The 216,994-nt window shown below is 41.7% G+C and overlaps 4 protein-coding genes and 1 long non-coding RNA gene across 5 annotated transcripts; 1 reads left to right on the top strand and 4 right to left on the bottom strand.

Moving 5' to 3' along the window:
- Positions 1–6,818: 6,818 nt before the first annotated feature.
- lrrk1 (leucine-rich repeat kinase 1) lies at positions 6,819–122,717 on the bottom strand. The gene is given in 49 exon segments (XM_037747324.1): positions 6,819–9,432; positions 11,451–11,552; positions 13,096–13,402; positions 13,405–13,450; positions 13,452–13,525; positions 13,528–13,547; positions 15,830–15,896; positions 15,899–15,964; positions 15,967–16,015; positions 16,017–16,043; positions 16,251–16,412; positions 16,414–16,449; positions 20,749–20,795; positions 20,798–20,864; positions 22,781–22,792; positions 22,794–22,862; positions 22,864–22,900; positions 26,134–26,276; positions 27,747–27,941; positions 40,272–40,409; positions 40,654–40,793; positions 40,898–40,952; positions 40,954–41,102; positions 43,155–43,324; positions 47,083–47,371; positions 49,534–49,673; positions 50,462–50,631; positions 50,720–50,891; positions 51,624–51,721; positions 51,874–52,052; positions 53,454–53,613; positions 55,790–55,910; positions 56,041–56,213; positions 58,163–58,327; positions 60,782–60,996; positions 62,996–63,108; positions 64,746–64,875; positions 67,503–67,579; positions 69,512–69,624; positions 73,829–73,966; positions 77,679–77,842; positions 79,564–79,691; positions 84,856–85,082; positions 87,316–87,452; positions 90,310–90,489; positions 91,636–91,807; positions 96,188–96,378; positions 115,148–115,294; positions 122,487–122,717. Coding segments are annotated over 48 exon segments (6,078 nt in total). The 5' UTR covers positions 115,218–115,294; positions 122,487–122,717; the 3' UTR covers positions 6,819–9,254.
- Positions 19,294–20,103, bottom strand: LOC119474946. Its single transcript, XR_005203687.1, has 3 exons — positions 19,483–20,103; positions 19,374–19,439; positions 19,294–19,334 (listed from the first exon to the last, which is right to left on the bottom strand). It is a non-coding gene; the product is annotated as an uncharacterized LOC119474946 (long non-coding RNA).
- A 7,969-nt stretch (positions 122,718–130,686) lies between the features above and the next one.
- On the bottom strand, positions 130,687–164,717 carry aldh1a3 (aldehyde dehydrogenase 1 family, member A3). The gene is given in 14 exon segments (XM_037754843.1): positions 130,687–132,118; positions 132,219–132,293; positions 134,449–134,606; positions 137,175–137,339; positions 139,165–139,349; positions 141,651–141,753; positions 144,362–144,475; positions 146,429–146,547; positions 146,550–146,556; positions 153,668–153,729; positions 158,158–158,287; positions 163,592–163,732; positions 164,290–164,394; positions 164,562–164,717. Coding segments are annotated over 14 exon segments (1,533 nt in total). The 5' UTR covers positions 164,661–164,717; the 3' UTR covers positions 130,687–132,048.
- Positions 164,718–177,833: 13,116 nt separating this feature from the next.
- Positions 177,834–179,479, top strand: LOC119478989 (cleavage and polyadenylation specificity factor subunit 6-like). Its single transcript, XM_037754111.1, has 3 exons — positions 177,834–178,082; positions 178,358–178,519; positions 178,772–179,479. The coding sequence occupies exons 1-3, from the start codon at positions 177,834–177,836 to the stop codon at positions 179,477–179,479; spliced, it is 1,119 nt and encodes a 372-aa protein (XP_037610039.1).
- Positions 179,480–205,171: 25,692 nt separating this feature from the next.
- Positions 205,172–216,633, bottom strand: asb7 (ankyrin repeat and SOCS box containing 7). The gene is given in 6 exon segments (XM_037758093.1): positions 205,172–206,692; positions 210,967–211,353; positions 211,356–211,571; positions 212,734–212,945; positions 215,318–215,441; positions 216,353–216,633. Coding segments are annotated over 5 exon segments (993 nt in total). The 5' UTR covers positions 215,356–215,441; positions 216,353–216,633; the 3' UTR covers positions 205,172–206,552.
- Positions 216,634–216,994: the final 361 nt, after the last annotated feature.

Raw genomic sequence — 216,994 nt, 5'->3', positions numbered from 1 at the left:
TTGTGATTTGTGATTTTGGGCTATACAAATAAAATTGACATGACTTGACTACTCTTTCTATACTCCAACACATCACATTCTGACAACGCCAGAACTCCTCTCTCTAACTGTCACTCACGTTTCCACCGTAGTCTTCGGGCAACAAATCACATGACACAATAACAAACAGACCAGATCAAGCGAAAGGTAAAAAAAACGTTTTATTTCTCAGTGGGGTCCTTTCTATCATGTTGTCAGACACTTAGAATAACAATCTGAGCCTGTCAGTGGCTGAAACAAGCAGTTTTAGTGGACGTAATCTGACAGTGCCAGGTTGCCCCAAGTGATTACATTACAGCTTGTTTAGTTACAGCGTTCTCCCTAAATGCTAGACCACTTTCAAAAATTGTTGTCAATGTTGTTGTTAGACACAATAACATGGGAAAATAGGGTCCAGGCTGAAAAATACTGAAGTTACCCTTTAAGTAATGCAATCATACTCAGTATTCTTACTGTTTGTAAGAATCAGAAATGTCTTGTTAACAGCGACACCTGTGGCCGTTAAGTCAACGAAAGTCAGCGTCCTGTTGCTGGCGCTTGTGTTTGCTCTACAAAGACATGAACGAGCATCGCTCAAAACAGTGAGGAGACACATGTCAGCTAAAAGCACAATATCACTCTATATTTCAGCTGCTTGGCAGTAATGTTAGCTGACCAGACGAAGGTCTCTCCATGAATCAATGCTGATCCTAGTGTTGACTTTTCCTGCCTCAGCCTCCCGACCGCGGCCGGAGGGAACGGGGGAGACACCGGAGTTTTGGTCGGAGATGATAACGTTTCTCTCTGCGGAGCCCCGTCACTTCACAAGACACGGGAAACCTCTGTTGGTCTGGAGGAGCTGCAGCAGTTATTTCTGCACAAACGTCCACTGTACATTCACTAGATATTCTCAGAGCTAAACTAACTCTTCTGCAGTGTGGAGTGTGCACGCATGCACGTGGAGCGAAAGAGTGAGAACGAGCGCGGTGTGTGAGTGAAGGCAGGCAGAGGAGCAGAGGAGCAGAGTACAGCAGAGACTCCGGTCCTGGAGACCAAAGCTACGGTCTCCCCCGCGTCCTCCGACCGCGGCCAACACTGTTTAACAGACGGGCTTCACTAGATACAACCAAGAGGTTTTGGTGCTTCCATGTAGTTTGTGTTGGAGTCTGAGTCTGAACAGAGTAGCCACACGCGAGCGCGCATGGGACACCGACCAGCAATGATTTAAACGTGTAAGAAGTTACAAACAGTCCATTTAGAGTAATATTTCCTTAAATTGTTTAAGTAGAAACATGGTGACGCCACAGAAAAGGTTAAGAGATGAACATAATAACATTAGTATTCATATCCTCAGCACATAGGTTTTGGAGATGATTTGTCAAAACCAAAGAAAGGACAGGTGTCAAAACCACATATAGACCATGACCATCCATTAAAATGACATGGCAATGTGGCCAGTGTTTGGTCCGAGAGCTAGATACTATACCTCTGCAAAGTGTTGATGCAGCGCACAGGCAGACTGGCCCACCTTTGTATGGATGAACTCATACAACCAGTTTGAGTTGAGTTGTTTTACAGAGGAAAGGTAAAATCAGTATTTCACAAGAAAAAAGCAAAGTTTAGAGAAGTCAGAAGAAATAATATAACATTGGTTGTGTGGTATGAGCCCCTGATAATCCAGATCTGAATGTTGTCAAAGTCGTTACATGTTGAGCTGAATATCTGAATGCACTCAATATCTTTTCTTTTGGTTTTTAAATATACATAATCAAACAATCTGTACTGGTACACAAATGAGGGGAACACAAGGATGTCAGTTCAAAAGCAACTTAATCTTACAATAGTACACACTATAAAAATAAGGATAATGTAGAACAAATTATTAGCATATTTCAGAAATATTTCTGTTTTACTCCAGACTTTGTGTTTAATGGTTTACATTCTGTGGCTTTCCCGTCCTGAGAAGAAACAATGCAATTATAGATTCAATGATATTTAATATCAATATGAATTAAATTTCAATTTCTTTATATAACTTTAGCTGTTTAATAATAATAACACAAATATGGGGAATGATACATAGCTACCGCCATATAGGCGGTAGTTTTGGGTATGTTATCATTAGAAGACATTTTGAGTTTGGAAGTTATGAAACTCAGTGCGTGTTGTATCACATTTCAATTTTAATTTTTGCAGTGACTCTTAATGACGTTTTTCAGTGACTGTAGTGCTGGTGTCCTTTACTGTTAATTGACTGTTATACATGAAATCTCTCCTGGTTTTCACTTTAGAAGTCTTTACAGTAGAAACCTCATTGTTACTGTAATCTATAACAGCACTGAACAGCACTCTGTGGAACAATACCGTCAGTCCACATAAACCTGTCCCACCTCAGACTTCTCAAGTCCTCTATAAGTACAACGTTGTACCCCCATACACAGGATCATATAGACCTACAGTATGTTCCTGACTCTTTTCCATGTACCTGTTTGTTCAAAAGTCAAAACACCAATGTACCTGCAGTTATTTAGTTAGTACTCCAAACCTAAAATAAATGAACTATGTATATTTTGCCTTATTTCCTCTTTTTGTTATCGTCTGTCTCTCCAGTGTTGGTAAGCGTATCGTTGTTATAGTATAGTGTAGTAGTAGTATGACCCCCAAACCTCCAGCTTTGTGGCTCAGTAATGATCACCCTGCAATATTATTATTAATATAGGTTGTTATGTTAACCCCTTATTTGCCAACTTCACACCTTGTACCTACATGTATGTCCAGAGCAAGACATATCAACAAGTACTGGCTATTTACAGCCATGTAGTGCACTAATGAACTCCACATTTTCTACATTTATGTATGTCTTTGTTTTCTTTTATTTTTTGTGTTTTATTAGATTGTTTTCCACTGATTATTTCCCCTCTGCAGTCTGACTCTCCTCACTTCATCCAGACACACTTACCAAGCAGCAGATATCCTCTCTGTCTCACTGATATGGCTACAGCGGAACATGATGAAGGTAAGGAGTGACAACATTATACAGTATGGTTTGTAGACACATGCTACCGAGCCACCACTCTCTACACCGCATGTGAAAAGGAAGCTCTTGCATTATCATATCTTTTCACTTCCTGTTGTTTGGCTTGGTGAATGAGAAAACAGTGAAAAAGCTGACAGGCTGTTCAGATAGGTTTCCTCTCTGTGCATGTCTCACATGCATGATGTGGTTGGGAGGTGGGTCTGCAGCTTCATCATCATTCTGGTTTAGTCAGCTCATTTTTCCAGAGGTGTCTCAGTGCATGGTCAGTGTGGAAGGATTTGCCCTATTGAATCCTACTCCAAATCTCCAGGTCTGTTTGTATTGATTTAAAGGGACTGTTCGTAACTTCTTACACGCATAAATCAATCCGGGTCGGTGTCCCATGCATGCTCGCATGTGGCTATGCTGTTCAGACAAGACTCCAATACAAACTACACGGAAGCACCAAAACAGCGAAGTTGTATCTAGTGAAGCCCGTCTGTTAAACAGTGTTGGCCGCGGTCGGAGGACGCGGGGGAGACCGTAGCTTTGGTCTCCAGGGCCGGAGTCTCTGCTGTACTCTGCTCCTCTGCCTGCCTTTCACTCACACACCGCGCTCGTTCTCGCTCTCTCACTCCACTCTCACGTGCATGCACCACACTCCACACTGCAGAAGAGTTAGTTTAGCTCTGAGAATATCTAGTGAATGTACAGTGGACGTTTGTGCAGAAATAACTGCTGCAGCTCCTCCAGACCAACAGAGGTTTCCCGTGTCTTGTGAAGTGACGGGGCTCCGCAGAGAGAAACGTTATCGTCTCCGACCAAAACTCCGGTGTCTCCCCTGTTCCCTCCGGCCGCGGTCGGGAGGCTGAGGCAGGAAAAGCCAACACTAGGATCAGCATTGATTCATGGAGAGACCTTCGTCTGGTCAGCTAACATTACTGCCGAGTAGTTGAAATATAGAGTGATATTGTGCTTTTAGCTGACGTGTGTCACCTCACTGTTTTGAGCGATGCTCGTTCATGTCTATGTAGGGCGAGCACAAGCACGAGCAACAGGACGCTGACTTTCGTTGACTTAACGGCCACAGGTGTCGCTGTTAACAAGACATTTCTGATTCTTACAAACAGTCCCTTTAAAGGGAAATTCCACTGATTTACTAACGTTGTCATGAGGGTTATCTCAATTTGGGTTTGAAGACTACAAATCAGATAAAAAGAATGGCTGCTTTACAAACTGGAGGTATGACTTTGAAAGATATAGCCATACCAGGCAGGGTGGGTTTACTCCAATGAAAACATGCTAGTGGTTGTATTTGTTGTAGTGGTTGATTTTGACCTATCACTTTTTTAATTGAATGGAAATGCAGTACTAAAATTGCTGGAGTGCACCATTAATACTGCGTTTTTGTTTCAGTGGTTACATTTATAATTTGTAAAAATTCCATAAAAAAATTACATCACAGGCTGCTTTGCCACTAACTCAAGTACAAAACAACGTGCATTAACATGACTTCTGACACAGAACATGTCAATCATGAACATGACTGAACGGAGACGTATGATGAGAAAGTCATAGCATTGAACAGAAATAGTGACAGCAGCACTGCATCAAGGCAGCTTGTCAGAGAGATTAGCTATCAAGTCTTCTCTCTACTGCCCTCTTCTGTCTGATGGTCTGGGGGGAAAACCACAACTATGAACCATTGATCCATGTGACAAGTGACAAAAACGGGCTTTTGCTCAGTAACACAATACAGAGATATGTATATCCTGTCTGTGTTACAACTCCAGAAGGCCAGCAGTGATAAAGAATGAATGTTTCCTCCTGAGCAGAGCTGGTTCAGTGTGAGGAGCTGAGCGGCTGCCAGGCCAGGACTGCTGTGGTATTCTGTCCTGAGCAGAGGTTAAATGAGAGCACCAGAAAAACTGAGCATGATTTATTCATATCAGTCCAACAGAGGGCCAAGTCTTTTTAAATGACAAGAGCATCATTCATGATATTGTAGTGCCACCATGTTGGCTGCCAGAGTAAACTCCTAGCACCGAGCCCTGTCACCGAGGAGGGGCCAGGAGGGGCCAGGAGGGGTCAGGAGGGGTCAGGTATTTCCAAGAAAAATCTCTGTAGCCTCTTGTCTTTTCAGGATTCTGGATCATTTAGGGGTCTAAAATATTACAGCTAATGTTACAGCTGAGATGTTTTCCTCACAATGTGCGGTGCAGTGGTTAGCACTGTTGCCTCATAGCAAGAAGATATCTGGGTTCGGATCCTGTGCAGGGCACCTTTCTGTGTGGAGTTTGCATGTTCTCCCTGTGTTCTCCCCGCATGGGGTTCCTCCGGGTTCTCTGGTTTCCTCCCACAACCAAAACATGCATCCCAGGCAGAATTGGGGGGTTGCGTCAGGAAGGGCATCCTATGCCAAATCAAATATGTGGATCATATCTGCTGTGGCGACCCCTATTGGGAGCAGCCCGAAAGATGAACAACTATGTTTCCTCGCAATCAAATGGTCGTGTTTACATACTTTACTGTCTACTGACAGTAAAGTATGTAAACACGACTGTCTGTAGAAACCAGATCACTGTGAGAAATCCAATTAAGGAAAGAAACCAGTTTAAATAGCACAGTGTGTATGCAACTGATTAGCAAACAGATTGTGCAAATGCACACTGGAGCCTCAGCCCCTAATGATGTCATCAGGGTTAAGGCGTCAGTGTGCTTTGAACATAAAGTTCAGACACTGCCCCCTCATTCTGAGGGGGCAGTGTCTGAACAGTTAAACAATGACGACAGAGAGACCCAGCCTTTATATTAGCTTGGTCATGGACAACATTACAAGCTGGAGGTGTGGAATTTAAAAGTGTTTGGGCGTTTACCAGAGACTGTCTTTGGCATTAGTGCTCTGTTTATGTCTGTCTACACTGACAATGTTATCACCACCAAGCATGTTCAATGAATCCTATTTATATATTACGTGTAATGGTCTCGGAAGGCAACGAAAAGTTATCGACCATAGATGTTCTTCTCACGGCTTCTTTCATTAGGGGTTGCCACAACCACCAGTCTTCTGGTGTGGAAATCAAAATTTTATGATCCTGACCCTGCCAGACCGGGGATCGAACACAGGACCTTCTTACTGTGAGGCTACAGTGCTAACCACCACTGTACCCAAACTGGTTCTATCACGTCATCATGTAATCCCAACCACTCCATTACCAAGGTTCATCTTGGTTACAAGTGAGTAAGATGAGTTTGAAAGCTAGTCAGTGGATCCTTGAGTTAGAGTTTTCCTAAAGCTTGTATGTTCATCGTGGAGGGTGATGACTAACATATTTTGTGGTTTCGTTTGGAGGACTTGTAATACGCATTATGGGAATTGTAGAATCCTGTGCGACCCTTGCTAAGTACTGAAAGTCAGGATATATCACCATGTGCTGCTTAACTTTTTTTAAATGTATCTTTAAGCCCCCCCAAACTTCATACAAGTGAAATACTAACTGGGTTTGTGGTTACGTTAACATGTTGCTTTACATATCACATGACTGTTGTCAGTCAGCAGCAGGTCTAGCAGAAAGCTATGCCAAAGCTCTGAGCAGGAAGCAGCCTCTTATGTTTGTCATACCAAGCAGGAGCCTTGTTATCAGCTTCCTCCTCCCATCTGTCATCATCACTTCATCACAGGAGGCGTCTCTCCTTCTATCCCAGAGTGTGCAGTGCACGGATGCAGAAGGACAGATTTGTGAGTATTTCCATGTGTCTCAAAGAATAACTTTCAGACACGATGCAGAGTTATCATAAGAACTTTATTCAGTAATATATTGTACAGTGATTGTGTACACAACAACTTCTATTGCAATGCACTTTCATTATACATTCTGATAAATACATAACCTTTGCCTTACTATTCGGCTGTTATGAACAATATACAGGTCTTCACTGGCCACTGTCGGAACGCAAATGGGCCAAATTAAGACAACAAAAGTATTTGGTTGGAAAGATAAAATGGTTAAAAATATGTAAAACCATGTGGTTTCCTACAGTGGTTCTCAGCGTTTCATTGTAACCACACAATAAAGCCAACGCTTCACCCAAAGCCCTGCACTCAGTGGTGCCTGTGCTTTTAATCGTGCATGAATCTGCCGTGTCTGTAACCTGTGAGCTCCAGTGGTAACACTAGTCCTACGTGGATAGACCAGGGAGCAAGGAAAGAATAAAAGCATATACGTGCGTATGATACATTTTAGATCATTAGGTAACAGCCCTGAGGGCTGATGTCTGGCTATATAACTAGCCTATAGAGTGCTAAAGTCCCCCCCCCCCCCCCCCGTAGATAGCCTCTGCTCCACGGGCATCTGTAACTCAATGGTTTTCTTTCAGAAGAGATTCTGAAAAGCTGAAATCTTGGTGGTGTTTTCTGTCAATAGACTAACTAAAAAGACCAAAACAACAAAGAGATGCAAAACAGCTGCAAAGAGACACAAAGAGACTCACAACCACTATTGAAAGAAACACAAAATGACCACAAAGAGACAGAAAACAACTACAAAGAGACTCAAAATGACCACAAAGAGACAGAAAACAACTACAAAGAGACTCAAAATGACCACAAAGAAACACAAAGCAACTACATAGAGACTCAAAATGACCACAAAGAGACAGAAAACAACTAGAAAGAAAGGCATAACAACGATAGACAAAAATAACTGTAAAAATACCAAAACAACTACAAAGAGATGCAAAAAAGCTGCAAAGAGACACAAAGAGACTCACAACGACTATGAAAAGGGACACAAAATGACCACAAAGAGACAGAAAACAACTACAAAGAGACGCAAAATAACTACAAAAATAGGCTAAACAACTATAGAGTCTGTGTGTCTTTGGTAGGAGAGCTGGTGGGGCCTTTTGCATATCTGTGTCCAGGGGGCCCATTGTCTCAAAATCCACCCATGAAGGGATGACATCATTTGAACCAAGAGAAAAGTAATATACCCTAGCAAGCTATTGGCCCACTGTAAAGGTCTTATGGGAGCTGAAGTCCTACTGACTTCAGGTCCGGCTGAGTTGGTGACACCTGTGGTTAACTGGGTGTATTAATTAATAAATAGGAGTGTGAGTCTGTCAGAGAAACAACAGAATAACAACACCCGGTATGGTAGCTGTTTACTAACCCAGACACGCAGTCTGTTGTTTTAATAAAGAAGACTACAGAAGCTATGGCCAACAAAACTTTATTATTAAATAAATTAATGATGCCATGATGCAATACATAAACTACATTATGTAAAATGTGCACATGTACTGGCTTCTATCTTCCGCATCAGTACGTGCCGCATCATTTCCTGTGAATCCCGTGTGCATGTGAGGGATAACGTGAGCTCTGTGAAGGAAAGGCAGACCAGTAACAATGAAAACCCAAGAACATGTTTCAGATGATTCCTATTCTACTGAGGTACAGATGCCGGTGGAACAGAGTTGAGCGAGGAACACACTGCGGCGTCTGAAGCCAGAATGGAGTTTAATTTAAAAAAATAAAGTATTATGTTTTGATGGCAGAAGCTGGGAACCACTGGTCTGTTACATAACGTTGCACAGATGTTCTCTGACAACAATAGGAACTGTGGCTGGCATGCAGATTCATGTGGCACAGATAAAAGAGAGGAACAATGTGTTATGAGTCAGCGCCGCTGCCATCGACGACCTGCACACAGCTGTTTCTCCAACAGCAATTCATTTAAAAGAGTCAGTACTTGTCCCTTAAGAATGTCCCCGTCCATAAAGTTACAGATTGGAATAGTTAAATGAAGGGGACACTGAAATAGACGGAGAGAATAAACAATGGATTGCAGCAGCTGGAGTCAGACACAAACAGTCCACCACATCTTGAGCTGAATTCCAGTCATACCAGACTGGATGAAATATGAAATTAAAACCTCTGTGCAGAAGTAAAGTTTTGTTCTGGCAACTTTGATCTGTGACTCAGCTTTCAGGGCTGATTACAGATTTGTATTATTGGTACTGACGTATGAAGTGAGGGGACCAAACCGCTGTGCACAGCTGGAGGCTCAGCCCTCCTCCCCCCCCTCCTACGTTGCCCTGATGTCAGCATTTGGCGGCCCCCCCTGCTCCGAACACTTGCACTCTGTCGGCGTGTATTCCCCCCTTGGCTCGCCTGCCGTACAGAGCTGTGATTCTGCACCTCGCCGACGCAGCACAACGGCTACCTTCTTTTCCTAAAGCTGGTCTCCAAACGGCCGAGCTCCTCGTAAGACTGGTAGAAGACTTCGAGCTCTCGGCAGCCCCAGCCCCTCCAGACACACAGGCACCACTCCATGTTTTCCTTATGAAAGCCACATACAACTGTGTCCTTTGCCACTAGTGCTGCCTCCTCCAGGATCCTGAGAGAAAGAGAAGAGAGGGAGGAGAAGTGAGGGACACGAGACAGAGATCGATTTACGAGGGGAAAGAGAGGGATGCAGTGCAGGGAAGGAGCTGAAGTTGGTGGCGCATCTCTGTGCACTGTAATTAGCTCTTCCTAGAAGCTAGCAGGCAATTCTAGGAAGCGGTTCCCTGGAAAGCCACTGAGGATACTGAATGCACTGTTAGCACTGAAGTTACTATTTGTCTAAGTGCTGGTAAAGAACTAAATAAACCCTGTTGCACCGCTCTGCTCTAAAACGTCTACTCCACAAACTTTATTTTCTCCTGTAGAATGGATCAAAGAAGAAGAAGAAGAAGAAGAAGAAAAGGAACAAATACTTTGAAACTGTCTCTAATTTATGAAGGCTGTGACACAAAGCATTATGGGAGGTAGAAGAGCTTCTGGGTGTATCATGTATCATGCGGAACAACCATGAATTATCTTCTTCCATTGTTGTTTCATCTTCCTGAGGGGTGTCATTATCCTCTACTGATGTTAGTTCATGTTCTGTGATATACAGCCTCGTGGTTACAAGAACAGGTGAGGCCGTGCTCTGTGAAATCACTACGAGAGACCCGAACGGACACAATCAATAACAACTCAGGGTTTAATAGAGTTCTAATGGAGTGAAACGGTCCAATCAGAGGGCAGGCAGCATTGTGTTCCTGATTGAACAACACAACAGCAGCTCCGTGATGTAAATGAAGCCCTGCAGGCCTGACGACCTCTCCCCTTGACCTGAGCCATGACCCCCCTCAATGTGTTGCCTATGTTACAGGTGCACCATGCAATAACTGCTTATTAAGGGCCCTGTGTTGGGTGGCCCTTTTATTGCCTGTTGCTAAAAGGCCAGGCCCCTCAGTGGGAAGCTCACACAGAAGTCCTTTCTGCAAAGGACCAGCTGCTGCCTTCTTTGCAGAAATAATTACAGACTCGGCCGAGCACCATAAGTACATGATGACGGATCTCGCTAAGCTTTATTGAAAGCTGCATCAGTAGATTCATATATAGCTCTTTGGCCGGTGGTGAATGGTTTCAGGCAGAGCTGAAAATAGGCCTCCATGCAGGTGGAAGAAAAGCCAATTTAGAACTCACTGAGACCATTTAATGTTAGAAAGACCCGATTCAAATACAGAAATGAGATGAAGCCTATAAGCAAATCAAAGTTGTTAAATGATAAATAGATTTAGGGACATATTAAAGCAGATGCAAAATAACACATTTCTATTCAGAGAGGACCTGTGGCTGTATCTGTGTCTAGATGCTCTCTGTATGTCAGTGACTTGACATGTAGGATTGATATGTGAAAAGTGGTAGACCGGTTAGAAACTGTTTTGTGGAAAGCAGCTTCTTTGGCCAAATACTATATTCAAAAAGAGCTTTAAAGCCGGTAAAACAACACTTAAACTAAATGTGTATTATTATCAATATTTAAATAGTTGGGTCTTTAGTTCCGTGTGTTCTTTTAGAATATAATCTGCAGAAAAATACAGAGCATTGAGATACTGGTACAGCTCATCGGTCCTCTCTGTGGTGCTCCTGTGGATCACTGGTTCAGAGGGTGAAGCAACTTGTTTTGAGATTCTATTTACAAGCCCACTAACAAACCTGCAACTCGTGTTCTTTATGATCAACAAACTGCCTGTGACATCATGATATGTTTGTCTTTGAGGCTGCATTACTGATACAAGTCTTGGAAATGAATGTACAACTGTAGTTAAATGAACACTGACTACTACCATCCCTCATGCTATCATCTAGAAAATGTTAGTCCAATATGGCCCAATAAAGAGAGCAATGACATACCGGGGACAGAGTTTAAAAAAAGAAGATACATTGGAAGACAAGTATATGGCCCAATAATTAAATAGTTGATCTCATAATTGTTTTACTGATTCAAGAATATGTTGACAAAACAAAGGAAAAAGTTGCACGGCCTTAAATCCCACATCGTGTTTTGATGGAGGACTAGCTGTTAACAGGAAATGAGCTCACCCCAAAGAGGAACATCCAGGTGGACTGAGGACAGCAATGACACGCCCCCTCAGCTCATCACCATGTGACTGCACTTCAATGACCATCACATCACCTCCACGCCTGCCAAACAACCACACATACATATAAGACACATTTAGAGTGAACATAGTAGTGTAAAGCAGGTAATCTGGTGGACACATCTGAGCCGACACCTGATTCAAATGTTGTTAAATAATGATGTGAACTGTTAAAGCTAAAAATAACCTGCTACCAGGAAATATTCAAAAAGCGTTCAGTGATCGAGAGGGGGGTTATGATTTAAGGGGAAAAATTTAATTTCAAAACTCACAGTATTCGTACGTTTATTTATTTATTGGTTACTTAATATTTATTCTGTCTTAGTCTATCTTCCTATTTTTTTCTGTAAAGAATAATGCAAATTTGGTGGATATTTGATTTTGGGTATAAGAATAATTTATGCATGGTCGGATGCTGTGTATTGTATTTAAGTATATATATATCTATATTTATGTATATATGTGTGTTTGTGGAATGCAGTGTGCGCATGTAGTGCAACATGCAATGTATATATATATATATATATATACGTATGTATGTGTGTATGTATGTATTGCATGTTGTATTGCATGTGCATATTTTATATTATAAATTGTATATTATAAATAATAATATGCGCATATAAGAAAAGATAACAACTAGTCAATATGATTAAGTTAAATATGTAAGTAATGAATTGATATTGTGATTAAGTTATATTATAGTAACGAATTGGTATTCTGGATTGATAACAAATTTATAGTTTGATAAGGATAATTATATCAGCAATTAATTTATATTTCTGTATGACAGAGATAAAAGGTAATAATTATAGTTAGACAAATGTAGTAAATTTAATTAGAGTATATGTATGCTCAATAAGGAAGCTGGTTAATTATTAATGAATGACTTATGGAGAAGGGTGGGATTAAATACATTTGTACTTCTTCTCACTCCTTTTCGAATATCTAAATCAAGACATCAAGTGTTTGACAATTTTTTTTTTTCTCATGCTTTTCATTGTATGTAAATACTACTTCTTTCTGGCTGTCCACTTTTTGGTATGATCATTCTCTCTTTTTCTTATTTTTTTCTGTATTCTACATGTTCGAAATACATTTTGAATTGAGATGAAATTAAATAAAGTTAACTATAGTACGCAGGCTCCACTCTCAAACTATCAGGAACAATGACCTTAAAGATAGGGTCTTTACTCATAGATCTAGATCTTTACCAGCCTACACATTCCACAAGTTTTAATGGTGCAAGAATTCAGTAAATCAGATTTTGTGAATATGTTTTTTACACCGTCATGATGTGTACGATTATTCATGTATGTTCATTTATGTATATCTATGTGTATGTATTATTCCAGTTTGTTTTTTGTGCACTTATTTCACTGCTATGAACAGTATACTGTAACCCGTGTACAGTTACATGAAAGGTATGTATACTGTAACTTGGAACTAAGCTTTTATAATTTTGATATTACAATTAAAGATGGGCATGTTTAATACCTTTATTCGCCCTGTTCCTATTTAGACTGAATCAGATTCGTATTCAAATCGTTCTAGCTGGTGTCTTTGTGTGGTGCAGTGTTTTGTACCTGGGGATCCACAGAGTTCCGTTCACTGGCAGCACATTGAAGGCTCGCAGCTGAGGCGGTGTGGGGATCACGGTCTCTGCAGTGTCTCGATCACTGTCGGGGTTCGTGGACACCCGCTGGTCCTGGTCCCTGCCTGTCTCCACCCGGTCTGTAGGCGGTGGCATGCTGCTGCTGTGGCTGGCTAATGAGGCGAGGTCTGCGGTGCTGGAACGGTCCGACCCCAGCGGCTCCAGGGAGCAATTGGATGATATGGAGCAGTAGTCTGTCAGTGAATCCTGGTGCTGAATGATCTGAGTACCCGCTTCTCACTGTAGATCAGTGTCACTTCTCCATTAGCCCATTCCAGCTTCTCTTCTCCGGTCTGCGGTCTTGAGTTCAGTGGTCGTCACCATGGAAACCCCTGCAGGACGCTGCACAGGGAAGACGTCCGAAGAGGATTGCTGTCTCCGCAGCTGAAACCATGAATTAACATGAACAGCCGCTCAAATCATAACAGTTCTGTTTCAACTTGGCATTGAGCAGCTTTCCTCTCCATAGCGGTGAGTATCAGACAGGTTAACATCGCATATACAGTATGTGACATCATTGTTGTTAGTGTGCAACCTTCTCATTAGCTAACCAACCTGAAGTAACAGAGGTATAATATTGCCTCATATACTCATGGACGTGGGAGGTCAGAGACTGTTCTGCTTTGCTCAGCAGCTAAAGTTAACATCACTCCCTGTCAGCTTATCTTATACAGCTCAGTATCACACACAGTGGCCTAATGGGCCTCACAGACCCACATCAGGAGGTTTCCAAACTCAGCCCAACTCTCCAGGAAGACCAAACTTCCGTAACATGATTCCCCTCCATGGACAGCTAAGGAGCTGAAGATAGAGAGGAAAATCTAAAATTTTTAGGAATTAATAAGTCCAAACCAGTTTTATAATACGCAAATATTAGTATATTAAGTGTAACATGTATCAGTTCCTCAAACTCCAGAAACTATTTACTCTAACTGCTGAAAGTTTTTTTCTCTGCTGCTAAAATTAGGATTTTCTGGCACAGTTACCTAGCAAAGATGGCAACGAAGCAGGCCTCGAATCATCCCTTTAGATAGAAAGTAGATGTCACATACATTGCCTCCATGTTTCCCTGCAGTCGATGGTTTTAGAACATTATTCATTAACAGTGTGGTACTCCCTGTGCTTTACAGGGGGATGCTTCCTTCGCCTCATTGTCACAGAGATGGTAAGCTGGGGTGTTCATTATCCCGGCCCGTTCTGAATTTCTCGGACCATTATTGATAGTGATATTTGAGATTGATATCGATATATAGACCAAATAAAATATGCTTTTTCGCTTTCTTGCTGAGAGTTAGATAAGAACATTGATATCACTCTCATGTCTGTACGGTAAATATGAAGGGACTGTCCATTGTTCCCACGGCCTATTATTCTGAAACCCCAATAATCAGAAAAATACATGCATAATGCATAATTATTCATGTGATGTTCGTTGCATGGAGTGTGTGTGTGTTTGGAACGACGCCCTTCGGAACAAAAGGCATTTGTTTAACGGGGTTGTCGGACAAATAAGCTTTTGGTCCAAACGGAATTTTTTTTTTACCGTGAATTGACCTGCAGTTAAGTGTCAAATTTACGTCACAAATTGATATGGGGCACACTTAATTGTAGAATAAGAATCATATATTTTTCATTCTAAAATATCTGCACAGTATCCCAATACACATATGCTTTTAAATACACAGCAATTAAAAATGTAAACCTGACTGTTACTATTTACTGTAGTAATCATCACTTTAATTGTCACTAAAGAAAATTAAAGAACCATGCACCCAGAAATCAATTTATTAAAAAGTGCAAGACAGCCAATCTGAATGTATAGTATAAATAGTATTGCCACCATATGGAGGCTGTTATGTCACTTATAATCCAACTGGTAGACAACTTAAAGGTCCCATATCGTGCTCATTTTCAGGTTCATACTTGTATTTTGTGTTTCTACTAGAACATGTTTACATGCTGTAATGTTAAAAAAAAACACATTATTTTCCTCATACTGTCTGTCTGAATATACTTGTCTTTGTCTGAAACGCTCCGTTTTTGTGCATTTTGACGTAATTGCAACAGAATTGCGTTGCTAGGAAACAGTTTGGGTCCATGTTTACTTCCTTTCAGCTGATGTTATTAACATACACTGTAACAGGAAATAAACTGTGACACATTTAGAATGTTTACATTTAAAAAACCGTATAATGGTCTAAATATTGTATATTTGTGACATCACAAATAGACAGAAATCCTAACAGCTTGTTTCAAACGCAACAATTTCTGAATATGGGCTGTGTGTGTGTCTCCGTATATTGAGCATTTTGATAGTTTAACAATATTTATACAGCACTTAAACCTGCTTTATAATATAAAAGACATGAAAATCTCACTTTTTACAATATGGGACCTTTAAATTAAAAAAAAAAAGCTAATTATCTATGTTGTGCTATAAAATGAATGACCTAGCTGGGGTTATTTGATTGAGATTTTCAGCATTTGTTATATGAAGAAAGTTCACATCAGTCATCGTCAGCACAAAAGATATCTACCGCATATTTTTGTACTTAGACGGATGTGTTTATAGACAACTGCTCCTTGAAACGTTCACTATCCCAAATCCTACACCTGATGATGATGAAACCTCCCTGTGCAGTCCTGTACATTAAAGCTCCACTCACCAGTACTTGGCACAGAGCTGGAAGGAGGCAGCATGGTAGAGCAGCAGGGTGTTGATGTGGTCATCCAGGTCCAGACTGCCTCCTCTCCCCATAGACTGAAGCTGGTTGTCATGGATACAATGGAGGATGGCGGTTGTAGGGCTCCAGCCTTCGAACTGCCTGAAGACTCAGACAGTCAATGACCAGCAACGCCCGGACCATTGGAGAACCATAACTGATAAACACCACGGACAGGGACAGGGACAGGGACAGGGACAGGGACAGGGACAGGGACAGGGACAGGGACAGGGACAGGGACAGGGACAGGGACAGGGGACAGGGACAGGGACAACAGTGAGGATGGAGTGTTAGCTCAATGTCCATAATGTAAAGACATGGCTTACCTTCTTAATGACTTATCAAACATGACATATCTGCTCACCTGAGAGCCACTGCTGACTAGTGCCATGCTCCTGACTGGGTAGGGTCTCTGCCTGGGATCCGAGTCCTTCAGAGCAAACACTGTCTTGTTGAGGGTGTGTGAACACAGGTAGGATTCCCCCTCCAGAGGAAGGTCCTCCACCAAGCTGTACACTGCCACCAGGGCCGTCAGACATTCCCGCAAACACTCTGGCCAGGCTCTTAATAGGTGGAGGAACATTTACATTTTAATAATCATCTTACAGCCCGGACACACCAGGAACGTCAGCAGCGCATGGCGGCTGCGTTACCTGTTGTTTTTTATTTCGGCGTCCGTGTTAACAGGTTAGAGCATCCACACTGCCCGGGTTAGACGCGCGTCTCAGCTGCGTCTCTTCTAGAGAATAGAGGTCTCGCCTCTTTTTGGCGCGTGCCGTGCGCGTCTCACAGCAGCAACAGACAGTGAAAGTGATCTATTGACTGTATATTAACATCATATCAGCTACATTAATACAGTTTCGATGTCCTATCTGTAGAATATGTCACGGACAGTGAGGTGATCTATTGACTGTATATTTACATCATACCAGCAAGATTACTAGAGTTTCGATATCTATCTGTAGAATATGTTACGGAGATGAAAAGAAAGTAAAGACTTCTTTTAAATCAACACTTCCTGCTTTCATTTTCAAAATAAAAGCCCTCAAGCGTTTTTTCTGTGGACAGAATTCCTTCATTTGTTAACACAAGGCTTTTATTCCTGAAATATGTGCCGGAGAGTGTTCTAGAACATGCAGTGACTTGGAGAGCTCCATGAATGAATATAGTACGGAGTTTTAATTGTGGATTACTACTATTATTTTACAAATTACCACACGTTTCTTAACCTTTCTCTGTCTAAAATAAATATAAATGATTATTTAAAATAAAATGAAATGGCCATTAAAAGGCAAACTCTATGTAGAAAGAAAGGGCTGACAGCAGCAGCTGCAGCAGCAGAAACACAGCAGACACGCAGCTGAAATGCAGCTGGTGTGAACGCCCGACACGGGAATCACGCAACCACCACGCCACGCCAGCCGCCACGTGCTCCTGACGTTCCCTTTTGCAAGTAAAAGTTTTTGTGTCCCATCGTCTACATGTTGTTTCAGAGTCCCCCCCCACGCCTCCGTCGACAGCACCACCCTCGCAACACCTGGATTCTACTAGCTACACTTCAAAAGGTACCCGAGGTACAGAGCAGTGAGTATAGGGGTAATGGACAGCAGGTCAGAGGGGGAACAGCAAGTACAGATCATAAATGAATGTTTCCCACAAAGCATTGTTTGGTGCCTGACACTCACAGTCATGCTACTGACAGTGAGATGTTTTAGGGCAATTATGAGTGGCAGGTAAGCTATTAGAACACTGTTATTATTGACTGTACTAAACTGTGGACATCCCACCTGCCAATGTCTCCATGCCTTCACTTTAATGAAGACTAATGTCATAAAAAGGAATTCATCAGAGACTGGAACACATATTCATGTTCAATTCAACTCCATCTAAGCCCTTTTCAGACATGGACTGTGTAACATTATTGGCTTTGTCTATTTGGAAGTGATGACTTTTCGTTTCTTGACTCAGACATGAGCAGCACGGAAAGAACCACTGCTCGGTGATATTTGTCGCCTGGTGAGTCACTGCTGGAGAACAGAGGTGAGTTGGAAAGTAACTATATGAGGGAAGAAGAGTGTTTCTTTCACTGATTTTAAAATTGACTTTCTGGTTAATCCTTGATTAGTGACAATTGTGAGCATGAGGGAATCATTTATTAGAGAATTCTGCTTGCCCATTTTCTTTCTTTTTTTCTGACAATGCACTAGATGTTTAGGTTGGAATTCTCATTTGCTTACATGTGTGTAAAGGCATGTTGCTGGATACTCATTTATTCCTCCATGCAGCTGGCATGAATGAAACCGAACACATAGGGGGGGGAGTGCCCCCGCGCTTCAGGGAAAGCATCTTAGTTTTGCCCATTACTAACATTTTCTCTCCATCTCCTCTAACAGTTTAGCCTAATCAGCGTTGGCATTAGGGTCGGGCCTTGGGGGTCCAGGCCCGTCCAAAAAGGTCACTGTGCCCTTTCAGCTGAATTCTCTCCTGACAAAACAACTAAACCGGAAATAACAGCTATGCTATAAGTAAAATGAAGTCATACAGTTTGGTAATGGAAGGACTTAACACTGCAATGCAAAAATAAAGCACAAAACAGTGATAGTTTTTGCATTTAGGAAAACAATACGAGTGTCCTAACTTGGCCGCGAGCAACACGGCGCTGCCAGCTTGGCAGGACGTCTTATCTGAACTTTTGTCGGACACCTTGTTCTATTTTTCCTGTCATTCAAATTGAGAGGAACGGCTGATTAGTTTAGATAAAATGAGCCGAGAAAACCGGGTCAGTTGTCCTGGATGTAAATGAAGATATTAACTCTTGATTATTGACACCTTTAGCACAAGCATTGACGCTCGCAGCTACATAAGTAGCATTCATTAGTGAAACTTTATTACGAGCTACCTGTCAAGAAAATATAACAGCCACCTCACTAATGGTTCAAATAAAACACAACACCACAGCACAAAGAGACAACTATGGAAAAACCTGGGAAATAGGACCGTCACGACAAATATTTCAGTACGAAGCCTCGTTTTGATCCGCTGTTTGTCATTTGTGTGCTTTTTTTAAATCCAGCTAAATAGAAAAAAATTAGAGAAAGTAGGCCTTCAACCGAGTGCATTAACGCGCAAGAGAGTAAAAAGCATCCTGTGCTCCTCTCACATCGCTACTTCTACCTGTTTGGATTATTCTGTCAGTTTGTGAATAAACAATGGACTATGTTACACTACGCAGGCTGAGCAGGGACAACAACTGGTGAGTGAAACATCCACATTTAGTCTTATTAACTTTAATTGTAGTTATGAAGAAATCAGTCAGACTGTTAGATTAATGTGTTGTTTAACTCCCTGTTTACTGGATCTCAGCATACCTGTCTGTGGGCGTATTTTGACATCTGGCACGAGCTAGAACGCACGGCAGGCCTGAGGAGTTACCTGTAGCCTACAGTACCTCCTCAATTTCACTACTGAGGAGTTATATGTAGCCTACAGTACCTCCACATTTCACTACAGAAACCATAATAAGGCCTGAGGAGTTATCTCTAGCCTACAGTACCTCCTCATTTCACTACTGAGGAGTTATCTGTAGCCTACAGTACCTCCACATTTCACTACAGAAACCATAATAAGGTGGCAGCTGGCTGGAGAAGATCGCTAGATAACACCCTACTTGCTCTTGGCTATATCGTATGTTATTTCCAGTAAATATCACAATATAAAACGTGTGTTTTCTGATTAAAAGTAGGCTACAAACGTAGGAAGATAACAAGTACTACTAACCCATCTTTTAAGTGGTTAGTCTCCAGCTGCAGTCTGATCTGGAGCTCATAGCTGACATGTACGTGGTTATGTTTACATGACGTAAACAGAAGTGCAGATTTAACGGATTCACTGTGGACAGAGAGCGTCAGATGGCGCGATGCCAGCGCGATATTCGGACGCTCACGTCCAGTTAGGACACGATGTTAGTTTATAATCTCTTCTTGTGGACATACCAGCATGTGTATGTGTCCGTAGCGAGCCTGTGCGCATAAGTGACAGTATGTAAACACCTCTGTCAGTTAATTTCTTTCATGAAACATGATAATGTTGAATATACACGTAATAAAGGCTGTATGAGGTGAAAAAAATGCCTCCCCTGTCAAAGCTGATTGCCCGTCCGCCCCTAACACTCTGGAGCAGACCCTGAGCCTATTAGCAACATTTTCTCTTCCATCTCTCTAATAGTTTAACCTATAGTAAACATTTTCTCTCCATCTCTTCTAATAGTTTAGCGTGAGCTGTGAGCTCACCGCAGCAGCAGCCGTTATTACTATGGTTAGCAGAAGGCTATGCTAAACTATTAGCAACATTTTCTCTCCATCTGTGAAACGCTTGCAGATATTGTTAGCTCGCTATAGCCACGAATCAGTTTGTCATCTCAATTGTATGTGAAATTGATTTTGCACCCAACAACACAGCAAGATGACATTTCTGATGTGTATATTTCTCTACTATTCTGAGATGATTCGTGTTTGCCTCCAGTCTTTCTTTTGATTTGCCTCCAGCTAATTTGTGACATAATCATGACGTCGGCACGAAGAAAAGTGTCTATGAGGATTTGTAATATCATGTGTAGACATTAAGGGTTTCCTTGTGTCATGTAGGGGAGGCAGATACCGATACCCGATACTGGCATCGGTATCGGTGGCTGGGTCGATGCAGTACTGTACCAAGATCTTCTGATATCAGATTTGTGTTGAAAATGAAACATACACACAGTCCTGATGCAATGATGAACGTGTGTGTGTGTGTGTGTTGTGCGTGTGTGTGTGCGTGTGTGTGTGTGTGTGTGTGTGTGTGTGGTGTTGAGACATGAGCTGAACCTGTTCTCTTGCTGGAACAGGGAACAGGCAGGTGATGATGGCTGGACGGAGAACTGTTTCTGGGGCTGACTGAGCGGACACATGTCCTTCAGACTGTAGATGAAAACCGCTTGCTCCTATCACACAAACACACACATACAAATATTATACAATAATGAAAAAACACATTTTGCGTAAACTCCAGAAATACATCGTTATTATTACACATAATGCTTCTCAAGGTTCCTTTCAAGACTTGGGAGATGTTCAGAGATGATATTAGTCTCATGTCTGTGTGTTATGAATTGGAGCTGGAGTCACATATGGTTAGCCTAGGGAAAACAGCTAGCTTGGCTTTGTGCATAATTTAAAAAAAAATCAGCTACCAACTGCTTCTAAAATTCACTTATTAAAGGTCCCATATTGTAAAAAGTGACATTTTCATGGCTTTTATGTTATAAAGCAGGTTCAAGTTCTATATTAATACTATGAAAGTATTGAAATGCTTAATCCACAGAGATACACACAGCCCGTATTTCAGAAAACATGAGCTTTTGAAAACAAGCCGTCAGGAGTTTCTGTCCATTTGTGATGTCACAAATCACAATATTTAGACCATTTCAAAGTTTTTAAATGTAAACAATCTAAGATGGGTCCCAGTTTATTTCCTGTTGCAGTGGATGTGAATGACATCGCTGACAGGAAGTACACAGGGACCCAAGCTGTTGCTAGCAACGCAATTCCTTTGCAATTGAAATGTACTATAAACGGAGTGTTTCAGGACAGAGGGCAAATACAGGTATATTCAAGCAGACAGCATGAGGAAAAAAAAGTTTTTTTTAAACATTAAAATATGTAAACATGTTCTAGTAGAAACCCCAAATACAAGTATGAACCTGAAAATGAGCATGATATGTCACGTTTAACCACGCTGTACTCGTTTGTTTATCTTAATAACACTTGAATCAAGTTGATGTACCTTCATGATCCACACTGTTGAAAGCACTTATTGTGAGTCGCTTTGGATAAGCGTCCGCTAAATGAACGTGATATAATGTAATATTTAAGTCATCTGAACATACACGATGAGTGTAAGCCATCACATGAGTTGACATGATAGCCTTTCAATCTCATACACAGCACCAGTCTGTGCTCTATTTACTCTGTCCCCTTCTCCCTCAGAACCTTTTCATAAAACCTTTATGTTACAAAGAAAAACAACAACTCTCCAAAGAAGTTTAAAAATATCAGATTACTACATAGCCAACAGACGGCGTTCAGAGCGCTCACTGCTCCAGCGTGTTAGAGCATTAATGTCCTAATGTCGCTGCCAACTGTAAAAAAATACAGTGCGGGTAGCTTTTCGACAGTTCATAGAACAAATGAGTGCCATACTCCTTAGACAATTAGAAAAATCCAAAGAGTCAATTTGCCAACATGAATTCTGCAAGGTTCCTGGGAAGCTGCACTATTGTGGCTCATACCTAACTTTGGGAGAAAGAGTTGCAAAACACCACTAGAGCTTTGATTTTCTGCCTGAACCCAATTGGGCCCGACCAGGCTGTATTCTCAAAATTGTCCTGGTTTGATTCAGGCCGGGTTTGCACCAACTTCCCAGTGTTTTTTGTTTGTTTTTAATGCAGACCTTATAGTCTGTGTAATGTCTTGAATGATCTATAGGCTGTGTTGGTATCAAACCATTATAACTAATACAAAATGTTGAGAATAAAACAAAACATCAGAATTAGGGGGTCATTTGGTCACATACTGTACAATCTCTGTTTAATATAAAATGGCAATGACATATGATATATATTTTTGGGCTGTGCTGAACATTCAGTATGATTAAGTGCTGTCGGAGACAGTGGAAATTGAGGTTTTTAAATTGGGCTCAGGCTGTTCTAAAGCTGCCAGCTCTAAACGCCAGGTGTAGTGGCCAGGTCATCTTACATACTGATCTGAAAAACTGAAACAAAGTACTGTGCAGAAATAACATGTTTGCATGAAAATGGTGAATTTCAAGTGGTGTTGGCTGAGGTGGTGCGTACTGTACCTCAGTGGCCATACCACAGAATGTTACCCATCTTCATCTGACAGCTGATCCTGGCTGCCTGCACAGACATTCTCTTCACCTCCAACCTGGCCCTTCTCCACATTCACCACACTGTAGCTCCTACACAACACACAAGTACACAAGGCAGAAGATTTAAGGGTTTAAGCATGGATGTTAAAAATAAAGCAGAATATTAAAGCTGTCTGCCACACTCCCATTCTCCTCAACCTGCCTGTCTCAGCTCAACCATCCCCCCCTCCCTTGGTTCCTACAATAAAGCCTTCATCTGCATTTGGGTCCACCTGCACCACTCACAACAGCAGGGCTGTAATCCCCAGTAAACAGAGTAGAAGTGAGTAGAAGTTGTTAACCGGACACAAATAAGACGCCCTGGCCATCTAACCATCTACGAGAGGAGAATGGAATTTGTTCAACTGGGCAAGTTTTTAATTATTCTTTTACGTAAGCTAGTATTGGGCAATGTTTCATGTTGTCAGGAGACAAAGACAAGCATTCTGAGAAGTCTGCGAAGACCAAAACAGCGGAACCAGCTGATCAATCATGTGAGATAAAGCTGAAGTAGGGCGAGATTGGAGCAAATGTGATTAAGAAAAGTTTTATTTTATGAAACGGTCCGCTATAATCCTGACAGTAGTAATATGAAACAGGTAACCTGAAAAAAAAATCATGTTCCTCTATGTCCTCCGGTGCTCCTAACGGCATCTGATAGATTTCACAGACCGGAGGAAAACAAGCAGTAAGAGCTGATCTGAGGTCTGCTGTCCATCTGCTGTCTATGAGAGCCGGCTTGTCAATCACTCGCAAAACTCCGACCAAACTGTCAAACTAGTCAGCGCTGATCAAATATGAATCAATATTCTGTTACGTTAATGCCTATTTCTCTCCTCAGATGTTCTCAGAATCATCTTGTAGTGCAACGGTTTTAGCTGTAGAATGGAGAAAGTTTGTGACGCCGCCGCCATTGTGAAATCTGGTGAAGGAACGCCAAGTTTCGGTCACATGACCGGAGCACAGCCAATAGGAACAATCTCTCAATGAAATGACCTGTGATTGGTCAAAAGTCTCCCGTCACAGGCTGGATTTTCTAAAGCCTGAAAACAGAGCCATGAGGAGGAGCAGAAGTCTAGTTTTCTCTCAGAACACTTGAATTACAATATGCTGGAAGGTTATTATAATGACGTTTGCCCATGATGCCAAACACATATACTGCCTACTGAAGCTTTAAATGTTTCGCTATTGCAGAACTTATTCTGCAAAAGGCATTTCCATAATCATTTAGCGCACAAAACTCTTTTCAACAAAGGTAAGAAACCACCTCAGTGAGCGTAAACTTTTAACAATCAAGGAAACTTCCTTGAATTTTGCCATTTCATAAAGCTTTTCAATGCAATACTTCAAAAATGTGCATGAAATATGTGAATGGAAACACGGCTAATGAAAAATAGTTTTCTCTTCTTCTTCCACCTCTTTCACTTTGCTGACCGTTTGCAAACAGGTAAATGGACCGGGCGCGCCCTCATTTAGTTAAGGAGTGTGGCTAGACCAGCTTAGTGTGGATGGAAGGCCAAAAACTAAAAGAAGAATGACTTCTATCTGCGTTAGTATGGACATTGTTTAAATGACTGGAGGTCATTTAAACAACTGCCTCCCAGAGCCAGTTCCCAGAGTCCTGAGGTCTAGTGGAGGGGCAGTGGGAAGTCGGGGGAGGGGAGCTAGACAAGGTCTCATCAAGTGAAGGGGTTAACGGCAGGAAGAAGTCTACGGGAGTCAGCAGCAGGTAATTAACCCACCTGTATGAAGGGATGAAAGCTGCTTTTATTGGACAGAGATTACCTGGAATCCTGCTGCCACAACACGAAAACAATAGAGCTGTTAGATCAGACCCACGGGAGTCAGGATTACTGTGGGCTGTATAAGCATCTAAGGGCGCGTTTCACACCAGCCTTTGTTTAGTCCCGGTTGAACCGAAACCCTGGAGCGTTTACCCCCTTGTGTGGTTCGTTTGGGTTGGTGTGAACGCAGGAATTGATCCCTGGTGTGGACCAAACACACCACTCCCTGGTCTGCTGCCTCGAAGGGGTGGTCTCGGGTCCGCTGTCAAGTGAACTCTGGAGGCGTTCATTTCTGGTGTGAACACCATTCAAACCAATCACAGGAAACGTACCATTTAATGCCTCATTTTATGGGTTAAAATAACGTTTTCTTTTTCTGTTTTGGTTGCCGGTGGCTATTAGCGCGTTTGCTGGCAATTTGTCGAGTGGTAGGGGGACAAACCTGGACTCACGACGAAGTGAGATGCCTCCTTAACATATGGGCTGAAGATGATGACAGTGTCTTCCTCAAAACGCCTGCATTAAAGGTCCCATATCGTGTTCATTTTCAAGTTCATACTTGTATTTTGTGTTTCTACTAGAACATGTTTACATGCTGTAATGTTAAAAAAACAACTTTATTTTCCTCATACTGTCTGCCTGAATATACCTGTATATACCCTCTGTCTGAAACACTCCGTTTTAGTGCATTTCAACGGAACAGTTTGGGTCCATGTTTACTTCCTGTCAGCTGATGACATTCACATCCACTGCAATCAGGAATAAACTGGGACACATTTAGAATGTTTACGTTTAAAACCGTGTAATGGTCTAAATATTGTATATTTGTGACATCACAAATGGACAGAAATCCTGACGGCTTGTTTCAAACGCACAATTTCTGAATACGGCTGTGTGTATTTCTCTATATATTGAGCACTTTGATACTTTCACAGTATTTTTTAAAGCACTTAAACCTGCTTTATCATATAAAAGACATGAAAATCTCACTTTACAATATGGGACCTTTAACAGCATTTTGAGAATGCAGGACTGTGGGCTTTGACTCATGCCCACATACTGTATTTATCAAATCAATCACATAGCAGTTTCCCTCACCTTTTTAATATGATACATTATTGTTGTCAGGGTGAAGAAAGACCTGCAGAGACACTTATTTTCTACAGAAATCTTAGATAATGACAACGTGGATCTCACTCAATAGATCAAATCAGATTTTTAATAAAACTACAATATCAGTTTACATCAGAGGGCTGGCCCTCAGAATCTGGACCAATCAAGGCATTTTCTCTCTTTCTGTCCATTTCAGTGACATTTATTCATCGAAAGTGCCGTGGTTCGATGCAAATACTATATAGTAATAATTCATAATAGTTATCATGTAGTTTAAATGTGTGCAGAACACTCAAAGTAGGACAGGTTACTGAAGAGAAAAAAAACAAAACAAGAAATGTATGACTGAGAAGAATGTTATGAGCAGACTAAAAAGTTGAGACAAACCTGTTGTCCTTGTCTCCGTTCCAGAACACAGCGCTGTGTCCCTGCAGGAAGAGCTGCGAGTGGCTGTCACAGGACAACATATACCTGAGGCAGGGGAAGCTGGGCTCCTGCATCTGCCTCACACACAGCGTGGCCACCGGCCTCTGCACACACACACACACACACACACACACACACACACACACACACACACACACACACACACACACACACACAGACACAGAGACACAGAGGGTACAGTAACTGCTGATGTTTTCTGAAGACAAGAACTTATATCATTACACTTAATCACCACTCACTGCTTCCTGCTCAGTCAAACCTTTGGAGCTGCAGTGCAACTGGTTCAGCAACAATTGCACCACTACTTGATAAAACTGAAACATTATTGTGCCTTAACTTAACTTAACTTATGGGGTCAGTCTGTTTTTGTCTGTTGTCTAGTTTATTAGGGATGCACAGATACCACTTTTTTTTCAGACCGAGTACAAGTATTTACATTTGGGTACTCGCCGATACCGAGTACCGATACGAGTACTTCTCTGTGCCAAAAGACCCTCGTTAACAGCCAGCTGGAGGGTGTGAAAGACACACGGCAGGCTGGGGAGTCCCGCATACGAGGCGGTGCACCGCGACCGGCTCAAGGTCGGCTTGGAAAGGCTCGGGGCGAAGGTGGCTCGCGGCCGCAGCTTTACAGCGCTCCCCGCCCAGACCTCGCCGCACCGTGGACAAAGGGCTCGCCCGCCGGGGAGAGATGGGGCTCTCGGTGCGACTGTCGACCGGTCCGCCCCAACCGCGTCGTGCTGCGGCCAACCTTTCCCGTCTTATAACACGGACCAAGGAGTCTAACGCACGCACGAGTCAGAGGGTGCAAGCAAAACCCTCTTGCGCAATGAAAGTGAGGGCCGGCGTGCGCACCACCGGCCCGTCTCGCCCGCACCACCGGCCCGTCTCGCCCGCACCGTCGGGGAGGTGGAGCGTGAGGAACTGAAAGATGGTGACGAGAGGTTAACGTCACGCTGCTGTAAAGTGGTATCGGTGCCGTTGTATCGGAGCCGTTTTGTGAGTACGAGTACATGAGCACAGTATCGGACCCGATACCCGATACTGCTATCGGTATCAGTGCATCCCTATAGTTTATATTATATTTTATGTATTTCTAGGATTATTTTACCAGTTTTCTCACAATTTGGAATGTTAAGTTCCTTTTGCATGGCAGTCCTTGTGTTATCTGCTAATACTGTTGTACTGCTGTTGCCAGTCACTTTTTTTTTTTACCTGCCATTGAGGAGCTACACTGGGAGGGTGTATTGCATATAAGTTTCACAATGTCCCATTTGACAAGGGCATGATCTCTCACAGGCTTCCCACCCGCAAACATGAACAGTTTTGTTCTGACCCTAACCCCAACCCTGGGTTTTTTGTGATGGTGGATCAGACTTTTCCAGTTTGTTTGTTAATGTCTTTTCATGGGTCTCTAGCTCTACCACGACCCTAACCACACCGTGAGAAGTACAGTGAATCAGTCGATTTCCTTACAAAGCAGAGCAAACTGGGAAACTTGTGTGTTTTTGTTCAATCACTGTGTCCGCCAAATAAAATAGTGTGAGGCTCACCTTCTCGGGCTTGGTGTCCCAGCATTCAGTCAGCAAACTCTGGAGGCAGCAGAACTGAACTTTCTCTGGACTGCCCAGCACCGGCCGAATGCCTTTGGAGAGCTTCTTTGCTATCTGAAGCTGGTGGTGTCCAAGCACTGGCCTCCGCCCCGACAGCAGCTCATACAGCACCATACCATAGGAGAACATGTCCACCTTTAGGTGCGGATGATGAGAGAAAAAACAAGGAACATCAAGGTCAGGTTCTTCTCTTAAAAATCCGTCGGCCTGCTGGCGGGCCCTGCCACTATTCTGTCTTTCAGGGGCTGTAGTGGCTCAGTTTTAGAGCTAGTGTGAAGATACATACCGTATGAAACTAGATGACTTAAGGAATCCATTGGTACCGACAATGTCATGTTAGCTTGTCAGGAAGGAGGCTAAATGCTCCAAAGTTAAGCTGAATTTTGGCAAGGAAAAACTGGCATGACCATTTTCAAAGGGGTCCCTTGACCTCTGACCTCAAGAAATGTGAATGTAAATGGGTTCTATGGGTACCCACGAGTCTCCCCTTTACAGACATGCCCACTTTATGATATATCACATGCAGGTTTTTGGCAAAGAAACGTGCAGTATTTTGCATGCAGCATACATGTGTTATTTTAACCTATTCTAAAAATGTGTAATTGAATATTTCTGCATACTGGGGGTCCCTAAAACAGTCTTGGAATCGCACAATTGGGTATCACTGTAAAGCTGAGACTGTGTGGATTCAATGATGCACCATTGTATCATGACTACAAAACCTGACTTCACTGTATAAAATGACCTGTGTGACCTCTAGGATAATCACCAGCCTCATGAAACTTTACAGCCACAAACTAGAGACCTAGAGCATTCAGAGGATGGATGGATCAAATAGAGACCTAGAGCATTCAGAGGATGGATGGATCAGACTAGAGACCTAGAGCATTCAGAGTATGGATGGATCAGACTAGAGACCTAGAGCATATCCAGAGGATGGATGTTCAAACTAGAGACCTAGAGCATTCAGAGGATGGATGGATCAGACTAGAGACCTAGAGCATGTCAGAGGATGGATAGATCAAACTAGAGGACCTAGAGCATTCAGAGAATGGATGGATCAAACTAGAGACCTAGAGGCATTCAGAGGATGGATGTTCAAACTAGAGACTAGAGCATTCAGAGGATGGATGGATCAGACTAGAGACCTAGAGCATTCAGAGAATGGATGGATCAAACTAGAGACCTAGAGCATTCAGAGAATGGATGTTCAAACTAGAGACCTAGAGCATTCAGAGGATGGATGGATCAGACTGAGACCTAGAGCATTCAGAGGATGATGGATCAAACTAGAGACCTAGAGCATTCAGAGAATGGATGGATCAAACTAGAGACCTAGAGCATTCAGAGGATGATGGATCAAACTAGAGACCTAGAGCATTCAGAAGATGGATGGATCAAACTAGAGACCTAGAGCATTCAGAGGATGGATGGATCAAACTAGATACCTAGAGCATTCAGAGGATGGATGGATCAGACTAGAGACCTAGAGCATTCAAGGATGGATGGATCAAACTAGAGACCTAGGAGCATTCAGAAGATGGATGGATCAACTAGAGACCTAGAGCATTCAGAGGATGGATGGATCAAACTAGATACCTAGAGCATTCAGAGGATGGATGGATCAGACTAGAGACCTAGAGCATTCAGAGGATGGATGGATCAGACGGGAGAACCTAGAGCAATCAGAGAATGGATGACTTTCTTAGGTTTCTGCAGAAATATCCAAATGTCAAAAATGTTTGATTGACCATGGCCTTGGTGTCTTAATGTGGTATGTTGGAGGGATTTTTGATCATTTTTTATCAATTCTCGAGTCGTAAAAAATGGTTAAATTTTGACACACAGTGCTGAGCTGCATCTCAAATTTATCTTCAGGTTCCCGGCTTTCAGATGATGTACACCACTTCTACTGTTAACCTACTATCTCTCCCTAAATATCCCTTGCCCCCCCCACCCTACCCCTCTAAATAGGGGGCAGAATGGTAAGTAATAAGACTTCCAATCAGCCTTGGATTTAAATGAGAATGTGGCTGGTTATGTAATACATGTCAGGAATGTAGATGAAATGGATAGTAAGACAAAGATGAAACTGAAATGAGAAAACAATAACATGCAATAATAGTAAGTCATGAGGCCAGAATTTTTTTTTGAAGTTTAAACTATAATCCTTCATTAAGCAGCAGGGGGCTATGGGTGAGGAGGGGAATGATTGCTTGACTTTTACTGATAATGACAATGGAGGACACCGATTGACCGATACACCACAGCAACACAAATCTGGCTTATCCTGGTCTCCTCGTATCTTCTGGAGCTTATTCATCTTATACACTCAGGGCTCAAAGTGCCTTGTTTTTCCCTCTTGTTTGCAATTGACTCCAAATAGTACATTTGTTCATTAAAGGGACTGTTTGTAACTTCTTACACGTATAAATCATTCCGGGTCGGTGTCCTTGCGCACTCGCGTGTGGGCTACACTGTTCAGACTCAGACTGCAACACAACTACAGTGAAGCACCAAAAACCTCTTGGTTGTATTTAGTGAAGCCCGTCTGTTAAACCGTGTTGGCCGCGGTCGGAGGACCGGGGGAGACCGTAGCTTTGGTCTCTAGGACCAGAGTCTCTGCTGTACTCTGCTCCTCTGCTTGCCTTCACTCACACACCGCGCTCGTTCTCACTCTTTCGTTCCACTCTCACGTGCATGCGCGCACACTCCACACTGCAGAAGAGTTAGTTTAGCTCTGAGAATATATAGTGAATGTACAGTGACGTTTGTGCAGAAATAACTGCTGCAGCTCCTCCAGACCAACAGAGGTTTCCCGTGTCTTGTGAAGTGACGGGGCTCCGCAGAGAGAAACGTTATCGTCTCAGACCAAAACTCCGGTGTCTCCCCTGTTCCCTCCGGCCGCGGTCGGGAGGCTGAGGCAGGAAAAAGCCAACACTAGGATCAGCATTGATTCATGAGAGACCTTCGTCTGGTCAGCTAACATTACTGCCAAGCAGCTGAAATATAGAGTGATATGGTGCTTTTAGCTGACGTGTGTCGCCTCACTGATTTGAGCGATGCTCATTCATGTCTATGTAGAGCGAGCACAAGCGCGAGCAACAGGACGCTGACTTTCGTTGACTTAACGGCCACAGGTGTTGGTGTTAACAAGACATTTCTGATTCTTACAACAGTCCCTTTAAGGATGATTAAAAAAACTCAAAACTTTAATTTTTTTGTTTATAAAGTAAAGACAACTCCAGGTTCTCCCTTCCCCCCTTCTTTCTCATTCATGTTATCCTTGAAACCCATATCTGAGGACTAAAATACCTGAGTGGATTCCTGCTCTGAGTGGTCCACAGATAGTGATTGGGGGACTCAGCCCCTGTGGCACTTCCAGAATAACTGCAGAGGCAAACAGTTGTGCAATGCCAAAAGCACTGAACTACTTCTGTGGTGACATCACTTGGTAGCGACTCCAGATATACTCGAGGACTGTGGTATGCTATGGCGTCACGACGGCTATGGAAAACTCTGGCATAGTCATATAAGGAAGTCCTCCTGACCTCGATCTGACTAGTCTAGCACCTTCTCACTCTTCATTATGTCAACAGTTTTTATCCTCGCTGGAAAGACAAAGAGACTTGATCCTCTCATCCTTGTTAGTGCCACGTAGAACCTCGTTCAGACAGCTACATTTTGTGTTAATATTGGAGGTATTTATGTGGCATGATAAGTTGTATTATATACAGCCGGGTAACAAATGAATGGAGAAAGCTGAATAGTGGAGTGGACTAATGACTAATAGCTAAACACTGAATGGTTTTGAGGAGTATGAAAGTGGCCTTCACAGTAACGACCAATGATAAGACCAACAAACTGAATGCATCACTCAAACCAGACAAACTCTTCCTTAAAAGGGACTGTTTGTAACTTCTAACACGTATAAATAAATCCGGGTCGGTGTCCCATGCGCGCTCGCGTGTGGCTACGCTGTTCAGACTCAGACTCCAACACAAACTACAGTGAAGCACTAATACCTCTTGGTTGTATCTAGTGAAGCCGTCTGTTAAACAGTGTTGGCCGCGGTCGGAGGACGCGGGGGGAGACCGTAGCTTTTGGTCTCCAGGGCCGGAGTCTCTGCTCCTCTGCTCCTCTGCCTGCCTTCACTCACACACCGTGCTCCTTCTCACTCTTTCGCTCCACTTTCAAGTGCATGCGCGCTCACTCCACACTGCAGAAGAGTTAGTTTAGCTCTGAGAATATCTAGTGAATGTACAGTGGACGTTTGTGCAGAAATAACTGCTGCAGCTCCTCCAGACCAACGAGGTTTCCCGGTGTCTTGTGAAGTGACGGGGCTCTGCAGAGAGAAAACGTTATCGTCTCCGAACAAAACTCCGGCGTCTCCCTGTTCCCTCCTGCCGCGGTCGGGAGGCTGAGGCAGGAAAAGCCAACACTAGGATTCAGCATTGATTCATGGGAGACCTTTCGTGCTCAGCTAACAATTACTGCCAAGCAGCTGAAATATAGAGTGCTATTGTGCTTTTAGCTGACGTGTGTCGCCTCACTGTTTTGAGCGATGCTCGTTCATGTCTATGTAGAGCGAGCACAAGCGCGAGCAACAGGACGCTGACTTTTGTTGACTTAACGGCCACAGGTGTTTCTGTTAACAAGACATTTCTAATTCTTACAAACAGTCCCTTTAACCAGATAGCAAATAACAAATCACCTTGACCCAACGATTTCCCCTCTGAATTCTGGTATCTACTTTCCCCACTATCCTACAGAATGACATTACAAATAAACAATACAACTTGACACAGCTGCTATATCAGTGCTACTGAAAAGAAATAAAGACCCTACACTGCTCCATCCAGTTATTGGCCGTTATTTTCGCTGAACAGACTTGAAAACTATTACTAAACTGTAGGCAAGATGAGGAGGCTTCTGAGATCTTACACCTCTAGCGGTGGAATGAATGGAGGAGGCTCGGGGTCAAAAGTACAGAATCGTAAATCTTTCAGAGGTGGGATCAAAATAAGTCAGAATCGCTGAGTTTGCAAGAAAATAATGAGTTTTTGGGCATTCTGCCCACCGAGGGTAAAGAACATGAAGGAGAATTGTGAATGAAGCTCATGGTATATAAGGAGGACTGGTTTGTCATGTAGGTCAGTCCTCCTTTCGAACCGACGACTCGTGTTTGTTTTTGGTGACAGAAAATAAACGCTTTGCATCCAGATCTGTTGACGTTCTCTCAACCAATTTTGAACCTGATTTTTGGAGAACTCCAATAGTTTTAATTATTATAACGATAAAAGTGCTGAAGGAGGATGCCCTATCTTTTGCTGGCCCAAGGTCGGGGCATTTTTCTTCAACAATTTACTAACCCAGACTGTTGGGAGTTGTTCTGGTTTAATTATCCTCGGTCTCCTTTTTTTCAGGTTCTGGAAGGTTTGCCTTGGTGTTTGTTTCAGGTTGGGTCCAAAAAGTTTGGACTTGATTTGTCTAACTCAGACCTGTAGCCACAGTGCCATTTTAGCCAATCATGAGTACAAACATGTGATCAGCATCAAGGCCAATCAAGAGGAGTGCTGATCATTGTTTTGACTTTCATATTGTCTGTTTTCATAATTAGAGCAAACTGTTGTTCCTAAACAGAGATACATTCATGCATCATCTATTAACATATCAACCTCCTAGTGTAGCTATCTGGATAACAATTAACTGCCCAAGATGGCGGATGGCTGCCTCAGTGTGTTAGTGCACTTTGAGTTCTATCATTTTTTTAATTCAGTGTTTTGCTACAGTACCCAGAGCTCTGTCACCAGAGAAGGCAGCATAACGTTACCACGGCGTCTCTAGACTCTTTCACGCCATGTCACATGTGCTCAGCCTGAACCTGCACTCAATCTGTGAGAGAACGGGGCGCCACAATGGCGGACCTGCCAATTCTTGCTGTTCTCTGGCGAATGCCAATGGAGCTGCACGGTGCTGGCTGTGAGCACAGGTCCCACTAGAGGACATCGGGCCCTCATGCCAACCTCATGGAGTCCAAAGCCTTGGGCCAAGAGGTTATGTTTTTCACCAGCGTTGCTTTGTTTTGTTTGTCTGTTTGTCTGTCTGTCCTTCTGTTATCAGGATTGCTCCAAAAGTTCGTGAATGATTTGAACTAATTTTTTTGGAGGGGTGGGGTGTGGCACAATGAACAATCCATTAGATTTTGGTGGCGATCCGGATCATGATCTGGATTCAGGAATGTTTTTAAGGATTCCGATAAGCCAGAGCATTAAGACCACAGGGTATAACACATGCACAGTGTAACGCAGGTATCCGTGGATCGGGGTTACACCTGGATCGGGGTTACACCTGGATTGTGGTTTGCATCTGCTGCCTGCTTGACTCCCACTACTACCATCATTGTTATCAGCCTTTTTATTATTAGTAGTATTGACTTCTGTTATTAGTCCTACTTGTATTAGTTATTACAGCTGCTGTGCTAATTATTGTGGTTGCTGTACATTTTCCTGGGCCACAGCGCATTCCAATGATCTGGGTGGGATCTCTTGTTGGGTCTCTAAACTATAAAGTAGAGTCTAGACCTGCTCTATATAAAAAGCGCCTTGAGATAACTTCTGTTATGGATATAACGCTATATAAAAATAAATTGAATTTAATTAACTGATGACGCGTTGATGACGCGTGACCCAGCTTCCTTCCTTCTGAGAGCAGAGAGATACGTGTGTGGATGTGTGGCGAGGCTGGCTGTCAGCGGTGAGAAAAAACAAAGCGGTAGCTGACGGGATGAGAGACAACGTAGTGTAACAAGGCTGCTGAATGAGAGAGGCATCCGCCGATACGTTACACGGAAACACACCGTGTTAATAACAAGCCACCTCACGGTACCGCCAGCTGTGAGCTAGGATCTGTTTTTAAAGTCAGGCACCTTGGCGGAGGTCTGCGCTCTCCCAGTGCCATTCTAGTTGTTCTATGTGTACACTATCGCCTGTACACTGAATCTGTATTACATTCTTTTGTTTAATAAAAAAAATTAAAGTAATGATAAGAAGTAACAACTAGTGTAAAATAATATGATGTTGTGGGTTGGTTTTCCTCCTGTCCTCCACAATTTTTGGAGTCACCAGCCGCCAGTGGTCCATGCTCTGGCTTGCCAGACCCTAACCCAGGGGTCAGCAACCTTTACTATCAAAAGAGCCATTTTAGGCAAAACAAAAAGTCTGTCTGGAGCCGCAAAACATTTGAGCATTGTGATGAAGGTAACCACAGTTTATAGTCAAAGTATATAGTATATAAGTCTAATGCAGTGAGGGCCAAAGTGGCAAATGTACTACGGAGTATTAGGGCCACATTGAGGGAAAAAACATCTGAGATTTACAGAATAAAGTCATAATATTACGAGAAAAAAGTCATAACTTTACGACTTTTTTCATGTAAACTTACGACTTTATACTCGTAATATTATGACTTTATTCTCGTAATCTCAGATTTTATTTTTTTTTCCTCAATGTGGCCCTAATGTGGCCCTAATGTGGCCCCCTTTGAAGCCTGACAAGATGGCGAAGAGAGACAATCCAGCTGCCGTGCAAAGTCAATTATTATGTTATGCACCAAATCAAGACAAATTCCTTTTATGTGCAAACCTACTTGCAATTAGCTGTTTCTGATTGTGAACAGGATTAAACATGAATTAGTCAAAGCAGGTTTGAAGAATGTGGCCCTGGTGGTACGGGCAGTGCAGACTATTCTGTCATTTATCTATTCTTTTTACCTAATAGACTAAATGAAGTATTAAACACTGTGTATACACATCTCCATACCACACTCTTCATTCATTCATTACATTCCAACTCCACATCCATGTTTTACTTCTTAATCTTGTCACTCAGTAGTGTTGATATCATCCAAGCTTATTAACAAATGGCTTGTAACAGCTTCCTAATAGTGTTACTGTACAGTGTCCAAATCCTCAACCGCCAAACACTTGCACATGTTCCATTTCTTGCCAAGATTCTCGCAGCTGGTAAATAAGTTAACAGCCACGAAGAAGCTGCTTTTCATTTATTTTCCTATTACACTCTTCATTCCTTTCCCGCCTCGCCCCGTCATTTATTCTCTCTGCAGCCGTGTCTGCATCTTATTAGAATAGTTAAACCTCATCAAAAAGTGAAGTAACGGCCAGGAGAGGAGAATGGTGTTTGATTGGCTGAACTTAGTGGATTCTGTGGGAGAGGGGCTGATGAACAGAGGTGGATGCTTACAGATAGTTTTCCTCTGCTCTTTGAAAGCTCTTCCTCTCCAGAGGCAGGGGTCGGTAAAACAGTAAGCCCTAGTAAAGCTAGCCTCCCTGGGGAGAAGAGAGGCCTAGGCCAGCCATTTCAGACCAACTGCTGTGGTCTGATGGGAAGTCAGCAGAGAGAACACGTACTGGCTGAATTCAAATACCATTTACTAAAACACACTCTAGTTATCAGTCAAGAAGGCCCAGAGCAAAATCAATGACCTGTCTTACAGTTTATATGCACAATAATATGACTTTTTTGGCTGGAACCGCAGAAGGCCAGTCCTATACGCAAAAGTCTGTCAGTGACTGAGTGATGAAGTTACAGGACTGGTCGGCCGACTGTTGGAGTTTCCTCATTGGTCGTTGCTCTTTCAAAATGAAAAGGCGGAGAACAGTTCTGTGTTTTCTGGGGAGCGTGTCAGCGGTTCAATGTATCATTACATAGAGCTGTTGTTGTGCATGTGCTGTTGTTTATGTTCGTTTAAGTTACGTTACGTTGTGCTTCGTATTGTGTTTCCGTGCATTCACTCCAAGCTCGAAGAACATTTTCGCCTCGCTTTCCTCCAGAAATAACCACTGCTGCTGCTTTGTACATGTTGAGTAAGTCCCAGATATGTCAGAAAACCAAAACGCCGTTGTGTCTGTGTTCATACGTCCCCGGCGGCGAGCTGTAGTTACATTACTGTATCTGTATCTATCAGCCACACGTCGCTACTGCCCAAAACCCCCACGACAAGCAAACAACCTTTAAAATCCTTGTTTTCTGAACGGAGTTCGGATCGATCAAAGCCAGGCTATGCTAACATTGTAGCTACTCAACATAACGTCATCTAGTTATAAATACGGCAGCGACGTCGTTGTAAACGGATCAAAAGTGTGCCGAAATAACTACATAATGATGCTGATTAGTAAAACGTCTGAATTCATGCTTTATCGGGTCTGTCTGCAAGACGACAAGCAAACAACTTTTAAAATGCTTGTATTCTGAATGGAGTTCGGATCGATCAGTTCCAGGCTATGCTAACATTGTAGCTACTCCATTAACATTCCATCTAGGAATAAATACGGCAGCAACAACGTCAGTGATGACAGCAGGAATATCTCAACGCTGATAAACTTCTGCTGTTTGTCATGCTAATACCTTTCACCTTGTATAAAATGTATAATATAATGACTAGTAAATGTTATCATTTACTATAACTGAATGTCATTTGCTTCATTATAAGTTGTCCTTTCAATCAAATATTAAGATATAAGTGGAAAAAAAACTGTTCATAAAACATTATAGACATGACCACTGACTACTTGTGTAACAAAAATTAATCAACAATTTTGTTAATCCATTAATCCAAAATCATTTAAGTTCCTCTGTTTATATCATTGTAAACTGGATTATCTTTGGATTTTGGACTGTTGGTTGGCCAAAATAATGTCTCCTTGGCCAATTGTAAAAGTGTAATTCACCATTTTTCTAGCTCTTTTCTAGACTGATGGTCCCAGCCCTTTAATGGTATTAACTGGGATGTGTTTTGTAAAGTATCAAAAACTGTCAAGTACTGAAAGCTAGCACAGAATGTCTGTTCCGATTTGTCTTTGCACAGATACTGTATATCCTTATTTCAAATCAACGGTTTGCTGATTTGAGGACTATTCCTAAGGAAAAGTTATTATATGGCTGCTTGTGTTCGGCAAGTTTTAACCTTGACACCTTTGGCTTGTGTGTTAAATTAAAAAAAAAAGTTTTGTAGAAAATCCTGTTTATTTTCTACAAAGTAAGGTAATGTTTTTGGTATTTTCATATGGTTTTTGTGTGGATGCAGATGTAGTCACTATACAGCCATGGTAAAAACCTGCATGCATCTTATGGCTTTAAAGCAAACATATGGTCCATATCAGACAGCAAAGCAACACGCTGCAGAGAGGAAGTAGCCAGTCAAAACAATCAGCTTGCTAACTGTAAACCCTCTGAGTGACAAGTCAAATAAATAAGTGAGGCAGGGGCAGGCTCGGTCATTCCTAATACCTTCCGCTCAAACATGAGACCACGAATCAACACACCAGAGTCCAGATCCATTTCTCCTGCAGTGTAGGACTCCCACATGCTGTGTGCAGACATTGCACTTTGTGAATCAAACTAATTTCCCCACTTAAGTGACCTCGCCATTATTAATTCAACATGTGTCCTAATGTTAGGATCGAGTGCCTCTATAAAAACTTTCATAAGTGATGGAGAAGAAAGAAAAAGGGATCATATAGAGTACAGTACAGAGCGGCAGGATGGTGGGATCCAAATGATTCTATTTGGAATGCAGGACCATGAGAGGCACCTCCTGTAGGACAGGGTCATTATTAACACCGTCACCAGTATGAAACACAGGGTGTTCGTTGTCTCAACCATGGTCCTTTACTGGAACACATGACTTCCAGTAAATATGAAGACTTAAAGCTTAAAGCTCTGTAGTAGATTATTGTGTGCAGAATTTTAATGATGTCATGATGATGGCACCAGAAGAAAAGTCATGAAGCATCTGAAATGGTAAGGAAGCATGACTGTATTGAGTAAATGTCATTTGGATATTTCAAACAGATGGTTCTCCTTCTTTTTGGCTGATGGTAGAGCTAGAGGAAAGGTCAGGGATTCATTCTAATTAGGGCTGTCAATCGATGAAGACATTTAATCGCAAATTTATCACACTTTTTATCTGTTTATGTCTGTCAAGTATTTAATACTCAAATATGCTGCTTTATGCAAATGTATGTGTATATTTATTATTGGAAATCAATAAACAACTCAAAACAATGACAGATATTGTCCAGAAACCCTCACAAGTACTGCATTTAGCATAAAACAATATGATCAAATCATAAACATGGCAAACTGCAGCCCAACAGGCAACAACAGCTGTCAGTGTGTCAGTGTGCTGACTTGACTATGACTTGCCCCAAACTGCATGTGATTATCATAAAGTGGGCATGTCTGTAAAGGGGAGACTCGTGGGTACCCATAGAATCCATCCATTCACACATCTGGAGGTCAGAGGTCAAGGGACCCCTTTGAAAATGGCAATGACAGTAATTCCTCGCCAAAATTTAGCGCAAGTATGGAGCGTTATTTAACCTCCTTCATGACAAGCTAGTATGACATGGTTGGTACCGATGGATTTCTTAGATTTTTTAGTTTCATATGATACCAGTATCTTCACTCTAGCTATAAAAACTGAGCCCGCTACAAACGCCGAAACATTCATTGTGTTAATAGAGGGCTCTGCAGCGGGTGATTAAAACTGGTGAGGTGAGGTGCCTGCGCAGAGCCCAAAGGATGTGTAATGATTACTGTGACTTGGCTGCTGTAACAATGTCATTTCCTATTAGCATAAACAAAGTACTCTATATCATTTAGCTGATGGTGCAAACTTAATGTAAAAATCTAGCAAGCAGTTTATCTTGCTGTATGTATGTATGGACCAACAGACATCATCAGCATCCTTCCTATACTCCTATAACAGGGGTCTGCAACCTGCGGCTCCGGAGCCACATGCAGCTCTTTAGCCCCTCTCTCCAGTGGCTCGCTGTGGATTTATAAAAATGTAAATGAATAACTGTTTTTTGTTTACATTTTCATTTTTATTTATCATTGTTGTAGGTCTATGGTACGACGAAGTATTAGGGCCACATTGATAAAAAAAAAATCAATCTGAGATTTAGAGAATAAGTCATAATATTATAAAGTAGTAATTTTACATGTTATTTTCTTTTATTCTCGTAATATTACAACTTTTCTCGTAAAGTTATGACTTTGTTCTCGTAATATTACGACTTTTTCTCGTAAAGTTATGACTTTATTCTTGTTATCTTACGACTTTGTTTCTCGTAATATTAGGACTTTATTCTGGAAATCTCAGATGTTTTTTCCCTCAATGTGACCCTTATACTCTGTAGTACATTTGCACTTTGGCCCTCACTGCATTAGACTTATATACTATATACTTAGACTATAAGCTGTGTTACCTTCATCACAATGATCAAATGTTTTGCGGCTCGTGACAGATTTTTTTTCTTTTGCATAAAATGGCTCTTTTGATAGTAAAGGTTGCTGACCTCCTGTCCTATACTAATCCTATCCATACTATCCTGCTACACACAGTACCATTTAATGTGGGTTAAGAAGAGGTGGTCAGTACCTTCTCATCATACACAATGCCTGGTCGGATCTCAGGAGCCTGGTACCCTGGCGTGCCCTCGACCCCCAATGCCCCCTCATGGAAGGTTTGTCGAGAAATGCCATAGTCGGACAGTTTAATGTTAATTGTATCCTGCACCTGGAAGATGATGCACAAATGAGTGGACAAGTTAGAAACAATAAGCCTGTCTGTTTCCTTAAAAATATACCATTCAAGTTTCTATTGATAGTATTTTGAGTGCCTGTCTCTGTCTTGATAAAGTGAAACACATGAAATAAGTTCACTGACAAAGTCTGATATTATTTCATAAAAACATTAGAGTACTGTCGATAGACCAAAAATTAAAAATGTATGTCATTCTTATTGTAATCTATATACAGACCTCCAGAGACCACACCAAGATGTTGTCAGATTTGAGATCACAGAAGATGATGCTCTTCCTGTGAAGGTACGCCAGTCCTGCTGCAATCTGATACGCTACTCGGAAAGTTAGCATGTGACCGAGAGGCATGTAGCTGGAGCCTACAATGACAAAAACACAACCTCATGTTGCACTAACATAGAAACAGACTTTAAGACTTTAACTTCAGGTGGGGAAATCACACGATGCACATCTCTCTACGTGCCTGTGCCTTTGCGCTTCTCCTCCAGCACGGTGTTGAGGCTGCCCAGGGGGGCTAACCTGCAGGGCGAAGCAGAGCGGATGGATGCTGATGCCCACCAGAGAGACGATGCAGGGATGCTGCAGAGAGTGCAACATGCTGGCCTCCTGGCGAAATTCAGAGAAGCTCCGACAGGCGTCCGCAGACTGCAGGTGTTTCACCATGGTGTCTGAGGAGAGAAAGAACGGAAGGAGAGGTAGCACCAAAGTATGAAAAATCTCTGTTATTATCTAGAACTATGGTGGTCCATGTGTCTCTTTGTAATAAGAGGTGGGAAATGTTTATTCCACTCATAAAGGGTCCCGTTTGAGCGCATTGGCATGGACCTCATCGGGCCATTTCACCAGAGCGCACGTGGGCATCGCTTTGTGTTAGTTTTAGTGGATTACGCAACGTGATACCCTGAAGCAGTGCCACTGAGTACCATCTCAGCCAAGAGTGTGGCTCAGGCTCTGTTTCAGGTCATCTCCCGAGTCGGGATCCCGAAAGAGATCCTGACGGACCAAGGCACCTCATTCATGTCACGCACACTAAAAGAACTGTACGGATTACTGGGGATTAAGTCTATTCGGACGAGTGTCTACCACCCACAGACAGACGGTCTCCTCGAGCGTCTGAATAAGACTTTAAAATCCATGATCCGTAAGTTCATAGATGAGGACGACGTAATTGGAATAAGTGGCTGCTCCCTATGTTGTTCGCGGTGCGAGAGGTGCCCCAGGCCTCCACGGGATTTTCTCCCTTTGAGCTGCTGTTTGGCAGGAAGCCACGGGGGTGCTGGACCTATTTAAAGAAAATGGGGAGGAAGGTCCGAGCCCCAGTAAAAATGAAATTCAGTACGTCCTGGACCTGAGAGCAAAACTCCACAGAATTTGCTCCAGGCCCAGGAACTCAACAGCGCCTGTACAATAGAGGGACTAGGCTGAGACAATTTTCACCGGCAGAGAAAGTCCTTGTATTGCTCCCTTCTTCCAGCTCTAAACTACTCGCCAGATGGCAAGGACCCTTTGTGGTCACACGACGAGTGGGCGATATCGACTATGAGGTTGTGCGTTCCGAAAGAGGGGGGGGCGACACAGATATACCATCTCAACCTCCTTAAAGCCTGGAGAGAGGCGGAGTCCGCCACGCGGCCCTATCGGTTGCCGGAGCAGAAGAGAAAGTGGTCCAGCGAGAACTGAAAGCCATGCTGGAGATGGGGGTAATAGAAGAGTCACACAATGCGTGGTGCAGCCCCATCGTTCCTGTGTTCAAGAAGGATGGATCTGAACGGTTCTGTGTAGACTATCGCAGGGTGAATGAAATGTCACAATTTGATGCCTACCCGGGTCCCCGGGTCGACGAGCTCCTGTATCGGCTGGGCACTGCTCGTTTTTTTACGACGCTGGATTTGACCAAGGGCTACTGGCAGATTCCCATGTCTCCAGAGTCTGAGGAAAAAAACGCTTTCTCCACTCCGTACGGATTGTACCAATTCGTCACACTTCCTTTTGGCTTGTTCGATGCCCCAGCCACCTTCCAACACCTCATGGACCGGGTGCTGCGTCCACACGCCGCATATGCTGCTGCCTACTTGGATGATGTCATCATCCACAGTGACAGCTGGCAGGAGCATGTGCGGCGGGTGGCGGCGGTGCTCGAGTCACTGAGGAAGGCTGGGCTCACCGCCAACCCAAAGAAGTGTGCGGTTGGACGGAGGGAGGGTGCGTCCTCAGGTGGACAAGACTAGGCCGGATGGCTCCCCGGCCTAAGTCGGGCGGTGGGGGTATGTGGAGGGAGGGCTCGGTCACTGCTCAGCTGCAGGGGAGAGAGTGGTGGAGTGGCTCAGGGAGCAGTGCTCAGGTGAGTTAATTGGGCGCAGCTGGGAGGACTTGGCTAACGACTCTTCTCTTATTATGCAGTAGTGCGGGCTGGGACAGGAGGACTGAGATGCCTGGGACCGGCTCTCCAGAGCATGCCACTGAGATACGACCTCTTTAATTGAATATTGTTTAGATTGTGTGCAGCCAGAGCGCACGGCACTCGTGCTGAAACTGTGTATTGTGTGTTTGCTTAATAAAGAGCACGAGAGCTGGATACCGCCTCCCATTGACTTTGTGTGCTGAAGTGAACCCCGGTAGCAGGTGAAGGCTACAACTAGCTTTCAGTAAATGTTTTTCTTGGTTGCATTTAGTATTGACACCACATTCCAATATAAAAACAGAAGAGCATAACTCCACACCTGTGTCACTGCTGATGGTCTGCTGTCGACACTTCTTGAAGTGGAAGCGTTTGATGGCTACCGGTCGGTCCCGATATCGGGCTCGGTAGATGATGGTCCCGCTGCCACCCTGGCCGAGGATGTTCTTCTCCTCCTCGGAGTACTCGAGCTGGCCCCTCTCCAAAAAGAGCCTAACACACACACACAAGCACAGACCAATAGATCAACACACACACAGCGGCGATAAACAGGTTGGAAACAAACCTCCAGGTTAGCCAAACGTAATTAGAAGAGAAAACAAACAGAACAGTAAAATTCTTACTTCCTGCTTCAACTCTGACTGACAGCTGTACGTACTGCAGTTGTGTGCTCAGAGTTTTCTTTTACAATGAGGGAAAATTATGGAAGTTTTTATTAGACTTTATTAGTTGTAATCCACAGAAGACATGTGTACTATGATCTGCAAATATTTCACCATCCACAAACGTATCTTTATATTGGTGTTGTGTAAAGTCACATCCACAAAAATACAGGACTTACTTACTTAAAAATCGCCCTTTATTTTTGTGGATGTGACTTTACACAACACAAATACAAAAATACATGTTTGTGGATAGTGAAATATTTGGAAATCATGGTACACATTTGTGGAATGTCTTCTGTGGATTACAACTAATAAAGTCCAATAAAAACTTCCATAGAAAATTAGCAACATTTCAAGTGCTCTCACTTTCAGTTTGATCTCCAAGTCAAGTGGTTTAGTTCATCTGGATAAACTATTGTTTACAACCAACAACAACCAACAATTTATCCAGGTTTCCCCATAAAAACTCTGTCAGCTTCAGCTCATTCAAACGCTGCTGCTGAGTCGCGAAAAATACGTTACACCATCCTCAGCTCTCTGAACTGGCTTCCAGTGTGCCATAGAATAGATTATCTGGACATCTTTACATATTTGATTGTATCACCAGAGGCCTGTACTACGAAGCGAGTTCAACATACCCAGAGTATCTTCTCCTTATCTGGCTTCACTAACCCTAACAAACCGAGATCCCACTAAACGGTCCTATGACGCTGGTTATCAACTCGGTAAATCAACCCAGTGTTTCTCAGTCTGGCTCTGAGCGCGTTCATATGAAAGGGTGCATGTGTTCAGCATCTGACCAATCACAGACATGGACAAGTCTACTGTCAGCAGAGCGGCATATTTTATAAACCAAGAGCAAACTATAATATTGGACAACTACGAAGAAGTTAAACACACAATCCAGACTAACAGTGACACAGTTGAAGCTGCCAAATGCAGGAAGAACAGCTGGCAAAAGAAAAAAATGACAATGTGAGTGAATGTGTAAATTAACAGACTTATTAATTTAACGGCTTGGAAAAGTCAGATGTATTCGTCTAGATGGGGCAGTGATATTATAAAAAAAAACGTTCAGAGTATAACAGATGACTACACTTCATTATGTCTTTTGACAACAGTGTGGCGCGTGTGATTGGTCAGTAGGCGGTGCTTTTATACGAGTTGATCTGTTATCTGGAACATAACCTGCTGCGGAGCAGGTTTGGTGTTCAGCATCAGTTACCATGGCAATCTAGCCCGGTAAGACGTGAACCGCCTTCGTAGGACAGAAAACCCTGAAGGGTTAACTCTGAAGTTACCTCGCTAACCCCAAATCCTGCTCCGTAGTACAGACCTCTGGTATCGTTAGGCAGGTAAAGTATAATAACAAACACCAGTATTCGCCAAAGCTAATAGACTAGCCTCACCCTAATGCGTGCACACTTTTACCAGCATCCATCTGTAGTAGAAGAAGAAGAAGAAGAAGAAGAAGAAGAAGAAGAAGAAAAAGAAGAAGAAGAAGAAGAAGAAGAAGAAGAAGAAGAAGAAGAAGAAGAAGAAGGCACTTTATTGAACCCCTGAGGGGAAATTCAATTTTGTACAGTACATACAGGCCCGAAATACACACATGCACAAACAGGACCTATATACATGCATTAATGGAGAGATGTCAGAGCAATGGGGCTGACCCTGACAGGCGCCCCGAGCAGTTGGGGGTTTGGTGCCTTGCTTGAGGGCACCTCGGCAGTGCCCAAGAGGCAAACTGGCATCTCTCCAGCTACCGGTGCACACTCAATACTTGGTCCATGTGGGGATTTGAACTGATGACCTTCCGTTTCCCAAGCCAAGTCCCTATGGACTGAGCTACGATGATGATGATGGTTGGTGGCATTTGTGTTTATACCAACATCTGTTTTCCATCCTTTAAGAGCTCGAGTACAATTGTACTAATATTTGGAGGAGCTGTTCAACTGTTGTAGCAAATATTTCCATGGGTCTGTGCTGTTTGAAAGAGACAGATATCCTTGTGCAACTGACTGCTGCTGCCACCCACACACACATACATATGTATGTATGTGTGTATAGGTGTATATGTGTGCAAGTGTGTAGGACACAGAGAGATATATGAATATTTATTCCAAAAGTCCAGTGAGTGGCTGTGACAATCCTCCACTGACTGGTGACATGAGCATCACGTCTGCCTGTCCTACTCCTTCCTAAAATAAACTCCTAATGGTCCGAGCAGGTGCTGCAGGGAGTCAGTGGGAGATTTATCTAATTTATTGTATATAATAGAAACTGCACATCCTAATATAAATATGTCTCATCTTATAAGGATCGAAATGCTATCAGTCTGTATCAAAGACCCTGTTTAGACCTGGTATTAACATGTGTCCTCAGTGATCGGATCACAAGTGGACAGCTCTAAGGACAGGTGTGAACACACTCAAGACGCATTGAGGACTCATTAAGATTGGATCTTCCAGACCACATTCAGAGGTGGTCTGGGCCACATATGACCACATTCTTTTAGCAGTGTGTAGTGAATGTGTCCTGGGCCACATTAAGGACCGCCTACTCATCTGATGTCCAGCTTTGATCCACGGGATCACCGCGCCCCTCAGGTGGATAAACAGGGAGACACGGGCGCTTGTCGGCATGGAAACGGCCTCTGTGCTCTACTGTATCCTGTCGGTACAACTGTATTATATTAAAATATATCTTGTTAATAGGCTACATATCTACAGACTATCAGACTAGGCACGCAAAGTGCATAATTATCATACTGTCGGAGATGTGTCGGTGTTTTTGTTCCGCTGCTTTGTGCGGAGCTGACACCCGACCGTCCGCCTGCTCTGTCCTCCCGGCTCTCTGGAGCGCTGTGCTCTGCTGTTGTCTGGCAAAAGCAGGGTGTCCCCAGGGACCGCCGGTACAATAACCTTTTATTTTGATGTTAATACAATGTACCAGAATTAACGAATATGTAGGATATTACTACTGACATTCATGTAATATTAGGGTCATAACGGCTGCTGTATCAGCCGTGTGTTTACTACGTGTTTAGTTGCATATAGAGCGGGGAAGTGAGATCTGATCACAAGTGGTCACTGAGAAGACACTGTGGAGACGCATTCTAATGCCAGGTTGTGAACAGATGTACTTAAAGCTGTCCACTTGTGATCAGATCACTGAGGACACATGCTAATACCAGGTGTGACCAGGGCCTTACATTAATTCCTTAAGACACAGACTAACAACAGTCAGACTAGAGGAGTCCGGCACTGAGCCTGGTCTACATATATTCAGCCACAGTACTGCTGCACACTCAGAAGGCGTTTGACAACACTCAGTTAATGTAGTCACATTTCCTTTCATAAGTAGGAGCCTTGAAGCCCTGAAGCCTAAAAAGACGCTCTGGGTAGCAGTGATGTATATAAAGTAGGAGCTGTTACTAAGTCTGTGTAGACTTATCTGTTCTATCAGACGTCAGACGTGTGTGAGACGGACCATTGAAAAGTGTGTCTGAAACTATTGTAATGTCTCGAGCCTAATCAGTATCAGTCTGTAAAAACAAAATGGTCCATTAAATGGTGAGAGGTTTACCGTGCAGGGAAGTCAGTCATGAAGAGCTCTGGGACTAGCTCCTGGAGGGTGACTGGCTGGCCAGGGTGCTGAGGACAGATGATGTGCTCCTCCTCCACCGCAGCCAACACACAGTCCTCCATGTTAAAGTAATGAACCCCGTCTCCTCCACAGGCTCCTTCCTCTTCGTCCTGGCCGGCCTGGCTGGCCGCTGGTTCTGCCCGCTTCTGTTGGCCCAGCGAGACACAGAGGGGACAGGGGGCGTACTGCTCTATGAGGAGACTTCCATCACTCTCACTGGCTGTCAGAGCTAAAAGAAAGGACACATCGATAAAAGACATGGATATGATCTGTTGTTTGTTGGAGAGCTGAAACCTGGACAGGTTGGTACATAGGGCTGGGTCAGTCTCAGTTTTAAGATTACTACTACAATGTGAGAGACTTTGTAAGGTTATAATACATTTGTTACATGTCCTCTTTGCTTTGATTAAATGGGTCATTTTCATGTATGGAATAGCCAATAGTTTCACATTTTAATTACCTATGTATGAATATACTGTACATTCCTACATTGAATTACGTTACAGAATGCTGACAATACAGTTTGTGCACTGCAGCAGGACCTGAAAAACAACTTGACCCGCAGCAGTAACCTCCACACTGCAGAAGAGTTAGTTTAGCTCTGAGAATATCTAGTGAATGTTCAGTGGACGTTTGTGCAGAAATAACTGCTGCAGCTCCTCCAGACCAACAGAGGTTTCCCGTGTCTTGTGAAGTGACGCAGCTGCACAGAGAGAAACGTTATCGTCTCCGCTGAGAAAAAGCCAACACTAGGATCAGCACTGATCACATATTTGTTGTATCATGCTGCATTTACTGGTATGGTCCATGCCCAATTCCACCGATATGTTTTTTTTTGTAATATATGTAAAATCCTCTTTTTTTGTTTTGGTCTGTGATTTTTGACTCAGAGTTACAGAACTGGTGTCAAAAGATACTTTGAAACCTTGACTCGTATCATCTGTCAATATTTATTCAGCACATTTTTGATTTTGTACTTTGTTTACTAGCCACATGACTGTTGCATGATCCTCAGCCGGCGCACGCCGGCCCTCACGATCATTGCGCCACGGGGTTTTGCTTGCACCCTCTGACTCGCGCGTGCGTTAGACTCCTTGGTCTGTGTTTCAAGACTTGTCGGGTGGGTTGCCGACAACGCCACAGACCTCTGGCGCCTTTTACGTGGGCCACGGCACGACACAGTTGGGGCGCACTGAGGACAGTCCACCCAGGTCGACAGTTGCGGCCGCGAGCCATCTTCGCCCCGAGTCTTTCCAAGCCGACCTAGAGCCGGTCGCAGCGCACCGCCTCGTATGCGGGACTCCCCAGCCTGCAGTGTGTCGCTCTCACCCTCCAGCTGGCTGTTAACGAGGGTCTTTTGGCACAGAGAAGTACTCGTATCATTACTCGGTATCGGCGAGTACCCAAATGTAAGTACTTGAACTCGTATTCGGTCTGAAAAAAAGTGGTATCGGAGCATCCCTAATTTTAAGGGAACTGGTCTTGGTACTGGCATCGTCATTTTTTAATCAATAACCCAGCCTGAAGGTACATCCAGTATGACTTGCTGACATACTTGCTAACCTTGAGACCTAAAAAATAGGGAGGGTTTTAAAACCAACGTGGGGGGTCTGGGGGTCCTCCCCAACAAAAATGAGAGTTTCAGAGAGTTTGTTTCCTGCATTCTGGTGACTTTTAAAGAATGAAAAGTACACTGCAACAGCAATTTTGTTAAATAGGCAAAAGTAGGCCTTTACAAAGTAGGCCTTCTCTCAAAGAAATCTGAATAGTTATTTCATTTATTTTTTGCCCCTGCTTGAGTATTTCTTTGTCTTAGTACTCTCTATTTCTCTCTCCTTCTCTCACTCACTGAAGGCTTTGACACAATGCAACAACGGCACCACTGCGCTCTGAAACCCATTATTTCCAATGGCTTGCACCACGCAATGATAGCGCACCAAATTCCGTTCTGAAATCCTTATGAACCACACTTCACATCGGCATAAATTAGATCCACCGCACAGCACTTATTTAAAAGGAAAATATGTCACTTTAAAGCTGGTTTGCCTAATAATCCCGTTATTTACTGCCTCTAAAACAGTGGTGAAGAACACCAGGAGCAAATGCCAGGAGTTGAGTTTTCATTAAAACAAAATTATGACTGGTGTGTTAACTCTATGGCAAATTAATCACAAAGCACAAGAGTACACAAGACCAAATTGCCTCCTAAGTAAATGTACCATAATACTTTTTGCCGACCTCTTGTGTAGCATTTAAATGGCTAGACAAGAGGTGAATCTTTCATGGTAGATTAATGAAGCAATTTTTATAGCTATAGGTCTACATTTGATGTTTGTGTGTGTGTGTGTGTGTGTGTGTGTGTGTGTGTAAACCAGAGAGCAGTGCACTGACCTGGGAACCACTGTTCAATCAGAGAGTTGACGTTGTCTGTGATGAAGGCCATGGCAGAGAAATCTCTCACCTCTGACTGGCAGATGATCTTTATGCCTCCACTCTTCTTCCTCTTCCAGCTGACATCTGATGACTCCACGCTGCAGAGACACAAAAGCACGTCACCGCCTCATTTCACTGGAGTTTCATCTGCTTTCACCCCCTCACGATTCACAATGTACACAGAAGCTTAAATGTGAAGCAGCAAGAGCAGCAGGAACCTTTGAGGCAGTTCAACATTAATTTTCTCTTTCCTTTTAATAGTTGCATTTATTTTAGATTTTCTGAGCACTGCAGATATTTTACCCTCAGTGTTACAGTATGTTCTCATTTTGTAAATTAGGCTTCATAATAAGTGATAGTGCAAGAGATGAGCACTACTGGAGCACGATTTCCTCTATCTATGTTGATAAAACAAAGGGACTGAGCTCTGAAACTGAAAATTTAGAATTATTAGCAACAAAATGAAAATACTGCAGCTTGAAAATGTAGGTAAGGATATGGAATATCAGCAGGCTTAACGACAATAAGACACACAGTATCATGTTTGGTGCATATTCTGTATAAAGATTTTTTATTCTTATTCTTTAAGACCTTCTCAAAAGACTGTATCTGTCAGAAACTCATTGTAATGTTAAGGTTGAACTGTGGAACCTCCCCTCTTCCTATGAACCAGAATGCCGTTGAAGTTGACTGAATACTAGCTCCAACCTGCTATCTGCCTTCACAGATTTTTGACTCAAGTCTGCTTATCCCCATTTAGAACTGGCTCCTTTCTGAGGCTCTGAATCCAACTGAAACTCTGCACCCTTAACTTTCTCTTAATTTCCTCACTGAAGCATTTGTCTCATTTAATCACTGCCCACATCCTTCTAGCCCCAGCTCTGACCTGAGGTAACCTCCATCAAAAGTGACCAGCAGCCCCTCCTTCCAGTAGATGGTCTGGCTGCGTCGGACTCTGAAGGTGCTGCAACGGTTCCTCGGCTGGGTTCCGGCAAAGCTGTAGATCACAGAGTTTCTGCTGCGCTGGCTCCTGGTGTCTCTTTTGGGCTCAAATGACTGCACAAACACAACATTTTAGTCCATGAATGTAAAAAGCTGAAAGTGTGTAAGTAGGTGAATGATGAGAATCTGCTGGTTTCAGTACCTGCAGGTCCATCTCTGTGAGGCTGATGAGCATCCTGGCAATGAAGCGCTCCCAAAATCCGGCAGGAACAAAGCTCATCTGGACAAGGCGCTGCAGGGTGTTGTTGGTCTGCTGACGGAAGCCGTGGATGTCCATGGCTGGCTTAGGGGGAAGGAGGTGGGGCAGCAGATAGCTACCACCAAGAGGAAAGGAAAAATGAAGAACACTTTTAAAACCAGAAAATGTTTGAAGGAACGTACGCTTTCTGCTTGGCGCTGGAGCCAGGATGATTTGTTGGTAATGGGTTGCTTTCACATGAGCTACCACTTTGCATTTTTAAGGGGTAGCTTATGTGTTGCTACCTGTTGAGACATAGCTAATGATTAGGTATGTAGCATATGGATGCTATATAGTTGCTAAGGTGTGTGAAATGTTTCCTATGTGGTAGTTAGTTGGTTGCCAAGTGCTCAGTAGGGTGAAAACTGTCTTCAAGGTAGTTGCCAGGATGTTTTGAGGTTGTTACTAGGGTGTGTGTGTGATGGTTAGTAGTGCTTTTCCAGTTGGGTGCTAAGTGGTTGATATGGATCTCCTGGCATTTGCTAGGGCTTTAGTCAGTGTTTGCTATAGGGCATCCTGAGGTGGTTACTAGGCAGCTGTTATGAGGTTCAGGGTAGTTGCGAAGGTGTTTGGGTTGGTGGCTATGGTGATTCTGGCTCTTAGCTGAATCACCTAACGGCTTGTTTCAAACGCACAATTTCTTAATACGGGCTGTGTGTATTTCTCCGTATATTGAACATTTCAATACTTTCACAGTATTTATATAGGACTTAAACCTGCTTTATACTATAACAGACATGACAATCTCACTTTTTACAATATGGGACCTTTAAGTGAGTATCAATTAGAAAAAAAGACAACATTTTACCTCTTGCTGGCCACAGGAAGAGCAATCTCAAACTTGGCTAGAAACTGGAAATACTGTTCCTCTGTCTGCTGGGTGAACCCTGTTCCTACCATCAGCATCTGCACAACAGACATCATCATAGATATAACCAAAGGAAGCCATTATCATCATTATTATTACACAAAACAACTCAGAAAGCAATTTTTTTTTTTTCCCCGAAAAAATCCACATTTTGTTTTCATTTCTTTTCCAGTTATTTCCAGATTCTCACCCGAAGGTCTTCAGCTCGGATAACTCCATTCCTGGCTACCGAGCGAGAGGACTTGAGGTGCATGATCCTCTCCAGGCATTCTGACAGCCACACAGGACACAGGAAGTAGAGGGTACAAAGGCCATGACTTGTATCGGGGAAGTGAAGCAGGGTCCCCGTCTCTATCAGGAAGCTGATGGCTGGAGATAGTGCAAAAAGAGGAGAGCCATAAGCATGATGTTCATGAATGAATGAAGCATGAATTATATATAAATATATATAAATAAAATATAATACAACACAATGATAACATGGTCGGCTCACAGTGACACAGTTTAGTGACAAATCAACTACAGACCCAGATTTTTAACAACAGCTTACGGAGTGAAACTCAGATCATCCTTTAGAGTGTTACATTAAAAAACATCCAACCATATGTGTTAATCCTCAAGAGTAGCTGTAACACACTGGCTTATATTTCATGTGATGCTGCGGTTCCAGCAGACTGTGTTTACTTGTGTACACATTAGAGCTGTAAGGGTTTCACAATCCGGTACACACAGTCACAAGCAGAATACACTGTATGTAGATTGATGCACGTAATGCAGAACCAAATTTCACAAGCGAGTTACGCCCGGAAATTTTTAGCTGCACGCCGTCGCAACATGTGATGAGGTTAGGACAGGGGTCGGCAACCTTTACTATCAAAAGAACCACTTAAGGCAAAAAAAATAATCTGTCTGGAGCCGCAAAACATTTGATCATTGTGATGAAGGTAACACAGTTTATAGTCTAAGTATATAGCATATAAGTCTAATGCAGTGAGGGCCAAAGAGACAATGTATTACAGAGCATTAGGGCCACATTGAGGGGAAAAAAAATCAGAGATTTCCAGAATAAAGTCAGAATATTACGAGAAAAAAGTAGTAACATTACGAGAATAAAAGTCGTAATATTACGAGAATAAAATCATAACTTTATGGGAAAAAAGTCGTAATATTACGAGAATAAAGTCAGAACTTTACGGGAAAAAAGTCGTAATATTACGAGAACAAAGTCAGAACTTAACAAGAAAAAAGAAAACAACATGTAAAATTATCACTTTATAATATTATGACTTTATTCTCATAATACCACGACTTTTTTCTCGTAATATTATGACTTTATTTTCGAGATCTCAGATTTTTTTTTTATGAATAAAACTAAAAATGTAAACAAAAAACAGTTATTCCTTTCCATTTTTATAAATCCACAGGGAGCCACTGGAGAGGAGCTAAAGAGACGCATGAGGCTCTGGAGCCACAAGTTGCAGACTCCTGGGTTAGGACAACAAGCTGACTGGTGAGAGTTGTGTATAAGATGAGGACGGTGTGTCAGCGTTGCTCCACTGTTGTAGGGTGTATGAATGGAAACATCCAACATTATGCGCTTTGGTGCGCTCAAGCCCAATCGGTGACAAACAGGGCTGTCTACGGCTGTTGTTGTGGGGGGCCTCACCAAAATTGCTCAAATAAATACTGGAAATACACTTTAGTACAAGGAAATCATTCAACGTTACAAACAAAACAAGTTAAACAAATCTAATCTAGCTGTCACAGCACCAGTCTGCAGGTCCTCATAGTCTGTGATGTCACTTCCTGGGTTCTGTTCGATGATTCGGTCCAGCTGGGCGTCAGTTAGGTATTGGACCTCACCCTCATCATCCCGCCTCTGCTTCTCTGCTAGCACTGCTTCCTGAAGTGTCAGGTAGCTCCTGGGGATCTGGTGGAGGAGAGAGTGCTTGATAGTTTTGAGTCTTTTTGACCAAATAGTTCCAGGAACTAATCATAGGAACTACTGTAAACGTTCCTTCAGTACATTTGTGTTTGCCTTTCAACCACATCTCACAGCCACAACCATACGCCATGGCTTGGTGTCGGTGTAATGTTGGATACGTGAAGGATCGTTGTGTTGTATTTATTGTTGTGTGACTATGATGTTTGAACTCATTTTGTTTGGCCAATCAACGACATGCAGCAAACAGGGAAATAGTACCTTCAGATAGTACTACTATTACTACCCTAGCAGGAGACAGTGGAAAGGGAGAGCACCCCTCTAGCCCCGCTCCTGCTGCTTGGATAAAGGTTAAGTTCATTATTAGGGGTGATGCAAGTTCTGAAATGTATTGTCTGATTGTTTTTGAATTTATTTTCAAGAGCTGGTATTTAATACCTAAAAGTTCTATAAAAATCTAACAATGTAATAGAATTTATTAATATGCCTTACATTGTATGTAATAAGCATACACTATTCCACATTATGCTCGTGTTTTATGAATCTTTATCCATTCTGTTTAGTAAAATCCACTGAAATCCCACTGAGAATTACTATTTATTAATACCTAATTCAGAATTTTGTGAGAATTTGAAATATTACAGCTGTTGGTTAAATAAAACCTAAGACAGGGGTCAGCAACCGTTACTATCAAACGAGACATTTTAGGCATAAAAAGAAGAAAAAAAATCTGTCTGGAGCCGCAAAACATTTGAGCATTGTGATGAAGGTAAAACAGTTTATAGTCTAAGTATATAGTATATAAGTCTAATGCAGTGAGGGCCAAAGAGACATTGTACTACGGAGTATTAGGGCCACATTGAGGGAAAAACATCTGAGATTTCCAGAATAAAGTCAGAATATTACCAGAAAAAAGTCGTAATATTTCGAGAATAAAGTCATAACTTAATGAGAAAAAAAAAAAATAACACATGAAATTACTACTTTATAATAATATGACTTTATTCTCATAATATTACAACTTTATTCTCATAATATGACTTTTTTTCTCGTAAACACTTGACTTTATTCACGAAATCTCTGATTTATTTTTTTCCCTCAGTGTGGCCCTAATACTCCGTCGTACCGTCGTACCGTCGTACCATAGACCTACAATCATGATAAATAAAGATGAAAATGTAAACAAAAAACTGTTATTTATTTCCATTTTTATAAATCCACAGGGAGCCACTGGAGAGGAGCTAAAGAGACGCATGAGGCTCCAGAGGTAGTAGGTCACCAAGACTGATGATTTTTCATATTCTCCAAAAGTTACTGGTTTTCATGCTGCTGTATTGGATTAGACATTTCTCCCACATCATAAGCTTATTAAATGGGACATATTATGCACTTTGTTTTATGGCTTTTCAACAGAAATGTGTGTCCCCAGTGTGTCTAGAGACCCAAAGGATGAGAAAAGACCTCTCTCCTCTCCATCTATCAGAAAATGTGTATAACAACGAGCTGGTCAGATTTGCTGCTGGATGTGACGTCCTATGAGGTTCATGTTGCCATAGAAGCACCTCCAATTAGGTAACCATCCCCGTCCACAAAGTACCTACTGAGTAGACCTCAATGTCCACCAGTGTGATTTCCTCGCTATCTTGGACCTGGTAAAACAAAGCACACTACTTGTTCTGTTGTTGGCTGCGAGAACCAGAAGAAAAGTCTTCATGTACTCCCATCATCTGAGGATATGAAGACCCAGTGGAGTACATGTCTGTTTGACTGAAATATGCCCACACAACCGACCCGACCAACAACTGGAAAACGCTTTCTCTACGAGGGTCGGCGCAAAGCAGGATTCACTTCAAAACTGAAGCTCAGCATGGATCCATGTCTGTGACCCAACTTCAAACTTGGAAGCTTTAAGTTTGCCATTTTTATATTGCTTTACTGTTTATTTTGCAGGTTGACCTGTTGAATTTAGTAATAATATGTCTCCTCTAAACTACTTGAAAATATATTGGATCATTTCGAGAGAGCTTTCTCTTTAAGCTCTATTCCCTGTTCTGATATATTTGTGTACTTAGTAAGCAAAACAGTTTCTGTTGGTCCAAACTGTGCAGCTTTCTCTACACAGACACACAGTGTTGAGCACCACCGATCACACCGCCCCACTCACCAGTCTGCCCACCAGTTTACTGCCACAGGCTGAGCTGCCGCTGTCTTTCATGGAGAGAGCCACCTGGTAGATCAGCTTCTTCAGCCCATCCAAGCCCTCCAGGGTCTTACAGGACACTTCCCTGAGTACCAAGACACACACACATTAATACACTCTAGAGACTAATAGACGGATGAACAGATGACTGTAAGGCTGATACCAGTGACAACTGACATGAAGCTTAAACAATGAAAGGTAAAATGTGTGCTTACTGCAGGTGTTTCCAGGTGATGTCGGGGTAGCCGGTGGCTCGAGCCCCTGAAGGGGATCGGCACAGAGCCAGAATGTAAGCTCTCAGCGTGGCCAGTCTTTCAGTGCGAAACTTGGTGTCGATGAGATCCAAATGTGTTCCCACAACCACCACGGCAGAGTTGGGTGCTCGTGCCTATAGGCCACAACACACAGGAACCGACATGTTTATTGAATTTATATCGATGAAAACGAAAAAATGACCGTCAAGGTTCATTCTTGACCTTGGAAACAGTTGTTTGACACACACAAGAAAATCTCAATGTCCAACTTCTTGCTTTTTCCAGGGCTTTCAAACACTTCTCATGTTTTTCCTCAGCAGATGGATTTTGGACGAGTTGTATGGAACTTTTTAAAGTTTTGTATGCATTGGTTAGATGTGTCAATCGTTAACACCTGACAATATCAAACCAGAGGCTGATATCTGATTGACACTGATTAAAAGGGACTGTTTGTAACTTCTTACACGTACAAATCATTCCGGGTCGGTGTCCCATGCGCGCTCGCGTGTGTCTCCGCTGTTCAGACTCAGACTCCAACACAAACTACAGTGAAGCACCAAAACCTCTTGGTTGTATCTAGTGAAGCCCGTCTGTTAAACAGTGTTGGCCGCAGTCGGAGGACGCGGGGGAGACCGTAGCTTTGGTCTCCAGGGCCGGAGTCTCTGCTGGACTCTGCCCCTCTGCCTGCTTGCCTTCACTCACACACCGCGCTCGTTCTCGCTCTTTCGCTCCACTCTCATGTGCATGTGCACTCACTCCACACTGCAGAAGAGTTAGTTTAGCTCTGAGAATATCTAGTGAATGTACAGTGGATGTTTGTGCAGAAATAACTGCTGCAGCTCCTCCAGACCAACAGAGGTTTCCCGTGTCTTGTGAAGTGACGGGGCTCCGCAGAGAGAAACGTTATCGTCTCTGACCAAAACTCCGGTGTCTCCCCTGTTCCCTCCGGCCACGGTAAGGAGGCAGGAAAAGCCAACACTAGGATCAGCATTGATTCATGCAGCTGAAATATAGAGTGATATTGTGCTTTTAGCTGACGTGTGTCGCCTCACTGTTTTGAGGTCCTGGAGACCAAAGCTACGGTCTCACCCGCGTCCTCCGACCGCGGCCAACCCTGTTTAACAGACGGGCTCCACTAGATAGAACTTTGCGGTTTTGGTGCCTCCGTGTAGTTTGTGTTGGAGTCTGAGTCTGAACAGCGTCGTCCGGATTGATTTATACGTGTAAGAAGTTACAAACAGTCCCTTTAAAGGATCTGCTACTGGACTCCACTAGACCTTCAGAGGTGTCAGGGCTGTTTTGGCGTCAAAAGGGGGACCTACTCAATATCAGGCAGATGGCCATAATGTTATGGCTGATTGGTGTATATATGGTATGTGTATGCACTTGTGGGTGTATGTGGTGTCAGACTGAGGAGAGCACACACCCTCTGAGACTTTTGACAGGACATTATGTTATTATTATAAGGACATTATTATTGTTTTCATATTCCTCAGTAGTGTGAAACAGTCTCTTTCGATGCATCTCACTTGTCAGTGTGGTACTAATTTCTCTTTATTACATATTTTGTACCAGCAGCAGTTTATTTTTAGGTTTCCATTTCATTTACTGATTAAAAAGAAAAGAAAACTCACTTATACAAAAAAACAAATCAAACAGGCTTTTGTTACAATGACTATGGTGACTCATTCGTGAGTGTTATTCTCACTACTCTGGTAGTGTTACCCTTTAGCAAAGTGAAAGCAAATGGGAGGCATTATTAAATGTTAGTTATTAGGTCTCAATGAACCACTAATATGAAATGATGAAAGCCGTTTCAACAGCTTTCACGTCATCATGCTTCCATTAAATGACATCGACCGGGTTGTGGTTGGTTTATGTGGTGTGACAACCAAATAAGTTTCCTTTAAAGCAGATCTCTGCTCCCTCCCACTGAAACACAAGTACCATCACAGTCTTCACTTTCTGACCCACTCACACTGAAGTACAGCTGGAAACAGGTTCTCAGTGTGTGTGTGTGTGTGTGTGTGTGCGTGCGTGCGTGCGTGCGTGCGTGCGTGCGTGCGTGAGAGCTAAACTTCACCTCTATGTTGAGCAGCCATGTCTGCAGGTTGGCCACAGCTTCCTCTCCCAGAGCGAGGTTCCAGACCACCACGTACAGGGCCTTATCAGTGAAGAAACACTGGTTCACCGTGGACATGTTTGCTTGACCACCGATGTCCCACACGTTGAACGCCATGGAGTCCTTCTGTGTGGAACAAGATGAGCGTCAACTCTAAAGAAGGGCTGGAAAGTGGATAGGTGATGAGTCAAGAATAAAAGCAGTCATTATTAAAGGGTAACCGGTATTTATCAACCTGGACACTATTTTCCCATGTTTTCGTGTTTAACTGACTAATAGGGACAACCATTTCTGTCCAGGATTGAGGGAGAGCGCTGTAGACGACAGCTGCTCATAGGCTGCACTGCAATCTGGCGAGGTGACGTGTTGCTGGAAGACAACGGTGGAATATATACATCCACGCGAGTGGCAGCCGGGCAGAGCTTATTGTTATCTAGAAGATTTTCAATGTCATAACTGAATATTTAGATGATTTCCACAATGTGGAGGAGGTCATTTTCCCACTGGTTAATAAACTTGTGACACATTACACCGGACATTTTACAAGAAAAGTTGACTCACAATATGTGTAGAGCGCTTACTTTGATCTTTACCGTCGGGTGGCGGTGTGTCTGGTCCAACAACTGGTAACAACAACTAATGCAGCAAGCCTAGATGAGGTCTTTGAATTCGATGGCCGCCCGTATTTATTTGAGGCAGAGTTTACGAATATTCAGATTTCACAACGAGACTTCTCCTTGAGCGGGACTCGGACACATTAACAAACAGACCGGATGAAACAAAAGAAAAAGCTTTTATTTCTCTGTAGGGTACTTTCCATAATGTTGTCAGACACTTAGAATAACAATCTGAGCCTGTCAGTAGCAAAAACAAGCACTCTTAGTGGACGTAACGTTACAATGACACTGCTCAGTTGCCTCCAATAGGGTCCAGGTTGCAAAATACCAAAGTTACCCTTTAAAGACCCACTCCCTGATTTTGTAGAAAGTTGGAGGTTTCCAATGAACAGATCCACAGACCTCACTGTGAACAGTTTTTACTGGAAATACTAACAAAAATGTTATCCATATGAAACTGTTGAAAAAGTGTTTTGAGAATCATTTCTGGAAAGAAAAGAAATGTAAATGTTAATTTTTTTTCTGATGGTCTTTCCTTTGCTGTAGTGACTCTCTTTAAAGCCATGTGAAGGCAGCAGGTATCTGCTCCACCTGCAGTCTCTATTTGTCAAACATCACAGTTTATGGACGGCAGATCTGCCACCAACACCAGACTGTTGTGAAATAACCACAAAACTCGCCGTGCTCGTGTGCACATTAAACTTTTCGGTTAATGAATGAATGAGTGATTCTATGCAGTTTTTGCTGCAGTGTAGATCAACAGGCATGTTGGAGAGGAATTATTGTAAACAGTTCACACAGTTCTTTTTGCAGATGATGTGGTCCTGTTGGCATCATCGGCCTGTGACCTCCAGCACTCACTGGATCGGTTTGCAGCCGAGTGTGAACCGGCTGGGATGAGGATCAGCAACTCTAAATCTGAGGCCGTGGTTCTCAGCAGGAAACCGGTGGATTGCCTACTCCGGGTAGGGAATGATTCCTTACCCCAAGTGAAGGAGTTCAAGTACCTCGGGGTCTTGTTCTTGAGTGAGGGGACAATGGAACGTGAGATTGGCCGGAGAATCGGAACAGCGGGGGGGTGGTATTGCATTCGCTTTACCGCACCGTTGTGACGAAAAGAGAGCTGAGCCGGAAGGCAAAGCTCTCGATCTACCGGTCAATCTCCGTTCCTACTCTCACTTATGTTCATGAGGGCTGGGTCATGACCCAAAGAACTAGATCGATGGTACAAGCGGACGAAATGGGTTTCCTCAGGAGGGTGGCTGGCGTCTCCCTTAGAGATAGGGTGAGAAGCTCAGTCATCCGTGAAGGACTCGGAGTAGAGACGCTACTCATTTGCGTTGAAAGGAGCCAGCTGAGGTGGTTCGGGCATCTAGTAAGGATGCCCCCCTGGGCGCCTCCCTAGGGAGGTGTTCCAGGCACGACCAGCTGGGAGGAGGACACGGGGAAGAGCCAGGACTAGGTGGAGAGATTATATCTCCACACTGGCCTGGGAACGCCTCGGGATCCCCCAGTCAGAGCTGGTTAATGTGGCCCAGGAAAGGGAAGTTTGGGGTCCCCTGCTGGAGCTGTTGCCCCGAGACCCGACCCCGGATAAGAGGTTGAAGATGAGTGAGTTCACGCAGTTCCATGAATTCTTGGTTGCACAATGCCAACATGCCATGTTAGCATGCTAACACGCTAATTACTAACACTGAACACAAAGCACAGCTGTGGCTGATGAGGAATGTCATTAGTTTTGCAGGTATCTGATCATAAACCAAAGTATTGGACACAAGGGCCATTAATTGATCCTGAGACGAGTGTGAATGTGTATGCCAAATTTCTTGACAGATATTGACACATTTCACTAAAAAAACACATATCAACCTCCTAGCAGTGCCAGAGAGAGAGTTATTAGGATTCATCCTCTGGTGTACATTAAATGTACTCCAGGTGTATGTGCTGTCTGTGTTTTTCTCACGCTGTTTTTGCCTCTGTTGGGTTTGTCCAGCTCCCAGGTAGAGGTGGAGATGCTGCACCCTGCTGGGGTGAAGGGGGCCGCCCTGCCGCTCTGTAGAGCCTCCAGAATGGCCGTCTTCCCCTGTCTCGGTGGACCAATCACAAGCATCTTCAGCAGCTTATAAGGCTCTGCCTTTCGAAGATGTGCCCGGAGGAAAGCCAGGACAGATATAGGACCTGAAAAACCAAGTGAGGTCAACATTTGGTTTTCGGGACGTTGGAAATGACCAAATACCAAGAAACTATAGACAGAAAATTAAATAAATAAATAAATGAATAAAAAATTAAAATGAGCCTATCATATAACATATAAATTGCGAATCATTCATTTGATCTAGACCAAGACAGTTAACAGAAATGGACATACTGAGGAGAGATGCTAGCCAGATGTGTGGTGGACTGAGTTAGCTGGAAGCTCTGCTTGAAAGCCCAATGATATCAATTCTGATAGTTGTATTATCACTATTTTACATCCACTACTATCGATTTTTGTTATTAGTCCTACTTGTATTAGTTATTACAGCTGCTGTGCTATTATTGTGGTGGTTTCTTCCCACTAAACGGGGAGTTTTTCCTGGCCACAGCGCGCTTGGTGGATCTTGTTGGGTCTCTAAACTATGGCGTACGGTCTAAGACCTGCTCTATATATAAAGCGTCTCAAGATAACTTCTGTTATGATTTGACGATATATATATATATATATATATATATACTGTACACATTTCAGAGAAACTTATTTAATTTTCACTCCTTTACATTTATCTGACTTTGTAATTATTAGTTACTTTTGTAATGCTGGTTACTCTTTACTATGAACTTGATAGAACCCCGAAAAAAAAAATGTGATACATCACCTCATCAACCATTACCGAAATAACACACAGTTACACCATGCTATGTAGTTCCTTATCTAAATTAAGGAACAGTCGACTATACTGTACATACAGACATATTGTATATACAGTCATCTTGAAATAAATTGGTAGTTGTACAGTACAATTAAACTTAAACTTTTTATCGTCACATACAAACGTACACAGCACAACGTAGTGAAATGTGACCTCTGCATTTAAAGCTTCACTAGGCAGTATATTTTTGGCATCATTGGGCAAAAATTCCATAATAACCTTTCAGCATATTGTAATTCAAGTGTTCTGAGAGAAAACTAGACTTCTCCTCATGGCTCTGTTTTCAGGCTTTAGAACATCTAGCCCATGACGGGAGACTTTGACTAATCACAGGTCATTTCATTGAGAGAGCGTTCCTATTGGCTGTGCTCCGGTCATGTGACCGGAACTTGGCGTTCCTTCACCAGATTTCACAATGGCGGCGTCGGCGTCACAAAATTTCTCATTTAACAGCTAAACAGTACACTACAAGATGATTCTGAGAACATCTGAGGAGAGAAATAGACATTAACGTAACAGAATATTGATTCATATTTGATCAGTGCTGCCTAGTTTGACCGTTTGGTCAGAGTTCGCGAGTGATTGACAGCCGGCTTCTCATAGACGGCAGATGGACGGCAGACCCTCAGATCAGCTCTCACTGCTTGTTTTTCTTCCGGTCTGTGAAATGTTGTTCAGTGTCTCGCTCAAGGACACTTCAACATGCGGGCAGGAGGAGCCGGGGATCAAACCACCAACATTGTGATTAAAGGACGACCCGCTCTACCCCCCGAGCCAACTTCTTTTAGTAAAAGCAAGTTGCAGCAAAAGTAAAGGATTAGGGCTGTCAATGTATTCAAATATTTAATCGTGATTAATCGCATTATTGTCCGTAGTTGATCGCGATTAATCTCAATTGAATTGCACATTTTGATTCTGTACATTTTTAATTATGTAAATTCTCGAAAATAAATTCCAAGATGTAGACTGTAAGTTCACAGATTTTCCAAGTCTATCTTAAAACAAGTCCAGTGCCTATACGAATGTAATGTAATCACATCATTCTTCCTGTTCATGTTGGACATTAAGAGGTCCTTTATTAATGGGCTTCCACTGTGAGCGGTGGGGGACAAAATCTAATGTCCTCATTCTTTGCACAAATGTATTGAGGTTTTATCTGAAGTTAATATGGGGCTTCAGCAGCCGTTTAAGTGTTCTAACTTAAAAACATAGTTTGTTTCCTTCTGAAAAGTCGGTTGAGGGTGTCTTTAGAGACAGTTAGACAGTACCTTCTTTTCTGACTTCCTGGGGGACATTAGTAATGTTGAGGTCTTCGGTGTCCAGCTGCCACAGGTTGGAGAGTTGACTGAGCTCTGCTGGAAGCTCCCGAATCGCAGGATTACTGTTTCCAGAGCAGGTGAGACAACATGGGTCAATGATTCACATGAAAGACAGGACATTCACAGCTACCGACCATTCAAATGAGGTTTTCAGTTTGGAATAACTTAACATGTTTAATTATTTCTAATTAGATTCAAATGAACTATTTGGAATTCACGGACCTTCACTGAGCTCACAAGGGTTTTTAAAAACAGTCAGATGGATATGTATGCCAAAGTCATTTTTTTGGCAGCCACAGGTTGCTGCAGATCCACAACTTCCCAAACAATTCAATCATTCCGGCTGGTGCGTGAGAGCAGAGCAATTTGCTGCCTGTACAAAACAGCTGCAAACAGCTGTAGCAGCAGAACTGACCTCATACCAAGTAGTGGTTCCCAGGGCCTGAACCCAAAACCATTTGTCATTTCCGACTTTATTATTTGACTTGTGAGTGTCCTTCAGTGTAAAACAACAACAACAATTATTATTTAGCCGATGCAATGTGTGATTTGACTAGCTTCTGACACTCACAACTGATTGTACCGTGTCCAGCTTTATCCATCCAAATTCAGTACTGTATGTGGGAATACAGGATTTGGGATTGACTTATAAACTGTGCAAGTGCTGAAAATTAACAGGACATTGATATAAATTATCATCTAAAAAAGGTCAAATTGAATCTCAGGTCCTCACAAAATAGGTGGTGCTGGAAGAAATCATAAAATCTGATTAGGGATTGGAACAATGTTATCTATTTGTAAGCTACCTGAGCTTAAAGGTCCCATATTGTGCTCATTTTCAGGTTCATACTTGTATTTTGTGTTTCTACTAGAAACATGTTTACATGCTGTAATTTAAAAAAAAACAACTTTATTTTCCTCATACTGTCTGCCTGAATATGCCTGTATTTACCCTCTGTCTGAAACGCTCCGTTTTAGCGCATTTCGACGGAATTGCGACGAAATTGCATCAGAATTGGGTTGCTAGGCAACAGCTTGGGTCCATGTGTACTTCCTGACAGCTGATGACATTCACATCCACTGCAACCAGGAATAAATTGGGACAAATTTAGAATGTTTACATTAAAATCTGTGTAAAGGGTCTAAATATTGTATATTTGTGACATCACAAATGGACAGAAATGCTGACGGCTTGTTTCAAATGCAGAGTTTCTGAATACGGGCTGCGTGTATTTCCCTGTGGATTGAGTGTTTAGATACTTTCACAGTAATTATATAGAACTTAAGCCTGCTTTATAATAAAAAATCATGAAAATATCACTTTTTTATAATATGGGACCTTTAAGGGAACAGCTCTGTAAGTATCTGTAGAGTGTTGATGAAAATGGCTCCCACTGTCTCCAACACGGAATCTTGCCAAGTGGATGGAGACATTTTTTTATCACCCAGAAACTGTTGTGTTTTCCATTTTGATGTTGAGCACTGACAGAGACACGAGTGCCCTCTACGGAAAAAGTCAGACTCTGTAACTGCAGTGTCTCTGCACAGCACCTCTCAGGCATAATTTGTCAATGAAAGAGATAAAAAAACTGAGATGTGGGGATTATAACTTTACATCAATATCATGGTGACGTGTCAAAGGGAGGACTGAGAGGGATAATGTGCAGGTGAAGGTTGGTAGAAAGACAGAGGGACTCACTTGGAGAGGTAGAGCTCAGTGAGGCTGTGCAGACCACACACTGACTGGGGAACACACTCCAGCTGGTTGTCATTCAAGAAAAGCACTTCCAGTGAATCCCGCAGAATCATCGGAAACTCGATGGGACACACTGCCAAGACAGAGCCGTGTAGAGGGTCAAAACAAGTATGCTCAAACACACACAGAAGCAACTAGATACCATTTATTATTAGAATGTTACTAATGCCAGAACTGGGTTATGGACTCGTGTTTGGGCCAAACATTTCCAAAGAAAATAACAAGCGAGTGGCATCTTCCACGGAAGTGGAGTCTTGGCAGGATTTAATTCCTCCGAAACAGCACTCAAAACATTATGTAACACTAATACAAATAAAATTAGGGATGCACCGATACCGATACCAGTATCGGGTCCGATACTGTGCTCATGTACTCGTACTCGCAAAACGGCTCCAATACAACGGCATCGATACCACTTTACTGTGGTGCGCCCGACGCCGCTGGGTTGGGATCCCACCTCAGGCAGCACGCACCGGCCCTCACTTTCATTGCGCCACAGGGTTTTGCTTGCACCATCTGACTCGCGCGTACGTTAGACTCCTTGGTCCGTGTTTCAAGACGGGTCGGGTGGGTTGCCGACAACGCCACAGACTCCTGGCGCCTTTTACGTGGGCCGAGCCCCGATCTGGCGGCACGACGCGGTTGGGGCGCATCAGCCCAGGTCGACAGTCGCACCGGGAGCAAGGGGCCGACTCCAGCGGGGAGAGAGGGCGCAGCGAGCCCTTTGTCCATGATGCGGCGAGGTCCCGGCGGGGAGCACTGTAAAGCTGCGGCCGCGAGCCGTGTGTCGCTCACACCCTCCAGCTGGCTGTTAACGAGGGTCTTTTGGCACAGAGAAGTACTCGTATCGGTACTCGGTATCAGCGAGTACCCTAATGTAAGTACTTGTACTCGGTCTGAAAAAAAGTGGCATCGGTGCATCCCTATAAAACATCCGATCAAAGCCGAGGAGTGTCTAACGCAACTGTCAATCACTGCTCGCTAACTCTCAAACTCCGATCAAACTCAACTCAAGGCAGTGCTGATATTCGAAGAATGATCGAATCGTTCCCAGCGATTATCAATAGTATGTTTGCTTCCAATGCTCATCCCTAGTCACGTCGTCAGGATATAATGACAGTTTCAGTTAATATGATAAGACGGTATTTTTATAAAAGTTGCCAACTGCAGCTTTAAGCCTGTGAGGTAGGTATTCCTCCCAGATTGTGTTTCCAACAAGCTCCATATATCAAAAGGTTAGTTTGAGGTATGGGGTCAGGATGGGTAGAAATGGTTTACAGAGTAGAAGAACAAGTGGAGGTTGTGAACCGGACACAAAACAAATGGGCTCGACCGTCTAACCCATACAGTAGATATACTTCAGCCCGTTGCTGCGATATGTCAACGTCGCGGCCATATCGGGGAAAGCGGGACTGGCCTGTTAACACATACACATACCTGTGCCTTTTTTTCTGGTTAAAAAGATTAAATTCTGGATAAAACATTTACATTTCTCAACCGATTTTAATGAGTTGTTTTTATATTCAAGGATTCAGATCTACGTGGAGTAGAAAAAGAAAGATTTGTCTCCAGTTACTTAAAATCTTGATGCTAGGCTATAATCGATGCTAGATGCTCAAAAGAGTGTGTATCAACATTAGCTAAGCTTAATTTTAAATGAACTGAATCGCTTATGTGGTGGAAAATAATTCATTTGTCACAAAGAATTGTTTTTGTCAATATGGCTTTGGCTTATTTTCCTTGTGAAGAGGTCCCTATGCAATATAATACTACATGCTAGCGCACCTAAAGTAACTTAAGATAGGGTTGAATAAAAAAGACCTGTAAGCTAATATTAGCTTTGGTCGACGATTAGCTAACAATAACAAACGCTAGCTAGCTCTTATCTGATGAACTACAGACACAAATGTTTTGAAAAGATGTAGCTTAAACTATGATGTCGATGATGTGAAACTGTGGAAGGAAAAAGTGATATGAGAAGACGACTTTTTAATACCACATCAACAGACAGACCAACCGCTGATCCATGAACTGGAAGCAGTACCAGAACGTTACTGAACCGTTTTTCACCAAGCGTTTTTTCGAGGGAGGGGGGGGGCAGGAATCTAACTTATTTACAGTACTCCACGTAGATCATAAACGATTGAATATAAAAACGACTCATTGAAATCGGTTGAGAAATGTAGACGTTACAGTGCTTTTCATCCAGAAAAACGGCAGCTCCCCCGCTCACTTTTATGTGTACAGGCCATTCCTGCCTTCCCCAATATGGCGGCACCATTGACCTACGATCCAAAGGCCAATGCGGCATCTACGTATACATACGGTATATACACCGTATATGTATCTATATGAAAAATATAATAAAGTTTATGTTTCAAAATTGAGAGAGGTCATTAGCAATTTGTTCCAATTGGGAAAGTTTTTATTTTGTTTGTTTGTTTTTCTTTTTCTTTTTTCGGCCCGCCACCAAGGACAGGACAAAATCAAAAATAATGCTGGGAAATGTTTGAATGTACAGTATGTTCATTTTTGCAATCACAAGATCTCACCAATGGAGGGACTGAATAATGGCAGAAACAATGTGATAGTCTGACCCTATAGTCGTGACATCATCTCCAAAATCCACATTATTAGCAGCAATTACATTCAAATTATTTGAATGAATTATTTCCATGTATGTAAAGCAGATAGATCTACCTGGGTCTGGGTCCGGGTCCCTCTTGTTCCATGTAGTCAGGAAGGCCAGCCTCCTGGACTTGGGCCCCTCTTCTGTTCTAAAGATACAGTTTAAAATAAAGTAAAGAAGTCCACTAATGTCAAGAACAGTAGCATGAGGAAGGAATGACAAAAAGTCCTCCTCTTCAAACAGTATACTGCTGCATGGGCTTTAGCTTTATATGATACACAAAGATCTAGAAATGTGCCAATTTTCCTGACAGAATATAACAAATGTAATAAGCAAGAGAGACGAGAACTCCACTTTAAGCCTAGCGTGATAGAGTGCATAATATTCAGTACAAACTTGCATTCAACTACAACAAAATGTGATGACCGATCTGAACTGAATCTTTGAGTTTTGACTAATTATACCTTAAGTTACCAACAAATGTCGAAAGCCTACTCTACTTAGATTTTATATGGTATTCCAAATTAATTAAATTCAATGAGAGGATTTTATACTACATTCATATTTTATAAAATGTTATCAACCCTGGCTTTACCTTTAACCCTCTGAGACCCACAATAAACCTGTATTAGTCTTTTTTTAGGGGGGTGCAGGGGGTCTTTAGGGGGAGATAGCAGGTCAACAGTACATGTCACATAGAAGTGAAAGCTGGGAACCTGAAGATTAATTTGAGATGCAGCTCAGCACTGTGTGTCACGTTGTTCTAGTCATAAATTAGAAATAAAAATGAATGAATTAATTAATTTCTAAAATTTATTGTAAAAGTGTATAAGGGTTTAGAACATTATGATAGAAGTATATGATGGTCATCCTCATGCTCTATTATGTATTATTTATCTTCAATCAATGCAATATGTCCAATACAAAAAAAACATAAAAAATGCCTGTACAATATTGTTATAGTATGCTCCCATATATATATATATTTATTTATTTATTTATTTTTTTATTTTAAACTTACTGTTTTCTTAATGGAGCCTCACAGCAAAAAGTTTTTCACACGATTGTACTTGTATAATCGGTATGACAATGAACATCTTGAATCTTGAATCTTGAATCTCAAGTTGTTGCAGTAATTTTTGGGTTGATACCATTGATACCACAGATTTGGTGCTAAATTTAACCATTTTTTTTATCTATCGAGAATTGATAATGATCAATAAATAATCCCTCCAAAATACCACATTAAGACTCCAAGACCTTGAGGAACACCTTAGAGAAAAGCCATGCTGTGATTTGGGATCAAAAACTTTTTGACATTTTGGAGATTTCTGCAAGAATTGCATTTTTCGGCGATTGGATGGTGAACACTTGTGTTGGGTAAACTGCTCAGAAACCCCCTTATTGTCAATCTAGCTAGGAAAGCCATCCATCCTCTGAATGCTCTAGGTCTCTAGTCTGATCCATCCATCCTCTGAATGCTCTAGGTCTCTAGTCTGATCCACCCATCCTCTGAATGCTCTAGGTCTCTAGTTTGTGGTTGTAAAGTTTCATGAGGCTGTGATTATCCTAGAGGTCACCACAGGTCATGTTATACAGTGAGGTCAAGTTTTAAAAAATGGTCTCAATACAATGAAATGGCTCCTTTCGGGACTAACGTCATCACACATGAATACAGTTGGGCTCATTGGATCCACAAGAGTCTCAGCTTTACAGTGATACCCAATTTATGGAATTCCAAGACTGAAATATTCAAATACACCATTTTAGAAAACTAGAAAAATAACACATTTATACTGCATGTCTTCTGCTAATTATACCTTTAGTTACCGACAAATGTCGAAAGCTTAACCTACTTAGATTTGATATGGTATTCAGAATGAATCAAATTCAATAATTCTAAACTAGATTCAAATTTCATAAAATGTTATCAACCCTGGCTTTATCTTTCAAATATCACAAACTTTCTTCAAAGCTGCATACTGTTTCTTCACACATGACCTTAATTGAACTCTTGAAATGGAGAATGGCTGAGTTGTTCAGTAACAGCTGGCAGTGTGTGTCTACAGTGTGGACCTACTTGCCCAGCTGGTTCCTGGAAAGATCGAGGGTCCTGAGCTGAGAGCACTTCCATTTACTGGCAGCTGGGAGTGTCGCAATGTGATTCCCACACAATCTCAACGAGACCAGAGCCTGATGGGAGGATGAGTGGGAGGAGGGGTGAGATACAATAAACACACGCATATTCACATTTTCCTTTCAAGGAATACACAGACATCTGGCTGACTGGATCATCGGCCAGCTCTCCTGTACAGTGATGAGAACACAAGCTCCAAAAGTTCTCGTTGTGATTATTACTGTGGTTTGCTGCCTCAAATCATTAATTTACTCATTATTCATTCAGGCATTGTCTAAAGGTAAATAGTGATCTGAAATAAATTGCAGCCAAGTCTGGCAGGAAAACACACAGTATAACACAGAAGATGTAATAGTGTTTTAAAGGTCCCAGATTGTAAAAAGTGAGATTTTCATGTCTTTTACATTATAAAGCAGGTTTAAGTGCTGTATAAATACTGTTAAACTATCAAAACACTCAATATACGGAAAAATACACACAGCCCGTATTCAGAAATTGTGCGTTTGAAACAAGCCGTTAAGATTTCTGTCCATTTGTTATGTCACAAATATACAATATTTAGACCATTACATGTTTTTAAACATAAACATTCTAAATGTGTCCCAATTTATTTCCTGTTGCAGTGTATGTGAATGACATCAGCTGACAGGAGGTAAACATAGACCCAAACTGTTGCCAGGCAACGCAATTCTGTTGCAATTCCATTGAAATGCACTAAAACAGAATGTTTAAGGCAGAGGGTAAATACAGGTATATTCAAACAGACAGTACGAGGAAAATAAAGTGTTTTTTTAAAACATTACAGCATGTAAACATGTTCTAGTAGAAACACAAAATACAAGTATGCACATGAAAATGAGCATTATATGGGATCTTTAAGATTACCTTTGATTAATTAATGAAATAAAATATATTATCACTTAAAGCTACTACGAGGAACTTTTGTTTTGTGTTGATTTTGGCGGTCCCTTTGGACAAAAGCGGTAGTGTTTCCGAGCGCCAGAGTCCCTTTAGAAAACCTAATTTTACTGCAGCAGGGTCTGACACTCTGCCCCGCTCAGTCCTGGTTCTCCGGTGCCTCCCTTCCCTCCAGCAGGCTCAGCAATACAGCCTGGGCCTCTACGAGTTTGGGGTCGGCGGAGCAGTGAGGTGAAGCTACGCTAACTCTGGTCAGAGGAGGAGGAGCCGCCGTTGCTTTAGGGCTCGCAGCTCTCCACCTCTAGCCGGAGTTCCGACTGCAGGTCGAAGGCGGCAGAGAGACTCCAGATCTGGGTCTGTCCACGGCAGACTGGCTGCTGGAGGCCCCAAGTTTCTGGTGAACCTGCATGGTTTTATTCTGATTTTGCATGGACTCCGACCCGATGACAAGGATTAAGAATAACATATATAACATTTATAAACACAGCCAATCTTCTAGCTGACGGTCTTGTTTACTAATGAAGGTCATATAGAGGCATCAGTATTAAATTGAGACTGAAACATAGGTCGGTATACCCTGACATTAAGTCATGACAACTGCAGACGTGTCCTCTGGACAGTCCTTTTGAGGACATACAGTAGCAAACATTCTGTCACGCATCCTTCTCCAACTAGTTAATGATTAAGTGGTTTCATAACAGCCAGAGCAGCCAGTATTCAGGCCTGTCACACTACTAGAAGAACCAGTTACACATCCCTCACAGTTATTCTAGCACAATGGTTTATGCTGGATCAAACAAGCCATTTTAGGCAAAAAAAAATATATATATCTGTCTGTAGCTGCAAAACATTTGAGCATTGTGATGAAGGTAACACAGTTTATAGTCTAAGTATGTAGTATATAAGTCTAATGCAGTGAGGGCCCAAGAGCAAATGTACGACGGAGTATTAGGGCCACATTGAGGGAAAAAACATCTGAGATTTACACAATAAAGTCACAACTTTATGAGAAAAAGTCGTAATATTGCAAGAATAGTTATAACTTTACGAGAAAAAGTCGTAACATTATGAGAATAAAGTCATAACTTTACGAGAAAAAAGAAAATAACATTTAAAAGTACTACTTTATAATATTATGACTTTATTCTCATAATATTATGACTTTATTTTCGAAATCTCAGATTTATTTTTTTTCCTCAAAGTGGCCCTAATACTCCGTCGTACCGTCGTACCATAGACCTACAACACTGATAAATAAAAATGAAAATGTAAACACAAAACAGTTATTCATTTCCATTTTTAAAAATCCACAGGGAGCCACTGGAGAGGAACTAAAGAGTCGCAGGTTGCAGACTCCTGTGATGGACTATAAGCATGGGGCACTAAAGCCACCACTGAGGACACACAAGTATGGCTTACTGTCTTTTCTCGCATCACCGAATGACTCGGCTGTCCAATCGGTCATTGGGATGTTCTGAGGCTTATTCAGCAAACTCTCTTCATTACATACACTTGTTGCAAATTGCTTGTTTCAACTTGTTGAATGCCATCTGTTAATGAACTTGTGCACATTCATAAGGTGAGCTCATTAGCATAAGCAACGTCCTCGTGAAACTTGCTACCCAAGGCTTCCTGCTCCGTTTCATTTGTGGGTAAGTTTCCGAGAATGAAAGAGTTTCACACCACAGAGCCGCAAGTCTGTTGGAAATCAGCAGATGAAGCATCGTCAGTAGTGGCGTTAGGCAAAACAAAGAAAAAAAAGCAAAGACGCTTTGCTAAAGCAAAGAAGTCCATGAGTAACATGGGAGGCAGTCGAGAGGATGTGACAGTCATGGGGCTGGTTGATGGAATACATGATCGCAGTTTTTGTGTTTTACTGGACATCGACTTGCATGAAGTTGATGTTAAAATGTAAAACTACATAACTGTATAATGCAAAAAAACAAAAAAAACAACTGTTGTCAAAACTCTCAGGAAAGTGGCAGTCATGATGTAAAACATACTGAACAGAATATACATTTTTATTAAAGGTCCCATATCGTGCTCATTTTCAGGTTCATACTGGTGTTTTGTGTTTCTAATAGAACATGTTTACATGCTGTAATGTTCAAAAAATACTTTATTTTCCTCATACTGTCTGCCTGAATATACCTGTATTCACCCTCTGTCTGAAACGCTCCGTTTTAGTGCATTTCAACGGAATTGCAACAAAATTGCGTTGCTAGGCAACAGTTTGGGTCCATGTTTACTTCCTGTCAGCTGATGTTATTAACATCCACTGCATCAGGAAATAAACTGGGACACATTTAGAATGTTTACGTTTAAAACCGTGGAAGGGTCTAAATATTGTAGATTTGTGACATCACAAATGGACCGAAATCCTAACCTCTTGTTTCAAATGCACAATTTCTGAATACGGTCTGTGTGTGTTTCTCCGTATATTGAGCGTTTTGATAGTTTCATAGTATTTATATAGCACCTAAACCTGCTTTAGAATATAAAAGACATGAAAATCTCACTTTTTACAATCTGGGACCTTTAGGTTTGATTTTATCTCTTTAATTATTTGATGTAAACAGCATATTTAAACTCCAAATTCATTCAGATTACAGCAGTATGCTTCTTAAATTCAACTGTTTTTCCACAGTGGACAAAGAAAGGCTGTCTGTATTATCTGACAGGTACGACAAGGTCTTGACCGCTCATACGTTTCATACAAGAAAAGATGGTGAAAATGTTCTCTGAATTCTCTGAAATCACTCATATGTGCCACTTCAGAGCAAATGTGTTTCTTGCATGATGCCCATTGTTGTACAAGGTTGATTTGGCATCTCTCTGCCTGTGTTGGTACATTCAAAGGAGCTCCACAATCCAATCCCAAAATGTACACCCCCTTTTCACCACAAGTGTGGGCAAAGTCATATTTCTGCATTTAACTAACATACATACTAACTTGTATTTGTTTGTCTGCAATTTTTATTTTTGGCTTGTAAAGCACTTTGTAACTTATTTTGGAAAAGTGCTATATGAATAAAGTGTATTATTATTATTATTATTATTATTATTATTATTATTATTATTATTATTATTATTATTATCCTGGTGCTTCTAGGCTGCGGAGCAAGAATGTAAGTCAATGACCCAAACATGGAGCCTACTACACAGCAGCAGTGCCATCTGGAGGCTACTTAACAGATCACACACACAAGTCTGATTAATTCTATTTTTATATTAATGCATTTATTTTTTGTTTAATCCATAGATTTGTAACTAATAATTGCTCTCCAGTTTAGTGCACATACATACATATTTAGAATAACAGAGCCCGATGATGGTTCCTACCTCCAGTTCAAAGATATATGAGGGCAGCTCCTTCAGGCTGTTGTCAGAGAAGTCCACCTCCTGCAGCTGAGTCCTCCAGAAGATGGAGATGGTGTTTGGAAGACTCTCAATCACATTGAAAGAAGCTCTGCATTGTCTCTGCGTGGGAGAAGAAGGAAGAATATCCATGTGAGTTATTATCATCGTCATTTTAATTCACTGACTGATTTCACTTAAAATCCCCAAAAAACCATCAGCATCAATGTGATGGAGGAACATTTCAGCTGTTACCTTGTGGTTTTGAATATTTCAGTAAATATCTTTATATATATCAATAATAAGATAATGCAGTGACATGTTCTGTCTATTCTCCTGTCAAACTCCTGCCCAGACTCTGTGGAACGCTACCTAAGAACCTAAAATGTTATCGTATCTTTGGTACAGTAGAGAAGCCTCTCTGCCACGGCCTGATCAGAGAGGGTCATCACACTGGGTACATCCCAAAGCTCTTAATTGCATCCACGTTTCCCTCACTTGCGTCTTTTCCTTGCGTCTTAGTCCCTCCCACCAGGGAAGCATGGAGAGACGCAAGGAAACCATGCGAGGACAGAGGAAACGAAATGAGACGTCGTTATTTATTAGGCTGAATGTTTCAGGGAAAACGTAAATGATGTAATTCATATCAAACCCAACACTCAGGAATGATCAGCCTCATGTGACTGAATGGAAATGAAGATAAATGATGTAAAAGGTGTTTGTTGCTGACAGACACACTCTCCTTCTCTCTCTGACTTTAATAGTATCATTAATAAAAGTTAATGGGGGAAATTACAGATCAGGAAAAGAAAATCTTTCTAATAAAAGCAGAAAGAGGTTTTAGACCCGTTTGTCAGGTTTTATAAAGCTCTTTCAGTGTCAGGCTGCTTCACTGGCAGTGTGTGAAGTAGAGATACTGCAGGTCCTTCTGCTGCTGTTCAGAGCTACAGTTAACACAGATTATAACCAGATGGTGAATCAGAAGACAGCTAAAATATAAAACGTTTAATCTGTGATCTGTCTTCACTCCGGTATCAAACTCCAGTGATGGTAAAGTTATCAGATCAGTCCGGTCGGCAGCAGCGTCCAATCAGTAACTGATATCCAGTAAAGGGGCGTGTCGGTCGGTAAAAGACTTCCGTGAAGGCTGCTCTCATGTATCCGCGTTCCTCGTTCCTCAGAGATCCCTCCTCGCTCCTCGCTCCTCTGTGCAGAAATAAGAGCTTTGGGACAGTCTTCAAGATGGCGCACCAGAACAACTTCCGGTTCAAGCGAGGAGCGAGGAGCAAGGTGCGAGGAGGGATCTCTGAGGAGCGATGAGCAAGGAGTGAGGAAACAACAAATAAGAGCTTTGGAAAGCACCCACTGTCAAACAGCTTTTACATTATTATGTGACACTGATGAGTGGGTGTAACCATTAAAACATCTATAATAAACCAATTGTGGTGATAAGGTACCTATAGGTGGCAAAGAGTATACTGTTAAACAATTATACTGAAATAATTCATCAAATGAACTCACTCTAACTGCACAGCCAGGGATATCTGTCTGGACTTCTGTGTGTTATCTGCATATCTCCAGAGCCGAGCAACTTCACACTTGGCGGGTGTATTACAGGAGGGACCCCGAGGATGTGCAGTGTTGAATTTGGTGCAATCTGGACACGTTGGTCACGTTCAATATTAATAAACCTCGAATAAACAAGCACACAACAGCTCTCTGTGCAGCAGTGGGGGGGGGGGGGGGTCTTCGGGGCCCTGCAGACTGAGACGAGCATTTCGACTCAAACGGACAAGAGCCCCCGATAGCAATACCAGGAGCCTACTGGGACATGAGAAGCATCAAACTGGAAGCAGAATCAAACCAGAGTGTATTTGCCCCGGTGTGACCGTGTGACCTTGAGTAAACCATGAGTAAGCCTCGGGTGTGTTTTTCCCCTGAGAGTCAGACTGTATTTCTCTGCTGTCGGACTTGATACTAACTTATAACACTAATAACGTAACCGCCAGCAAAATCCCTCTGCTAATTAAATCTATGCTCTACTTTGGTGGTTATGTCAAAGCAAGCGACTAATACGCCTATTTGGAAACCTCCACTAGGTGTATCTCACCATGTTTCTGACTGAGTAACTCAACCTGGGTGTGTTGTTCAGGGGCGGGTTTAGTGATTTTAGGGGCCACATGCAGACAATGTGCTTGATTTACTTTTTACCCTCTCTAACTGGGAATGCTGGTATTGGTAGTGGTAGAAGAAGTAGGCTACTCAAAGAAAACCTTTTTTCTTTTTTAAAACTGTTAAAGGGACTGTTTGTAAGAATCAGAAATGTCTTGTTAACAGCGACACCTGTGGCCGTTAAGTCAACGAAGGTCAGCATCCTGTTGCTCGCGCTTGTGCTCGCTCTACATAGACATGAACGAGCATCGCTCAAAACAGTGAGGCGACACACGTCAGCTAAAAGCACAATATCACTGTATATTTCAGCTGCTTGGCAGTAATGTTAGCTGACCAGACAAAGGTCTCTCCATGAATCAATGCTGATCCTAGTGTTGGCTTTTCCTGCCTCAGCCTCCCGACCGCGGCCGGGGGGAACAGGGGAGACGCCGGAGTTTTGGTCGGAGACGATAACGTTTCTCTCTGCGGAGCCCCGTCACTTCACAAGACACGGGAAACCTCTGTTGGTCTGGAGGAGCTGCAGCAGTTATTTCTGCACAAACGTCCACTGTACATTCACTAGATATTCTCAGAGCTAAACTAACTCTTCTGCAGTGTGGAGTGTGCACGCATGCACGTGAGAATGGAGCGAAAGAGTGAGAACGAGCGCGGTGTGTGAGTGAAGGCAGGCAGAGGAGCAGAGGAGCAGAGTACAGCAGAGACTCCGGCCCTGGAGACCAAAGCTACGGTCTCCCCCGCGTCCTCCGACTGCGGCCAACACTGTTTAGAGTCTGAACAGCGTAGCCACACGCGAGCGCGCATGGGAAGTAAGAAGTTACAAACAGTCCCTCTAAATATTAACAGTACAACTATTAATACCGTACAGTAAAAGTCCTGCATTTAAATGTTTACTTCAAGTGAAGAGTGACAGAGAGGTATTATCAGCGTAATGTACTTAAATGTGCTTCAATTCTAATATGATGCTGGACAATTTAATGAATAATAATGCATCATATTTGAATTGTTATATTTTGTGAGTAAAATCTGAATCTGCAACATAACCAGTAACATGTTTCTGTCAGGGTAAATGTGGTACTACAATGTTTTCCTCTGAATTAGAAGTACACAGTAAGTAGCACAGTTGAGTTGCATATTTTTAAGTGCTTTGGGGACCTTTTTCAAAGTTATTTCACTGTAAAATGAGTTAGAATAGTAACATAAGTCAATACTTTTCTTATATCTATCTACACATCGTCAAAAATCTATAGCTGTTTGTGGCCCTTTTAGTCGGGGGCCCCAGGACGCTGTCTAACGGTAAAGTCTGCCCCTGGTGTGGAGTGATTTTCACCAGTGATTCTGACCGTGAGTAGCCATGACTTCGGTGTGTAATGCAACTATGTCATGACAGGTGTATTGTTCAGGACCCGAGGAAGCACAACGTCGAGTGTAGAGTTGTTTGTATGAGCCGTTCTTGAGAAAGCTGAGAGCAGCAACACCACAGGCCAAGCATTCAGCCCGTTCTGAACAGGCAGCTTTTCAATGGGTACTGCACCAGTAAGCAGTAACACCCACAATATCAAACCTGGACAACAGCAACTGGAATATTCTAGTTTAAATGATTATAAGAAAAAATCCTCTAATATCAGCAAACAGGAAGTGGATCATTAGCAGTCTAGTTTCTTACCAGTGGACAAGCCCAGGGGTCAGGGAAGGTGCTCAGTGTGTTCCTGCACACGTTGAGGAAGCTCAAGGATTTCAAACAGTGCATGATTGCCGTGGGCAGACTGGTCAGACAGTTATCAGACACATCCAGCTCCTCCAGCTTACGTAGACCGATCCAGTTAGTGGCTGACAGAATGGAAATAAAGAACACAGTCAAAGTCTAAATCACACCTGCACAAATGACTAATTAACAACTAAAAGGCCTTCCAGCTGCTGATACTTCATTCATCTGACAAAAAGAGCATAAGTGGCTGAAATAACCTCTATGGATATTGATGAATAATATATCCAGGCTGCTAACAGATGAGTGAACAATACGTTTATTAAGCGATGAGAAAAAGGGAAAAATGTTCTCTGTTCCCTCCTCTCCCATGTGAAGATGTTCTGCTCTTCTCTCTTTTCTATCATTGTAAACTATCCCCGGGTTATGGACTGTTGCCTGGACAAAACATCTGAGGACATCACCTTGGAAACTTTTGGACATTTTTCATTATTTTCTGACATTTCAGACAACTGATGATAAACGATCTTCTTTGGCTGTCTGATTTCTGTTATTTAATTCACTTTTATATATTAGTTTATTCATTTATGCAATGACTTACGAGTAAAAAACTGATTTAAAAAATACTATTTGCAGCACAACTCATTGTAGTTTCACAGTGTGGTTTGTTTTTAAACTTTAAAAACATTTGTTGTTTTTAATGAGCTAGCTATCAGAGCTCTCTAGCAGCAGGACACAGAAGTGTGGGGACATCAAATCAGTTTGGAAACAGAGTATCTTTATTGGTGAAACTAATGAGCCTTAGAAGTAGGGATGCACCGATACCAGTATCGGGTCCGATACTGTGCTCATGTACTCGTACTCGCAAAACGGCTCAGATACAACGGCACCGATACCACTTTACGGCAGCGCGACGTTAACATCTTGTCACCATCTTTCGGGGCCTCACGTGCCACCTCTCCGACGGTGCGGGCGAGACGGGCCGGTGGTGATGCCGACCCTGCTGGGCCGGGATCCCACCCTCACTTTCATTGCACCACGGGGTTTTGCTTGCACCTTCTGACTCGCGCGTGCGTTAGACCCCTTGGTCCTTATTTTAAGACGGGTCGGGTGGGTTGCCGACATCGCCGCAGACCCATGGGGCTTTTACGTGGGCCACGGCACAACGCGGTTGGGGCGTACTGAGGACAGTCCGCCCCGGTCGCCAGTCGCACCGGGAGCAGGGGGCCGTCCCTCCCCGTCGGGGAGAGAGGGCGCAGCGAGCCCTTTGTCCATGGTGTGGCGAGATCCGGGCGGGGAGCGCTGTAAAGCTGCGGCCGCGAGCCACCTTCGCCCCGAGCCTTTCCAAGCCGACCTAGAGCCGGTCACGGTGCACCGCCTCGTATGCGGGACTCCCCAGCCTGCCGTGTGTCGCTCACACCCTCCAGCTGGCTGTTAACGAGGGTCTTTTGGCACAGAGAAGTACTCGTATCGGTACTCGGTATCGGCTAGTACCCAAATGTAAGTACTTGTACTTGTACTTGGTCTGAAAAAAAGTGGTATCGGTGCATCCCTAATTAGAAGTATTGAGTCAGGCTGAGTCACAGCTTCAGACCTGCAGGTTTACGTGCCTGACGTGCTAGCTGATTTAAAACATCCCTTCAGTTGGTTTTCAGGATGTGTTCATGTTCATGTCTGGGGGGTTGCCATATGCCGTGTCACCCTTGCAGCTAACCTTGACATGCAACTGACAACAATTAAGTTCATATCAAATATTCTTTAAAACTGTATTAAATCTATATGAAAATGTTCTTCCGACATACATACATACATGCAATAGTAATATATAAGTTGAGTTGGAACATACTGAGAGGGATGTCAAACAAGACTGTGAGCTGGTTCTTAGCAGCAGAAAGTCTCTGGATGTGGGTCAGATGGAGAAGTCCGGGTGGCAAACTGGTGAGCTGGTTCTGAGAGAGATTGATCTGCTGTAAACTGAAGTAGAGGAGAAAGGGAGGCTGAGAAGGGTGACGGCTGACAGTTTGCTCTTCATGACACAAGCAGCTACATTCAGGACTGAGTCATTTCATCACTTTTAGCCCAACACTTGTAAAAGCCTTAAATGAGGGAATACTTCAACACTGACATTTGCAGAAATAAGCTTTTAGCCAAAGTGAAGCATGCATTGGAGACATTTATTGACCAATAACAACTGGGTTCAGTATCACTGAAGTGCTGTCCTCAGAGGATGGATTCATAGATCACTTACTAGCCAACAAGACACACTAAGATATAGGATGTAAATATAACAAGACAGTTTGGAGTACGGATGCTCATTTTGAAAATGTTTCTTAACCGACAAGCGACCCTCGTTAACTGATTATTAACCGTTAAAGGGACTGTTTGTAACTTTCTAAGCGTATAAATGTACCGGGTCGGGACACATGCGCGCTCGCATATGCTCGCGTGTGGCCGTAGCCTTGTCTCCTCTGCCTGTTTGCCTTCACTCACACCGCGCGCGTACTCGCTCCACCTCTAGACGTGAACGCGCGCTCACTCCACACTGCAGAAGAGTTAGTTTAGCTCTGAGAATATCTAGTGAATGTACAGTGGACGTTTGTGCAGAAATAACTGCTGCAGCTCCTCCAGACCGACAGAGGTTTCCCGTGTCTTGTGAAGTGACGGGGCTCCGGTGTCTTCCCTGTTCACTCCGGCTGCGGGCTGAGACGACAAGTTTCTCTCTGCGGAGCCCCGTCACTTCACAAGACACGGAAAACCTCTGTTGGTCTGGAGGAGCTGCAGCCCCGCTGCCTCAGCCTGCGCTGAGGCAGGAAAAGCCAACACTAGTATCAGCATTGATTCATGGAGAGACCTTCGTCTGGTCAGCTAACATTACTGCCAAGCAGCTGAAATATAGAGTGATATTGTGCTTTTAGCTGACGTGTGTCTCCTCACTGTTTTGAGCAATGCTCGTTCAGGTATATTTAGAGCGAGCAAGCGCAAGCTCGACGCTGACTTTCGTTGATTTCACGGCCACAGGTGTCGCTGTTAACAAGCATTTCTGAAAGTTACAAATAGTCCCTTTAACCAACAAGATTTGTGCCTCGTATGCAGCGGTGTACCAGCTGCAGGAGCACAACAGATATTGATTGACGGGAGTCTCCAGTTCACCGTCCGGGAGCGTGAACTTAGCAGCTACGATGCTGCGTGTAGTGTCGCGGACATGCAGCCACTTTCCCAGTAAAAGTCTCCACCGCACATTTAGTTTAGTTTAGCAGGTTGTCAGCTGTGTGTCTGTCCGGCGTGACTTTAGTGACCAACAGTGTGTGTGTTTGTGCTACATTAGCAGCTCTAGCATTGCCGGAGGCTTCGTGTTCGCCGCCGCACACGTAGTCTGAGTAACTTTAGTGAGTTTCCAACAGACCGTGTGTGTGTGTGTGTGTGTGTTGGCGGTGAGTGTGAGGTTGTTGGTGGCGTTCTAGCTGTGATCGTAGGTGTAGCAGTGTGTGTACAGTTTATTTGTCGTTGAGTAAATGCTACTAAACTACAACTCCTCCACTCCGCCCAAGCGAGCCAGAGACCGGAGCCAACTTCCTGTATCCTGCAACTCCAGCTCCGCCTCTTAAGGTGGGCTGTTAAGGTGGACCAGCTTTTCTCCTTAAAGAGACGAGCCGCTCCTCTGAGCCGCTCAGCTTTTGAGTTAATTATTAACATTTCACTTAACCGTTTTAACCGATAGCGTTAATTGGTTAAAATGCTTAATGTCGGTTAACGGTTATACGGTTAATTATGGACATCCCTACTTACCAGCCAACAAGACACACTAAGATACAGGATGTAAATATAAAAAGACAGTTTGGAGTTATTAGGAGAGCTATTGGACTGCGGTAGAAGAAGTATTCAGATCCTTTACTCAGGCAAAAGAAATGGTAAGAATGCTCCACTACAAGTGAAAGTCCTGCATTCAAAACATGAACGTTCAGAATATTATTCAGAATGTTTATGTTTAAAACCGTGTAAGGATCTAAATATTGTATATTTGTGACATCGCAAATGGACAGAAATCCTAACGGCTTGTTTCAAACGCACAATTTCTGAATACGGGCTGTGTGTTTTTCTCCGTATATTGAGCGTTTTGATACTTTAACAGTATTTATACAGCACTTAAACCTGCTTTATAATATAAAAGACATGAAAATCTCACTTTTTACAATATGGGACCTTGAAGTGATTAACAGTTACACAAGTATCATGAGCATCAAACAGTGGAGCTGAGGTGGAACAAGTGGGAATCAGCATCACATAAAGCCCGACATGGCCATCATCACACATCTCCATCCTGGTTAAGAAAGCTCAGATTCACACGCATCCACACACACACATTCATACACTGATGGCAGAAGCTGCCATGCAAGGTGCCAACCTGCCCGTCAGGATCTAATCTAAATGCTCATACCACCAACCTTCCGATTGGTGGGCGACCCGCTCTGCCTCTGAGCCACAGCCGCTGATGCGTTAACATGCAAGTAGTATTTCATGCTGTATCTGGTCAAGATTGAGCTGATCTGAACTACTTTCTTGAATAGTTACACTCATTTTGTTATATACAAACTCAGAATTTTTTTTGAGGAATTAGTGTTTGGTGGATTATTTCTCTGTTGTTACAATGCTAATGGTCATTGTATTTTATATGGTTGGAAAGCCTGTTTATTTACCTTCACAATGATGTCCAACTTGTAAGGATCATGCATTTGTGGGATGAGCAGCACAGCTGATTATGTGGGTAGCTCCCAAGTAAAATTTGCCATTCTCTGCCGATGCTAAACAGTGTATTCTCCTGTTGGTATTGACTCAATCCACCAAACACAAATTTCCAAATTTTTTTTTCCGAGTTTATATATGATCATTTTAGGTTTTAGTGTATTTTTTATTTTATTTAACCGTTATTTAACCAGGTAGTACTCATTGAGATTAAGAATCTCTTTTGCAAGAGAGACCTGGCCAAGACAGCAGCATTTAAACATACATAAAGTTTCAGACGCCACAACATAAAACAAATGCAAAATAAATACATGGCATAATATCATACAAAACACATTTAAATCAAGTGTTTGAAGGCAACGTCAAAGTGAAAATATTCAGAAACACAGACAGCTCCCGATTGACTCTGCTTCTAGGTCTTTCATTAATGTTTTAAATTCATCAAAAGTAATCAGATTTCCCAGTTTCAACTTAGCTTGCAGTGTATTCCAGGAAAAGGGAGCGGAATAGCTAAAGGCCATCTTACCTAGTTCTGTGTGAACCTTAGGTACAGATAATAAGTACAGGTCAGACGAGCATAGGCTATAGCTGCCAGTGTTGCACGACATGAGAGTGCACAGATAGGAGGGGGGTATACCAAGAATGGACTTAGAAATAAATGCGAGCCAATGTTTGTGCCTCCCCATAGACAAAGAGGGCCAGCTAGCCTTGGTGTACAGGGTACAGTGATGTGTGAGCACTTTAGAGCCAGTCACAAACCTCAGTGCACTATGATAGACAGTATGTAACATTCGTACACACTGGGCAGATGCGTTCATATAAAGCAGAGTCCCATAATCTAGCAAAGGTCAAAATGTAGAAGTAACCAATCTCTTCCTTGCTTCAATAGAAAAACAGGCCTTGTTCCGATAATAAAATCTTAGTTTTAGTTTTAGCTTCTTCACAAGTGTTTCAACGTGAGGTTTAAAAGAGAGCTGGCTGTCAATTTAAATACCAAAATATTTATACATTTGAACTTGTTCAATCTTCTCACCCTGCACAGTTAGAATGCTTGGACTAGTATCAACCGTCTTCTTGGATTTTGAAAAAAACATAAGCTTAGTTTTTTCTGCATTCAAAACTGGTTTAAGATTATGTAATTGTGACTGAACAATGTTAAAAGCAGACTGTAAATATGCATAAGCTTGGCTGAGAGTTAGTAAATGTACTTATTATTTTTCACCTGTTATTTTGGATGGAAGCTGCCGGTTAGTTTCTCCCTAGTCTCTACTGCTTGCCTGGGCTACCGCACAGCTGAGTTTGATATTGACTGACATCAAACTCAGATAACCAACAGATAATAGCAATGATAATAGATCCAATCAGATCACCCGTTTGGACTGGAATCTATTCAGATAAGGAGATTCCAGTAAGCAACCAATGAGGTATTTGCAATTAACTGGAGGACATCCATCATATCCAAGATGGAGTTTACTGACTAGCTGCTATCCTGTTATTGTGTGAAAATATACACCGATCAGCCATAACATTATGACCACCTGCCTAATATTGAGAAGGTCCACCTTTTGACGCCAAAATAGCCCTGACCTGTCGAGGCATGGACTCCACAAGACCTCTGAAGGTATCAACGGATTGGACTTGTTTGTCCAGCACATCCCGCAGACGCTCGATCGGATTGAGATCTGGAGAATTTGGAGGCCGAGTCAACACCTCCAACTCGTTGCCATCCACATGATGTAAAAGAAAACGTGATTCATCAGACCGGGCCACCTTCTTCCATTGCTCCGTGGTCCCGTTCTGATTTCCATTGTAGGCGTTTATGGCGGTGGACACGGGTCAGCGTGACCCTGACCGGTCTGCAGCTACGCAGCCCCATACTCAACAAACTGCTCCTCACTGTGTGTTCTGACACCTTTCTATCAGAACCAGCATTAACCTTTTCAGCAGTTTGAGCTCCAGTAGCTCTTCTATTGGATCAGACAACACGGGCCAGCCTTCGCTCCCCAAATGCATCAATGAGCCTCGGGTCTGACCCTGTCGCCGGTTCACCGGTTCTCCTTCCTTGGACCACTTTTGGTAGGTCCTGACCACTGCAGACCGGGAACATCCCACAAGAGCTGCAGTTCTGGAGATGCTCTGACCCGGTCGTCTAGACAACACTATTTGGCCCTTGTCAAAGTCACTCACATCCTTACGCTGGCCCTTTTTTTCTGCTTCCAACACAAAGTTCAAAGTTCAAAATGTTCACTTGCTGTCTAATATATCCCCCCCACTGCCAGGTGCCATTGGAACGAGATAACCAATGCTATTCACTTCATCTCTCAGTGGTCTGAATGTTATGGCTGATCATTGTATGTCACAGCTGCATCTAGGCCACACTACCTTGCGCCATATGTACCTTGAGCAGATGACCTCCTGGGAGTTGTGAGCAGCTGGCAGCTCTCTCAGCAGATTGTTGGAAAGATCTAGAGTCTGCAGGTGGATGAGACCCCAGGGCACCACGGAGGGCAGAGCAGTCAGGCTGTTGGTTGACAGATCCAGGTGGGTGATACGTGAGGAGACGTCCATGAACCAATCCAGCTCCAACCAGGGCAGTTGCAGACCACTCCAGCACACGGTGACAGCCTGCATTGACGAGTTTCCAATTTACTAACAAGCGAATATGCATGTGCTGCAGAAACCACATCACCACAATATCATGATAACTTATATACATTAAGGATGCTCCGATACCACTTTTTTTCAGACCGAGTACAAGTACAAGTACTTACATTTGGGTACTCACCGATACAGAGTACCGATACGAGTACTTCTCTGTGCCAAAAGACCCTCGTTAACAGCCAGCTGGAGGGTGTGAGCGAAACACGGCAGACTGGGGAGTCCCGCATACGAGGCGGTGCGCCGCGACCGGCTCTAGGTCAGCTTGGAAAGGTGTCTGGGGGCGCGGCCAACGTGTCACTGGGGCGGACTGTCCTCAGTGTGCCCCAACCGCGTCGTGCCCCCAGGACGGGGCTCGGCCCACGTAAAAGGCGCCAGGGGTCTGCGGCGATGTCGGCAACCCACCCGACCCGTCTTGAAACACGGACCAAGGAGTATAACGCACGCACGAGTCAAAACCCCATGGCGCAATTAAAGTGAGGGCCGGCGCGCGCCGGCTGAGGTGGGATCCCGGCCCCGCGGGGTTGGGCGCACCACCGGCCCGTCTCGCCCGCACTGTCGAGGAGGTGGAGCGTGAGCGATAGGTTAACGTCACGCTGCTGTTAAGTGGTATCAGTGCCGTTGTATCGGAGCCGTTTTGTGAGTACGAGTACATGAGCACAGTATCGGACCCGATACCCGATACTGGTATCGGTGCATCCGTAATATATATGTGGACCTTTTCAGGATTTAAAAACGATAAAATTACTTTTTAGAGGTAGATTTGAATGTGACACACAACTAGAAGCCACTGTTGATAGGCATCTGGCTAGCTAACATATTACTAACCCAGACTACATCATTCGTTCAGCAGGTAGTGACAAATGAACTGTGTGTGTCCCAAACCATCACCATCAGAACATCAACATCATCATCACCAGCAGAACAAGTGAATGAGCACAAAAGCTACCCTCACAAAAACACAGTGATCTGTGTGATGTCATCAACATCATCTTTATATGAGGATCTTTACATAAGCCCCGTTTCCCCCAAAATCAGAAACCTTTTGAGGAACTCTTTATGTTTCCACAGCAGGAACCAGGGTCTAACTTAGGACATTTTTGGGGGCTTTTTTACGCTCCAGAAAGGCCCTGGTTGGGGGGGTAGGACTTTTTGAAAGTACAGGAGCTTTCAGGGCGGAGTTTGCAGTGATGACCGTCGCTGATTGGTCAAACACACACACAGTGCTGCTTCAACTCGTGTAGCGCTTCATATATGAACAAGGAAGTACTCTAGAATCGATTTAGGACCATTTCAGGACGAGGGGAGAGCATTTCTCTTTTGTTTGGTAACATTATATACTTATAAAGTTAGGCTCTGCTGTCAGCTCAAATATGATTCAAAAAAGTTATGTTTATAAAACGGTCACTATATCCTGACAGTAGTACATGAAACAGGTAATCTGACAACATCATGTTCCTCTGTTGTCCTACGTTGCTCCTAACGGCATCTGCAAGATTTCACAGACAGGAGGAAAACAACAATCAGAGTCGAGCAGGAGTCTGCCGTCTCTGAGCAGCTGTCAATCACTCGCGAACTCCGATCAAACGGTCAAACTAGGCAGCGCTGATCAAATATGAATCAATATTCTGTTACTGTAATGCCTATTTCTCTCCTCAGATGTTTTCAGAATCCAATAGGAATGCTCTCTCTCTGAAATGACCTGCGATTGGCCCAAGTCTTCTAGATTTTTTAAAGTCTGAAAACAGAGCCATGAGGAGGAGCAGAAGTCTGGTTTTCTCTCAGAACACTTGAATTACAATATGCTGAAAGGTTATGGAATTTTTGCCCAATGATGCCAAAAACATTGTTGACTACTGAAGATTTAACTCTTAAAAATCCGACCGCCGAATAAACTGAAACTTTTGTGATGCATGAAGTTAATGGCACAAAAATAACTCCTCCCAAGCTGCATTGTTTTCTTAGAATAGACTAATGGTGCAATGACTGTATATTATTCAGTATAGAATCTATACTGTCTGAAGTGTTGTATTGTTTACACACACAGAGTAGAACACAGTGGTGACATACTGCTCCCTAAGGTTTGACCACATCCTGCAGAGCTCTCTGAGAGATCATCTGTTGTTCATTATGAATCCTGATATTAACGATGGTGCTCTGCTACATCATCATCGCTGCCCTTTGTCTCCAGAACACAAACCTCCTCTCCCTCTGCGTTGGACGTTTCCTGTAGCTTCAGTCTGAGGAGGTGTTTGCTGAAGGCTGGATGGTCCATCAGGGTGTACGAGGAGAATCCTGCTCCGTTCTGCAGTAGGAAGCACGCTATCTCCTCGTTACCTGCAACACAGAACGCACTGATCACGTCACGTCTTCACAGCACCAGAGTGTGGAGTGTATCTGTCACCAGTACTGTTCCAGCACTTACATGGCTTTTCACAGTTAATCCATGAAGGACAATGGGCCACCAGTACACACCAATACTAACCCATGATTACATTTAACTCCATTTACAGTCCACACATCACATACAACCACATCATCTTTTTTATCCATCACCTTTTTAAACACCATCCTTTTATCCATCATTCTTTTACTTATATCCATCTATCTATTTATATTTGATTCTTTATTTTACCCTATTCTTTTTTAATCTTGCGTTAATTTGATTTGCACCCTGACTGACAGACAGCCACCTCCACCCCTCTCAAGCGCACACTGACTGTACTCAGTCACATGATACTGGTCTTTGCTCAGTTATGTTGATTGGTCAGCCTAGGCCAAGACATCTCCACCGCAGAGCTTGTGCTCAATGCGATCACTGCTCTCTATCACAATGAATGGAAGAACAGAAATAGCTTAAATCACGTCAAACTCTGAGTTTGAACTGCTCCCGTCTGGCCGTCGATTCAGGACCCCGAGGGCCAACCGGAACATATATAAGAGGTCTTTTATTCCCCGTGCCATACAGGTACTGAAGGCAAAATGACTGCACTAGGGGAGACCTAAAGTGTTTTGAAATGTGTAACCTATCCCCACCTGCTGCTGCTGTTTCCTGCCCATTTGCACAATGGTACGTCTGTTGTTGTATGTTTTGTAACTGCGGAGTGTTTTACTGACTGTATGTTTTAATGTTTTATCACGTCCTGGTGATATGCTGTGTCATGTTTGTATTTATCTTGTATGTACTAGAGAAGCCAAAGACAAGTTCCCACTACGGTGGACAATAAAGTCAAAGTCAAGTAAAGTAAAGTAAAGTAAAGTAAAGTCAAAGTGAAGTGAAGTGAAGTAGAGTAGAGTAGAGTAGAGTAGAGTAAAGTAAAGTAAAGTCAAAGTAAAGTGAAGTGAAGTAGAGTAGAGTAGAGTAAAGTAAAGTAAAGTCAAAGTAAAGTAAAGTCAAAGTAAAGTGAAGTAGAGTAGAGTAGAGTAGAGTAGAGTAAGTAAAGTAAAGTAAAGTAAAGTACAGTAAAGTAAAGTCAAAGTAAAGTAAAGTAAAGTAAAGTAAAGTAAAGTAAAGTAAAGTAAAGTAAAGTAAAGTACAGTAAAGTAAAGTAAAGTACAGTAAAGTAAAGTAAAGTAAAGTAAAGTAAAGTAAAGTAAAGTAAAGTAAAGTAAAGTACAGTAAAGTAAAGTAAAGTAAAGTAAAGTAAAGTAAAGTAAAGTAAAGTAGAGTAAAGTAAGAGGTGATGGCACATCAGTAGTCTCCCATTCAATGAAACAAGGCAAACCCTCCCAACATGACTCTGTTTCACAAAGTAAATGAAAGACTGAATTTAGCATCGAGGGAATAGAATTAAAAGACAATTCAGTCAGATCTCGTACAATGTGTCTAAAGTTGTGCTGGTGAAATGTGAAGCTGAAACAGAAATCATAGGCATCTACAGCAGGTTCATGTCCAAGTCTAAAACCAGGAAGAATAAAAGAAAAAATGTTAACATGAATATAAAGAAATGTTATAAATGTTAAAAAGAGCTTTTTAAGGCATTCTGATTTGTTTGTCCATGTAGTGCTTCACAGTGATGTCTCATCTCAAGCTGGTCAGACACTGTACATGTATGTTCATCCTGTATATTGTATTAAAGGCACAAGGAGTAGGATTTGTCGGTTGCGGTTCGGCGGTTTGTAAACTCAACATGTGAAGTTGGCCCCTCCTCCCCGACTCAACGAGGGTTAGGGGGTCCTCGCCAGCGGGTGAAAGCCAACCCCAGATTCAGTCTCGTTTTGCCCGTAAATAATGTAAACAAGGAACATGTCGTTGACAGACAAACTACAGTTTGTAGCCTGCAGAAGATTTAGAGAAAGAAAACAGCGCTCATCAAACTGTTTGGCGATTTCAGCCGCTGCCCAGCAATCTCCGCTTGAAATCGATTGTGTGTCTACATCGCTCTGTACAGTGAAGCTGTTTTTATGCTCACCGTATAGTGTAAAGCATGTGGGCGCCGACGGGGACTTTGTGGTGCATTCAGGTGTGCCTCGTAAACTCTGAGAAACTCCAGCTGTTGTTGTAAAGTACCCCTCCAGCTGTCTAGTGGATCTTCTTTTTGTTGTTGAAGAGCTTGTTCCCCACATGGCCTTGGTGTGGTACATTCCAAAGAAATATCAAATCGTGACCATGATCTTAAAATCGAATCGTGACACCCCTAATGTGACATGCCTATATATAATACATTATCATGTTGTCCTGGCTCTGTATATAGACAGCCTGACATAATGTGGAAGTCACCGATACGGGGTGCTCTCCATTTTCCCTCCCTAGTTCCTCAGTCCTCCAGCCTATGATATGGATATTGATCAAGGTCTGCCATCATCAAGGATGTTTCAATCCATTCATTTTGTATTGGAGGAGACGAGGAGCGAGGGGTGAGGAGGGAGGAGACGAGGAGCGAGGAGACGAGGAGCGAGGAAACGAGGAGCGAGGAAACGAGGAGCGAGGAAACGAGGAGCGAGGAGCGAGTCCCAGAGGACTTCAGGTGTAGTCAAGGAACCACAGATGAAGTTAGCTACTGAGATGCTAGGAAGAAACCCGAATGAGGGAAGCGAGGAGCCATGTTAGCTGAATGGAAAGCACCCATGGTAAGTATTTCTCCGTATTTTCAGGACATGAATGCAAGAGTTGAATACTTTTTGAAGGCACTGTAGAATTTTTTGCGTGCGTGCGTGTGTGCGTGCGTGCGTGCGTGCGTGCGTGTCTCCCTACCTGCTCGTGCAGCAGCGTAGAGCGGCAGCCCAGTGATGACAGCAAACTCATCGCTATGGATGGCACAGTCCTTGGCGTCAGCATCGTAGCTGTGGACCAGAAGCCGGACCACGTCCAGGTGACCCTGTTGGCAAGATGTGGCCAGCATCCAGTTCAGCAAGTCTCTCCTCAGACATGGACCTGAGAGGGAGCCGGAGAGCCAACACCAGTCAGGGGACACCACTCAGGAGAGATCAGTCAGAGGAGGACAAACTTTTCTTCATTAACAACCACACAGACTGCACTGCTGAGCTTCCTTTAGTCCACTGACCGATCTGACAGACCATTTAAAAGTTCATTTAAGACCTGACCTTGAGTTGAGCTACACGGTTTTCTGTCAGATTATTACCTCCGCCACGGCCGAAGGCCTAGGAAGGAGGTTATGTTTTCACCGGCGTTGGTTTGTTTGTCGGTTTGGAGGATTACTCCAAAAGTCCACAATGGATTTGAATGAAATGTTTTAGAGGGGTGGGGTGTGGCACAATGAACAATCCATTAGATTTTGGTGGCGAAACCTTGGTGAAACCTGTACATGAAACCTAACTAGGCGGAGGTCTGCGCTCTCCGAGTGCACTTCCAGTTTTCTATATATATATGGTATGGTATTTACTACCATATTTTGAGCACCTGGTTGTATAATCAACGATCGACCAATGACGTTTTAATAGTAAACCTGGTGTGTTTATAAAACTCAATGATCTTTGGACTGCACGCCGGGCAGTGAGATGGTTAAATTTTTTTATTCCAGCTGTATTATTTCTCCAGATGTTCATAAGTAGGTGGGCGCGGAAAGAGGAAAAATAATTGCCGATCATGCTGTTGATTACACAGGTCGAGATCAGAAGCTAATTTCGATTGTTTTCCGATGTAGAACAGAAATCGTGACATCTATCTATTGAACAACTCCACACTTCCAGTTTGTAATGCTGTTTGTTTTTGTATAAATTGATATAACTCCAGGGCGAGATCACACTGATGACATCACCATGACATCGTCGGGTGTTATTTTCTCAGACTCGACACAGCTTGTCCAGAACCACAGAAGACATTATACAACTGATTTCACGTGCTGAGCGGTACTATCCATAACTAGTAAAGTGACTTTGACATAAAAATGGTGGAGTGCCCCCCCTCTTTAAATATTGTTAAAGCAGTATCAGTAACACCATGAATATGGAATTAAATAAAGTGCAGGACATCAGCTGGCCTTCAATTTAAGAATGAATGAATGCATGTTATTATAATGTAAGTTCCATATTGTGAATGTTGAGCTCTTCTTGCTCCTACCAGGTATAGAATCCAGCAGCTCTTTGACCAGGCTGGCGTGGCCGTAGTATGATGCCAGGATGGCTGGGTTGCTGTTGGACGGCTCCTGGGGAACAGTTATACGGGCTTCTTTCAGGAGGTAACACACACTCTGCAGATCACCATGCTGAGTGGCCACACACAGGAGACGCACCTGCAACAACACAAACACACACACAAACAAACACACACACACGGATTAATCCTTGGTATCGGAAAAATGGCAATATTCCATCTATCTATCTATCTATATCTATATCTATCTATATATAGATATATCTATAGATATATCTATATATAACACAGTATATCTATCTCACTCTCTCTATCTCACTCTCTCTCTCTTCCCATCTCTCTATCTACAGTATATCTATCTCACTCTCTCTCTCGCTCTCCCTCTCTCTCCGCCCATCTCTCTATAGTATCTCTCTCTCTCTCTCTCCGCCCATCTCTCTATCTCACTCTCTCTCTCTGCCCATCTCTCTAGCTCTCTATCTATAGTATATCTATCTCACTCTCTCCCTCCCTCTCTCTCTCTCTCTCTCTCAGCCCATCTCTCTATCTCTCTATCTATGGTATCTCTCTCTCTCTCTCTCTCTCTGTCTCTCTCTCTCTATAGTATATCTATCTCACTCTCTCCCTCCCTCTCTCTCTCTCTCTCTCTCTCTCTCTCTCCGCCCATCTCTCTATCTCTCTATCTATGGTATATCTATCTCACTCTCTCCGCCCATCTGTCTATAGTATATCTATCTCTCTCTCTCTCTCCCTCTCTCTATCTAAAGTATATCTATCTCACTCTCTCTCTCTCTCTCTCTCCCTCTATCTACAGTATATCTATCTCACTCTCTGTCTCGCTCACCCTCTCTCTCCACCAATCTCTCTATCTACAGTATGTTCTCTCTCTCTCTCCTGCTCTCCCTCTCTCTATCTCTCTATCTACAGTATATCTGCTGAGGAAATACCAAGCACCGCCCACCAGCCGGGAGCACAGCCAATAGGAACGCTCTCTCTCTCTGAAATGACCTGTGATTGGCCAAAGTCTCCCGTCACGGGCTAGATTTTTCTAAAGCCTGAAAACAGAGCCATGAGGAGGAGCAGAAGTCTAGTTTACAATATGCTGAAAGGTTATAATGGATTTTTTAGCCAAAACATTCCGCCTTTAACAAAGAAGTTTAGAGTTAAGACAATTTAGTGTAAAAACTATGTCATGTTTTCTGTTGGAAGAGTGTTGAGCCTCAATGATGAGAGCAGACTTGAATAGAAGAGGACACATTTCTCACTGCTTAAGTTTTCAACATAAACGCAGACTAAAGTTGTTCTAAGGCCCTGTTCAGACCTCTCCACACTGCAGAAGAGTTAGTTTAGCTCTGAGAATATCTAGTGAATGTACAGTGGACGTTTGTGCAGTAATAACTGCTGCAGCTCCTCCAGACCAACAGAGGTTTCCCGTGCCTTGTGAAGTGACGGGGCTCCGCAGAGAGAAACGTTATCGTCTCCGACCAAAACTCCGGTGTCTCCCGTTCCCTCCGGCCGCGGTCGGGAGGCTGAGGCAGGAAAAGCCAACACTAGGATCAGCATTGATTCATGGAGAGACCTTCGTCTGGTCAGCTAACATTACTGCCAAGCAGCTAAAATATAGAGTGATATTGTGCTTTTAGCTGACGTGTGTCGCCTCACTGTTTTGAGCGATGTCATTCATGTCTATGTAGAGCGAGTCCCTTTAATATAGCACTAGAACCTTTGGCAATTGGGATAAGAAATCACCCACATATAAAGGGTATTCCAGCTGGTACAGCAGAATGTCTTGTTACGCTTTATGCCGATGATTTACTTGTTACCTTAATGAATCCTGAAGTGGGTGTTCCTCATCTTTTACAATATATTAAAACATTCACTCAAATTTCTGGTTACACAATAAACTGGGGTAAAAGTGAACTTATGTTTACTGGAGAAAATACAATTTTACAAGATTGCCACTTCAAGATTGTTCAGGACTATATCACATATTTAGGACTCAAAATCTCAAAAAGTCCTAAACTTTTTTGATAAATTAATAACGCAGCATAGAACTAGAGGAGCATAGAGGACTCTGCCCCTATCTATGATTGGTAGAGTAAATGCCATTAAGATGGTATCTCTACCAACATTCTTATATCTCTTTCAAAATTTGCCGATATGGATCTCGGCTAGAGACAGCTAGAAGCTAGAGACAATTATTTTAGATTTTATTTGGGGTTATAAAAATCACAGACTATCTAAAAAAAACAGTTATTCAAGCCCACTTTGGATGGTGGTCTGGGTCTTCCAGTATTTAAAGTTTACTAATGGACGGCAGGGTGGCTGTGGCTCAGAGGGTAGAGCAGGTTGTCCACCAATCGGAAGGTCGGTGGTTCGATCCCCGGCTGCTCCAGGTCACATGTCGATGTGTCTTTGAGCAAGACACTTAACCCCAAATTGCTCCCGAAGGCATAGCCATCGGTGTGTGAATGAGTATTTAGATTAGATCCTGATTGGCAAAGTTGGCACCTTAGCAGCCATCAATGTATGAATGTGTGTGTGAATGGGTGAATGCTGACATGTAGTGTAAAGCGCTTTGAGTGGTCGGAAGACTAGAAAAGCGCTATATAAGTCCAAGTCCATTTACCATTTACTGGGCAGCCAATGCTAGGACACTGGCAATGGGGTTCTCCAGACCATGAATCACTCAATCTTAGCTCCATGAATAACCCCCTCTAGCTAAAACTGGAGCTTATGTCTTTAATAAAACCGTATTCCTAATTATCCTCCTTACTCTACACTAATCTTGCATCTGCTATTAAATCAGGAAGTCATAGTTTTGTTGTCAGAAATTCACTGAAAAGTCTTGGTCAAGTTAAACATATCTACAAAGTCCCTAGTATTTCGATATATACACCATTTTGCCACAACCATGCCTTTACGCCAGCATTGCTGGACAATACATTAGCTGTATGATGTGTGAAAGGGCTGAAGTGCATAATGGGCTTTTATTTACACAACAAGTTTGCATCTTTTGGTCAATTAAGCTCAAAGTATAAAGTATAATTTACCACACTCCAATTTTTTTCGTTATATGGAACTTTGGCACTTCGTGATGGAAAACATTCCAAATTTTGCATCCACTTGTGAGAGACACGCTTTTTGAGAATTGCTTTCTCTTTCACCAGAGAGTAAGATGCTTATCTCCAAATTTGTGAATTATTTCTCTTAAGATTCTAACTGTATTAAGAAGGCTTGGGAAAGGGAAAAAAACACGTATGCTGCGCAGAGCTTCGTCTCTCGCAGCCAGTTAGTTCATTCTAATAGAAAACAATGCAATCAAACTGATTTAGTCACTGACGCTGGCTCGCGTTAAATAAAGATATTCCACGTCGTCTTTCACCTCCAGAAGCCAGACTGTTGTTTGTCTCCTTAGACTCTACTTCTATAGCTTTAAACTGTAGTTCCGTCAGCTCATGTGAGGGAATGTCGCCCCCTCCTGGTGGAGCTAGTAAATGCACCTCTTACTTACAGATTGTTTCTACAGATTTGCCACGGTACCATTTGGAATTAATTACGTAAACAAACTGGAGGGAAGTTGCAAATGTCACGTGGCCCATAAATGCACAGGAAGCTATCTGAAAATGCGCAAATATCATTCCACATGTAGAAATGTATGCATAAATGCATATATATCACTTTACATGTAAAGCTATAACATTTTTATGTGGAATTAAAATACGTATTTACAGAGTAAGTTATGCGTATTTGCAAATCACCCTGTATTTTTGTGGCCGTGACAACACAAATACAAAAATATGTTTGTGGGTAGTGAAATATTTGTAGATCATGGTACATATTTGTGAATTGTCTTCTGTGGATTACAACTGTTATCTACAGATCTGCTGCGGTACGAATCGGACAAAATTCTGGGCGCCTGGGTTAGCTCAGTTGGTAGAGCGGGCGTCCATGTATTAAGGCTTGGTCCTGACCGCGGCGGCCCGGGTTCGAATCCGGCCTGTGGCCCTTTCCGCATCCACTCTCTCTCTCCCCCCTTTCAAGACTCTATCCACTGTCCTGTCAATAAAAATGGAAAATGCCCCCAAAAAAATAACTTAAAAAAAAAAAAAAAAAAAAAATCCGTAAACAAACAGGAAGAAAGTTACAAATGTCATGTGGCCCATAAATCCACACGAAGCGATCTGCAAATGCGCACATATCATTCAACATGTAGAAATAGATGCACAAATGCGTATATATCACTTTACATGTAAACCTTAAAATATGTATTTACAGAGTAAGTTAAGCATATTTGCAAATCGCCCTTTATATTTGTGGATATGACTTTACACAACACAAATACAAAAATACATGTTTGTGGATCGCTATATTTAGGAATAAATTGAATTGTATTGAATTGAATAGTGAAATATTTGGAAATCATGGTACACATTTGTGGAATGTCTTCTGTGGATTACAACTAATAAAGTCCAATAAAAACTTCCATAACGGTCATGTATATTTTGGGTGTGCTCACCCCGTTGATGCGGGGCATCCCTGCGCTGCACTCCACACAGCAGGCTTGTTGGACCAGCTCCCTGGCAGCTTCCTCCTCTCCGTCTTCATATGCTGCCCGGATGTTCTCCAGAGTGGGAGAAGTAACCAGTGCAGAGCCGTGCCCCGGACCCTCCACCAACGATGACTTGGCTCCCATTTCCTCCCCAGGGTCTGACGAAGACAGAAGAAGACAGATACAGAGGGACAACGGTGGTCAAATGGGAGTTAAAAGAGTATTTGTGAGGAGGAATGGGATCATACGGAGGTTTGTGGCAGCATGCTGCAGGTTGAACACACTGTATTACTGTAGTCCTGTTAGCAGCATGCACCCAGAACTAGGTCATGAACCAGAGTACAGCTGAACAAGTTAGTGCACACTGTGAAAGAGTAATAGCCTCTGGTGGCAGGTAAAATAAGCACTTGACACTGAACTCACATCACACACAGATATAGGTATTTAAAGGTAAATAATTAGGGATGCCCCGATACCACTTTTTTTCAGACCGAGTACGAGTACAAGTACTTACATTTGGGTACTCGCCGATACCGAGTACCGATACGAGTACTTCTCTGTGCCAAAAGACCCTCGTTAACAGCCATCTGGAGGGTGTGAGCGACACACGGCAGGCTGGGGAGTCGGAGACGGACCGGCTCTAGGTCGGCCTGGAAAGGGTCGGGGCGAAGGTGGCTCACGGCCGCAGCTTTGCAGGGCTTCCCCCCCCGACCTCGCCACACCATGACGGGGCTCCCTGCTCCTGGTGCGACTATCGACCGGGGTGGACTGTCCTCAGTGCGCCCCAACCACATCGTGCTGCAACCCACCCGACCCGTATCGAAACACGGACCAAGGAGTCTAACGCACGCGCGAGTCAGAGGGTGCAAGCAAAACCCTGTGGCGCAATGAATGTGAGGGCCGGCGCGCGCAGGCTGATTAGGGATCCCGGCCCCGCGGGGTCAGGCGCACCACCAGCCCGTCTCGCCCGCACCGTCGGGGAGGTGGAGCGTGAGGACCCGAAAGTTGGTGACGAGAGGTTAACATTGCGCTGCTGTAAAATGGTATTGGTGCCGTTGTATCGGAGCCATTTTGCGAGTACGAGTACATGAGCACAGTATCGGACCCGATACCCGATACCCGATACCCGATACCCGATACCCGATACCGGTATCGGTGCATCCCTACAAATAATAATACTAATACTCTTGGGCTCAAAAAAATCTGTATTTAGCTCCAATTATCTATAGCTAATGATGGTAAATGGTTGTAGTATTGAGGCTTCCCAGCCAGATGTGTGGTAAATGCTTTCATTTCTTGAGGATTCATGTGTAAAATTGAATTTGTGCATATTAGAGTACAACGAGCAGGTGAGACATTGTTGCAATTTGTGCAATATGGGTTAATGGGATCTGAATTAAACAAATAAAAACATACGGTTAGGTGTTCTGCTAATACACAACAGACAACTGACCTCATAGGCACATGGTTGTGAAACAAAAACAAAACACAGCTAGATTTAGTGTCTAGATTTTTGACGACAACATCAGAAGCAGCATCAGACCACAGTTATCCAGGATTATAACCAAAATATAATGAATTCAGGCATCTTCCTACAAATTGCATCAGTCATCATAAAACATAGGCCGCAGGAAGAAGCAGCTGATATTTTTCATCAAAGCCCAGAACTGGCCTATTAAAACGAGTCCTTTTCATCAGAATCCAGTTATTGAAAAGTAGGTTTTCACATACAAAGAATTTGCTTTGGTGTATTGGTCAATAACATAAACACAGTGAGAGAAAATGAAATTCAAAATAAAAGCAAGTAATTAAAAAAATCAAGAAAATAAATAAACTGTCCACACACTGCTACACCTACGTTCACAGCTAGAATGCCACCAACAACCTCACACTCACCACCAACACACACACACAGTCTGTTGGAAACTCACTAAAGTTACGCAGACTGCGTGTGGCGGCGGCGAACACGAAGCCTCCGGCAATGCTAGAGCTGCTAACGTAGCACAAATACACACACTGTTTGTAGGACACTCACTAAAGTTCCACCGGGCAGACACACAGCTGACAACCTGCTAAACTAAACTAAATGTGTGGTGGAGACTTTTACTGGGAAAGTGGCTGCATGTCTGCGACACTACACGCAGCATCGTAGCTGCTAAGTTAACGCTCCCGGACGGTGAACTGGAGACTCCTGTCAACCAATATCTGTTGTGCTCCTGCAGCTGGTACACCGCTGCATACGAGGCACACATCTTGTCAGTTAACGGTTAATAATCGGTTAACGAGGGTCGGTTATCGGTTAAGAAAATCTTTCAAAATGAGCATCCCTAGCATCTATCCCTGAAATATATGAAGATTTCTTTAAAAATTAGCATGCAAGTTAAAATGACTGAGGACAGTGGTGTGACAGCTCAGGCATCCACATCAGGAGATGGCACACCATTTTTTTTTAAACACATCATTTGTCCTGTTAACCATCTGCTAATGAGATGGGACCCCTGGTTTCTGGCTTGGTCTTGCGGTATCAGTTTTGAGACATGTCAGATTGAACGTCATTGGAAAATAAATACGAGCTGAGACATTTCCTCATGTCACTGTCTGCGTCACTCTCACATTTAAAAAAAAAAAAAAACAGCTTTGACCATTGGCACAGGTTTTGCCAGCTTAATCAAATACATACACATCAGCATGGCATCGACATGCATGTTATCTATGAGCGCTTATAATGGCACATCAGCTAATGTATTCTGTGTCATTTGATGCTGTGTTCTGATTGGTTGGTTGTAGCAAACACGTCTTTGGTCTCCAAAGCCTTAAATAAGCTGCCGGTGAATGTGTTTATAGTAAGATAGAACCACTGTTTTAACACTGCCGACCAATGTGATGCAGAATCCATCGTAATACCATCATCACCCTCAATATTGTGACAGACAGTGGGGATGTCACGATACCAGAAATGTAGTAGTCGATACCAATACCAGTGAAATTCCACAATTCTCAATACCAATTCGATACCACGCTAAAAAACAAAAGTAAAACGATAAATCCCATGTACTTCAACACACACTCCTTTATTACCGTTTGCATACTGGTCTTTGTTAGGAAGTTAAACAGGTCATGATTCTCTCTCTATTATCTATTTTATATTGCTGTGAAGACATCTCCTTCAAACAACTACTGTATATTTATTCAAGTTTCTGACCCAAAGCTACATTTTAAATGATTACATTTGAAAACATCATGATAACGTTATCATTTACCTTCGCCCAATACTCAGTTTTACTGAATAAAGCCTCATGAACGCATCATAATGTAAATATCTCGTCCTGCCGATTTCAACACAGATTTATTCTTCACAATGTAGCTACTTTGGTTTCTGCCTTTTCCTTTTCTTTATTTTCCTAAATAATGGTGTCTTGTAAGCCCCTTTGGGGCTGGGCGTATTATTGGACCGGGGATGATAGTAACACCTTTTGTTCAGCCTCAGTAACTCAATGGTTGTTTGTGTTAGATCTCTCAAACTTTGATACACAGTACCCATATTTTTCTACTACAAATAAAACTCACTTGGATGTCTTCTACACCATCACACATTATGTGAGTTAAAGCAGCAGTGGGTAGAAATTAAGCAAATATGATTAAAAAAAAGTTATTTTTATAAAACGGTCACTATATCCTGACAGTAGTGCAGGAGACAGGTTAATCTGAAAAAATTACATGCTTCTGTGTCCTCTGGTGTCCTCCGGTGCTCCTAATGGCATTTGCAAGATTTCACAAACCGGAGAAAACAAGCAGTAAGAGCTGATCTGGAGCCTTGCCGTCTCTGAGCAGCTGTCAATCACTCGCAAACTCTTATCAAACGGTCAAACTAGGCAGCGCTGATCAAATATGAATCAATGTTCTGTTACTGTAACGCAATTTATCTTGCTTCAAATGTTCTCAGAAACAACCAGAAACCTCTGCTCGTAACTAAAACACACAGTAATAAGAGCTGCCCTCACAATGATGGGGAATCTGGGCAGTCAGACTGGTTATTCATTTCACCAGCTAACACTTCTGTTTCCTCTTCCAGCTGGGTTTCAGCTACATAAAGGCAGGGTCCTGCAGCCCAGTGGCTTTCTTCCTATGAATAATTAAGACAGAGAGAGTCTCACTGGGCTGCTGAGGCTATATGAGAAAGCCTGAGGGAGTGAAACCATTAGACACATGTGCACCTTCCCATCCACAATCAATACTCCCGCTATCACGGCCTGCCTCGGCCTGCCTGGGAAAGCTAAAAGAAGACCTGGCAACATCACCTCCATTACTGAATTTCCTCATTCACTTGTCAATCTGGTTGAGTCGGGTTTTAGTTTGGAGCTGAAAGGGAGAATACATTCCTGACTTCTGTTACATGAACAAACAATAGTGAAGACTAAACATCAGTGTGATCAGCAGTGGATGTGACTACAGAGGAGGAGGAGACTTGAGAGGGAATTGAGGATCATTAGTTCACATGGCAGAAATGAAACACAGGATCATGTTACAGACAGCACAAAGACATAAAAACCTCCAGTGGAAGAACAATATACCAGCTAGTAGGGATGCACCGATACCGATACCAGTATCGGGTATCGGGTCCGATACTGTGCTCATGTACTCGCACTCGCAAAACGGCTCCGATACAACGGCACCGATACCACTTTACGCCAGCACGACGTTAACCTCTCTTCACTGTCTTTTGGGTCCTATCGCACGTGCTCACGCTCCACAATGGTGCAGGCGAGACGGGCCGGTGGTGCGCCCGTCCCTCACTTTCATTGCGCCACAGGGTTTTGCTTGCACCCTCTGACTCGCGCGTACGTTAGACTCCTTGATCCGTGTTTCAAGACGGGTCAGGTGGGTTGCAGACATCGCCGCAGATCCCTGGCGCCTTTTACGTGGGCCGAGCCCCGTCCTGGGGGCACGACGCGGATGGGGCGCACTAAGGACAGCCCGCCCCAGTGACACTTTGGCCACGGCCCCAGGAAACACCTTTGTCCCCAGCCTTTCTAAGCCGACGTAAAGCCGGTCGCGGCGCACCGCCTCGTATGCGGGACTCCCCAGCCTGCCGTTTGTCACTCACACCCTCCAGCTGGCTGTTAACGAGGGTCTTCTGGCACAGAGAAGTACTCGTATCAGTACTCGTATCGGCGAGTACCCAAATGTAAGTACTTGTACTTGGTCTGAAAAAAAATTGTACCGATGCATCCCTATTATCAGCTAGGGATGCACTATTCCAACCTTTTCTCTCTGGATACCAGTTTTGACATCTTAATTCAGGGTATCTGCTGATATAATGTATCAACCTGATATCAGTGCTTTATTTTTTCCCAAATTTAAAATCTGTAAGCAAGGAGACATGAGGCCAGGGATTGCCATAGCCCGTAAAAAAAAAGGTTAGTGAAAACACTGAATTTTATATTACCATTGACAAAGAACCTATTAATGTTGATCGATTAAGTCATGGCCAATACCAACATCCAATCCACTTAATAAGGTCAGTATCAGCGCCTGTACAGATTCAGCAGATCACGTCAGTGCATTTATAATACCGGGCTGAAAGATCTCATTTCCACCTGGCTGACACTAACAAAGTATCTGTATATGGACATCTTACCTGGATCAGAAAAAGATTGTTAATGCAGGTGCAACGGACAATTATTTTCAGTATAAAGTTGACTAATGCATTGATTGGCTTAATCATTCCAGCTCTAATGTAAATGCAGCAGAACACATTGCAGTCTGAATGCTGTCAGATCAGCCAGACCACATCTGGCGCTGGTCCGGCTCACATTAAGCACATCTCAGCCAAATGATAGCTGTACAGTTTGGCCACATTCTAAAGAAAAATGAATCACCCCAACAAGTTGAAAGGTCATCTGCCATTTCAAGCTGCACGTCAAAAAAGTTAACGATGAGCCACATTAACATTAGCATAGTTAGCGAGGCTACTCGGATATCATTCAGATACAGGTTAATACAAAGTGGACATGTGGACTTAGTAAAAATCTCCGTGGATGGTAGGTCCTCCCTGCTTGTATTAGGTCTATTATTACCTTTTTTATCATATAAATGATGGCACAAAGCATTTGAAGGTGGTACAGAATTAGGGATGTCCATAATTAACCATTTAACGGTTAACCAACATTAAGCATTTTAACTGATTAACGCTATCGGTTAAAACGGTTAAAAGAAATGTTAATAAGAACTCAAAAGCTGAGCGGCTCGTCTCTTTAAGGAGAAAAGCTGGTCCACCTTAACAGCCCACCTTAAGAGGCAGAGTCGGCGTTGCAGGATACAGGAAGTCGGCTCCGGTCTCTGGCTCTCTTGAGCGGAGGAGTTGTAGTTTCGTAGCATTTATTCACCGACAAATAAACTACACACACTGCTACACCTACGTTCACAGCTAGAACGCCACCAACAACCTCACACTCACCACCAACACACACACGGTCTGCTGGAAACTCACTAAAGTTACGCAGACTACGTGTGGCGGCGGCGGCGAGCACGAAGCCTCCGGCAATGCTAGAGCTGCTAACGTAGCACAAATACACACACTGTTTATTGGTCACTCGCTAAAGTTATGCCGGGCAGACAAAGTATCGTTACACCGGGCAGACACACAGCTGACAACCTGCTAAACTAAACTAAATGTGCGGTGGAGACTTTTACTGGGAAAGTGGCTGCATGTCCGCGACACTACACGCAGCATCGTGGCTGCTAAGTTAACGCTCTCAGATGGTGAACTGGAGACTCCCGTCAACCAATATCTGTTGTGCTCCTGCAGCTGGTACACCGCTGCATACGAGGCACAAACCTTGTCGGTTAACGGTTAATAATCGCTTAACGAGGGTCGGTTATCCGTTAAGAACATCTTTCAAAATGAGCATCCCTACTAGCAACAATATAATAAAAAGCAGGGAACTGAAAAAAAAAGCCTGATTCGACAACAAAAAGCTAGTGCGGTGCCTAATAGAATTTCATTCAGTGCTTTCAATGGACACTTTTAGCTCTCCACATGCTCCACATGCTGACTCAGCAGCATTTCTATTTGAAAAACAAAGAAGCATTCTACTGTATAGACTTCAGGGACTCAGGGAGTGATCAGTATTTTACAAAATGACCATCGCATATCAGCAGGAGATCGTGGGTGCTGCTGATCAGTGTCAGTGTGAAGCTTTCAAGGGGATTTCCACCTCGATCGTCTCTACACTGAACATTAATCAACTGTTTCACTTTCACTCCGTCAGTGCTGGACCACAAGAAGGAACCAGCTTCACAGCCACTGTGGACGGTATTCAACGAAGTATTCCTAACACGCAAAACACACACTGGTGACACCATCATTAATAGTACGAGCCCATAGCTAAATCAATCGCTCTCAACCTTGCAGTACACACAACCAATGGACAGTGATTACATTAAAACTAAACTTTTGGTAGCTGGTCGAATGATCTGTTTCCCCATCAGTCTGCTGGACAGGAGACTGCTACAGGTCAGTTACAGTCAGTGCTCAATGGAAAGACTCTGAACATGTACTCAGTTAAAGGTCCCATATTATAAAAAGTGACATTTTAATGTCTTTTATATTATAAAGCAGGTTGAAGTGCTATATAAATACTGTGAAAGTATGAAAACGCTTAATCCACAGAGAAACACACACAGCCCGTATTCAGAAATTGTACGTTCGAAACGAGCCGTTAGGATTTCTTTCCATTTGTGATGTCACAAATATATAATATTTAGACCATTTCAAAGTTTTAAACGTAAACATTCTAAATGGGTCCCAGTTTATTTCCCGTTGCAGTGGATGTGAATGACATCAGCTGACAGGAAGTAAACATGGACCCAAGCTGTTGCCTAGCAATGCAATTCTGTTGCAATTCCATTGAAATGCACTAAAACGGAGCGTTTCAGACAGAAAGGTAAATACAGGTATATTCAAACAGACAGCATGAGGAAAATAATGGGTTTTTAAACATTAAAGTATATAAACATGTTCTAGTAGAAACCCAAAATACAAGTATGAACCTGAAAATGAGCATGATATGGGACCTTTAAATCAGTGGTGCCATTCTACTGATGAGAAGACTTCTACTGATACTCTGATATCAACACTTCAATTGTCTAACCCTAACAAAATGCATCTGTAAGGTATTCATAAAGTAGTACTTGTTTTCTCACAGATACCAAATACTCTTTGTCACTTTCAGCTGCTTCATGTTTGTACCGCCCAGTGACCCAGTGATCCTGAAGGCCCGCCACAAGCTTCCTCTTTTGATGAAACACTGTCAGTTAAGAAGGGATAACTGACACTATGTAGTTCTGTAAAATGATGGTGTTAGTATCACATCAATTACTTGTGTAAAACATGTTAAAAGTTAACTAACTATAATTCTGAAGTCTTTCGTGAAATCAAACCCTCATCTCCTTATTTTCCTATTTATAGTTATTTTTTCAGCAATAGTCTTTCAATGTATTTATGTAGAGCTATTTTATCTGTAATTAGTTCTGTATATAGCCGTTGTCATTGTAAGTGGTGGAGTCCGCCATTTAAAAAATGACGGTGTGAAGAATAAATAAAAGCACTTTATTCATAGTCAATGACATGGAAATAGAAATTGGGCATACATAATGCACAAAGTAGTAACTTCCACTTTGACGTAAACTGTCCAGATCATGTCCTCCATAAAGGGTTTCTAGTTGTGTCAGCTGGTAATGGAGCTCTCAGGTCACAGTGCTCATCCTGATGCGTCTTCCTTGCTTGTATTCAAGCAAGATTTTTTATATAGCTTTAATTATCACATTTTTGACACTACACACACAAATCTCACACAGCAGGGTGTCCTATCTCTCATGGTATAACAATTAAACAGACAGTGTGTAGGATTTAGTGACATCTAGTGGTGTGGTTGCAGATTACAACCTACTGAGTACACCTCCACTCACTCCTCCCTTTCCAAGACTGCGATAATCTGAGCTGCAGAGTGCAAAACCGCGGTAACGCCGTTCGTCTCGCTCAGAGGCAATCCATACCATAATAACACTACTGGTATTATTCAACTTTTAAAGCCGGCCATACAGTTTAGTGTCAGCTTTTCAACATCCAGCATTCACACCACAATTTCTTCAGAAATTGCCTTCTCTAATTTTATGATGTAAGTTCTAGGCTACAACTTCTGCATACTTTAAGCTACAGAAACCATTCATATGTCAAATTGTTATGCTCTCTGGAAGAGCTCTATATGGAATTCAGAGCAAATTTATCATTGAGGGATTGCCTCCACGCGGCTCTCAACATGGCGACGGCTGCTAACAGCACAAACAGTGCAAACAACAGCAGCAGTACTGACAGAGCTAGGCTAACGTAGGAAATCTGGGGGGAACTGGAGGGTGGGTAACAGTAACCGCCGTATAAGCGCAGTGCAGAGCGGCGGGCATTAACTAGCCAGTGGGGCACAATAGGGAGACTCCCATGCACTAACATGATATGTAGGCAAACCAACTCTTTCTCCAAATCTATAAAAAAGTGGTTACTGGACAATCAAACATGCTGACATAATGTGTGCATGTTTTACTAATTGTCTGTGCTTATCTGCTCTTGTATGTTTCCTTTAATGCTATCAACCTGCCAGGGACTACAGTTGACAATTAGCCAAATCTGGCACATTTACATGATGGCTCATGTTAATTAATGTGCATTGTCCCTACTTAAAGGTCCCATATCATGCTCATTTTCAGGTTCATACTTGTACTTTGTGTTTCTACTAGAACATGTTTACATGCTGTAATGTTCAAAAAAACACATTATTTTCCTCATACTGTCTGCCTGATATACCTGTATTTACCCTCCATCTGAAATGCTCCGTTTTAGTGCATTTCAACGGAATTGCAACGGAATTCCATTGCTAGGCAATAGTTTGGGTCCATGTTTACTTCCTGTCAGCTGATGTTATTTACATACACTGCAACAGGAAATAAACTGGGACAAATTTAGAATGTTTACGTTTAAAACCGCTGTGTCTTTCTCCGTATATTGAGCGTTTTGATAGTTTAACAGTATTTATATAGCACTTAAACCTGCTTTATTATGTAAAAGACCTGAAAATCTCACTTCTTACAATATAGGACCTTTAAAATAAACAAACATATAAAAGAAGCTTGGATTACAACACACACAGAGGGAGAGTGATTTCACCCTCTGCTCAGTACGCCATTACTATCTTTACACTGTAAAGAATTGTTTGCCGCTATATTAATGCTCTGAATGTCGTATAGAGAATCTTTAAGGACATTCATCATCAACTTTTTTTCTACCGTTTATGTTTTTTAAAGCACGAAGCGTTTCTTCTTTTCAGTCGATTCATTTCAACTTCCACAGTATTACAGTTTAGCTTCCAACTTTTCCAGCCATGCATTTCAGCTCTTAGCTTCAGGTTCCAACTCTGCTAGTTTTACATTTGGAATCCCAGGTGTTCTAGTAGTGCAGTACAACTCATTTGAGCTTTTACAAATTGCAGGCAATCCATTTCACATTTCTGCATTTTAAGCGAGCTGTCAGCATCCACACGCATTTTCTGCAAGAAATGCATTTTCTGGTTCTTGAGGGATTTAGACAATGTCCCACTAAAATCCTCCATTAAAACCTGCAGTGTAATACATACATGCATACTTGAATGAAATATATTCAGAGTGCCATCAGAATCAGGTTAATGTATTCTCATAAACAACCGCTGCTGTATTAATGAGCTCCACAGTATGGAAGTCATCAGATCCATCACATAGATCTGCAGACCACACTGGCTGAGCCAGATCGGACATCAATAAACTGATAGCAAGAGTTGGAGCTCGGTACAGAGTAGATTTAAGGCTCAGTCAGTCCTACATGTGCAGCATATAAACAAGGCTCCGGTCAGCGTTTAGCTCAGCCCGTCTGCTCCTCTCTCCTACCAACCTGCTCATAGCGAAGCAGTGAATCCTCCTCTTCCTCCTGCCTCTATTAAATCCAAAGCTGAGTGCTTTCTTTTCATGGCTTCCCTTCAGCTGCTGTGTGGCTTCTACCCTGCTGTCTTCCCTGGATGATCTGCCTCCTCTCTAACCCCTTTGACAGGCTGACGAGAATGGGGGGATGAAGGAGGCAGGAAGGGAGAGGTATGGAACAGGAGGAGGGGGTAGCAGGGACAAGGAGCGGGGGAATGATGCTCCTTTGTTAAAGAGCCACGCCAGCCGCTGAGCTTCCTGTTTCTCTCTCCCTCACACCGTGTCTGCACTGATCTACTGTAATCTTATACAGCACTCACCTCCATTGGTTCCTACTAGGGGTGGAACGGTTCTAAAAATTCACGGTTGGGTTCATGTCACGGTTTTGGGGTCACAGTTTTGGGTTCGGTTCGGTACATTTCTGTTACAGCGAGGAGGTCATGTTCTGATTTCAACATGCTTTTCATTTATTTGGCAAAAATTTGTTAACAAATGTGTTCCTTAACAAAAGTATGGCTTCCATAAAGAACATAAACTCTTCTTCATTGTCAAATCTGAACTGAAAGAATAAATCTTCTACAGTCATTAGTGCAAACTAAAAATGCAGCTTTGTTATTTTCATATAAATATGATGTAATTATAGACTAAAGCCATCAACATAAATTGAAGCATAAGATCAACCAGAACTATACAAAAAAAACAACAACTGTATAACATATGTCTCAATTCCCTGATTATCAGCTCTTAATTGAAAGATTAGTTTTTCTACTCACAAAGTGCAGTATTTGGAGGAATACGGTTGGATTTATGTGCCACTGTGTTATTTAAAAATAACTAATAAATATAAAACACATAACAGGGATTGTGCTACTGGAATTACTGTGTCGCTTTTAAGTGTATAGCGCGGCTCAAATAACGTTACGTTAATCATATGCTGAAATCCAGCGTCCTCCACGACTGCATAAGGCTGCATATCTTTCACTATAAACCTCCCCGATGCTGTAGTTGTGTTTTTACCCTGTCTGAGTCTGAGTCTGAGTCTGAGTCTGAGTCTGAGTCTGCATATAGAGGCTGTTCAAATGCTGCGAGGAGGAGGAGTTGCTCCTTCCTACCCGACTCTCTCTTCCTTGCTCTATCAACGAACACACCAGAGTGATGTCTTCATAAATGGTTCATCATATTGGAAGTGTTGCCGCTAGCATCAACCACACGTGTTGCACGGTGCTCACACAGTCGCTGTTTATCCATTACTTTTTTCCGTCATTTTCATGGTAACACTAAATCTGTAATGCTCCCATACAGCAGAGCCAAACGATGCTGGGGGATCCTCTAACTGGACTTTATCGTATCCACTCGCCATTTCCTAAACTGACTGATAGCCACACTCGCCACTTCACTCGTGCCAACTGAGAGGGAGGCTGGGTCACGCTTCATCAACACATGCACAGTAAAATCTGGTCTCGCCGAAATTGAGCCAATAGCAACGCACGACCGCAGCTTCAGTTACACTGCGCATGTGTTAAACCCCGTACCTCAGACCCATGTCCGCCTGTGTCCCAGCCTCCTTCAATAGGCCTTGATTTCTAGTGTGACAATAAACAGGAGCCTAACTCTACATGAAAAAAATACACAATCGGCCTCATAACTTATTTCAAATGAACAGAACAATTCATACACGACCCGAACCGTGACTAGCTGACCGAACGGTACAGATTTTTTACCTGAACCGCTTCATCCCTAGTTCCTACTGAAGATGTAAATCCCTAAAAACAACTCACATATACAGCATATAGATTCCTTTTCATTTCTTTTTTTTAAATCACTGTAGTGTTTAGGAAAACATTACTCCAACGAGAGGAAATTGTGCATTGGTCTGGGACAATCTTCAGTGGCTAGTGAGTATTTGTGGCAGCAGGGAGGTGTATGTGGGATTGGGTCAAAATAAACTACAGTGTGTGTGTTCATGGTAATATAGGAATATGTCACCCAGCGCAGCAGTGTGGCTCATTGATGTGTTTTTAACAATGGAGCAGAGGGGAATATCGTGTCAGGCTTTGATACACACTCAGTATATACAGTGTTGCTGTATCTGTGAACATATTGACAAGAAGAAAATCACCACACCAATACTGTCATTTCCATCCCTCATACAAATGCTAGTTCACCAAAGCCAGGTAGTGTTTGACCGTGTCTAAAGCTGGCCAACAGCAGGGTCATGAAGGAGGGGCAGATGACCTGCTTTTACCCATCCAGATAGGCCCAACCCCAATCTGTCACCTCCCAAAGGCCTAAAACCCAGAACCCTCAGGGACTTGACTGACGCCACCTGGTAAATGGTTGAGTGTGAGAGGCTGCGAGGGCCTGAAATGGTATAAATATGAATGGGACAGCACTTTACGGTGACATATCACGTTACCTTGACAATGCCAATTGTGGGTTTTTATTTTGCGTTTTTTACTGCCCATCTGAACGTCTTCCAGGCTCTTGCCTTACGAGACTAGAGGTGACTATCAAAACATCTATTAACTTGTTTTTGTCAAACTTCATTAAGCAAAATTAAAAGAGATGGTTGATGAATAAACCAGATGTGTAATATAGTCTAATGAATAAACCAGGTGTGTAATATAGTCTAATGAATAAACCAGATGTGTAATATAGTCTAATGAATAAACCAGGTGTGTAATATAGTCTAATGAATAAACCAGGTGTGTAATATAGTCTAATGAATAAACCAGGTGTGTAATATAGTCTAATGAATAAACCAGGTGTGTAATATAGTCTAATGAATAAACCAGGTGTGTAATACAGTCTAATGAATAAACCAGGTGTGTAATACAGTCTAATGAATAAACCAGGTGTGTAATATAGTCTAATGAATAAAACAGGTGTGTAATATAGTCTAGTGAATAAACCAGGTGTGTAATATAGTCTAGTGAATAAACCAGGTGTGTAATATAGTCTAATGAATAAACCAGGTGGGTAATATAGTCTAATGAATAAACCAGGTGTGTAATATAGTCTAGTGAATAAACCAGGTGTGTAATATAATCTAGTGAATAAACCAGGTGTGTAATATAGTCTAGTGAATAAACCAGATGTGTAATATAGTCTAATGAATAAACCAGATGTGTAATATAGTCTAATGAATAAACCAGATGTGTAATACAGTCTAATGAATAAACCAGGTGTGTAATACAGTCTAATGAATAAACCAGGTGTGTAATACAGTCTAATGAATAAACCAGGTGTGTAATACAGTCTAATGAATAAACCAGGTGTGTAATATAGTCTAATGAATAAACCAGGTGTGTAATACAGTCTAATGAATAAACCAGGTGTGTAATATAGTCTAATGAATAAACCAGGTGTGTAATATAGTCTAATGAATAAACCAGGTGTGTAATAGAGTCTAATGAATAAACCAGGTGTGTAATAGAGTCTAATGAATAAACCAGGTGTGTAATATAGTCTAATGAATAAACCAGGTGTGTAATAGAGTCTAATGAATAATGTTTTTTATGGACCATCTTAAATCCTTACTGTTAATGTTTCTGTGTAAACTGAAATGTGCTGGGCTGAACACCCGCGTGCCGTCCTCTTTGTTTTGATACTGTATCGATTCTCAAAAACACTGTATCAATTTTTAATGAATAGTTTAAATGCAAAGATGAACTCAGTTAATACCTTATTTTATTGGTAAAGAGATGCTCTGTGTATGTGTCCTCTCATAGTCCTGTGATGTTGATGCTACAGGGACTGTGATAAATGCAAATGCAGATCCCACTGTTCTGGTTGCATAAAAAAGTAAACTTTTTTTTATTCCGATTTTATGCATATGATGATGTGTTCTTTATATTACAACAGTTTTCCTTAAATTAGATTTAAAAAAAAAAAAAACGCAATACATCGCCTTGCTTACAGTATCGCAAAATATTGAATCGTAGCACCTGTATCATGATACGTATCATATCGCCAGAATCTCGCCAATACACAGCCCTAGTGGTAACCCTGTGTGTAAGCTATTATTATTGATCAGCACATTAGTCAACAATCCTTCAGAGTTCTGAGTCAGGACAAAGCTCAAACTGGCAACCACACTCGGGACCTCTGAGATGTTGTGTGCAGTCACTGCAACCAGCTGTTGCTGGTCAACAAACAGCTCACATGCTATCTGCTCATATTGTTACACGTGTTAAATACACAGCTTCATAAAACAGCTTTAGAAGGTGTATCAACACTAGCAACTAATGATTCAATTTCATGATAAGTAGAGTAGAGAGAATTTCCTGGTATTTCATTAGCATGGCAGTGTCTTTGTTAAAATGCCTTTAAGCAAATGTTTAATGTGATGCTTGAAATGAGAACTTTTCAACATTATCTTAGAAAACAAGGGGGGGGGCTAGAATGCGCATCGGCAGGTTCGCATCCTCAGGGACTCCTCCCACCCAGCTCATCACCCGTTTGACCTGCTGCCCTCTGGCAGGCGCTACAGGTCAATGAAAGCCCGCACCTCCAGACTCACAAACAGTTTCTTCCCCTGGGCCATACGGACACTGAACAAACAATAAATCTGTGCAATATTAATACACTGAATGTGAATACCTCTATCTGTGCAATGTATCCTTGATGCAATATACACCTCAAGTGAAACTTGTTTACATTTTATTTATTACATCTAGCCTACCTATTTTACAATTACCTCTGTTTACATCACATCTATTTTTATATTTTATACTCTAGTGTTACACTTCTGTTTATACTTATTTATTACTTCTACTTTACCTGTTTTATATTGCTTTATAACTGTGTGTGTTTTATACCTGTTATATGTTTTATCTGCCTCGTTTAGTCTTGTCAGGTATTTGTTTTAAAGCACTGACCAGAAGTGGCAACTGTGAATCTCGTATCTAATACAATGACAATAACGCTTTCTATTCTATTCTATTACGTCTGGTTTATGAATTGTCTGTATCACCACTGCACTGCATTTTGTAAACTATTTTTTGCAATTTTACAATAATATTTGTAGATTTGTTCTGAGGTGTCCTTATCACACACATCATTGTTTCATGTATGATACAGTTAACTGGTTACCACTTCACTCTAGGAGACATTTTCATTGGTTGCTCTTTGTTTTCAAATGCATTTACTTCAATTATCCTTTAAACTTCAAACAGCTTTTAGTCCCATTCAGATCATCATACTCACTTAGACATATTCAACAAACTTTTTTTTTTTAAATCATTCCTAGAATTCTTAAAGAAGTTTGGAGACGTACTTTTCAGATCAAAGCTCCATCAGACTGGAAGAATCAGCCCAATTTACTCAGATCAATTACTTCTTTCCATGATATCAAGACTTCTTTGCTGGCTTATCTCAAATCTACTTGTTCTTGTTTTGGATTGTATTTGCCTTTGTTTTCACTTCATGAACTCAGTATTTTGACATCATGTTATTTTATTATTATTTTCATCTTTATGTTTATGTTCATTATTTCATGTTATGTTGGTGTGGCTTTGGATCAGATGGAGGGAGAGCCTTTGTGTATGTCCCTTATTGATGTTCTATGTTGATTGTTCGGTTGTTGAATTTATGTTTTTGTTTCATTTATTACCATTATTATTATTTATGTGCTTAAATGTTTAGCTTCTATGTTTTGTGCCCGAGGACCCCCTTTGAAAACAAATGGTGCATCTCACAGGGTTCGTCCTCTAATCAATTTTTGAATTAATGAATGAATGAAGTATAATAATCTAGTCTCGGGTCACATCTCTCGCATGCATCCAGGCACCGTCTCTCTACCTCTTCCTCTCCTTGCAGTTCTCATGAAACTCAAGTTACATCCAGTAACTACTATTACTAAGGCAGAACATCGCCAGCGGAAACACCGGGGGTTTTCGCAACTTAATCTTATTAGATTGTGATATTTATTACAATGACGGCTATATCTGCTGCTTTACATTCGACACACAGCCCACTGGAGCAGCTCACCGGAGCAGCTCACCGGAGCAGCTCACTGGAGCAGCTCACCGGAGCATCTCACCGGAGCAGCTCACCGGAGCAGCTCATCGGAGCTCCAGGTTTTGGTCGAACAGTCAACCAGTCACAAACACACAGGATGTATTTACTGTATAGAAACATCCCCAAAGTGAAAAGCAGCAGTGCAACATCCTATATGTAAAAATACTGTTTTATTATCAAAAACCTAAAAGGTGTCTGTCTATCACAGAACACTACACTGTTCCCAAGTGTTAACAGTCCCTAAACAAAGCAACTGTAATGTAGAGACAGTGACATGCCATCTCCCCCATATACAATCACATGTGACTGAAGGTCCATATTGAGTTCACATAATGACACCTAAACCAGTTCCATTCACTACACACAGATGCAGATGTAAATGTAAGATTGAGTTGAAAGACCTTCGAGCCTATTTTGTTACACACTCTGTTCCCAAGAATGAGCTCCAATGCTCAAAGCTTCCATCGATTCTAAAAGGAAAAAGTGCTCCCTCTTATCATCACTAGTTTTAGAAATACAGTCATACTTAAGAAGAGTAACATTTCATGGCTACACTGAATGCTGGGCTCTAACTTAAGGGCGTCCTGATCAGGGACGATTACAAATAAAACCTGGAGTGTTTACAAATGAAAGGAAAAAATAATTTCCAAAAGAAGTTGATTATGAATTGAATGCATGTAATATGAATAAATTAATAAGCTATGTATATGTAACAAATGTTTGTTTTTTTTATAAAATGTGAGCAAATTTATAATAATATTTTCCATGGTGTTATATTGATGCCACCTTCGTATCATTTGTATTAATAGAAATAATTGATTTTAGAAAAACAGTCATTTATAATTTGGACGGCCAACATTTACTTTGGGGCAGTTTAAATTGTATTTTGGGATGATTTTCGGACAGTGGTCAAATCAGGTAAGTTAGGGCCTTGACATGCAGATAATCCAGTGGACTTGTCTCGGTTTTTGTAAATAGCTGTACTTAAGTCCCTACAGAATTTTGCCATTTTGTAATCACATAAATGAACATAATAAAAACTAATCCTGTGAACCGAATATTTTGTCCATAGCAATATTACATAATATGATATCATATAATATATATATAGTAATTGGAAGAGTGCTTAAAAAATCCAGACCAACCCAACAAAGCAGTTTTCTTATAAATATACTGCTGCCTGAGAGACTTTCTCCAGACATTCTACCTCCACGGAGCCATCTCTGACCTGATGCATCACACTACCTGACTGGTTTCTGTAGCTTGTATGGAGTAAGCACAGCCTTGGGAAGGGCGGATGAATTCAGAACAAACTGCAAAGAACAGACAAGCAGGCCCAACCAAGCAGGCCATAGGGTACTGTGCAGGAGGAGCAGTGTTAAAACGCACCATGTTACACTGCAAAACTGGTCAAATGTGTGTTAAAATGCAGACACAAAGGGGGTCACAAGCAGAAGAAGTCAACCAGGACAATACACGTCCCCACTCCTGACGTAGACAGGAAGTTAAAAGACAAATATAACAGCAGATCACAACAGCTTCCTTGTTGCTGGGAAAAAATGCGGCTTGTCAACCTCCTATAATCTAATGTACCATACTCTAGCTTCTACTGGTATCCCCTATCATCTAGCATTAACTCTGTTGTAGTTGTACTACAATCTACTGTGATCTGCTAGTAGAGAAGACTTGTGTGTGATATGTGACACTTTCTCACTGTGTTCAGTGAGCACAGTCTGGTTCCTGCATGCGTACAGTTAGACAGCAACAGATAAGGCTTGTGGCTCTCAAACAATCACACTTTCAGTTCTCCTTTTGCTAAATTTAAGCGGCGCTGCAGTGGTGAACCTGCCTGATGCTTCTGACACCACAGCAAGAAAACAAGGACCATGTTGTGTGATAACTCACTGCTTTGTTGCTCCATGTTGCTGGGAGTGTCTCCAGAGTCCTGGGGAAGGCCAACAGACCAGTAGGACATTCCTACTGGAGTCACTGGTTAATCACTACGAGAGCAGAGTTCCACCACAGGGAGGAGGCCCGGATCCTACTGTCACTCTGCACAAAGGACAAAAGCAGCCATGATGAAGAACAAACACACACCAAAACATCTTCTAACCATTAAATAGACAGAATTTAGAGCTGTGCAGCCCAAATGATACCAAATAGTTTTGAAAGATTGAGGAGCTGTGCTGGTATTTTTTGGATTGTTAGATGCTTATACATTTTTATATTTCATTACTAGGGGTGTACGATTCATCTACTACATCCATGTATCGATTTATATTCCTACAATCCAACTACATCGATAGGTACTCGCAAGTTGTCCTTCACGGGAGACGTATATCGATCCAATTGTATTGATACTAAGGATTTTTGCCTTGTATTTAAGGACAACAAACGTTATATGAAAGTGTTTTTTAGCACTTTTATTAGTAAAGAAATGTTGAACGTTACTCTCCAGAAATGCGCCAGCTTGCCAGCTCCGCCCTCTGCAGTGCCAGCACGCATCCATGGCGTGCATGTGGACGAACGGACTCCTCGCTCTCTCACCCGGTAACGGCGTGGAGGGAGATGAACTGCTGGCGCTGCGGTGCCGAGGAGCCGTCCACGGAGTTTTATTTTGGGAGCATTACATGAGCAGGCGCTATCAGTCCACTCGACAAGAGCGGCATCACCTACATTAGCTTTCCCCGGGCGCTGTAATTTTTTCATTCAGATAAAAATGACTTTCCTTTCCCCGTCATGATATCTACGTGAACGCAGCATCAGCCTCACGTATCCAGCCGGAGAGCAGACGGTCCACGAGGCAAATTATCACGACAGGAGTAAAGTAAAGCACAAAACAGAAATAGTTAAAAAACACATAGCTTTAAAAATGTTTTTCCAGATGTTTTCATGTATGAAAAGAGCCCAACTGAACACTGTAGGTGGACTACTGGATTACTATCAGCAGATTATTTAAACAGCTTTTGTAGAGGAATGATTGTTGTTAGCTATTTGATCACTATCAGCTGTTTGATCACTAACAGCTGTTTGATCACTATCAGCTGTTTGATCACTATCAGCTATTTGATTACTAACAGCTGTTTGATCACTATCAGCTGTTTGATCACTATCAGCTATTTGATCACTATCAGCTGTCGATCACTATCAGCTGTTTGATCACTATCAGCTGTTTGATCACTATCAGCTATTTGATCACTATCAGCTGTTTGATCACTATCAACTGTTTGATCACTATCAGCGGTTGATCTCCGTATTATTGATCTACCTTTTATACTGAAAATGAGGACAGAAGCAGCAGGTTAAACCACTGTTCATTTAACTTGAATAGAAGTTGGTTTATTATATTTTGGTGTTAAATATTGCACTGCCTTGTATCTTGAGAACTGAATCAGCAGGTCCTGCAGTTGTACTCTTTATTATTTTCAAATAAAAGCTGTATGTATTTGTAGGCGTGTGACGAAATATCGTTCCACGAAATATCGCAATATAAAACCGTGACGATATGCATTGTTGAGACAAAAGACTGAATGGCGTTATCAGGGCATAATAGGTACTACGTACATACGGGCTCCAGGGCTAAAGCAAAGCTGCAATGTCTTCCTGCTGCTATAATAAATGTATAATATTAATGAATAGGGGTGTAACGACACGTTTTTACAACGATATGATATGATTTCCATGGTTCCGATACCATTCAAGTACGATATTTAGCTCATCTAGAGCGATACGATACGACATGATTCAATGATTCAAATTTTTATTGCACTTACTAAGAGCAACGAGCGTATCGTCAACTCGTCTCTCCACCGCGGCCTCTCTGATCAGCTGTTCACTGGCTGCGCTGTGTGTGTGTGTGTGTGTGGGCATATTAAGGAGGCCTGGGTCACGGGTGGACATGGCTCTGGGTGTATGACACATGGGCAGTGTAACTGAAGCTGCGGCCGTGGCGTTGCGATTGGTTCAATTTTGGCAAGGGCAGACCAGATTTACTGCGCATGTGTTGTACCCCAAAGATATGACTTGTACTCAGCCTCCTTCCATAGGCCTTGCAGAGCAGCAGGAAGAAGCTGCAGCTTTGCTTTAGCTCCAGAGCCCGTATGTACGTACTACCTATTATGCCCTGATATCGCCATTTAGTTTTTTGTCCTCGACGATGCATATCGTCACGGTTTTATATCCGCGATATTTCGGGGCACGATATTTCGTCACACCCCTACTCCTTGCGCTTATTTTGCGCCCAGATTATGTGGCGCTTAAATAGCAAAAGTGGAATTGTACATGCCCTAAATGCACTTGTGTCATGCCCTTTAGACTATGTGCTATAGATGGTTTAAATAGGGCCCTTAAACTGGTTCGCCCCCACATTGGGTCATTTCTGTAGCATAGGTTTATCCAAAATAAGTGAGTTGGGTTCCAGACAGGAGGATAACCACAATTCTACCCTCTCAATTAAAAATGTTTTTACTGAAAACCACTTAGAGAGTTGGAGAGTTAGCCCAGATAGCTTGCTAACCTAGCTGCAAAATGCACACGATAAACAAAAACCATCAATTCATTTGTATCAAATCCAATCTTGATGTATTCAGCCCAAATAGCAGTAATCCAAATCAAAAAGGTGTGTTTTCAGACACAAAACCAGTCTTACACCCAAAATGCCCACTAACTCAAGAGAAACAAAATTAAAATTCTGAGTCCAAGAAAACCAAATGTCACTTATTATTACATTAAATGAGGATTCCAGATGATCGTGGTGTGAGGGTGAAAATGTGTGTATATGGGGGAGGATGAGTTTGAAATGTCCATTCCAATCTGATTGAGTCCAGTTCAGTTTATTGTGTGTGGGTTTTTGGGAGTTTGGGGAAAAAAAGAAAGGGAAGCCTGGAGAGTTGCAGTTTAAGGAGACTCTTAATGGCCCAACAAAGGCAAGGAGACCACAGTTACAACAGGACCAAAGTGAACAAAACTCTAGTCATCCCACCTGCTTCAGGGATCGGCACACCTCCAGAAAGAAAGTTTATGGAATCCAGCCGGTTCTTAGATCACTTGCTGCTCAGTTTACTTTTATATACAGTATGTCACTGTTTATTGTAAGAGCAAAGATGTCCAGAAACTGAATTAAAGCTGAAGTAGGTGAGACTGGAGCAAATATGATTAAAAAAAAGTTATTTTTATAAAACGGTCGCTATATCCTGATAGTAGTGCATGAGACAGGTAACCTCAAAAAATCCATGTTCTTCTGTGTCCCTCCGGTGTCCTCTGGTGCTCCTAACAGCATCTGCAAGATTTCACAGACCGGAGGAAAACAAGCAGTAAGAAGCTGATCTGAGGTCTACTGTCCAGCTGCCGTCTATGAGAGCGAACTCCGACCAAACGGTCAAACTAGGCAGCGCTGAATCAAATATGAATCATATTTCTGTTACGTTAATGTCTATTTCTCTCCTGTAAAGTTTTCAGAATCATCTTGTAGTGCACGTCTTTAGCTGTAAAATGAGAAAGTTTGTAACCCGACAGCCATTGTGAAATCTCTTGAAGGAAGAGAGGATTTTTTAAAGCCTGAAAATAGAGCCATGAGGAGGTGCAGAAGTCACACTTGAATTACTATAATGCTGAAAGGTTATTATGGGATTTTTTGCCCAATGATGCCAAACATATACTGCCTACTACAACTTTAAATCTTCAAATTATCTCCTTTAGCCACTCTTACTGTTCTCTCCCTGAATTTTTTTTTCAGTCAGTCCAGAATCTGAAAAAAATAACTATAGGTCCATTGCCAGGGCACATTGCTTGAATCTTCTCCTTGTGATTTTTTTTATGTAGTAGGAAAAACTTTACAGCTTCATTGCAAACTCTCCAAAAGGCCATACATAATTTGCAAAAGCCCAGGGTATGCCATAAATCTAGGTCAGCACATCCCCGAGCCACAGAAACTCTCAGAACGCCCAGTGGAGCTGCAGAGAAAGGGTCCGACAAACTCTTTAAAGCAGTATTTCTGCATTTCCTGGAGGATCTGACCCAGAGTGAGCAAAGATGCAGTGTCTCAAAATTTAATTCATCCTATGCTAAATCACTGTTTTCATGGAGACTGCAGTGACTCAAATGCCGTCCAACAGCAAATCTGGACATGGAAGCTGCTTACATGTTGTTGATTATGAGAAAAGGTGAAGCAACTAAAGACTGAAGAGGAATTCCAAGAGATATTCCAAAATGCTGTTCTGTAAAGTACTGCTCAACATCTGCAACGGATGACCAGCCACAGTCCTTGGAGGAGTATTAGCCTACAGAGGAGGCTGTATTCACATTTCGGATACATTTAATGCTCAGCTATAGACCTGAGTAGGGATGCACGATACCAGTATCGGGTATCGGGGTCCGATACTGTGCTCATGTACTCGTACTCGCAAAACGGCTCTGATACAACGGCACCGATACCACTTTACAGCAGCGCAACGGTAACCTCTCGTGCACCATCTTTCCTCATGTTCACCTTCCCGATCGGTGCGGGCAAGTCGGGCCGGTGGTCCACCTCAGCCAGCACACGCCGGCCCTCACTTTCAGTGCGCCACGGGGTTTTGCTCGCACCCTCTGGACTCATGCGTGCGTTAGACTCCTTGGTCAGTGTTGAAGACAGGTCATTAGGGTTGCTGACATCGCCACAGGACCCCTGGCGCCTTGTACGTGGGCCGCGACACGACGCGGTTGGGGCGCACTGAGGACAGTCCGCCCCGGTCGACAGTCACACTGGGAGCAGGGTGCGCTGTAAAGCTGCGGCGGCGAGTCACCTTCGCTCCGAGCCTTTCCAAGCAGACCTAGAGCCGGTCACGGCGCACACGCCTCGTATGCGGGACTCCCCAGCCTGCCGTGTGTCTGTTAACGAGGGTCCTTTTGGTACAGAGAAGTACTCGTATCGGTACTCGGTATCAAGGAGTACCAAATGTAAGTACTTGTACTCGTACTCGGTCTGAAAAAAAGTGGTGATCGGTGCATCCTAGACCAGAGCTCAGCGTTTTCACTTTGATATACAGTACATGGTCCAATAAAAGTGTGCATGCAATGTTGGGATTTTCAAGAACATTATGCTGAATGCTCCTGAAAAACTATGTCACATTAGCTGTGTCCACAGCATCTGTTAAGCGTTCATTCTCAAAAACGGAAGTTGGTGAAGACCAAACTGGGCAACACCCTGGACAAGAAAGACACTCTGATCTACTTCTTCTTGCCATTGGGAAGAACAGCCCCAATTAAAAAAAAGAGGAGGTCATAGAGACCCAAATGTTGACAACCCCACAGAGAAAATGGTAATCAACAAAAGCAAGACATAAGTAGAAGACATTCATTATAAATGTCATGAATAATATATAATCATAATCATCTGCAAAATATGATGTTTTAAGTGTTTTAGTGAGTTTATTCAGTTGTCTGTTTTAAACATAGGCTATCCACCTTATTCTCAGAGGCGTGCTGTAGAAATGATGATGGGCGTAACTTCCGGTGAGGTAGCAGAAGTAGCAGTAAGCTAGTTAGTCCCATAGGCTAACCATAGTGGCTAACCACCAACAGGGCGTCTTTGAAAAGTAATTTGCCTTCAATTTAGCAAATCCTGCTTTATTTTTTTTTTAACAGATATTTTAACTAATTAGGCCCCGAAGCACCAACAACGTCGACTAGCGGAGGCCCTATTGAAACTGTAGGAATTCTTCTTTTTCTTTTTTCATGCAAATTAATTGCCTTTTGAGGACCATGCCTGGCAGGGTCTGAAATTGGCACCCACCAAATTGGGGTAAATTGTTGGCAGTGGCGGGTAAAATAATCAGGACATCCATCACTTTGGCAGGCAGGGAAAACGCTGGGGTGGGAATAAAGAACCGTAGCTGTCCGCTTTCTCGGCATCTCATGCCTCCCTGACTATCGATTCCTCTGTATTGATGATTTCCGACAGTTACGCTGCACAATGACGCATACGCACACTGTATCACTCAGTTTGTTTTGGACCGGAGCCACGGCGGAGAGAAAAAAAAACGCTCAAAAGCGTTGCGCTACTAAACCTGAGGGGACGCACCCTATATCTCCCTGATAATGCTGCATTCTGAAAAACACATCTGTGTTGAAATCAGCAGGAGGAGAGTTAGTAACGTTAGCTGTTGGCACAGTCCTGATTGGCTAAATAGCAGCGCTACTAAGTTAACAGAGGTGCCATTGAGCTATTATCATGAGACGTTCACGGTCTGCTCAGCAAAATGACCGTTAGATGAAGGTAAATTACAACATTAACATGATGTGTTCAAATGCAATCTTGTAAAATTAAGTTTTTGGCGAGAAACTTGAATAAATCCAGTTGTTAGAAGGAGATGTTTTCACATCAATATAAAATAGATATTAGAGAGATAATTATGACCTGTTTAACTTCATAACAATTTAAGATTTTTTTTAAATCAAAGCAAATATTTAAATAATCATAATCATTTGAATTGTGTGTTTTTATGCAAATAACAACTATAGATGACAATAACAAAGTACAGTACTGTGTACAGTACCCTCAAATAGGGCTCCCTGAAAACTGCAGTGTAATTCCAACACTGTAATTTACCATGCATATAACGTTTATTATGTAAAATATATTGAACATTGAATAACATAAGATCTTAAATGTTATTCCTTCATTTAGCGCAGAGTTTTGAAAAGTGGCAGATCAAATTTCTGAGTGGCAGACAAAAAAACATACTTGTCTGATAGAGTGGCAGGCAGGCTGCTACCAGGGTGGACACCAGTTCTCATCCACTGTCAACTGGGATCGGCTCCACACACTCCTTTGGTTGGTCTTAGCTAATGCAGGCATCCTATGATTGAGCTTTTAGAATCCATTAAGGTTTAATTCACCTCACTTCACCAGCAGTAGAGCGTGAACGGGCTGCTGACCTTCATGCAGCAGTTCGGAACCTGTTCTTCCTTGATGTGTTTTTGAAATCAGTGCCTCTTTCTGGATTATAATAATGCCGAAAATAAAAAGTACTTCATGGAGTATGGAAAATATACTGAGTTATGTTTGACCAGTGAAAGTTATTTTAAAAATAATCAAATGTGGTATTAAATTCCACAGATTTTTAATACAGATTGGGTTTGTTTTTCCTCTGATGACAACATGGTGGCGTGAAAGCGCAACACCACATCACTCCTCGCGCTAATAGCTGCAGTTTAAACAGCAGACATGAATTATTATAACCACAGTTATTATCAGTCAACTCACCACATGGCTGAGAGGTCCAGAGGTCAGAGAGCATCACCAGAGGGTTCCAGAGGGTTCCAGAGGGTTCCAGCGGGTTCAGGTCCTCAGCAGCGGCAGACAGGCAGACAGACAGGCGGGCTGCTGCTGCTGCTGCCACAGAGTACTGTTCAGCTCAACTTCCTGATTCCACGATGCAAACTTTCAATCCAGACGAACACTGCGGTGTCAAGTCAGACCGAGTCACACTGGACAACGGAGGAGGCATTTCCGGTAATAATTTTCAAAATAATTCCCAACGCCCACGCATCCGGAAAAAACCTTTCATAATAAAACCTACAATTAAGTAAGATTCTTTGCAACAGCAATTCACACAGCAGGGAATAGAAAAGTCAAAGTAAGATAGGTGAAATAATGTAAACTTCAGTGACTCATGAACAAGGTTGGACATTGTTCTGGATGTGTTTCCTGTGCTGTTGTCCCTTTTCCCTCTCCAGGATCTGCCCAGGTGTGCCGCTCTCCTCAACGAGGTGCCCAGGGTCCTCATGTATAAACGGTACGCACGTACTAAAATGTTGCCGTACGCTGTGTTTGCACGTTCACGAAGCCGGAATGTATAAAAATCAACGTGACGTGAGAATGTGCGGACCGTAGCCGCAAACTCTAGACCAGGTCGTGAGAATGTGCGGGCCGTCCTCCAAACTCTGTCATCTGGCAGTGTCAAACTACAAACTACTGAAACTCGCTAAATGTGTAAAAATAATTTTACCACTCATTACTGAGGCTGTATTTATGATGTGGGATCAAAAATAAAACCCACATATTTCTTAACTAGTTTGCGCATAATGTTTAACATCACAAAGGCACAACAAAAACACATTTAAACTAATTTCCCAGAGATGACATGCCTTAATCACCGTGCCAAAAACAAAATCGCGTGCTGCACAATGTGGCAAACCACCGTGGTGAGCCTGTGTCCCCTGGAGCTACAGATGGATTAACCGGACCCTGGCACACCTAACAATGAGCCAATGCAGCAGCTATACGGCGCCGTTAGATGAGATACACAGAATGTAAAGCAACGAGGTGAATTGAGACAAACATTTATTTTTCAACAAGGTCTTTTAATATATGACTTATCCCACCAAGAACTCATTCATTCTTTTTAATTCGTTGCATTTAACCCTCCTATTGTCTTCCCGTCGACCATGGCAACTTTTGTCTTCCCGGGTCAAAATTGACCCAGGTCAAAATTGACCCAGTTTGTTTGACTGTTTCAAGGCATACTACACTGTAAATTATCACCCAATTCTGTATTACACCTTTTTGGCCAACTTCATTCTAACTTATTACCGCAAGTTTTACACTTTTTTTTAAAATTAGGGTATAAACCTAATTTCCGTGAAATTTTACCTATTTTTTGAGTAAAATAAGCAGAAATTATGACTATAGTTATTATTAGAGTAACATAATGTTGATGGATTATCACAGGCTGGTATATGTCCGAAGTTTAGTCAAAAACATTTTTTAAACCATTTAAATTTTTGAATGGGCAGCAAATAGTGACACCTATTGTCCGGTCTGGTTTGACTGTTTATGAAGAATAAACTATAAATTATCACCCAATTTTGTGTTACAACCCTTTTAGTCAACTTCATTCCAACTCATTAACCACAAGTTTTACACTTTTTGGGGAATTTATGGTCAATAAATGTAATTTATAGGAAATTATACCTAATTTTTGAGTAAAAAGACCCAGAAATTATGAATTATTTTGACTATAGTTTATTATCAGAGGAGCATAATGTTGATGGATTATCATAGGCTGATAAATGTCAAAGTTTGGTCAAAAAAAATCTTTTAAAACAATTTGATTTTTGAATGGCAGCAAATAGACACCTATTGTCTTCCCGGGTCAAAATATGACCGGGTCTGGTTTGACTGTTCATATAAGGCAGGTGCAGTATAAAATTATCAGCCAATTCTGTGTTACACCTTTTTAGCCAACTTCATTCCACTCATTACCACAAGTTTTACACTTTGTTTTTAAAATTCATGGTCAATAATCCTCATTTATAATGAATTAAACCTCGTTTTTTTAGGAAAAAACGCAGAAATTATGAATTATTTGACTTTACTCAAAATTGTAGGAACATATTTTGATGGATTATCACAGACTGGTATATGTCAAAGATTAGTCAGAATGTTATAAATATTATAATATTCAATGACAGCACATAATGACACCTTTTTAGCCAACTTCATTTCAACTCATAACCACAAGTTTTACAGCTCTTTGGAATGTATGGTCAATAAAGCCTCATTTACATGAAATTAATACCACTTGTTTTTGAGTAAGATAAACAGAAATTTAGTTATTTTGGATTATCACAGACTGGTATCTGTATGGAGTGCTGATTCTGCATGTAAACAGAATTAACGCTACGCTTCCGCAGATGCAATATGAACATGAACAGTAGGGGCAGTGTAGGGGCAGTATGGTGCTGTCTGTGACAGGGTCAGGGTCAGTAGGCACGTCAGCAGTGACAACAATGCAGAAAGTTTTGAAGACAAGCTAATAGACCAAGTCCACAATGACCTGCATCTGTAAAATGTGTCATTACTGCTGCACAGTAGCAATTATGCTTGTCAAAATAGCTGGCGACCGATCGGTAACCATTTTAGTAAAGTCGCGGTGCAGAACTCCTTCGTTGCACCAGACAAACTCAGCGTGGAAGCTGGTAGACACTGCGAAAGTCTACAGACTACAAGCAGCAGAAAGTGAAAAGCAGAGTGAAAGTGCCAGCAGACAATTTATTTCTGTCCATTGACTGCTGTTGTCCTACATGTTGTCCTCCACAGCTCTCTGCTTAGCAGCAGCATGGATTCTGCCCAGCACTTCCACATTTTCAAATCCAATTTGGGAGGCCAGAACGTCCGGCCTGAGAGACGCATCTGTAGAAATCTGTTTGGAATCGCAGTTTCAAATTTGCATTTCATAGGTTTGTTTTGCTTTCCAGACTTTCTAAAATCAATCTGGATACAATCTGGATATGTATTATTATGATGTACGTATATATCACAAAATGGATTTGGGCTGGCTGTCTGAACAAAGCCCATGGTGGGACAGGTACATCCAAGATGTGATGAGAACAGGTTTACACAGCTTTAGCTTTGAAGGTTGTGCTGAAAAGCACAATAGTGATACATTCAGTTTGTGTGTGTGGGCATGCGTGCATGCGTGCATGCGTGCGCATTTGTGTTGTGTGCGTGGCATGATTTTGTGTTGTCTGGAAGCTCTGGTTCCGATGTAGGAAAAAGTTGTGATAAAATCAGGTTTACACACCTGTAGCTTTGAAGATGTGTGTGTGTGTGTGTGTGTGTGTGTGTGTGTGTGTGCGTGCGTGTGAGAGTGTGTGTGTGTGTGTGTGTGTGTGTGTGTGGTTGTGCGCGTGTGGTTGTTCGTGTGTGTGTGCGCGTGTGTGTGTGTATGTGTGTTCATCTGCTGGAAATGTACAATGCCCACTATAGAGTATGGGTGAGTATTGCTGCTGTGTCTGTGTGTGTGTGTGTGTGTGTATGTGTGTGTGTGTGTGTGTGTGTGCGTGTGTGTGTGTGTGTGTGTGTGTGTGTGTGTGTGTGTGTGTGTGTGTGTGTGTGTGTGTGCGCAAGTGTGTGTGTGTGTGTGTGTGTGTGTGTACACATGCGTGTGGGTGCGTCCAAGTGTGTGTGTATGTGCGTGGTTGTGTGCAAGTGTGTTTGTGTGTATTCATGTGCTGGAAAACACAATAATGTGTGAGTACATGAGTAATGCGGCTGTGTGTGTGTGTGTGTGTGTGTGTGTGTGTGTGTGTGGTGTGGTGCGTGTGTATGCACGTGCGTATCTAAGGGGTGGTGTGAGGTGGTGTTTGAGGTGTGTGTATGTGTGTGGTTGTGCATCTGTGTGTTTATTTGCTGAAAACCACAATAGTGTGACACATTGCACCACCGGGTCAAAATTGACCCGGGAAGACAACAGGTGTTAACAAAATTGAATAAAATACCCATAATGCAACGAAAAATAGTAGTCCATTCATTTTTTTTGCAAAGACCATAGAAGGGAACCACCCATGTAATTTTGGGGAAATTACATGAAAGAAATCCATATTTATGATGAAATGAAGTTTGAAAACGGGTCAAATTTGACCCGAGGACAACAGGAGGGATATATATCTATATCTATTTTTATAGATATAGATATATATTGTATAGATATATCTATATATATCCTTCATTGTATTGACAATCTCTCTCTGTGACTCCAGCACAGCGTATAGTATATATTTAGTGAGGATTGCGGCCAGACCGGCGCCCCTCAGCAGTTCGGCAACGGGGCGCAGCTGACCGTAGCGCCTTCGGAAGCCTTCGGGAGCCTTCGGGAGCGCACGGTCAGCTGCTGTGGAGACGTTGCGTTTGTTACTGTTCCTGATGAAAGACCATCAAATAAAATATGTTTTCTAGCTTCCACCTCAGTAACAAACACTTCAATTTCACACGCTGTGAAATTCTTCTTTTTTGTTCCTTTTCCAGCGTGATTTGCCATCGTTATTTGTATAGTAAGTGACGCATAGGAGCGTGTTTATAGTCCATTTTGCATAGTTTATTATGGGAGGAGACAAGGCGGACCAAGTGGCTACGTGCAGCTGCGCTCAATTTCACGTCAATTAGGATGTATAAAGAGAAGGTGCGCAGGAAACAGGCGTACGCACGTTTTATACATGTGGAAATTTCTGTGCGTTACGTACTTTTCCAATTTTGTGAGTACGCCATCTTCCAGTGTGAAAGCTGCGCAGTCTTTTATACATGAGGCCCCTGGTGAACCTTAGATAGACTGCGTTGTGAAATAATGATGAATAAAGTGTCTCTTGGGTATTAATTATGATGATATTTTGCATAAAACAGTACCACATAATGTGGTGTGTAGCATTGGTCAATGCTATATCCCGCTATGAATCAAATGTCCTGTCATGTCTTCCCCACAGTCCTCTGGTTTGTGTGCAGACATTGACCTTTAACCAGGCCTTTCTTGTATAAAAGACACATTCCTACACATCAGATGCAAGGAATGACACACAAAGTGCATTTGATTTTCTTTATTCAGATTTCTATTTAAATACAAAACTAATGTGAGAAAAAATGCATAGACAGACTTGTTTCCCATGGGTGGATATAAACAAACACTCAAACATATATGTTGGTACAACGAAAAGTTAAAGTTGACACTATCCATCCAATGATGACATTGTTGCTGTTACAGTACTAAAATCTTACTGGCAAGGTAAATATTACCTTATCTGCAGGAAATAGAGTTTCCTTCCAACATTTGAAAGGGACGGCTTATTCTCCTCAGCAGAGAGAACATCCACGCCGATTGGACTGTTCTCAAGGCTATTAAATAGGCGTTATCAGTCGCCATAAGCCCAATAGATGTGGGTCAGTAGGGGCCTACTACACCCATTAGTAGGTTTTATCATCTATTCACAGGATAGATCACCGAAAGCAGGTATAAAAGACACAAACACAGCGACCTCAAGCGACATAGTAATTATGACAGGAGCTGAAGCTGAGGTCAGGTGCTGTAGTATAGACAGTGTGAAACTCCTTAAGGGGTGAAGTTGGGGGTGATGGATAGGAAAACAAAACACAGGGTTTTCACCCAGGAGACCGGAGTTTGCATCCCGTGTGAAACCAACAGTGTGTAGCTGTCCTTTGTGTTTGTAGTTATTTAAACCCAAGACATAATATTTCCCCTAAACTATGTTTTTTTTTTGCCTAAACCTAAGAAGTTTGTAGGGTTTTGTTGCTTAAACTAAAGAAGTTTTTAGTTTTATTGCCTAAACCTAAAGAAGTTGTAGTTTTATTACCTAAACCTAAATAAGTTGTTAGGTTTTATTGCCTAAACCTAAAGAGGTTCTAGTTTTGTTGCCTAAACGTAAAGAAGTTGTAGTTTTATTATCTAAACCACGAGATGTAGTTTTATTGCCTAAACCTAAAGAAGTTGTAGTTGTATTACCTAAACCTAAAGAAGTTGTAGTTTTATTTCCTAAATGTAAAGAAGTTGTAGTTTTATTATCTAAACCAAGAGATTGTAGTTTTGTTGCCTAAATCTAAAGAAGTTGTAGTTTTGTTGCCTAAACCTAAAGTAGTTGTAGTTTGTTGCGTAAAACCTAAAGAAGTTGTAGTTTTGTGGGTCCTGAAACCTAAATAAGTAATTTTGTTTGTGTTCAAAACGTGATGTTTCATTCAGTTTTACATGTTAGAACATTTTCCTTTTAAGTTTTACTTTCACTTTTACAACGTAGTAGGCGTAGTAGGCCCCTTCTGACCCACATCTATGGTGCTTATAGCGACTGGTAACGCTATTTAATGGCCTGATAACAGTTGAATCGGGTGCAACATCAGAGAGAGAATAAGTGCTTGGAATTAGAAACAAAAAGTATCTGCATACATCAGCTACTCAACAATTACAAAAATAAACAGTATTTCTTTCTCTGACCTTCCCACATGGTTCTATGCAAGGAGATCTGATGAAATTTGAATGGAATTCATATGCAAAATGCTATATTTGTTGATTAATCACTATGTTTTGTGCATTTACTATATGTATCTCATGCTTTAAGAGCTGGACTAGACAGGCAAAACAAGGTATCATTAGAACTACTGGAGTATTTCTTGAATACTCTTTGGTGAGAGACATCCCAGACAGTCGACATGAAAGAAAAAATCATCTCCCTCCACTATTTGTGTAATAAAAAAGTTGGACTCATTGAGTTCTGGTTAGGGGCCCATAAAGACTGGGGCTACCCTGGAAGACTGGGACACTATTCTATTCTAATTCTCAAAGGTGAGTGGGTCTGCGGCTCATTGAGGAACCATAGTAATTGAACTTGAAGGTTTATTATTACTTTAGAAAGCACTAGGTCCAATTATTGGACCTTTTCAGAGCTTTCAGCCACATCTCATTGGTTTCATCAGCAGATGAAGTTTCTGCAGTTGTTGTGGAGATGGTTCAGTTATCATCTCATATAGAATTTTGGTCACTTGATAATAAGTGGTTATAGGCCTATATGGAAAGAAGACAGTCACCCTTGTCTTAGGTCAAAGATTAAAGCTTCAGTAGGCAACAATATTTTAGCATCATTGGGCAAAAATTCCATAATAACCTTTCAGCTTATTGTAATTCAAGTTTTCTGAGAGAAAACTAGACTTCTGCACCTCCTCATGGCTCTGTTTTCAGGCTTTAAAAAGGACGGAAGACATTGACCAATCACAGGCCACTTCAGAGAGAGAGCGTTCCTATTGGCTGTGGTCCGGCTGGTGGGCGGTGCTTGGTATTTCCCCCAAGAGCTCTCAACATGAATGCCGGGTCACAAACTTTCTCATTTTACAGCTAAACCGTGCACTACAAGATGATTCTGAAAACTTTACAGGAGAGAAATAGACATTAACGTAACAGAATATTGATTCATATTTGATCAGTGCTGCCTAGTTTGACCGTTTCATCGGAGTTCACGAGTGATTGACAGCCGGCTCTCAAAGACGGTTGTTGGACAGCAGATCCCATGTCAGCTCTGACTGGTTGTTTTCCTCCAGTCTTTGAAATCTTGCAGATGCCGTTAGGAGCACCATAGGAGACAAAGGCACATGTTTTTTTTACCTGTTTCATGTACTACTGTCAGGATATAGTGACAATTTTATAAAAATAACTTTTTTGAATCATATTTGCTCCAATCTCGCCTACTTCAGCTTTAAGGGATCTCAGTCACTGAAAGGGTAACTTATAGGGTAACTCTACCTGGACCCTATTTTCCCCTGTTTTTGTGTCTAACACTGTAATGCTGTAGACGGCAGCTGCTCACGGGCTGTGATATGGTGCTATTGGGGCAAGCTGGCGCCGTCATTTACGTCCACTAAAACTGCTTCTTTTTTGCCATGACAGGCTCTGATTGTTATTATAAGTGTCTGACATTATGGAAAAAGTCTCGCTCAAGGAGAAGTCTTGTTCTGAAATCTGGCAAGGTGACGTGTTGCCGGAAGACATAGCTTAGTTTTATCTAAAAGATTTTCAATGTCATGGCTGAATCAAGTTCAGAGTTTACAAAGTTTACGGATATTCAGATTTCACAGCGAGACTTCTTCTTGAGCGGGACTCGGACACAATAACAAACAGACAGGATCTCAAGTGAAAGGTAAGAAAACGGTTTTATTTCTCTGTAGGGTCCTTTCCATAATGTTGTCAAGACACTTACAATAACAATCTGAGGCTGTCAGTGGCAAAAACAGCACTCTTAGTGGACGCAACGTTACATCGACGCGACTCACTTGCCCTTGCAGCTTGTTTAGCGGCTGTAGGTTACAGCGTTCTCCCTCAACACTGGACCAATTTCAAAAATTGTCGTCCCCATTAGTCACTTAGACACAAAAACATGGGAGAATGGGGTCCAGGTTGAAAAAAGGGAAATTACAATTTAATGCAGAGTCAGGAAACATAAACTAGTAAGAAGGTAAAAAAAGAACGTTTGCAACAGGTCCACTCTGTGACAACGGGTACAAGGAATGGATCTTAGCGCTCTACTACAAGGAACAGGACAGAACTACAGGGACGCTACATCAGAGAGAGAGCAAGGACCCTGGACAAGAGACTGAATGAACAGGAAGAGACAACATGATCTGTGAACATCAGACCAAAACCGCTCTCACAGCATCCACTGAGAAGAGGTCATGGACCAGGAGTCAGTGGACGACCGGAGAAAGATCAAGGAGGACATTCACATCTGACACCAGAGACCATCTTTGATCAGAGACGGAGGTTACCATGTCCCCGCACATACAACACTAAACCATCTTTGTGACAAGTGAGCAATCTCCATCCACTGATGAAGGCCACCAGATGTGGCTGAAAGTTCTAAAAATGTCCCAATAAGTGGATCCTTTTTTATGTCAAATGATCGTATCAGTGCTTTCGTACTTTTTTAGTACTAGTTTGGGTATTTTCCTTGAAACTACTCTGTTGTTTGGTACCAATTATAAGTCAAATTGGAATTTCATTGAAATTTAAACCCAAGTAAATATTCATTAATTATTCATTTATTATTGGAGACTTTATTCATCATATATGTTGAATTATATGCTTGTGCTCTATGGGTTAAGCCAGCAGTTACTTGGAATAAATTGTTATAATTGTACCAACTGAACACTGTCTGTATTTTCCCCATAAATACTGTGGTACCAAATCACATACTTACAGTGAGTCCGGGGAGCTTCTGAATAAATAATTATTAAAATACAAACCTGTAAAATAGAGTATTAGCCGTTTTGTATAGTGACATTACTGAAGCTGTTGAGTAGAAGCCTCTCTCACCTCCAGCATATCATAGAAGAGGCGAACAAACGCTGACTCTTCCTGGGCTCTGATATACTGTATTTAGACTAACTGATATATATTAGACTAACCCTAATCTCGACATCATGAGCACGACTGAAGACAAAGAAGGAGTGTGTGGGTTGGAGAGGATTGTGACACGATGGACATCTCAGCCAGTTCTTCTCACAGGATTTCACTCAGTTTGATGGTCACTGCTTTCACCTCCGAGTACTCAGCCAGAGCATACTCTCCACTGAGAGGACAGAGATGACACACAAGAGCCAGGTTAGTTCGAGAATACACAGGGAACAACTGAAGAATATGAAATATGAAGAAACCGTGATGCTACTCACAGCTCTCGTCCGTTGCCTGACATCTTATACCCTCCAAAGGGGGTCTGAGCATGAAGGGCGTTATAGCAGTTTATCCTTAATAAGGATAGGGAGAGAGAGAGACAAGACAGACATGTTTTCTTTGAAAAAATAAATACTGTATATCCTGAGTTTATCCATCTCCCCGATCTTCAGAACCTGCCATATTTATGTGGGGAGAAAAATCAATGGGCAATATTAGCTGCAAAATATGTTGACTGTTGCCACAGAATAAGATGTGCTACAAGCTCTGAACATGTTTCTGAAAGAATACATCTGTAAAATAATGTGTGATCAAAATGTATTTGGTATATTGTGATTATTTGTGATTATTTCTTTTGAATTGTAATTATTCATTAATATGTAATTTAGCTTTGGCAATAATGTAACCTGAACATTCATGTAAATGAAGTTTATTTGAATTTGAATTTGCGAGAGACAGACAGACAGACAGACAGACAGAGAGACAGAGAGACAGAGACACAGAGAGAGAGAGAGAGAGAGAGAGAGAGAGACAGACAGATAGAGACACAGAGAGAGAGAGAGAGACATAGACACAAAGACAGAGAGACAGACAGAAATCGAGAGAGAGAGAGATACAGACAGAGAGACAGAGACACACAGAGAGAGACAGACAAAAAGACAGATAGAGACACAAAGACAGAGAGAGAGACAGAGACACAAAGACAGAGACAGGCCAAAATAATTGCAATTCACGATGTTATCCCAATAATCATCAAAATATGGTTAAAACTCTTTTGGAATGCTGGAATCACTCTACTTTACATTTTGTTGAGAAACAAATAGTTTTATTGAATCCCAGACAGGACACACATCTTTTTTTAGTGAAAAAACAAACAAACACTCTTAACCCTTCCTCGGGTCAAATTTGACCCGTTTTCAAACTTCATTTTATCATAAATATGGATTTCTTTCACCTAATTGCCCCAAAATTACATGAACGGTTCCGTACTATGGTAGGTCAAAATTGACCCGGGAAGACCACAAAAATTAGGTATAATTTCATATAAATTAGGTTTATTGATCATAAATTTAAAAAAAAGTGTAAAACTTGTGGTAGTGAATTGGAATGAAGTTGGCTAAAAAGATGTAACACAAAATTGGGTGATAATTTATAGTGTATGCTTTATAAACAGTCAAAACAGACCGGGTCAATTTTGACCCGGGAGGATGATAGGTGTCACTATATGCTGCCATTCAAAAAATTGAAATGGGTTAAAAAAAAAAAACTTCCGACTAAACTTTGACATATACCAGCCTGTGATAATCCGTCAACATTATGTTACTCTGATGATAACTATAGTCATAATTTCTGCTTTTTTTTTTACCTAAAAAATAGGTATAATTTCACAGAAATTAGGTTTATTAACCTTAATTTAAAAAAAAAAAAAAAGTGTAAAACTTGTGGTAATAAGTTGAAATGAAGTTGGCCGAAAAGGTGTAATACAGAATTGGATGATAATTGATAGTGTATGATTTAAAAACCGTCAAACCAGTCCAGGTCAATTTTGTCCGGGAAGACAAACGTTGCATTGTCGACGGGAAGACAACAGGAGGGTTAAATAAGGTAATCATAAATCATATGGTCCCCCTGCATAAATAAAGGATAAATGAATAAATAGCAACATTGTGTGAGTCTGTCCTTTCTTACATGATAATTCCTGCATTATTTAAATCAGGCTCTATTTTCACTTCTCCACCATGATAGCGATAGTCAGCTCACTCATGAGGGAATTCACCATTTTCCCGATAATGGAAATTCACCACGCTCAACTTATTGTGTTTTTTTCGTGATCCGTGATTAAATCCTTATTGCATATCCCATCCCTAATTGAAGGTCAGGAGGAGTCAACCTTCCTGTTCCTTATCTTTGCTTGTTGAGTTTCTAATGTTCAGAATGATAGGTGTGTGAATATGGACAGCAGAAATTGGTTGAGTAAGAAAGGCACATTGATAAATCTTGTGAATCTTGTATAATGATCATGTAGCAGGTGCAGCAGCCCCTCACATCACTTCATTAGTTCATGCCTGAATTTTTACTCCATGATGTTGTTGAAATAAAATGTTCATTTTAATTTTGAAACAATAATAAACAGGGAAATCAAATGCCTCAAAATATGCCCCCCCCCCCCCCCCCCCCCCCCCCCCCACCCTCCACCCCCACTGGTCAGGACTATGAACGCGGACTTACCAGACAGTGCCAGTCTCCAGGGCTGCAGACACAGACAGAGCTCTGTCCATACTCGTTGTGAAGACTCCAGACACCAGGCCATACTGTGAGCTGTTTGCTCTCTCTATGGCCTCCTGCTGGCTTTTAAAGCTGAATATACACTGCACCGGACCGAAGATCTGAGAGGGGACAGATATCAGTAAAGACTAGTCATGTGTAAAGAGAAGTGAGTCACATTGTGCAATTCAAATATCTTTGTTTGCTGTCCTCTCTGACTGCCATTCATATAAAATAAAAAAAACATAAATGTGTAATATAAACTATATATGAATAAAATAGCTGGACTTGGTTAAGAAATGAATAAACAGCATAGAAAAACATGTGCAGTCCAATATGAATGTGTCTGTAAATCAGGTGTGCTTTTACACAAATGTATTTCCATTATCATTTTCATTATTTATTAACAACATAGAAGAATACTGTTTTGTAGAGCCCATTGCTTGTAATGGTACCATGACAGACAGCAACACATACCGTAGCTTGTGATACTAATGCATGTGAACGATAGCCTACTATTGTCATATGAAGAAAAGGATTTAAAAAACCAGAGGATCAGATGTGTATCCATAACTTCTGGAAGAAATATCAAGATATCAATATGTCGGTGTGAATATTTGGTACATTTGTGTACAAAATGAATATAGAATAGTTCCTATTGAGCTGAAGCCATAAAAACATGGTGTCATGGATATAAATATTTGAATCTGTGTTAGCCTCAATGAGGTGCTAGAACAGTAGATATCTGTGTGAGACTGTCATACAGTGTGGACTAATGTAAAGACACATAATCTGGACTTCATCTATTCATAGTTGCTCTATTCTAGAGTTTTGTATTCTGAAAATACAGGAAAAACACTGACCCACATACAGGTATTACAGTAGGACTGTCTCGACTAGGGATATATGGCCCACATATGCAGCCCCATATCTTTAATTTATATGGTAACCAACGGAGGCAAAGGTTGTTAGGGATAGCGAAGAAAGTTAAGAGGCCAGGCTGCTGACCACCACTCACCTTGGTATTCTCACAGCCTAAACCCACACACCTTCAAGATAGACGCAGAATGTAACCTGAGTGTGTCAATCTAAACTGGATCGTGGCCCCCAACAGACATTGCACCAAGCACCAAGCGACACATACAACCAGACAACATAGTCTGAGATGTGACAGCAGAAACCAAAAAGGGAGCAGCCAGGCAATGTCATCCAACGACGCCCCTGTAGAGTTAGTCTAACAGCCCTGACACACCAGGAATGCCAGGAGCGCATGGCGGCTGCGTGGCGTGGCGGCTGCGTGGCGTGGTGTCTGCGTGATTCACGCATCGGGCGTTCACACCAGCTGCGTTTCAGCTGCGTGTCTGCTGCGTGTCTGCTGCTGCAGCTGCTGCTGTCAGCCCTTTCTTTCTACATAGAGTTTGCCTTTTAATGGCCATTTCATTTCATTATAAATATCATTTATATTTATTTTAGACTGAGAGAGGTTAAAAAACGTGTGGTAATTTTGGTGAAACAAGGACATTACAGTTCCTAGCATCCCTTTGGGAAAACTGCAGGCACGGAGGTTATCCAGACCATGATCCAACGACTGCACATTGGCCAGTAGGATGTCTAGCGTACAATTAACGGCACAGCAAGCCATATTATGTCCCCATACTGTATGAACAATTCTCCAAAAAGGACCAACACCACAGAGGTCAAGTTTAGACTCGACTCGACTGACTAGAATTAGCAGAGGTGATGCCTAGCAGAGGTGATGCCTAGCAGACTGCGGCTAGCAACCAGTGACGGCACCACCTGTCACTCAGAGCGGCCACGCCCTTAATTATGCATAACTTTAAAGGTCCCATATTGTAAAAAGTGAGATTTTCAGGTCTTTTACATTATAAAGCAGGTTTAAGTGCTATATAAATACTGTTAAACTATCAAAACGCTCAATATACGGAGAAATACACACAGCCCGTATTCAGAAATTGCTTGTTTGAAACAAGCCGTCAGGATTTCTGTCCATTTGTGATGTCACACATATACAATATTTAGACCATTACACGGTTTAAACATAAACATTCAAAATGTGTCCCAGTTTATTTTCCTGTTGCAGTTGTATGTGAATGACATCAGCTGACAGGAAGTAAACATGGACCAAACTGTTGCCTCAGCAACGCAAATCACTTGCAATTCCATTGAAATGCACTAATACGGATAGCTTTCAGACAGAGGGTAAATACAGGTATATTCAGGCAGACAGTATGAGGAAAATAATAAAGTGTTTTTTGAACATTACAGCATTGTAAACATGTTCTAGTAGAAACACAAAATACAAGTATGAACCTGAAAATGAGCACGATATGGGACATTTAATGGGCCCTTTCACACAGAAGTGGCAAACAGCACCACTGCGCTTTGAAACCCATTATTTACAATGGCTTGCGTGGCGCAACAAATTTTAAATCATGACCTGACCATGTGGTTTAAACACTGTACAAATAAAGTCTTTTTATGTGAGGACTATGGAAGCCCAAGTTTTCTTTCCTCCCCAGTGTTGACTGTGCAGCCTGCCTCTCTGCACTGTGTATGGTGTAATTAAAGCACTGTTCCACTGGGTGTCAGGCTTTACTTTCACACACTGACACTATCCACCCTCCTTGTCCATGTCAGATTCATTTGTAATGAATTGAAACAAGTTGTACCTCTTCCTTGGCGATACGCATGTGGTCTTTGACCCCAGAGAAGATGGTGGGTTGAATGAAGAGGCTCTTCTCGCCCAAAGCTGCTCCTCCATACTCCAGCCTGGCTCCCTCCTCCTTCCCACTCTCTATCAGATCCATAATCTTGTCAAACTGCTGCCGGTCAATCTGGGGCCAGCATCAGCCGGGCAATTAGACAAGGGAAAAGGAGACACTTTAATGTTAGGGGAATCCTACATTTTGGGAAATTCACTTGTTTGCTGTTGTTAACCAGAGTCAAATGACACATTTGGATTAATATCACTTTCATTGTTGTTTGCCAGCACAGAGATCGCACCAAGGTGTTCAGCCCAATTTAGCTCAAATGTGTTTAAGTTAAACCAGGGGTCAGCAACCTTTACTATCAAAAGAGACATTTTAGGCAAAAAAACAAAACAAAACAAATCTGTCTGGAGCCGCAAAACATTTGATCTTTGTGATGAAGGTAACACAGTTTATAGTCTAGTATGTAGTATATAAGTCTAATGCAGTGAGGGCCAAAGAGACAATGTACTACAGAGTATTAGGGCCACATTGAGGGAAAAACAATCAGAGATTTCCAGAATAAAGTCATAATATTCCGAGAAAAAAGTCGTAATATTACAAAAATAAAGCCATAACTTAACGAGAAAAAAAGTCGTAATATAACGAGAATGAAGTCATAACTTCACGAGAAAAAAGTTGTAATATTACGAGAATAAAGTCATAACTTTACAAGAAAAAATTGAAAATAGCATTTAAAATTGCTACTTTATAATATTATGACTTTATTCTCATAATATTCCATTCATCATACTCCATAGAGTATAGTGGGCCTACAGGTAGTGGGCCTTTCAATATTAAACTTACAATGTGACAATGTGCCAGGTGTCACTCGTAGTTCTGAGCCTTCAGAGAATTATCACCTATACCTGCAGCTGCCCTCAGCTCTACAGAGCTTTATAGCAAGTTTCAGCTCATTGTTTAGGCAGTGTTAAAACATGTGAACATATTCTGTGACCACATAGTGTGACAAAAAGGGGCGCTGTTATTCGTACGTGCTTGTTGTTGCTATTAACATTATTCAGTCTATAACATGGGAAGTACCTGACGATATTTAGATGCTGGGTCACATTATCTGATGTCAGAAAGGGGGACACCTGTAGATTCTGCGTTTTTTCACATTAGACTGCGTGCTTTTCCCAATTATAGCCCGACCACACTGTCGTAGGGAATCGACTCTGATCGGGAACGATAAGTGTCGTGTGCGAAAATCAATCTTTTTATCGCGTGTAGTGTGTCATATTACACGACAACCGACGCCGCGTCTGGGACACCTCACGATGCCTCACAACGCCTCACGACGCCTCACGACGCCTCACGACGCCTCACGATGTTTGATTTTTTTTGCTTTCCATGACGTGTTCTGTCAAGGCCATGTATTTGACCGGCTGAGCACAGAAGCACACAGACCTTGAAAACCTAAAAAACACCGCTGACCTTGCGTCTTTGCGTATGGAACATCCCGTTGCGCGCCCGCTTTCTCTTCTCCCTGTGAATTATATTTGTATTGTTTTCCCCTGGAGCCTCGCAGGCCCCTTTACATGGTCAGGCCCGGGGGTTTGAGCCCCGGTAAGCCTGTATATTAAGGGGAACAGGGGACCTACATGTAGTCTGTCATGTGTCGCGGCCAAGTCACGACAAGAATTTATGACTCTCAATCGTCTAATCTGACAGAGTGACCACCGTATCCAAAATCAAAAATATCATGTAATCTGATCCTGGCATAACGGAGGTGGGGAAGTTAACCAGATGAAAAAAACTGAAGTTTGCCATATCAACTTAGAGGTAATAATATGTTAATGGTGTGTTCACAATTTGTTTTGCTGCCCCCCAGTGTCCAAAACAGAATCAGTTGTTGCAGGTTTAGGCACAGCTTGTCTGTTCGTACTCTATGTTGACTGTGTGTTCCTACCTGTGGCCCGTGTGATGTCTGAGGGTCCAGTGGGTCTCCTATGACAATCTTCTTGGCGTTTTCTATGCTGCGACGCACAAACTCCTCATAGATACTGTCCTCCACAAAGATACGTGATGCAGCCGTGCAGCACTGACCCTGGTTATATAAAGCTCCTTTCTGGGTTTCCTCCACAGCCAGCTGCACTGTAGACACACACACACACACACACACACACACACACACACACACACCACTCTAACAACATTTTTCAGGAGAAAATGACACCTTCTCTACTCAGTCTATGATGTTTAGTGCAGTTGATGGTGAGCTGACAAGCAGTTACATTTTTGATGTACCCACTTTCCCTCTGTCTGCTTTGTCATTCCAAATGTCACTACCTGTAGTTGGTGATAGCTGTCATAACTATAACCAACCTTAATTCATTATATCAGAGAATTAGAAGTACTGTATTTTGTGGGTAATATTTCTGTCACTATTTTTCTTGTTCTGCGAGAGGAGGATGACGTCACCATTCTTAATCCCACCTTCAAAGCTCTGATTAGCTCGCTTTGTTTTTGTTTCAGCCGGGGAAGCAGCTGTCAACGAGCATCAGGCCTAGTTGATTCTCAGTGAACGTGTCATAGATACTTTACTTTCAATATAAGAACATACAAAAACATACTCCTGGCAGCATAACATGTTCATGTAGGATGATTCTAGATCAGGTCTGTAACCTGCGGCTCCGGAGCCACATGCGGCTCTTTAGCCCCTCTCCAGTGGCTCCCTGTGGATTTTTAAAAATGGAAATGAATAACTGATTTTTGTTTACATTTTCATTTTTATTTATCATTATTGTAGGTCTATGGTACGACGGTACGACGGAGTATTAGGGCCACATTGAGGAAAAAATAAATAAATCTTTTTTTTGATTTTGAGAATGAAGTCGTAATATTACAAAAATAAAGTCATAGGTTTAAGAGAAAAACAGTTTTAGTATTATGAGAATAAAGTCATAATATTATAAAGTAGTAATTTTATGTGTTATTTTTTCTTTTTTTCTCGTTAAGTTATGACTTTATTCTCGTAATATTATGACTTTTTTTCTCGTTAAGTTATGACCTTATTCTCGTAATATTACGACTATTTCTTCACGGAATATTATGACTTTATTCCGGAAATCTCAGTTTTTTTCCTCAATGTGGCCCTAATACTCCATCATACAATTGCACTTTGGCCCTCACTGCATTAGACTTATATACTTTATACTTAGACTATGAACTGTGTTACCTTTATCACAATGATCAAATGTTTTGCGGCTCCAGACAGATTTTTTTTTTTTTTTTCCTAAAATGTCTCTTTTGATAGTGAAGGTTGCTGACCCCTGCTCTAGCTGATTAGTTTAGGAAATCACTGAACACAAACACACAAATGTGGACCCAGTAACAAAAGTACATTGTTGTTTTTTATCAGGTGCTGTTTAAAGGATACACCAGTGGAGTGTTTATCAGTTCAACAAACACATGCTGTATGCCATCAGTCAAATGAAATGATATCATCATATTACACATGAATGGTACAGTAGTAGCTGTACTGCACTGGCCAGTTTAGTCTGCTATGGTTTCCTCTACTGCTGCTCTGTAATGACAGCACTAGGGCTGGGTATTGTTTCAAAAATTACAATACCAGTACTAATACCAGACCTTTATAGTGATACTGATACCTATCTCTTTCTCCTACTTCATTCGATACCCATCAGGTGAATAGAAGCATTCAGTTGTATAAAATGCCCCCACCACCGCATGTATTTTTATCAGACGCCACAGGTGTGTAGTTTCCCCACACTTTCGAACGTTTTGGTGGCATCTCGGCACGCTGAACTGCCAACTCAAATACACCGGGCTCGACTTCACCACACCACAGACTGCACGGGTTGTAGCTGCTGCGGTAATGGGCCAATCACACGTCGCATTAAATCGCTGGCGGTGATTGGCTGCAAGCAAAACCATGCAAATAGTATTTTTTTTCTAGATCTGGGTACAAAAAAATAAACAAATGCAGTTATCAATTGACTGGAGAACTTTTGATATCCCTTGTTACTGGTTTATTTCGGTCGATACCTCATAGAGTACCGATACCAAGCCCTATAGCCTGCACTGTCCACGGCATAGTAACTGGAGCCAGCCAGGGTTCTCTGCAGCCCCCTGAGCTACACAATCTTTTTGATAGTGTGACAGTCGGTGAGATCTTCACCTTATAGTTGTGAGATGACAGCAAAGGCACAAAAGGTAAGTTGTACGGATGAAAGATGAGACTTGACAGGCCTCATATTTCAATAATTCTGAGTATAGTGAAACACCTGGGGCTGCAAAGCTGTGAAGTAACCATATCACAGGTCATACTGTGACTCCAGTGCATGTCGAAATAAAGTCTTGTCTTGATGTTGTATTTTGATTATTCAAAATGAGAGAGAGAGAGAGGGAGAGACACAGAGCATGTCTACTCACAGTCACAGTCAGCAAAGACAATGCAGGGGTTCTTCCCTCCCAGCTCCAGAGTCACTCTCTTCAGATTACTTTTGGCTGACGCTTCTTTGATCAGCTGGCCGACCTGCACGCATGACGGTATACAAAGTTATACCTTACTGCATCATGGGTAATACTGAAAACAAAACCTCCTTTATATATATATATATATATATATATATATATATATATATATATAAAGCATTATATATACGCAGTAACAGAATAAAAGAAAGTCTTCAGATGTGAGTGTTTTTCAACTCAAACTATTCATGCTAATCAAATCACTGAGGATATTTAAAGAGCAGGTCCATCTGCGTTCTTTTCCCTTTTTTCCAAATTCTCTCAAACACATTTTTGACGCTGTTGGTGAAAACTCACGAAACTTAGCGTACACATCAAACCTGTGAACATTGCAAGAATATACAGTGATTGTGTTATTAGCGGGCTCCATGGCGCCCCCTAATGCCTGGAAGGCCTTAGTTGGGACAAAGTTGCTCCGATATTCACGAAATTTGGTAATCACAATGCTCTCATCATTTCGAACACATTTTCCATTGGCTTTCATTAGCTCTGCCCAACCAGATGTCGGCCAATATGATAATATAATGTGCGTTTTTCTTGCATCTTTGCAAACTTTTTCAAACTCCTCTTAGACCAGGGGTCTGCAACCTGCGGCTCCGGAGCCACATTCGGCTCTTTAGCTCCTCTCCAGTGGCTCCCTGTGGATTTTTGAAAATGGAAATGAATAACTGTTTTGTGTTTACAGTTTCATTTTTCTTTATCATTGTTGTAGGTCTATGGTACGACGGTACGACGGAGTATTAGGGCCACATTGAGGAAAAAAAATAAATCTGAGATTTCAAGAATAAAGTCATAATATTACGAGAATAAACTCATAGGTTTAGGAGAAAAAAAGTCGTAATATTATGAGAATAAAGTCATAATATTATAAAGTAGTAATTTTATGTGTTATTTTCTTTTTTTCTTGTAAAGTTATGATTTTATTCTCGTAATATTATGACTTTTTTCACGTAAAGTTATGACTTTATTCTCGTAATATTGTGACTTTTTTCTCGTAAAGTTATGACTTTTTTCTCGTAATGTTACTACTTTATTCTCGTAATATTATGACTTTATTCTTGTAATGTTGCGACTTTTTCTCGTAAAGTTATGATTTTATTCTCGTAATTTATAGTAGTACATTTGGACTTTGCATTAGACTTATATACTATATACTTAGACTATAAACTGTGTGTAAGCTGTGTAATGTTTTTGCCTAAAATGGCTCTTTTGATAGTAAAGGTTGCTGACCCCTGTCTTAGAGGGTTTATCAGATCTGTTTCAAATTTGGTTTGAATAAACCTCCGGCTACTGTGATGCTACATTGTGAAGGAATAGTTGTTCGATCTTGAATCGAGTCGGCAGCATCTCAAGACCTTCATGATGTTAAATTGCGAAGCTTTTTAGTTTTTGTGGAATGGCGTTGCTGTGGAGAGGTGAGCAATTTGCGTGTTTCACCATGACACAGGAAGAGGTTGTAATTTGACTTTACATTGTCCGAACTGCTCCAAATTCCACATGCTGGATAAGAGTCCAGGCTTGAAGACATCGACTCGCCCATATTGAGTCATAGTCACCTACTGTCAACAGGTAGTCAGCCTTATGTGATAAAAATCATCCGATTTACATGAAATTCACATGGTGTGGTCTACACGTGATATAGAGCAACATGACGCATACTTAGTGTGTGTGTGTGTGTGTTCTCTAGTGCCACATAGCGGATACAGGAAGTGGTACAAAATTTGTCATTTGCAGCGTCATGCACTTCATGCAGGAAATACCATGTAACTAACAGCCACGTCAACCGTGCCAGTACCCCCGACGTGCACAAGGGGCGAGGGCCTGTTCATTGCTGCATCTTTAATTGTCTTCTATATTTTCCCTCACTATGACAACATCTGCATTGCTTTAGTTCTACAGCTAACCCAGTTGCCAGAAACAATGCTGGTACATTGTACATTTCTGCAAACCACGACATACGCTGAATGTCGATGTTTCCGAATTAAAAATTGTTTTCATAAATATGTTTCACATCAGCCTCATATCACACTTGCAGAAACGCACAATGCTACGCGGTTAACGTTGTTAAATGATTGGTTAGGTTTAGGCAACAAAACTACTTGGTTAAAGTTAGAAAACAGATCATGTCTTTTTTTGTTAAAATAATAACGTGCGTTTTCCTATGCAACAACTTACTATATATATATATATATAGATATATATATATATATATATATACTGGTGTGTGTGTATACTGGTGTGTGTATATATATATATATATACATATATATATACTCATTATTATATCACATAACTTTCAGTGACAGCTGCTCGATACACGACATCACTTGCTCTGACTGACTGCAAAAATGTAGACATTCAATGTATGCGTGATTTGCAGAAACGTTGGATGCCGACATTTTTTCCTGACGACTGGGCTGTCTACAATTGCCCAAATCTCCTCTACATTAGAACTGTAGAAGGAATCAAAGAAATGGTTAAAAGCAGCACTGCACCACTCAAATGGCAGCTGGATTCTATATCAAAATCAAAGTATATCAGAATGTCTTTTATTCATTTGTCAAAATAATGATAATGGAGCAGAAGTGCGTTGTCACACACTCACACACCTCTGTAGAGCCAGTGAAGGCCACTTTGTCGACGTCCATGTGGCTGGCAATGGCTGCTCCTGCTGTGGGACCAAACCCTGGAACAATGTTCACGACTCCTGGAGGGAACCCCGCCTGAAAAGAGCCCAGAGAGCATGTCAGTGCTGGGAGTCAACAGAAAAAGACTCCTCATATGGGATCAAAGACATTTGATCCATTTGCCTAGTTCAGGGTCGTTCAGTATTTCTTTTATCATCTTTCTATATGAGCATTACATGATATCTTGACAGTCTACATATTGTAAAATATTGATATTTCTAATTTCAGTATTTCTTTATAACAGCTAATGAAGACGTTTGTAGCTACCATTTAGGACAGGTACTTACGAGGTACTTTTTTCAAGGAATTTACTTCTGGTGTGTGTTATGTCAGCAACATATCCTCACACAACTAACCCTAACAACGAAAGTTATTTTGTCATTTTTCGTACGTTTTCCTATGAATGTCCAGCAACACAAGCGATCGGTGCACCTGCACGAGCCTCTGCAGTGCAGAATCTGTTTAGGCAACAAAACTACGAGGTTAGGTATAGGAAAAGATCATGGTTTGGGTTAAAAAAAGTACGCAAGTGGCATTACTGAACGTGTCAATTTCGAAGAATATCATTTAAAGGGACTGTTTGTAAGAATCAGAAATGTCTTGTTAACAGCGACACCTGTGGCCGTTAAGTCAACGAAAGTCAGCGTTCTGTTGCTCGCGCTTGTGCTTGCTCTACATAGACATGAACGAGCATCGCTCAAAACAGTGAGGAGACACACGTCAGCTAAAAGCACAATAGTAATGTTAGCTGACCAGACGAAGGTCTCTCCATGAATCAATGCTGATCCTAGTGTTGGCTTTTCCTGCCTCAGCCTCCAGACCGCGGCCGGAGGGAACAGGGGAGACGCCGGAGTTTTGGTCGGAGACGATAACGTTTCTCTCTGCGGAGCTCCGTCACCTCACAAGACACGGGAAACCTCTGTTGGTCTGGAGGAGCTACAGCAGTTATTTCTGCACAAACGTCCACTGTACATTCACTAGATATTCTCAGAGCTAAACTAACTCTTCTGCTGTGTGTTGTGTGCGCGCATGCACGAGAGGTGTAGCGAGCTGAGCGAGCGAGAAGGAGCGCGGTGTGTGAAGGGAAGCAGGCAGAGGAGCAGAGGAACAGAGTACAGCAGAGACTCGGTCCTGGAGACCAAAACTACGGTCTCCCCCCGCGTCCTCCGACTGCGGCCAACACTGTTTAACAGACGGGCTTCACTAGATACAACCAAGAGGTTTTGGTGCTTCACTGCAGTTTGTGTTGGAGTCTTGTCTGAACAGCGTAGCCACACGCGAGCCTGGGACAAGCCTTGGACACCAACCCGCAATGATTTATACGTGTAAGAAGTTACAAACAGTCCCTTTAAATAAATGTCTGTTAAGTCCCTATCTATCGCTAAATGAGGTAATACAATAGTGATTGAGCTTATGGCCCACTGATGAAAGTATTGCAATACTTACATGTATATATTTGCAGTATTATGAAATGGGTGTCTATAATGGCATTCCCAGAAAGTTATAGTTTTTCTCTATTGTTTACACATAAAAGTGGAACAATTCTGAAAAACGAGCACAAGCCGTGAGCAACAGGACGCTGACTTTCGTTGACTTAACGGCCACAGGTGTTGCTGTTAGCAAGCAATTTCTGATTCTTACAAATAGTCCCTTTAACGTATATTTTGAACAGATACAAACGTGTGATTCATTTGATTACCTATGGACAATCATGTGATTAATTGATTGGCAGCCCTAAATACAATATTTTCATCAGTGGGGCCAATGGCTCAATCACCATTGTGTTACCTCACCTTGGCTATAGATGGTGACTTATCCAAACATTTATGTCAATGATATATGATTGATGATTGCCACTTCAAGCACAGAAGTTACCTAACAAATAAGTCAGAGTTGACTTGTGGTTCACACGGGACAATGAACAGTGGGTGAAAGTCCTACTCTATGCAGATGATGAAGTCTATTCATCTCTCAGACCTAACATCAGACCTCTTTGATGAGCGATCCAACGTGGAGGGCCGTGAGGGGGGTTTGCTCTGCTGGCTTGATGACCACAGTGTTTCCACAGCTCAGGCCCGGCGCCAACTTCCACATGAACATCAGCAGAGAAAGTTCCACTAGCATAGAATAAAAGAACACGTTAGCTGACTGCTTTACATATATGCAAATCAGATTAAAGCACACTGTCACAAAGGACAGGCACAGTTAGACCACAATTCAAGTTTTACTGAATTCAAACCCCTTTATCCGGCTAGGATAAGAAGTTATTTCTGAAGTAATAGTATATGTCTAGACCATAATATGTTGCTTTTCACCATGTTATACATATTATACAGGTTCAACCCCGGTCTCACGGAAGGCGATAAATACCACAACATTACTCTGACATTCCTGCGGGTCATGAGTACACATTTTCCGCATGTATTTTCACGCCAAGCAACTAAACTATGGTAATGTCCACAGTAAGGTTCAGGCAACAAAAACCACTAACTTAGGTTCAGGCAACAAAAAGATAGGTCAAGTAAAAACGTCTGGTTTGGGCATATAATAAGAACGTAAAGTAAATACTAAAATACGTACGGAAACAACGTAACACAACTCCAGAAAACACATCACAAACGTCACTAAAAAACACATGACAATCAGTAACAAACATCACAACGCAAACTTACAAAACGAAACACCGGTCAACAACAGTCTCGAACACAGTCCCCTGGTTAAAGCCCAGTGTTTGTTGGACCCATCGCCTCCGTAAGTGTTTTTTCTCACTTTGTATTCTACATCACAAACTCTTTTATAAGTGGGTGCGTTACATTGCAGTCAGTACAGGATACATGACGTACAAATGACACCACAGAAATCATGAAAGGTGTACTGATTGCACGCTAAACACCTTGCGCGTTATCGTGGCAGTCATACGCCTTTTCGTGCAAAAGGGCTGACAGGTTACATCTGCTATAGGGTTAAATGGGGGTTAAAATGAGCGTTTGGGTCAATTCAATTCAATTTCAATTCAATTTATTTTTATATAGCGTCAATCATAACAGAAGTTATCTCGAGACGCTTGACAACTTTATTCCTCGGTGGCAGAGCAAACTTTTTTCAAATTGTGTGAGATGCCTGTTGACCAAATAGTCATTATTTTGGGTCTCTCTTTCATTCACTCGCCCAGACACCTGATGCAGCATGTGACCTAGATTTCGATCAAGGGAACCTCAATGTGGCAATGAGTTTGGGCTTTTTCACAAGCCAGCTTCTCTAACTTTTAGGTCACCACTGCCCCTTTATTTGAAAGAGATAAGCTCATAGCTGGAAGTAGAAAACAATTCAGAACAAAACTAAAATATACTACATAGACATTGAATATATACATACTTGAACTTATCATACCAAGTCAAACTTTTAAAACTAGATTTGAACACAGGGCGGCTCTTCAAGAGAGGAACTCGAGATCAGATAACGAAGATGGAAGCACCTTAAGTTTGGAGCTAGAACAGTGACAGTAAACGTTGGCATCAGAAATAAAATTTATATAATATAAAATAAAAACATGAAATGAAAAAAGAAACATTGGCATTGAAACACTCTTATTGGGAAAAGTTGTATTGGCACTGAAAAAGTTTCCACTGAAAACGCCCACTTCATGCAGCAATTAGCCAGAGACGTGACATAATGCAGCTTTCCTTTTACTCATTCTTCACACAAATACTTCTGTTACATTTTGTATGTATGTCCACGTGAGGAGAGACTGTTTCAAAGTGTGTGCTATTATCCCCATTTGAACAATTGCTGCATGTCACTTCTCTCTATGACTGTGTGCTTTTTGTCCAGCCTTCAAATGTGACTTTAAATATGGTCAAACAACATGTTATATAAACTAGTTTGTTTCAACATACTCAGGCCCTGAGGATTGATGTGGCGCCTGCAGTGGTGCCAGCATTGTGCCGGACTGTGGTGATGAAGAAGGAGCTGAGCCTGAAGGCCAATTTATCAGTCAGGTCCAACCCTCACCTTGGGTCATGAGCTTTGGGTAGTGAAAAAATTAGATCATGGATACCAGTGGCCGAAATGGTCTTTGCAGCCTGGCTGGGCTCATGCTTAGGGACAGGGTGAGAAGTTTGGACATCTGGAAGGAGCTCGGAGTAGAACCCCTGCTCCCTCACATTAATTCGACCATCTCATAAGGACAGCTCCTGGACAGCGTCGTTTAGAGGTTTTCTGGACATGTCTATCTGGGAGGAGACCCTGGGGAACACCCAGAACACACTGAAGGGATTACATGTCCAATCTGGCATGGAAACATCTTGGGAAGGATGTCTATAGGTCACCTTGCTAAGCCAGCCCTGTCTCCTAAAAATTACGCTCCCATACAATGAAACTGCCGTGTGAATGACATTTCGAGGGAAACGTATTTTGTTGCGAATTACGTTTGTTTTTGACGTGGCACAAATACATTTCTAATGATAGTCTGCGTAGGGAGGAAGTCGGGCTGGTGGATGGGTCAAACAAACACAGGACCGCTGTTCATGTCCTGTGTGAAAACAAGTCAACGTTGACTCATTTGAATGTACACCCAGGGCTTAAATGACGTAACAAACGTAGTCATTTGAACACAAACCATAATGTTTTATACTAAACCTAACCAAGTAATTTTGTTGCGTTTTTCTTTTGTTTTATTTCAATTTACAATATATATATATAAATCCCTTGTAATTGAGAATGCAGTTTAGTTGTACTGGGAACGTAATTTTGTAGGAGACAGGGTTGGTCACCGATACCTGGACATGGATGAGCAGTGAGAAGTGTTCATATTACCATAAATCAATAGCTATACTGTGAACCTGGCTCTTGAGGGCCCTTGGAGGTATTGGACCTTTGGGCAGTGCCGTAGCTTTATTAAATACCTAAACAAAGCAAAAAGCAAGTGTCAATTTGGGCTACTATTTCAGTCTAATTGTAAAACAGCCAAATCATACTGTGTATTTTGTGAACAGAAAGGATAGAAGAGTCTAGAATATTTTCTTTTTAAATGATACATTTATTAAAGGTCCCATATTGTAAAAAGTGAGATTTTCATGTCTTTTATATCATGAAGCAGGTATAAATACTGTGAAAGTATCAAAACGCTCAATCCACAGAGAAATACACACAGCCCGTATTCAGAAACTGTGCTTTGAAACAAGCCGTCAGGATTTTTGTCAATTTGTGATGTCACAAATCTACAATATTTAGACCATTTCACAGTTTTAAACGTAAGCATTCTAAATGTGTCCCAGTTTATTTCCTGCTGCAGTGTATGTGAACGACATCAGCTGACAGGAAGTAAACATGGACCCAAGCTGTTACCTAGCAACGCAATTCCGTTGAAATGCACCAAAACAGATCATTTTAGACAGACAGTAAATACAGGTATATTCAGGCAGACTATATGAGAAACATAAAGTTGTTTTTTTTAACATTACAGCATGTAAACATGTTCTAGTAGAAACACAAATACAAGTATGAACCTGAAAATGAGCACGATATGGGACCTTTAAAGTATTTGATGTAAGCAGTATCTTATTTCTGTCTCTCCCTTGTGATTATCACAACAATATTCTCCAATGGAAATAATAAAAACAACAACACGAGAGGCACAAACTGGGGCTAATAATCCAAGCAACACGCACATCATCATCATCATCAGTATTTGGGTTTTCCCAGAAAAAATCCACTTTATCACTTGGATGATGGTCTGGAGGGACATACAGGATAATAAAAGGAGCTCTAATCTTTAGGACTGGAGATCAGTCAAAGTAAACAAATTCAGAAAAGATGTCCATTATTTTCCAGTTGCTCATTTCCATGTTGGAAAACCAATGGACAAATAATTGGGCACTCAAACCCAAATTAGACAGCAATACATGTGAGTGCTGCATGTTTATTGTTTAGGCATTGTTAACTTTTACACTTTGGAAACACTCGGAGCCATTAAGGGATCTCAAGTGGGGAGAAAGGTTCCCTGTTTTCCTCTGACAATGACTCATGCTGTGTGCGCGCCAGCAGTACTTTCGGTAATTACACAACGTCCTTCAGTATAAATTTCACTTTTATGATATAATCTCCCATGTCAAACAACAGGCGTTTTGTTCCTTTGTTGCCAAAGCAACATTAGAGGTTATAGGCTTATGCTCAAAGATAAAAAACGGAATGGCTGTATTCTGTCATGATGTCGAAATTACACTCATGCGTCTGTCTGGATCTATCACAAAGTGCAACACAATACCATTGCCCCACCCTAAATCTGATGAAGTTATAATCAAAAGAAAAAAATACATATATTCCAATGTGTGAAAGTAAATCCAAGCAGCACAGGATTGGAGCTGTGTGTTCTTGTAAGAATAGCCCTAAAGGGATTAGCAGAGAGAAGGTCTTGTTTAGGGAGAGCAAAGATTAAGATAAGGTTTCTGGTACACTTACCAGGGTTTCGTTTCATCCTCACAGCCAGACCGGGCTTTTAAATTGAGTGCAGTTGTCTTACTAGAACTACACATTTTATGATCAGTGCTTTTCTGGAAAGTTAAGTTCAGTCTTTAGTGGTTCCAATTAAGCCTCAATACAGTTCCAAGAAAGCCAGAGATATTAGCAGTGTAAATGATAGAGCCATTCACTGGCCTGCTGCATTAAAGGTCCCATATCGTGCTCATTTTCAGGTTCATACTTGTATTTTGTGTTTCTACTAGAACATGTTTACATGCTGTAATGTTAAAAAAAACTTTATTTTCCTCATACTGTGTGAATATGCCTGTGTTTCCCCTCTGTCTTAAACGCTCTGTTTTAGCGCATTTCGACGGAGTTGCGATGAAATTGCAACAGAATTGCATTGCAAGGCAACAGCTTGGGTCCATGTGTACTTCCTGTCAGCTGATGACATTCACATACACTGCAACCAGGAATAAATGGGGACACATTTAGAATGTTCAAGTTTAAATCTGTGTAAAGGGTCTAAATATTGTATATTTGTGACATCACAAATGGACAGAAATCCTGACAGCTTGTATCAAATGCAGATTTCTGAATACGGGCTGAGCGTTTCGATACTTTCACAGTATTTATATAGGACTTAAGCCTGCTTTATAATATAAAAACATGAAAATCTCACTTTTTTATAATATGGGACCTTTAAAGGAACACTGTGACATTTTAGGAAATACTTTTGTACAAATGTGGATAAGCGGTTACAGATATTGGATGGATAGATATGGTGCAGTCAGTCTTGCTGCTAATTTGCCCCAGTAGCCAACTTTGGTACTGCAAGACAAAAATCCCCTGCGACCCAAAAAACAGCATTTTCCATACAGGCGTGTGTAAAAATGTTGTAAGGTCACCTCAAATTGCAAACAATTCAGATTTAAAGTTTGTAAAAGTTCCAAAGGCTTCTGTGTCCGTCACGTGATGCCATTGGGCCCAAAACTACAAAAATAAATAAACGTCTGTAACTCAGCGGGTTCAACAAACTCAGGGTTTTCACCCAGGAGACCGCCGTTAGTGTCCTGTGTGAAACCAGGTAAACGTTGACTTATTTAAGTTACGCAAGTATGTTACAGAAAGTATTTGATTTACATCATGTACGTAACGTAGGCTATATAACTGAAGTTACTTTCAGCTAAGTGAGGTACCCAATGTGTTAAAAAGTGATGCCAAGGTGTCCTAACCAAGCATCCGTATGTGACGAGTTTGGAATGAAAATAGATTGAATGAATCCAAACCATACTCGCCTTGAGACCTTAAAAAACAGGTAGGATTTCAAAAAAGAGGGAGGTCTGGGGGTCCTCCCCCAGAAAAATGTGAGTTTCAGAGACTTAGTTTCCTGCATTCTGGTGACTTCAAAATAGTGAAAATAACAAAATAATACGTTCACTGCGACAGCATTTTTATGTTAGATTTTTGATTTTACCTTTAACTCCCAGTAAAGAAAACTGAATAATTGGCCTCTCTGGTGTGAACTTGGCGTGTTAATCTCGAGCATAAACTAATATTCGTCTATTTTTATTTATTTTTGCTCCTGCTTGAGTATTTCTCTCTCCATCTCTCACTCACTGAAGGTCCTTTCAGACACAACGCGAGAACGGCGCCGCTGCGCTCTGAAACCCGTTATTTCCAACGGCTTGGGCCATGCCACGCCACGCCACGCCACGCCACGCCATACCGGCTTTTCGCTGCATGGAGCAAAGCCCAACTTTGGGTGCTGCACGCTGTGGCGAGCCCATCTTAAACATGAGCTCAAACTACGCTCTGTCACAACAAGCATAGACTGCTCTCTTCCGCAGGGAAACGACAGTTGGTGTAGCTCTATTGTCGTCCGGGTGGAAACAGTAGGAAATACGAGAGAATTGTGACCCCGGGAGGACACCGGGAGAGAGCAATGAAAAACGGGAGTCTCCCGGGAAAATCGGGAGGGTTGGCAAGTATGATCCAAACATGGCAGCCCAAACATCCCAGGGGAAAAGTTTTCTCCCATTTCAGCTGCAGCTTTTTGAACCTAATGGTCATAATCAGGAATTTTCTTCCTACTTCTATAGCTGTTTCATTTGGAATGGATGTACAGAGCAAAACGGCTTTCTGGGTCCCAGTGTGTCATGTGACCCAGACTGTGCTCCTGGGGGGCTCTGTACTGATCCACAGAGATGAAACTGATATACATGTTTTCTGACTCTGGAGAGAACAGCAAAGCTGCATCATGTTTTTTTTCCCAAACTGTGAGAGCATACCTTTAACTTAGTTAAAACACATGTATTATGATGATGATTATCCATATGTAGATGTACAGTAAGCCAGAGCAGAGCAGAGCAGAGCCTTAAACCACAGAGCATAGGCCTGTCAGAAGTTGGCATCACTAAAGTGTGCTGAACTCAAGTTATAAATGAGATATTGTGCAATGTTCTGATATTTAAAATGCTTATTAAGAACAGATTGTATTACAGCAGAATGGTCAGACATCCTGTACCTTTTACTCCACACACACGCACACGCACACACACACACACACACACACACACACACACACACACAAACACACACACTGTAACAGTACATAAACAACAATGATGTTGTTTTATTTTATTTACAGTGTGACTGTGTATGTGTGTGTTTGATTTTCACACCAAGCCAAAGTAATGTGAATGGTAATAAGAATTCCTATTATACATTATTGCTTATAAATTCAAACCAGATTCCCTGTGCACTTACCGGAATGATGGCTCCACATACGCCAACAGGCTCATGTTTGGTTAAACACACAAAGCTGTCATCTGGGGAAAAAAAGAAAAGAAAAAGTACAATCAGTTTGATCCACTGTACTCTATGTGGAGCTTATTATTTAGACACTGACAATATAATTTTTTTAAATTTATCCAATGGTAAGAGAAGCGAGCTTGACACCGGAAGGTCGCTGGTTCAATCCCCCGGACCGGCAGGATAAATCTGGATGGGGAAAGTGAAAAGCAGCGCTTGCCCCTCCTTCATTACCACAACTGAGGTGCCATTGAGCAAGGCACTTAACCCAAAAAGACGTTCCAGTGGAGCTGCTCAGTGGCCAGCAAATCAGACTGTGGTTGTACTGGGATGCTCCCAGGTGTGAATGTGAACAAAAAACAAAATCAAAGTTGTATTTTTCGATAATATTGTAATAGTGGTACGAGTTAGTTTTTTTGTCCAGTGCTTTAAGAGCTGGTTTAAAGGCTAAAACCTGGTCTAGCATACTGCTAAATACAAAATCGCTTTAACCGTCACACACTGCATACTACTGAGGAACGCAGGATGCAGTATGTACTGTAATTTGCATACTGCGTTCGTCAGTAGTATGTAGTAGGCGGTTTCGAATACAGCCACACAATTTCATTTGGAGGGCTTGTTGGTTCTTTAAAGGACCGGTGTATAACAATTAGGGGGATCTATTGTCAAAAATGGATTATAATATTAAAAAGTATGTTTTCTTTGGTGTATAATCACTTGAAAATAAGACTTGTGTTTTCGTTACCTTAGAATGAGCCGTTTATGTCTACATCGGCCACCGTACATGCACACAGGAGAAGTTTAATTTGGTTGCAATCTGCAACATCACGGCTAGAAAATACAATGCAATATCTCTGTTGTATTGTTAAGTTGTTTTTACATGAATCCTTTTAGAATGTCCAACCAGTACTAACAATGAGATCAACACTCCTTTACGTGACACAAGTTGTACAGTACATGGACGTGTCAGAGGCTCTGCAGATAACTGGTCAAACCTGGCCTCCCAGTCTGCACCCTGACCTTCTCCAGTTTCCCATGTGACTGATCACAGACTGGGAGAGACTCCCCTGCAGCAGGACTCATCTCCAGCTGCCTTTATCTTTGAGTCACTGGGTGAGTCGATGTTCAGTCACAGCTTACTGAAGGTAACATTCACTCAAGTCAGTTGGGAACATCCTTATACACAACGTGTCGGTGGAAGCTACTGTCAGAGTGTAACACAAGACTCAGACAGACAGCCCCAGGCCTACTGTAGCTCTGCTAGGCTAACACTCCTCATTCCAAACTGACACTTCATGTTCTACATACAAAATCAGAGGCAGGAATATCCCTCTGTACTGACAGAGTTATATCAAAAATCACTTTCAAAATGAGCAGATCAGATAGATTTTAGTGAGTTGAGTTTTATGTAGTCGACCTGACCTAATGTGGAGTCCCACAGTGGAGCGTCTTGGGCCCTCTAACATTTTTGTTATCATATATTTATATTTCAGATGTGAATAACTTGACTTTGTATAAGAATGAGAACATAAATATAAAGGTCATCACAAGTATATTTAGGTCAGATTTGTCTTTCAAAAAACATTTTTACTTGGATCCAAACTTAGGATAAACAGCTGTAACTAGTGTGGTTAGGCTGTCAATCAATTCAAATATTGAATGTCCATGATTAATCGCAATTAATTGCAAATTAATCGCACATTTTTTATCTCTTCAAAATGTACCTTAAAAGTCCCATATTATAAAAAATTATGATTTTCATGTAATAATAAAGCAGGCTTAAGTCCTTTATAAATACTGTGAAAGGATCGAAACAGTCAATCCACAAGGAAATACACACAGCCCGTATTCAGATACTCTGCATTTGAAACAAGCTGTCAGGATTTCTGTCCATTTGTGATGTCACAAATATACAATATTAAGACCCTTTACACAGATTTAAATGTAAAAATTCTACATGTGTCCCAGTTTATTCCTGGTTACAGTATATGTGAATGTCATCAGCTGACAGGAAGTACACATGGACCCAAGCTGTTGCATAGCAACGCAATTCTGTTGCAATTTCGTCGCAATTTCGTCGCAATACTGTCAAAATGCACTAAAACGGAGCATTTCAGACAGAGGGTAAATACAGGCATATTCAGGCAGACAGTATGAAGAAAATAAAAGTTTTTTTGAACAATGCAGAATGTAAATATGTTCTAGTAGAAAATAAAATACAAGTATGAACCTGAAAATGAGCATGATATGGGACCTTTAAAGGGAGATTTGTCAAGTATTTAAAACTCTTATCAACATGGGAGTGGACAAATATGCTGCTTTATGCAAATGTATGTATATATTTATTATTGTAAATCAATTAACAACACAAAACAATGACAGATATTGTCCAGAAACCCTCACAGGTATTGCATTTAGCATAAAAAATATGCTCAAGTCATACCATGGCAAACTGCAGCCCAACAGGCAACAACAGCTGTCAGTGTGTCAGTGTGCTGACTTGACTATGACTTGCCCCAAACTGCATTTGATTATCATAAAGTGGGCATGTCTGTAAAGGGGAGACTCGTGGGTACCCATAGAACCCATTTACATTCACATATCTGGAGGTCAGAGGTCAAGGGACCCCTTTGAAAATGCCAGGTTTTCCTTTCCAAAATTTAGCGTAAGCTTGGAGTGTTATTTAACCTCATACGCGGATTCCTTGGGTGTTCTAGTTTCATATGATGCCAGTATCTTCACTCTAGCTTTAAAACTGAACCCACTGCAACCTAAAAATTGCGCTAATGCGTTAAAGAAATTTGGCGTTAAAACTAATTTGCCTTAACACGTTATTATCGTGTTAACTTTGACAGCCCTAGCAAATACTTTTGGTTTCTTTCTGTCTCTGTCTAAATCTGTCTGCTGAATGAGTTATTATTAATCACATAGCTGGCTGGAAATGCATTGTTACATTTAACTGCATTTGTAGGCTCTTATTTTGGACTTCTTATCGTCATCCCATCTTTATTTCTGCTGTTGTAGTAGGTATGCCAAGGTTTCCAGTGAGTTGTCTATCCCTGACTTATCCAAAAAAACTGTTACTTTGGCTTCATCTGCATCCAATGGAACTAGCAGTCAATGCAGCAGCTCTACTAATAAAGCATTTCACAGTGTTTATGTAGCTAGCTACAACTGTGCTATTTTCATATCAAACTACAACTCAATTATGCGTCTCATCTTGATGACTGGTAGTGAAACTGCTCCAGTGTAAAGGTGGGGATTACTCGCTGAGTGGCTGCCGGCTCGATGAGGCATTGAACCAACACTGATTGTTAATCCTCACAGCCTGTTGCACCTCACTGATTACTATCTCAGCCTCTTCCTCTTCCTTTTGTCCTGCCGTGCCACCGCTCTATTGGGATCTAATCAGGAGGAAAAGGCAAAGCGTGTTTTGTCTATCTGCTGTCCTGCAGAGGCAGAGGAGATGCAAAGTAGAATCTGACAAGAGGGGGGAAGTATTAAGAGGCTGGATGAGATACCACCCAGGTCTGAGGACAATCCTGAACCGGGCCCAGTCAATTGCACTGTAATTAACTTGTTTCCCAGCGGTGCGCTGGTCATGGAGCTATATTAATAAAAGGTCCCATATCGTGCTCATTATTAGGTCCATACTTGTATTTTGTGTTTCTATTAGAACATGTTTACATGCTGTAATGTTCAAAAAACACTTTATTTTCCTCATACTGTCTGCCTGACTATACCTGTATTCACCCTCTGTCTGAAACGCTCCGTTTTAGTGCATTTCAACGGAATTGCAACGGAATTGCAACGGAACTGCGTTGCTAGGCAACAGTTTGGGTCCATGTTTACTTCCTGTTAGCTGTTGTTATTTGCATACACTTCAACAGGAAATAAACTGGGACACATTTAGAGTGTTTACATTTAAAACAGTGTAATGGTCTAAATATGGTATATTTGTGACATCACAAATGGACAGAAATCCTAACGGCTGGTTTCAAACGTACAATTTCTGATTACGGGCTGTGTGTATTTCTCAATATATTGAGCGTTTTGATAGTTTAACAGTATTTATATAGCACTTAAACCTGCTTTATAATGTAAAAAACCTAAAAATTTCACTTTTTACAATATGTCCCCTTTAATAAATCTAAATAAATCTATTCATTGAACTCTGAGTGCTGCTGGAATGTAGGTGACCTACGCAGCAGTACTGTGCCCGAACGCATCCTGTGTAGACACACATACATATTTATACAGTATATACACAGTAGGCTATACAGAATATATTCTTTGGGTTTATTTGTGTTACTGTGTGGTTGTCTCTGCTGTCTGTTGTTTTTAACAATGGCTGCATGTAAAGGTTTTCCTCACAGGATGTTTCACATCTTTGTTGTCTTTTGTTGAATTCTTGAGAGTTAGAATAAGATGAGACACACACTCACCTACAGGTAGACTCTTGCCATGGATCTTGTCGGCCCAGCCCGCATAGTAACGAAGGGTTTTGATACTGCCGTCCAGGTCAATGAAGAAGGACTGCAGGAAGGGCTTCCCCGTGTCCAGAGTCTCCAGGGTCTAAAGAACGAGGAAAACTAGCATCACGTCAAGCACATAGCATTCAAATCTTGGCAAAATCAGAACTGCTCTAAAGCAACTGTAAATGATGCAAGGCTGCCTAATTATATAGCTTCGACTTAACTATTGCTGCTATGGTTAGTCAAACTTATTTGGAAGACAAAATGAAGGCGAACGGTAAAATTATCACCCAAACTGTCTGTTGTACACTTCCATCACACTTCCTGCTTCCCTTTGGACCTCCTGTACTGTACTTACTGTAGTTTTCCTGTGTAATGAGGGATGATTAGCAACGTTTCACTCGATCTCTGTTTGACCTCCAAATGAAGTGATTTAGAGAATCTGGATACACCTTGTGTCAAACCTGTCTGATCATTGATGTGATGTGTGACAGACCTCACAGCCCAGTCGCATAGCAACTCGTGAAATAGTCACAAAATTGAATGTATTGATTTGTGTACACTTTTCAGAATTGATTTCGTGCTGACCATCACAAATTCAATTCTTATGATTATCCACATAATCGTGAACCGGGAAGTATAGTGAGCAGTAAATGCCACGTAGGGAGGAGGCTGTTGTAGATGGGTGAGTCAAAAAACACCAGACTTTTGCCCAGGAGACAGCTGCTTGTGTCCCGTGTGAAACCATAAGTCAAAGTTGTTTTATTTGTCATGTAACTTCTGTAGTTACGGCACATCATGAGTTATTTTAACCCAAACCACAATCTTTTCCTAAAGCTAACTAAATCGTTTTTGTTTTGTAACTTCTGTACTTAAGTTACGGCACTTCCGGTGTTATTTTAACCCCAACTGTGATCTTTTCCTATAACTAACTAAGTAATTGTATTTTAAAAGACTGAAGTGGGAATTGACACGTGTGTGACGTGTTGCTGAACATTTGTTTGAAAACGCACAAAAAATACGTTGTTGAAAGTCGTGCTGAGCGTCATGAAAAAGAGATCAAATTTGTGATCTTTAAATATATAAAGGTTGTAATATTATGAGAATAAAGTCATAACTTTACGAGAAACAAAGTCGTAATATTTAGAGAATAAAGTCATAACTTTATGAGAAAAAAAAGAAAATAACCCGTAAAATTATTTAATTTATAATACTTTGACTTTATTCTCGGAATATTACGACTTTTTTTCTCGTAAACTTCTGAATTAATTCTCGGAATATTACGACTTTTTTTCTCGTAAACTTCAGACTTAATTCTCGGAATATTACGACTTTTTTTCTCGTAAACTTCTGAATTAATTCTCGGAATATTACGACTTTTTTTCTCGTAAACATCAGACTTAATTCTCGGAATATTACGACTTTTTTTCTCGTAAACTTCTGAATTAATTCTCGGAATATTACGACTTTTTTTCTCGTAAACATCAGACTTAATTCTCGGAATATTACGACTTTTTTTCTCGTAAACTTCTGACTTTATTCTCGAAATCTCAGATTTTTTTTTTTTTCTCAATGTGGCCCCAATACTCCGTTGTACCGTTATACCATAGACCTACAACAATGATAAATAAAAAGGAAAATGTAAACAAAAAACAGTTATTCATTTCCATTTTTCAAAATCCACAGGGAGCCACTGGAGAGGAGCTAAAGAGACACATGTGGCTCCAGAGCTGCAGGTTGCTGACCCCTGGACTAGTAGCTCCATGCGAAGTGTACTGCTCAGAGTGTTCAGCCATGTTAAGTAAGATTCCAAACCGTAGGGAGTAAAAATGCTCAGTTCAAAGGGATCTGTGTACTGTGTAGGGAAGAATGGCTCTTCACTTCACTGCAGTTGACAAGCAAGATTACCCATCAGTCATTGCGCCTTGCTGGAGCGCTGGCATAGGGCTATACTAGCCAAACCAATTTTGAAGTTACAGCTCTGTATAACTTCAATATTACAACAAACGTTACTGTTTGTGGTCAGTGCTAATGTTAGCTGTTGTAGTTAGAAACTAACCAACAGTTGAGTACAGCACTGCAGCTGGCGTTGTGCTCTGGAGACATCACTGTTACAACTATAATTCAGGGAGGCAGGAGACCACCAAATTTATTCATTTTCAATATAAAGTCAATATAATACTTCAGTATTTTAAAATTTCCAAAGTAGCGGGAACAGGTATCTGAGGTGTTTAAATGACCAGGGTAACGCACAGAGGAAGTGATGTCTGCATAGACGGGTTTCCTGTATACAAACATTACTGGGTGTGTGCGCATTCAGGGAACAAAAATGCTTTGGCAGCCGTTGTAATCAATGTAGATATTACATTTTTTTTTGTACATTCCTGTTAACTATACTAGACCACTGCGGGGTTCTGACCACCAGATACCATTATCACATGACGTATTAGTATGAGATTTTTCATTATGAAATGGACATTAGATCAGACATAAGTGTGATTTGGGGAACCAGAGTCTGTTTGGTCCGAGTTAAGTTACGTGAGTCCCTCTTGATGGCCGCCGCCGCCGCCGCCGCCGCCGCCAGACACTTTTTCCTCAGCGATTCCTCAACAGGTATACGTTAATATAAAACTGGATCTTGGATTTTGGTCTTGTTATTAGTCCAACCAGTCACTCAGCAGCTCTTTGTATGTTGGCCAGGTGAACATTAACATTAGACCCCTGAAGGCTCTCTATTCAATAGCGTGTTGCTGGTTAATAGCTAACGTTAGCGGTTAGCCCTCAGTCGGAAACAAAACGGTAAAAGTCAATACAGTATTGCTGATATGTCCGATTCAAAATGAAACGAACGTTAGCGGCCCCGGTAGACTACGGTCTAAGTTTTAAGTTAAGTTTTAAGGCATAGTCGCTTAATATATATAAATATTTCCTTAGAGTGTTTGTCGATCACCCTGCTGTTGGTCAGTTCATTCTTATCCATCTGTGGAGCATGACAGACATGCCGTGCTTTTTGCCCCCCAGTTGGGCGCGCATCTCTTCTGTGATGACGTTGCATAGAAACCCATCTATTGGTGACGTTGCAGGGTGTTCCGAATGGAGGAATTTTGACGAAGGAAGTTCCCTTAACCTATATTCCCTGAGCAGGGATTAGGGAGTACTGTGTTTATGTAGAGTGTGGAATGGAACGCAGCTTGGGTTTCACATGGGACACGAACAGCGGTCTCCTGGGTCAAAGTCCTGTGTTTGTTTGGTGGACTTTCTCGCTTGTTATACTCGTTATTATCACCGCATAACTTTCAATAATGGCCGCTCGATATACTGCGTCACTTGCTGTGCAACAAAAAAAAGAAGTCAACATTCAATATATCTGTGGTTTGCAGAAACATACAATGCCAACATTTGGGCTGCAAAAGCACTGAGTTGTATGAGGCTGAATGGATGGGATGAATGTGATGTCAACCACCGTGGTCCACTGCAATGTACAGGGACTTGATAATTCATAACTATAAGCCACGCATGTAAATTAAGAAATAATTAATAAAATAAAATAATGAATAGATTATGATGAATGCATAATAATTAATGATTATGTTTGAATGTGTCAGACATGATTTACATGATATTGTGTACTAACTTCTATACCATGCTTACTGGACTTTTATTTCATTGTAAAAAGAAAAATCAGAAGAAGTGAGGCTCTGCAGCCCTAGCAGATACTGAAGCCACTGCTCTACTTTACTGTACCTTTAAATGGTCCGAATCTGGTCTTTATTTCCCCCAAACATAGCTGGGAATTTAGCGTAATTAGCCATACCCTGCACACTACCACTCCAGAGCATGTTTGCAATTAGCAGTCACATGCAATCTGGTATTATTACTTCACTCACATCTGTAAGGGTTCATTTACAGATCTAAGTCTTAATGCAAGCTGGCAGCTAAACAGAGTGAATAGGCACAGCAACGGGGATTTCATTCCAAATATTATCTGAAAGAGAGGGAAAGTAACATCCAGCAATCATTACAAAGAGACAAAGGAGACTGGGGTGGGGTCACAGTGTCATGATGTCATGCAATAATATAGGCCAATCCCTGATATGAATAAGTCAACATCATGACAGCACATGGGACATTTTTCAGCTGCAGGAAAATCCCGTAAATTTGTTTCTTATGAAGCTGCACTTTTATAATTGACATCTATTGTTATGAATAATATCTGAACCAACAGGAGAAAAAGGAACACGTTGTCGTTCAGATGAAACATATAGCATGTTGTGTACTACAAAGACTGCTCATTAAGGGAATATGTGTTTTTCACATCTGACACTGAGTTTATGTAAAAAGATTCAGCAAAGAGGAAATCTGTTTGTAAGAAGAAATAATGAGCAGTGGTGGAGAGTAACTTTACTAAGGTGGCTACAGTTCCGATGTTGTCGTACTTTGAGTATTTCCATTTTATGGTAATCTGTATTTCTACTTCAGTACATTTCAAAGGAAAGTATTTTACTTTTTATCTAACAGCTAGTTACTTGACAAAAAATCTATAATAACTATAAAATATGATGCATTGTTATACAATAAAATAAACTACCCAATACCTACAACCTTCTCCACCTAGAGCAGATACAACAATACTACAATTACAATAATTACAAGTTAATGCATCAGTAATAATAATCAAATGATATAAATAGGATATACTTTTGACTTTTAAGTACATTTTGCTAACTCCTGTACTTTTACTGAAGTGACATTTTGAATGATTTATGAGTGCTATTGTTACATGTTAATAATGAAGAGTGGTATTGTTACATGTTAAATATTGTCTTATATATAAATTGCCTTATATATTATATAATTTTATAATTTTTCTATCACTGGAAACCAGTGACCGGGCACTCTGTTGTCATTCTGACCAGTTCATAATATCTCATCATGTATCACACACTAGTGCTACTTTTTTTTTTTAATTTTTGGAATTAATTACTATTTAGTTTGAAGTAAATCTGACGATTCCATCGTTGCCCCATAATTAAGATTGTTTTAATCAAGTTATTTGTCTTCTAGATAATTGAACTGAACTACAAAATGACCCACTTAGGAATGCATCTTTAAAAATCCCAAAATAAAATGAATCTGCAAATTCTTGAAGCGTATACGTCACTCATATTTTCAAGGAAAAAACTAGTTTAAATTTGACAGTAAAATGTGTGAGCTGTTTACGAACAGTACGAACAATTCAGAAAAGTCACGTTGCCTCTAAACAGCAGCTGTCCTCAGAACACATGACCTCTCTATATGTCCTACAGTAGAGAGGGAACATAGAGAAGGTAAGTGGTAATGAGCGGCTATATGTCCTACAGTAGAGTGTTGGAGCATAGAGAAAGGTAACAGTGAGTGAGCGCACCGCCAGCAGCAGCCGGTCTCTCTCCAGCAGGTCGGCCAGTCTGTTCAGCAGTCTGCCGCGGCTGGACGCATCCATCCTCCGCCACACAGAGCCTCTCTGCTTGGCCGCCTTGGCTGCCTCCACCGCCTTGTCCACATCTTCCTACACAGAAAAAAACGAAGCTCAGTAAAGCGAGACAATGTGAGGAGGACACACAGGACACACTCCCGGAGCTAGAAAACAACTCTACTGCAAACTAAGGTTACAATCTGCCAGGCGGGCTGCGCCCACAGACCGAAGAACCACGACCAGTTTCTAATGCGTAATATTAGCTAAAGTAGTAGTAATAATAATAATAATATTATTTTTGAATATTTCGGTTTTCAACCGCACGTTATACCTCCAGTTATCAAAATGTCTCTCAGCCTGCGGTAAAAAGTTTTATACCAAATTTTGCAAAAGTTTCTCATCTATTTGGTCATTTATTTATGTCATGCTGGACTTCAGAGACATTCTTCTGATAAACACAAAACATTAAAATCACAGGTTAAATTATGGCAAAAAAAAAGTTTTTTCCTATTGATTTAGGACCAAAGCAGATAAACAATGTTTATTCAAGGTCTTAATTATTCAGTAGTATTAGGCCTTATAAGTTTAAATGCATTATATAATAATAATAATAATAATAATAATAATAATGTAAAATTATGCCTTCTTACTTTGTCTGCTTCTTCCACCTCACAGATTGTGACACCTGTTGCTGGGTTGATAGTTGGAAATGTCCTTCCACTGCTGGATGTGTGCCATTCATTGTCAATAAAAATCTGTGGAAAGTGGATAGTTGTTTGTAATATGGCTTTGGTTTGTGCCTCAACTGACACCTGTTTTAAACTATCATCACAGTTAATAACACAATGAGAGTAAATGCTTCCAACCCCAGCCTACCTACAGCAGTTGAACTGCATGGGTTTCTATATGTAGAGCTCCTTACCTTGGTGTGTCTGACCTCCCGGACCTCCACAGGCTGAGGAAAAGGCAAAGCTGGGATCCCTTCAGCCACTCCGTTCTCTGTTGTCCCGTTCTGTGCCATTCTGGGTCAGCAGTAACCTATACAGTCCAGGGCCAGTCAGTCAGTCTGCTCTGTCTACTCAACACTGTCGGCCCATCCACTGGCTTTTTATAAGAGTGTGGAGTTCCTCCCTCCAACTCCGCCCCTCAGCTCAGATCAAGGGCCCTTCTCTGAGGGGGATTCTTGTTCTTACACAACCTTGGAAATGTCCTGCAACATGTATCCTACTGATTCCTAATGCTGTGTGAATAGGGGTGGATGGTGGTCATGTGATACACTTACCTGCTGTTGTACCTTCATGCTTGGGCTGTGAGAGGCAGCCACCATGTCCCGTCATGACCACGGTGAATAAACTGCAGAGCATTTTTATTTTCATTTGAACTGGTGGGATGAGCACACACAGCCACCAACGCTGCTGTCCGCTACAATCATGCACCTCCACCTCCAGTGTTGCACCTCCAACAAAAATCCCCAAATGCCCCTACAGTATGTGTGTGTGTGTGTGTGTGTGTGTGTGTGTGTGTGAAATAATTCACAAGCTGTCTGTGTGAGGCCACTTAGAGGTGCTAAATTCTAAATTCTGAGCATTTCTATTGCCTCCACACCTCTCAACATGGCGACAGCTGAGCCGGCAGCTAGCAGCTAACGGTGCTTATTATCGGGATATTATGTTTTGTTATACCGTATCAATTCTCAAAAACACTGTATTGATTTTTAATTAATAGTTTACATGCAAAGATGAACTCAGTCAATACTTAATTTCATTTGCACTGGACTTACTCTGGACTGTGATAAATTCAAATGCACATCCCACTGTTCTGATTGCATAAAGAAAGTCAACTTTTTTTTTTTACTCAGATTTTATGGTGTGTTCTTTATACTATGACAGTTTTCCTAAAATTAGATTTTAAAAAATCGCAATATATCGCAATATTTCAAATCGTAACCCCTGTATCGTGATACGTATCGTATCACCAGATTCTTGCCAATACACAGCCCTGGTGTTTACAGTTCTAACCACTGATAGAGCTACAGTGTTAACCTGAGGGGGAACCGGAAGCTGCGGTGTGACGGCATTATCAGCTGTTACCGCTGTATGAGGGCAGCGGCGGTGAGCTAGCCAGTGGGGCACCCTCACATGCACTAAAAGCACATGCTGCCGGCCCGGCTATGTCAACAAAGCACAGAGAAGCTCGAATTAACACACACAGAGGGCGAGAGACTTCATTCTCTGCTCAGGTAGACATTACTCCTCTATATAGCTAATGGTTGTTTGCTAACGCCCTGGATATCGTATAGGGAACCTTTAAGGGAGAGTCGAGAGTAAAATTTCACACCTGAATTATTTGGCTGTGTCTTTCAGTCCAGACAATGAAAGTAATGAGACTGAATTAATTCTGCTGCACAATATTTACATCGCAACACAGCGGCTTTGATCTGCTTCTGTAGGCCCTATTTCGACTGACCGCAGGCTGTTCATCAACCGTGCGAAGGTGTTATGAGTTGTGATGTTCCTCGCAAAGTTGTTTTTTGCACCTGGGCCTGGTGAAGTTAAATGGAGTTGAACACATGCAAACAAATGCTTTTGTTCTTGAGGACAAAGCTGCCTGCTTGCTCCGAGCCCGCACTCACACACAGTCTGCTATTGTTTCCCCTTCATCGCTTCTTGTCACTCTTTATGTCAAAGTTTAATTAGGACAACGGGCTTTCGCAGGCTCATTTCTCACTTCAGCAACTTTCTAACACTTCATAATGAGAGAGAGAGAGAGAGAGAGAGAGAGAGAGAGAGAGAGAGCGAGAGAGAGAGAGAGAGAGAGAGAGACTCAAAGGGATTGTAGGAAGGGGGGAGAGGGGTGTGGGGGGGGTGCTTGGCAGGATGGATCAGTCGGGGAAACAATATGAAATGCAAAGCATGAGCCCAGACCCATGCAAATAAGCAGGAACCTGCACTGGATTCATTGCCTCAAACAGTTTGAGGGATTAACAGCGAGTGACAGATCGACATGGCCACCATAAGTATTCTTTAGATGAGGCCAGAAAACAAGTATCGAACAAAGCCACTGTAGTTTTTATCAAATGTTAGTCAAACAGGAGCAGGTAGTGCATTGGTCTGGAACTTTTTTTAATCCACATTTGGTGTTGTAATGAGTGTTTCTGTTACCCAATGCAACAGAGAGGCTTATTGATGTCTTTTTAATGTGTTTTTGGACATCAGTGGAGCTCTATGGCACAGAGGAAGAAGATATATCAGGCTTTGATACACACACAATACTTGTTAGTAGATTCATTCATTGCTGGTTTGGCTCTACATGAGATCTGTTGACAAATATGAGAAGACTTATCCTTTAAAGGACCCATATTGTAAAAAGTGAGATTTTCATGTCTTTTGTATTATAAAACAGGTTTAAGTGCTGTATATATACTGTTAAACTACCAAAACGCTCAATAGACGGAGAAATACAGACAGCCCGTATTCAGAAATTGCGAGTTTGAAACAAGCCGTTTGGATTTCTGTCCATTTGTGATGTCACAAATATACAATATTTAGACCATTACACGTTTTTTAAACGTAAACATTCTAAATGTGTCCCAGTTTATTTCCTGTTGCAGTGTATGCAAATAACATCAGCTGACAGGAAGTAAGACATGGACCCAAGCTGTTGCCTAGCAACGCAAATCTGTTGCAATTCCATTGAAATGCACTAAAACGGAGCATTTCAGACAGAGGGTGAATACAGGCATATTCAGGCAGATAAAATAGAGAAAATAAAGTGTTTTTTTGAACATTACAGCATGTAAACATGTTCTAGTAGAAACCCAAAATACAAGTTTGAACCTGAAAATGAGCACGATATGGGACCTTTAAAAAGGGTTGGACTAATACTGTAACCCGGTTTCACATCCGTGTTCTGGAGAAGTCAACTGTTTCCATTTGTTTGCCACATTTTTCGAAATAAATAAAAAACAATATTCTAAAATTGATGTTTTTCATACATTATTTTACCATGTTTTACCATTGCTTTGGTTCGGTTTTCACAACAAAGCTTCAATATGCAAACAAATGAATGTAAAGAGCTGAACTGACTTACACTAAATTATTACCTTAACTGTAAACAAAAAAAATGTTGTGCCATCAATAGGGCTCCAGATCACTGTATCAAAGCCACAGACATATAGCAGTATGTATAATACCTTAACTGAATTACATAATATTGCTATAGAGTACTGCCTGTAGTACTGATGTGTAATAAAATAAAAGTTTTCTACAGGAATTTGTACTATAGCTTTCATACTTCTGTGTAAGATGCATTTGTTTTTTTTAGGAAATGACCACTGAATAATCTGTACTATGGGTATGCAATACAATAATAATAACATATTTGTTGCACTTTTTATGATTGTTCTATTAAAAAAAATAATGCATAAATGATTAGAATTAAATGATGAACATGCACAGTGCTGTTATGCTCCTATAAACATAATAATGCATCACCCAATTTGTTGCAGACCGTTTTCACTTTGTATACTTTGTATGAGATTTTTAATGTAAAGCATTTTAAGTTAAGCATTTTCACGCTGAACCTACTGTAGGCTACGTTGTGAAAATGAAGACAAAGTAACTGTAATTATGTCACACATTTCCCCCCCTGTACCATTTACAATCAATTGTAGGGACAGGCTCTTCTACTCTTCTACCAGAGTGAGACAAAAGCTTTTTTCGAAATCTACAAGGAATAAAACAGTTGTTATTTTTTTAATTTTTTTTTTTTTAATTTAAGTTTAAAGGAATACATACACATACTTATAAAGGGACATACATAGACATAGACATAGACAGCAGCAACAACATATATTAAAAAAAAAGAAAAAAGGTGCTACCTGTTGTAATACAGCAGTGTCAAGAGGTAAGTTCATATTCATATACATACATCCAACCTCATATATAGATACATATACATACAGTATATACATGTCTATATCTACACACACATTCATATACATATCCACTTAGACACATTCGCTTACACAATTATCTATTCTATTATACAGACAAAAAAAGGACATATTTACATTACATTTACATAGTTGACCTTTATCGACATTATTTATTTATTCATTTATGTTTAACTCCAGTCTTCACCCTGACTCAAAGTAACCCACCCACGCACAAAAATTATATTCTGTTCTTTATTTCTATTAACATCTTTCTCAAGAACCCACTGATGCTTCAAAAACATTTTGAAACGTTCAGTGTTTAATTGCTGACCTTTTTTAGCTTTAAATATATATATATTTCCCCATCATCATCATGATGATGTTGTTCAGGTCTTTTCCTTCTTCATCATCCCTTAAATCACCAAACATAATAGAAAAAGGACAACTATAGAAATTGGATTTGTAGACTGAGATCAACTTTTCAACTTGAATCCAAAAATAATGTAACTTCCTTACAATACCGAAATAAATGAATGTCTGACTCCTCTTCCTCCTCACACAATCTACATAAGTCACATTGTTGGATGCCCCATTTTTTTTAGCATTAAGCAGTAGTGTGTCTGTGTGTGTGTGTGTGTGTGTGTGTGTGTGCGTGTGTGTGTGTGTGTGTGTGTGTGTGTGTGTGAAAACTGGGGCGACGCAGCACATCAAAGCAAATACAGAGAATTATATAGCGGAGGTGTATGAGTGAAAATATATGTACAATGCGGCATTTTGCACATGCAAGTCCATACATCATGTGACTAAGCTTTATGGAGTGCAAAATAACAATATCAAAACAAAGAAAACCAAATCTTCACAATATTAAAGTGTAATAAAAACAACATATAGGTCGAGAAATAATATATTGCGTAAAAAATATTATGATATAAAATAAATAAGAACTCTATGATGAAGTAAATAAATAGGAAATAATGTGTACGTTGTCCATGCAGGAAATGAATATGACATAGGAGGCAATTACTGTAGAAGTACTACTCATAATAACTAAAAAGAAAAAAAAATTATCATATATGTACAGTATATATCATGAACACCTGCACAAGCCTTACATTACAACCTGATGCATCACTGAACAAGTTGCATATCGTCTGTGTTTCATTTTTTGGTGTTGCACTGAGCAAAATGTATAGTATATTTATGCTGAGCGACCTACAGAAACAGACACTTCTGTTGCTTCAGTCCTACACAACAGCACAAGTAGTAAATGTGATATGATGACGAGGTTGTACTTTGATGTGTTGTTGTACTGTCATATTTTTGCTCATTCATATATGGAAACACATGATATAATGATTATAACATTTTATAGCAATATAACTGTATAACTCTGGTTCGACACCAACAGAAAGTACAGCCTCAAAATTGAATTGAGGGGATTTAGAAGGATTTACAAAGAACTAAAGTTGCAGCTATAAGACCCGAGTGTATCTCAGTCCGATACAAAAAAATGAAAAATAAAAAACATTAAGCTGAAAACGAGGGGTGTAATTAAGCTATTCCATTTATTCAGCGCACATATGATTCATAAGGAAACCAATTCATTGTGTCAAGCATACAAATTACTATATTATATTGTGGGGATAAGATATGTAGCACAGAAATAATGTAATGTTAGGGTTCAAATGACTAATTTCAGGGACTGGTTGATAAAAAAACTGAGTATTTTAAGTTTAAAAACTTAAAGCTGAAGTAGGATAGATTGGAGAAAATATGATTAAAAAAAGTTATTTTTATAAAACGGTTGCTATATCCTGACAGTAGTACATGAAACAGGTAATCTGAAGAAAAATCATGTGCCTCTTTGTCCTCCGGTTTCCTCCGGTGTCCTCCGGTGCTCCTAACAGCATCTGTAAGATTTCACAGACCGGAGGAAAACAAGCAATCAGAGCTGATCTGGACTCTGTCTTCCGGCTGCCGACTATGAGAGCCGGCCGGTCAAACTAGGCAGCGCTGATCAAATATGAATCAATATTCTGTTACGTTAATGCCTATTTCTCTCCTCAGATGTTCTCAGAATCATCTTGTAGTGTACTGTTTAGCTGTAAAATGAGAAAGTTTGTGACCCGGCAGCCATGTTGAGATCAGTTGAGGGAATAGCAAGCACTGCTCACATGGCTGGAGCCCAGCCAATAGGAACACTCTCTTTCTGAAATGACCTGTGATTGGTCAGTTAGGTTCGATTTTTTAAAGCCTGAAAACAGAGCCATGAGGAGGTGCAGAAGTCTCTCACTTGAATTACAATATGCTGAAAGGTTATAATGGAATGTTTGCCCAATGATGCCAAAAATATCCCGCCTACTGCAGCTTTAAGTTACAGTTCGGGAAAGACTGCCTTCATGGCAAACAAAAAGCAAAACGCTGAAGTTGGTGAATACTCCTGACTGCTGGTCTCAGTCGTGAGAATTTCTTAGATATGACCGCTATGAATGTCATTCTTACCTTGTGCTGCTGTCTCTTTAACCTTAAAGCACTGTCTATTATTTGTCTGGACTTGCAGTCACACTACTCTAGTTGGACACACAGACAGAGTGTAAAAGAGAGAGAGGGGGGAGGGGAGAAGGAGAGAACAATTCAGATTGGAAAAGATGGACTGATAGAAAAAAAGAGGGGGGAGAAAGAGAAGGAAGAGGGAAAGGAGGGAGAGTCTGAACCGCTGCGATAACTCTGTCCAGGTGTTCCGAGCCAAACAAAGGCTCTTTTCAGGCCCTGATGAGAACGGACTGCTCCTCCACTTGTTGCAAAATATACAGGAGAGATAAAAGAGCACAAGTCAGGAAGGAGCTCACATGCTGTTACCCGACCAAAATAGGGACCAGGGGAAAGCCTACCCAATTACATGAGCCTCAATGCTGCCAGTAAACAAGAGTAAAGCGCTGAGGTCAGAACTGTGAACACTGACAATAAGTGAATTGTCTGACATTGCAGTCGCAGTAAGTATCATGTGTTTGAATGTTCTCCATGGTCAAAGTTTATAGGACAAGAGGAGGGAGGTAAGAGTGGGTAAATACGGCTACTGGACAGTCAGCCTTGACTAGTTACATTTATATACAACTCTGCTACAGCATACAGGAAACAACACTGACGGATTATGTTTTCTATGTTGTTAAAGGTCCCATATTGTAAAAAGTAAGATTTTCATATCTTTTATAAAGCAGGTTTTAGTGCTATATAAATATTGTGAAAGTATTGAAATGCTCAATATACGGAGAAATACAAACAACTCGTTTTCAGAAATTGTGCGTTTGAAACAAGCCATCAGGCTTTCTGTCTAGTTGTGATATCACAAATATACAATATTTAGACCATTACACAGTTTTACATGTAAACATTCTAAATGTGTCTCAGTTTATTTCCTGTTACAGTGTATATAAATGACATCAGCTGACAGGAAGTAAACATGGACCCAAAACTGTTGCCTAGCAATCCGTTGCAATTCCTTTGAAATGCACTAAACGGAGCGTTTCAGACAGATGGTAAATACAGGCATATTCAGGCCGACAGTATGAGGAGAATATCGTTTTTTATTACATTACAGCATGTAAACATGTTCTAGTAAAAACACAAAGTACAAATATGAACCTGAAAATGAGCATGATATGGGACCTTTAGAGGGACTGTTTGTAAGATTCAGAAATGCTTGTTAACAGCGACGCCCGTTAAGTCAACGAAAGTCAGCGTCCTGTTGCTCGCCCGTGTGTTCGCTCTACATAGACATAACGAGCATCGCTCAAAACAGTGAGGCGACACACGTCAGCTAAAACCACAATATCACTCTATATTTCACCTGCTTGGCAGTAATGTTAGCTGACCAGACGAAGGTCTCTCTCTTTATTTCTGCACAAACGTCCACTGTACATTCACGAGATATTCTCAGAGCTAAACTAATTCTTCTGCAGTGTGGAGTGTGCGCGATGCACGAGCGCGGCGTGTGAGTGAAGGTAAGCAGGCAGGCAGCGGAGCAGCGTACAGCAGAAACTCTGGCCCTGGAGACCAAAGCTACTGTCTCCCCCGCGTCCTCTGGCTTCACTAGATATAACTTTGCGGTTTTGGTGCTTTCGTGTAGTTTGTGTTGGAGTCTGAGTCTGAACAGTGTAGCCACACACCAGCGCACATGGGACACCGACCCAGATTGATTTATATACGTGTAAGAAGTTACAAACAGTCCCTTTAAAAAAAAAAAAAACATAATCTAAAAGTGACTTTATGACTTTAAGTGTCTTAAGAAGAGATTTAAAGGAAGATACTGAGTTTGCCTGCCTGAGATCCTCAGGTAGGGAGTTCCACAGCTGAGGGGCCCGGAAAGCAAAAGCCCGGTCACCTTTGTTAACAAGTTTGGATTTTGGAACTGTTAGTAGGGCCCTGCCAGAGGATCTCAAATGTTCGCTACGTCAGAACTTATTCAGCAAAGGCGTTTCTATAATACATTTAGTGCAACTGTTTTTTGATAAAGGCAAAAACCACCTCAACCGAATGTAAAAACTTTTTTCTGCAATTACGGAAGTTTTATAAAAAAATCAAAATATAAAAAAGAGTAATTGGTTGAAATAAACTATCACCAAATCTCAGTATTATATATAAAATATTTTTCTCTCTTCTTTGGAAAAAATCCATTATCTAATAAAGTCTAATTAAAATGCTTCAACAGCGACACCTGCAGGGCAGAGGGGGAAGGGCAGCCTGAGTGGTTGTGGTCATCTTGGGGGGGTAGAGGAGGACGGCAGGTCCCCGTCCTCCCTTGGGGCGGGACCTCTTATAGTGTATCAACTCAATGCATTTAATTTTTTTCAAGCTCATCTGTGATTGGCCAAAACACGTCAAATGATGCTCCAAAGCAGGATAACCTCCTGTTTGCTTGCTTGTTACCAATCAACAACCAGCAGAACAAGATTGACAGCGAGTTGGTCCAATGATGATGTCTAAATGTCCTTTTCAGTCTCTACCGCTGTATAGTACGTGATGAGCTGGCAGTAAAGTATCAGACGGCAGCATATCAGGAAATTAATTATAACGCGTAAATTGTGAAATACTTTTAAACACATAACAAAATAAATCCTTTTTATTTAGGCCTATTTATTGAGCTGTAGCTAGCTACTAGTGTTAGCTAACGCAACAGTCAGCTTGTTGGAGCAGCCCTGAAGGACCCGTACAGCAGTCTGCCATACCAGGATCCAGTCCGCTAGTTTAATCTACAGCAATACATCATATTCTTTAAGATCATCATATGTTTGTAGCTTCGCTGACCTGTGAGAACTACGTTTCTGTAAAAAGTCAACTTTTCATAAAGAAGAAAAAAAACAACCATTGTCAGCTTTCACTGGACAGGAAAGGAATGCAAAACTGTAATCTGCAAAGTAAAAAGCTGTCAGATTAATGTAGTGGAGTAAAATGTACAATATTTACCGCTGAGATGTAGTGGAGTAGAAGTATAATGTATCAGAAAATGGAAATATTCTAGTAAAGTAAGGTCAGAGAGAGGTTTCCATCCATGAGTATAAGCCATACAACTGAAATGTGATGCTCATCTGATCCCTCACTCTGAAAACTCTGATATTAAAGGTCCTATATTATGCTTATTTTCAGGTTCATACTTGTATTTTGTGTTTCTATTAGAACATGTTTACATGCTGTAATGTTAAATAAAAACATTATTTTCCTCATACTGTTAGCATGAATATACCTGTATTTACCCTCTGTCTGAAATGCACGTTTTTTTTGACGGAATTGCGACGGAATTGCAACAGAATTGCAACAGAACTGCAACAGAATTGCAACAGAATTGCGTTGCTATAGGCAACAGCTTGGGTCCATGTTTACTTCCTGTCAGCTGATGACTTTCACATACACTGCAACCAGGAATAAACTGGGACACATTTAGAATGTTTACATTTAAAACTGTGTAAAGGGTCTAAATATTGTATATTTGTGACATCACAAATGGACAGAAATCCTGATAGCTTGTTTCAAATGCAGAGTTTCTGAATACGGACTGTGTGTATTTCCCTGTGGATTGAGTTTTTTGATACTTTCACAGTATTTATATAGGACTTAAGTCTGCTTTTTCAATAAAAAAAACATGAAAATCTCACTTTTTTATAATATGGGACCTTTAAAACAGTTTTGGAGGTTGTTTTGAATTAAGAATCAAGATCAATTAAAAATCAAGACGATTTTATAGGTCATAATTGAAAAACCTGTTGCAGGAACCAAAACTCGATTGCTGGGACAGTGGACGTTGTCTCAGTTTTCTTTTTGGCACTATATGTACCCAGGGTTTCACTGTGGTTCAGGCATCGCTCGGCATCATCATCCATTCAACGCAGAGCGCTCTGTGGGCTCAGCTTGCAGAGGGATATGTGTCTGCCTGGCGGCCCTCTGTCATCCCTCCCTGCCTATAAGCTGACAGAAGTGAGACAGCAGTCTTTTGATGTCAGGAAAGAGATTCTTACTCCTGGCTGTTTCTCACCAATTCACATCAGTCCAGCCTCTTACCCAGTCTGTTACGAGGAGTGAGAGAGCACTTTGTATTTTCAGATCAGAGCAATTTGCAAATTCATTCATGAACAACGTTAAACAAAAGGAGCTTAGATATAGAATCTGTCATCACTGTTTCTCATGGGCAGTAGATTAACTTTCCTACCTGATGGTATCTCACTTATTTAACTGCACAGTTGGGGAAGAAAGTTAAACATGATTTTCTAGGAAACTGGTAGATAAAGTGAAAGGTATATTAAACTGTGATACTGATAACCATCTGCAGAGAAATCCTCACACGTCACACTGGAAAGACTTTTTATAATGAAACATAACACAGCAACAGGAAGGAGCCCTCATCATTATGTTATGTATGTCCAGATCTGGTTTGAAAAAAAAAAAGACTGTAGTGAAGTCATTTCATTTCATTAACCTTTATTTAACCAGGTTTAGACCCATTGAGATTAAAATCTCTTTTTCAAGAGTGCTGGCGCCTCACAGCTAGAGGGACGCAGGTTCGAATCAGGCTTGGGGCCCTTCTGTGTGGAGTTTGCATGTTCTCCCCGTGTTAGCGTGGGTTTTCTCCGGGTACTCCGGTTTCCTCCCACAGTCCGAAGACATGCAGGTTAGGTTCATTGTTGACTCTAAATTTCCCGTAGGTGTGAATGTGAGTGTGAATGGTTGTCTGTCTCTGTGTCCCTGTTCACACCTGGTATTAACATGCGTCCTCAGTGATCGGATCCCAAGTGGACAGCTCTAAGTACAGGTGTGACCACACTCAAGACGCATTGAGGATGCAATGAGATCGGATCTTTCAGACCACATTCAGATGTGGTCTGGGCCACATATGACCACATTCTTTTAGCAGTGTGTAGTGAATGCGTCCTGGGCCACATTAAGGACCGCCTACTCTACTGACGTCCAGCTGGGATCGCTGCGCCCCTCAGGTGAATAAACAGGCAGACACGTCGCTTGTCAGCATGGAAACGGCCTCTGTGCTCTACTGTATGTAGACTAGGCACGCAAGGTGCATTATTATCATACCGTCGGAGATGTGTCTGTGTTTTTGTTCCGCTGCTTTGCGCGTAGCTGACACCCGACCACCTGTTCTCTGTCCTCCCCGCTCTCTGGAGCGCTGTAGCCCGCTGTTGTCTGGCAAAAGCAGCGGTGCTGGCGGCGCGGAGGTCCCGGCGGCGCGAAGGTCCCAGGGACCTTCTTTAAATTAATTTAGAGTGACTAGGTCCTGGAGTTTAAGTTCAGTTTGCAGGCTATTCCATGCAAATGGTGCAGAAAACATAAAGGCCTTCTTTCCCAACTCAGTGTGAACTCTGGGAACAGTCATAAGCATCTTGTCCTGAGACCGTAACCCATGGTTACCATGTTTTCTGGTTAGAAAGACAGATAAATAACAGGGGAGTCTACCCAGAATGGCCTTATAGATAAAAACATACCAATGGCTAAATGCCGACATATTGACAGAGCAGGCCAATTGACTTTTGGAGTACAATATACAGTGATGAGTGAGAGCTTTACAGTTTGTAACAAACCTTAAAGCGCTGTGATATAAGTGATAAACAGTATCCAACATATGGAGACAATGGACTGATGCATTCATGTAAAGCAGATCACCGTAGTCAAGAACAGGCGAGAACGTCGCTTCAACCAGTTTCCGTCTGACATCAAGAGAAAAATAAGACTTGTTTCTAAAATTAAAACCTAACTTCAATTTCAACTTTTTCACCAGACTTTGTATATGAGGTTTAAAAGAGAGGTGGTCATCAATTAAAAAAAACAAGTATTTGTATGTGGAGACTCTGATTCAACTCCATCTTCCTAGAGTTAGAAAAGACCATAAGTGTCATGTTCTGGCTGTGCCAGCTTATTATTTACTTTTGTGATTTTGGATTTGGTGTTTTTGTATATTTTTCCGGTGTTTCCTGTTTTATTTTGGTAGTTCACTCCTCCTGTGTCTTGTCTGGTTTTACTTCCCTCCTTTGTTTGTTTTCCCGCCTTTTGTTGATTGTCTGCCCCGCCCTGATTTGTTTCACCTGTGTGTAATCTTGTCTAGTATTTAAGTCTGTGTGTTTCCCCTCTGTCCTTGTCGGTTCGTCTTGTCTTCCCAGCCCCGTCTACCTTGTCCTCCGTGTCTCTTGTTTCCTCCGGTTCTGGTCCTAGTGTTCCTCCTGCCCGTGTTCCTAGTCTCTTCTGGTTTGTAGTTTCATGTTGTTCTCAGTTTGGTTTTTTTGGTGTGTTTCATTTGTACTTTGTGGTTTCTTTGTATTTTGTTCCCCTCCTTGTTTTTGTGGTTTTGGATCCGTTTTTTCAGCTTAATTAAAGCTCGCTTTTATTTAAAAACTACCTGTCCTGCCAGTTACTCTGCATTTGGGTTCAATGTTCAATTCATCCTAAACGCGACAGAACGAACCGACCAGTAAAATGGACCCAGCAGAGCTGCAAATGTTTTTTTTGAAAGTTTGTAATTTTGAAAGGACTGTGGAAAGACTCTCTTCTGCTGAGTCTTATGCTTGGAGTCCCATCTTGGAACAGCTTGCTGTGCAGAGGCTATATTTTAAGGAGAAGCCATGGGTGAGCCATTTTGTGCCCCACTTAGACATTGTTACAAAGAGACTGAACCAGTTCATGCACACCCATCAGCTCTCTCTGCCTACAAATCACCATTCTCAACTACAGACTGTTAACATTGGCTTCCTGACCTTCCAGCCCATGTCCCAGCAGTCAGCTAGCTCTAAGCTAGCATCAGCCCCAGATCTGTTCTTAGGAACCCGCCTTGCCCTGGGAGGCCCACTAAGTTTCCAGTCTAATCCTCGCCATGCTAGCATCCAGGACACTAGCTTCAAGCCGGATGCCATGCTAGGGGTTGGATCTCCCAGAAGGAAGCGTGGGTCTCAGAGGCGGCGTCCTCCTAAGTTTCTCAGTGTTCAACCCGAATTCAAGCCTACTCCTGTGTCGGCGGTCCGGCCGACCTCTGCTCCAAGTGTCCTGTCGGCGGTCCGGTCGACCTCTGCTCCAAGCGCCCTGTCGGAGGTCCGGCCGACCTCTGCTCCAAGCGCCCTGTCGGAGGTCCGGCCGACCTCTGCTCCAAGCGCCCTGTCGGAGGTCCGGCCGACCTCTGCTCCAAGCGCCCTGTCGGAGGTCCGGCCGACCTCTGCTCCAAGCGCCCTGTCGGAGGTCCGGCCGACCTCTGCTCCAAGCGCCCTGTCGGAGGTCCGGCCGACCTCTGCTCCAAGCCTCCTGTCGGGGGTCTGGCCGACCTCCGTTCCACGCCTCCTGTCGGGGGTCTGGACGACCTCCGTTCCACGTTTCCTGTCAGGGGTCAGGCCGACCTCCGCTTCACGTCTCCTGTCGGAAGTCTGGTCGACCTCCGCTTCACGTCTCCTGTCGGGGGTCTGGTCGACCTCCGTTCCACGTCTCCTGTCGGGGGTCAGGCCGACCTCCGTTCCACGTCTCCTGTCGGGGGTCTGGTCGACCTCCGCTTCACGTCTCCTGTCGGGGGTCTGGCCGACCTCCGTTCCACGTCTCCTGTCGGGGGTCTGGCCGACCTCCGTTCCACGTCTCCTGTCGGGGGTCAGGCCGACCTCCGTTCCACGTCTCCTGTCGGGGGTCTGGCCGACCTCCGTTCCACGTCTCCTGTCGGGGGTCAGGCCGACCTCCGTTCCACGTCTCCTGTCGGGGGTCTGGTCGACCTCCGTTCCACATCTCCTGTCGGGGGCCTGGCCGAACCCCGTTCCACGTCTCCTATCGGGGGCCTGGCCGACCTCCGTTTCGGTGTTCCTGTGACTGCTGGGCCACAGTTCCAAGCCCCCGGGTTTTCTGGCTCTGTCTCTGCTCTGCCCCCGGGCCGTCCGCCCGAGTTCCCCGGCTCGAACTTTGCCCTGGCCCCGGGCTGCCCGCCCCAGTTCCCAGACTCTGTCCCGGTTCTGTCCCCGGGTCATCTGCCGGAGTTTCTCGGTTCGGACTCTGTCCTGCCTCCGGCCCGTCCACCTGAGTTCCCAGACTCTGTTCCGGTTCTGCCCCCGGGTCATCCACCGGAGTTTCCCGGCACTGTCTCTGCCATGCCCCCGGGCCGTCCGCCTGAGTTTCCCGGATCTGACTCTGCCCTGCCCCCGGGTTGTCCGCCCGAGTTCCCAGACTCTGTCCCGGTTCTGCTCCCGGGTCATCCACCGGAGTTTCCCGGCTCTGTCTCTGCCCTGCCCTCAGGCCGTCCGCCCGAGTTCCCTGACTCTGTCCCGGTTTTGCCCTCGGGCCGTCCGCCTGAGATAATCGGTGCCCAATGTTCCTGGAGTCCCTCCTCCGGACCCCCCTCCGCCCACCCGGTTCTGTTTGTGGAACGTCTGGGATCCGTCCCTTGAGGGGGAGGCGATGTCATGTTCTGGCTGTGCCAGCTTATTATTTACTTTTGTGATTTTGGATTTGGTGTTTTTGTATATTTTTCCGGTGTTTCCTGTTTTATTTTGGTAGTTCACTCCTCCTGTGTCTTGTCTGGTTTTACTTCCCTCCTTTGTTTGTTTTCCCGCCTTTTGTTGATTGTCTGCCCCGCCCTGATTTGTTTCACCTGTGTGTAATCTTGTCTAGTATTTAAGTCTGTGTGTTTCCCCTCTGTCCTTGTCGGTTCGTCTTGTCTTCCCAGCCCCGTCTACCTTGTTCTCCGTGTCTCTTGTTTCCTCCGGTTCTGGTCCTAGTGTTCCTCCTGCCCGTGTTCCTAGTCTCTTCTGGTTTGTAGTTTCATGTTGTTCTCAGTTTGGTTTTTTTGGTGTGTTTCATTTGTACTTTGTGGTTTCTTTGTATTTTGTTCCCCTCCTTGTTTTTGTGGTTTTGGATCCGTTTTTTCAGCTTAATTAAAGCTCGCTTTTATTTAAAAACTACCTGTCCTGCCAGTTACTCTGCATTTGGGTTCAATGTTCAATTCATCCTAAACGCGACAATAAGTTTGTTTTTTCCAGCATTCAGTACAAGCTTCATTTGGTAAAGCTGAGTTTGGACTGTGTTGAAAGCATTTTGCAGATACTTAAAAGCTATACTGAGGGTAGCTGTACAACAATAAATAACAGTATCATCCGCATAAAAATGGAAAGATGAATTTTGAACATTATCACCCAAGCAGTTTATGTAAATAAAAGTCGAGCCACCCTCGTACACCACCCTAAAACAGATCACACAGAACCTCAAATATATACAGCACCCCAAATCAAATGGTTCAGTTCAGATCTTCATCGCCCCACAAGAGGAAATTATTTTTGTAGCAAGGCAGCATAAAATACCAAACATAAACACTAAGACAATGAATACATTAAAAGTGCTGCAAGTCAGTATACCCAGCATTCAAATACAGTAATACAGCACCCCAAAACAAAGTAAACAGCCTCTGAAATGAGATGATTACATTGTGACATTTTGATACTGTGAATAATTTGCTGACTCCCCTTCCCACAAACTAAAAACATGGGTGACTGACTAGTTCCAGCTGCTAACTTCAATTTACTGTAAAACTTTCAAAATGTTTTATCAGTGAGGCAACATAGAAGAAAAGAAAACAAGTATACATTTCAAAGGACTTTCTGTGATCTCTAAAAATTCTTCCCTTCTCATTCCTCAACATTGTTAGAAACAACTACTGAGCCATCTTCTCCTCTTTTCATCAGCAAGCGTGATTGATTGTTACCACGGAAACAAGGTTACAACTTTTTATTTATGTCATTTTACAACACAAGGTTGCACAATGAATTGTAAGTTGTAACCCCTTCACACTACACTCACATAAAACATATACAGTATGTTCTATGTGTGTGTAGTGTGAAGGGGTTGCAACTTACAAATCATTCATATTTAATATTTATTATTAATTATTATTTGTATTATTATTTATTTATTATGTTGTATTATTATTTATTTATTATTATTATTACGATTTATTATTTCATTTTATTCTAGTCTAATATAAATATTTTCATATATATATGGAAATATTTATATTAGACTAGAATAAAATGAAATAAAATACAACAGTATAGGCTACAGTTATTTAAATTATATACAAATCACTTTATATTAAACATGTAAACCACAAAATAATTCCGTGATAGTCTGCGGGTAGGGTAGTTAACTTTCTAGGCTATTTTGTGCAACGGTTTAACTTCGGTTAGACTAGTCTAGGAGAAAACCTGAACTGAAGAGACAAAGAACACTAGACATCAGACAAAAGAGATGCACATCTTGGCACTTGATAAAATTGTAGTTTTCTGTATATTGTGGGAACTGTCCTTGTCAAGAGATGTTTTCTCCTCTTTGTATTTTATGAGGGATATTATTTTTTTCTTGTGTAAACTCAATAAAGTATTATTAAAAGCGAGAAAACCTGGAACTGGCTCAACTCTATAGATTTTTGTAGACCTTGGTATTGACCTGATTTAGTTTTGTCCTTTTAAACTTCTTGACAAGTCTCAAGCCTTTTACAGACCTGGTCTTGACTCAAGTGCAAGAGTGATTGATCTTGTACTTGTCTTAAAGCATCAGTGGGTAGAATGTTTCTGGCATCATTGGGCAAACATTATATAATAATCTTTCAGCATATTGTAAATCAAGTGTTCTGAGAGAAAACTAGACTTCTGCTCCTCCTCATGGCTCTGTTTTCAGGCTTTAGAACATCTAGCCCGTGACAGGAAACTTTGACCAATCACAGGTCATTTCAGTGAGAGAGCATTCCTATTGGCTATTCATTCAATGGAGGCAGCTGTCAATCACTCGCAAACTCCGATCAAACGGTCAAACTAGGCATCGCTGATCAAATATGAATCAATATTCTGTTACTGTAATGTCTATTTCTCTCCTCAGATGTTGTCAGAATCATCTTGTAGTGTACTGTTCAGCTGTAAAATGAGAAAGTTTGCTCCGGCTGGTGGGCGGTGCTTGGTATTTCCTCAACAGATCTCAACATGGCTGCCAGATCACAAACTTTCTCATTGATTCTTTCAGTGCTGCCTAGCTTGACCGTTTGATCGGAGTTCACGAGTGATTGACAGCTGCTCAGAGACGGCAGGATCCAGCTCGGCTCTGATTGGTTGTTTTCCTCTGGTATGTGAAATCCTGCAGATGCCGTTAGGAGCAACGGAGGACACCGGAGGACACAGAGGCACATGGTTTTCTTCAGCTTACCTGGGCGGCTGTGGCTCAAAGGTAGAGCAGGTCATCCACCAATTGGAAGGTCGGTGGTTCGATTCTCTGTCACAAGATACTGAACCCCAAACTACTCCTGAAGGCTGTGTCATCGGTGTGTGAATGAGTATTTAGATTAGATCCTGATGGGCAGGTTGGGACCTTGCATGGCAGCCTCTGATATCATTGTATGAATGTGTGTGAATGGGTGAATGCTGACATGACATGACTAGAAAGGTGCTATATAAACGCAAGTCCATTTACCATTTACCTGTCTCATGCGCTACTGTCAGGATATAGTGACCTTTTCTAAATCATATTTGCTCCAATTCTACCTTCTGCTGCTTTAAATCAATACAAATGTCCTGTCCTGTCCTGTCCTGTCCAGTACTACTCAAATTGACACCTTAATCCTGCTGGCAGACTTTGTTTGATTGACAAATATGATGACCAACAGGTTAATATTTTGGGTAACTTTCAGTTTTAATATTACTTTAATACTACCTAAAATGTACATGCACAGACACACACACACACACACACACACACACACACACACACACTGAAACAGCCACACCTGGGGCTGTGTTTCTCGGCTGAGAAACGCAATGCTTTAATGGCAGTGCCACAGAGGACATATCACCTGTTCTCCTGTTGCAGAGAAATTCTCAGAGGCTACTTGTACACAGTACACAGCTCCAGTGGAACTGTTTTGGATACATGTCGAATCAATACGCTCTATTGTGTGGAAAGTCGGAGCGGTTCTGTGAGAGACTCCCACAGCAGTTAGGATAGCTGGCCTGTTCTCCTTTGCTGTTCAGGTAAGCATGAGTGGATCCTGGATTAGTGCACACAGTGTGTTCTGTCTGGACACACAGTCATCTCTCTCTACCTGTTCCCCTCTCTTTGAAAAGGGGTTAGTAAAGCTTTAGTATCTGTTTTGGAGCCACCATGGCAGTCTATCCACCCTTAAAGTCTAGTCAGTTCAGTATTAAGAATACGTCTTTTAATTATTTTAATTAGTTTCAAAATCAGTATCCATGAGCAGAAAAGCTTACTCGCGAGGGCACCTTTCTGCTCCACGTGCTCAAATGCGGTCCAGTGAGCACGTGGCTGTGACGAGCGCAAGCTTGACCCTCCCTGCGTGCTCCCAACTGTTCAACACTCGCTCACTCGTGACTTTTGAGACGGGCTGGAATAGACAGTGGCTGATGTCTCCGTTGCTTTGATTGGTCACTTTCAACAGTCTGATGTTTCCGGCCTGATGTACGTCTCTGTTGTGATACACACACCACCGTTCAAAAGTTTTCGATCATGAAAATTCAATTTTTTGAAAAGTTTTTGTTTTCTGAGATGCCAGGGACCAGGGTCCGTAGGACACCTCTCACAGGACAGCGAGAAGTTGAAACTGTTGAAGAATAGAGCCTACCTGGCCTGATGTGAATTCAGCCATTTGGTTGACCGGACGTACCAACAACTACCGGTTCCCAATGTCGTAGTTCCTCTCGGCGGATAACAGCTTGCGGGAGAAGAAGGCACAGGGGTGAAGCTTTTGGTCCTCCACGGACCTCTGGGAGTCCGAGGTGTCCACCTCTACCACGAACTGTCGAGAGGGATCACGAAAGGCGAGAGTGGGAGCAGACATGAAACGTAGCTTTAACTCACCATAAGCCTTATCTGCTGGGCACATCCATTACCACCTCGACAGGGTCCATCTGTATGCTACCAGCATTGACAACAAAGCGCACTGCACAATCACGTTCTTGTTCAAACTTGGAGAATATGAGAATGTCATCCAGGTACACAAAAACACAAGTATTCAGTAGGTCCATGGAATGCCTGGAAAATAGCAGGAACATTGGCTAAACCAGGTACTCATAGTGTCCACTTGGAGTGTTGAAGGAGTGTCTTCCATTCATCCTCCTCCCTGATATGCACGAGGTGATATGCGTTTCAAGCTTGAAAAAGACAACCCCCTTGCAGAAGCTCAAAAGCAGAAGACATGAGTGGGAGAGAGTACCTGTTTTTGACAGTGATGTCATTGAGTCTTTGATAGTTGATAGGCCCGGGGGGGTCTCATCCTTCTTCTCAATGACAAAGAGGCCTGCTCCAGCGGGAGACAAAAAGGGATAAATGATGCTTGCAGCCTCTCCACAGCTGTGGTCTCCAGGGGGAAGCAGAACCAGGGAGAAGATTCATGTAAGGTCCATGCAGTCGTATGGAAGATGAGGAGGCAGCAAGGTGGCCCGAGCCTTGTTCAACACCTCCTTGATGTCCAGATATTCCAGGTACACTGCTGCGTTAATGCAGTGACGCTGTGGCGCTTGAAGAGGGGGGGATTAAGTGTGGGCTGCACTTGATAGCTGTAGATACTAGCTGCCAGCAGAATGCTGGAATCCTGTTGACAGGATTTTCGGGTAATACACCCTCCGACCACAATGTGAGTTTCAACGGCAGACTGGCGCTGTCCGTGTTTCCGCTCGTTGACTCCACGGAAATCGAAGCAACTGCAGAAGCAATGTTTCAAAGTTTATGACTTGAAGTAACTTTGCTGAAAACTTAAGCCAAAATATGAGACATTGGTGTCTTGTTATGTTTGTAGTGAATGAAACTCTAAAGACTCTTCTTTGTTCGAGCTGATATTCATCTGCTGGCCTTCAGTAAGTTTGTTCCTGACGTTTATTCAGCAGTTTCTCCGCTGTGGAACCGGATGAACGATAAGAAGAGACAATGTGTATCTGTGTTGTGGTGGCAGTTTCTGTTAAAACAAGACACAAACCAACGTAACAACTTGTCTTTCAGTGAATTTAATGAAAAGGCATACATTAATAACTAAAACATCTGCAGATGGACTGCAGATGGACTCACGAGCACAGCCACCTGTTGTGGACTGTGGCAAGTGAGCCCCGAATACAAAGAGTAGTCAGTATTTATACATTTAAAGCATGACATGAAGATAAGTGCAAAGAAGAAAGGAAGAGAAGGATAGAAAGTGTATCAATGCGTCAGCACACAGCAGACAACAGAGCATCAGCAGACATAACAAGTATTTCAGCAATCTGTTGTTTGCAGTTACAGAGACCTAAAATGTTAGGTCACTGTCCTATGGTGACGAAGTTGAACATGTGAGGCCCTGAGATTATCTAAAGGTACAGTGTTAAACTGCAGATATGAAAATTGCCATTACAGTGTGTACCTGTCTGTATTTAGGGGTATTTATAATAATAATAATAATAATAATACATTTTATTTAGTGGCATCTTTCAGGACATCCAAGGACACCTTACAATACATAACAACATACTGAAACAGGTAAAAACAGCAAAACATGACATGTAACATGTAGTATGTATATAGAGAAATGCGTGGAAAGAAAAAAAAAAATTCCTTTCATTGATTTAATCATGTTGGAAAACACCTTCAGATTATTGTGCCAAAATTGCAACTACAGAAAAGAGCTAATCACAACTGCAATGAGAGCAATTAGCATTTAGAAAAAGAGAAAAGAAAAGAAAGGATGGAGAGCTCTTAATGTGGACAAAGATGACAATGGAAGAGGGAAGAAGCGGTTTTATTTTTTATAGTTAGAGTCACATGTGAGGCATTGGTGCTCCAAATAAACTGTAAATAGCTGGTGAGTAAAGCCCATTTGAATCAGGAAGCCCAGTCAAATTTGAGCATGTGCCACTTGAAACTGTCACATGCTGTTTTCTATGTTTGGTTTCCCCTTCAAAAGAAGGCTGTTGTTCAGTGCTTTTACGGTACAAGGATGAACAGAGCTTAAATTAGCTCCACTAGAACAGAACTGTTAGGCAACTTCTTGTATTGACACTGTCTTCTTTCATGCATAAGAGCCATTCAGCCTGCTTTGGCCCCTTTTCAGAAGGTTTGTGTAGTCTATTTATAAACCAATGAGTACAATAGAAGTGAATTTGTGCCTTCTGAACAAAAAAAATTCTGCCCTTTTGTAGTGAATGTTATTTACTACAGTGATGTTGTAGATTGCACTTCCGGGATAGGATAGGCAACAGAGCAAAACAAGGGAACCACATGCTAATGTGCTATTTCAATTTCATGGAAAGTATATCAGGACTTACAGACTAAGACCACACTAGTGGCACCTAGAGCCAACTGTGTTCATTACCTCTGACAATACAAAAGTGTTGATAGAGATCAACACACGTACAGAGCAACTCCATCGCCGGACAAGAACATCAATATTAGATAATTCTGCAAAACCCTGGATTATGTTCAATGACAACATTTTTAAAATTCTTGTTTTCTTTAGTATCTATGCTTGGCACCTCCAGTATGGTTAAAGGGACTGTTTGTAAGAATCAGAATGTCTTGTTAACAGTGACACCTGTGGCCGTTAAGTCAACAAAAGTCAGCGTCCTGTTGCTGGCGCTTGTGCTCGCTCTACATAGACATGAACGAGCATCGCTCAACACAGTGAGGCAACACACGTCAGCTTTAAAGCACAATATCACTCTATATTTCAGCTGCTTGGCAGTAATGTTAGCTGACCAAACGAAGGTCTCTCCATGAATCAATGCTGATCCTAGTGTTGGCTTTTCCTGCCTCAGCCTCCCGACCGCGGCCGGAGGGAACAGGGGAGACACCGGAGTTTTGGTCGGAGACGATAACGTTTCTCTCTGCGGAGCCCCGTCACTTCACAAGACACGGAAAACCTCTGTTGGTCTGGAGGACCTAGGATTCACTACATATTCTCAGAGCTAAACTAACTCTTCTGCAGTGTGTAGTGTGGCAGCATGCACATGAGAGCGGAGTGAAAGAGCGAGAACGAGCGCCGTGTATGAGAGAAGGCAGGCAGAAGAGCAGAGTACAGCAGAGACTCCGGCATTGGAGACCAAAGCTACAGTCTCCCCCGCGTCCTCCGACCGCGGCCAACACTGTTTAACAGACGGGCTTCACTAGATAGAACTTTACGGTTTTGGTGCTTCCGTGTAGTTTGTGTTGGAGTCTTGTCTGAACAGCGTAGCCACACGCGAGCGCACATGGGACACCGACCCGGATTGATTTATACGTGTAAGAAGTTACAAACAGTCCCTTTCATAAAAAGGTTAACGTTAGTTGCAGACCTGTGACAGGACATGAACTCTGTTGGTCTCCTGCATGATGGTCAGACGTGCTACATGCCTATCCACCACCCCGACTTCCACACCCTTACTTTTCACCTCGCTACATGAAGGACACACCTCTTTGTGCACTGGCACTGGACATTAGCTGCAGAATCATCCAATATGAACGTAATTCTTGTGAATAATGAAAATGATGTATCGGTATCGTTCGCTTTTTCCTAGAGCCTTACCAACCTTACTAGTTTAAAAACATTGGGGTGTAGTGATGGAAATGGTCATGCGGTTCCCAAAAACGGAGAGATTAAATTCTCTATGGACCACAAAAATTCACACTACATTTTGTGGAATATGCGGGCAGATACTTTTCACTATATTATATACCCTGGTCTCATCGTGTCTCGCGCGCCTAAGCCTTTAGCTGCAGTAGCTCCTCACAGGATGTTGATCGGTCTGTGCCCTGGCTTGCGGGACACAAACTCATTACTTGAAGCCTGCCAAGATGGATCTCGTTGACATCGCGAGAATCCAGCTGCTGTGCATGGTTACCTATATTTTGGGTCCATCTGTAAACTACCCTTTACATCCACCATCCCATAGTTGACCTGGTGACTTGGATATTAGAGGACTGAAGAGAAATCCTTGACTCAGGTTTGGGACAGGTCTACTGTTACGACAATGACCGCCAGTTTGGTGTCTATAGGGCGAGTTCATTCCCTCACATAGAGTGTGCTATTGAAAAGAGAAGGCTGGCCGGCAGTGGGTTTTGTGCGCTTACCTCCAGTCCAAGTTTTTCTTGTTGTAGGTTGTTGGTCAAAAACAAAGCAAAGCTGGAGGTAATAGGGTTCAGTTCTCAGGGCATAAAATAAAAGTGGCTCCGGTGTCGGGTATGTCACTCTCACGGTTGTTCAGGGTCTAAATCCTCCCTTGGACGCTGCTACCCAGAAGCCTTATCACACCTGAGCCACCGGGTTAATTGATAAGCCTCGCCCACGACCAGCCAGCCATAAAGAGAAAAAGGAACTACTAATATGACTACTAAAGATCATACTGCTCAACCTTATATACACAAGTGGTTAGTTGAGAATATTTAATAAAGTCAATAATTTATGATTATCATTTGTGTTACTCAGTACCTGTTGCGCACATCAGTGATTTTCTGCTGGTGTGCAGACTGTAGAGGTATACAAGTCACCAGTACAGCATGTGTCCCATAAGGATAATAACAATTCATTAGGAAAAAGACTTCAGTGTATATCGGGAATAACATTTGAATTATTTTAGCTTTTCAAGTCTGACACACATAAAAAGTGAAATCATTGTAGAGTTGAGAGCAGGTGTGTGTGTCTGTGTCTGTGTGTGTCTGTGTGTGTGTGTGTGTGTGTGTGTGTGTGTGTGTGTGTGTGTGTGTTCTAGCTCCAGCCAGGATACCAGCTTTATGTTCATCAGAACAAATTAGGTTTCACACTGAGAGTGACCGATACTAAAGTTGAAGATGGGTGTAATATGTGTAGTGTTTTGGAGTGTCATGGGGAGTAAATAGTGTGCCATGGTAGAACAAGTTCGGAAACCAATGCAAAAATACTAGACAAAATAGTTTAGAAAATACAAGCCTTGAAAAAAGGGCTGAATACGGAACTAAAACTGAACTAGAATGGCACTCGGAGAGCGCAGACCTCCGCCAAGCTGCCCGAGTACAATTGCCCTCCCTATCCGTGCAGCTTGCGCCATCATCCACGTGTATTTTTGTGTATGTTGAGATCAGCTGTACGTAGCGGAGCATCGTAAAACACTTCATTGAAACTGGACAGAAACAAAATAAAACTCACGTTAACCGTCGTCGTTACCCTCTCCAACAAACAATGATCAACTGTGATTTCACCGAGTTTAATGTGAAAAAACGCTGAAACTACAGGTGTCCCCCCCTCCCTCCACCCCCCGCTCTTGGATCACCACCAAAATGGTTGGCATGGAATGAATTGTTCACTGTGCCACACCCCACCCCTCCAAAAAGTTCAATCAAATCCATTGTGGACTTTTAGAGTAATCATCCAAACCAACAAACCAACAAACTAATAAACCAACGCCGGTGAAAACATGACCTCCTTCCTAGACCTTCGGCCTTGGCGGAGGTAATAACATTCAAACTGAAATACAGCTATTGTTAACAAAACTAAAAGCTAAAATAACGCTACTAGAATCATACTTACAGCAAATGACAATCTCTAGAATAACTAAGTTGTTTTGTGTTGGGACAACTGTAAACTCCAACTGCATATTTGGACATTTACACTGAAAAATTATGAACCCAAGAGACAAAAACTGACATAACTGCTTAGTGTGTGTGTGTGTGTGTGTTTGTCTGTGTGTGTGCATGTGCATGTTTGTGTGTGTGTGACCTTTCTGTTACACTGGGTCAGAAGTAATCTCAGTTCCTGTCCGCAGCCCAACAGGAAGACTGTCTAACCCTTTTTATTTTACCTGCATAGTCATGTGTGATAATTATTGAGGTTGTCAATAATATTTACCCTGGGAAATATTTCATAATATGTTGACAGCATCATTAACAGTTGTTTAACCCTAACTGTGATCCAGTGTCCCAGTTACTGAGGATAACCCACAGAACACACTGTCAACAGTTTTCGTAGGGACTATTTATTTGGTACTAAAGGACAGTATCTATCCGGTTATGTTATCTGGATAATGGCACCTCATCACAGGCCTCTGCGCTCAGTCGCCTGGAAAAGAATGTTGGCATTGTACTTTTCTGCAAACCACGGATAGACTACGTTGAATGTCAACGTTTTTGCATTCGGTCAGAGCGAGTGACACAGCATATTGAGGGAATGTTATTGAAAGTTACGTGGTGTAATAACGAGAATGATAAGCGGGAAAGTTCACAAAGGGTGGATGGATCAAACAAACACAGGACTTTCACCCAGGACGTTGCTGTTCATGTCCCGTGTGAAACCAAAAGTCAACGTTGACTTAAACGTTATGATAGAAAGACCGCTAAGAGCAGTTGTTATTTATTCACACTAGTTACATTGTTACGGTATTATTTGAACACAACGCCGTATCCCTGTGTTTTTCAAGGCCCAGCAACACCCTCAGACAGAAACGAGTAGCACGTGACAAACCTTTTCCTAAACCTAACCAAGTAGATTTGTTGAGTAAGTAAATCTAAAAACTAAATGGTAAAATGGTAAATGGACTTGGACTTATATAGCGCTTTTCTAGTCTTCCAACCACTCAAAGCGCTTTACACTACATGTCAGCATTCACCCATTCACACACTGATGGCAGAGGCTGCTAAGGTGCCAACTTTGCCCATCAGGATCTAATCTAAATACTCATTCACACACCGATGGCTATGCCTTCGGGAGCAATTTGGGGTTAAGTGTCTTGCTCAAAGACACATCGACATGTGACCTGGAGCAGCCGGGGATCGAACTACCGACCTTCCGATTGGTGGACAACCTGCTCTACCCTCTGAGCCACAGCCTGCTCTACAGAATGCACCCCCTGAGCCACAGCCGCCCAAAGGGTAAAGTGAACCTACACTGGAAGTTTATTTTGAAAAGAGACTGTACAGTATGCATGTAACAACTGGAAACTGTATATCCCCTGTGAACACAGAAGTTTATTTTGAAAAAAACACAATGCATGTTTTTTTTAATCTACAATTTTATATGTATACAAGATTATCCATAAACACATCCACAATAAAGTACCAACGATAAATATGTGCAGCCCTGGACCCCAGTAACAACAACAACAGGACAGAGACATGGTTTTAACACTTGGCAATACGTTAAATCAATCAACAATGTTCATGAAATAAAGGCAGAATTAAAGTGTTTGAGTGAGGCTGCAGTGGGACAGAGAGAGGTCGGGATGCCAGCATGAGAAAAATTCCTGCTCTGGCCTCACTGTCACTCTGTTCTGCCTCAGTGGCCTGTGCATCTGGCAAGAAGGTGAAGTGCTTTCACCACAAAATGAAGTCTTGATAAAATGGTGCAGCTAAGAGCTGCTTACGGTAACAGGGGACGAAGGCCATCAGAAAGAGCCTCTTTGTTTTCTAAAGTTCGGCACAAGGTGGCCAAACGTCACAGAGCTGACCCCTGTTAGCTGCTTGTCTCCTGGACCGAGCAATAAGATAAAGAGTCCCTTGAGAAAGCCCAGTGGAAACGAGCCAATGGCAGCTCCTGGAATGCCTTCTCATTTCCTGGAGGACGAATATGTTTCATTCATCTTGCAACATTAATTTACAGGCCTGAGTATATCTGAAATCAGGCAATCTCAAATAATTTCCATCACAGTAAATTGCATAGTCCTCTGCTGCATGAAAGTAGCAGAGGACCTTTATTCTGAAGAACCGCTAGAACGCGACAATGCCTCCGGTAAAGTAGGGGGCAGTATGGCAACCTCAGAAGCAATGGTTCCAATCTGCCATCAAACGGAAATAATAAGAAGCAGCGGCTCTCAGAAGTTAACTTGTGCACAACTGTGCATGCACCGTAGGATTTTGTGATTTTGTGATATTTTTCTATAATCTTGTTTCATTTGTTCTTTGTACCCGTTGGCTGTGTGTTGTATCCCCATTTCTGCCAGACACCAGGCATTCTGTGTGCTATAATCGTCCATGTTGTTATTGTGATTGCTTCCAACCCCTGAAACCTGGAACTTGAATCTAGTAAATCCTGAGTAGCACCCAATTTGAGTTACAGTAACTTTTCTTCAAAAGGGGTTGGAGAAGAGTGAAAACAAAAGCAGAACCTATGACAATGAGTACATGTTATGTTATATTGTGTTAAGTTTTTGCGATGGAAAAGAGCTATTAGTTCTCAAGCTAGTCTCTAACTTTGTCTGTCTGCTGTTTGGTGCTGGTTAGGTAGTGTACAGTGGGTTGATCAGAGCTTTTTCACTGAAGTCAAGTAAATTTTGAAGGGAAGCTAAAACTGGTGTAGTATGGTCAACTTTTCTACCTTTAGTTATGTTTCCATAGCTGCAGCATTCTGAACCATTTGAAGACTTATCCTGCTGCAGGTTTGACAACAAAACATTACAGTAATCAGGTCTGGATGATACAAAGGTGTGAATTGAGATCTCTGCATTAGCCAAGGATAAAGAAGACCTGATGTTAGCGATGTTGCGTAGGTGAAAGAAGGCGATCTTGGTGATGTCTTTAGTGTGCTGATCAAAAGAGAGGGTTGAATCAAACCAAACACCAAGATTCTTGGCTGTCTAACTTTGGGATATTACACAGTTATCTAGACTTACTGTTACTTGATCAAACTGATCTATCTATGTTGAGCAGGGCCAATGACCAGCATCTCAGTTTTATCTGAATTTAGGAGCAGGAAATAATGTGACATCCAGTCTGTCCCAGCAGACAAGCAGGCCTCTAATTTAATAGTTTAGGCATATACAGCTGAGTATCATCAGCGTAACAGTGGATATTAATGCCATGACTGTGTATAACTTAGCTAAGAGATGAGATGTATAGGAAGAAGAGCAGAGGGCTGAGAACAGAACCATGAGTTACTCCATATTTCATCTCAGACAATATTGATGCTGTATTATTAAAGGAAACATACTGTGTTCTTTCGGACAGGTGAGATTGTAATCATGCGAGAGCCAGGCCAGAGACGCCAAATCTGTTTTCACGCGATTAAGGAGAATACAATGATAAATAGTGTACTGAGATCCAGTATTAAAAGCACTGAGCTGGAAACTGAATCCATAGTAAGGAGAAGATCATTTACAACTTTAGCAGTTTCAGTGGAGTGGCAGGCCCTGCAAGCAGACTGATAAAGTTAAAAAAGATTCTTGTTAAATATATGGTCTTGTTGAGACACCACTGTTTCTAGTACTTTAGAAAACAAATAAGGGATAATGTATAGCGAGCCAGTCATTGTTGTGAAAGAAACCCTGACAGGGCAATGCTGCACCCTGACGCGGAGCGGTGAGGTCTCTCATCACCATGAAGGGGTTTCTTTCACAACAATGACCCGCTAACTGTACATTATCCACGGCTACTTACTGAAGAAATCAATAATTTGACACAAAAACGGTCCTCCAGAGTCTGACATCAGAACTGCGCCCATAGCAACGGTCTGTTATACATAGTAACGGTCTGCTATAAAAAAAATAACAGAACGCAGAACGCCGTGATTGACCAATCAGAATCGAGTATTCAACACACAGCCGTGCAATAATGGAAGGTTAGAAACCGGTCGATTATAATTTAGAGACCCTGGAACAAGTTGTGTTTTTTTTAAAACAGGTTTAATCACAGCAGTCTTAAAGCTAGTGGGTACAATGCCTATCGTAAGAGACAAGTTGACAATAACCAGCATTGTAGGTCTCAGCAATGGCCAGAGATCTTTTAAAAAAAAAAGGTAGCTGGTCGGAAGTCAATGAGGCAGGTGGTAGGTTTAGAAGCTGACATCAGCTTAGACAATGAGTCTCAAAATTTAGAGACTAACTGGGATTCAATATGTGATTATTGCACCGCTAATTCTGCAGAAGTAGCTGCACACGAGGAACTAATTCTGTGACTAGTCTCATGTATTATTTATATTATTAATTGTTAGAAATAGGCTCCTTTGGCATTGGACAGACAACGCTTGTAATTTAATACACACTTGTGCCACAGGAGGTAGAAAACATCCAGTTTTGTTTTACGGCATTTGCGTTTTGATCTACCGCAGGTCGACTTGAGAGCACATGTTTCATCAGTAAATCACAGTGTAGACCTCTTTGACGTCTTGTTTTGGTAGAAAGAGATGCAACTGAATCCAAGAAAGGGCCGTGTTAAAGTCACTGGTAAAGGATCATTTTCTGTGGGTTTGTCACTGCAAGAGACCCCTTTCACACGTGGTCATTTGATACTTTGTCAAAATGTAGAAAAGATACAAAATATGAGAATGATACCGACAAGTCTGTACTCTTCTACTACAATAGAAATACATTGGCAGAGTGCATTGTCCTGATGTCGCTTGGAGAAAGGAGCTCCCTTTCTCACATTACATTACCAAGAAACCTACAGGACTTTGCAAACATATGAATCTAATGGAATTGCATTCATATATTTTGTACGAAGCCATCATAGGGGTATATGTGCACATATTGGATTTAGGTGGGACAGTCTGGAGGTGCCGTATCAGGTAGGAGAGGAAGACGCATTTAGATATTTTTAGACAGCGCACTGAGCTGTAGAGACTCCTGACAAAGCTGCCATTGTTCCTACTGTCTGAAGGCTTGCTGGCCCACAGAGGGATGGCATTGTTTTATCATGTAATGCTACCAGTGATCTGCTCAACGATAGCACCCTATGTTTGGTAAAGTAAGACAGCAGTATATCACAGCCACTATTGGGTCACCTCATCTCAGTGTAGTGTTTGACTGAGTCCCGCTGAGAACAAATGGAGGCGAAAGCAGAAACCACCTCTTTTAAGACAGCATTCCGGAGGAAAAAAAGAAAGGGGAAATAAAGAAAGAAAAGGGAAAATGCCTTTTGTAAAATGATACAGAGCTCAGGAGAGATGCCTGACAAAGTGCCATTTTCAGATTTCCCTGTTGCTTTTATATTCTATTATTTGGCTGGGGGGCGGGGTAACCGATCAAACGTGTAAGAATAAAAATCTTACAACCCCCTCCAAGCTAAGCAGGCACACACATGTGCACTGGTATCCTCTGAAAGGTAACACCCTGGTACTGTGCCAGTGTGAGTGGAAAGACCTGAACAGGCTCGGTGGTGATTATTATCTGATGATACTTACTTTCCACACAGGATGGAGAATGTATCACTTTATCTTCCACATCCTACTCAAATAGTCCCAAAATATGAGTATATTTGGGTATTCCAAAATGCAATAAATATGTAATAAAACTGGAATAATGATACTTATATACACGTATTGCTGATGATAATCAAATGATGGTCAACGACTGACTGTACCTAAAACTTAAATAAAGCCATATCGTGAAAAATTCACTTTCTCAGTGCTTGTGCACATGCATTTGGGTATCTGGAGTGCATACCAACCCACACACTGTGAAATAAGACAACCCTGTCAGTTATTTGTGGGCTGTCTAGATCAGAAAACATGTGATTTCCCAAGCGATTCAGATTTGGCTCCCCTTCCTATGTCACATGCAGGCTCATTAGAATATACCGCCAACAACTTGAGAACTACCTTTGCAAAGGTGCACCATTTTTTTCTCTAAGCCAATCAGAGCAGACTGGGCTTTTTCAGGAAGGGGGGTCTTAAAGAGACAGGCGCTAAAATGGAGCATTTCAGACAGAGGGTGAATACAGGTATATTCAGACGGACATGCTGAGAAAAATAATGTGTTTTCTGAACATTAAAGCATGTAAACATGTTCTAGTAGAAACCCAAAATACAAGTATGAACCTGAAAATGAGCAGGATATGCCCCCAACCCCTTAACACTCCCGACGGTCATATGAAACAAGAAAGACTGAGGAATCCATTGGTACCAACCATGTCATGCTAAGGCGCCCTTGACCTCTGACCTCCAGATATGTGAATGTAAATGGGTTCTATGGGTAACCGCGAGTCTCCCCTTTACAGACATGCCCACTTTATGATAATCACATGCAGTTTGGGGCAAAAACCATGCATTTTTTTAATGCTGTATAAATGTGTTATCTTCTCCTATTCTAAAAATGGTGTGTTTGAATATTTCTGCATACTGGGGACCATAAACAGTCATGGAATTGCAAATTGATGATATTAATCCCCGTATTAGCCATTTCATTGTAGTGAGACCATTTTTTGAAACTCACTGTATAAAATGATCTGTGCGTGGTGACCTCTAGGATAATCACAGCCTCATGAAACTTTACAGCCACAAACTAGAGACCTAGAGCATTCAGAGGATGGATGGATCAGACTAGAGACCTAGAGCATTCAGAGGATGGATGGATCAAACTAGAGACCTAGAGCATTCAGATGATGGATGGATCAGACTAGAGACCTAGAGCATTCAGAGGATGGATGGATCAAACTAGAGACCTAGAGCATTCAGAGGATAGATGGATCAAACTAGAGACCTAGAGCATTCAGAGGATGGATGGATCAGACTAGAGACCTAGAGCATTCAGAGGATGGATGGATCAAACTAAAAACCTAGAGCATTCAGAGGATGGATGGATCAAACTAGAGACCTAGAGCATTCAGAGGATGGATGGATCAGACTAGAGACCTAGAGCCTTCAGAGGATGGTTGGATCAAACTAGAGACCTAGAGCATTCAGAGGATGGATGGATCAGACTAGAGACCTAGAGCATTCAGAGGATGGATGGATCAAACAAGAGACCTAGAGCATTCAGAGAATGGATGGATCAGACTAGAGACCTAGAGCATTCAGAGGATGGAAGGATCAAACTGGAGACCTAGAGCATTCAGAGGATGGATGGATCAAAACTAGAGACCTAGAGCATTCAGAGGATGGATGGCTTTCAATAGCTAGATTGACAATAAGGGGGTTTCTGAGAAGTTTACACGGCATACGTGCTCGCCATCCAATCGCCGAAAATGCAATTCATGCAGAAATCTCCAAACGTCAAAAGTTTTTGATCCCAAATCACAGCATGGCTTTTTCTATGGTGTTCCTCAAGGTCTTGGTGTCTTAATGTGGTATTTTGGAGGGATTATTGATCATTTTTATCAATTCTCAAGTGGTAAAAAAAAATGGTTAAATTTAGCACCAAATCTGTGTAACAAATGGTATCAACCCAAAAATTGCTCCAACAATTTATATGAGACATAAGCAGGGAGACGGCCATCACAAAGTTATGTCATCATGTTCTATGCTCTTATACACTTTCACAATTTATCTTAAAGGTCCCATATAGTAAAAAGTGAGATTTTCATGTCTTTTACACTATAAAACAGGTTTAAGTGCTGTATAAGTACTGTTAAACTATCAAAACACTCAATATACGTAGAAACACACACAGCTCGTATTCAGAAATTGTGCGTTTCAAACAAGCCGTTAGGATTTCTGTCCATTTGTGATGTCACAAATATACAATATTTAGACCATTACACGGTTTTAAACGTAAACATTCTATATGTGTCCCACTTTATTTCCTGTTGCAGTGTATGTAAATAACATCAGCTGACAGGAAGTAAACATGAACCCAAATTGTTGCCTAGCAACGCAATGCCGTTGCAATTCTGTTGAAATGCACTAAAACGGAGCATTTCAGACAGAACATGAATACAGGCATATTCAGGCAGACAGTATGAGGAAAATAAAGTTTTTTTGAACATTACAGCATGTAAAGATGTTCTAATAAAAACCCAAAATACAAGTATAAACCTGGAAATGAGCACGATATGGGACCTTTAATTGATTAATTCATTTATTAATACATTTTATTTCTTATTAATGACTAGAACAACTTGATCCACAGTGCTGTGCTGCATCTCAAATTAATCTTCAGGTTCCCAGCTTTCAGATGGTGTACACCACTTCTATGTAACATCTACTGTTGACCTGCTATCTCCCCCTGAATATCCACTGTCCCCCACCCCTACCCCTCTGAAAAAAAGAGGGCGGAATGGTAAGGGGTTAAAGGGTCAGCTGCTGTACCTATATGTCTCTGTTGATTGTTACTCGTCAGCTTGGACTGCCTGTGTTTTCTCCACCAAATATGTGATATTGGTAGAGACTTTTGATAGTGAAGACAACATCAAGCAAATATGAAGAAGCTCAGTAATCTGATAACTTTCAGTAACACATATCTGATGAATCCATCTTCAGTACAAGCCTTCAGCTCACCACTGTTACCACATCAAAGTGAATGAAAGAATTCCTTCCCATCTGTATCACAAAGTAAATTAAAAGAATGCCGACTATTACTGTGGGAATATGATTTAAGCCTATACATATGCCTTGTGTTGCGATATCATTGACTGAAATCTGACACTTAACTATAAATAAAAACCTACGGCGTACACATTTACAGAGGGGCTGTCATTATTAACCCCTTCCATCAAGTATAAATCCTTTTTAGTACCTGTTGGGGAACAGTGTTGCGCTTTGTCAGGGCCTCAGTTACTGAAGTTGTGATCTTTAAAGACAGTAAAGTAAAAAAAATACATTTTCAAGCTCTGTGTATTAGCTGCCCTCTCTGCTAGCCAGTAATTTTACATTTTTAAATAAATTATGGTAAAAAAAAATTCACAGTTAAAATGATCAATATGGTTAATTTGAAAGATAAACATAAATGATTTAAAGGGGACATATCATGCTCATTTCCAAGTTCATACTTGTATTTTGGGTTTCTACTAGAACATGTTTACATACTTTAATGTTTAAAAAACCCTGTATTTTCCTCGTATTGTCTGCTTAAATATACCTGTATTTACCCTCTGTCTGAAATGCTCCGTTTTAGTACATTTCAATGGAATTGCAACAGAATTTGTTTTGCTAGGCAACGTCTTGGGTCCATGTTTACTTCCTGTCAGCTGATGTCATTCACATCCACTGCAACAGGAAATAAACTGGGACCCATTTAGAATGTTTACGTTTAAAACTTTGAAATGGTCTAAATACTGTAGATTTGTGACATCACAAATGGACAGAAATCCTGATGGCTTGTTTCAAATGCAGAGTTTCTGAATACGGGCTGTGTGTATTTCTCTGTGGATTAAGCGTTTCGATACTTTCACAGTATTTATATAGAACTTCAACCTGCTTTATGATATAAAAGCCATGAAAATGTCACTTTTTACAATATGGGACCTTTAATACCTAAGTGCCCTGACATGACTGCATGCCTTCACCTCAGCCTCAGCGAAACATTCATGGCTACTGAACGTAGCTGGCACATAAGAAATTAATGGAGCAGAAAATGATAGAAAATAGCACATTTCTTCACCTTAAATAGTTCAAAACCAACAAAAAAAATGGGCAGGGGTCAGCAACCTTTACTATCAAAAGAGCCATTTTAGGCAAAGTAAAAAAAAAAATTTGTCTGGAGCCACAAAACATTTGAGCATTGTGATGAAGGTAACACAGTTTATAGTCTAAGTATATAGTATATAAGTCTAATGCAGTGAGGGCCAAAGAGAAAATGTACTACAGAGTATTAGGGTCACATTTAGGGGGAAAAATCAGAGGTTTCCAGAATAAAGTCATAATATTACGAGAAAAAAAAAGTCGTACTATTATGAAATAAAGTCATAACTTTATGAAAAAAAAGTCGTAATATTACGAAAATAGTCATAACCTTATGAGAAAAAAGTCATAATATTACTAGAATAAAGTCATAACTTTATGAGAAAAAAAGTCGTAATATTACGAAAATAAAGTCATAACTTTATGAGAAAAAAAGTCATAATATTACGAAAATAAAGTCATAACTTTATGAGAAAAAAAGTCATAATATTACGAAAATAAAGTCATAACTTTACGAGAAAAAAAAAATAACACGTAAAATTACTACTTTATAAGATTATGACTTTATTTTTGAAATCTCAAATTTATTTTTTTTCCTCAATGTGGCACTAATACTCCGTCGTACCGTCGTACCATAGACCTACAACAATGATAAATAAAAATGAAAATGTAAACAAAAACGAGTTATTCATTTCCATTTTTATAAATCCACAGGGAGCCACTGGAGAGGAGCTAAAGAGACGCATGTGTCGCCAGAGCCGCAGGTTGCTGACCCCTGTTATAGTGAGACAGATAGGCTGAGTGGACTGGTTATAGTGGGACAGAGAGGCTGAGTGGACTGGTTATAGTGGGACAGAGAGGTTGAGTGGACTGGTTATAGTGGGACAGAAAGGCTGAGTGGACTGGTTATAGTGGGACAGAGAGGTTGAGTGGACTGGTTATAGTGGGACAGAAAGGCTGAGTGGACTGGTTATAGTGAGACAGAGAGGCTGAGTGGACTGGTCATAGTGGGACAGAGAGGCTGAGTGGACTGGTTATAGTGGGACAGAAAGGCTGAGTGGACTGGTTATAGTGGGACAGAGAGGCTGAGTGGACTGGTTATAGTGGGACAGAGAGGCTGAGTGGACTGGTTATAGTGGGACAGAGAGGTTGAGTGGACTGGTTATAGTGGGGACAGAACGGCTGAGTGGACTGGTTATAGTGGGACAGAGAGGTTGAGTGGACTGGTTATAGTGGGACAGAACGGCTGAGTGGACTGGTTATAGTGGGACAGAGAGGTTGAGTGGACTGGTTATAGTGGGACAGAAAGGCTGAGTGGACTGGTTATAGTGGACTGTAGGGGGCAGTACCATAAAAGCGGTTTTCAGTACTTCGCCAGGTGTTTGTTTGTGGATAGATTAGCGAGATAGCGTCATAACTGCAAGATGCTGTCATGAAACGTTACAGGTGTAGTTGAGATCAGTATGAAGGTTGAGTTCGAAGATGGGTGTGGTCCGAGGAAGAGGGCGAGGAGGTAAGAGGGGAGGAAGTGAGGAGGGGTCCGTTGCCCTTCCCCCGGCCCATTTTGGAGTTGCAGCTGGTGTAATCCCATCACAAGATGCTCTCTAGCTCTACTGTTTGCCTCTATTTTCTCTTCCAAATACATTTGTTCATCTGACTGCTCATGTTTCTCTCTGTCTGACTTCTTTTCGGTGATGTGACTGTGTTCCCCAGATCTCAGTTATTAACTTGGTGAGTAGGGTTATTATTAATGGTAATGATAGAATGATCCGTTGTATGAATGATATCCAGTATGAGACCCAGATTCTGACCTTTAATATTTTACAAAAGTAAATTCATCAAACACACAAAAGAAACGTTAACTTTAGTTTATTCACACATTTTTGCTTTTTAAGTTTGAAAATCTGCATATTCTGTACATTCAGTAGTTAATGATGTGGAAGACTTACAGCCATTTGATAGCCACATAAGACATGTATGAAGTGTTTCCCTGACTGTGACGACCAAAGTCTGCTGAGGAACCGATTGGAGAAGGCAGTCAATGTATGACAAACTCATTCACACGCAATACAAAACTGCTGCTGCAAAATGGCAACGTATCAAATCCAGAACCGCGTAGAGAAAGATGGACAGTATATGGAACAATGAAACAAAACTGAAATGTGGTGGAGAATATTCTGGTATGATGAACACTTGAGTATTTATTTATCACTCACATGTGGGAATACTGCATAATAAAAATGATTAGTGAGTCAGAAGGGAGGAGGCTGCATCCACAATCTTGCTATTCAGAATGTATCTTAGCAGTAATATTCAAATCAATTAGATCCAAGACATCAGTAAAACTGCTGCAGGACCAACAATCAAAAACCCCTGGCATTCAAATTACAAAACTCACATTCTTAAATTAGTGAAAACAAATTTAAACAAACACTCACTGGTTTTGTTCTAGTTCCATTTCAGCGACTGCATCTTTTAGAGGATACAGTCTTCTAAAGTGTGCCATTCAGAAGACTGAGGGGGCTACTGGGCTGTACCTGTGCACCGAGAGACACTCTACCCTCACTAAGATCAAACCAATTCAGATGATCCTTATTTAAAGGTCCCATATTGTAAAAAGTGACATTTTCATAGCTTTTATATTATAAAGCAGGTTTAAGTTCTATATAAATACTATGAAAGTATCGAAACGCTTAATCCACAGAGAAATACACACAGCTCGTATTCAGAAACTGAGCTTTTGAAACAAGCTGTCAGGATTTCTGTCCATTTGTGATGTCACAAATATACAATATTTAGATCATTATACTGTTTTAAACAAACATTCTAAATGTGTCACAGTTTATTTCCTGTTGTAGTGTACGTGAATGACATCCGCTGACAGGAAGTAAACATGGACCCAAGCCGTTGCCTGGCAACACAATTCTGTTGCAATTCTGTTGAATTATACTAAAACAGAGCGTTTCAGGCAGAAGGCGAATACAGGTAAATTCAGGCCGACAGTACGAGGAAAATAAAGTTTTTTTTAAAACATTACAGCATGTAAACATGTTCTAGTAGAAACACAAAATACAAGTATGAACCTGAAAATGAGCACGATATGGGACCTTTAAATAAAAGTTTAGCATTAGGAGGTCTCAAATGGCTGACAAAGTAGTACATACCAGACGTAAACTCAGGACATTTTAAATGATATGTGTAATCTTCCAAATCTGTAGTGATTGAACTTGATATCAACCATGTATTATGTAAGGGATAATGTACAGCGAGTCATTGTTGTGAAAGAAAACCCGACAGGGCGATGCTGCACCCTGACGCGGTTGGGAAATAAGGGGTTTCTTTCACAACAATGACCCGTTAGCTGTACACGGCTACTTGTACTTCTACTTGTAAGAAATCAATAATTTGACACAAAACAGTCCGCCAGAGTCCGACATCAGAGCTGCGCACATAGCAACGGTCTGTTATAGAGAAATAACAGACCGTAGAATGCCTTGATTAACCAATCAGAATCAAGTATTCAACAACGCCGTGCAATAAATATATTTAAACTGCTAATAACTGATAACCAACTGGGTCCACTCAACTGCTAAATACAAATTGGTCACCAAATGCATTGCCAGACTTTACAAGGGCACCATTAAACAAATATCAATTCAGCACTCAATCAATTATAGAGGACATATCAAGACAACCCAGTCAGTTTTTTGTGGGCTGCCTAGATCAGAAAACATGTGATTCAACAAGCCAATCAGATCTGGCTCCCCTTCCTATGTCACATGCAGGCTTATTAGAATATACCGCCCACAGCTTGAGAACTACCTTTGAAAAGATGCACCATATTTTTCTCGCAAGCCAATCAGAGCAGGCTGGGCTTTTTCAGGAGGGAGTCTTAAAGAGACAGGCGCTAAAACGGAGCGTTTCAGACAGACGGTGAATACAGGTATATTCAGACAGACATGATGAGAAAAATAATGTGTTTTTTGAACATTAAAGCATGTAAACATGTTCTAGTAGAAACCCAATATATAAATCTGAACCTGAAAATGAGCATGACATGTCCCCTTTAAGGCCCCTATAAACTGAGCGATCTCACAGGTTTCATCGTCACATCGTCACATTGTGTGAGATGGCCTGATAAAATCTTGGTTGCAATCTGGCATGTCAGATTGTGCTATGAAGCTTTGGTGAATCTAGGTAGATATAGAAAAGATCTATGCAAGCAGAGATGTCGTCTACTCACACATCCTGTTCTACAGTTTTCTGAGGGAGGAAATGCACTCGCCTGTGCTCGCCTCAAGGATGCACACGATGACTTTTGTCAACTTTCATTGTCTTCAGGACACACAGTGTAAAGGGGCCTTTAAGAACACAAAGGACTCGGTGGCAGAGTCCTTCACATTCAGGAAAAACAGGGCTGCATTTGGAGGAGCCTATAAAATAGGACCGGTCCAGACTATTCAGTTTTGAAAGGCAGACTTTGACGGATGCAGCCCCTGAAACGGGACACAGGTGTGTATCCCTGTGGTTGTGGTCTTGATATTTATAAGAAAAGAAATGATCTTGCCTACAGTAACCCACTCACTGCCTGTGTGTAGTCTTGTTTAAAGTCATCTAATCCCAGTTTACCTGCATAGAGCAAAGTTTGCATTTCACAATGTGCACATTTTCACATAATATCCCAAACCAAGGCTACAGACAAACACGCTATAGTTTTACCATATGACACTTGACATAATAATGCAGGTGAACATTGTTAGAATGGATTTGTGAATACAACATATTAAGAAAACCAACTTTAGGCGCCACACAGTGTCACTACGAATTTTAAAACACATGCAGAGACAGAGAAAGAAATATTTCCTGTGGCGTGGGCATTACTTAGATCCCAAATCCTACATTTATTTTGAATTGTCAAAATGAAAAATTCACAGTATAATCTCCACAACAGAGTTACCTGCAAGAGATGATGAATTTTAAAAAAGCACCCAACATGTCTGCCATAAAAATCTAATTCCAAATGATTCTTGTACAACAGAGTACTTGAACTCAGACACGCAGAAAAAAAGTAAAAATACTTGAATCACACCAAACAGATCACAATACTTTCCAAACTTTAAATACATTAAGAATACCAGAGATCATTGCTTAAATAAATTCTACAAAAATATCTGTTGTACATGTAACATATTTACATTGACTGTAGCTTCTAGCGATTGTTGTCAGTGTTATCCAAAACGTCGATCGTTATTCATGATTCCATCGACAACTGCTTTAGTGAGTCAAGGTGGTGCTTTCAGAACAGATTTTTATCACAGTGCATTCACTCCAAACTCAAATGTACTACACATAGTGTCGAGATGGATTGATTCATAGTTGCTCACTGCAGAACACTTTCACTGTTCAACTGGTAGTATCAAATTAATATTTCTAACCATCAAAGTGAAGTTCCAAAATCATTTCAGCTGCATGTTATATTCTTACTTGTGTCATGAAATACAGATGTATCTGTGCACGTTATTCTGAAGTAAATCGAATCTTGTGAATTATTTTTTTTCAAGATGCACTCCCTGATTTTGTCACAGCACCAAAACCTTAAAACATCTGTTCAATTCAAATAGTCAGACTGAATTTTGCTTCACTTCGTTCATTCAGTCTGACGGGAGATATTGATGTAACGCTGGGCAGGCACTGTACTGATTAAAGGGGTAGTTTGGGTGTTTCTCAGTGGGGTTGTATGAGGTACTTATCCATAGTCAGTGTATTACTACAGGACATGTAGATGGAGTTTGGAGAAGCAGACAGGAGTACCAGCACTGGAGCAAAGCCATGTACTGCTGTGGACGGGGGCAGCAGCTAAACGGATTTCAGACGCCTAAAAAAAAAGGCTCACCTAAAAAAATGAATATCAGTTTAAATGTATGCTATATTTAGAATATTTTCCGAAAGGGACCTGAATTGAAAGTGAAACTTATTTACTGGTATAGGCCTGCTATTTTTGTCAGTCTGGCTGCTTTGAAGAGAGCAAAGATAAGTTTCACTTTCAGTTCCCCGTTGGAAAGGGCTGTCTGACCACAAGATGAAGCGGTAAAAATATCCTAAATATAGCGTAAACTTTAACTAATTCTTTTAATGGTCTTCAAATACATTTTGCTGCTGCCCCCGTCCACAGCAGTGCATTGCTTTGTTCCTGTGTTGGTACTTCTGTCTGTTTCTCCAAACTCCATCTAACTCCAAACAGGTTGGTAGTCACTAATTATTTAGAGCTGAATTTACACCAGACGCATGATTAATTGCCTGAATGATCAACCATGTGGCTGTTGGGATGATAACATGAATTTCTGGCAGGTCAGAATGTTTCTTTGGTTGTTCTGAATTGAAGTGAGCTTGTGTTCATCTTATTGGAGCAGTATCTGACATGCAGACCATACAGTCCACATCTCTAGCCATCATTAGCTCCACATTTAGTTTTTTCTTCCTGCTTTCTGTTCAGAGCAAAGTTGCACAAACTTAACACTGATTTTATCTTCCTGCATAGCTAGCTAGCTATGCTCGGTCAATTGTTGGAACTAGCTGCGTGTCAATGGTCACAACACAGGTGCTATTTGCTTCATAAGTCATTGAGCAAACTGGAGATGTGGGTGGTGATTCAGCGGTTTGGAACCAGGCAATTAGACTCACTATTAGGTTGATGAAACATAATCAGGGAGTGTACCTTGTCAACTGTTTTTTTAAAGCTATCATTATCCAAGTTGTTCGACACAATGCTGAGAAATAAAGAAAATCACCACTGCAGCAATTTGAGTTTAGCTTCCTATAGCTCAGTGAAAAAAAAGAAAGAAAAAAGACTCATTGGCAAGTATGCACTTGATGACGAGGATAACATCTTGCACACTTTTACAGTGACAACATAAATGGTAATAACGCTAACTGTAGTAACAATGCTATCTGTCAAATGAGGTTTTCTTTTCCCCAACAAAACACATAACCTTTGCCCCACATGAGGTGGATCCATTTCCACTCTTCAGCCACTGTTCTAAATGTAAAAAAGGCTGGAATTGAGAACAGGAGCAGAAAACGATTGAACTGGACAACCAGGCTGGACTAACTATCCTTCAGCACGTACAGAGCAGACCCGTGGACATGTCTTCCAGACGAGGAGCATCGTGATTGCATAGTCTTTAAAAATTATAGTTTTTTAGTCCCCCTCTCCTCTTCTATTGTTGCTGCCTTCACACATTGTCAAACTTATGTTTTAAATAGTCTTTCATAACCTTTGCAATCGGTAGATCCTCCAACAATTTCAAGCTTTGAAGGCCAATGCAGTGACGGATTTTTATTCGACACAAATCTTGTAGTGTCCGAGGTTGTCCTGAAAGAGGAAGAGAAACAGTTATTACACAGTGGAATAACACCTGAGAGGGAGTTCATTACTACAGCCTGACCGATGCATCCGTGGGACCATTTTAATCAGCCAGGTTTGGCTTATTGCAGATAAGTCGGTATTGGTATTTACGTTATGTATATTCAAATAAAAATACAATCGCTTATACAGCATGCAAACGGTGCCATCGAACTTTTCAGACGAAAAGGAGGAAACACTTCCAACTCAAAGACAGACATTTAGATTCATTCACAGAATTTAAGATGAGTGAGTTTCATTTCATCTCAACGTTATATTAACAACGTTATATTAACAACGTTATATTAACAACATATCCAACGTGTTTTATTGCTTTGTTTTTGTTTTTTTACCGTGGGATCGAATTGGGTATCGAAAATCGTGGAATTTCACTGATACTGAATTTCTGGTATTGTTATGTCTCTACTGTAAAATGTAAAGCAATACAACAGCCCTTCATTTTAAACTAAGCTTGTTTAAAATTTGTAAAAAAAAAAAGGTTTCTGTTGTGAGTACAGCTTGTTTGTGTGTGTTCAGTTCTACAATCCATTTTGTGCTGTGTGGTGTTATATTAAAAAGGAAAACCATCCAGCTGAGAGAGGCACATTTAAGCTTGATAATGGATGATACTACCACTAGAATATGCTAAAGTAAGACTTTTTTAAATCCTAAACATGGGGCTTTAATGCTTTCGCTCTTCCATATACAGTATGGAAATTAGCTTAGCACCAAAAGCCTTCCTCAGGCATTAATCAGTAATCAGTACCCCAAATCACTCAATATACACACTTTTATCAGCTGCATGCAAACAGCTGGGAAGAATCCCCTTGATTCCAGGAAGTGATGTGTGTGGGTGTTATCAGTGTGATGTGGGTAGAGTGACTCTTCTCTCCCTCCACCATAGGAAACACCCGTCAGCTGAGTAAGGTGGATTAAACACAAGAACAAAACTCCAGGACAATTCCCCATCTCCATGGACTCCATGATGCTTCAGAGACATTTCAATGCAGGGCCTGTACCGTTCCTTTCACCTTCACTGTACCGGGACGGCAGCACAAGTCTCCAAACAGCTACCTACTACCTACTACTAACATGCATTTTTATGATTTGATTAAACTGAGCCGTTTAGATAAACAGCAAGTTGTCAGAAAATATAGAGTATATTTACTTAATAAGTGTATTTATTTTATGATTTGTATGAATAAAATCAAACTCCATGCACCCAGGTGGCCACAAAACCCAAATACCAGGATAGTTACAATTATCCCTTTTCCATTGCAGGAAGTTAACTAAATATAACAGAGCATGTTATATTTCTACATCTATTGTAACAGGTTCTAGTTTTGTTTCCATGAATGTGGGCAAGCTCAGAAGGTGATACTAAATGGAAGCTCCAGGTAATGGCAGCAGTGCTGTCGATGTCTGATGTGAAACACCAACACAGCCAAACGGTGCAGGGAAAAGATTTAAAAGGTGAAACCAGATTATGGATTTTTGGAAAAAATCAATAACAATATTACTTCTGCTCACTTTTCTCGCCTACCAAACAGAGCCTAAAAATGATGAGGTTGGAACCACTCTCAGCTCTTTAATGAAGGATATCGGAAACGTCACGGTTTGTAAAACAGTGAAGAACGTCGTACCAAAACCTCACAAGGCTCTTAACAGCTTAGGTCATGAGAGGCCCAGGTTATGGACTGCATAGACTGAAGTTCTTTTGTTCAGTACAGCCAGAGAATATGAATTATGTAACTAATACAATCATCTTACATGGATTAATGACATGTTACTCAGTGGGTGCAAAAACTAGCCTCAGGTCAACAGGCTGCCAGAATCATCACTGCACGTCCTACAGGAGCTAGTAGGGATGTTCAGAATTAACTGTTAACCGACATTAAGCATTTTAACCGATTAACGCTATCGGTTAAAAGAAATATTTATAATTAATTAAAAAGCTGAGTGGCTCAGAGGAGCGGCTCGTCTCTTTAAGGAGAAAAGCTGGTCCACCTTAACAGCCCACCTTAAGAGGCGGAGCCGGAGTTGCAGGATACAGGAAGTCGGCTCCGGTCTCTGGCTCGCTTGAGTGGAGCGGAGGAGTTGTAGTTTAGTAGCATTTATTCACCGACAAATAAACTGTACACACACTGCTACACCTACGATCACAGCTAGAACACCACCAACAACCTCACACTCACCAACAACACACACACACACACGGTCTGTTGGAAACTCACTAAAGTTACTCAGACTACGTGTGGCGGCGGCGAACACGAAGCCTCCGGCAATGCTAGAGCTGCTAACGTAGCACAAATACACTGTAGGACACTCACTAAAGTTCCGCCGGGCAGACACACAGCTGACAACCTGCTAAACTAAACTAAATGTGTGGTGGAGACTTTTACTGGGAAAGTGGCTGCATGTCCGCGACACTACACGCAGCATCGTAGCTGCTAAGTTAACGCCCCCGGACGCTGAACTGGAGACTCAGTTGTCTGTTGTGTTCGTACACTGCAGCTGGCGCGACGCACAAATCTTGTGGGTTAACGGTTAATAATCGGTAACGAGGGTCGGTTAAGACATTTTTTCAAAATGAGCATCCCTAGGAGCTAGCATTATGCCTTTTTAATAATTCAAGGATTTTGAACAGATCTAGACTTGTATGTGGAACATTAGAACATTATAGATATATCTATGTGACACTTTCTCTGGGTGGAGTATGGGCTTGAAGTCGGAGCCTTTGTATGAGGACAGGTTTACATGTTGCAGGAGTTGACATGAGAAAAAACCTAAGGGGAGCAACACTGACATGTGCAGCAGTTGAAAAGAGCCGGGTGCCTGTCATACGGCGTGGGACAAGCCTTTCATGGCATATGAGTTAATCCAGGAGGTAGAGGTGTAATCAATAACCCAGCAGATATGTGATCTGGCTGAGGGTTGGGAGTCTCTGAAAGGGCTTGTCTGAATCAGTGCACAGCTCTTTGATATCTTTGATATCAAAGTGCAGGGGGCAGCGGAGGAATGCAGCCATTGTTCCCTCCAAATCATAATGCTTCAGGTAATGTGCTCTCCTGTTCCTCCACCCTGGGATTGTTCTGGGACTGAACAGTAGTCATTAGAAGAACCTTGTGCTGGCAAGCAGCACTCTTTCACTCTTTACATTTGTTCTACCTTTTCCTCCTCACAACTTACAATCAAAAGCTCTATCACTTATTGTACTAAACTTGGAATCCTTTTCTACCTCCCATCTACTTTCACAGACTTCTTTTCACAGTTAAGGGCTTTTCCACACGAGGAGTGATCGACTCAACTCGTAATTAATTTTTAATGAGAGGTGAGCAGGCAGGTAGGGAGGTGCAGGCGATCTGAAACAGGGAGCGACGAGCGGGCGCAATCCTGTGAAGCCGTCGTGGCTGCGCTCGTCATACACACACAAATTGAAAAAAAGCGTCATTCACTGAAAAGCGAGTTGGTTGCATCCCTGTAATCGACTAATCGGTCATTGATTCTATCTTTATTGTTTTTCTATCTATGAATTGAACAATATTTTTTATGCTATCAGATTATTAATTTCCAAAACTCAGAAACTGCATCAATTGCAGAGGTTTAGGATCACTCTTTCAGCCCAAGTAGGTAAAATGTGAAAAGGAGAAAATAAGTAATTTTAGTATTAGTCAACAAGGTGAGACGTGAATAAATGGATATACTACAGATGTTTACTGAAACATCTGTAGTATATCCATTTATTACAGATGTTTACTGAAACACTGAATGGTCAAATACACTGAACTTCAGATGCTATTAAAATCAATCTGCTGCAAGAGCATCTGAGGACACGTTCTTTTCCCCCTTATTTGACTTTCAAACCAATTCCAAAAGACAGTCAGTCAAACAATTTGTTGCAGAAAATCACTTAAAGACTAATTTAACGAAGGGTTTATAGCTTAGGTAATTTAGCATGTAATGACACCAAACACTTGCTGGTTACAACTTTTGGAATGCGTTGCTTTTCAGCGGTTCTATCAAGTATATTTAATACCTCCGGGGTTTTAAATGTTTGTCAGATAAAATGTGTTATGATTTTTATTATTCATATTATTATTATTAGCCTAAACAATTCAAATAATCAATTGATAATTCCTAATGATAACTAGTTGTTGAACTGTTTTCACTCTGTGGGAACGGGGACCGATATGGAACGCTGTGTGACGTGTTTGTGTGACAGGGTGTGTGTTGGAGAGACTCACTCGTGACCTCCTGTAGGAAGTCCAGACAGGGCCGGCTGATCCCAGACATGCTAACAGATACAGCTACTGGTGTCTGGCCCTCGTAGTTCCTGGTGTTGGTATCGGCCCCGTACATGTAGAGCATCTGGGCGCACAACACGTCGTCCCTGAGGGCAGACAGGTGCAAGGGGGTCTGGCCGTCTTCGAGGCGTCCGAGGTTAGTGTCCGCTCCCCTCTGCAGGAACATGCGGCAGTACGAGTGATTGCCTTTGATGACGGCGTATCGCAACAGGAAGCCGTTTTGAATGTCAATGTTGGCACTGTGGTCCAGGAGGATCCGTACACAGCTGGAGCGCTCGCGGATGATGGCCAACTGCAGCGGCGTGGTCCCTTTGTCGCTCAGCGGTCCACCTCGGCCCTGAACTCGAGGAGGAGGCGTACGAACGAGTCTCGGCCGTAATGGGCCGCCACGTGGAGCGGCGTCCAGCCGTCGTTGCTTTTTGCGTTTATAATGTCACTGCGAAACTCGGATTCCAGCATCAGTCGGGCGATGCGTGCTCTGCCGTGCATAGCAGCGTAGTGGAGGGCTGTGAAGCCGCCGATAAAGTCCTTCACTGTGGGGTCAGCTGCACGGACAAGAGTGGAAAGAGTGGAAATGAGAGGGAAATCAATACAGCAGGAGTCGTACTTTGAGTCACACTAATTGTCCTTTGTGAAGTAAAAACTCATTTCACAACATTTAGTGTGTTCTTGCACAGTGTTAATGTCATTTTTTAACTTAAAGCAAACAATGACCACTTAGAGTAACTAATATTATTATAATGTATTATAAAAATATTATAATGTATTACAACTATGGGATTTATAATACACTATCATAATTACTGCCAATGAGTAATTATGAAGTATTGTACTTCACCTTATTAGTCATTATAAAAGGCTTAGCATCATAAATATTTATGAGTGCTTATGATTATAATTACACAGTGCTATAAGCAAATTATAACACAAAGGTATGTTTAGAATGCATTATAGACATCAAAGAAAGTATTATAAAAAGCACTATATACAGTAAATAAATGTATTATTATCTATTTCTGCATTGAATAACACAAAAGTAACCATGGACGCCTAATGTCAGCTAAAGTCTGTCATTTAAGGAAATGAACCCCAAATGTAACGGCCATAGTTTGAATGTTTTAACTTCAAATTCTTTTCATAGTATCATATCTATATACCTACATATATAGATTTGGAAAAGAGATTATTCTAGATCACATTTTCTGTAGATGTGAGGACTGTTGTATATAAATATAATGTATTCTACAAACAATGTACAGCTTTATTCTGCACTTTACTCTAGTTTTAAAAACTCTCTACCTCAGTTCTTATCCCGCATTATATTCCATATTTGACATTTCTTAATATCTATATCTCCTATATTTTATTATCCAGCACTATTACACTTTTTGCATTATATTCAATTTTTTTTATACTTTGTACTACTTATTTGTGCCTTTTTTACTAATATGTTTGCACTATGGAACTGAGATGCTGGTATCTATCCATCTATCTATCTATCGGGTCGATTTCCTTGCCAGAGGAACAACCTATGTGTGACATCATGTTATACATCTTTCAACTTGAATGGCTTTCAGCTAACACAGTGGTGAATGAAAGACTGTCTCTTCCAGTTAAACAATGACCTCTAGTGTTAAGATCTATCATGGCATAATGCTAACTGAAGCCAACTTCAACAGCAAGACAAAACAAGACAAGGCCTCTGACCTCCGTGCTCGAGAAAGACCCGAACACATCTCTCTTTTCCTTTGGCAGCGGAGAAGTGGAGCAGCGTCCAGCCGTTGGCATCGCGGATCTTAGGCGAGTACCCTTGCTCCAGCATTCTCCTGACAGTGCAGACATCCCCCGCTGCCACTGCAGCCTGGATCTGCAGCTCCTCATGAAGCTCAGGGTTCCGTCTGCAGTGATGGTTCAGCATCCTGGAACATTTTGGAATGGGAAGGTTCATCTGTACCTAACCTCTGTTTGGTGAACACCTTCTTTATGTGGGGTGGGCATGCAGGTTTCTGACTCAGCTGCCAAGGGGTTGGTGACCTGACTGCTACGCTATGAAACTATTCTATCATCTAAAATACTAATTCATTATATATAATATATTTCACATACATTACAGTGCTATTTCAACTTGAATTGTCTAATGCACACCTGGTAGAGAGGTGCATAGGAGAAAGAAACCCTGCAAAAGAAGGTAGTACACATTGTCAGCACTAAGTTTACTGACGAATCGGTCATACAGACATAATATGAAATAACATCTTTCTACGCTGATATACTCTGATGTGTTTTGTCCTCCTCAGCCTGCTGGTGTTGCAGCGCAGCTCTCCTTTACCACAACCAGGATACCTCCAGTGTGAGTATTTCACGGAGAATACGGAACAATATACAGTTTGCTTTATCATTTAGTCTAGATGCACTTTTTACTATCACAAAAAAATGTATGTCTCTAATTTTAATAAAAATGTAAATCATATCATAGAACATTCGCCCTACAATAATAACTCTAATGTCTCCTTACAATCCACTGCAGTATCAATATCCTGTCAAATGTGGGATCGTTTTTTTAAATCTAGCGTATTCTTCCAAGTAGTTTGTCAATATTACTGAGTATCGATCCTAGTTTCATAAAATTACTTGCGATGCAAAAATGTGTCCTTATAATGAACTTTATGATCTTGAAGTTGAGTTAAAGCTGCAGTGGATAGAAATGGAGCAAACATGATTAAAAAAGTTATGTTTATAAAACGGTCACTATATCCTGACAGTAGTGCATGAGACAGGTAAACTGAAAAAAAATCATGTGTCCTCTGTGTCCTCTGGCATCCTCCGGTGCTCCTAACGGCATCTGCAAGACTTCACAGACCGGAGGAAAACAAGCAATAAGAGACGAGCTGGAGCCTTGCCGTCTCTGAGCAGATGTCAATCACTTGATTCCAATCCACTCGCACAAGCACATAGTATATTTGTGTAGGTATATAGAGCCTATATTGAATACCCTTTTCCTGCCTTTTAGTAAGAGATGTTGTGAATGAGGAAATAGAGTGATTTAATATGACATTTGTGCTTCCAACCCACTCGCTTACAAAAAATTGTTGACTATTGAAGATTTAAAGCTGCACTAGGCAGTATATTTTTGGCATCATTGGCAAAAATTCGACAATAACCTTTCAGCATATTATAATTCAAGTGTTCAGAGAGATAACTAGACTTCTGCTCCTCCTCATGGCTCTGTTTTCAGGCTTTAGAAAATCTAGCCCGTGACGGGAGACTTTGACTAATCACAGGTCATTTCAGAGAGAGCGTTCCTATTGGCTGTGCTCCGGTCATGTGACCGGAACTTGCCGTTCCTTCACCAGATTTCACAATGGCGGCGGTGTCACAAACTTTCCCATTTTTCAGCTAAACAGTGCACTACAAGATGATTCAGAGAACATTTGAGGAGAGAAATAGACATTAACGTAACAGAATATTGATTCATATTTGATCAGCGCTGCCTAGTTTGACCGTTTGGTCGGAGTTCGCGAGTGATTGACAACCGGCTCTCATAGACAGCAGATGGACAGCAGACCTCAGATCAGCTCTTACTGCTTGTTTTCCTCCGGTCTGTGAAATCTTGCAGATGCCGTTACGAGCACCGGAGGACACATGATTCTTTTCATGTTGCCTGTTTCATATATTACTTGTCACGATATAGCGACCGTTTTATAAAAATAACTTTTTTTAATCATATTTGCTCCAATCTGGCCTACTGATGCTTTGAATAGGTGTACAGCAGGTTTAGGTTAAACCTCCAATCTCAGTGATCTCTAGTGCCATTGAGGTGATTTGTACGGGACACAGTAACTGGACGTGAAGTATAATTTGTGCTTTAGTCCAATAATGCACAAATTATATTTTACGTGTTCACGTGGCAGTGAGTGTGTGTGTGTGTGTGTGTGTGAGGTCAATTTGTCAAATCATCTGCCCATGTCCACAAAGATCTGAATGGCGAGTGGACCACACTCACTGACAAATATGTGTGAACACGTCCCCCTATGCAGACACCCAGCGGAGTGAGCTTCCGATGTCCAGATACATTTGGGAGTATATCCAGCCCCTGAATCACAGATGCAGTTTACATCACAGGTTCTGAGGACATGACTGTGAGAGACCACCTGATTTGGTTCCAGACCACACAGCAGTTTAACAGCCCTGAGAAGATCACATCATTTCTCTTGTTGAGAGAAATGATTCAAATATTTGGAACTTCTTTTATTGGCCACTCTCAAGTAAAAGAAAAGAAAAGAAAAGTTACCTTTTGACAAGCTGAAGAGACGGGCTTCTCTTAGTCATATCGGAGCTGCACCTGTAAATATACAGCTGCACTGTCAGGGAGGCTGAGAGAGGACTGAGACACTCTCTGTCTTCTACTGGTTCTCCTGCAACACACACGCACGCACGCACGCACGCACACACACACACACACACACACACACACACACACACACACACACACACACACACACACACACACACACACACACACACACACACAGAGTGATTTTAGCAAGTCAGCAAAAAGGTGAGAAGCTGGAAAGAAACTGAATTGATCAAATCCTAATCTTCATGTGATGCACGTGCATCACATGAAGATTAGTACCCCATTAATGGATGTGTTATGGACACATTAATAACTGATACTAATAATAATAATACTACTGTTGAGTGACAGGAAGATCAATCAATGAGACTAATAACTTGCTAATAAAAGCAGGTCAGTTTAAAATGACTCTAACGTCTCATTGTTACAAACTAATGAGTAAAACGTTGCAACAAGACAGAAACCTCCTCAGCATGTATTAATCAGCAGCTCTGTAGTGTGTTAGCTGAACCGGTGGATGAACTAACAGTGAACAATAGACAGATAGAGAGGCTTTACCTGCTAACACAACCCAACAATAGTAAACCAGGACAGTAACTCACTAAAGCGCAGCGAGACACAGGGCTGATGGAGACAACTCGTGTCCCACATTACAGATCATGTGATGAATGAGAGACTCTTTGACTAACCTCTGATGATTTAATGGTATATATATATATATATATATATATATATATATATATATATATATGTGTGTATATAGCAGGCTGTTAGCTACCGCTGCTAGCCAGCAGGCTAACTAACTCCTCACCGCTAGCTGCTAGCTGCTGTGGACTAGTTGTAATGTCCCTTGTCTCTGTGAGGACAGATCTACCTCAGTACTCTGACTGCATCGGTATTAAAGTTGATTGTACATGTTTAGTGTTAGTCAGAGCAGCTGTGAGACTCTAAAACAAAGAGTGAACATACAGAGAGCCGCTGAGAGACGGTCCAGTGAGCCGATCAGCTCCACACAGGAACAGAGGAGTTGTGAAAGCTGCAGATGTCTGCTCCTCTAACTCCGATCCATCACTGAGCAGCAGAGTGGCTCTGAAAACTTCCCTAAAGGTCAGTCTCAGCACTGTGGAGCATCATTTCTCTGTTCAACTGTCCGCTTTAACAACAAAGTGTCTCTGGGAGACACATCACTTTGACCCCAGCAGCAAAAACAACACCACTTCCGGCGTCTCCGATCCTTCACAATAAAACCCTCCTCAAACACGTCCTCCTGCAAAACTAATGCAACAAAACAAACGAGAACCAAACAATCATCCACATGCAGGATAAGTTATAAGCTACATGGACCAATGGAAGAATGGACATTTGACTTCAACTCCGAATTGTTGGGAATATACAAACTATTGTGGTAAAAGATTTGGATGGAGATGTATAGAGACCAGTATAGGCTCCTAATAGCACACTGGACAACACACTGTGTCACACATTAAAGTCCTGCAGTGGAAATGTTACTCAGGCCTAATTATCAGGGAAAGGTACTTCAATTATTACAAGTAGAAAAACGTCTCCTGTGACTCAAACTATTATAGGTCCATTATATCATTAGGTTATTAT

The sequence above is a fragment of the Sebastes umbrosus genome, chromosome 2, assembly GCF_015220745.1.
Source record: "Sebastes umbrosus isolate fSebUmb1 chromosome 2, fSebUmb1.pri, whole genome shotgun sequence".
In the NCBI taxonomy this organism is placed as follows: Eukaryota; Metazoa; Chordata; class Actinopteri; order Perciformes; family Sebastidae; genus Sebastes; species Sebastes umbrosus.
This window is presented reverse-complemented; position numbering and strand designations above follow the sequence as displayed.

Bases quoted from the DNA above. Each gene is read 5' to 3' on its own strand.
- LOC119478989 (XM_037754111.1), top strand. From the start codon at position 177,834: ATGTCCCAGCAGTCAGCTAGCTCTAAGCTAGCATCAGCCCCAGATCTG. The intron at 178,083-178,357 runs GTCCGGCCGACC...CTCTGCTCCAAG, and splicing joins AGCCTACTCCTGTGTCGGCG to CCTCCTGTCGGGGGTCTGGC. The intron at 178,520-178,771 runs GTCGACCTCCGT...GTCGGGGGTCAG, and splicing joins CGTCTCCTGTCGGGGGTCTG to GCCGACCTCCGTTCCACGTC.